The 248,351-nt window shown below is 34.1% G+C and overlaps 1 protein-coding gene across 1 annotated transcript; it reads right to left on the bottom strand.

Annotated features, from left to right (window-relative positions):
- Positions 1-18,789: 18,789 nt before the first annotated feature.
- On the bottom strand, positions 18,790-190,201 carry LOC150095225 (myelin transcription factor 1-like). Its single transcript, XM_090410624.1, is given in 18 exon segments — positions 18,790-18,820; positions 25,790-26,031; positions 39,791-39,961; positions 43,676-43,689; positions 49,744-49,892; positions 60,219-60,308; positions 88,860-88,986; positions 89,062-89,207; positions 106,123-106,500; positions 111,427-111,570; positions 123,694-123,943; positions 127,484-127,572; positions 129,521-129,583; positions 133,630-133,657; positions 136,348-136,388; positions 138,236-138,305; positions 188,455-188,508; positions 188,617-190,201. Coding segments are annotated over 18 exon segments (3,672 nt in total).
- Positions 190,202-248,351: the final 58,150 nt, after the last annotated feature.

The following is a 248,351-nucleotide window of genomic DNA, read 5'->3' as shown; positions in this document are numbered from 1 at the left end:
CGTAAAATTGTTTTAGGTAATTTACTGGTCCTTGGGCTTAGAAAGGTTGAGAAACGCTGGGATATGTCAATAAAAATCAGCACAAATTAATTAAATGTTTGTTCAATCAATTATTAATAATAATAAACCAGCTAAATTAACAATTAATTATTAATTAATATATTACAAAATAACCAAGGTGTTCCATGAAATTTTCAGGATTTGTGAAGTGTTCCGTCGTAGGAAAAGTTTAGGAAACTCTGAATTATCCTATTATCAGAATGGATTCTCCTTGACATGCGCAGAAGTGTCGAAAGGCCTCGTTTCTGTGTGCGTACTATACCGCATAACTTCAAATCTGCATAAAAAGAGACCCGAGTGTACGTTAGTTAAGTAAAACTGACACCATTACGTGTATTTGGTTCTTTCCAAATCATTGACAAGATCGAATCTTTTTATTCAAACTGTCTACAAGACGTGCAGCAATAACAAATAGTTCCTTTATTTTTGTTTCATTTATTTTCAGCTCTTTCAAACCAAGTAATGCAAGTATGCGGTCCTTCCTTTCAAGTGTTGTTGTCCCTCTCTCTGATCAGTAATTGTAAACAAACACCGTCCTCGTGCCTCTAACTTTTGAATTTAACATAATCATAAATTAAAGAAACTAGATTGAAAGACGTTTGTTGCATGCAAGTGAGAACTATAATAGACTAATTTACGTTTACGGTATCCCTTGATAAGACAGCTTCAGTAGTATTCATGCCTATGTTCATAATATTAAACTATCATAATAACTAGAGTTAGGGCGAATAATGTCAATTTTTAGCATTATTGCTCATAATCCATGATAAAATGTTCCAAAGCCTATGAAAAGTGTACATATTTGTACAAAGAGGGAAAAATCATTACATAATGGATTGCAGATTTAGATTTTGCATATTGAAATGCTTAGAATCACATAAATTACAAAACAATCGTTTTAAGTTTCGCAATGACTGAAACGTATTCTATAATTTTCTCGAAGAAAATAATCAGTTGCTGTTTTAGTGCATTATTGATTTCTCGACTCCTAATTGACACACCCATTAATATGCAATAGGTTTATAACCCCTTGTGTTGGGGGGATTAATATTAAATAAGTAATGGGTAAGTAGCGGATGAGCATTATGAGTAATTTCAGTTCAGGTAATATAGATGGATTTTAGAAATATCATGTAATAAGGGATTTCAGTTTTGGAACTCTTGGGAACAAATGGCGCATGTGGTTGAAGGAATACGAGGATGATCAGTTTTGGATTTGGTAATAGTGTCAGAGGATGTGATTGATACTTTCTTTCTTGCCTCTATCTGATGAAGATCATTTAATGCTGCTAGGGAGTTACAGAGGCATGGGAAGTCTTAAAGAGAAAGGAATTGATGTGTAATTACAAAGCAGATGGTCGCAATAATCTTAGAAACCAGCTTAAAGCAGTACCATGTATGGGGGGGGGTGAGAAAAATAAATATGTGATAAAATGGATAACTATGGCCATAAGGTAGGAATTGCAGATGAAAAAGAAATTACGAACAGAAGGTTAAGGGGTAAGATGAAGAACAATTGCATGAGGAATATAAAGTTCAAACCAGAAGGTCGACTAGTATAATAAGGAAGGAAAAATTAGAATTTGAACGGCGACTAGAACTATAGTCGATTAGTGAATAGATGCAATTTCGCCGTGAGTTTTAAAGCAAGTATGCTAAGGAACTAACAGTGCCGCTGACTTGGCTGTCACTGCAAGTTTTGCAACTGGAAAATTCTCTAAAGAGTAAAAAAAGATGGTGAGATAATGGAATTACAGAACGGAGACACATCAATTATAGACCACTTTATATTCTCTGGTTGTTAATATTTTGGAGAAAAATTGATCAGCACGGATTTGTTAAGAAGATGCTCTCGTTTTAGTGATCTAGTTACTTTTTTATAATAAAGTAACAAAAGTAATTAATGACTGAAATGCATACACCGTAATTTTTCTAGCTTCTGCAAAAGCATTTGACAAGTGTTTACACAAATTGATATTTAAGTTGCAACTATACGGTTGATATATCAGGTTTAGTAGAATGGATTAGGAATTGGTTGTCTGATAAGTATCGAAAATGCGTGGGGAATCAGTATCAGGAGGAAGGGAGGGGAAGTCGCCACTGGAGGTTCTACAGAGCTCAGTACTAAGATATTACTGTTCAACTTTTATGTCAACGACATTTGACGAGTGCACTTAAACATTCAGTTGTTTGCAGATGATGTGAAACTAGGGAGGATTATTAAATATTGTACCGATAGTGGCTTTTCAGGATAAAACGAAGCTGGAAACGTGAACAGATTGAGATGATATTTTGACATTGTTGGCGTAAGAGTGTAAACTTTGAGATCCATAGATTAGAAACTGATACTTGACTAGAAGAAGTGGATGATGCTTTTATGGGATGAGAGTAAAGAGAAATTTAAATTCATATTAAAATTTGAAATTCATATGAAGGAACGTATTGAGAGTTAGTAGAACACAACTCAAGGTTCTGCTGCTGGTATCATGTTGTGGGGCATGTTCTGTTAGTATGGAATGGTTCCATGATACTGCTGGAAGGTGGGATGTCCTTCAAAGGAATATCTGAACATCGCTTCAGATAAAGTCCATCCTTTAATGTGTTGACTTTTTATCCAGCAGGTGATGGTTATTTCATTGACGATAATGCTACTGTCTATCGCATAAGAATTGCTCAGCGAGCAGGACGACGACTTCCACCATCTTCCCTGACCACCGCAAAGTCCGTATCTGAACCCCGATTGAGAATGTGTGGGACATTTTAGAGAGACAAATCCCAGAGAAAAATCCTTTTCCATCGAATGATTCAGTTAAAGGGCTGCCTGGTGAATGCTTGTATGTTGTAGGCATACACTGCTTGGAAAGAAGTCAATGGACACCATGGTGTGAGGAATAAACAGCCATGACACCTGCCTTAATAAGATGTAGGAATCCTTTCGCTGTAATGACTGCAGCAATCCTGCAGGGCACACTTTCCACCAAGCGTACGATAGCGATCAATGGAAATTATGGCCATTCTTACAAACACGTGATGAGGTCCGGAAGTGTTGTGGGGTAACTCGGCTCTCCAGCTCATCCCACAGATCTTCGATAGGGGTTGAGATCAGGGTTCTGTGGTGACGTTCATGTCCACAAACCATGCAGTTATCAGCAGCAGCCATATGACACGGTGCATTGGTTTGCTGAAAGAGACAATGGTCAGTTCCGTAGAAACGCTACAAAGTAGTAATCAATACATTGCCCAGAATGTTCAGATACTTCTCCGAGTTCAGTTTTCGTGGCACCACAAACAAAGGTCTGAGGCCGTCATAAAATCACACCGTCACCTCTAAATTTCATAGTTGGGGTTATGTATTGTGGTAAGAGACATTCACCGGGCAACTGCAACACCCATCTATCTGGTCAGTAAAGGGTGTAGCGTGATTCCTCGTTCCATAACACAATACTCTTTGCACTACTGAAGACGACGCTGCATGTTAGTTCGGGTAATGTGGGACTTGCATATTGTGGTCCTACCATAGAAACCTATGTTGTAACCCTTAGTTCTGAATGTCTTTATGCAGATTCGTGTTCTAGTCGATGCCCGGAACTCCGCATTCAACGTGTTGGCTGACGAATGGCGGTGTTTACATATTATCTTCGTAGCACTCTACGGTCACCTTCAGTGAGTGTGGTGGTGGTGTTTTCCACTGCAGGTAGCACTTGCAGTTGACTCTCTGCGCTTCCATCTCATGTATGGTATCACTGATTATTGACTCGGGTTGGCCCATTTTGTCAACAATTTGCCGAACAGATAGGCCTGCAACATGGCATCCTGTCACAACGCCTCTTTCAAATTCCACCGGTTTCCTTCTCACAGCCATTTCACCTAGACACAGTCGCACCTACTTGGGAGCATTATATACCTCCAATTTAGACTGTAACGAGTCTCCCCCCCCCATGTTGCATTTTGCCCATGCGGGGGGGAAGAGGAGTCCGTTGATGACTTCTTTCCAAGCAGCATAGATGCAATCCAACACCTTGTGGAAAACGGCATATGTGCTTTAATTCGTGCTAAAGGAGTTCCAACACGGCATTAAATAAGTTTCTAATGCAATAAAAAGAAAAGGAAAGCAGGTCGCGTTTTGAATGATTTTGTTTTTATTTATTGATTCTTTCATTATTATAATACATTCACCTGTCATTCTGCATACCCCGTAAACCAGCATTAGTGAATCTAATATAAGTTCACTTTCTAACATATTTTATCACATTTTTCAGGTTGATTTTTGCATGTGAATTAAGTTTAAATTTTGATATCATTAAAGACTTGATAGATCTCATAAAGCAAAGCGAAATTTTAATTCGTGAAGTTTGTTTCTGATAACAACATTAACAAAAAATAAATAGGAACTCTATATGAGAAGTTAATGTAGTTCAGTAAAACACCATGTAATACTAATGCCGAATTACTTATGCTTAATGCAGTTTTTATCAAAATAGAAAAAGTGTAGCAATACTAATCACTTTTCAGGGAAGGAACTATACACGCAGTAAGACCACACTAAATTTTATTCTTTTAAATTAGACTTAATGACGGCATACAATGTGGTTTGAGTTTCTTTCGTTTTCAGCAAGATTTTTAAAAATTATCTTCCAATGAATCATTTATAATAAATCTGTTCAATTGTGTAATTAAATTATCGACATTAAATTTTTGGAGATAATTACGAGATTCGGACTAAAAATATAGTAGTCATTTTATGCAGAAATTTTTCAACTTTATTTCAGCGACTGTTGCAGATATATGATTGGTCAAGTGTGCTCGAAAAAACACTTGAATGGGTGGACATATGGAAAATATTATCGAACTGGATTTCCATTCTTTGACGATTACAATGAATTAGCACATTATTTGCTTTTTTGTTTGTTTGTTGTTTACAGCAGAAAGAAGGGAAAAAAAAAGGGTGAACACGACAGAAAATATGGATTTCATAGCCGAATAAGAAACTCAAAGAGTTTCATGCCGAATATAGAAACTATATAAAGTTCGGTGAGACCAAGCGTAAGCAAATACCTGGATAGCGCGTCAGGTGTTGCACTATCCAGGTATTTGCTTACGCTTGGTCTCGCCGAACTTGATATAGTTTCTTATTCGGCTATTAAACAATATGGGATGTAATATCCCTTAACTTAAATAAGTTCATGTCGCTGAATTGAAGCCTCTGGCTCTTCATCTAATTAATAAAATACTTTATTTTTTAAATACGATATATAAATAATGGATTGAAACATAATAAAGATGATAAAATAAATTTGGAAATTCAATCAAATTATATGCAAAATGAACGAAACAATATACCTACTTTATTTTGTTAACCGTTACGAAATTGTGCACACTTAACGCTATGTAATGAATAGTATAATAACCCTCATGACGGTCATATGATGTGGATAACACATTTTTTCTTTCACGTAGCATGTGAGAGCCTCCGTAGTTCATTCACTATCGAAATTCCTTTCGGTTGGAAAGACATTGATTCGAATCCCGTCTAGGACGCGAAGAACTTTTATCAGAGGTTTTCAAACGAAGGTGAGTTATCCTGTGTCATTCGTGGGTGGCAGGGTTTTTCCTCTCCAACATTAGTTTTTCATTATGCAAAACAGGAAAGCCGGCCAAAAGAACGCACACAATTTACAGATATACCTGATAATGCTGATAGGATTAACTACCCTACTGTAAGCATGAAGCAAATTTTTAAGATGGCAAGTTACTTGACCGTGACTGGTCATCGAGCCTAATACGAAAAGGGAAGATGGGATGAGCATATATTTAAAGTCAGGCGATGTAATCATTTTTTAGTGTGTGCTGTGGTCTTGCTGCAAATTTTCTAGTGCCACAATTCTAGACCCCCTCCCCCCCAGATGAAAGGTCGTTATAAGATCGATTCTAATAGTCGACTAGAGGTGCTTTTTTCTAGGGCCTGTTATCAGTATATTTTCGATTTAAACGAAACAAGCAGCGAAAGAACAGTGGTAGAAATATTCCAGATGAATCCAAATCGGAGTACCTATCAATACTTGAGGTAGAAAAGCTATCAGAAGCCAGAAGGTCGAATTCTAGGAGTAGAGCTTAGTTTACATCCATAAAACGAGGAATAAAACTGAATGTGAGAATTACAGAGGAATTTTTCCTAAGGTGTCCAAATGAGATTTATGCAAGCTTACTTGAGAAAAGAATAAGAAAAATTGCGGAAGAAATACTCGGAGAAGAATAATCTGGGTTCTGACCAATTAGAGGTTGTTAAGATCAGATTTTCATTTTACAATAATTCATGAGAGAAATCGTGGTAATAAAAAAAAATCTATATTTAAGTTTTGTAGATCTGGAAAAGCATGACAAAGTATCAAGAGAAAAGCTTTTTAGAATTTTATACGGGTAAATTGGAACATTATACAGATCTATACATAGTCTGTATTTAGGCTGTAAGTCAGCCTTTAGAATCGAAGGAGATACAGGAAAACTGTTTCCATGTAAAATCAGCTATGAGATAATGATGCACTCTATCTCCACTGATCATGTATGGAAATTATCATCATGATTATCATTATGATGATAATTTCCTAGTTCTGGCGCGTAGACAAGTATGTTTTATTTATTTTTTTATAGGTCCGAAATCCTAGTAACTAATTTTTAACCCTACATGTGAAGAAGTAGTACACTATTTTCGACAGTAGTGCGAATGTCGGGTTTAGTATCACATGACGACGAGAATAGTCAACGCAGATGCTTCTAAAATCATCAATAGCCATGGTTTCAGCTGTTGGTGATGGCTGAAGATGGACACTAGCTACATATCTATTAGAAAAGACGTTAGACCATTTTAAAAGAAAAAAAATCTGAATATGGCCTATTATTATAATAAAAAGTAGTTACATTTATTGCAACATTTACATAGAATATTACATGTATAATAATAATAACTGTCCGCGCAGTTAGCCTAGTGGCTGTGCGCTTCGCAACCATATGCCTGGGAAAGGAGTGTCCTAGGTTCGATTCTCGTCGGAGACGTAAGGAGCTCAAGGATCTTCTTCAGCCAAGTTAGCCGGTCTTGGACAGTAGGATGAAAACCCACAAGCAGGCAAACCGGCCCCGTGAACACACTGACTACAGTCATGAATACCTCCAATAGGGATGCAGCAGAGGAGTGGCGCGCTGGCTGCATTATTTCGCCGTGATTCCTCATTAGGAGGAGACCTAACCGTCTGAAGCAGATGGAAAGGAGAGATAGAATAATAATAATTAATAATAATTAGAAATAAATTTATATTTACATCGTCATAGTTATATACATAATCATTATTAGAGAAGTTTGTATCAGAGTTATCCCGAAATTATTGTTACTATTGAGTGGCATAACTTATGAAAGGTGAAATTATTATAATCACAATTCTATCTAAATGGTATTAGCGAAGTTTCTTCAGTTTTTTTTTTTTTTTTGAAGATACCGTAGTAACTAATTGATGATTTATTATCCCTTAATCGTATTGCATGATGCACTTGCCATCTATTTGTAATTTCAGCGTAAACGTTCCAAAGGATATTCTTAAGATCTTTTGCGTGGAATCATTTGATGGTTCGCTGGAAGTGCATTTAAGGTATATAAGCAGCTTCTTACTGCTTGGCTATAGTTGTTCCTGTGCTGGAGATGTATTGCCTTATGTGTTGACGAAAGACTTAATTTGATTCTCGTGTTGTGCTTTATTTATTCGTATGGAGTGTCCTCCCTCGTCCCTATTGGGGCGAGTTGAGCCCCCTCGGGGGAGTTAACTATTTATGGCTGTAGATCCCTGTGTTCATGGGGGCCGGTTTGCCTGCTTGCGGGATGAAAAACCCTAAATAAACTGGGGGAAAAACCCTGCTGTCCACGCCCAAGACCGGCTAACTTGGCTATGGCTGAGGAAGATCCTTAAGCTCCTCACGTCGGCGACGGGAATCGAACCTAGGACACTCCTTCCCGAGGCATACGGTTGCGAAGCGCACATCCACTAGGCTAACCGCGTGGACCCGTGTTGTGCTATATTCTTCGTATTAGTGCCCGTAGCATTACCCTGCAGTGTCGTAAAGAAGGAATATTAAGAATCTTTTGTGTCGCTAGATCACTTTCTATTGCCTGTGAAGAATTGTTATATTTGAAACTTGCCATTCGTTCAATCTCTCTCTCTCAAATTATTCAGTTATTGTATTTTACTCAGACCATAACGGATTATTGCTTCACTCAAAGAAATTGTATGTCAGAGCTTTGATATTGGGTGGGATTATATCTCTAATTCGGAAGTTTCTCTTCAATATTTTTTAAAATTGTTATTTATTATTATTTTATTTATTTTTGAAGGTAAACAATATGTCCGTGAAAGCCAAGGTATTTTGCTGTTGTGACCTGCGTCATGGCAATACACGAGCATTTGCCTTAACTGCAGTCTGTTTCATGGCAAATTATTGTCTCTTCATTAGCTGTTGATTAAAGTCTGGGATTTTTAATCGGCATCAAACGTGAGTTTCCTCTGTTGAGGTGAATGGAATTATGGAACCGTTTGAAAGTTGATTTATATCTTCGTGTGCTTGTTCTACGTCTTTCTTATCGTCTCGCATGACAGTGTCGTGTCATCTGCATGTTGAAGTTAGTGACCGTTTATGGGCATTATATGGATCCATTTATGTAACTATTAAATAACGTAGGAGACAAAATGGCTCCTTTTTTTTTTTTTTTTTTGCAAACCATAGTATGTTTGATAATACAAGTTATTATTATTACATAGTATGTAATAATAATAACTCGATTCGTTCGGTAGGTAGGTATGTTACAGCACATTAGTATATTACATATCATACAGGTTGAAAAACAAAAGTAAAGCAAGCAACGTTTCATAAGCTAGTTAGGATATAAAATTAAAATTGTGAAAGATTTGGCATTGTAAAGTTAATGGAAGTAGTGAAGTGAAGCTTGTAAAAATACAAAAGACATAACACATTTCAATGCTTTTATTGACAATAAAAGATCATGTTCTGGGTCGTCATAATACATTGCAAACCGGCGTGCAATCAAATGGCACTCACCGAAAGACCAAAGCTGTACAGACGCGGAGTTTCTATCTACAGGCTTACAGTAGAAAACAGATAAGGGAAAGTCATAAAATTTACATATTTCTAGGATAACAAAACACTTTAGACAGTGTTCGGTCAACTTAGGCTAGGCTAAAGGATGGGATAGGTTAGACTACATAAATTTAGTCAACTACTGACGATCAAGAATACCGCTGCTTTAATATTACCTTTCCACAACGTCTTTGATCAACGTGATTGTGGCACTGGCTCACAAGGGATGAAATAATAGCATAAAAGTTTAAGTACTGAAAATCGGAAAAATAATAATAAATATTTATTTATTTTAAAATTGCTACGTTTGAGCGAGACATCCTTTATTTTTTACGTTAACACTTTCATTTCCTAAAAACTGTAATTTAAAAATATCATCATGAGGAATTTTGTGAAAGTGAAGTTCCTAAGAAACACTTTAAAGTATTCGTTTTTAGATCTTTCAATTTTAATAGCTAAATACAGATATTTTTTTCCTTATAACTATAGCGATAATTCTAAACTATATATGTTTATTCCATATAAATTTATTTGTTCTTTTCCTCTAACAAAATATATTTTTTTTGCTTTCAGTCACGAGTTATTATTATTTGGTATATTGTTATATATTGAGAACACTTAGTATATAATATAATAATTATACACTTACTACACTAATCCAGATGTGACTTGCGTAGTGTTTAACTTAAAGTTATCCTATTTGCATTTGGATTATTGGCTTATTCAGCAGTTTTAATATTCATCATACTGTACAGGAGCATATATTTGCTTATTATTTTGGGGATGCTACACTATTCCATCAGTTACATTTTTGTAATTGATGGAATAGTGTACTTAAATGATGGCGCATGCATGTTAAGATAAATGGATCAGATCATTTAGATATCAGTTATAATTTTATAATTGTTTGCTATTTCTAATTGTTCTGCGAAAATGCTATGCTTAATCCTCATTTTCATGCGATAACACAGTAAGTTACTTGTGATCAAAACGAAAACACAAATATGGAAATTTTTCAAACTACTTCAGGTCTCCAATAAGCGGTGGTGGCCACACACCAGGTGATGAAATTCATCGCCTGCCTAAAGGCAATCACAAACACTCATGCTGGGATTCGAACTTGCAGCCTCTTGGTTGGAGAGTGGATACAATAACCACTCGGTCAACAAGGCCGATACAAAAAGTCAATACTTAAAAGTTAGCACATAATAATATAACATAGTTATCTTTAATATTCACTGAAATAAAATGTCTTATTCTATATCTTGCGTGTTATGAATATTTGCATTAGTGTGTATTGTATTTTGGTTAGGAAGTTTGCAAAATGCTTTGAGTTACATTATTTTATTCTTATACGTGTTTTATTTATCATATTATACCTTAGTATGCTATGCTATAAAACTATCCAACTGATTTTTGTTAATACTATTAATGTTTTTTTTTTTTTTCTGAACCATAAGAACATACTTTGAAACATATTTGATGAGTTGTTACTTGATATATTTAAAAAATGACAATGAATAGTACTTCATTGCAAACGTTTATTACATAAAAAAGTGATAGCTGGTATAATTTCTAGTCTGAATTTCTAATCAAATCCATCGAGGGCAATATATAGTAAAATTGTATTCAGAAGGCATAATTGTGTAAAATTAAAACTTCATTTGAATGTCAGAATTTCAACCCTTGTGCGCAACAGTGCTAATATTGACCCGTTTCACGATGATCGATCGAATTTCAAACACAACAACGCGCATTTTCTCTAACAGTACAGCCCCATCATTTACTACTTAAACAAGATCACAGACAAAGGTGGAACCCTGCTTTATCTCCCAGCGTGTTCCAAAAGACAGTAAGGCCTTGAATACTCTAAGAAGAACGTTATCAACCTTATGTCTTTTCTACCTCACCGTACAGCGCGCATTTTATAGCAACACGTGTAACTAACTACCAGGGCTAATCATTACTCTATTGTAAGCTCTACAAGTTTTATACAGCAGAGACAGATCTTTAAGTCTATAACGGAATGCACAACCTTCTCTAGGGGATTCCCTGGGTTGGTGCAAAAGAGAACAGGGAGTTGAAAACATTGCCTTCAACGAGAATTACGCCATCTTATAAACGATACTGTATTATTATATTATATTATATATATATATTTTATAAACGTGTCTGATGGAAACAGGCAGTGGGCTTTGATCAATACGTTTCATACTATCTCTGGGGTATGGGGAGGGGAGGCGGCTGGCTGTGAGCTACCTGTTTTTCGTGTTGAGATCTGTTGACATTATAAATATGTCTATACTTTGGATCTTTAAACACCCTGTTGTCTCATACTGGTCCCATGGACTGGTTTGTGGCAAGCCACAAATTGGTAAATGTAATCACAACTAAGGTTTCTACTAGGAAAATTGTATTTACATGATTTGAAATATAACGACAACTGATGACCTTAACATGGCACTTATAAAGAGGACAACAAATGTCTAGGCACCAGTTTTCCTCCTTGTGCTTGGAACAAAATAAAATCATCATATTTAAAAATTAAAAAGTAATTTAAAATAGAATTTCAATATCTAACAAGTATATGCAAATTTATACAAACAAAATTTAACTGATTGTTTTTGTATTATCGATGGAAATTTTGAAACGTGTTATTTACTTTACTTACTTCTTAGGACTTTGTGTATTATGAAAGTGTATTACAGTAAATTGAAGAACTTTGCTTTAAAAAAAAAAATCATTGACAGTTTTGATCATTAAGTAAGAGGAACATTTTCATACTAAAGAATATTTGTAAAAGCTTATGTTTTATGTTTCATGAACATAAAACATAAGCTTTATGGCTTTATGTTTCATGAACTTAGCACTGTTATTAATATTGTAACACATTCTATATAATCCTAAAATAATTTCTCAATAAATCTAACAATTTAAAAGCTAGTTAAACAAAAGAAAAAAAAAATCTTGGTTGGTTACAAAGTTCATTAAAATTTCTGTATTAAGAAGTTTTAGTCATAGGTCCAATAAAAACATACTAACTTTTGGAATTTCTTGCAAATGAGTTTTGTATAAGTTAATTTAATTTTTGGAAGAAATCACTTTCCTATAGTGGATCATTTGACGTCTAGATTTATTATTGTACAGACTGCATAATTGTTCACTATTCCCTCACCACCACCTCGACTGTGCATAATTTGCAAAATTCGGCGTATAGCAGACCAGTATAATCGAAAATATTTTTTTCCCCAGTGTACTATGAGAACAGAAATATAACTGCATTTAAGCTACAGAGATGGATGGTAATATTATTGGTATTGTGTGCTCAGTATGTGTATAGTTTTATACATAACGCGTGAATTAAAAAAAAACAATAAAAAAATAAATAAAATATAAATAATAATAAATAAAAAATAAAATAATAAATAAATATTAAGGAATTCAAGTGCTGATTTTATTGAAGGAATGACTAAGCTTCACACCTTGCGGGTTTTGGAATATATTTCGTTTCTCTACGTTATCAAATAAACAAACAAACCTAAAACAACAGGACAAAATTCACACTGCGAAGGCTATTATCAGTTAATAAAATATACTTGACTGACGTCCTGAATTGATATAACAGCTGTTCAAGCACATTGTAATTTCCAGATTACACGGATTTGTCCACAACCAATTTATCGAGATCCGTATGTAAACTATTATGAACTCTTTTGGAACAAACTATACCTCAAATTAAGTACTTGATAGATTTCATCGAAAAAAATTGTCCACACGAACTTATTAGTGAGTTGAACAAAACACTCTCGTCGTCTTTACAAATGTACTACAAGCGGAACCTTATCTCAATTGCTGAAAAAGTTTTACTGGATATAATCCACATTTCTTTAACAGTTGTTTCTTCGCATATATATTAGGCATAATTACGATCAAGTAGACGTTCACGAAAAAAGAAAAGAAAAAGATCCTGGCTTTCATACCTATATATGAATATATATTCATAGAATGACTTTCCCGCAGAGAAATCTTTTATTTCATATCTCTAATGTGATACATCTGAAAATAGTTTATAATTAGTAACATGATACATGACTGCTATTTCTAGTCCATGGAAGTGACCCTGTACATTCAAGTAACAAGTTTGCGCCATCCAACCCGCAAATTTAACGTCATTTGTGCCGAAATCAAGGTCCTAGAAAAACAGAAACGGTAACCTATGTCCGTTATATTGACAAGAGCTACAATATCTGTATTGCATTGGCGAAGAATCTTTATTAAAGCATCATACGGCGAAAGCTTAAAAAAGCCAGTCAAAAATCCCATCACACAAAAAGGAAACCGCATAGTTTTATAAAGGATCAGCAAATTTACAACATAGCGTGAACCATATTACAATACGTCCTCAATTTTGAGCATAATATAGAGGTAGCGTATAGTCCTGAGCAGGCTCTTTCTGCTTATTCGATAAAAAAAAAAAAAAAAAACTCATAGAAGAGAAGACTAGGAATGGTTAAGAATTTATTCCCTTGGAGAGGCTTACGTGGGAAGATTATACTGTGTATGATAATATCAGACAAAATTAACACTTCTCTCATGTCATTAATGCCTTTCCCAAAAGAAAAAAAAAAGAATTTGTTCCCTGTCTGAACTGTAATTTCACTGACGGATGATCTTAAACAGACTTAGATTATCATCAGAGAGTGCAACTATCTGATATGGATCGGACAGATTAGCATTGCGCACGCGCACAAACACAGACATACACAGGCAGCTAGCTAGGTGGCTCTACCAGGCTTGCTATGGGTGGAACTTGCCACTAACGGTTTACTTTAATCTGAAATATTCTGTAAATTGCTTTATCGCCTTGCAGTGTTCTTTTTATTATTTTATTTTTTTGTTCTGCTGCTTTTTGTTTATTATCTGTATAACTTTGAGGAAGCTGAAAACAGTTTAGCGAAACGCGAATAGATGTGTATCTTAGTCGTCTAAGAAGCTGTGTAAAAAAAAAAGTACCGGATATTAGGCCCTGATAATAAATGACTTCGGAAGCATGGAACCCATTCATTTAAATATATAGTCCGACCGCATAAGCGAGAACTATCGTTGGCAGACTGCCAAGAAGAGTCCATTCACGTTGAAGGGGAGAAAGAAATAAGGCGATGTACGAATTAGTCACCAACACGCGAAATCACGTGCTTTATACGTAAAATTTTCGGTTATACAAGCAAAATAGTTACTACTTTAAAACTACAATGATGATAAGAGAGAAGTTAATTTTCCGATGTGTAATAATAAACACTCATCCCACAATACGGATTGATTACACTATTATTGGAATGGATTCTCCGTCTTTTGACATGCGCAGAAGTGTCGAAGGATCTCGTATCTGTGGGCGTGCTATAATTCATTCTGATTAATCATTCGGCGTCTGTTAACTTCACTATTTTAACGCGAGAATAGGGAATATGTATCAGAGTTAGTTTTGAATTACGGCCTAAGCAACTAAGGCTGTAAGACCAGTGTTATGTATAGTAATTGCGTGTGTTCTTCTGGCCGGTTTGTCTGTTCTGAGAGATTCAAAAACTCTCCCACCTTCATATGAGGCAGCAGAATATATCAGAAAAAAATTCAGTGATGTACGTGTACTTCATTTTGAAGAAACAAAAAAGAACCATCCTGATTGTATAGTATAGATGTAAATGCTGATATATATATATATATATATCCATCGTAATTTGCTGGTTTGCTGTAAAATAGCATAAAGTAGGGGTAGTTATGATGCAAATGATACTAGTTACTGGCACTTCAATACTGACGTGCCAGCAACTAGCCTCTGTGAATACTATCGTTTTAAATAATTATTTATCTAATGATTAAGTAATCATTAGCTATTAGTTTTTAATTTTTCTAAAATATTTATAAATTACTAACAAAATCGAAAACAAAGTAGGATAAAATGTGAACCGCTCTTATAAATACAAGAGTATATAATATCTTTCACAAATAGAAGAAATTCGCTTTTGAAACGGGAGTAAAAAATTTGTGCACCATCTACTATTTGTTATTCTACTCTCCCCATTAATAATTATGACATTACTTTTCTTGACATTTGTGCGGTTTCGGGTTCTCTGAGATGTGTGGTTTTAAATCGCCACTTATTGAATTAGTGAATCTGCGATCCTTGATTCTCACTTGAACAATCGTACGTACAAACTGAAACACATGCTATTTTCTGGCACACTAATCGCAGGAGCTTTCAGAAATCAATACTAACAGAATAAAATATGAGTTATCTTTTTACTGTGTTTTATACACACACAGTTTGTTATCACTGATCATTAAAAGTAATGACACTGTCATCGGTACAGTATATTCTCCGTAACGAATGTTTAAGTTTTTGTAACAGTGTACCATAATGAAATCTAGAATTAAAATTATAAAGAAGTATAGTATATCTGCAATCTTTGTAAAACTTTATCCTGAAAAGATATACCATAGTTAAAACTGAAATTGAGGGAGAATATGCCCCCCACACACACACAAAAAAAAGATTAATACAAACCTAAAACTGTATTTCGTCGTATGTTTATGGAAAATAATGTTGCTATTGTTTGGCAATGTCAAACAATAGCAACTATGGCTATGAGGCCTGTATATTATGTCTGCTAACGGCATGTTTGAACCCATGTCTTTCCAGCCGACGATTATCTTCGATGGGCTGAGTTGTTTTGCATTTGTCTTTGTATTATGTCTGTCAACTGCGTGCGAAGAAGAATGCCGTCTCCGTAGCAGTAGATACCGACTGTGGAAATTAAAATATACATAATAACTATGACTTCGTTACATTTTTAACGATATTATTAAATCAGTTATTTCCAGCTATCGTTTCGATATTTTGAATCGTTCAAAAAGTTTTAAAAAAAGTACATTAATGCTGGCACAATTCCCCTTTCTAATGAATTTCGCCTGTTCTGTACCATTAAGAACTATAATATATATATATATATATTATATTAATAAAATCATTTTATCATTATTTCCTATAGGACAAATTAACATGATATATGAAATAAATTAGCCATTAACTTGTCATATTTAGATGCAGGTGCAACTGGAGAAAATGGACATGATTTCTTCCAAAATTAAATTCCAATTGCCAAAGAAATATACCAAATTCTAATGTATTTAGAGTAATGAGTTGTGATAATTGCTTACACTTAACAATATTACAATCTCTTTTAACAATTATATGGATTGTAATATAGTACTGAATATATTTTATATATATGCCATATATTTGAGCCAGTTTATTTATCAAAATACTCATGAATATCTGTTTCAGTTCTTCATAAAAATAATGTTTTCTTAAAGTGATGATTAGAATCCAGTTGTCATCTGCTTATGCAAAGAAATTTAACGATTACATCAAATTGTTATAATGCCGACTTCTTTCATCCATGGCATAGGCTAAAATATGCGTGGTTAATACTACTTTTCTGAATGTGTAAACAAGAAAGAAATTAATTTCACGCATGTAATTCTGCCGTTCCTATTTTAAGGTAGTTAATTTATATTTATAGTAATGAATATTTTAGTGACAGATATAATTAGGCTGTTAGTGATTTGTAAATTGACTGAATGCATATTTCAGATGAAGAATAGAAAAATATTAAGAAAAATATTAAAACGAGGACCGCATTAAGTAAAAATTCTCTGAATAAAGATTGACTTCTCTATTTGAAATATATATAAAAAAAGCACTCAATTTATAAATGCGTTATAGAGATGCTGTGAATATGTTGCATGATAAAAGTTCATTATTTTTAAAAAATTATATCGTATAATACTATTTTAAAAATATTTGATATGGAACCAAAATGAATTTTTGTGATTGATTTCGCTAAGGAAATAATGCAGTACATATATTCAAAATGCATATGTGTATTGTGCTTTGTAAGTTTTTTTTTTCCGGTTGACATATTTCTTTATTCTTTTCTATAGCGTGTTCTAACATAATATATTCACTTTAATTTGAACATAAGTGATATCTCTTTCTTTATTATATATGCCTTAATATTTGAGGTATGGGACCTCTCTATCCTTCCTTAATTCTGTGCTGCAAGAAGCTAATAAAGCTTCATTATTATTCAGTATAAGGACACTTTTGTGTTCTTTATATTAAATAATAATGACCTTTGCCTGTGTATTGCAATATATATATATATATATAATAAGTATTTGTTATGAAACAGGTTTATGTTAACAGTTCTTTTTTAAATTAGTAACTCAATATTATGCTGCATGTTGTGCTGACAGATGTTTTAACATCACGTTATCATTTATATATATATATATATAATCTGCTTCATATTTTTGTGTGCATTGTGACACAATAAAGCCACAAAAGAAAACAAAGACTAGAAAATTTCTATTCTTACGAGTTAAAGAGAAGGAGAATAAAGTCAACAGATCTCTGAAATACTCAACTCACTGGAGGCATTACGTATGGTCATCAACATTGCTAAAATTTAAAAAACCAAACACAAAAATTACATTTCAAAGTGAATTCTGACCACCCTTTCTGCAAAAATGCAGAATATTTGATATATTTTATCACACTTTAAACCATTCCGAAATCCGCTTTTCTATACTCACTTGCAACATTATACATAAATAACACTCAATATAAACGGTGTCTTATTGTTCATTGACGTGTGATGAAACTTTTATGTGGTACCTTCTCTCAACGAAAACAGTCCTCGACCCTTTATTCATCATGTCTTTCAAAATTAACAGTTGGTCTTGTTCAGTCTATTTACAAGTGATGAGGACAACGTAAAACATTACATGCAGCAAATTAGCTTGACACTACCAACGTGATAATTCCACACATTAGCAACGACGACGTCAGTAGTTCCAAGCACTATGAACATTCTACTAGTTTGTTTTATATCACATTTTTTCTGTATTGTTTTAAATTCTTTCCACTAAGATAGCATTAGAACAGATGTACCGTTATGGGCTTGAGATTGTTATGACCGTTGAAGAATGACGTCTGTTTTGAATAAAATTACTTTGCGAAGTATAAATAATATTTCCATCTTATTGATGATGCTCTGCAAGTATATGATAAGCAAACATAACAAAGGGTGTTTCATGAGCCTCGCATGACGTACTCGTCCTTGGTGTGTATATTATATATATATGTGGCAGCCTTGATTTGCTGGGCCATTAAATATTGCACAAGAGTAAAACTCTGGAATGGGTTCGACAGCATAACCGGAAATGTCGCTATACACGAAGATGCTTTTATTCACAAAGCTTCACTGTTTTTTCTGAAGCAAGATGAAATGAATATTGTGCTGTTTATTGTGTTGAACACTCTTCATAGTTTATGTTTTCCTCCTGGATACAAGTGCGCTTTGATACACTCTTGGCGTAAATATCATTTCTTCACTGGATTTTCACAACACGAATGAAAATATCGGTTTCAGCAGAAAAAATGTATAGTATATGCTGCGATTTATTTACACTCATCATGATATAAAACAGGCATCAGTTCATTGTTTCTGATTTTTGATGATTTGGCAGCCTTCAGGATCTCACCCATCCATTAGGATGTTGGCTGAAAGAGAATGAAATATGTTCAAGAAACTAAAGCACACTGGGAATCTAAATTTAGATATCAAATACACAAAATAAACACTAATTAAGTGATATTTCTGATGTAAAAGTGAACTGATTTCCATTCACTCTTTAATTATATTATGGACCGGTATAAGATGCAAAATTTTCTTAACCTTCGCTTAAAGAAACAAAGTTGCAAAATTTAGAGTAGCATGTACAAAACAAGGACACATTGACATATTTATGAGAAACACATACAATTATTGTTTATTATTTATGCAAGGTTTACTTAGTATATGCATTATCCATATTAGGGAAAGATAAAATTCTAAAATAACTTGAAATACTTTACTTATGTTTCAGTTTTTATTTGTTCACTTTCTGTTTGGTACTCATGTTATTATTTTCTTTTCTGTTTTTTGCCATCAATTATTCAGTATTAATGAGACACGCACATTAAAAATGTATATGAAGTACGTTGAAATTGTGCTCAGACTTGAGCATGTTGAAAAGGGTGAAGGATCAACGATGGAATCTGTTACTTCATTCAGTTGGTGAGTAGACATTGCTTATAGAAACAAGTAAAAATGATATCCATGGAATAACAGAAAAAAATTTCATTGAAAGAAGATGAATGCTAGAAAGCGACCAGTTATTGAATGCGTTCATATTTTTAAATGTGGATTAACAGTAGGAGCAAGTTTACGGAAAGGAGATACGGTGTGTATTGAAAGTTTTCTCTAATTGTGAAATTGACCACTCTACTGGAACATTAAACTCCAGATGAAAAAATATGCACAAAAAAAAGTTTAAACTTGTATCATAGTGAAAATAAGTAAACCTTTTATAAAAAGAAATAAAGACATTAGATTTGTTGGCCAATTAATATTACAAAAATGATAATTTTACTTCATATTTTAACGATCACAAAACAACTTTCACTCCAAATAAGAAGCTCATTAAAATATTTTACACAGGCTCTTCCCACTGAAAAGTTGAGGGGTTTTAATCTACGTCACATTTCAGAAACAGTCTTGGACCAGAACCTCCTTCTCCTATGGCATGAACTAGAAAAATTAAAATTTGGCATATCGGTATATTGCTTTATCATCATTATCTTAAATCAACTTAAAGAATGGACTTTCATTCCTCACAACAAAATAAAATCATTATGTTTTACATCCATTCAGCCATCCATCCTCGAGATGGGCATCGAGGTCCGTAATCAGGGACTGATTTTAATTTTGTAGAATGTGGCCCATATGCTATTCTCTTTTTATTTCCACAGAGTAACGGATTTGTTCGTAATCCTTTATAATTTCAATTGTACGAGCAAGGAATCCTCTATCCTTCCTACAGAAAGTAGGAAGACAGCTTTTAAATGGCCGAGAACAAAGTGGAATAAATAAACTTTTTTTTTAAACACGAGCAATTTTTTCCAAGATTCTTTTCCACACAAGGAATTATTATACGGTAAATATTTTCAGGTGAAGCCTGTCCGATAATATAATTAGTTGACGCTTTATTTTTGTAGAACTGCTAGGTAAGTAAAAGATGTACTATATATGCTTTGAAGCAGTCATATTCTATAAATAAATAAATTTGCATATTCTATAAATATGCAAATATACATACTGGTGATGATTTACCACGACTTTCTTTAGATAAGATAAGCCACGTTAAACTTTTATTGGAAGATTAAGTCCCTTGACTATCCATGGTGATATTTATGATTATACATGCGAAGCTTTGCGATTCGGCGTCCTTTTCACAAAGACTCCTGTCGTGACTCTTAATGAGAGAGACTTATTATTAGACAAATGTTATCTCTACCATAGAAGATATATCTTAATTTCTCTAGAGTACCAAGTGAATACTAAGTCCCAAATTATTAGGGAGGCAGAAATCTTCATATTAGATCTTCCTATAGAGCAAGTATTACGGAAAATCTCAGTTTGAGAAAGAGAAACATCATTAAGCTTGTTTATTAAACAGCGAAGTCAGAAACTTTCAGAGATTGTACAATCATATCTCTGGTGAATGAATATTATATAGTCTGCAGTCTCGTATATATGAATATGAAGAATATCATTTCAGCAAAACATCTTTTTAATGGCTTTTCTTTTAGTGTTACACGGTGATCAGCATTCATTTTCGAAATTATGGATTTTACATAAATTCTACTATGGATAAAAAGAGTTATTCTAACACGGTTCTAGAATCCATAAGTTCGAAAATGAATCTTTTTAATGGCCTTAGCGGTTTTACAATAAATATAGTTGACTAATTGCGTTTCCAGGAAAACCTCATCTGAAAATATTCACTGCTTAATATAAAACCCCTTATAGGAAAGGAACTTCAGAGAAAATTGCTCATTATTTTTAAAAAAGTTTAATTATTTCACTTTCTACTCCCAATTTAGAAAGTTGACTGCATTCTCTCCGTCTACTAAGGATAAAATTTACCCTAGGTCTCTTCCGGCAGGTTACGGGAAAGTATTATGGGCAAATTATTATGCGCGGTACGCTAACTACTGGACTTTGCAGGCTGGCTCTCTCTCTCTCTCTCTATATATATATATATATATGTGTGTGTGTGTGTATATATATATATATATATATATATATATACACACACACACACACACACACACACACGAATACTCGATATAATAGGCATTCTGGCATGCAAATTCCGAGTACCCAATAGAAATTGACGTACCACTCAATATGTCCGCACATAACACAAATTGCTCATCTCTATAAAAACATTGGTTCACCCACATTATTCTATTCCCGTTTTTGGTTTGCTCAGTGGGTTACCCACATACCCAATACCTTTAGGATGGCAGGTCATCATCGTTGACGTGTGATTCTTTGAGATGCAGGTTCGTTGGACAATTTGAAGCTGGGAAGATGGCATGTTTTCTTAATTTACGAAGTGCCATCTCGGCATTATGGACGCTGTTTCAGGAGACAGGAACCATTACTAGAAAAACTAGCTGAGGTCACAGGAGGGATACATCAACCAGAAAGATCTCTGTCTGGCTGTAATAACAAGACGAAGCCCTATTACCGTTCAGCAACTGTCTGTTGAGGTTGCTACGGTGAAAGCATTTCCAACCGCACTGTGTTAAGAAGGCTACGATTCAAGCGTAGACGCTATTTAACACTTTCATTGCCAAGCTGAAAATTGGAATTTCGTGTGGTGGCCAAATTTTTTTTATTTTTTTATTTAGTTAGCGACGTCCACGCGATAACGCGTGATCGGCCGTTTGGTGAGAACTCGCATCGCGTGATGGCGCGATATCGTTAATTGCCAAGCTGAAAATTGGAATTTCGAGTGGTGGCCAGCTTTTTTTATTTATTTTTCAGTTAGATAACGACGTCCACGCGATAACGCGTGATCGGCCGTTTGGTGAGAACTCGCATCGCGGGATATCGCGTGTTTGGCAATGAACGTGTTAAGGAAGACAATGATTTGTATCCCATTAACCACAAACTACCTCACAGCTCGTTGAAGCTGCTGCCATGAACATTGACTTGAAGTCCTGACAAATGGTATACAATTCTGTGATGAGTCCAGTTTTAGCCTACAAAGGTTTTTAGGCATTGTTTGTTCTGGAGGGAACGAAGAATGTGGCACCCCCCCCCCCCTCCTGAACAACAGAAGGGGACACTTACAGGAGAGGCAATGTTCTCGTATGGAGCCAAATAATGATCAACGACCGCTGAACCTATTCGTATTTTTGACAGGGATACTGTAACTACTCAGAGGTATCGAGAACAGAATCGTTGAACCATATATGCGACTTTGTAGGGGTGCGGTTGGCAGATTTTCTTTTCATACAATTCCACTCCTCATAGAGCTCAAATGATGGAGATGTATCCTGGTGTAAGAATGGGATTTGTTGCCACAAAGTGTTATAGACACCCTTATATCGACCATGGTCCAGCTGTCAAGTTTGTTTAGCCGTTAGAGAAGGGGTCATATGCCATGCTGTTATGTGACCATATTTTCGAGCATACTATGTCGACTTCTATAATGTGATCTTTTTTGGTAATTCTTATACACTCGTATGTAATGTCCATTTTACCTGTCGACATTTCTCTCTGTTTCCTCACGTCATTGTTATTGTATTGTGCACCACCATACCAACGTTTTTCTGCTTCTTCGAAATTGCACCAGTTACACCACATTTTTAGTGTTTTGCTCATTTTGTCGAGTAGTATATCAGACGTGATAATGTATGGCATGCTATAACTCCAGTCTATAGTTTAATGAGGTTAAATACATACATGTATAATAGTTGTTCTCAGTACAGCTGTGTTTTGCAATAACAAAGTGACTTTTCAGTGCTTTCAAAATTTTAGGAGTGAAATTGGGAACGGATTACTTTAAACATGTATAACTATGCATTGTTGCATGCAGAGGGTAAAAGAAAAAAATGTGTTTGTTGTAGCCACAAAGAACAAGATTTTTTTCAAACATATTTGCAGAATATACCAAAACGATCTGAGAATTTTAACAGTAGTTGTTTTTGAAAAGTATAACATTAATAATAATAGTAACGGAAGATAGCCATGCTTGATACGTCATTTGACGCTTATGTTTTTTCACATAATTAAGCATAAGTCATTCACTGTTGAGCAAAGTTTTTAGATCTTACCGGCGTAATCGGGGTCTGCTAAGTTTTTCTGCAGAGACTTCCAAATGTCATGTATTATGAGGCCCTGATTCCTGTTTAAGGCGCCATGTGATCTTATTACTTCTGAGGATTCCTTAAATGTCCTTACCTAGAAGACAATATCCATAGAGATTGGATTATCTTGTAGGTAAAGCATCGAAGCAGATGCCCAGTTCATTTCGTCAAGTCTTTACACATTTTCTCAAAATGTGTAAAGTAAGACCACGATTAACTTTGCTTTTAAATTAGATGTTGCTTCGGTGTTTTCAAAATTTTTTTACAGTTTAATTTATAGATGCTTTTCCCCAAGAACATGGAATCTTGTTCACTGTAGGGTATTTTTCAAAACGAACGCTTTCTTTCGGTTAAACGTAGAGCATTTTGTAAGGTGCAGAGTTTAAAAGCATCGTTAAAAATTGCGATTATGTCTCGAAAAGCATATATATGGCAAGAAAATGGAACCTCACAGAAGAGTAATTATTTAGTAACTTTTTTGAGTAATCATTTTAAAGAAACTTGTGAAATTGAAGATTAATTTCATTTTCTCTTTATTTCATCATCTTTAAGAATTGTGGAAGCTCTATTTTTTTAAGTTGTGACGAATCAGAGTTTTTGTTATGGATGATGAAAGGATATGACGTGGAAGAATCATCCTGTATGGATTGGCTTTATTGCCCCTCATATTTATTATTATTAAAATTTCTAAATATGGAAATTTGTTCTTCTTTTCAGTTTCTAGTGTGAACTTATTTTTAGGGTGACACTTATTAAAGAAATAAACAAAATCATCAAGGATTTAAACTTTGCTTCAAACGATAAATATCGTCACATTTGCCACGATAAGTGTGGCTTTGGTGGTAGTTGGTGACAGTTTCAAAATTTTCCATGTATAAATTAGCTGTAGGAGTTGATAGGAAGGGGACCCCGTCGTCTATTTCCAGAAACAGTATTTCTGGAAATAAAACTTTCCTCCAAACAAAAAAAGATGATTGATGGCAATGTTCGAAAAGATTTGTGGTGTACATTGAAAATAAATCTTCAAGAATAGTGCCGGATTCTTCAATAGAATCTTTTATGAATAATGACACCACGTCTACACTGGCTAAATATCATTCGGGTTGATTTGAATGTCCAGTTGAGAAGCTTTGATAAGTATTTAGAGAGAAGGTGGATTAGTGGACTTATTTTACTATTGGACGAAGAGGAATACCAGTTTAACTTTTCGGCTGTGTTAAAGAAGACATTTTTTCAATTTACAGTGATTGCTCAGCAATTATTACATAGCTTCATATGAATCTAAGTATGATGTGAGTATGCCATAATATTATTCTCTTACGAAATTTTCTTTCTTTAGCTAAAGAAAGAAAGCTTGTATTCATAACATCATATATGGACACAAGCACTGTATGAAATAAGTAATAACGCAACTATGAACATAAGATGAAACAAGTAATAAACATTATATTATATTATATTATGCTATGCTATGCGACATACTTATAAGCATTATTAAAGTGTGAGGGGGGTAATTCAAGACGAGATATAGCTCTGAAAGGACGGTATATTGTTTACTAGAAATACTTGAAAAGCCGAGAACAGAATAAAAAAAAAACGGCCGGCATATTTTGAAATCACAGTTATTTAAACAATTTGGATTAGATTAATCATTAACAAAAGTAATGCGTATCTGATTTTGATAAAGCTTTAAGATAATATGTTGATTTATATATTTTAAGACAGATCAGTGAATTAAAATGAATTCTTATGAATATCTTTGATGGTTACAGAATATATTTATAAATGGTGTTCACATTTCTGAAAAGCAACGTAAAATGCATACGAACCTGCACTAAGTATATATAGAAATTATGGCAGCGAATTGTTCTTCTGAAGTTGAGTTCTCTCATCTATTGTGAGAAGTTAAGTCAAACTTGTGGGCTAGTTTATTGTTTAACACGTAAACAAGTAGGGTTGTTAAAACAGCTCTATTATTTTATAAATGCTAAAATCATTTCTTATTAAGCACTTGTAAATGTCACAACTGTTTAAGAAGCAGAATGAGATTAGGCTACGAAAATCCAACCCTTCGTTTTAAGGAATTTCAGAGATTATTCGGTTGAGATGGGAATAAAATTTTCTCTAAAATAGCCCATCTTAAAGAACAATGTTTTGTTTATTTTCTGCTATGATCTAAAGAAAAGTCATCCGAAAATAAAATGTATGGAGTTTGAATACTAATGCAACATCTAAATTTGAAATTTATCCAATCGAAGAACTTACATTGGCGTAGCGAAGTCCTGTAAGGCTTGTTTCACAGAGGAAAAGACATTTTTGTTCTCTTCTTTATAATTATCAGTGCAGAGAGATTGAAGCTTGTTGAGGTACGTGTCAAAGTTGTCAGCCGTAGGCTTTTCGTCAAAGTTCGGTAAACGTACGTGGTCCAGGAGGGAAATAAAATTGTTCCGAAGAGACTCGTAGTATTCCGATAGGTGGCTCGACTTCTGGGACAGGGAAATGTTGTCCTGCTAAAGTAGGGAAAAAAGACATGAATCAGATCAACGGAAGCGGAGTTTTTTCAGTTTATCTTTTAGGCTTTTTTATTTGATGATGATGATAAAAGATTTCATTTAATATAATTGTCATGGATTTATGTGTAAGTATTCTGCTCTACGTGGTTTTACCCTACCTTGGCAAGAAATAGAGAGGAAAATTGCTTTAATTTAAAACGACATATTTATATTATATTTATTTTAATATTTATATTTATATATACTTATATAAATATTTATAAAGATGCTTAAAGTAGGCATATTCCTCATACTCCACCATAAATTCAGCAAGCAGATGAAAAAGCAGAGGCTCAAATTTTCCTTGAAAATATGTCTCACTTTTATTCACGCTACAAAATAACTGCAATGGATAGTAGGTTCGATAAATCTTATTGCTGGCTGACAAATGGACAGGGACTTCGAAAATAAAGTATCATTACTTAAACTTAGAGCCTAAATTTAAGTTTATAATAATATTAAATAATGATGTAGTAACTCTTCCAAAACTAAATTAGAAAAAAAAAAAGAATTCTTACATTGTGGAGACGTGTATGAAGCAAGAATGGCCCTGAATGGGACTGTAAATTTCCCAGCACATACCATTTTTTCCTTTTGAGCTATTTTAGAGAAACTTTTATCCGCAAACTGTACAAATTAGGAATCAAAGTTTATTGAATGGGATTTGTTTTCACATAATTTTTTTTGCCTAGATAGATTTGCTGCACTGATTTCGAAAATGATATCCATTTTTGATGCGAGTAAAATTTTTTCGCCAATCCGGAAATGTGTATAACAAGTTTATTTAAGTTAGGGATATTGCATCCCATATTGTTTCTTAGCCGAATAAGAAACTCAAAGAGTTTCATGCCGGATATAGAAACTATATAAAGTTCGGCGATTCCAAGCGTAAGCAACCTGGATAGCAGCACCTGATCCATTTGGTAGTGCAAACTGAGGCAAATCATAGAAAGGGTGGAGCAAGCTCCGATTACTATTCTTAGTATTTACCCATAATGTAAACTTAGCTCCTAGGAGCTGTATTACTGTTCTACATTATGAGAGAAGGGCACTACCCAGACCGGTTTCAACCTTTATGTATAGGTGAAGCGGGCTCTAAAAATAAGACGATCCCGAAAGATCGCCCAACTCGGCGTTGTTTCACTCAGTGACAGGCTCACCCTATCACCAAGAAGAACTTCTCAGCATTGGCTCTACCCATTGGCAGGCTCACCCCACCACCAAGCAGAGCCATAATCTCAGCGGTGGCCCCCACTCAGAGACAGGCAAAAACCTACCTCCAAGCGGAGCATCTCAATGCCAGATCCGACCCGCACCGGTTTCCTCCCTCATTGGGGTCTCATCAATGAGTAAGTAGATCTAGTTAATACCAATTGACAATTGACATTTATTTCTTTTGGGGTGAAGCAAGATGCTTTTCATATTCCCCGCTATCTGTTGTGGTTACAGTGAGGGTAAAATTTATGAGCAGTTTGCTCGCCCTGAATGGGCATGGAGATTATGCATCGCAATGGAATGCTAATATAGCTTTTGGTCTTCTATATTTGAATATGTCCGTTGGATCATATGCTGCAGCTTGCTGAACCAAATCGTTGGGATGTGTGGACGTCTTTAGGAAACACTTGGTTGCTAAGGATAGTAGAAAAGAGAAAATATAAGGAATATTTGTGTCTCTGTGGAGTTGATTGTTTCTAACATACCACGGGGCGTTCAGAATCATTCTCAAGGACTTGTTCTGCACTCGCTGTATTTTGATAATGTTAGCATTAGAGGAGTGGCTCCAGGCCGGAGAGGCATAGGTGATTATACGACGAATCGTCATCTGGTATAGTTGCATGGGGGGGTGGGGGGGGGGGGGGGTGGGGGGGGGGGGGGGTGGGGGGGGGGGGGGGTGGGGGGGGGGGGGGGTGGGGGGGGGGGGGGGTGGGGGGGGGGGGGGGTGGGGGGGGGGGGGGGTGGGGGGGGGGGGGGGTGGGGGGGGGGGGGGGTGGGGGGGGGGGGGGGTGGGGGGGGGGGGGGGTGGGGGGGGGGGGGGGTGGGGGGGGGGGGGGGTGGGGGGGGGGGGGGGTGGGGGGGGGGGGGGGTGGGGGGGGGGGGGGGTGGGGGGGGGGGGGGGTGGGGGGGGGGGGGGGTGGGGGGGGGGGGGGGTGGGGGGGGGGGGGGGTGGGGGGGGGGGGGGGTGGGGGGGGGGGGGGGTGGGGGGGGGGGGGGGTGGGGGGGGGGGGGGGTGGGGGGGGGGGGGGGTGGGGGGGGGGGGGGGTGGGGGGGGGGGGGGGTGGGGGGGGGGGGGGGTGGGGGGGGGGGGGGGTGGGGGGGGGGGGGGGTGGGGGGGGGGGATCCAAAGGCCGATGATGAGAGACATGAACTCCCATTCTTACTCACTGATGAGACCTCAATGAGGGTTGAAACCGGTCTGGCAATGCTGTAGCCAATGAAGTTTAATTGAGGCTCGGCTATTGCAAATATGAGTACGCTCTCTTAAGGTTTTTGCCTTAAGGGAGCAATTTGAGTCTCTGAGGGAAGTGTTTTCCGGTACGGCCCGGTGAGGAGTTTTGTCGGTGAATGCTTTTCTCCGGAATATGAGCAGTTCTGCTCGGTGGTGGTGGTGGTGGGTGGAAGGCCATCACTGAGTGGAGCCAACGTTGAGATGGACGGTTTTTCGCCCACTATTGAGTGGCCTAGGGATCGTCCGAATTTTCAGAGACGGCTTTACTTATTCATAAGGTTGAAACCGGTCTGGGTTTCAACCTTCTCTCATAATATAGAACAGTAATACAGCTCCTAGGAGCTAAGTTCACATTATGGGTAAATACCAAGAATAGTGATCGGAGCTTGCTCCACCCTTTCTATGAGTTGCCTCAGTTTGCACTACCAAATGGGTCAGGTGCTGCTATCCAGGTATTTGCTTACGCTTGGAATCGCCGAACTTTATATAGTTTCTATATTCGGCATGAAACTTTTTGAGTTTCTTATTCGGCTAAGAAACAATATGGGATGCAATATCCCTAACTTAAATAAGTTCATGTCGCCTTTGGCTCTTCATATAATTAGTGTATAACAAGTATTTCTTTTATTATTGGTTTAAATTTATTTTTAACATAATGAAAAAATTCGGATTATTTTATAAAATTGTGAGTAAAATGAATAAAACACTAAGTAAATGTTTATTCTAATTCCTGCCTTCGGATTTTGGAGAAAATATTTTCTTGTCTTTAATTGATCTTTTTGTGATAACTGAGTTTTTATGTGGTAGATAAAAACAGTAGTTTTCCTTTTTAAATGCAAATCGAAAACGGTCACTATGATGTTTAGTATCTTCGAGCCTCCTCATTTTTCAGTTTTTTTACATCATTACGAAAATTTCGCCTTTCTCTTCCCTTATTGCAACAGTAATTCACAGAAATAATCTAAATGAGAGTGAAAAGAAGTTAACCTTCATGCTCATATTTATCCTTTTATTTATTTAATTTATTTATTTATCATATTTATTTAACATTTTTGAAGCAAAAATGCTGTCATTTTGACACTGTGGTCTTTACACCAGTGAAGCCTTCGCTGTTGATTGCCAGGATCCATGTTTGGCTTATGAGCAATTATTCTCATGCCGAAATCTAAAATGATCGTTTCAATTTCGGACTGCAGATTTTCATACTTCCAGACTGAGTACCACTGTTTGGTTTCTTTATGTTAGCTTCTGAGTCTTTTTCTTTCTTATTTATTTATTTATTTTGTGCGTGTTTTAGCTGAGCTACCAAGGTACCATATTACACTACCATCGGTTGATAATATGGCCCACAGTTGATTTTGGGTGATGTAGTCTTTTAATAATACTATGCATATTTTAATTTATTTTAATAATATCACAAACGGATTTGCTTACAATTGATACGACATGACATAAAACCTCTTTCGAAGTCTGGTACTTCTCTGGTTGTTGACAAATGTAGATATTGAGAATCTAATCAAACTGACCAAGAAGGAAGATAATCTTATTTGCATGGGGGATTGGAATGCAGTTATTGGTTAAGGCAAAGATGGTAAACTAGATTTAACCTGGTATGAGGTACCAAAAAGAAGAAGGTATACTTGGTATACTGTAGAAGGTGTACTGTATTATTATAATATTATAACAAATATTATAATAATACAAGCTTACATGTCTACTAGTGACCACAGTGATGAAGTTGAGAGAGTATATGTAGATATTGAGAATCTAATGAAACTTACCAAGAAGGAAGATAATCTTATTGTCATGGGGGATTGGAATGCAGTCATTGGTGAAGGCAAAGATGGTAGAGAGGTGGGAAAGTATGGACTTGGATGCCGAAATGAAAGAGGAGATAGACTTTTGGTGTTCTGCCACCAATTCAATCTGATCATTACTGATACCTGGTATGAGGTACCAAAAAGAAGAAGGTATACTTGGAAAATGCCATGGGATATAGGAAGGTACCAAATAGATTATATTATGACAAGAAATAGATTTAAAAATCAAGTAAAATCATGCAAAAGTTACCCGGGAGCTGATGTTGATAGTGACCACAATTTGGTTTTATTGTGGTCTGTTTTATCTGAAATTTAAAAAGTTGTCATAACCAAGGAAAAGGCCCAAATGGAACATAAGTAACCTGGAAACAGAGGAAAACCATAGAAACTATAAACAGCAAACTGATGAAATCATTAAAACCGGAGAGAGGAAAAAGAAAAACATAGAGGAAAAATGGACTCATTTGATGGATACAATCATCAAGGCCGCCAATGACTGCATTGGATTAAGGAAGAAGCAAATAAAAAAACCATGGATCACCCAGGACATTCTAGATCTAATAGATGAAAGAAGAAAATACAAAACCTCCATAAAGGAAGAAAGCAAAGACAAATATAAACATATAAAAATATGATAAATAGAAAGCGTAAAGAAGCAAAAGAACAATGGTATACAGAGAAATTAAAGAAATAGAAGATTAACAAAGACTGGAAGAATCGATAAAGCTTATAACATTATAAAAGGAATAAGCCAGCAAAACAAGACAAGAAGTACAATTATCAAAAATAAACAGGGGAACATACTTATAGATAAGGAAGAAATTTTGGAAAGATGGAAGGAGTACTTAGAAGATCTATATAGTGAAAAAGATCTAGATGCCAAGGCTATAGAAGATGACATCCCTGATAACTGATAACATCCCTTCAGAATTAATAAAATACTTAGTTATGTTTCCTAAGTCATACCTTTTCGAGATCATAAAGATATTTATGAAACCGGGATCATTCCCAAAGATTTTACACAATACTCTATCAGACCCATTCCTAAAGCAAATAATGCAAACGATTGTGAAAATCATCGAACAATAAGCTTAATATCACATGCTTCGAAAATACTACTCAAAATCATACAAAAAAGACTAACAAAGAAGGTTGAAGAATATGTTGGCAATGACCAGTTTGGATTCAGGAAACAGCAGGGGACAAGAGAAGCAATCCTAGCTCTAAGAGCAGTTATTGAAAGAAGATTGGAGAAGAATCAAAATACTCCGATAGTCTTTCTTGAATTGGAGAAAGCCTTCGATAGTATTGACTGGAATCAAATGTTTCACCTCCTAAAAACAATAAAGGTAGATTGGAGAGATAGAAGACTCATATTTAATATTTACAAGCATCAAGAAGCCCTAATAGAAGCAGCCAGCAATATAACAAAAACCGCAATAGCAAAAATACGTAGAGGTGTAAGACAGGGGTGCTCTCTTTCACCCATATTGTTTAATCGGTACATTGAAGATGCAATAAATAAACTGGAAGAACTAATAGAAACCGGAATTACGATACATGGAATTGATATTAACTGGCTATGGTTTGCGGATGATATAGCAGTTTTAACTGATAACGAAAACAAACTGAAAGCCACCCTAACAAAGATGGAAGAAAACTTCACACAGTACAGCCTAAAAATTAATTATAAGAAAACAAAATTATTAATTACAAGTAAAGCAAATCCAATGAAAATAAACCTGGAAATAAATACTAACCTACTACAACAGGTATCCTCTTTTAAATATCTTGAAGTCTTATTACAGAAGATGGAAGAAACCAATCAGATATTAAAGCACGAATAATCCTAGCCGAAAAAGCATTCTATAACAGAAGAAACATTTTTACCAGTAAAGGACTTAGCATCCAGCTCAAAAAAAGGCTAGAGAAAACTTACATGTGGAGCATTGCATTATATGGTTGTGAGCCCTGGACCCTAACAAAACAAGACGCGAAAACGTTGGAGGCATTTGAACTTTGGTGCTGGAGAAAGATGATGAAAATTAGTTGGACAGAAAAGAAAAGTAATGAAGAAGTTCTGAATATAGTTCATGAAGGGCAGTCATTAATGTAACACATCAATAAGAGAAGAAAAAGCCTAATTGTACACCATTTGAGGCATGGGGGACTGATTACAGAAATAATGGAGGGGACTGTAGAAGGAAAGAGGCCACGAGGCAGACCAAGAATTTCATATATAAATAACATAATGATGCTAACTGGCAGTAAGAGTTATGAAGAGATAAAAAGGAAGTCACAAGACAGGATGTTGTGATGTGCTGCTATATTTACCAATTTTCGGATTGATGCACCAAAGAAGAAGATATATATATATATATATATATATATATATATATATATATATAAAGTAAAAATAAAAAACACCACAAAGAAACATTTTACTACTACAAAACGACTATAAACTTCAGTTAAGTTTGAACTGTAGCTACAATATAGTCCGGGCTAAAGTTCTATTGTTAGGCATCTGCGAGCGTGTGATTTCACGAGTGCGCCAGTATCTGATAGCAGAGCTAAATGAGTCCGGTATTTTGTATTTTGTAACTAAGGTTACTGTTTATGTGATGAGAGTCCAGGACAATTTCTTTAGAATCGACTGTGCGGCGTCCTACCTCGTCGTGGCATATATGAAGGTTTGAAGTTGTTGTCCAGTTTATCTCATGTTGGCGACTTTCACTATTTGTATTCACTGAGAACAGGACATGGCTTGAGAGGGCGCTTGCTCTGGTTCTGTCGTAAGCAATGTCTCTTTGATGTTCCTCGAGACGTAGGATTGGACTTCTCAGTTTGGCCCTAATATGGTTTCGCGCAGTCACATGTGATTTTATACACCCCTGGAAACTGAAGATGGTTGTGAGCCTGTTTAGGTTTGCTTAGAATTGATCCGAATTTAGGAAGAGTAGAAAAGCACGTTTTTATGTTACATTTTTTTAAAATTCTTCTTAGTTTCTGGGAGAGCGAGCTGATGTACGGTAAAGAGATATAACCTTTGGGGTTGTCCTGTGTTTCTGCGTTGTTTTGATGACGACGGTATAGTTGTTTATTAATAGTTTTTGAAGAGTAGCCATTATTTGCGAAGATTCTTTCTAGATGTTGTAGTTCATTTTTTAGCTCTTCCTCATCTGACAATACAGACCTGGCACGATGCACTAGAGTGGAGATGATACCTAACTTCTGTGCTGGATAGTGATGTGAGGACGCATGCAGGTCGAATCCGTGACGAATCTGTGTGCGTTGATTTTCTAAAGATCGAGATTTTTAAAGAAGCCTGACTCCATAGAAATCTCGATCTTTAGAAAATCAACGCACACGGATAGATACCTGCATGCGTCCTCACACCACTATCCAGCACAGAAGTTGGATATTATCTCCACTCTAGTGCATCGCGCCAGGTCTGTATTGTCAGATGAGGAAGAGCTAAAAAATGAACTACAACATCTAGAAAGAATCTTCGCAAATAATGGCTACTCTTCAAAAACTATTAATAAACAACTATACCGTCGTCATCAAAACAACGCAGAAACACAGGACAACCCCAAAGGTTATATCTCTTTACCGTACATCAGCTCGCTCTCCCAGAAACTAAGAAGACTTTTAAAAAAATGTAACATAAAAACGTGCTTTTCTACTCTTCCTAAACTCGGATCAATTCTAAGCAAACCTAAACAGGCTCACAACCATCTTCAGTTTCCAGGGGTGTATAAAATCACATGTGACTGCGCGAAACCATATTAGGGCCAAACTGAGAAGTCCAATCCTACGTCTCGAGGAACATCAAAGAGACATTGCTTACGACAGAACCAGAGCAAGCGCCCTCTCAAGCCATGTCCTGTTCTCAGTGAATACAAATAGTGAAAGTCGCCAACATGAGATAAACTGGACAACAACTTCAAACCTTCATATATGCCACGACGAGGTAGGACGCCGCACAGTCGATTCTAAAGAAATTGTCCTGGACTCTCATCACATAAACAGTAACCTTAGTTACAAAATACAAAATACCGGACTCATTTAGCTCTGCTATCAGATACTGGCGCACTCGTGAAATCACACGCTCGCAGATGCCTAACAATAGAACTTTAGCCCGGACTATACTGTAGCTACAGTTCAAACTTAACTGAGGTTTATAGTCGTTTTGTAGTAGTACAATGTTTCTTTGTGGTGTTTTTTATTTTGTTTTCAAAGTTCTCACGCCTGGAGAATCGGCCTTCCGACGAAACTTATTGTATTGTATGTTAATTAAATAAATTGATCGTTTGTCTATTTCTCGGATTTCAGTCAGTAAAAAATGTGAACATATCTTCATACCGAGTAAATACAACAGATTATCACATATATATATATCTCATCTCATCTTCCTTTTACCCTCTTTAACACTTTCATTGCCAAGCTGAAAATTGGAATTTCGTGTGGTGGCCAAATTTTTTTTATTTTTTTATTTAGTTAGCGACGTCAACGCGATAACGCGTGATCGGCCGTTTGGTGAGAACTCGCATCGCGCGATTGGCAATGAACGTGTTAACCTTGCGGTGTCGAGGGTTTATTAATCATCGGACCTCAAGCCGTTCACAGGATAAGGTGGTTAGCCCTGGTGTATCCTATGTCCTGTAGTGTTGAGTTCTCAAGTCCGGTTTGCCTGCTTTGCGGGATAAAGAACCTCAGGATAAACTGGGTAAAAAACCCTACTGTCCACGCCCAAGACCGGTTAACTTGGCTATGGTTGAGGAAGATCCTTCAGCTCTTCACATCACCGACGGGAATCGAACCTGGGACACTCCTTCCCCAGGCATAATTATTGGGGAAATGCGATTACTGTTTCATAATGCACATATAATTTCTACTGTCGAGTGTCAGAGAACTAAGGACTACATATACTGTGCTGAAATAAGCACTGGGACACTATTTTAAAATAAAGCACGCCGATATGTAAATTCCTGTCATCATCACACATGGCCCATACCGTTATATAAGGCATACCTTGAGAATATACCTTGAGAGTCGAATGTATGTATGTATATGTGCGTGCGTGTGTGTGTGTGTGTGTGTGTGTTTATATATATATATATATATATATATATATATATAAAAAAGCACACATTTTTATATACAGAAACACACACACGCACGCACGCACATATACATACATACATTCGACTCTCAAGGTATATTCTCAAGGTATGCCTTATATAACGGTATGGGCCATGTGTGATGATGACAGGAATATACATATCGGCGTGCTTTATTTTAAAATAGTGTCCCAGTGCTTATTTCAGCACAGTATATGTAGTCCTTAGTTCTCTGACACTCGACAGTAGAAATTATATGTGCATTATGAAACAGTAATCGCATTTCCCCAATAATTCAGATCTACATATAAATTACATGCACATGAACATAAGTAATCTCTATGAAACTACCAGAAATGTTCCGTTCCCTTTACATTTACCCCCCCCCCCCCCCAAAAAAAAAAAAAAAAAAACGAAGAAACAAATACAGTTTAACCTTTTGGTTAAACTGTATTTCCCGCTTTTCAAAAGACATCAACAAGTTCGAAGTTTTTTGTCATTCGATTTAAAAAATATATATTAAAATTTGCGCACATTCTGCTATTCTGATATTTTATGATTTTTCAGAAGAAAATATTAATTTATAAAAAGCCGAAAGCCTCTTTACCCAAATAATTTGGCCCAGCTTGAAATGTGGTGTATAAATGATATGCACTCGTTTTAAAATTATGTCTATACTTCAGTTTATTATAAACGAAAATTAAAATATCACTGCTGTAATCTTTTTTGCTGAGATATGTGTTCTCAGTATCCAAGAAAGTTTACTATCAGATGACTGTTTGTTTATTTCTATTTTTTGCGATAAAAATTAAGATTAAGAAAACCGAGCCTTCGTAGCTTAGTCGGTTTCGACGAAGTCGTTTAATTGGAAGCTAGATCGATCCCGTCTATTACACGAGAAAGGAATCTTTATCAGGGCTTTCAGTTAAAGTGAGTTAGCCGGCAGCATGCGGAGGTTGCGGGTTTTTCATTCAGGAAACAGTTTTTTAACCCTCAACCATACAAACCGTCCCCTTGAATACACATATTTACGGACATAAAATATTTACCCTTAGAGGGATACAGCAAAGAAATGGCAAGTCGGCTGCATTAAATTGCCTAAAACACCTAATTAGGGGACTCAAATCGTCTAAGGACAGACGAAAAATTGGACAAATGAAATATTTAAGATCAGTTGCTGGCATAAATATTTCCAGTAATTGATAATATTTTTTTAAATGAACATGAAATGGAGACTTTTTTTTATTATAGCTAAAAGCCTTTCTGTTTCCTTCTTTCAGTTTGCAAAAACACAAATAAAGGCAGGGATAAACACAGGAATATAAATTCCCGACTATATCTTCATATCCTAAACATGAAATATGGCATATTCATATTATAAATTCACTTTCGTTGATCCTCCTTTCAAGACTCTTATAGAAGGTTGTCCTCGAAAGTTAAGATGAATTTTCTGCCTTTAATTTACAACCATTAACAAGGGATACAATTGCTAGTTAGTCTCATCGGCTACCTGTCATATATTCACCCATTATTCTACTATTTGTAGAATAATGGGTGAATTAGTACTCGTATAAAGATGGAGTCTTGTTGAGTAATTTAGGTTGGACGTTTTTGCTATTATTCGTCTAATAATCCACAATATCTCTGTTAATTATGTTTACTTACCATTTTTATATTTCGACATTATTACAATTATGCAGATACTTCCAAGATTTCTGATCTAAACTCAAAACCAAACTGCACTAACAACTTCCCGTGGGAAGTAAAAACGTAAATATATGTGATAAAGTACAAACATGGGGAAAACTCTTGAAGTTCTCCTGAGCTAAATATTGCGGAAAGAGTAATTAAGAAGTCTGAAGTTATTAACGCTAAGGAACAACACGTTTTACTCAAATGTTTCTGGTAACCCAAGAGACAAAGTATATTTCTGTCTGTAGGATAGAAAATGTTACATTCGAATTTTTGTCTATACTTAACACTTTTACATATGCAGTCAGTAAGTATGAACATATAGACATCGTATTGACTGCATTCTATGAATATGTCAATGTCAATCCCTCCCTTCCTCTCTCTCTCTCTCTCTCTCGTGCACTTTTCCACATCACTACTCTTAGTAATTAGAAAAGTGCATAAGTAAATAATTAATAAGCCGAAGGTTTCTGTGTAAAACAGCTTGGAAAGAAAATACTATATAAATACATTATACATAATAATGGAGTAGTTCTGCAGAGAAAGGTTAGTTCTAGTGAAAAACTAACGACCTACAAAAATGTTTATCTTTAAATGTCAATTAAGAACGAAAATATTAGATGCCTTCTCATATTATATATATAATGTTCAAAAACTTAGTTCATACTTATAATTTCTGAGATAAGTCAGTATATTTAGACATAAACCAGAATTTCTATCAACTATAGCAGTATGAAAATAAAGAGTCCTGAAGATTGAAATAAATTTGAAATAAATTGGGATTAATTGAATAGCTTTAGTACTTTAAAATATGTTATTCCAATTGTAATTCGGATTTCGTGAAAACATTTCATTTTTGAAATAACGATTATATCTTAGGTGTCAGCTTGTTTGTGTATATGTGTGTGTGTGTGTGAGGGAGTAGGTGCGATGAGTTTGAGTTAGTTGAGTTCATCACAATTTCATGTTTTGTATGCTAATAATTGCATAGATTTTCATCTTTATGATGTGACTAATAAGAGTCACATCATAAGAACGAGCATTTTATTTTATAACTTTGAGTCACTTAAATAAATAAAACAATTCAAGCTTACACAGTATTATGTAATATGCTAGATCCGATGCTAACTTATACAATTGAGAAAAAGTTAAACTTTAATATATATTCTAAATATTATCTCCGGCCTCTGAGATTGAATAGTCAACTCGAAAATATGTTGCTATATTAAATTAATAATTAATTTATTAAATTTGAAATGATGTCTTATGTTTTCCTGAAATAAAAAATCTAATCACACTGTTTTATAAAAGATTATATTATTACTTGACATTTTTTCATTTTAATTTAATTTTTAATCTCTATTCTTTAAAGACTTCTACCATATTATGCATGCATATGTAATACAACATGACACCGTATTCCAGCTTTTTTTTTAATATTAAAATTATTCATTTATTATACTGTGAGATTCGCATCATATATATTATGTATTAATATGCGTATATAATATATTTGTGTATGTTTCTTCGTGTTTGTATTGAGTAGTGAGTCTTAATTCACATGTCACTCAGCTGTCCAATTGGTCCTCCATGCTGAAAAGATTTTTCAGTCCGAGATAATCAGCATATCTCTCACCACATATTAAATTTTGGTGGCTTTTATTTTATCTCACTAAAAATATAATATATTTTTAATATAAATGAATGATCTTCTGAAACATATTACCAGTATATATTGACACAAGCAAAATTTGTCATATATCTTTTTAAATGTGACAGCCATATAAGAGAACAGTTTTCAATCGTCCTCTGTATGATAACTCCACATTACTTTTGTTTTACTTTGAATTTCATGGAGCATCCATAATATTAATCGACTCCATAGTTTCAATCCATTCTAAGTGTTTTTCTTAAACTAGTTCTTAGTCTGATTTGAGCTACTTAGCACCTCTTCATTCTTGCGGTTTGTGATCATTCAGAGAGGAAAATCTGGGAAGAAAATTATTTGTGATGACTGGCCACTTTTCAGTAGATCACCTTTTCCTATTGTAATAGATGTTTTCTTCTGTTTTCTTAGCATAATTTGTAGTCTATATAATCTCAAATTATTTAATATGTAATTGAGGTTGCGATTATTTGTTGTGAATGTATGCAATCATTACGTAAATAGCTACACCTATTAACAGAGACCAACAATTCGTTCAGTGATATAAACTTCCTATTTCTATTTTTGCATAATCAATTTTACATATTTTTGTTTTATCATCGTATATAGTGCCCCGGAATATAATCAGCTAGTTCGGCTTCAGTGTATTACATTTCAGTTCCTTCATTTTTAGGTTGATGTTTGAGAAAATTGGCCAACCTTTACATGATTTTCTTCTAATACAATTAAATGACTACTTATTTTTTATGTTTGTATGAAATCGATTTCTTAGAGTAATACTATTCATTTCTACAAAATTGTCTTCATTTTTATAAAACCACTTCTGGTTTGATGGAATTTATACATCTTCAATTTTCAATACATAAAGATGTTTTAATTTAATTAGAATTATACAGAAATCTACTTCGTCCAAAACAAAGTATAAGTTTTATAATAGCAGCTCTGCATTCATATTTCAACTTACTCTGTCTCCTACTCGAACTTGTTGTTCCATATGCGTGATATCTGTGCGTAGCTTTATCATTTCCGATTCCACTTGGGCGTTGTATTCTTGTAATTCTAATATTTCTTCTTCTAAAGCTCGAATGTCGGTGTCATTTTGTATTCCGTCTAAAATTCCGAAAATATCAGAACACTGCGTGAGTAACTAATGTCATCATAAAATAATTTAAAGTTATATTAATTTTAATGTAACTTCCTACATCTATTGTAAACACAACTTGAACGACTTATCTTGGCCAATAATACAAATATTAATCACAAATCGTTACCTACGCAGTTATTTTAGATTGATTTCGCGCAACTTTTCTGTTCAACTATAATCAGGGCCGGCGCTAAGCTTTTTGGGCATTGGGACAAAAATAAATTTCCGCCTTTTTTTAAGTATTTTTAAGAGGCATTTTTAATTTTTATTTATTTATTTATTTTTTGCAAATATCACCGTTTAGTGTTTTGCAAATATGTATCTTTTTAATTATGGATTTTCCAACTACCAGGGAAAAATTCCCCATTTGCCCCTCCCCTTAGCACTGGCCCAGTTGATCTTAATTTAATTACTCTTTATTATTTTCCCTTCATTTTTACTTACTTTTTTTTGTCCGTTCTTCTGCATCTACTAGGTGAACAAATGTTTGATATTTATTTACTTCGCATCTTGAGATATATTTCATTGCTGTTTCTCCATCGTCAGGTCATATTCATAGTTGATGATAATAATCGATGTGTAATACGTTGTAAAATTGCACATTTTAGGAGGTTGATAGGAGATTTCAATTACACATTAAAAATAGGAGGTTGATAGTTTTATTTAGCATTAATAGCAAGTAAGGCTGAAGGTAGCACTGTCATAAATAATTGTCAAAATTTAGGAGACTAGGCTGTTTTTCTAAGAAAAATATAACACATATCGGGAAGAGACACTTAAAAAAGATCCTTGAAGGTGTTCTTGGGAATTGATTTACTGTGTGCCAGTTTAAAATATAATAGGATGACGAAGTCAGTGCACTTCGGATAAAGGTATGAATTTAGCTAGACTTATTGTGTCAACATTAGATATTTTTTTCACGCATGCATTTTATTTTATTTTTTACTTTTTCAAAGACAACTTTTGGTTAAATTTTTTCAGGACTCTTTAAAGAAATTGCAGAATTGCGAATGTTTTAGTTAATATTTTTAAACCGAGGATAGATGAAGATAAAAAAAAAGAGAAATGCTGTATATAAAAGCTGGAGACTGTATAAGGAGGGTTTAAGCAAGGGGGTGAGGGAAGGTTTTTTGCATGGAGAGTGGTGGGTGATTGGAATGCATTGTCCGAGAGTGTGGTGAGTGCGGAGACGGTGGATGTTTTTAAGGCAGGTTTGATGAACTATGTATTCTATGACAGTGGGACTCCCACAACGAGTCTTTTGACTCCATGGAGATCCGATAGTAATAATAATAATAATAGTTTTCCGAGGTAAGTACTGAACGACTCAGAAAGGGAATATGTCTATGTAGTAATTTTAAGTTAGTGAGAGAGGGAGATTTCGTATTCTCTAACATGTATATTAAAGAGAGAGAGAGAGAGAGATTAATTAAATAAAGAGTGTGTGGATATGTAAAAATTGTTTTCACCTGACAAAATATTTTCTACAAACATAATTATAACCTTACACCTTTAAATGCTTTTATGTTACTACAACTCATACTTAATTATTATCAGTTGTCGTCTTCTTTCAAGGTACTAATTATGATTTCTATTAAAAGAATTACATTTTAGTTATGTAATAACTTAATCACAATAATTTTTTCTTCTGAACTTTCTGCTGTTTTCTTCGAATCTTGCATAGCATATTCCCAGTATGACTTTTGCATAACTTTATAAGAGATAATTGTTGCTAACAGAATAATTTGAAAGTTGAAAAATTCTATTTAGTATTAATACAGCTTCGGAAATTTTACACCCGATATTAATGTTACTATTGTAATGAACATGACTGCCAAGAAACATGCTTATTTGATTGTTGATCTTGATAAGCATACGAACAAACAGAGCAACAGAGTATCGCAACTGTCCATATAATAGCTAGATTTTGATACAGAAGAATCAGCCAGTCCGTTGGATCCACGTTCAGGAATGTGGATATCCAACGATCAGATATATTTACGCCCCGCTTACATCACTTTATTGTAGTCCAAAAAACTGAGAAAGAATGATTACTGAAGTTAAAAGGTTAAATATTAAAAAACATGCTTATTAATACATATTTTGGTAAAGTATTTTTTAAATAATTCCATTGCGCAATGGCGGAAACCTATAGCATTAATACTGTGTCTGGGCTAAGGATTTCGTAAACAGCTCACCCTGCGCCGGACAGCAAATGTGATCTAATTCATGTCAGTCAGCCAGTCCGTTGGATCCACCGCCTCGCTTACATCACTTTATTGTAGTCCAAAGTATTGAGGAAAAACTTCCCTACTTGTACATAGGGAAGGTAATGATCTCATATTGTGCATGGAAGGCATCTAAGACTTGCTGTTATAGACAATTTTATTTGTTGAAATGTGGTCCGTTCTGAAAATGTCAAGAAACCATGTATGCTTTCTCAAAAAGTTACCTTACAGTAAGAATGTGATTATTTATAGGATACTTAAATAGAAATCTCGACCATAAAAAGTTGTAAACCTGTATCATATTGGCACGACGAGTGGATCTACGGTAAATAATACAGGATTCTTGCTCTAGAGACCAAACATGGGACTTTTTCCCCCCCAGCCTTTTTGGATCTTCGTGAAAGAAGGTGATGGTTTCATGCCAGATTTTCGTCTCTTGGTATGAGACCATCTATCATCTAAAGATATTCACACATCTCAATACCATTCGAATATTTGTGAAATGTGACATGAATATTCGAACCTGCAATCAGTAAGTTGAAAGCGGAGACGTACTCAGCACGATCGACAAGTCCGACGAAATATAGTGTAGGTTTGAAAAAAAAAAAAAGATCTGTATTGGAATTCACCCGAAAACATATTACTGAGATGAATCCTCTGATGCTTTTTAAGTTACTGATAATCTACTACAACTATCTATCTGAAATTTTTAAAGAAGAATATCATAACATACTCCAGATCAAAACATGTATGGGATCCTGTTTGTAGGAACTAATATAAACTCATGGCTAAAACATATTAGTTTCTAAACTCTGGGTGGAGAACTATATCAGTTTGTTAAGCAGTTATGACGATCACGTGAGGAGGTGGGAGATAACTATAGTCATAATGACAACACAAGAGTAAAGTAGTATAAACGGTATGCCAATATAGGATCTAACATTTTAAAACAATTTAGGTTGAGAAAAATCCCATGATACTCGTCGCTATCACATTAAATTGCCATATTTCAGTGTTTAGGATATGAAGATATAGTCGGGAATTTATATTCCTGTGAAATATCAGCAAATATTCAGTAGAGGTGCAAGATACACTGCAAAAAAAAAAGCTATTAAGCGTCTATCCACAGTCTGTATTGAATCTTCTAAGCGATTTTCGACTGATGGTGAGTTAGTATGTCTCATACTAGAGTGATATTGTTTGATTCCAGGAAACTCGGGATTTTCATCACGCGAAACAGACAGTCCTGTCAGAGAACACACACACACACACACACTGGTCCCATAGTCAGCTGTTTCGGAAGTAATTCGACTAACTGCTATCCTAAAGTCAACGATACTTGGCAGATAGTGGGCCTTAAGGACCCCTAAACACCATAGATAATAATAGTTATAATAATAATAATGTCATTATATTTTCTCTTCTAGTACAGCAATGGTCACATACACTTGCAAAAATACTTATTCATTTCTTCTGCAACAACAGATGGATCTTTTAAATTAAAATCTTCTTTAAAATCTTCTTGTTTCAGAGGAACAGGTTATGTTTAATTCGTTTTATTTCTTCTACCCTCTTTTTGTCATATCGATCAAAGCTTCTCAAATTAATTTTAGTATTCTTAGGTTGCTGTAATTCAAAATTCGCTTTATGTTCTGCATATAATTGAATTAGCACTTCAAGATAGAGCTTGCTTAGGTCAGTCGGTGTTGATGATGTCTTCTGGTTGAAAAGACCGCGGTTAAAATCCCGTTGAGGACGTGAAGAGTTCCCCCCCCCCCTTTCATATGCATGCGAAAACTCGGTTTTTCATCCTGTAAAAGATTTATCTGTGTTCCGGTTTAGATATATGCATTCATACAGTAATATAAAATATTATTTCAGCCTCATATTATTTAAAGTTGACATATATTTTTGAGTATTCCATATCATGTTAACATCTGCTCAACCTCAGAACAACCATTAGTGTCCTGTTTAGTTATTGTTGGAAAAATAATTCGGAAACCCTGCTGTAAACATCGTTCACAAGGAATGTTCAGTAGATATCACAAAGGAAGAAATCATTCCAGTTCCAGAGCCAGAAAGTAATCCTCACCACTATTGAAAGGCACTTTTACAATACTATTTTTTCTCAAAAAAACTGTGCATCTTGCTAGTGGAAAACAGGTAACATTTGGAATGTATCGCATATAGCAAGTTAGGAGAAATGTTGCAAAAATTCGTATATATAATGTAAAACTTTGTATTATATAATACAAATGACAATGTAATATCTAAATAAGCTGAAACAGAGCGATTCATTTGCTGTGATGATAAATGATATCACCACAGAAGAATGCTACTGCTATTAACGAAATCATTTCTATAATTGTTTTTTATTTCTTTTTAAATAAAGATTTTATATGGCTACCCACAAATGAATTTTCTAGAGCAAAAAGTATAATGGCAACTAATTACCTTTTGCTACGTGCTTCCAATCACTGGCATTAGTTACAAAATTCTTGAATTATACTTTTTGTATCATAAAAGGATATACAAAGAGAAACTGACAGACAGAATCAGAAACTATGGCCTTTTTTTTTTTAAATACAACCATGTTCACTAAAGGATGGAGTCCATTACTGTCCTGTTGAGGAAAAAACCGCTCTAAACACTAAGCATGGCATTCTTCAATCCACTTTATGGCCTGCAACAAGCGTCACGGCTCCTGGTGGTTGATGAAAACTAGCTATTATCTAGAAGCATGCTAATTTACATATTTTTAAAGTTCACACGAAACTCGATATATCTTCTCGAAACGCTAATTTTTGGGAACAAGAAGGGGAACGATTCAATCCCCACAACTTCTCAATAGATCTTTTATCGATAAAAGGATTTCTCTGGCAGTCCCAGTTTGTCTTTCTAGAAACAGACAACTACACATACCGGCCACTGAATTAGAAACCTTTATGCAGATGTGCATAAACTTCATTTACGCAGCTTCTATGCAAGATATTTGGTCGCAACTATTTAAGAAAGCTGCTGGTCAGTAGAAAAAATGAGAAAACCAAATGCTCTTTCGGGGTTCGATAAAGGGCTTATTGTTGGTGCCCGTCTGGCTGGAGCCACTGTTTTGAAAAGAGCAGAGCTAGAATGGTTTCTTAAAAGGTGAGATATCCCGGGTGTTTATTTAGTGGAAAAACAGACCACATTGCTTGTCTAAGAGCCTTAACTGTGTGGTCCTAAGACAGTCTGTCAGGAACGTGATCGTCGTCGTCTGAGAAGGCTTGTACTAGCAAACAGAACTTACTATGTGCAGCGACCGACGGAAGCATTTCATGAAGGCTGTTCCCGACTCATATCTCACCGAACCAATGCGCAGGGAATTGAAGAGGATCGCTATTGGCCGTCGCATGCTTATACGGTGATTTTTGATTTCTGCGAAGTTTCTAATTCATTGGCCGGTATGTGTAGATTAGAAATGTACAGCTGACATAAATAATCTCTTGGCCTACTTAGGATAGATAATTACAACCATTTTTATTTTTGACGTGCTATAAAAATTCTTGCGCTGAAAAAACCACTCCGACTTGCGGTTGCTTGCCGATTTTTATTGTGTACTGCAGTTTTTGAGAAGTAATGAGAATGAGCAAAGTTATTTGCGTCAAGGTTTTGTTTAACATGGCAAAATAGCTTCAAAGTTCTTTGAAATGTTGCAAACAGACGTTATCATCAAAAGTCCAACATACCCCCCCCGCCAAAAAAAAAAAAAGATCGATGTTAGGTGAAATATCAAAAACATGATTGTTTTCTTTAACTGTGAAGGAGTTGCGCATCAGAAATTCAGATATTATGCAAAAGTCAAACATCCTTGCGTCCAGAGAGACCGATATCCGGTAGAATATGAAAAACATGATTGTTTTCTTTAACTTCGAAGACGTATATCATGAATTCATTCGTGTGAGCCAGACTGTTTACTGAAGACTGTAGTAATACAATTATCGGCAAGTATTCTCCCTTTACGCTGAAATGTCATTTAGCATTAAGGGCGAATACTTTCCGAAAACGACCAGAAAGGTGCATAACCAGTTTCATTACCAACAAATTAGTTGGTGTATGTACACCATATTCTCTGTGTAATATTTTTGACCCAAATCTGTATACCTATGTGAAGGAGTTCTGCATTTTTCGTACTACTCGGACTTGGATCTCTGTTATTTATTTTTTTGTTTTCCAAAATGAAATCGAAAACTGTCATCAGAGGACGGAAAGTTGCAACAATTTCAGAGGTCTAGGCACGGAATAAACATGATCTTGAAGGAAAATTACAATTTTGAAAGAAACTGGACTTTGTGTATTCATTCAGAAGTAGACTATTTAGTAGGCTCTTTTCATAAAGTTACGCAAGTCACCTAAAATAAGAAGTCTAGCATAAAAATATTTAGAATTGTAAGAAATATTAAAGTAACCACTCTGCCTTGAAGTTATTTAAAGTAGATACATTGGTTCGAGTATGATTTGGTATCCAAGTATCCAAGAGATCTCTTAGTCGAAACGAATTCCAGTGGATAAACGTTTCAGCTCGTCAGTGGTATTGATATAACAGGATTATTGTTGTCACTTGGAATTACGGTTGGATCGATTTAACTACGGGTAGAAAATTGGTTAGCAAACAGAGAATAGAAAGTAGTAATGAGAAAGTAGTGTTTGGAAGAACATTTTCATAGTGTCAGGTTGTTAGGAGCAGTGTACACAAGGTTTGTGCTATTAGAACATTTATTGATATATTAATAAATGATTTCAGGTTAAATATTAAGAGTAAAATTTCTCTCTTTGCTGATGAGAACTGGGGTGGTCATTTCTTCGGAAGGCCAAAGTTTTTTACAGAATGATCTTAAGATGTTGGATGAGTATACAGAGAAAGACAGGTTTAAATAGTAATGTGAACACGTGAAAATATGCTGGTCTGGTTAAATTACCGAATCAACATACATTATATTAGGTGAGCTTAGACTCTCCAGGTGCTACGTGCACAAAAATATAATTTTAGCGAAAAGTAGAATTCTGTGAAACAATGAGTTGTGCGATCAATTTATAAACAGTGGCTCTAATAAATAAGGGTATAACTTAACTGGCTAATTTGAATACTTTCGCTGCTTAATTAGCACAGTTTGATTTCCAAATAATTGCCCGCTAAAGCTGCTTACGGAACTTCACAGAAGTCATACATAAAGGAAATAAGCGATTTTTATTTTCCTTAGAGAAAATCGTAAGGCTAGGATGAAGTACGCATGCTGAATAAAATTCTGAGTTATTTCACTTTTACAAGGTAGAGTGTGCTTCCCTCTTACAGATTGCATTTAATAACATCCAATAATTATGCATAGACATTTAATGTTTACAGAAAATAAGTGAATCATCAACAATCATATACTCATGGTTTATCAAGTTTGATTTAAAAAGCGACAATAATTCTGATTATTTTCTTCGGTAGCGAAAGTGTGTATGCGCTCTACAAGGCCAGATCGTTAGCCAACATTTGAAGTCCGAAAAGTTTTTGAGTTTCGAAACTGTGAAAACAAATGAATAACTTTTGCAGTTAACTATTTCAAGTTTACGATTCGAGGGTCCCATCGGTTGATATATACTAAGTTGAAGACATTGGTCAATTGACGACCTAGTTGGTAGAGTGGGCAACCTATCCACTCTCCAAATAGGAGAATTCGAATTTGAACACGGACGTTAATGAATGTGTTCAGATGAAAATGAATTTCATGTCACAACGTGAGATGAAATCATTTTAGAAAGTTACACGTTTGTTCTCTAGAGCAGGATCTCAAGATTATCTAATCCGCAGTCCACCCACGGTAGTCATGTGCTATAGATTAACAGCCCATTGTGGGAAAAATTCATATAAAATTTGCTTGCTATTAGAATGGCGTTTCAAGTTATTGTAATCTTATTTTTGTTCTATTTCATCCCTGAAGTAGTGTATTTTAACAATTTATATGCAATTTTGCGTGGTAGGTTAATACTGTATGTCCAATATTTTTAATTATTGGTATCTTGCTCGTTTGGCACCAACAAATAATACCTTTCTAGAAAAAATGAGTTAAATCGCAAATTACCTTTCGCCATCTTTAAAGGCAGTGTTGACTTCTACTATATAACTGAATATAACAGGTGTATATAATAGGTTCACGAGATATAATCTTGTAAGCAAAGTGCTTATATTTAAGTGTATATTCATTAATTCATATTGATTTTATGCTTCATTTCATCGTATACATCTGATCAGGGACCTGTGATCAGATTACTAATGCTAAGAATCTTTATCACAGCTAATAACTTTGTTTGGTGTACTCGTAAAACCTGATTAATGCTCTGATATGACGAATAGAGTCTGTCAGTTGTGTGTGTGCGATTCAGTGATCTGTAAAGGTGTATTAATCAGAGAATAATTGGCTTTGATTATTATTATAATTTAGGATTTTTTGTAGATTAATTTTTCTAGTTTAAATGCATATTTATTGAGTTATTCTTCATCACATGAAAATAATGCAAACTGTTGACTATTTTAATGATTGTATTTGTTCAGAAGACTATCTGAACTAATGAAACATTCATAAGATAGAAGACTACCTTAATGATGTACTGTTGAACTGTAATCCATAAAAGTTTTGGTTTCACTTTCGATTATGATTTAGCTGGTAGTTTCTAAATTTGTTGGAAATACTATATTAGTGTTTTTATGTCAAGATCAACAGCGATTTGAATATACTCGAGATTGTCTGTCTGTATGTTTATAATATTGCTATTCGAGATGACCACGTAGTCTTTGTGTTCATTTAATTATTATTATTATTATTACTTTTTTCATTCTGTTATCTTTCCTAAGTATCGACAGAATGAAATGTTATGTTGAACATTTGACTGGTTAATTCGAGTGTTACTTATTGTCACTCTTTGCAGATGTTACGATACCAAGATGAATATGAATTATTTTTATTTTCATGGAGCCGCAGTAGGTCCTATAAAATTATCAGATATATAGTTATATAAATATGATTGATTAGCTAAATTGATTATTTATCTGTTTTATCAGCTAAAGCGTATAAGCATTAATAAATTCTACCGTGTGCATTAAGAGAAATCGAAATAGTTCGGATTGGTCATAAATATGATGCATACAATAAGACTCTTGTTATATTTATTTAAGTTAATCAGTTGATTGCGTTTCCCACCAGAATTCAAAATACATTCATTTTATATTAAAATAATTTTGTTTCGTTCAGCGAAGTTTACAACTTTTTTTAACGAAATATAAATGTCAGTCTAGGAAGGATAAACTGGCATTCGAATTAGGATTTAATCTAATCAATGACTGAGTTGAATAATGATGCGTTTTAGATTTCCATACAAAAATTTTTGAAACTCGTTTTTAGCACCAAAGATAAACTAGTCAACCTTTAAAAATAGCATCCGCTTACCACTCATTTTCAACTGCAAGTATTTAAATAAAATGACTGCCACTATTACTAAGATGTAGTTATATTCAAAAAATTTTACCTGGTTGTGGTTTCATGCTATTCACATCATCTGGTGATAGTTTGGCCTTTTTCATGGCCTGCGAGGCTCTCGGACACCCAGACAGGCTACGGTGGGTGAGGAAGCTGCCATTCGCATGGCCACTCCCATCGCATCCAGGTGTCGGACAACTGAAACGAGAAAAAAAAGAAACAAAGATGACCTAACAGACAACGTCTTTTGTGTTTAATTTGTAATGTGATTTAATTTCTGCACATATAATATTCTTATGCATAATAAACCTTAACACTAAAGGAACCTATTGAAATGGCAAAAATTAAATTGTGCTTAAACCTTTTCTGATGAGATATTTGCTTTGCTGACATTATATGGCTTGACTTAAAGTTTAAAAACAAACAAAGCATTTTTGAGGAGTTTATTTTCTATCTTTTTGAAATTATGGAGTGGCGATATTTTCTTATAAAAAGACTTCATGATAGTTTGGCTAAGGGGGGGATCATCCTTAAATAATATTGTACGCAAGAAAGAATCTATGGAATATGGGGCATATTGACAGAAAGCTACTAAAGTTTCTAGAAAAAAATAATGCTGTTTGAGAATCACTACTAATGAATAGCATAATAAATTTCAAATTGCAAGAAGCTACTACGGTATATTGTTTTTACTGTAATGGAAAGCTACAGCATATACACAAAAAACAGAGTTTAATTTAGGATTTTAAACTTTAAACCTCATTCATATTATTCTCGTTAAATCGTTTCTTCAGTGTGTCATAATAATGATTACAGGTATTTAGTCCTTAATAAAAAAATAAACACTATTAAAAGCCAAAGTTAAATTTGCAGAAATAAATTTTAGAGCTATGGTTTTCCAAATTAAAATAAACTATATTGGAATACTTTTCTGTAACGCTCAGTGTGTGTGTGTGTGTGTGTGTGTGTGTGTGTGTGTGTGTGTGTGTGTGTGTGTGTGTGTGTGTGTGTGTGTGTAATGAATGAGTCAATTTTATCGATAAAGAAAGCATCGCGAGGGTTCGATCTGCACTATAAAGAAGGAAAATCATCTTTGTAAAAGTTTGTATAATCGGATGATATTAGATACCCACAGCTTTACAAAACACAACCAATAATAACAATTTCAGATTAGAGCCTACTCAGATGTTTTCTTCGATAAAGTGGATGGTCAACTCCGCGGTTTCCTGAGATTTTCTCCAAATACAATGGTGGATAAAATGGCCGTCCCGATTATTTTTATTTATTTTTCCTAAATAGTACCACAGCTGCCGGTACATTATTTTTAATTACAAAAAAAAAAAAGAAAACACGTTGACATTAGTGCACTCTGAATGCTTCTCTCCATCCGTCATGCCGATTGAAAGGAAACAATTTGTTTTATTACTTGATGCTTCTCACTTCACTCTTCTTTTATTTCGTTAGCTTTTTTTAAAAATCAATCTCACCTTCATAGTTTAAAAAATATTATATTAGTGCCAAAAAAGGGCCACGGGACGGATAAGTTGATAATTGTGCTTTGGAGATCCCCATGGTTTTATGCCGCTTCAAGCTCCAGTAATCAAGAATGTTGTATTGCTGGTAGAGATTTCATTACATCAGGTAGTGAAAAATCATTGTTCCGTAAAGAATTTTGATATGATTTTTGACTTATTATTATGAAATTATACATAATTATACTTTCGTATTAATTCATCTAGTTTGCTTCTTTAAATATATACAGAAATATGTATATAACAACTCACTGGAACAAAGTATGGTAAATGAAAGTGAGCCAAGTCGCTCTGTTATATGCCAACCGGTAAATATTGTACGAATCACCTTCAAAAGAATTTTTGAAGGTGATTTGTTTCTTGATATTCCTCCTTCTCTGTGTCCATTAGTTGATCTGTAGAGGGCAAGAGTGTCTAAGGTAGTGTCCCAACCACTTGAGCTGATTTTTCTGCATTATGTTTCTAATAGAGGCCTTTCTGGATTTCTTCAAGAATGACAGTGTTATGAATGAATGTAATTTCTTCACATACATCTAAACACTGCATTTGGTGGTATTGGGACCATTTGGTGGTATTGGAAGGTGATTTGTTTCTTGATATTCCTCCTTCTCTGTGTCCATTAGTTGATCTGTAGAGGGCAAGAGTGTCTAAGGTAGTGTCCCAACCACTTGAGCTGATTTTTCTGCATTATGTTTCTAATAGAGGCCTTTCTGGATTTCTTCAAGAATGACAGTGTTATGAATGAATGTAATTTCTTCACATACATCTAAACACTGCATTTGGTGGTATTGGGACCAAAATTCTTTTTGAAGATCTTTCATGAACCATCTAACAGTCACTAGTTCGCATATAACAGAGCAGCTTGGCCCTCTTTCATTTAATAGACTTTATCTTCATATATATATTTTTGTATATATATTTCCCTATTCGTACATGGAAAAAACTATGATTGTGATGCTTATTTTAATTACAGGAAAAAGGCTTAAATTGTTTCACAGCATGCTTCCGTGTTTAGTTTATCTTAAAAACATTATTAAACAATCGTAAATTAAACAAATAATGATGGAAAACTGCTGAACAACTACTATTGTTCAATAAATAATAACTTAACACGATAACCACAGTAATTAACTTGAATGAAATAAAGGTACAAATATGTCGTACTGAAATTAACAGTACGTCATCAATGTAGAATAAACAGTTAAAAGGAATGGAATACAAAGTACAGAACAGTCGGTGGATTACCAATTAAAATTGTTACCGCGTGCTAGAAATGGATATTAATAAAATATTATTAAATAATTCTTAAAAACTCAAACGTCTGGTCTAGCACAACATAGCATTGACACTAAACACAATATCCAGTGGGATAAAGCTTGTCTTCTCCACAGATGCAAGTTTAAATATGAACGCCTTTTCAAAGAAAGTTGCGAAGCCCTTTTATACCGGTCAAATTTGAATCGAAATGATGGTCTCTCTATCTCTCCCAAAAGTTTGAGAGATTCTTATCTTATGTAACCATCAAAGAACTAGTTTTTAAGAATTATTTAATAATATTTTATTAATTTCTAGCACGCGGCAACAGCTTTTAATTGGTAATCCACCGACTGTTATTACTTTGTATTCTATTTCTTTGAACTGATTGTTGTCTACACTGATGATATACTGTTAATTTCAGTACGAAATATTTGTATCTTTATTTCATTAAAGTTAATTACTGTGGTTATCGTGTTAAGTTATTATTTATAGTTATGCCACGGGTACCTTTAAATATTATACTGTTGTTCAATATTAATGTAAATTAAATAAATAATGAAGGAAAAACTGCCTCGTTCGATTTTAATGTAAAAACGTTCCTGTTTGTTATGAATTAGATTCACAAAAGCAGTTCGTTCTTTTGAAGAATAAGCTTTTCAGAAAACATTCTTTTGAAGTCTGTTGGATTAGTGTTGGTAGACTGATATTTCATTGGCATCCTTTGCATAATTGGGAGGATTTTCATTTCGTTGTAATTGTTTTAATCTTTAAGTGTAAAATCGTTCGCGAACATCATTGCGGTAGTGCTTTCCTATGTGGCAGACTAGCCCTGTTTTATATTATTATGTCATATTTTTCACCTCTCTTGGAATTATATTCAAGACACGTCCAGAAGTGAGGTAACTGAAGTAATTACTTTCTCTAAAGATTTCTAAAGCAAAAAAAAAAAAAAATTATCACATCCGATATTAAATTTTATCACATTCATTAAAGTTAATTACTGTGGTTATCGTGTTAAGTTATTATTTATAGTTATGCCATGGGTACCTTTAAAGATTATACTGTTGTTCAATATTAATGTAAATTAAATAAATAATGAAGGAAAAACTGCCGCGTTCGATTTTAATGTAAAAACGTTCCTGTTTGTTATGAATTAGATTCACAAATGTTGAAAACTTTGTACACTACCGATTTGTGTAACATTTGTCGAAAGAATTTTTGTACGTTGAAGCGTTCGAAGTCCAAGATACGTAAGTATGACTCCTGAATAATTCAATGTTAATTACTCTTGAGTCATGTCTGAATATGACTTCAGTGTTTATATTGCTATTAAATGTATTCCCAAATATAATAGCATACTTATTTGTATATTAATATATATATATATATATGTTAAAAATACCAAGCAAAAAAAAAAAAAATATATATATATATATATATATATCAAAATATACTCGTATATTTATATACTAATTTATATGCTACAAATTAGTAGCATGATTGCTATAATTAGAAAAATTATTTAATTTCACTCATTTAATTTTAATTTTTTCTAATTTTTAAAATTTTTTCTAATTTAATTTTAATAATTATTTAATTATGTTCTTTACAAATTATATGCCGTTTTTAATGTTATATTAACAGGATTTTTTAAATTTTCTGGATGTTTTTATTGTCTTATTTTAGTATGGTATTATTCTTCTTTCCCTCTTTCAAAAGGAAGCTGGTTGGTTATAAATTATAAGCCATTTTAATGTTATGTATATTATATTAAATGATTTTGGGATATTTGAATTGTTTTATTTTAGTACGATGTTATGCTTCTCTCCACCTTTCCAAAGAAGGCTAGTATCCCTTTGAACACATTATGGTGCAGTAATTTTTATTATCTTTGTATATTTAGATATATTTAAGAATTAAATATATCTTGAAAAAATTATTGGTCTCTATGTATAATACTAAGTTATTTGAATTGTGAACTTAACTATGTAAACATCATTGAAACACCATCACTAGGTGCCTCTATTATAAAGAAAATATGAGCAAATTAATCCAAGGAATCATATAGGGAGAGCGCTTGGAGTGATTGAAAACAAAACAAAAATAAATAAAGAATAAAAATAATTTTCTAGTATTATTAAAGAAATCAAAGATACCTATTAAACTGAAATTAAAACACTAAAATTTCTGAAAGCTGAGTAATATGTAAAATAGGTTGAAACTAACAAACAGAAGGTAAATAATTTTGACTACGACAAATACTTAGAAATGGCGAAACTTATCATAAAAAATCAAAGACGAAAGATATTATATAGAAATGAATATAATGATACTCTGTTTATTTTAAGAAATTATTTTGAAAAATTATTCTATGATGTGGTAGAAAATATTCGGAAGGAATTCGGTCATGAGCATATTCATTTCAACATCAGAAGCATAATATGTCATGCATGGCTGAGTGGGTGAAAAACCTCTCTTTTCGCCAACAGCGTAATTGTTTCAAATTAAATTGTAACATGGATGTCTTTGAAAGCCTTTGTGTATATGATTTTTATCTCCCGGTGCAAGATTACCACTGTTGAAATGTAAAAAGGCACGAAACTGAAAAAGTACTTTCTAAGAAAATAATAGTACTATTGTTGTCTTTAGAGATGGGCTCATGAAAATACCCCCCCCACACCTGAATAGCAATGGAAAACTGATATAGAGAGTTGTTACGTTGGACTATTTTGTATTTATAATACGCTGATCTCATATCCTTAGCCGATTTAGCTAATATCCTTTTGAGATTATCTCTCCCCCATCCCACAAACGTTACTATATTAGAAACGTATCCTAAGAATTTGAATTTACTTTCGCAGTTTATATTCAGGAAAGAGTTGTACAGTTTTATATATGACAAAGAATTTTAAAAATATTTCCAATATTAGTTTCTTCAGATTCCCCAAGTGAACTGAAAGCAGAAACTAGGAATTGAAAAAAAAAAAAAAATGAATGAACAATAGTCAATATGGAGGTGCACTGTGTATAAGAATTATTGAACAGAAGCATTGTTTTGATAAGGAATAATTAAGAACTTAATAATTATTTTAATAATGATTAAATTCTTATGTTATGTTAGATATATGTTAGATTTTGTTGATATATGGTGGTGTATTAGATTTCTTTAAGTTGTAATTGCCAAGTTAGCCGGGCTTGGGCTTGGACAACAGGGTTTTTCTTCCCAGGTTATCTGGGCTTTTTCCTCCCGCAAGCAGGCAAACCGGCCCCGTGAACACATGCAGCTACAGCCATAGAATATACCGGGAGACATAGGGCTAGTCTCCTTATCCTCGGGACGGGTACGACTTAGAAGGGCTTAAGATATCTCTGTAACAGGCCAGCAGGCCTAAAACGTAGAAGAGAATAAGTTGTAATTGCTTAGGTTATGTTAGATTCGATTTGATTAAAATTCGTTCATTAGAATCTAGTCATTTAGGATTGTATCCAACCCAACCTAACCCAATTCCTAATTTTCAAAATTACGATTCATTTGGGATTGTATTAGGCTTTTGATTAAGTTATATTATAACACGTTCCTTCAGTTAACGTTAGAATGGAATGATTGGAAGTTAGTTCATGAATGGGCAGGTTATTACGGTAAACTGGGTTACGTTTAGTAATATTTAATGTCGTTTAGCAGTATTAAGCTGTATTACGCCAATTTGCCAAACTAGCAGAACTATCCTAAAGAGTGTTCAGTGTTTTCTGGAACATTACGATGTGTGGAAATGTTCCAGAATAACCATTTCCATCAGTCAGCATTACTGGAATAAAATATTCATTTGAATACCTCGATGAGTCCCTGGACTCCCTGGAGGTGTCAAATAATAATATTATTATTAATACTAAAATGAACTTCAAGCATTACTTATTGATTATCAAAATTAATTCAAGTATGAAATACTAAGAGAAATAAAAGAGAGAAAAAAAAATCAGCCGCCTCTGTGTATTACTGACTAGCTGACCTTCAATTAATGTACTTCATATACTCAACTTCCTCTTTTGCATAATATTCTTCTTAAAGATTTATAGTTTTTTTTTGCGTTGTTTAAATGAGCATGAAATGTTCAACAAAAGACATTTTTCATATCTATCCGTCTGTCCGTTCGCATCCACTCCTAAAATATTTGGCTGTTTTTGATGAATTTGATACCTGAGGAATATTATTATATATTAATTGAAAACCACAAGTTAAACAGGTGGATGAGTTAGACATGAAGTTCAGCTTATGTAAAATATAGCATAAGTATCAGCTGTTGCTAGTAACAGCTTTTATTGTTTTCGGGATGAATTTAATTTCGTAATAGCAAAGTTACGAAAGTAAAACCAACATAATGAAATCAAGGTCAATAACAGCTCTCAGTCTCGCATGACTTTAGGATACGAAGATGTTTTTTTTTTTTTTTTTTTTAAAATACGAATTAATTCCACTCATTAAAGATTGTACGCCTATAATACATTAGTATTATTACGGTGGATAGACCAACGATTAGATAATCCGGAAATTCTGCTTTAGAAACCAAACATAGAACTTTTGCAAGCGACTTCAGGCTACTAGTAAGCAGGGTAGTAGTCTCACACTGAGCTAAGAACATCTATCCCACCAGACTTGACAGGGACACTTAATACTAATCAGTTAAGCATAAGCTAGGTAGATTATATTCATGAACTCTGCCAGAAAATAACTCTGTATGCAGTGTATATGATAATTAAGTAATTGTGATATTGTTTCTTCTTGATGAGTTTCTACATATAATAATATCACAGTGTATAATAAGTTAGTGTCATGAATAGATTAAGAGTCAGAAAAGTCGAAAACATTCGAGATCATTTTTATTCCACTTCAGGTTTCTAGTAAGCAAGGCATTGCTATCACACACCGAGATAAATATCATATATCACCTAGGGTTTTTTTTTTAATGAAAGTTCTATTAAATATTTTGAGCTAAAAAGAGTATATTCATGCCAAAGTGGAATTAATTACAACCCATTGATTATCAGTGGCAAAATGGCGACTCGGTATCATAACCCAGCAATTAATAATATTCAAAAATCATTACAGAAAATTGTACTTCATAAAAATAGACAGGGATTTTAAAAAAGTTTTTAGTACAATATAAGAACATCATGTATCAAGTCGCCCATCATTAAGCATTGATGAAGAGATATATTCGCTTGTATATATCGTAATTCGTAGTACAGTCACATAAAAATTATCCGATTATTGTAATTAATGAGCAGCAAGTAAGCAAACGTTAATATTATTCACTTTGCTCATTCTGCTTTAATAACATAAAATTGCAAATCCCAATGACAATGAGCCTTATTATTATAATAATTTTTTTGTAATAATAAGAGATATTATATATAAATCTCAATTTATGTAAAATTAGAGATTGCAATATTTGCCTAGTATGAAAAAATCCAATTTTAATTGTTATTTTAGTATGGGTCTTCTTATTGTAATTTATCAAAATCTATCAGGAGGTTGAAGGGAAATCTGACACGACGGACAGACATGACGTAGCTCTGAGGTATTCACTTACTATCGCTTCACTGCAATAATAAATTGTTTTTTGATATTAATTAATATTAATTCTAAGGCGCCTTGAGAGCATTTTAGATCATGGCGTTTAATTAATTTGAATATAATATTTGGTATGTGTGTGTTTTCTTTATATCTATTCTAAGGGTAAATAATTCGCCCATATACTTTTCAACTGAAATGGCGTTTATGAAGAGAAGGTAAAGATTCACGTTTAACCACTATTAATATCATTTATTCAGAATGAAAAGTGAAATTAAACTTCCTCAGATGAAAACAATATCTAAGACCAATATCTTACATATCTTGAAATCACAATCAGCAGTGAATGCATTCTTAGTTGTGCGCACATGTTAGAAGTTTGAATAATTAGCATTTATCAGTGGTCAGAATTGGATTTTTAAACTTTTTTTTTCATTTTCTTATGGAAATCATATTTTTAAGAAAATTGATAAATTTCACTTATTTCGATAAACGTAACTATTCAGTTGTAACTTCCCTTAATAAATACTTCTTTTTAGTCACGCTCGCAATTATTCATTAAGAAATGCTATAAGAACGGTTCTAAAATTAAATTTTCATTGAGTTATCATTTAAAAATACCTTTAATTGACGTGTGGCAATTAAATATTATCTTTCTTATCAACAATGTAATATACTTCACATAACCATCTTAATTATATAATATTATAATATATATTCCAAGGAATTAATATTTAACTGATTTTAATAATCTGAGAGCGTATAAAGCATTTTTACATTTTTTCATGAATATATTAAGATTAATATATTTATTCACATTTAACTTCTTCTTCTACGCGTTATTCCCGCTTCCTGTGCAGGGTCCGCGTGTTATTCAGATGCGACTTCTTGTTAGTACTACTCCCAACCGACCCGTCGCCTGGTCTGCCGCTGGGGGGGGGATATATTTTTGACTGTAGAGGCGTATGTTCACGGGGCCGGTTTGCCTGCTTGTGGGATGAAAATCGCCAGATAAACTGGCGGAAAAAACCCTACTGACCGCGCCCAAGACCGGCTAACTTGGCTATGCCTGAGGAAGATCCTCAAATTCCTCACGTCTAGAATGGGACCGGCTAACTTGGCTATGCCTGAGGAAGATCCTCAAATTCCTCACGTCTAGAACGGGAATCGAACCTGGGACACTCCTTCCCCAGGCATATGGTTGTGAAGCGCAAAGCCACTAAGCTAACCGCGCTGTCCGTTTATTCACATTTAACTGCTTATATAAATTAAATCGCAAATATCCATAATGATTTTGGTTTAAGGTAGTTTCTGCTTTTAAATAATTTCATGAAACATCTTTACTTCGTAGTTCCAGTGAATCACTTAATCAGCATTAGTTTTAATCAGAAAAAAAAAATCTACTTAAGAGGAAGATTTGAGTTAGCCCAAGGTATTTTATTGTTGTTGTCTTCTTTTACGGTTATTGTTAGTAATTAGAAGAAAAATTTTCTAATAATATTCAATTATAATAAGCATTCACTTTGGTGGTAATTATTTGGATACTTAAGATTTCATTAATTAAAAAAATACAAAATCATTAATAATAGCTCATTTTATATACGAAAGATCGTATACGAAAGCATTCATTAAAATTTGTTTTGCATTTGTTTCAAATAAACTTTTTCTTTTTATTGAAATTTGTTTGAGTCTTTTCGTATTTTTTAGAGAGACATATGTTTACATGTATATTTGTTCAGCATTATGGACAGAAACAAAACTTGTTTTCAGGTTTTTCCACACTGTTAACAGAATTTTTCTGTGCTCCACTTATAATACTTTCATTCATGAAAAATTGTTTTATGTCACAGAATAAACTTAATTTTTTGAAAATGCATTTTTGTAAAACAATAAAACAATAAACAACTCTGGCAAAAGGTAATTTAAACACACACGTATTGATATAGCTTAGACTATTTTTCTTTTCTCTCTATCCAATACGTGCCATATTAGCATATCGCCATGTCAAAAAAGTAATAATGTATAGCAATATGCATATTTCTACATTTAATAATTGCACGAAGAAATAGCAATAAAAAGATATTATTAATCAAAACGCGCATGTATTATAAGAAGCTTCTCAACAGAATATATGGAACTAACTGGTACAATAGAACCAGCTCATACCTCACCCCTTCAGCCTTGACAGGCCTTCCCTCACTTCCTATTGGTTCATGTCGTATTTTATTTCTGTTTGCTATCGGGCACCCGGACGCACTGCAACAAAGGTGGAAATTCTTTGTTTAAGAAATTAGGCCGAGAAAAGTTTTTTTTAATGAATGAACATCTTAAAACTTAAATTTCAGAACATATACATTAGTATGTAAAAATAACCATTACGAAAAATTGAACAAACAATTTTTATTTTAAGTGAAGTGTGTTTCAGCGTGGAGTATTACCGTAAAATCCAGAAGTGAAGACCTACGTTATTTATCAGTTATCCTCTCCAGTATAGCTGTTTCCCAAATACCAACTTATAGTTTCCTTTATAACTACAGTAGAGTCAAGATTAACTGGCCTTCGGTTAACCGACATCCTTTTTTTAATCAGTAAAGAATTCAAGAGGTCAGTGGTCTCTAGCAAGAAATCTGAAATGGGGTCTGCGAAATATTTCAGGATTTCAAGATCTCTGATTACTTTTTTTTTGGTTAGTCATTCTCGAAAAAGTTTTCCTTATATATGAAATAACACAAGAAGTGAATAACTGCTTCTACTTTTCTTTTCTTTTCTTTTTTGTAATTATATGTTTTTATATTTTTGTAATTATACTGAAATGCAATTCATTTTGTCGCACAGATGATTAGAACAATCACAGACTCAAAAATGGACCTTAAACCCCAGAATATGATTAACAAATCACGTGAGTGAAGGGTTTAAATGTCTTTTCTTATCATTTGTTTACCAGTATCATGTAGAAATAATTTTTATCCAAGCGTGGGAGTGTTCGCGATCCTTCAGAAGTTAAATATTTTTTTGAAAGAAAGAAATTACTGAAAATTTATTCTTTTTGCTGTTGAGTTCAGCTATTATATTATATCAGTGTCATTTTATTATTACATCTGCATTGTGAAATAAATCACCTCATTCATGTTTCTCGATTTCGATTTATAGAGATATTAATAAATGATTTTCAGATGTGAAAACTCCAAAACTACTGCCTTAGGTTTACGTGGAATGGAATGATGTATACCTTTTTTTTTATACAAAAAATATTTAATAATTGGTAACGAATGTGAAAAATATGTGCAACCAGAAAACTTAGAACTCCAACTGTGAATGCAAAAGTAATATGGGCGCGCCTAAAGATCAAAAATGCTTAGGGTCCACTTAAAAAAAAGAAGCTTTTATGATGGCAAAAATTTTGAGAACTACTAGTGTACAGCATTTTTTTTTTCGCTAGCGTGCCGAATATAAGAGTTTATTCAAACATCTTTGCATTTTTGCGCTCAAAGCAGTTTGAAACAGAATATTGGATTTCATTAATATTTGAACTATTTTCTTCTCCCTTCTATTAAACGATAGTCTCCTCCCTTCGGTCCATTTTAGGCCGGTTAGTCGCGACTCTACTGTATCATACATTTTTAAATAAAATGTAATCGACAATAATTATGTACTGCGAGCCCATATGTGTGCTTACCTTTGATTTACTGCAGGTTCTGGAGGCGGTCCCTGCTGGATTCGAGATTTATATAACATTTAACATGTTTTTGGACGCCCTCTGTGGCTTCTCAGGATCGTAATCACAATCAGATAACTCTTAACAACAATACAGCATGAAAAATTATTTCCGTGCGCTTATTTATTGTTTCAAAATTCTTTGAAGGAAAATGTATAACGGAAAGATTTTTGAAAAGTCCTTTCCCAAAAAACGATTTCTCATCAGCATCACATGAACATTCATTTTTTGTATGTTGTTTCCATTTTGTTGAAAGTATACGTAGGCAGTTTTCTCACATTAATATATAACAAACTGACACAATTCCTGGAAAAATATTGCTTGAACTGATCAGTGAAAAATATTATTAATTGTGAGAACATGATTTCTCCTCTATTTCCGATATGCAAATGATAATTGGAAAATTGATTACTATTTTCTGCTTAGTAATCTTATGTTATCATGGTATTTATAATCATCTTATGCGGATTTTCCTTATCGCTTTCATTAAACTGACTCAACAGAGTAATTAATGCCTGCCATTATTTTCGGAATCCGTATAATAGTTCTTTGACGATGAAATCTTGCATAGAATTAAGTGACAGAAATAAACAGCTCTGTAGTCTTCTGCGAACACTTGGATGTATATTTTCTTTCTTCTAAATGTAAATGTTGGATGATATTCTGTATGTGTTTGTGTGCTAATAGCAGTATGCTCAAAGACCATACCAATATTCTTTCTCTAGAACATGTTTGCATACAAGTTATATGAATAGATAATGCTATGAAGAAGAAAGAAGATTATTGCGCGGCCATTGCTCCTATTGATGCCTACTCATATTCTCACATAACAGAAGAGGAGATGAGATAAAATGCTAGTGGACTCCTAGAGTTTTTACTTTCTTATTTCGAAGAGATAAACTAAGGAATAGGATTGTGGAATCTCGGGTCATAGACAAATTAGGAGGCTAAGCTAAGCAACGAAGGGTACAATGAGATGACTGTAACATATGTTTTTGCATTACTGCATAATCTCAAGGAATTGAGATTTACATTTAATTCACCTGCAATTTGGTGGCTTGTATAATTTCAGGCCGATTACTGAAAATCATAACGTTAATGGCAGTTTCACACATCTCACTTGCTAAACACTTACCATAGATTGGAACAGATGAATATGTTCAGCTATTACAGGTTTGCTTTAGGTGCACAGTACAAGAATGCTTTGTTTTTGAAATTTTTCAGGTACTAACTTCATTAATTTCTAGCAAATAATACTATAAGAACTCAACAGTCAGTATAAAGTTAGATCATGGGAAAGGAATTCGGCATTGAGAGAGGATTGAGCCAAGGAAATCTATCACCTGAATTGTTTTATGCTACATTAGAAGAAGTCTTTAGAAATGTCTCATGGAAAAACTTTGGAATTAAAATTAGTGGCATCAAAGTATTAACATAACTGAAACAGAATTAATGACAAATTCAGATCTTGTTGAACTACAATTAGCAGATAATCCTATTACAATTGTAATAATATTTATTTAACGCCATATATTTCAGCCTGAATATTACAGACCACAATCAGTGGCAACGATAGTTAATTACAAGGTTGAACGCGAAATGTATTGATTTGAAACCAATTAATCCATTGATTTTTCAAATCAAATTCAGTGTTTCAAATCAATCCATTGATTTTTTAAAATCAGTCCAGTGTTTCAAATCAATCTGTGTTTTCAATTCAACCCGTTGTTCGCATTCTACTTTGTAATATACTATCGTTTCCACTAACTATGGCCCATAATATTCAGGATGAAATATATTGAGTTAAATAAATATTATTACTTATTCTCTTGTTGTTGTTTTTTTTTTTTTTTTCGTGTGAACGATTGAAATTGTGGAAGACTATATTTACCTCGGACAATTAGTTAGTTTAAAGAAAAAACAAGATAAAGAAATCAATAGAACAATCTCACAAGGAAACAAAGCTTTTAGGCTATATAAACATTATCTGTTTAAGGATTTGCCCGTATTAAAAAAATAAAGTATTTATAAAGAAAACTATTTGAGTGTATTATTCCAGTGTTTACTCAAAATGAGACGTGGGCAGCGACTTAAAACAGGAAGATCGGTTGCGTGAGGTCCAAATAGCCCTGGAGAGAAGAATACTCCACATAACGAAGCAGAATAGAATTAGAAATAATGGGATTAGTGAAGACTGGTGTAGAGGATATTATGTAGTGTAAACTATGTGAATGGAGATAGGATAGCCATATTAGCAGAATAACAGACGAGAGATGGACAAAAAGTAAGGCACTGAATGGTTACCAAGAGAAGGAAAGGTCGCAAGAACAATATGGAGGGATGATCTGCAAAGATTTGACATGAGATGATGAACGTTAGATAAAGACAGAAAGAATGAAAGTTAAGGGACGGCCTACATCCAGCAGCGGATGAAAAGATGATAAAGAAGAAGAATAAAAAGAATATTATTAGATTGTGATTTACAATCGATATATAAGTTTTATATAGCATAGTTTTTTAACCGTCAGTGCTAAGGGTGGCCAGGCTAACTTCTTTTGAAGATATTCCAACGAAAGATGTTTTCTATTGTCAATATCTACATATAAAATTCCGTAAGTCGATTTCTGGTTAGAGATATTGGAACTTACTTTTTATAACTTAGAGTTTTAATTGTGATAAAAAGAAAGGTGAAATTGCCATAATCAGAAATATGTTTTCTAACAAATGAAACTGCGATCCAACAAAGTCGTCTACAATGATTTTCGACTGTCCATTTTAAAGCATTCTGTTACGTTAGAAAATATTTACTGTGAAATTTCCAATAATTTTCATAATATAAAACCGAGATAGCCTGACGAACGATCATATCGATGTTTGGAGTTGTATATTTAACCGTACGTGGTATGTATGTATAGTGTGTTTGATACTAATGACCCCGACGTCACCAAACTGGATCGCATTAACTTGGATCAGCTGATATTGCGTGTAATAAGTTTCTTATCTCATGAGGCTTTCCACGTTGTGGCAGAATGTATCGTAAAGGTAAATTTACAAATGGAACTAAGGAAAGATCGTGATTTAGGAGGAGTAATCAGTTTCTTGAAGATATTTTCGAAAATATTTTTACGTCGGTGTAAAATGAAATATTCTCAGTCCATCGATTTTGTTCTAAATCCTACATGTGTGTGTGTGTGTGCTCACGCGCGTGAGAGAGAAAGGAACATTTTAAAAGAGATTTTATTGGCCTTTTCCGAGTAATTTGCCTATCTAAGAGATGAAGGCGCTTTTTTTTCCTCTTTAAGAATTCAACATTTTCTCTAAAACTGGCAAACTTGACTAATTGGCTGATTTGTTCCATGATAAACCGGCGCGTGGGAAGTAACAGGAATTACAAAGCTAACCATTATTTCTTTAACAGAGAAAGGTACTTTTAAATTTATCCTTAATGAATAAATCCTTAGCGACATTTAAAGAAATATCGGAATAAGGATTTTATGGCCTTATCAGTTCACATGTATTGCACAATCGTGGACTCTCTTGGCCATCGAAAATATTGTCACAGGCCAAGAGATTTGCATATTTTTCATGATGTTCCATGTCATTTGTATGTTGAGCAAAATGATCATATCATGATCTAACTTCCATTTATATCGGAGATAGAAAACGTTCTTTTTATTTTTTTCTGCTAATACTAAGTTAATTCAGTTTAATTAATGCTATGAGAATTATGATGATGATAATAATAATAATAATAATAATAAATATTATTATTAGTAGTAGTACTGGTACTTGACCTATAAGGAGTCCAATGACTCATTGCCTGGGTGCGCTTCACACACCACACAATTCAACTTGCCGTCTACACTACTTGATCCTCTATCTATATAGTACATCACTATCCAGCTTCTGCGCCATCCACTGCTCACGAATATTATTTTTGTCTGTTAACTGCGTATAGTCTCTGACTTGTTTGTCAGGTCAGAGACTATAAAGAATCATAAAAAAGAGATTTGCTCAGAATTTTCCAGTCTTTGGAGGTGGAATCAATAATCAAAAACTGATTAATTTCCAAACTATAGTGTGCAATAAGAGTTAGTTATTTCGTATTATAGTAACTAAGGCCAAATACCACGTGGATTATGTCTCTCAGTGGCATTTGCTCTCCTGGTTTGTTTGTTTTACTGAAGGAAATACCTTAGTTTCAGGAGAAGCGGTGAGAAAAAATGCTCGAGGACGCCATGAAAGTCAGTTATACTCTATCTTTGTCTTACTTCTCGTTTGTATGTTTTACTGAATGAAAAAAAAAACTTATTTTTCGGGAGGGATGCTCAGAAATATTACTTGAGATACTATCAAAGTGATTTGTATTCTCTGCTTTTTATAATGTTGAGGGTTGCAGATAAAATTTAAACACACTCAGTATTTTAAATGCAAAATATCTTTACAAATCTCGAAATCAGCTGTTGTCGACGAAAATCACTTCAGTGGATGAATTTTAATGTCAAAATTCTAAAAATGTCTAAAAAAATAAGTCAAGCACTTTTAGTTAATGCTAAAAGCTCGATATCGAATTCTAAGCTATATCTTGCTTTTCGTATTATTTATTATTGTCATTAGTCCTCCGAAGGACCTTTGTTCTTACTTCAGTAATAGTAAAGACCATATTTATTAATATAATATTATTTATTTGGATTGGCATATTTGGTTCTCTCGTAAATTTGAAGTATTTTGCTTTTTAAATTTCAAATTTTAGGGAAGGAATATACGTATGGTTTCTAGAATCGTAGATTTGGAAACGACAGGAGCTGATGATATTAATTAATCGCATATTTTCCTTTGTTTTTTTTTTTCGATTGAAAAAAAATCGATATATATATATATATATATCAGGAAAAATGAGTAGCTGTAGTACTCAACACTAAATACGAAGCTAATCTTCTTAAATGGCAGGCAATATCAAGTAGAGTGAATGTGGGCAAATATCAAAATGGGGAACTGGACAATGAGACTTATTTGTGCCTATGGTCCTACAGAAGATTCTACTAAGGTTGAAATGAAGGAATTTTTTGCGGCTTTAGAAAAAGCAACTGACGCAATGAAAAAAGAAAAGTTGCTCCTTGTTGGGGATCTAAATGGCAAAGTAGGAAATGATTGTCAGACATAGAGAAATATTTTGGGAAAATTTGGAGAAAAAAAGCAAAGCTAATAATAATGGCAAATACTTGTTGGATTTCTGCTCAGGACATGGACTGGTTATTATTAACACAATATCCACTATAAAAATATACATAAATTCACATGGAGAGAAGAGGCAAGGAATAAGAAAAGTCTTATTGACTATGTTATTGTTGATAGTGATGTTTTCTCCCTGGTGCAGGACACAGAGGATTTGAAATTCGAAGTGAGCACTATTTAGTCTTCTGCAGGATAAAATTGAATTTCATATTGAAAAGAAGAACATGTAAGAAAGTTTCAAAGCGAATAAAAGTTAAGCAGCTTTCAGATGTGAACTGTAGACTAAAATACACAAACATTATTTAAGAAAAAATGAAAGGGTTTGAGAACAGGAACCAAATCTTGGAGATTCAGCAAGAGAGGCATGTGGTGAAGGTGCCTGCAAGGATAGAAAAGTCAGAACTCCATGGTGGATATAGGGAGTTAAAGAGGCTGTGAAGGAAAAGAAGAAAGCATGTCAAAAATGCCGGCAAATAAGCCAGTTTAGAGCAGTGCTCTTAGAGAATACAGAGACAAATGTAATAAAGCTAAACACTGTGTAAAACTAATAAACAAAAGTCATGAGAAGACTTTGGCAAGAATACAGAAAATAAATAAATATCAAGAAGATGGCAAAATATTTTGGAGGCTGTTGAAAAAGCTCAGAAATGGGGGAAAGGTGCTGTAAAAGGAAATAGAGATGATACAGGTGACACGAAAAGTGGAGAAAAAGATATCTTTGATGTATTAATTACTTCGAAAACGTGCTAAATGAAACAATCAGTGACAGCACGGTCGTAAAAAACCACTGACCAGGCATGCAATCAGGAATACATATCCATACGTGAAGTACAAAAAGCCACCAAAAGCCTGAAATGTAGAAAGGAGTAGATGATATTCGACCAGAAATGCTCAAATATGGAGGTATAGAAGTCTTACATTGGCTGCACTGCATAGTTCAGAAGGCATGGACAGAGGGACGAATTCCAGATGATTGGAGTAGAGCTCTCATAGTACCCATATATAAAATAGGAAATAAAACTGAATGTGAGAATTACAGAGGTATTTCTCTACTGGGTGTTCCTGGTAAGATTTACGCAAGTATACTTGAGAAACAGTCGAGAAGGATTGTGGAAGGGAAGCTTGGTGAAGAACAACCTGAAATCAGGCCAAATAGAGCTGTCAGGATCAGATGTTTACTTTACGACAGATAGTTGAAAAATTATGGGAATATAACAAAGATCTGTATTTAAGTTTTGTAGATCTGGAAAAGGCATATGACAAGGTGCCAAGAGAGAAGCTACTCAAAACGCTACAGTTGTATGGTGTCGATGGGGCATTATATCAAGTAATACTTAGTCTTTATTTGAGTTGTAAGTCAGCAGTTAGAATTGAAGGAAGTACAGGAAGATGGTTTGATATTAAATCTGGTGTCAGATAAGGATCTACGTTATCCCCTCTGTTATTCATTATCTATATAGATCACATTATGAAGGAAAGTTATATTAAACCTGATATCAATATTGGAGATGATAATCTCAGCTCTTTACTCACCCAAAACCCGGTGAGGTACGGGAGTAAGTCTCCTACTATAAATGGTGGGATCGCAGATTCTCTTTGCATACAGGGTTTGTAGGACAATCACAAACATCCGTGCCCATAGCGGGAATGGAACCCACAGCCTCTTGGCTGGAGAGCCGACACGCTAATCACTCGGCTAACCAGACTCGCAAGTAAATTCTCTCTCTCTCCCTTCTACGTGTTAGGCCTACTGGCTTGTTACAGAGCTATCTTAAACCCTTCTAAGTTGTACCCGGTATATTCTATGGCTGCAATTGCATGTGTTCACGGGGCCAGTTTGCCTGCTTGCGGGAGGAAAAATCCCAGATAAACTAGAGAGAAAAACCTGCTGTCCCCGCCCAAGACCGGCTAACTTGGCAATGTTTGTGAAAGATCCTTAAGCTCTTCACGTCGGCGACGGGAATCGAACCCCAGGCATATGGTTGCTAAACGCATAGCCACTAGGCTAACCGCCCAGATAATTAATAAATAAATAAATACACACACACACACTCCTGAAAATTTATTTTTGTTTCACTTAATGTTTTTTTTAGATCAATGTATTTTTAATATACTTGTATCTCCAATTTTAGACAGTATGTAAAAATGTCGCCAAAACCTGCCAGAACAATAGAGATGCATCAGATACAAAGAATCATGTAGATGCCGGTGACGAGAACCATTGCTGATTACCATATCAATATTTATAATTCCATTCGAAATATAGATTCTATATTAGAATTTCTGTAATTACTAAGTTAAAACACATTATTGGAGATTCGACGAGGGAATTAGAAAACGGTGAGAAATGTTTAGGAAAACTCAGACTGAAAAGAAAAATAAGCAGAAAAGTAAGAGATAAAAAAATCATAGGAGTTAGTAGGACATCAATAAATAATAATGATGATAATATTTGCGCTTAACGAAGAAATGACTGCTTTGCAATCGAGAAAGCAGAAAAGAAAAATTAAAAGAGACGGTAGTGCTCATAGGACCAAGTGATTTAATTAGTGATCAATAGAGTATGAAAGGATTGTTGGAAAAAGCGAAAAAGAAGAGTGGGGGATTGAAAGTTGTTGGCCTGTTGACAAGATATAGCAGTGATGAGTTAAGAAGACCTTCGATACCAAAGGATTCGATGCACTGGCTGTGTAGAAGTCATAGGTGTGAATGTTTGTATCTGTGGGGTAGGGTTTAATGGTAGAAAGGATTTGTTTAAGAGAGATGGCCTCTATTTGAATGGTTTGGCATCGGAAGTCTGAAATTATTTACTGTAGGAATACCTAATGCAGAGGGAGGGCTGCACTAATGCAGAGAGTCAGGGAAACTGGAAAAACTTGAAACCCTAAGTTAGAACAGAATCCACACTCAACGAACCTGTTATGTGTTCGTTTCGTTGGCGGTGAGTTAGCTGATCTCCTAAGCAGGTGGCAGGGTTTTACTTCCGACATCTCATTTTTTTTCTTCTCACAAAACAAAACCGGCTGAAGAACACATGTAATCAAGAGGAATACCAGCATTCCTGTTAATTGGCTTCTAAGGCAATGATGCTAGCTTCATTGCCTTAGATACTTCGTTCATTATTCTCACTGTGATCGTGGAGGACGATTGACATTGAAATTATACTCTATGTAATATCACATTATTATTTAATATGTACGTATAGCATTTACCTTGATATATATGTTTTCCAAACTACAGTTTTGACAAAATTATAGTAACTCTTTGTTTTAGATATAAATTTTTTTTCTCTTTGAAACGGTCCCAGTTTTAACCACACTTTCACCACTACAATATTAATTTAAAGTTTCTTCCAACTCTTTTATGCACTAATAATTTATCGCAATATTGACTGTGTTTGCAGAAGATGTTCGTTATCATTATTTTCTTTCAATATTATATTTCTTTTATGTGATCGAGAAATAAATAATGACCCATTATTCTATTATAGTTTTGAAAGAAATTCTTTCCACTCCTTGAAACCTAGCTCATATCTGTTCGTTTTTAACTGTAGGACCTTGATTTTATTAACAAGATTTTACATAATTATACTACATTTTGTTTACATTTTAAACAAAAAATTAAGTAAAGAGTTTGACTGTAGTATTATATTTCTGTAGATGTGTTCAGAAGATAACATGCCTCCAGGTGAAATATTAATTTGCTTTTGTCAGCTTTCCGTATTTAATCGGTAAGATTAGCCATATAATATGTATTATGATAATTTGCGTTATTGATAATATAATTTGGAGATAAATTTTATAAATATAATTTGGATAAAAAAATAAAACACCTAGCTTTATTAAAAGCTAGATATTTAACTATTCGAAGTATTGAGTCATAAATGTAAAGTAATCAATCATTATTTATTGCAACTTTTGAAATATTCGTTATGCTTTTCAATTTTCTTGCATGAAATTTGTTCGTTTAAGAAGCTTTTTTCTCTTTATCTCATTAATCGCGTGCCTTTCGCTCATTTACGAGCGAATAAATGTAAATAACATGTATATTATTATGGCGCTATTTACATTTATGCAGTCAGTTTCTGTATTGTGGTAAATGAAATTTAATTTTTATCCACTGCGGATTTCTGTATTCGAGTGCATAGGGCCTTCGCTTGGCACCGAAAGGATGCAGGTTCTAATAATACCATGGTATGAATGATTTTATAGCACTTTCCAAAATAAACCAATAGGCTTGAAAAGCAATTAGAGGTGTATATAAATACTGGCATTAGAGAAAAAGTGAGTGAAGAGAGTGAAGATTCATCACTTTGTGCGCTAATTTATCAATTCTTCAGATGAACGATGTTCAATTTGCTTATTCATAACCCCATAATCAATAAATATGGACGTCGTGAAAACTTTTTGAAATTAATATTGAGTGACTTTTACAAGATTATCTTGAATATATTAAAATATTAAACTATATTTAATATATTAAAATTAAATAAAACTAATTAATGAGTAATAAAGACCCCCCCCCCTGAAAACACTATGAAGTATTCTTTGCTGTTATGCTTAACCTTGGATTATTGTAATGATTTTTAACAATGAAATCTTTCTGTCGATGAGAGATGGTTGTAATATGTATTAGACCGATACAGTAATGTCTCAGTGATGGGATTTCTGGACTTCTAAATACGTGTAAGATTTCTAAAAGTTCATATGGGAGATACTTAGGTGTTAATGGAATACCAATTGCAGATTATTTTATATAAATGACTTGATTTAACAGTATCAACGAAAGTGTTGTAGGAAGGTGCTGCGATCTGTCTAAATGTCAGCCATTAAGCTAGGTCAACTAAGCTGCGATTGAAAATAGTCGGTTATAGTAGTCTAAAGACTAGACCACTTTTTCTTACCATCAGGACCTAATTTGCGGATGGACGTGCAGTGCACATCCTGAAATATGAACCATAAGGGAATATTTCTGATGCCATTCGTTTAGGTAAACTTGCACTCATTAAAGTCATTACTGCGTTAACTAAAGAATTCTGAACTGAGCATCTAATATTTGTCCAATTAGAGCAAGAAGAATGCATTTACTATAACGAAGTAACAGCATGCTAATTCATTTCATTAAACTGTAGTATACTTTGGAACAAAGATATTCATTTTTTTTCCCAGAGACGGGCCACTATACTTGGAATAAAACATCTGAGTTAAATGATCTATGCCAGTGGTCGCAACCTTTTTAATATGAAGGGCGCAATACTGCTGGCGCCATAACGCTCGCGGGCGCTGCGTTGCCGACTCCTCCTGATTTAAATAATTAAACTTAAAATTACAATTGACATGAATGGTTTTGAAATGTCTTTCTATATTACTTTTTTTAGAAATAGTCACACTATTATTGCATAATAAACAAATACATTTGCCATTATGATTGATAAAGCAAGGCGCTCGCATCTGATCTGACAGATACATGCTAATTGTTAACATGAATATTCTTTTTGTATTCATTTTTTATTTTTATGGTATTTTATATTAATTCATATGTGACAAAAATATGTTGTAAAAGCGAGGTAAATAAAATAATGTTAAAATTTGAAATCTCATTTTTCTTAAAAACAACTAATCGTGAGAGAAAAAATGTCTGTGTCATGAGCCCTCCGTAATTTTAAAATTTTATATTGCGCTCTTCATATTAAAAAGGTTGCTGACCACTGCAAGATGTGCTTTACATTTATGGAAAATACTAAGGAAAGGGGTCTGGAGCTTGCTCCACCTTTACTAAGAGTTGCCCATAAGGCACTACTTATGCTTGCATCCGCCGAAACTTTTAGTTTCTATATATTCCGCACGAAACTCTTGTAGTTTCTATATTCGGCTATGAAATAATGTTGAATTCAATATTCACTTAATTTGTACCATCATGTATTATATTTGCAGTGTTTTTTCTTTATGTTTTCTTGCATTTTAGCACATACTAGTAATGAATGTATCTCTCAGATATACTGCGATCTACACTGCAAAATTACCTCTGCGAGCTCCAAAGCAGTTTACAATAATTTCTCTGAGGGCGCACTAAAAATTCACTGCGGGCGCTGCGTTGCCGACCTCTGATCTATGCTCATCGGTATAAAGGCTAGTGGGTTAATTGTTCTGGCTTTGCCTTTAATTTTGTCGTTTACATTGAATATTTTATCTGCTAATAAATAATTAATAGATTTGTTAATAAATTAATGTCAACTTAATTGCTATTATTAGTAACACGCAATTACTTTTAGTATCGATACAGTTATTCCGGTTTTGTGACCACATGTTTATTAAAGAAAACTGTTTTTTAAACTAAAGAAGTACTAAAAACAACACCCAACAAGTTTCGTTCGTCGTCAGACTAACATCTTCAGGGGTAAAGAGAACTAAAAGTTTAAAGCCCAAACTACTAGAAATTACGACAATTAGTTCATTTGTTGGTAAACGGAAAGACGAAATACAATACTTAACACAGATCCTACAACTGAATGGTTTCAATACTAAGTTAATTAAGAAAATTCTCAATACAGCACCTACAAGAAACTTAAATAAACAAGATTTCAAGAACGCATTTACAAAATTTACCAAACTTCTCTTCAAATACAACATAAAAGTGACTTTCCTGCCACTTGAAAAAATATCAAGATCTCTTCATCCTCCGAAACCACCACATCACCCAATGAAAAACCAGGGGTTTAATAATATTCACTGTTCCTGTGGCATCTGCTATGTGGGTCAGACGGGGAGATCGGGAGAAATCCGCATGAGCGAACATCAAAAGGACGTACAAAATAAGAGAGAACATAAATCGGGATTGGCATTTCACACAACCTCTACTGGTCATGATGTACTCTGGGATAGAACAAACATTTCCTATATAGAAATGAATAGTTTCACAAAAAAATTCAAAGAGGCAGCAAATATGATTAAAATTCCTACGCAATGCAACAAAAAAAAAGGTTTGATTTTAAATCAAGTTTGGTCATCGTTTATTAAAAATTTACCAATTTCAGACCTCGGACAGAGTGAGCGTGAACCACAGAACGCGACAACAAATAGCATTGTTTCCAGCTAACACTTATTAACGGTTGTATATAGATCTGTTATTCGGTTTTTTAATGAACTGTTTAGATATTCACAATACCAACAAATGAACTAATTTTCGTAATTTCTAGTAGTTTGTGCTTTAAACTTTTAGTTCTCTTTACCCCTGAAGATGTTAATCTGACGACTAACGAAACTTGTCGGGTGTTGTTTTTAGTACTTCTTTAGTTATTCAAATTAAGTGGATATTGAATCCAACATTATTTCAAAGCCGAATAGAGAAAACTACAAGAGTTTCAGAGAAACTGCAAGAGTTTCATACTGAATATAGATAGAAACTATAAACGTTTCGGCGGATCCAAGCGTAAGTAAACCTTTCATGACAGGGGCAACTCTTAGTAAAGGTGGATTAAGTTCTGATCACTATCCTTAGTATTTTCCCATAATGTAAAACACATCCCTAGGAGATGTATGATGTTATACATTATGGGAGGGGGTCACACTACCCAGACCGGTTTCGATCTTTGTATAGGTGTATTTAAGTAAAGACCTCTCTAAAAATTAGGTGATCCCCCAGACCACTTCCTACGAGTGACCGAAGGATCGCCCAACTCAGCGTTGTTCCACTCAGTGACAGACTCACCCCGTCACCAAGAAATTCTCAGCGTTGGCTCTACCCAGTGGCAGGCTCACCCCACCACCAGACAGAGCCATAATCTCAGCAGTAGCCCCACTCAGAGACAGGCAAAAACTTACCTGAGTAGGTACACTCAGATGTAAATACTCAGGTTGTAGTGATGCAGAGATTATGCTTTACCATACGAATTGCCAAGAAGTGTCACATTACGAAAAGGCTTACGAAAATGCTCTCTATTTAAGTACTTGTTTAGTTTTAAAAACAGTTTTCTTTAATAGACATGTTGTTACAAAACCGTAATAAATATATTGAACTTCTTAACCACAGAAACCTCCGCAGGAATACGTTTAGTATGTTCTACATACATTCCAAAGCGCTGCCAAAGAAATAGCTAAAATAACCTTCCCTGAAACCAAGCCATTGTAGACTTGAATAAGATACTTAAAAATATTGGAACAAAAAGATATGCTTTTGTGAAGTCGTAACACAGCGCACACGCCTTCTGTACAAAAATATTGAGACATCCTTTCAACCATTTTGTAAACCTGGTTCAATAGAAATTCCCACTAATTCTGAAACAGTGATTTATCGGTAGTTAAGATGGGATGTCTTCATAATTCATAAACTCTGAGCCGGTCGGATCATTCCTTCTACTTGTCTACAAAGGATATTGTAGGATACGTTATCCCATTGAAACATCTAAAGATCTTTGCTAGAATTTATCACTCTTGATAGTATTAAGCTATCCAAGATGCTAGAGTACTTCATCTTATTAAGTATCCCCCCCCCATACTAACATATATCCACCACCACATTGCTTCATAGTTTCTAATGTAGTCTTGTTGACAGCGTTTTTCATGAAAACATGCATCTGCACATTTCAGAACAATCAGTGTAGCGTTGATTTTTTCAGAGCCCGGTTTCCTTCGGCATGGTACAATTGTACACTGCTTAGCATCATTGTAAGTCTGTGACTGGTCTGTGCTAACCTAGTTGGCCAATTGATAGCTTCTCCATTCTCGAACTAATAGGTCAAGAGTTCGAATGCCGCTGCGCGAAACTCCTTGTTTGAGACCACTACAATCGTGACTATTAGATGTCTAAAGATTCCCTTGAAAAAGTTGCATGTTTGGTCCCTAGAGCAATTTGATGGACCAGCTAACCATTGTCCAACTCTCCCCACCCATAAGCTGTGAAATGCTGGTATCGGAAGTCGTTCCAGACCTCTCCAATCATCTATATACTATTTTGTAGATTGTGTTTTTTTTTTTTATTTTCATAGTGTCTGTTCTCATGTAGTCTTACAGCGCTCCGAAGAGTTTGGTAATTGGAGGAAGTAGCTCCCAGCTGCTCTTTGTCCTACTTGTGCTATTGTCAAATGGACAGTATAACACCAATCGTTTCCTATGTTTAGAAATAATAGTTTCTTTCATCTAACTGTTTCTTGACTGTCTAGAAATATTATAGGAACTGTCTTCTAGTCATACCAGAAGACAGTTCTTATAACTTCGCTGATCAAGGTATATCTTGGTCTTCTGAGCTACACTACTGTACACAAATAATTCTCTGTGGTACATTAGCAAAGTATCTGTTCCACTACAAATGACTTCCGTTTATTTTTCATTTGTATAAATAGATGGGTCGTGATAAACACACTTTAAGATATTCTGAGTATCAGCTTTGTATCCTAGGTGCATTTCTGTATCCTCTACCGTTACTCTTCGATTATCTTGGAAGAGAACATCAATCCCCCCCCCCCCCCACTGCTAGATTGAGGCAGTTGTCTTTGCCAGATTTACTGACGTTACTGATCTCATCTTTATATCGCTTCACTCATCTTCCTGCTGAAAATCTATTTTGAAGTCATTCGGAGAATGCATGCTACCAAGTGTTTCTCACTCACTAAAATTTTGTTGTAAATGGAACAGATTGGAGTTATGGACGAAGTAAGTAAAGTTAAATTAGTATATTATGTCTGTTCGTCGCAAGTATTTGGCAGCTAGTTTTCTCTTTTTTTTCCACAGGAAAATCCGAGTTTTAAAAAAATTACCAGCTACATATAAAAACAAGTATCTACCTTCATCGGAATCATAAAAAGGCATTTTATGTCTTAGATTGAAACCTAGGTATTTTCAGGAAAAGGCTAATATCATGTCGTCGTCCTTGCAACTGAGCTATAGAGGCGCTACCTTAATAAACACGGATAAACAACATGTCTTTAACATTTATTTTTTGTAGTGATTTAAGGAACGAGCACCAATACTCGTCATTGATGTTAATGATATGGAAGATAATGATACATGCTTTCTTTTAATTTTTTTCTGAATACGCAATGCTACGATAGTAATTTGATATCTTTGCTTATGAGGTATGTATATCGTAAGTATCTCTGAATTAGTGAATAGATTTAACAATCTTATGGAGAAATATAGTTGTATCGCCGGTCTCGTTAGCCAAATGATTAGCGTATCCGTTCTCCAGCCAAAATGGTTATGGGTTCGAATCCCGCCTAGGGGCATGGATGTTTGTGAATGTATTTCACCTTCATACAGTATATAAACATGGAATGGGTCACCATGAGAGAAATAAACCCAACCCTCCTGCAATGGGAGAGGCCTTCACCCAGGAGTAAGGAAGATACAGGCTTAATATCATAATTACATTAGAAGTTCCCTTGGAGAAAAATGTCAATTAACCTTTGTAAAGAAAGCGAATTGTATTCTGTGTTTAATTGAAATGTATTTGGTATTCAAAATTTTTGCATGAATTCTAAATTAATTTTCATAACACCAACACTGATGCTGATCTACTTCGAGCACCATTCTCCATATACGGAATTGATGCCATATATTCAACATATCAATTACAAAATTCCAATACGATTGCTGTTATCTCCCCCCCTCCCTTATGTCTTCCTAACCTTTGTTCCAAGTGCACTGTTGATCTTAAAACTCCCTTTCAGTAAGGAGAACATCCAAGTAAGTGTGCAGTTATTAACTCTGTTACTGACTGAAACAAAAACAACGACAAAAAATAGCGGAAATGCAATTGGACATCTTTGGCGCATAGATATTGTGTAATATTTGAGGTATTGTTGTTAGCAAATGAACAGCTAGGATAATTTATTAAAAATTCTTAAAATATGCAACAATTCCAATAATCCTATACCCCTAAGCCGAGTACGACAAACTCCAAAACAGAACGCCAGAATATGGCTTATAAATCATGATAGTAGTAGACTACAACTGTACATTATTTTATACCACACCCCTTTGAGTTGAGATAATAACTTAAGGTTATTTATTCTTTAATAATAAATATTAAAGACCCTCCCCTTCTCCATTATTTACTAAATAATTACTAATTATTTAAGAAATAGTGTGGAACACACATATAAAGAAATATGGCCAACGGTAACAGTCATGGGGAATATTTCGTGTGTAATCTGAAACTGAGTTTTCTTAAGAAGCAAATAATTAATTTAACATACAACATTTCCGTTTGTTGATGTTCTAGATGCGGCTTTATTGGCATAAGTCTTCGCCTCGAAGTCTTGTTTATACGACCAAGGAAAATCACACCAAATCACTGCCTAAATCACCATCAACTCGATGCTTGCTCTGATCTTTCGCCTGATAAATCTCCCTTTCTGGATTTGTCCCTCCGATTCTTCTCAAAAATTATGCTCCAGGTTTATCATTCATCGTGTATAGTATTATATATATATTGTCATACTCGCCTAATCTCCACCCAGACGCAGCATGGAAGCAAGCCTTTATTCAGAATGTATAAAGAAGATGAAAGTTTATCCATCGTCCCATTGACCTCGCCACAATACCTTTTGGGAATAATGGAGAAAGGTCATTAACAGCCGAAAGTTCCACCACCTGGAGGCCTACCAATTACATTTTAATCAATAATATGGATTCCTACGCACATTCCACGGAGATCTTCCAGTTAGTTGAAATCCACCTTTGGAGAGAAGCCATGAAAAGGTTTTGTGAAATTCGTGTGGCTGTTCTTGATCTTTCTAAGGCAGATGATTGGGTCTGGTATAGAGACCTCCTTACTAGGCTACCATCTTATGTTTTACCTTCGGCCCTTTGACATCACCACAATGATGCACTTCACTGTATATCAGTTTATCATCGTAGGTGGTTTCCTCTTATAATATTAATGCCAATGTACCTTGCAGCTCTGTCCTCTTCACGCATACTCTAATCTCACTAACCTCAATTTCTATCCATCGTTTTTCTGAGCGAGTGCATCTGATTCTTTATTCGACAATATTTGCAGTGCTCAAGTGATTCAAGCTCCTCCATAACTAATGTTTTAAGCACGATCTTCTCATCATTCTCCATCGTGCATTCTATTCGCCATGCTACTAAGACATAGCCATGTCTTATTTTTAGGAAGAAGGATCTTCCTTCGGTCCCCCTTAATTTTAATAATATTCGGATCTCCGGTTACGATCAGTTATCTCCTCTTGATTGTTCCTTCTGACCTTAGAATACTGTTCTCACATTTGTGCTAGTACACCTAAAGCCTCCTTATGTATGTAATGTTATTCAGAAGAGTGCAGTCCCCATAATACCTGATTCCTCATCAAAATTCCTCCTATCAGTCCCTTTTTGACATGCTGTCTTTTTCCGAATTATATATTTTTATAGGTACTTTCGTTCCTTCTTTCTCCTCTGAACCTGAAAGAAGAGGGGCAGCTGCCGGTCTGTTGGATGGACATAGAAAATATAGAACATTATTATTTCGACAGAATAAAGACCATTGATTAATATAATTCTTATGTCCTAATCCATAGCTTCGGTAGCTCAGTCGGTATCGACGATAATCTTTCTTTGGAAAGACTGGTTTCAAATCCCGTTCAGGAGGTGCAAAGAACCCTTATAACACCTTCGCAATGGCTTTACAATTGAAGTTGAAAGGAGTCGGTCTCATACGGGTTTCCTTCCGCTTCGGGAAACTCGGAAAACAGACAAACATGCCAAAAGAATCACTAATTTACTAGAAATAATACTGGTCTTATAGCCTTAGCTGCTTCGCCAATTACTCCAAACAGTCAATGTCTTAATTTACTTTGAAATAAAGATTTACCTCAAAACATCATTGGAGTATTAGCATACATTTAGAATAACGGAGTGCTATGTCAATAAATTTAGGAAAATGGGAATCATTCTTTGAAAACTTTGTAAAATCTTCAATAGGGGATTAAATAGGGATTAAATTCATAATTAAGTAATTACACTGCTTCAACAGTTTGACTGACTGATTGATAGGGATTGATGATAGCATCCCTTCTCTCCAATCAACAGGCTGTAAATTCGAATCCTACCGCAGGCATGGATGTTTTGTGAATGTCTTTAAGTGGGAGACGTATTTCATTGCGCGGTGTAAGGCGATCGTGTTATATTGGAGGTCTAAAGTGGTTTGAAAAAAAGGTTCAAGTTTGGTTTCTAGAGCAGAATTTCCAGATTATGCAAAATTAACTAAATAAATAAAAATATATAAAAATTAAAATATAAGTGTAAAATATATAAAAATAAAATATAAATATAAATATTTTTATAAAAGATAAAATAAAAAAAATCTTAGCCCATCCTCTTGAAAGCTATCAGTCCATTTATATGAACATAAAACAATATATGTTCACAATTCAGAATTGTGTGTTTTATTTATTTTATTTTTACTGGCAAAGGAAAACCCTGCAGTCTCTATATCAGGTTAACATGTCTTCAATTGTGAAAAGCTGATTGAAATATCTAAAGCTTGTCTTTCAGTTCTTATTCAAATCTGTAAAACTTACGGAACTCTAACATGGGTCGGGTTTTTCTAACATGTTTTTCAAACAGCTTTACAATCAATATCAATGACGCAACGAAGCAGAAAGATTTAGGTTTGACTTCTATTGTAAAATAGAAGTAAAATTGAATGTCTTTATATAAGCTTTTCTGCTAAACACCTGAGCCGTTTTTTTTCCCTCTGATAGAAAAGTTTTTTTACTCATTAGTGTTAAAATCCTACTAACCCGACATATCCTTAACTGCTCTTCTTCCGACTGCTCTATTTTTTTTTCTTATTTTCTTTCCTTTCGCCAAAGGTACCTATGTTTTATATTCCTACTGTTTTTAGCTATAAGCGCTCTCAAAGCAGTACCTCTCGAAGCAACTGTGAAATATTCGAATGAAATTCTTGAATACAAACAATGAAATGGTTTTTTAAAATATATCAAAACGCAATGGTGCATTTCCTAATGTCGGTGCGACTTATATCGACACACACACACACTTAAACATCTTAAGTTCCTTTTATGTGATTTGCATTGCTCATTATTTAGTAATGTACTGTCTATGTTATTAAACAACGACCAGGTTAAAATTTCGAGTATGCATATATTACGAAAGCATAATTTCGGAATGAATAGAAATAGGGAGAAAGCCTGTGTAGCTCAGTGGATGTGGCGTTTGCATACCACGGCGCTTGGCCGCACGAAGGAAGACTTGGTTTCGAGTCTAGTCGGCGACTAGAGGAAATTTTTCTAAGCCTTTTTTCGACCGGTTCCCGAGTTAGTCGATCTCTGGCACGGGCAAGCGGGTTTTTCGTCCCGTAAACTCAAGAAAATCGACCGTAGAACCCACATTATTTTCAGACATTAAATATATTGTGTTAGGGACCAGGAGATGGCGGCACATTTGAGCCGTCTCTCTTCACTGTGTACCGCTTAATTAGTGATAGCCTTGGGCCATCTGTCCCTGATTGGTACCAGTGGAGATTGAACTGCCCACTCAGTCTCCAAAAGTTAGACAGGGCTAAATGGCCTCGCCTACTTCCCGTATACGGGAATAAAAAGGCGTTAGCTGATTTTTATTTTCTTATTTTTTAGAAATAGTGAATACTAAAGTTCCAATTTTTCGAAGCTGAATATGTGTAGAAACTTTGAAAGGTTCGGAAATTTGACCAGAGGGATTATAAGAATGCAACCCTCGGCATCGAATCGCCTTAGCTTGTGCTACTTAAGACATGAGCGCTACCCATGCATCCGTATAGTAGTCTTTTATTAGTGCTTTTGATAAATTGGTCTGACAGCTGTTAACGAAGCTATATGGCTCTTTCTTTGATAACTATGTAATTTTGGAATTTCTTTGTATATGCCCGATGTTATGTAGCATGCTAATGACATAGCCCTCTAGTTTTTTGTAGAAGGCTAGTGAAGCGTAGACATATGGAAACCAGGAATGGAATGTTTTCATAACAGTTTGTTAAAACTGTACATATGCAACGCCGTCTTGTTTTCAGTCAATGCATCATCATCAGCAGCAGCAGTTCCATAGAATTCCATCATCTTGATACAGAAATATTTTTAAATCAGGACAGATCTCTAATCTCTCAACCGCAGTATATTCTCTTTTTCTGTTCTGCCAAGTATATTCTCTATACACTATGTTGAAATAAGTTTTAGCCCCTACTTATATTTTACAGAAGCGCGCGCACGCGCGCACACACACACACACACACACACACAGAGAGAGAGCAACAAATTCATAGCATGACAGTAGTGCATTGCATGTCTCGTGTGGTTTTTTTTCTCGTAAAATGTATGTAATGTAGAAGCATTACAGCTGTTTTACTATATTAGTGAAGTACTGCACGTTCTTCCGCATTCATTCTTTTATGCACAACAATCAAAGTTCTAGTAACCAGGAGAAACAGTTCAGATTGTTGTTCCTACACTGCAGTAAATTAAGATTATGAATTCAGACATCAAGTGTTTCCATTTCCACTCCGATTGGAAATGGGCATAGTGTGATTCTTTTCTTTTCTTTCCACTCTCTCTTTGATCCAGTCACGATGTTTTCGACACGATTCCTGTCTGTACCGTTAATTGCCATTATTGATATTTGCTTATGGTCTTTCGCAGATACTCAGACTGTGAAACTCGGTACGTGATCTCCTCCTCCTACTACTACTAACCTGTACCCGCTGCAGCCTCTTCAAAAACTCACTTTGATCATTCTACATCATACTGCAGAGATTTCCGTACCACTCTTCCAAGCAGCATTTGGTTTTTCTGTGCATTGCATGGGTTAAAGAACGTTATCAGTTGATAACTTTCTTTACCACTGATTTTGGGCAATGCAGTCTTTTAAAAATTCCAAGCAGAGACAAAAAGGGGGGGGAAGAGGTTGCTGGTGTGGATTTCTCCTGTAACTACACTGTTCTTCATGTACCGTTGACAGTATTCAGATATAGCTGTATATTTGTTTGTCTTATATACAAGCCGGCAAGATATAGAGAGTATGTTTTAATCTCAAACAGAGAATGTTCCAATACTGTTTCGGCACAGTGTATAGAAAACTTAATAACGTGTTTGAATTTTCTTTCAACATTTCTTACACTTCTAAAGAACACTACGAACACACTAGTTATCTGTTTAATTCATTTAAAACCGTCAATGATTTTCAGAAGTACACTGTGATATCCTTCAAACCTATAATTCCCTCTCTCTCTCTCTGGTTCGCTAACCTACTAGCGATTGGATATGCCTGCGACCACTGTTTCCCTGCATATTACCGAATATAACAACTGTCCAAACTTAATTCAATTTTTAGAGGAATATTAAAATGGAACTGTCTATTTTCATATAATATAGTTTCATAATATGCAATCCTTTGTTTCATTTTCTACATGTTCTTCACAAACATAGCCACCGCTCTTCGCTACTGATTTCTTGATTAAGCTTTGCGTCTAATCACATAACTGAATTATATGAATTGTCCATGGCGCAATAACATTACCACTTTCGTGAATTTTCGTTCCTGTAGTCGATGAATATTCAGATTTGAGTGCTTTGTTACACCACTCTCCGCATTCAGTAGGGTCACCAACTAAATTTGTTATTGATACCAAAGTTCAAGATCACTTTAGTGCAAAATAAAAAAAAAAATTAAAAAAATACGTTTTTTTAGGTAAACGCTACACCCACTTTAAATTTTTCTGCCTGTAAAATTATAGAGAACTGCAACATTAATATATGAATGTAACTGGTAGTAGAATGATAGTAGAATGAATTGGTGATATTTTCCTTCACTCACCGTTATTATTCATTTCATTACTCGTAGGAAACTCTCATTTATAGCTTTACTGTTTCATTGTAATTTATTTCCAGTTTCACATTACCGAAACATAAATTATTTGAGTAATTTATTTATATTGCAACTAAGAGTGATCTGAAAAAAATATGGGAAAACTAAATACATAACTGTGTTTAATATTCATTATACTAGAATTTGTGTACTCACTTTAAATATATATATATGTACCTAAAGTCAGACAGCGTTTTCACTAGCAACAAATAATGAACAATGCAGCATTCTTGGATTTTATCCTGGCAAACCTAAATACTTGCTTTGTATCGAAAAATGAGTATATTTTGGTGTGGTCATAGCTTCTTGAAAAGATATATATTGATAAATCATGTTCATCAGTGTTTCACTATTATTATTATTATTAACCAGACCTCCATGGAGTTCAGAGACTTATCGCAGGAGTTCCTACTCTTACACATACAACTCATCATACCTTGACTTAAATATATTCACTGTCTCTGCACTCACCACATTTTCAAGCGCATTTCAATCACCTACCATTCTCCACGCAAAAACAAAATCTACTCTTCATCTACATTATTGTTCCCTGTCTCCAGCTAGTCTCTGAAAAATATCATCCAACTTAATCTGGTAATTATCCCTTATTTATCAACTTATATGTCGCGATCATGCTCATCCTCTTTCTATCCACTAGACTGTAATTTGCATTCTCTCAATCTGTCCTCATGCTGCACATTCCAGAGACCAGAAACCTGCGTAGTCAATCGTCTTTGAACCATCTTTAACACCTCATCATCCTTTTGAAAAACCATGCGACCATGTGCACACTTGTATGCCGTCTGATCTTGGACACTGGAATCATAGCATTTATTTCTACATGTCATCGTTTTCTCATCATCTTTGCCATAATCCGCTGTGTTGTCCTCACACCTTTAGAAAAATGTTTCCGAATTTTTTTCAGATTCCTGTCCAACATCATTCCCAGATCTTTCATCTTCTCCATCTCCTGTAAGATATTCCCACCATTCGTATGCTCTGCATCCTATCTTTGCTACATAAATTTTAAAACTTTACACTTTGCAACACTGAACTGGTATCCCCCATACACTCGCCCATTCATCCAGTTTATTCAAGTCCTCTTGCATAGCCACAACATCTGCTCTACCTCTTGTAGCTTTCTCTAACTTTGTGTCATCGGAAAACAACTGTATAATCACTATTTAAGCACCTTCCAATATCATTTACATACACATTGACAACAATGACAGATGCCTTGGGTATAGTGACTTTCCTCTTCTGGGATATCGCTCCCCCCCCCAATACACAACGATGATACCAGCTGATAGATAGCCAATTTCCAATCCAACACAATAGTCTAACATCCAACCCCATCTATTACAGTTTAATCACCAGGTTGTCATGTACCAAAAACTGTCATTCTATCGAAGGCCTTTGATCTCATTTAGTGTTTATCCAACATCATCCCCCCATAATCATTTTTCGTTCTACTGGCCATATATTGAAAAACATTTCCAAGATTTTCTTTTAGCCTCATTTTCTAACTACTATTCATACTGCACTTTTGCTACTCTTACCAAAATTTAAATATACTACTGTATATGAATCCCCCGTGTCCATCGTATTTATTGCCTTGTTATCCATAAGTAATTGCTAAAACACGATCTTTCCTGAGCAAACCCATGCTGTCCATCAAAGAGAATTCTGCTGCTATCGACCCAGTTCTGAATCCTGGTCCTCACTAGCTTTTCCAACACCTTGACAACAACTCCAGATTGGCCTATAAATCGAAGCCTTATAGTAGTCTTATCATCCCTTTATGAAGCGGAATAATTTTTCCTGCTTTCTACTCCTTTGAAACTTGGGCAAATCTAAGACTCATGTTATAAAGGAAAGTTAAAGCTGTTCTTAACTCTGGAATGTTCCCTCAGTATACTCGGTGATATATCATCAAGGTTTATGGCCTTATTGACGTTAAGTTTACTCAATACCTCATATACTTCCTACTCACTTACTATTAGTGGTTCTTCCCCCTTTCCCACTGCTCTAAGTTCTGCATTGTGTTACACTTTCATAAACTCCTCATTTGACACCGCTGCTATATCCTCCTCAGTATTTATCATTCTCCCATTATTAGTGTCCAGAATCATCCTCCTATAATCATTCTTACTTCTACTGGCCACATATTGAAAAAATTCCCAAGATTTTCTTTTAGCCTGATTTGTTAACTGTTGCTCATACTGCACTTTTGCTACCCTAATCAAGCGCGTCACCTTCCTTTCTTTACTTCCAGACTGTATTCTTCACCTCTTTAGTCATTTATTTCACACCTTATTTTATCTCCTGACTTTTGGAATACCTTATATGTCTCCTTGTTCTAAAGATAAGTAGAATGAGATTTAATCGTTTGGTGATTTAGAGATTTCAGTCCTCTTATCCGCTACTTTGGGAGCTGAGTTGCTTGGAATTACATCCAAAGCGACCAAGGCTACTAGGATCGTGTATTGTGTCTGGGAATTGCGTATGGCCGATTTAATGATTTTGTGTTATGAGCTTCATGAATACAAAATTATTGTATTCATGAAGCTTTATTGGTATTGATACAAAATTAGTACTAAATTCGTTTGTATGTTTATCATATGAAACTCCCAATCACCGAAAGATCTTTGCTCAAAGTTATTCCACTCTGATGATTAAATGGATATTTCACATGCTATTAGCTATAATAGTAGCAAGTGATTTTTAAATTACTCCCACTCAAGGCTGGAGGAATTCACTTAAAATTGGAGGCAGAAACGAATATACAAAATAGTCCAGACCACTGTACTATTTTGTATATTATTTAGGTTTATATTAATGTTTTATACTGATACATAGGAAATGTTCTTAACTAATACCATGACAACACAAAACAATACAGTCAGTATCATGGCTATTTCCAATGATAGATCAGTTGTTTCATCCGCTTGGTTGTCATTAATATAAACTGAAATAATGATTATTCAGTATTATTATTATTATAATTTTTGAAATTAAATAAGTTAAGTTACTTAACAAGCACTAATTTAAATAATAATTTTCCTAATTCACTTTAACTTGTTTCGATTGTGCTATATATATATGTGCTATATTTTAATCCTATACGTTAAAGAAAATTATTGAACACTTCATAAATGATGCAATGATCGTAATGCTATAATAATAAATGTTTCACATTCGAAAACGTTTGTGTATTGCATTCTCCTAAGTAAGATTAAGCTAGATAAAGTGTAGTGATTATTTTTAAGTAGCAAGTACTTATGAAATACAATCCCACTTATGTTTATTAATGATTATTTATTAATTATCTATATTATTTGTCAGATATAGATAAAACATCATCATTAATAACCGAGTCATTTTTCTAATGATTTCTAATTCGAAGAATTACAGTTTAAATTTATTTAAAAGTGTAGGTAGTTGCAAACATTCAATTATTTACTGCTGAATGTTTGCATAATTCTACCTCTTTACGAATTACAACCTTAGTTTGAGGTTATTCTCATTAATATATAAGCATACAACAGTGGCCCGAAAAGTTTAGAATTATTGCGACATACGAATCCGTGTTTAAAGTAGTCAAACACTTATTTGTTGGTGAAATGGCTGGAATCGTGCGGATATAAGTGTCCTCCTGAGGCACCGTATTTATGAGTCGACTACAGATGTACTGTAATAATTGGTTTTAACATCAAATTATGAAAGGCGCTAGCTTTTTTTTTTTTTGTGTCTGTTGTCTCAATAACGCTTCCTAAATGTTAATAACTGATCACGAAGTTAGATATATGCATTCTCTTATCATAGTATGAAAAACAATGAGGGTTTGGTCATAATGAGTTTAGTTGCGCTAATAGACTAAATTACAAGCTCATGAAGTTTGTGATACATTTAATCATCTCCACCTTCCCCTTATTTTTGTAGGCTCAACCTGTTTACCTAGTTTGCGCTGTCTTTCAGCTGTATTTTCTGGTCGGTTTTCTTCCCGAAAACCTAGTTTCTCACCTTCCACCTCCGTACGACACTGGCTAACTGACTTCAGTTGCATAGTCCTTATAAATGTTGATAGGTTCTTGGTGTCCTACATGGGATTCGAACCCAGTTTTTTTTCCACCAAAGAACATCGTCGTTATCACATTAGCTACATTGGCTCAAATTGATAATGCTGTTTACTCTTATCACAACTTAAAGCAATTTAAAGATTGTAAGTCCTTCATTGGTAAGTTCTGAGTTGTCAGAATCAGCATGGCGAGACAACGGTTCCCATTGATATGAACAGCCTATCCATTTAAGTTTATCTGTCTGTATGCATTTAGACTTGAGTTTCTGCTAACAACGAAATGAATTGCTGGTCTGCTCCTTTGTCCAAGGTAATATGTTTCTCAAATCTACTCCTACAGATCTGAGGGAGCAGCCCAGCGCTTCTATCATTGCTAGTAGAAAAGCAAGTCTAAATCATAATAAATTTTTACCACTTAACCTTTTTTATGAAGTACAAAAAATCTGTTTATTTTAGCAGAAGATAGACATATTTTTCAGATGTTATCTGCCAACAAGTTACATTTTAGGGTTAGGATCACTGTAAGTCTTTAATTAATGTGAGTTTTTTTTTCCTTAACTAAGAGAAAATAAAATAATTTAGATCTGGTCTTGGTGATTGAGTGGATAAAGTCTCTGCTTTATCATTAAAGGCTGTGGGTTCGAATCCCTCTATGACGAATGGTCTTAAATCTCTTTAGGTGGTAGGTGATTTTAATCTCCTAGATATATGATATACCACCTTGCTTATTGGAGGCCTGAAGTGGCTTGCAAAGGGAAATGGTTTCAAAATTTGAAAATTGATTTTTTGTTGGTTTTAATTTATATAACTTTATATTAATTGAAGTATTATAATATCCACTTTTCCTATTCTGGAAGTTAAGTACATGTGGTATTATGAAAAGATATAGTAAATTATTTAAATATAGTAAATTAGATATTTACCTGCGATGCGATTGAAATTTTCCAGTAACATGTCCAGAACCATCACAGCCTGGAATGGGACATCTGAAAAATGAAAGGATAATATTTACTGAAATGCCGAAAAGACTTAAAGAGCTTGTATTAAGCACTAAATTTATTATAATAACTTTTGATAAATGGATTGCATTAGTACTGAAAGCTCTCTAAATTAGTTCAGTGATACGTTACCTTAAAGGCTCTGAATCATTCTTATCATCTCTATTAACAATCTTCTTGGGCTTGTTGGCACGTGGGCAACCAGAAAGACTTCGATGGGAAGAATAGTTACCTGTGACATGGCCAGAACCGTCGCACCCTGGAGTAGGACACCTACATTTGAAACGAACTTTGTTAAATTACCAGAAGTTCAATGCAATGCTAAATTGAAATTAATCTCAATTAAATTGGTATCGAATGTGGTTAACATTCAAGTATATATATTAAAAGTGAGAGGGGGGGGGTGACGCCCTTATTTCAGAAGAATACACAAAAACATAGTCACGTCTATCTTTCACTTTCTGTCTGTTAAACTGTAACATTATCATCTGTCTAAAGATAACACACTGGGTAGAGGTGTGATGATGGGATAGCAAATAAAACACCTTCTAATGCCTAGATATTGTTTTAGTAAGAGATATAAATATTTAGTTATTTAGTTATCCATTTGAGAAACACGTTTACGTAAGAAATCTCTAAAATTTAGAGCATGATTCATAGAAGAAAACTGTAGTCTGTGTCTTCTCCTAGAGTTAGGACCATCACAATAAATCATTCAACTTCCAATTAATGATCTGCACAAAAGATTTTAACTCTCCTGTCCCCAATATGCACCTCCGTAGCACAGTCACGAGATTAGTTTTTCGGTTTGAAAGACCTTGGGTAAATATACCATCTAGGATGTAAGGAGCATTCTTAAATCCCTTTCAGATGAAGGTGAGTAATCGGGTATAATGAGAAGAGGAGAGGAGAGGTTTTTCTTACCGGAAAGTTTTTCACATAATACATTAGTCTCATAGTTTTAATTGATTCAGCAGTAATTCCAACCAATTTCAAAACTTCATAGCTAATCAGTCCCTTTATTTGGAACATATCTAAGGCGGCAATGACTGTAGCTGTATGTCAATGAAACGATTGTCCAAGTTCTTTCTCGCTAGGATACGATCGAATAACTTCCAACAGCAAAAATAATTCGTACTAAACATCAAGATAAATGCAAGTAGCCTTATAATTTTTACGCTTAATGGTTTTAGAAATTAAGTTCGTTAATTTGCGTAATTAAGTTCGCTTCGAGAACTACATAAATATGATATTGCAGCTGTATGCTTGTTTGGTCAAAAATTGCTCGCCTCTCTGCTAGTAGCAGAAAATAATCCTTATAGTGATTTGATGAGTCGAGAGTTTGGACTGTTTACTAATGGAAGAAAACTGTACAATCCGAAGCATGTGAATTTCTTGTAATAATTGTGGCCAGAGTTTGGAGAAAACTACGAGAAATTTGGGTCACACATGTGTTATCTTTACGCTTAAAGCTAGTGGCTGATCTCTCTCTCTCTCTCTCTCGTGATATCGGGAGTCATTTTGGGTAGGAGAGTGTTCTGGAATGCCTCTGTTTTGGTCATATAACATAGGAAGTGCTTCTGCGATTCCTATTATTTATATGATCTTTGGCAGCCACACACCCATAGGTGATCGAGACTAACAGTGCCATTATCCATCAAACCAAAGAAAGAAAATGATTAAAAATGGTTCCTAGATGATGGAAATTAATTCCAATACATGATGAAATCAACATAATCAACAGTTCTATTCAACATATGCACTATGTATTCTAAAAAGATGTTTGAATAGGAATAACTTTTTTCAAATCATTCTGTTGTGAGAGATATACATTATATTAGAAGACTCTTACAAAATACATCCTAAAGAACTGTACTCAACTACCAGATTCTTTCGTAAAACTGTGTAGACGACACAGTTTTAAAGACCGGAGCCGATCCAATTCATTAATAACAACCTTTTAATTGTTTTGATTTTCTTTAGACATTGCGTTAAACACAAAAATACTTATTCAAGTACAGTACACTCAATGAAAATTATTTCCATTTGAGAATTCCAATACTCTGTTTACCTATTTTAAGTAAAGGTGAAATGATATCATATGCAAGTTTTTTTTTCTCCTGGATATTCGGGATTTTCTTGTAGAACACACGCCGTCTTCTTTTTTATTTTGATTGAGTTTTTTAATGAAACTTATTTTTTAATTTTGTGTGGGTGGTGCATTTTTTAAGAACGTTTCAGTGGCTTATTATTTATTTCTTTGCTACTATCAACAGTAATAGACTGCATTTAATTTCCACTGCATGGATACTCACTTTTGCTAATCTCTATGCTAGACATACGCTTGAATTCTGTGCCTCATTGTGTGACCTGTGAAATAGTACTGATCATGGATAACAGATTATTTCTCACTAATTATATAAGGAACATCAATGGAGACAGAAATTAAATAAGTGGTTTTTAACTGTTATGTCCATCTAACTGCAAAATTCTGCTCTCTCTCGAACAGATCTTCTGTACATGATTGAACGAATAAGGCAAGAAAGTCTTAATAATAACAAAATAACCATTTTGGCTATCAAGACACACCTTTAGAATATTTTTTTGAGAGAAATCGCCAATAGTCTTTCGGATAAATATTGTTGTCCATTTAAAGCAGAAACCCTATATCAATTTTTGATCCAAATGGAAACGGATATTGATATCGATCCTCTCATCACCTAAAAGCAGCTCTAATAGCAGCTACTAAAATGACAAATAAAAACCTGAGAGTTTTCATGACTTCATAAAGGGACATTAAGAAAGTTATAATTCTTTCTAATTAGTGAAATAAGCACATTATTAGTTTGTTTTCTCTCACTGAAAGCTTCGAAAGACAAGGACTTAACAAATTCCTGCACTTCACTATGATGCACTAGGTAACTTGCCGCAGATCCTCAATGCCGATCCAAACAGAATCAGTATATCATCTTGCTTATCTATCTCTACAAAATAGTTCTGTTATAAGGTGTTTATATTAGAATACAATATTATATTAGAATAAGTTTCTTCTTATATCAGAGCTGTTTACATTATTTTCAGATGCATACAAATATACAAAAGATACAGCATCAGAAATCACGAATACGTGCAAGCTTGTCTTGAAATTCCCTATTACAATCCTTCACACCAGTCGACGTCCACTAGAAAAGTTAACTGATACGTATCAGTGAGTCATCTTGAAAATCAGCTCTAGTATCTTTCAGAAAAAAACCTCAGGTCAACAGTTGGTCATCTATACAACACAAGTACGTTCAGAACCTTCTATCAAAATCAGAATTAAGATCATAACATACTCACTTGTTAGAATTCCCTATCGTTATTTTGACTCTTAAAGGAAACAATTGTGGTGTAAGTATTATTTTGAGTTAGACGTCAAACTGAATTTCCATTCAGTTTGACGACATTAGAATTGCAGAAGACTTTAAAAATAACTTCGAGCAATTTCTATTTAAGGAATGTTTCATAATATTCGGCATAATATAAAATACTACCGATCCACATTACGATGAAGGTTAACCACCCTGAGTACGAAGAAAATACTGAAACAAACCGCAGACTTGCGCAGTTCTCAACAGCCTAGGAAGTTCTTGTATTTTCGAAGGATTGATACCATCGAGAAAATCTGCATTCAGGTCTTCCTCAACAAATCTTCCTACCTTTTGAGCTCATCACCATCATCTGGACTTCTCAATTATGAGATGCTATATCACCTCATTTCACTGCTTCTCTCTCTCTTTATATATATAGCATCTGCAGATGTCATTCGAGTTCTAGCAGGATGCTATGTACAAGACAAGAATCAAAACTAAGTGCATACAAAGCTATTGTACATCTTTCTAACATTACTATGATCTAAAATCCGACTAAAAGAGAATTGGTTGGTTCTTCATGTTTGGTACCCTCAGAATTCATCCACTTGGTTTTCCAAAAAACGAGAATATGGCTATCATCAGATTTGAAATGGAAATTCAAAATATTAAATGGAAATTGCTACTGCTTTGTATAGTCTCCACCACACACACACACACACACACACCTTTTAAAATATTTCTAATGATTCATTGGTGAGACTTAATATATTAAATGAGAAAAATGAGAGAGAAAGAAGAAACCTATTAGACATTTATGTGTGAATATCATCAATGATTCACAAATATCAGAAATATAGATTATACAAATAAACATCATTCCAAAGAATTTGCTATGGCCAGGGCAACATTAGATACCTAAATGTATGAAGAAAAGCAATTTCTTGCGCATTTTTTGCTCGTTAACGACAGATCACTTAGGCGCATATGGTCTGAGCAAATGTTATATTCTCATGTTGACTATTTTCACGGTATGGGCTCAGTACTACTCCACACAAGAATAAAATAAGTATGATAATTTATGATATACAACAATATCTGAATCTGCAGGTCTTTTGCCAAATTTCAAACTAGAATCCTTGGTGTAAACAAAGAAGTAAAGTAAAGAAGCAATTAGTCAATTTGAATGAAAACTTAAAATTTACTTTTAAGTTTGCATTTAAGTTTACTTTTAAGTTTGGTATCGTGTAATTATCTGAGATTTGATCATTTGTTTGTGGAAATGATGAAGAGTAAAAATGAAACCTAAGAAATAAAGATCACTCTTGTTTTTATTTATTATTGTTAACTCTCTTTAGTGCTTCATATTTGAACTGGTATGCAAATTGTGACGGAATTTTCTGTTCTGAGATATTCATAATTAGAACTTCTCTTAAAAACAGGAAAGTGTTAGCGACAAATTAAAATTCTATGTATTGTTACGAAAAAAATTCAAAATTCATTTTAAAGCATGCTGGTTAATAAATTGTATTACATGATTGTTTAAAATATCATTTTTAAATGCATCACCCAGAGATCTCTTGTCTTACTACTATATTTATATGCAGTGCAAGAGAGGAATCCCTTAAACAGTACTATATGTTTACAGAACTATAGGTAGGTATTGAAAATCCTTGTCACCAAGAGTTTCACAAACTTTTGCATCCAAAAATATCTTTTGTTGAATATTTTTCACTCGTTTTATTCTGTTTTAATAAATTCCCCTGCCGTTGTTGATTTTCAAATATGTCTTCTATGATACTTGAAGTTAGCTTTGTGAGCATTCCACACTAACATTTTTATAGTGTAAACTTCAATATAGACTATAAAACAGACTTAGAATATTGCATGTTATGTTCAGTTTAATTAGTTCTTTATACGCAGAATATTTTAAGCAAAAATATATCAGATCCCAAATATTTAATTTTTTTTTTAATTTTAGAACTTACTCATTAGTGAAAATTATCTTTCAGAATTTTCTTCACTAATCAAAACTCCAGGCAGAGTTTACAAAATATTATATAAACAACAAAGATGAACTGTTTCATCAATTTTCTTATTTATTTAGTTATTATTTTTATGTAACTCCTACCCATGAAAGATTGTGTACATTAGTACCTTGGCAGGAATAACGATTTTATTTTCATAGTATTTTTTATTTTTTATTTTCACATATTACATGAACAGGAAGATTGCGTATGTGTTTTTACGTGCGCGTGCGTGCGCACACAAATAATATACTGATAATTAATATAATATTTAATAAACAATTCTGTTTCTTTAGTGCAGCACGAATACAAAATTGCCTTCCTAAATGAGCAACTGCTAGTTTTTCATTATAGTTATGATATAAACTTTTTATTTATTCATGTCGGATGAGCAAGTTCACTGTGAGCTCTATATGTAGTGTAGTAGATATCCAACCTAATAAATCAACTCCTGATATTTTGTCTTTTAACTGCTGGGCAAAGTTACTTTTTATATTTACATTTTATTCGTTACATAATCTATAGAAAAATATCAAAGATGCGAGGTCTTAATTACGGCGTAGAAAGGAAATTAGTCATTTCTGTTTGACCTCTTCTCGAGTAAGTGAGATTTTTGCCACAGACTGTTTCTAAAATCGTGTTGTATTCCATCTGGCTAGACAATGAATATCAGAAAAATAACAGTGTGTTTAGTTTTAGTCACCCTTTCCTGAATAGAAAGTAACAAAGGAACAGTTTCTTGGGCGCTTCATATTTACGATCTTAGTAGTTTTTTTTTTGCTTTTTTTTTTTTTTTATTCTTATGGACTTATGTAGCGGATTAAGCAATTTTACTACAATAGTGAAAAGACATAACCTAAAGACTGTAACAACAGCTACTCAAATGGTGGATCGCACATGCCAAGGACTTATTTACAGGTTAAATGTATGCCGATTTCCTCAATGGAGCATACGATGAATTCGTCATTTCTCTCTTTCTATATATATAGAATGTTTCTTAATTTTAAATGCTGACATTTTTTGTGGAAACTGTGATGTATTATAAGGTGAAGAAAACAAGGAATATAAAGATTCAGGCCAATAAACTTACATGAAGTCCTTTTAAAAACAACCTAAAGATTTAAACATGATATTGAAGAACTTTGACTTAAAGACTGTCAATCGCTCTAGAAATATAACTGTGCTAGAAGATTTTCTAAGATAAATAGTAGTCGGATCAAATTTTATAGTGCTGAATTTGGAAAAATTGATAAAGAATAGGGTAGTTTGTCTGGTTGGGCGGAGTGGAGCGCTCCTCCGCTCTTCAACTAATAGGCTGTGGGTTTCAATTTTACTGCATATATGGATGTTTGTGAATGTCTTTAGGTGGGAGATGAATTTCATGATCTGGTATGAGACCACAATCACGTTTATTGGAGGCTTAAAGAGGTTTAAAAAGTTCCATGTTTGTCTCTATAGCAGGGTTTCAGAATTATTTAAATAGCTTGCCAACAGTGCATCAGTACTGTTGCAATAGACTTATAAATTTCAGTAGTGGGATTCGTATACAAAAGTTATGAAATGCACATGGAAATTGCGTGCTATTTTTGAAAGAATATGCTTCGCAACTAGTACATATTTCTAATCTAAATAATAAAATGAATGAATAATGATAGGTATTGTCCTGCAGGATAGAAAAAGAAAGATGTGTAAAGAACTGCCAATAAAAATGGAAGATTCTATAAAAGTGTGATCAGAAAACAATTAATAGTTAATACACTAAGGCTGTGAACAAAAATGAAGAAACAGAACCTATAGTATATGATCATATCTGTGTGTGAGAGAGAGAAAGAGAGCGAGAGTGGTACGTTGAGTTGCATAATACTTTTATCTGCTCTTGCGTAATGTGAGATAAATGAAAAAAAAATTCAGTAATTTCAGTATAAAGGCACTAGAACGGTTTTTTTTTTCATGTGTTGGGCAGAACTTTGAGCAGCAAAGTTATCAGCGCCTTTACTGATATATTTAAAAAATTACATATACTAACAATTCCTCAAACATGCAGTTAAGTTACATTATTTAAATGCAGCTTTTTATTTATTTTTTAATTGCTATCAGTGAGTGTTTTGCTCGCCCAACAAACCTCAATATAGGAGACATAGCCTTCTCATGAGATGTCGAAGTGAAACGATACCAGTGGCTTGACGGCTTCTCGTTATAACACAGGTTAGGTCTAAAAGGGAGAGAGAAAAAGAGAAAGATATTGACAGTGTAATCAGATATCCTGAAAATCTTTTAACAAATGAAGTTAGAATTTTTAAACTTATTCTGAATTAAATAATTGCATAATAAATGCGAAGAAATACATGTAATATAAAGCTTTTAATTTTATTACTATTAAAAGTATCTAATTAAATTAAGTATAGACTCTGGGGAAAAAACCCCATGTTACTCCTCTTAAAACTATTATTATAGATTCGGCTATTATAGTGTGTTTTTGTTTTTGTCACTCCTAAACAAAAACAGGCTATAATAGCCGAATCTATAATAATAGTATCTAATTAATTTTCAAAAGAAGGCTAATTATATAATTAACATTTTTAATATCAGTCCATAAAGGGATTGATATCGCTTTGAGAGTTCATTATATAATGTTTATCTTGTGTTTACTTCTGTGATATGTTATTATCAGCAACTGATGTAAATATGTATCCAAACCATTCATAGAATAAAAACTAGAATGAAATTCTATGCGGTTGAAAAATGAACAATTTTCCTTTTTAAGTAAAGAAATATTATTTTTCGAAATATAAATTTCAAATGAACATTTTGAAGAAATATTAATTTTAATTATCATCTTATTGGATAATATTTTCGTATTTTATTTAAATTATATTTTTCTCTCTTTTTTTTAAAAAAAAATGTTCTTTATATCTGTTAGGATTGAAAATCAATGAAAGCCGGTTATTATGCATTGGCCAAAATTAGTTTTAGACATCTGGTAAACAGAATAATGGATAGTTATATTCTTTATTCTGCATTTTAATTATCAATATGTGTATTTATGGAAATGTATAGGTTGAGAAGGCAAGAATCTTTGCACGTTGAGCTGCATTGAAGCGTTTAGACGCGGTTGACGTGGTTACAAAAATTGTGACTCTTACGACCATACTGGAATGGCAAAGCATTTTAAACAACTAAAATATTATTTTTTGTTATTTTAAATATTGGTGGCTACAATACTTAAGTAATATTTGTAACCTTCTAAATTCTACTAAATCCCATTGTGCATCATGTCGTTTGATTTCAGCATCAAGCTTTAAAAAAATGAATCCATAAGAGAAATATTTCTGTGAGAAATCCGTAAGCATTTCGAGGGAAAAAAAGATGCTCTGTATTGCAAATTATTTAACTTAAATGAGAACTTTTCTTTAGAGAAAGTGCATTATGCAGTATTTAACAATTTGCCGTAGATAAATTTATCGGGTATAAATGGTGAAGGTGGTCATTATTGAGATGAAAACAGTATAAAGCGAAGCAAATCCTTTAGTCCATATATATATCTCCAAGTGAAATGTACTTCCACGTTTCAGATATACGTATATGGAAATGCCCTTGACGAGAACTTTAGCAAGTACATTTAATATCTGTTTCTAGGTATTTTGGTGGTCTAAGTATATGCACAAGTCAAATGTAAAGCGTAAGCGCTCTGGAAACAAACACTTCAGAACTAATTAATGCGACACAGTGATAACTGATGATAACAATTCCATTTCTATAATTAGACGGCATTAGTGTTAGATTTTAATGATGCAAAAGGATATATTTTAAATTAATACTTAACTTTGCACTGAAAATATATCAGTAAAAGTAGATTAAAATATATTAATCAGAATACATTTCTGTGATCCAGAAATTCGGAAATTGATATATTTAGATGAAAACAGAAATAGGAAATTCCAAAGCACGATGATAATTTGCTCTGCTATTAAAATTCTGCAGTCTCATATATATGCACATCGACACAATGAAATCATACAGCTACATCTGTAAGAATAATAGTTTCAAAATACTCTACTGTGCTCGTTATTAGATATCTGCATTAATGTTTAATATTTTTAACTAGACTACTGAATCTTTCTCAGTTTATTTGAATACGTTTTTTAGATTTTTCAATGTTGCTTACTTCAGTGATATTATGAACACCAGATGTATTAACCGATTCACAATACCAATGAGATGAATGAACTTTCATTCATAAGTTCATTTTCTATAACAGAAATATTTCTGTTATGGAAAACCTAAGTATATAGTAATTACGGGCATGCATTATATTTTCTATATAAAGACAATAAAGTAACACTGATATTATTAAAATATCACATTTCTCGGTAGAAACGTTTAGGTTTTGTTTTTTGTTATTAATAAATATAAACCTCCCCTTCTTTCAATGAGCCAGACAGTTGCTTACTCTTACTTTTAAGAGAAATAAATGCCACAGGCATTTGTTTCTCTTAATTCAGGCCTTTCAGTGCACAAATTTGGAATTCCTTTTCTATGAACTTGTGCAGAAGTATATTCGGAATAATTCTTCTTTGACTAACATAGATCTTATTTTTCATCTGGAAAAATTTCGTCTTTTACACCACGCATGGAAAGTCAACATTTACCTTCTTCCTATTCTCTTAGTTTGAAGCATAAAATTTCGATGGGGAGAAGTCATTTGAAAATATGTATACAGTTGTAAGATATTGTATTAAAGAGGCGTTTCTATTTTTATATATATATCGATTTCTTCTTTTTGATTTAATTCTTTCGTTCTTTCTTTCATCCATTTTTTTTTCACTTATTGAGTTTCTGATTTATCTTATGTGCAAAGCAAGCAACGCTTATTTCATTCGTTGTCTTGAGAACGTTTTTCCTTAATGTTCTCATTTAAATGATATGAAACTCGAGTTTTAATAATAAGGTTTAGATATGTAAATATATAACTTCTGTTGATCTTAATTTAATATTAGAATACAAAATAAATAAATGTGAAATGGAGTCTATATTTTTTGGAAGAACGACCATTATTACTAAGAAATACACAGAATACAATTATTTAAAATGTTGTATCGAATGATATATGTTAAAAGTCACTAGCCTTCAGAGCAGACTTCAATTGTAGACACTTACTTGAGCTCTTGATGTTGTGTAGGTATCTGTGACCGGTCAGCATGAGGACAACCAGAGAGGCTACAGAATAAAATGTGTAAAACTGTAAACGATTTTCCTTCATTGATGCGAAAGGTGACCAAAAAGAGATTGAGGCTAATTTCTTTAAAAAACTAAATATAATTTATATTAGTGTTATTTAGTTAAGTATGGTGCCTAAGAAATATATATTTTCCCATATTTGTCACAACTGAGCAGGAAAGTCATTAGCAATTTCATATCACTGAGTTCACTAAATATAGTGTATATAAGAGGAAACGGAGGGATATATATATATATATATATATATATATATATATATATATATATATATATATATATATATATATATACACACACACACACACGCATGCATTTATATATATATATATATAAATGCATGCGTGTGAACTACCGCTGTGTCCTACTCAAGTACATATTTATTATTTAAATATTATTGACAGGATTATGCTGATTAGCTTATGTAATCGGACTAAACCAGGTATTAGGACTAGCTTGTGAAATTTTGCAACAAAAAACATTATTAATTACAAAACTCTTTTGTACCTAGTCAGATTTAATCACTTTAAGATTTATCGAGATGTGCCTCATTCTGCATTTGATCACCTTACGTATAAATAAAGAAATTCGTCGTTTGGGAATATAATTTTATAATAATTAAATACTGAAGTAATTTAAAAAAAAATCAAAGTTTTAAATAATTAAATATATTTCTTTGAGTAAATGACAGTGTGAAGAGTAATATATTAGGAGACGATTATAAAGCAATCGTTTGACTCTGCACTTTGACAAACTATTAAGAATAAATGTCGTATTTAATAACTAAATAAAAAGAAAGAAACTGCAGAAAAAAATTCAGTACTACGTCTTTTGGATGTAATTTTCAAAAAACTACTATATACAGTACATTTTATCTATTTTTTGTCTATTATTTTATCACTATCTTTTTTAAGGGTATTATGATTCCATTTTGCTGCAGTTTCTTTTCCATTGTTTGTTACAACAGTAACAAAATTTGCAATACTGTTTCTTTTATCCTGCATTTCTAAATTTAAAAACTCATTCTGGAGTATACTTCATGTTAAATGTGAATTATACTCTAGAATGAGGATTTTAGGAAGTTTCCAGAGCGCGATTCTGTGATTAATTTTGTAATTTTAACTTAATTTGTAAAATTTTGCATATCATGATTTAGTTAAATCTTAAATGTATAAATTACTATATATTCCTTGTTTTGTATTCATCTGCATATTTTATGTGAATATTTAAAACGCTACATAGAATGGCTATTAATTGTAAGAAAGCTAAGATTGTATTTTATTTATACTAGAGTTAACTATAGTTAAAAGATTTAATATCCGAAATAAAAGTAAAGTATACTTGCAGAGACATTTCGTACCATAAAATGTCTATGTTTCTAAATAGTTGAAAAGTCATAATTTTAAACGATATAAACGATTCTAAACAGAAAGTTACTTCGTTAAAGAGGAATGAATATTAAAAGGATGTACTTCGCTTTAAACATGGAGTCGAAAGTTTGTTTCTAAGATATTTTTCATTGCCTTTATTATGTGACCAACCTTACCTTCTGTGTGTTGCGTAATTTCCTGATATATGTCCCATGCCATCACAACCTGGTGTCGGACAGTGAATTAATTCTCTTCCTTCACGAGATCTAGAGTGAGACGTCTTCATCATCTTTGTAGGTAAGGGCCTTGAAAGAATAACACTTATCTTAGTGGTTCATTCAGCGACTCCTATATCATTAGGACTTACTCATTCCACATTTGTTAATGATATTGAATAAACACATGTTTTTAAGCTGTCTGGGTTATATAAATATGCTATGCTGATATAAAAAATAAAAAGTGATGTTATCTGTGGGGTGCATATTTATAAATATCATGCTCGCGTGTGTTTGTATATATAGAAATGATAAACACTCAAGAATATTTGATTATTTTTTCTTTAATTCAAAATATATTTTCAGAATTTAAAATTTAGTATCCATCCTTAATGTTTATGATTCCCTGATTTATAGAAAAGAGCACAAAGAGCTTTTAATTGATAGCAATAAAAGTATTTCTCCTGTTCATTTCAAGAAAGGCTATCAGAATAGTTAAAATGATTAATTTGTTGGTTTACACGTATAACATGTGTGATGCGAGAAATACAGTTGTGTTCTGTTTATGACAATAACTGCATTCCTCACGTTGCTGTGTTTGTTATCGAAATTTTTATTAACCAGTATGCTGATATGTAAGTTCCTTTTCCTGCCTACAAAATCCTAAGTTACTCTAAATGCTTCTGATATTATTTCTTGTGACTTCTTGCATAGTTATTAAACTTAATGACCAGTAATTCGAACCACATGTGGAAATTATACGGTGTTGGACATTTTGTCATAATTTGCCTGTCTGGATGGCCAAATGGTTAACTTATCCTCTCTCCAGCCAACTGCATGTGGGCTTGAATCCCTGTAGCATGGATGCTATATGAATGAATATCTTTAGGTGACAGACGAATTTTATTTCCTGATGTAAGACTGGCATCCTGCTTAATTTTGGTCTCTAGTGCAGTTTCCCCCCCCCCTCTGGATTATATTTTAGTCTATTCGTGATTCTAATATAAATATGCTTAGACTAATAGCCTCTTGAAGGTTGAATTTGTATAAAAATTTCGTCTGCGACTTCTGTATCGGTTTTGTAAGTTTGCAGACATGATTAATAGTTTTCGATTTCATTTTCAGATGGTCATTCTCATTCGATAGTCATTGCTAATCATCTCTTGACTTATATAAACGATTATTCATCGCCATTGCTACATATGCAAAAGATGATGCACACAAAATGATAATAGGTTTCTTTAGCATTTTCTTCAAACATTTGGAAATTATATTATGATTTTATTATATATTCTGCGTACATTATATTTTGTTACTTCTATCATAACTAACAATAGATGATGATGATGATGATGATAATAATAATAATAATAATAATAATTTGGATGTAGAAATAATAATAGGTGCAAATAATTGATGTGCATTATAAATCTCTCTGGCGCATTATTTTGAACATAATGATGTAAACAGTTATAACTGGCATATATCATTCTCGTTTTTATACTTGTCCACACTGAAAAAAGAATGCAGTGATGGCATGAATACATACAGTGTGCTTCATAGATGTAGATGAATGTGATAAGGTCCTCTTGGCTTCCATAAAAATGATATCGTCACTCAAACAGAAAGAAATATTCCCTCAATTCAATCAAACAGCCTTTTTAATTCTTCACTCAAATGACACGACAATTTGATTAGACCACGCCCATCCTGGGATTTCATTATAATGCTGCGACTACCATCTTTGGGGTGAGAGCTTTTCAGTATGCTTTAGGAGATTTTTTTTCTCAGTTTCAGTTTCGTGGATAACAGATACATATTATGATGTGTATTCAAATCGCTCTGGCGCACTATTCTGAACATAATGATGTAAAGTTAACAGTTATTACCTGCATATTAGGATTGCTTTGATTCAAATACCGACATTGTTTGTGTACCCTTTTATAAAATTAGTTATTCGCATTTGATATCACTGGACGTCGTATAGTTGCTCCCGTGCCTCTTAAGGTTACGTGAGGAAAGCCTTCTTCTAGAAGTGGTAGCAGATACCCTTTCAACAGAAAGTTAGTAGGACAATCACAAACATCCATGTCTATGGCGGTGTTTGAAGATGCGTTAATGAACATTACTTAACTATAATGAAGACTATTTAATTATAATGAAGACTACTGTTTGTCGGCATAGCTGGCCGACAAACAGTAGTCTTCATTATAATTATTAATGAATAATCTTCATTATTCTTTCTTTTAACAATTTTTGAAAATGAGGACCTTCAGGCTCTTTTCCTTTTCCTGTTTTATACACCTACCGAAAATTCTCTTGTGAAAAATACATCTTTCAAATATGCCAAATGTTCTGTGGTATTTGGGAAGAAAGGTATTTTTTTTTGACGTGATCAGCGTTTTGCTTGTTCGTTAACGACAACTAACCAGAACATTTCGAAACAGCTACTGGGCCGGTAAAATCTTAATCTTTATAAGACAACTTTCATACGGGAGGTCATATTCTTGTAAGTTCTCAGTCATTTAAGAAACTTTTTTTAAGTTTCTCTTTCATCATCAAACGCAAGCATTGTGTTTGTTACTTGGCTATAAAATGATGATAAACATTATTCTTTCTTTTAATAGCTTTTATTAGTTATTGTTAATTATAAACTACAATACAATTTTAATTTATTCACATGTGCTCAGAAGTACCAGCTTTCTTCTGAATGCAATCACTAGATATATATATTTTGATAATTTTTGTCCATTCTGTGTTTTTATCATTGTCATAATTTTCCAAAATTTTCTCTGCAGAATACAAGTATGTATATAATCTGGCGTAGTTAAAATTCAATATTAATTTTCTTTCGACTGATGTGTTCCAGAATGTTTTATTATCATTGAGATCTCTAATATGACCTTCCTTGATTTTTTGCATCTTCAAAAGAAGCAAAGATTGCATTCCGCCTATCCTATATCGTTGTTTGGATATTTTTATTTTCATTTTTGCTTAATTTGGTATTTTAAGGAAATTGTATAAAACAATAAAGTTCAGCTTATATCCTATATTAGGATTTTTGTGTATATTTTTTTGCTAGAAGGGAAAATTTGTATCTCCAATATATGAGACTGGCTAACTCATATTCAGTTGATAAGACATAAAAAGTTCCTGAAGTCTTATATATGATTGGAAATAAGGTATTCCAACTGAATGGCAAAATGTTTTGATCCTTTGCAACTACTCTATTCGGATAGTAGTATAATACAAAGGGCATAATATCAAGGTGAATTCGTTTCTATCTGTGCCATTGTCAGGTGGATTGTCAAGCCTAAGACAAGGTTTTAGGAAAATGAAGTCCAATAAACTAAACTACATTCCCGAACTAATCGTTGAAGTTGATTTGAATTGGGCAGAAATAACTGGAGGGGAATGCTCACCTAGCATATACTTTGTAGCCAAACTTTGTGATTTTTTGATGTATATTGGTTATTAATAATAAATCAACTGTTTATCTGCAAATCCGATATATGTATAAGCATTTGATTTATATTACATGCCATTTTATGACTGTATAGAGCATTTATGAAATTTCAGCACAAACAAACATTTTGAACATACCATTGGATTTTTATTTTCAAATCTGAAACATGGCATAACGCATAATTGTCATCCGAAAAATCAGCGCTGCTAGGCGTATAAACATGTTTTGATAGATTTTTATTTTCGGAGGGCGCTTTCTGAAAATCAGAAGGATGATTTTAAATGCAACCTTCTAGAAAGTCTTTGCTTTGAATCCCGTCTAGGACTCGAGGAATCTTTATAAGGACACTGAAATGAAGATGAATTAGCACGCGCACACACACACACACACACACACACACACACACACACACACACACACACACACACACACACACACACACACACACACACACACACACACACACACACACACACACCACATATTAATATGCCTGGCCTTATCTTATATGGTTTTTTTCCGCGTTCGCACTTCCAAACAATTCCGGACTTTGCCCTTTTAAAAAATATTACAGTTTTGCAGTTCTCTTTTGTCATTGAAACTGTTTGTTTCAGTGACAAATCTCACTATAGGCTCGGTATTCATACTAAAAGAATGTTTATTAGATTTTTTTTTTTGACTTGTAGAAGAAGATGCATCATCAGATACTCATTGGAGCAATATTTTTACTGCATTAAGTTAAAGATATGTGACTATCATATATCCTTCCACGTTAGAAAGTTGTAGTTTGAATTAGAACAAATAACACATGATGTCAGAAATTCTCGCTGATTATTTATACATAATTTCTTTCATATCTCATCCTAAAACGACTACTACTAAAGAGAAATATTTGCGAAATATCTTGGGAAGGTAAGATGTGTTCAAAAGAAATACCGTTTAAGATTTTGGTTGACGTTATTAGGCAGTTAATTTTAGCCAGTACAATTTCACATGGCGACTAATAATATTCATTAAGAGAAATTTTCGATTTTTCAACCTTCACTTTTATGTCCTCGCATTGGAATTATTTAATCCTCTACAGGATCTTAGGTCATTGTATAAGACATTATGGAAGAAAAACCGCAGAAATTGTTGAATATTTCTTTTATTTTATTTATTTATTTATTTATTTTTTGGATAATCAAATATTAGTTTTCCCACGACTATAATCGTATCGTCTTCTCTTGAATTGGTCTGCATTTTTCGAATTCTAATCCTATTTGTTTCATCACTACGAAAAATTTAAATTTAAATTTACTATTATATGTGTATTTCGAAAAATTAAATTTTTCGAAATACACATATAATTTAACACTAGTGCTTACTAACAAATGACATGCAACGACAATTTTTAGCTATACTGCATTATGCTCACATGTTTGTGCTTAATGCTTTGCAACTTGTGAAATTGCATTACATTTTTTGAAAAAAAAAATTCTGCATTCGAATATTAAATGCAAAACTAACAATCAGATTGACTTACTTATCACTGCTATATTCATTCGTTCCAGAAGACATTGATAATGAATGTACGCCTTCCGATGTTAGAGGTGGGCTGTGAATTTGTGGATAAGATGATTGCGATGATGGCACACAGTGGGGTGATACTGCCACAGAAGATGATAATGATGCAGGAGAAGGCATGGGTTCCAGCGTGTTTGTCCTATTTGGTGAACATGGTGGCGGCGAATGAATGCTAGCTCCGGCTATCATACTTGCTCTCATATCTGGCTGCGGTGTAGTGTGTCCCGTAGAAAAATCCACAGGTTCAGTCTGTTCTGTTTCAGAACAAGGTGAATACATTTGCTTATGAGTTACGAGTACAGAAGGTCGCTGACCATTCATGAGGGGAGAATGAGGACTGAAAAAAATAACTCTATTAATAATCTTGAAGCGGATATCAATATTTAGAAATAACTTGAAACGCAAGTTAAAGATGAATATTAATTAAGCTACAGATAACTTTTATTCTGTTTATAAAAATAAGCATAATAAAATTAAAAAAAATATATATTGAGAAATTTGTGAATGTTCAGAAATGTTTTGGATACATTGAATGAGATCCTTGTGCAGATATAGGGTGAGCGTTCCACATTATCATTTTCAAATAGCTGGTGATTCATGAAAATGTTGAGGCTGTTCTCTCCTTTAATTTCATTGAAGAAATTATTTGGGGAGAGAGAGAGAGAGAGACAAAAGAATTCCGTAGGTCTGGTATAGGTAATATCACATGAGAAATATCCCCGAACTATAATGTTGCCTCTATCAGACTTTTACACATATTTTGCAATTACCATCATGACTGTGTCTATTCTTAATGCTTTGCTGAGATTTATCACTTCACACTGCTGTCATTATCTCTTGTTGCATGGTAAAATGCTTTCTCTATGTAGCATAAGAATCGGCTCAAAGAGCTGACAGAAGAAAGCAGACACCATTGAGCAAGTGCATGCTTTGATATATACATAGGTGTATAAACAAACAAAACCTGCCACACACACACACACATGTAATTCATTTGCATCATAGCCTCACTTGCGTAGTATGTAATTACAAACAACAAAAACAACTGTTTTGTTGGGATTTTTTATGAAACACTTAGGGATAAAAATTTGATAATAGAAATTTACCAGTAACATTTCTACCAAATTCACAAGAGCAGACAAATGTAATTTAGCGGATGATTCCTAATTTTCTACTGATACTATTGCAATCAGAACTAGGGAGGGTTATTCGCTTGCTCGTGATCTCGACATGAGGTATTCTATGAGATTTGCACTAGAACTGTAGAATGGCCTGATTCAGGCATGAATGGCGCCAGTGTATGATAAGGCACTACTATGAAGAGTTCATCCAACCACGTAAAAGATCTCGCTTTAACAGATCTCGTCTGAATCTTGTTATTGGAATAATTCCCTGCTGTAGAATTGCATTCTCCATATATTCCCCATCCAACTCGACCGCTTACTTGGTGTAGTGCGGCTCGATACTCTAGAACCGCTTTTCATTCTTACACAGTCCAAGAGCTACGAGCAACGCACCACTCCAAACGATTGCACTTACGGAAAGGCTTATTTATGTCCGTTCTCTAATTTCGTGTTTTGTAGGGATGTCTTGAAATATGGATGGGATTCCTGCGATTAAAATTTTTTGATACCAAATTTTTACATATCAAATAAAGAAACACAAACTAAGATGTCATTTTGATAAACTGTAATATTATAAAATAAAAGGCAAAAATGATAGATTATTCATTAATTTAGTAAAGCATAATGTTATGATAACATTCCTTAGAAAAACATATTTATATTTTCAAAAAAAAAAAAATTTCAATAAATTAAATTCCATGTTTTATCTTTATATGATTCTTCTAATATACTTATTATTGTTATTATTCCTCAGATAAGCTCTGCAAAGCTTCGAGGAAGAAATCAAAAACGCACCCAAAGAAACAAGTAAATATTATAATCGATTTAATAAAAAGTGAATCATTGTAAATATGTATGTGAAAAAAGATGTAAAACACATTGTTAATATCATTACCTATGCAATTTAAATAAGATATTTTCCTAGCATTCTGTACAGGAAAAAAATTATATAGATAATCGTGTAATCTATCATGTCATGTGTAACTGAACTATAACTGATTGTAAACTATTACAAAAATTGTTATTACTACTAATAACACACAAATTGTTGTGCTATATGACTTGCACACTGTACAAAGTATGAGATAAATTGGAATCTGAATTGAACCACGTGTGAAAAATTATAGCATTATCTCTTAAACTGTATGTAATTATATTAATTTTTTCATTTTATTTGGCTAGATGGGCGAAGCATGAATGCTTTTCATATTCCCCGTTATCTGTCGAGGACAATGTAAGGATAGGGTTCTATTGAGCTATGAGCTCTGATCATGGTAGGAGGGTAACAGCAATGGCCGAGCCTCAGTTAGAACTGCATTGGCTACAGCATTGCCATCCATCATCCTCCCTGGGTACCCATTTTAGTCGCCTCGTACGACATGCATGGGCTGCATACGTGCGCGTGTGATTTTCATAAGTTTCTTTAATGGAAGGTATAAGCAAGTGTTGCGAAATGACGCAGATAATTTTGAGAATAGTGATGATCGAAGGGAAATACTACTATGATTAATAATATAATACTCATCTGTTGAAACTGGGAAAGCTAATTTTGAGCGAACGAAGGAGAATAAGTTAGAGACACTCGTTACTCAAATTAAATACTTCGATTAAGTGATCTACGAAATTATTCACAACAAATTAAACCACTACCAAGTTTATGCTTGTTAACTGTCTTAATTCCCTTGCGTTCCTTTCAGGATATCAGTCGCTATAAATTTACTTCACATTTTCCTAAACTTAAGTATACATAGTTCTCTTTATTCATCCGTCTACTATTATTATCTAAAACAACTTCCATTGCTATTGCAAAAAAACTGATCCACAAAGATCAAAATCCATCCACTTAATAAGTTCTTGAATATCACCATTATGCATTACATCATGTTTAGGACATTAAAGCATTATATATGTTGGAACTGTTTTAAAAATAATGTATTAATAGAATTTGATTTCCTACATTTCGATTTCCACGGTAAATTCACTCTCTAGCTTTGTAGCTGTTAACGTTCTTCAAACTGTATAAACGAAACTCGTACTGATGGTCACCTTATTATGTCTAATCACTCTTCGTATCCTTAAAGTTTTCATCCTGATGTTCAGGTTAGAATCAGGTGAAATAAGTACTTTTTCGAATTTCGGTTTAGTCACCTCACTCTACTTTCAATAATTACTAACAATGATTATTGCATATATAGTACAGACATATGAAATTCCAATGTATGGGTGAAATATAATGGTATCCATTCATATATTCAGGTGCTGTCTCCGATCTGCAGGTTAGTGGCCATGGTTCTCTACTTCTTTCTCTCTATATGCGTCTCTAAAGATCTGGATGATACTTTTGTCAGTGGTCATTTTATAATGATGTCTTGGATAAACTCTTGTTCCCTGTAGTTTTCCTGAGATGATGACATTGTTCGGTCCTTCTTTCAATATATCCTAATAATTTCATTTTCCTCTTCCAGATCTCTTTTAATTTTTTTTTCTGTGGTTTACATCTTTAATCTTTTTTTCAATCAAGATGAGTCGCCTTATTCTTTGTAATAACCAAATCTCCAGAGCCATTTATCTTCTTATTATTAATGTTTTTCACTTTCGTTTTCAATAATCCATATTTCTGAGATGTATATTAATGTTGAGTAGATCACTAGTTGCATTTTGTATATATATTGACTTTTCTGTTTATATATATATATATATATATTTTTTTTTTCATGTTAAGAAATGTTGCATTGGCTGTTTTTATTTTTATTTTTATTTCTAGTTTACAGTTTCGCATCACAAATAGTTAGTCTTTATATATATATATGAAGCTGCTTACTTTTTTTTGGTAAAAAAATGCTTCAAAAGTGGCCTTTTGAAGCTATGTTTAGTTCTTTACCTATCCCTTTATCTGTGATAATCACTATTTTTTATTCTTTCTTCTGAGTATTTATTTTTAGAAAACAAATTTATCACATCATGACTCTGTGTTAATTTGTTTACTATACTTTGCAGATTTTCTTCACCCTTAGTGACAAGTACTGTATCATCCGCGTACTTTACATTACTTATTTTTCGTCCACCACTTGAGCTGCTTCTTTATGTTTCTATTTCGTGTTTGATTTCTGAGAAAATTCCGAACAACAGTGGCGATAATACTCACTTTTCTCGGTTTCCTCTTATGATATGTATCCATTGTGAAAGTGTGTTTTATATTTTTATTGCAGTTTATTTTTTATTAACTTTTCATTCATAACCAAATCTGGACGTGTTACGATATTTTTCTTTAACTTTTTGTTGGTCTTCCTATTTCTTCAATTATAATTGAAGGACTCTATTTCATTCTCATTTTCTGTTTTTAGGTCGTCTTTAAGAGTTTTAGCATATTTCTCCTAATGTTCTATGATTTCTGTCTCTTCGAACAATAAGTAGATCCTGTGTTTCGGTTTTTTGTGCATTAGAGCTGTTTGTGCATTTCTTTCCTGCGATTTCCTTCATTTTATTGGATTTTTCAAAATCTTTGCAACTTCTAAAACTCAGTAATGGTATAGTTTCTAGAATTATATTTTATTTTGTGGTTTACTTTTATATATATATATATCTGAGTTCAAGAAATATGTTTTTCCCCCGACTGTTAATTTTATTGTGCTTTACAACACATTTTGGGTTTTTATTAAAATTTTAATGAATAGTTTAAAAGTATCGGCGAAAACATTTTGTAAATCATCTTTTTCTTTCTATTCTTATCGAGAGTTTTCTGATGACGAAATATCAGTAGACGAAAAAAAATATGTTTGAGGGTTGTAAAAAGTGTGGTTCGAATTCGTTTCCCATCTTTTTTTCTTTATTATTTAATGTGCCTGTCTAACATCTGAATTCATTCCCGAATTAGAGTCATGTACCACCAACTGGTTCATGTGATTCGATTCGCTGTACTAGAGATATCATGTTTATTCAGTTAGCGCTATGAGAATTCATCTCCTCTTAAAAAATTATACTAAGAGAATTCACTTGCTCTTAAATAATTAGCAACGAGAGTTCACTTCCTATTTTTGCATCGAGATGTATGCTTTTTCTGTGTCTATTATTTTGAAGATCCTATTAATCGGTTAAGCATTTGTGAGACCTAATATATATATAATACGTAGTATACTTACTTTTGACCAAGCCTGTTCGATACGCTAAGGTCGAGGCCTTGAAGTGATAAAACACGCGATGACGATAAGTCCATAACGGGGTCGGCACTCTTGGTAGAAAGATTAACTGCTGATGATGTACGATGTTCATAATGATATTGGGGCCTAAATAGATATTTGAGGAAGAGATATCACATGCATATTTGAGTGAACAATGAATGAATTTAGAATAGTACTATGTAGCATATTTTAATGCAAATAGTATCAAAAATCTAATATTGACCAGTGAGGAAGAAAAGAGAAATCCTGCTCCTTATTGTATGTTATATACACTAAGGTGAAATAGTCATATTCAAAAAATTCACTTCCTTTGTCTTTAAAGAAAAAAGAAATATTCAGAGAGAGAGAGAAAAGAGAGAGAGAGAGAGTCTACCTCCGTAACTCGATCTATTGGACGATGAATTTGGCGTTTGAATCTAATTTTGAGATGCGATGAACGTTTATAATGATTCTTCAAATGAAAATGAGTTAGCAAGTCTTCTGAAAAGGGTGAGAGATTTCTAATCCGGGAAAATCATTATTTTCTTCCTTGCGATGCACACAAATCAGCTAGAGAACATACGCATTAATTAACAGGCCACTGGGATTGATACGTATAGTTGGGTGGGATATTCAGAAAGTTTTTGAATTTTGCTTTAAGTAGCCCCACATCAGACTTAGTAAAAAATGTAAGTATAATATCTCAATAAATATTGATGCACAATGCCGCTGCGTTTATACCGCGACGCTCCAGCAGAATCTGCCAAACTTCAAGGTGATTTCTTTAGTGATTTTAAGCTTTAAAAAAAAAGATTATTTTAGAATTAGGCTTATTAATCTCTTCTTAAAATCTATGTTATCCTAAGTTGTGAAAATCAGTTTAAAAAAAACCTAACATTAATAAAACTCATAACAGTTACTCAATAGACCTTCGGAATAATTCTTGCGTTGCTCTATGCTTATTGTTATTTCGAATGTAGGCCTACACACAATTTTCCAATGAAGTATCACTATCGTAACCTTTTGTGGGCATATTTACGCTTTCATGTGACCACAGACGCATTAGTCTAAAGGATTATGATCTAAAGATATAGCTAACCAATGATCAGGACCTCCTGAACCAATGTACGGATGAGATAATTAAAGTTCAAATAACAGGAAACTTGTCAGAAAAAAATAAATGCGATAGAATTCTGTCATGATGGAAATACATATGTCACGTCAGTAAATGAAGATGAACCCTTCATACCCAGCATGAAATGATCTAGTTTTCCACAGAACGCAGTGTAGATGTCGATTAATGAGAGGTCAGACGTATATGAATAGTATTCCTCAATAGAAACTCTTGAGGAATCTTGCGTTGTCCCTATAAAAACTTTAAATGAAATGGATTATCACATTAATCTTCTTTTGAAAACGTAATTGATATTTTTAGACTAAAGGTACACATTTAAACCGAGTCAGTCAAATAACTCGCGGTTGCATACTATTTCATAGCTGCGGAAATATTTGCGAGAACCCGCTTACGAAACTTTTACAAGTGACGGTATCTCCGACGCCCGGCGACTCATCGTTTTTTTTTATCTGTACCTTCTTCTGTTTTCTAGGAAACATCCCTTGAACTATTTAGAGGATTTCTGATGGGACACTATATATATATATAATCGTAGAAGGTTTTTTCTTTTTTAACTTGGTTCTGCTATAAATTAAAGATGCTAAGAAATTCTATTATTAGTTTTAATCCATTCCATTACACACACACACACACTAAGGCAATTGATGTCATTACCCTCTATATAGAAGTAGCTCAGTCGTGAAGATAGATACTTCCCGCGGAAAACATTGCTTTACTTACTTGGATAAAGGATTAAAACCAATAATAATAAAATTAAGGAAGCATATATATATATATATATATATATATATATATATATATATATATACTTCCTTGGTTCAAGGAGAATTCATTCCCATACAATTCATCGCCGAGAATATTTTTCGCAGGAAACATTCAGCGTGAGAAAATTGAAATAATATTGTTATAATACACATATATGAAAAACTAGTGCAAAATAATATATATTTTAGAAAATATAGTTTATTTCTGTATTACGTATTTATTTACATTTCATTTCACTTTTTATAATATTTTTATTCTGTATAAAGTGAAAGTAATATTTTGTATTTTACTGATTAGTGAATTCCCTAATTTCTGTTTATTTCTTAAAATATTTTTTTCCTTATACTTAGATACTACAAACTATGTAGATGGGATATTAATATTTTGCAAAAGTGTCATCATTTACTTAGGGAGTAAAAGAACCAAATTTAATATTTATTTACTTTTGTAACGTTTCACTATATTTCTATGCACTTAGTCGTATCCAGAAGTTTTTTGTGTGTGTGTGCTTGCTTGCGTGCGAGGTTTGGGGGAGAGTTTAGCAATCAAAGGCGAAATACAATTTTAATTCTATTATGAAAATTTTGGAAATGAAATTTCCTTTTTGACGCATTCACCTGTACATATTTTTGAATGATAAACTATAGCGAAAATATCTCTACTTAAAAATTGCTGCCTAATATCTAAACTAGCAGAAAATATATTCATAATAGTTTATTTCAGAACCATTTATTTTAATTTGTAATGAGCGATTTTTGGAAACCAAGAAAGTGCAAGGAAAATACATTACGTTACAAAGATTATACATTCGTCATATGATTAAAGATTTTTGTATTGTTCTCTATAAAACAAAATTGTAAAAGTGCGGACCCTCACGCAATCTGGATTTATAAATCTCTTGTTAAATTCAAAATGGACTATTTCTTTTGTAAAGTTGAGTTTGCATACATTTATAGTTTGTTTTGATCCTCGAAACATTTCTCTTTCGTTTCGTGTTTGTTTGATGAATCTTGCTGCGTATCATATGATAGTAACTTCTAATATTGAAGGTTCTGATAATCTTGCGTACTCCTGAAATATATATTTATATTTGTTACTGAGGATAATTCGCTAGTTATTCCATTTGCACTTTTTTATGCCCAATTTCTATATGTGTTTGTTCTTAAAAGAAAATAGGTTCTCTTTTTTTCCCTCGAATTATATTAGTTTTGCTCCTTTATTCTTGCACAACGAGCTTTCACCAATTTCTTATGTACCAATTCTGTCATTACATTTCCCCATGAAATGATCTATTCCTTTGAACATTATGATAGAAGTATTCAGTTTCTTTAACGATATACTTTATTGTTAGTGCGTAAACTTCGATGAACTAGAAAGTGTATCTTTATGAGATCTAGATTTCAGATATACTGTCATCTTCGTTAACACTGTTCAGTTTTTTGTTAATAATGAACCCCACTTCACTTATTCTTTTCTTATCCTATATTGCTATAGTATAATAATACACTGTTTGTAATTGAAGAATTTCGTCCCCATTACATCTCTTCACACAATCCAAGAGTTTTATGAGATCTAGACTTCAGATATACTGTCATCTTCGTTAACACTGGTCAGTTTTTTGTTAATAATGAACCCCACTTCACTTATTCTTTTCTTATCCTATATTGCTATAGTATAATAATACACTGTTTGTAATTGAAGAATTTCGGCCCCATTACATCTCTTCACACAATCCAAGAGTTTCCATATTAGTAACTTTAATTCGTCGGTTAGCCTTGCTGCACCGTTGAAAATCCTACAATTTAAAGTTCTAAGGTTTAGTTTCAAATGGCAGCATGATATATGAAATACTTAATATAATAAAGTAACAGACACGTGAAGATCATGATAAACTATTAACAATCAACTGTAATTTATATTCATTAACTTTGGGTATTTTTTAAGTGTCTAATTGTTGAGATGTCCATTCATTTCGATTTCTGATGTTGTCTGACGACCAGATAGTTAAAGAAAGATGCATGACGATATTTAAAAAACAGTCTCCACTCGGCATTTAAATGAACGCAACACTATTTTCACAGTATTAAAATTTTAGAATCTTTAACTTTTCAAAAAGAGCATATTATTATTTTTTCTTGAAAACCTTGCTTACGTATCGCACTGATTTGCTATAGGTTTCGCAGCCGTTTCGTGTATGCGTGACTGATCTTAAAATATGAACTAATTTTAATAAAGAATTTAATTCTCAACAATATTACTACTATTGATAACGAAATTTAAATAGCAAAAAAAATGAAAATATATATTGCTTCTAGAAGTGGGTGCGGAAAGTAAACCTCCTACTCTCTCTTCATAGGTTTCCTTCTGGGAGTCTTCAAATAGATAAAATTTTACAATTAGATATTTTTAATTTTTTTTATGTTAAAATAAATTAAGAATCCTATTTGAACATTAAATTCTACAGACTACTTGAATATTATTGCAACTGACCAGGTGTAATCCCTATATGCTCAGAATAGAATAATTATTAACAGAATAATGCGAGTAGTATACCAGGCGCTTTGAACAAGATCAAGATAAGATAAGGCATCGTGATGTGATTGGTTGTTGAGATGATGACGTCTTGTGTGTGTGACGTCATGGGTTTGAAATGTTTGGAATTTCCCAGGGGGAATATGTGTCAATGTCTTCAGTTCTTGTGTTTTGTTCGGGTATGGGATTATGGGTGATGTTAGAGATAAGAACACGTGTCGTGATTGGTGGGGCACTTGGAACAAGATCAAGATAAGATAAGGAATCGTGTCATGAATGTTTGTTATTATCAGATGTAAAGTGACGTCACTTGTTAGTTGTAAATAAGTGACGTTATTGTTTTGAATGGAAAAGGGGGATTTTTTATGACTTTATTAGTGCAGTGTTTCTCAAACTTCAGATATCCGCGGACCCCCTTCTTAAATTTTTATTATTACCAAGTACCCCCTAATTAATTAATTTAAAATATTAAAAAATTAAATATCTATTTTATTTGAATTTATATGTTCATGTAAACAAAACATATGATTTATTTTTAATAGAACAAACTTTATAAAGATACTATAAAGTTTTACTTACCATACTTGAAATAATTTATCATCAATGAGAGGAGTGAAATTGCTTATGGTGAGATAAAATTTCAGCAAAATTTGGTTCTATAGTTGTTAATTTCAATCTCAGATGCGGTTCGACATCTATAATGCAATTCCTCTTCTTCGTCTTAATATCTACATAGGCCGAAAATCCAACTTCGCACAGATATGAACTTGGAAATAGAAAAATGAACCTTAGAGCTTTATCTGTTAATTCAGGAAATGCATTCTGTATTTGTAGCCAAAATGATGATAACGTATTCTTGCTGTATTTATTTTTTAGGAAACCATCAGAAGCTAGTTCTAAAAGTTGTTCTTCTTCTATTGACGATAGACCCTTTGGCATAAATTTGTTTTTATTGAAAGGGAACCTTATCCACTCAATTTTAATGTCGAATTCATAGATTCATTTGTAAGCTTTTTAAATGCTACATGATAATAATTTTCTCATCATCATTATCAATTTGTTCATTTGAACTTGCGAGCAATTCATGAAACGATGGAAACGCGTCAAATTCTCCATTACCAACCCGCTTTGCCATAACTTCATTTTTGCCAACGTGGCGTTCACTTTATCTTGGACATGAAATATAGAAATTTCCTTGCCTTGTAAAGATAAATTAAGACTGTTTAATACAGTAAATATATCTGCCAGGTATGCTAATTGACATAATGGAATAGGTTCCTCTTCATTTACCGTCCATGAAAATCCACATTTCAAGTAATTTGTATCGTACTTACGAAGTTTTCTCATCTTCTTCCTAGTTGTTTCTTTAGAGATGTCAGACGACACACACTTATCAAATTCACTTGATACAGATACAATATCAACATTTTCTTGTTGCTGACGGCTACTTGTATCTACTATGTTCCTCTTTTTTGCGCATTTTAAAAATCCAGTCTTTAACCAGTGATGATCCATACTTAAGAATTTGAAAGCTAAAAAATTACCGTATTTAACGAACAGTCCTTCAACAAATGGCTAGTGAAAGCAGAACTCGAAACAGACAGCAATGGTAGGCCAGTAGAGATAAAGCAGCTATGAAGACGTTCATATGATTGGTGCGGTATTAACAAAGGATCGCGCTACTAATTGACAAAGGCAAGCCGACAGTTCAGTTGAAATGCTGATTCTCTTCAACCGAATTCCTTATATAATATCTGAAACACATTCACTATATATTTCTTAGTTTTAACACGTTCACTCAAACAAAACCATATGTTGCTGGTGCACCATATGGTTTTGATTGTCTACTATACAGCATTTTATGTGGGAGGGGTCATGCGATTCATTAATTAGTAGTTATCCCAGTTGTCTCTAATTGCACTGTTTGTTGAGAAACATATTACACAGCCTGCAGATGTTTCTGTACCTTATTCAGAGATAAAATAGGAACGTTTTACGATCTCAAACTTAAATTTTATTCCATGCGTTAATGATGCATAGCCGAAAATTGCCACGGACCCCCTGAAGACCTTTCGCGGATCGCCAGGGGTCCGCGTACCACATTTTGAGAAACACTGTATTAGTGGATAAGGATTCGTGTCGTGATTGGTGGGATACTGTGAACAAATTAGGGGTAGGGTGAATCGGGAAGCGACGTCCGTGTCGTGGATGTGTGTTGTTATGAGTTATAAATAAGTAAATGGTTTGCGTATGGCATTAGGGGTGATGGATAGTGATAAGATAAAGTTTGGAATGTTTGGAATTTCGCTGGGGGGCCCCCTTCTGTCAGGGACATCACGTGGTGTGTTGGGTTCGCATAAAGCATTGTGAGTGATTTTAGAGATAAGGAGTCGTGACGTTATGTGTTGGGAAATTTCTGGGGAACATATGTCTCTATGTGATATCACATGGTGTTTTGGTTTGCCTATGGAATTGTGGGCGATGTTTTTGAGATAAGATATCTTGGAAATTTCCCAGGTTGTCTTTGGTTGTCTATAGATGGCTGTACTAATTTTCCAATACATTTTGGGGTATTTCTTTCCTGTTAAAGGGTGAGAATTCTTAGAGTAGAGTCATGATGGCGGCAGTGATTAGGCTTTTCTGAATAATTTAATTATACTGGGGTGTCCCTCAAACACACACTTTTTTTTCCCCATAACTCATACATATTTTATTCTATATTCATATTCTAAAGACTATGGGAATTCTTAGGAATTGGTTGTCTATAGATGGCTGTACTAATTTTCCAATACATTTTGGGGTATTTCTTTCCTGTTAAAGGGTGAGAATTCTTAGAGTAGAGTCATGATGGCGGCAGTGATTAGGCTTTTCTGAATAATTTAATTATACTGGGGTGTCCCTCAAACACACACTTTTTTTTCCCCATAGCTCATACATATTTTATTCTATATTCATATTCTAAAGACTATGGGAATTCTTAGAGTAGAATAGAGTCTAGTGGCGGCAGCGTTTAGGCTTTTCTGAATAATTTAATTATATGCTGGTGTCCCTGAAACACACACTTTTTACCCCATAGCTCAGACATATTTTATTCTATATTCTAATTCTAATTCACATTTTATTCATAATTCATCCGAATATTTTGATTTGTCTGAAATTAAGATCTTAAAGTTCAATCAAAAAAAAAAAAATCAACTAACGCCTTTTATTCCCTAATAGGGAGTAGGCGAGGCTTTTATACCCTATCTAGCTTTTGGAGACTGAGTGGGCAGTTCAATCTCCACCGGTAGCCAATCAGAGATAGCTGGCCTATGTCTATCACTAATTATAGCAGCCGCCGATGAAGAGGCTGGCAAACAAGTGCTGCCATCTCTTGGTACCTAACCCTAACGATATGTCACTGTCTGAAATAATGTGGGTACTACGGTCGATTTTCTTGAGTTTACGGAACAAAAAACCCGAGTTTCCAGGAGGGAAAACCCGCTTGCCTGCGCCAGAGATCGACTAACTCGGGAACCGGTCGAAGATAGGCTTAGAAAAAGTTCCTCCAGTCAGCGACTAGACTAGAACCTAGGTCTAACTTCAAGTGGCCAAGCGCAGAGGACGCATGCGCCACTTCCACTGAGATACACAGGCCTCTTAAAGTTCAATAAATAAATAAATTAACAAATTGTGTGTCAATTCACTGTGATTTCAAAAGTGATCTTACTTAAATATGCATAACACATCAACGACACTGTTTGTTCTTTTAAGTTTACACATTTATTTCAGAGATATTACTTACATTTCTTTCCAGAATGGGACATCTTGGAAATATCGAGGTTTTCTGAATATTCCAAATCGCTGATTTTAAACATATATTCACAGCACAAAACACACAAACACAAGATCTGAAGTGCAGTTGACTCTTTTTTCATTATAGGTTACTGGAGCATTTCGTTTTTCCTTCACTCATGGCAATGATTTTTTTTTTTCACACACTTCTGGAGTTTTTTTGCTTACCGAGAACTATTGTATGTAGTCTAGAAATTCTAATGATAATTTAAATTTACTTACAGTCTTTCCAGAATGACTCTGCTTAATGCGAATAGATATTCCAAAATTAGTTGAATTAAATCATGTATTCACACCACAGCACAACACACAAGCTTGGAAGAACGAAATTTCTGTAAATAACCTGAATAGATATTTGACTTTTCTTCCCTTAGAATTTCTGTCCGTTTGGTAGTCAGTTAATTCCTTCACATTGGGGTCATACGATGATTTTATTCCCACAGTAGTGAGTAAGCTCAAACTGTCTTATCCTGACTAATATATCCACCAGCGATCAGTAATTTCCCATCTCTCAATGTGGATTTTTTTTCAAATGATTGGTTGTTTTTCTATCTTACTTTCAAATTTCAGTTAACTACATATTATAATCAGAATAACTAAGTAAAATAAATAAATAAACTGTGTGTGTGTGTCTGTGTGTATTATTTTCCCACACTCTTTTAATTTCATTAGTCTTGTTTGTAGATAACTGAGTGACTCATATCCGGTCATTTGTTTTCAGTCCTCGTTTTGAGTGCGGGAACATTAGTTCATTTAATACTTTACACTATATATTATATGTTTAGGTAATTGTAAACGTCTCATGACTCGATTTCCTCCCTTTTGATGTTTTGTGCGGTCTTTCTGTGTTCTTATGACACCAGCATTCTATAAGCTTAGTAGTTCGGGGTTTTCGAACATGTGAACAAAATGTTTACAGATATCTCAAACAATGTCAATAGTTAGCATTAGCATTAGACAATTTTATAAAATATTAATTACAGCATATCAGTTTCCCCACTTTTTTTCTTTCGTTTCCCCTAATGGAATATTATGTGTTAAGTTTTAAAGAAAAAAAAAAGTTTCGACTGCCTGTCACATGTTTTTAAACATTTATTGGAAAACGCAAGAACAACAGCACATATGTTTGTTCATTAAGTTACAAATGTATATTTTATATTGCTCAAATCTACTTACTTATGTTACTGAAATATATTTATTTTTCTTTCTTTAGCATTACAAGGATTTTTCGCATTCCTAACTAAACAAAAATAAAGACATTAAGCTTAACATGTGTCTGAAAACAGGGTTACTATATTTCTTGAAAACAAAATGCAACAATGTTAACTATAAAAAAAAAAAAGAAAGAAAAAGAAAAAAGAAAGAAAAATTGTAAAGAGAAATAAAATTTTTCTTTACAATTTAAAATGTAAATTGTAAAGACAATGTTAAAGTTTACCTTCAAATAAATATTTATGATTACAGCAAGCAAGAAATTCATCAGCTTTTCAAAGTTTTGAAATTCATACCCATATCGTTTTCTTCATTTGGTATCATTTGAAGGAAGAACGGGTCTGGCTATAAAGTTCGTTAAGGTTTTTGATTTTTTTCTTCCAATGGCAAGCATTATTTGACATATGCATGTTGATTCCTTGTTATCTGCATGCTACGATACCTTTTTATTTTCTACAGCAATCTTTTAAAGAGTTTTAGTAACGTGATGGGCTAAAATATCTGCTGTCTCTCTGAAAATTTGCTGTCTTTCTGTAAAATAATTAAATTCTAACAGTCGTATTGTTCGAATTTGGTACGACTGTTTTTCTAGTCTGGTGAAGTTATCTACAGATATAGTCATGTCTTGTCATGTCTTGGCTGTTCAAATGAATTGCGTGTACTCTCTCTCCAACAGACGTGAGGGTTCTAATCATGATGGAATGGTTATTTGTGAAGTCATTCGTCCTCAGTGTGAGACCACAATCCTGCTTATTAAATGCATGAATAAGTTTAAAAAACACTATGTTTGGTCTATACAGTAGGGATACATTCTCCATTATACGTATCACCTGTATATTGTTTCCTCGTTCTCTAATAAAATTCTTGTTTTCCCGTTGTAGTTGTTACTTCTGTCATCCAACTAAAACTAATTACTTTCTACCGATCTCAATTTTTTTTTCTCACACTTGAATATCGCTTCCACTTTTGGAATCAGAATTCGAATAGTGAGAATAATTATAAAAATTAGGTAAATTAAGTGATTTTTATTAACAGAATTTTTATGCTGTTTCCTGACCCTTACAGTTTCTGTGAGTCGATAAAATCAGGTTTGCAAATCACTGTCTTCTAGATGGAGAGTCCGTCGGAAAAGACTAAAGTATTATTTAACGGTCTAACGGAAAAACAGTCGTAGAACTCGGATTTATCAGTTTTATTTAAATAATAATGGTTACTTCCGACTTTTACAGTTTTGTGAAGTGTTTTGCCGAAATAAACTTCTCCATTATAGTTAACTTGTGTACGTGTGCATTTTTCCCCTATTAATTCATTAATTTTATATTTTTCACTCAAATTATTCATAATTAATGTTCATGTCAGTATATCCCATGAAACGACCAAAAATTCTATCGTTCATAAAATATTTCGTCAGAATTCTAAATAAAGGATTTTTGGGGAGTACGAAGTAGAAGAAGATAATATGACTCTTCAGAATAAGTGACTTTTGTGTAATGGAGTCATTGCGACGTCTATTACACTTGCCTACCTTGTGTCTTTTCTGCGTACTTACAGAAATACTTCAACTCTGCAGGCATCAGTAATTCCTCCACTTTCCTTTAAACTCACACACACACACACACATTCAGTTTTTTTTACATTAAAATATATTTCATAATAATAATAATAATTATTATTATTATTAATTGTCAGTCAATATACGATCAGGTTTTGACCGAAAGTTTCCGCACTGTATATTGTTTTTCCCAAAAATTTACCTTCTCTTCAATATTATCTTCGAACAGTCATTATTTAAAGCATTTGTAGAAGCTTCGAAACTGACAAGCATTGTCGAGTTATTGGAATTGTGATGGCATCATCAAATGTACGTTTTTCCTATTCGTTTTCAACTAAAAAAATGTCAGAGTGCTAAATGTGGGGAATAGGGATGACATTGGACACAGTCGTGCCATTTTGAGCCAGAAATGTTTGTGCAACATTCGAGTTTCATCCCATTTTCAAATTTGTATCAAAGTGCTTCAAAATTATCCAAATCAGATTGGTAGGTGATTAGCTATCTGGAGGAAATTGACGCTTTGTTTTCGTAACTTTCATGATTCGTTCTAGGTTTTCATTCCATTTGTTCATCGAGGAATCCCCCCCCCCCATTATCAACAGATGATGTGTCACTTTTGAATTTGGAAACCAGACATGCTTGGATCTCCTTATTACTCTCGGAAAACAACTTCTAACATTTCAAGGGTTTCTATAGCAGCTTTTCAGAGTTTGAAGCAGAACTTAGTGCATATGCTCGTTATATAGTTTTCAATGGAACCGTTTATTCAAGCTAAAGCTTGAATAAACGGCGAATGATGCAGCACATCTCTTGTATCTACACTAGCTATGTTTTGCTACCTGCAGTAGTGTCATCTAGAAGCCAGGGGATTTTTAGCTGATACCTCTTATATAAAACTAAACTTGCATTCTAAAATATTTTATATGCTGCAAAAATGTGTATTTATACTTTATAGTTAACCGATACAGAATTTTTAGTTATATACTATAATCCATGGAACTTGCAAGAAAAATCCCTTGCAGAGTTGTCATGCCGAATTGATTTGTTGTATTTTTTAGTATTCGTTGAATTATAGTATTGACTTGTGTGAATAATTACCTTATACTCATTACATTTTTTCAAGAGTTATTTTTTAACTACGTAATATTATATGTTCATTTAAATTAGAATTAAGAACATTAGATTTGTCAATTGCATCAGTTATTGCGCCTTCACTTACCTCTGTTTATTAAGTAAATTCGACCTTTCTTGTTCTCCGTTATTTGGTTTTGGCGCGATGGGTCTACTGTAATATCTTGGTATGTCGTAGTTATAATCGGGCGTTGGCGGTCGGTTGTATTTTTCTATCTCTTTGGCCATGGAGGAATGAGGTGATGGAATGGTGTTGTAACTTGGATACTTGTAGTCTGACATATCCATCTGTTTTACATAACACATTTGCCTGAGCCCATGCTCAGGTGATGCATGTCCTGTAAATAGAAAAACTTGAAGTTAACAAAAGTAAACTGCTTCTTAAAGTTAAATGGGAAAGTAAATAGATGGGAAAAGAGGAAAAGTCATATAATGCTATAGTCGGTGTTCCATACTTTCTGTTGACAGTTATAAAGATTAGTTTGTCTAACATGTATGTCACATACAATTAAAAATTACCTATCTTACAAAAATGAATCAAAGATAAACTATACACACTTATCTTTCTCCCTAGTTTTATCCATTTATTCTAAAACCTTGATCGTAAATAATTTGCGTGAAAATTATTTCAATAACCGAAGTAACACTAAATTAATTTATTTTTGCTACACTTCTTTTATGATTAAAATACTACTAGAATAAGTGCACATGGAAAAAAAAATTCATTGGTATTAGTTTCCTTTTTTTTTCTCCGATTTAGAAAACAGTCATTTAAATTCATACACTCTTTGAACAGACAGTGAACTCTTTTCCTTTAGAATTTAGTTTCATAAATTGATAAATGTTTCATAATGTTCTAAACGAACAGGATCAACTTGCTTTTTTAATTGTCTGTTCGTCTAGAAGTCAAAAAAATTTGCATTTAACTTCTAGGATAGAATTACGAAAAATATTCTTTGTTCTCTGTACTCATTTAAATTTTAAGGAATATAATGCTCACAAATAAAAGTTTGAGGTTTAATCTATTGGCATTTAAGTTACACACACATGTTGCATACAACGTTGTCTAAGAAATGGCAAATATGTAGGTTGTTATTCAAATATGCAAGTAATTATTTTCTCAACCACCAGTTTCGGACAAGAAAGTAGAAGATACAACCACTTCTACTTTGTTTTTTTGTACTGTAATCCAGCCTAATTATCATTTTTTTCCTGTACTCCAATATACATTTTTTGTTACTTCAGCCGTAATCTCGGATAATAACAACAGCAAATCATACTGTGATACTGGATATTGAAATAATAGCTTTAGTTTGCTTATTATGTATTATATCGCTTTCACAGAAAACAGAGATCACGATGTCTGTAGCGATGATAGTGTGATAAATTAAACTTTTCTGCCGCTTATAATTAACAGAATTATGAATAGCTATAAAATTCCTGAGATTACATTTTCCTTAACAATCACGATTACATATAATGCTTATTTGATTATCGCTCAGAGTTAATATGAAGATCACAAAAGTGTATAACAAATGCCTTAAAACTTTCCTGTAGCGTTTGAATCTTAAAGTTCTATTCTGAAAATTTTATGTTTAGACTTCTTATAAAAGGAGATGGCTCCTGAAAAATTTGTTTTTTCTCTATTCTGCATTTAAAATATCATTCAGTTTGTTTATATCAGAATATACTCGCATTATACGAGCTACATTTAAACTTCTCTGATCCTAAACCCGTAGAATAGCGATTTATATATCGCGTAATTATATGTTACGTGTTATATGTCGCGTAATTATATGTAATTATATATCGCGTAATTAATTACTATAAATAATCACGATGATAATACTAGTGTATTATCATCACAATTCATTTAGATTATGTAGGAATGAGATACATAAAATAAAAGTGAAGGAATATTTCAAGACTGGTAATAATAAAACAATATTATAAAAAATATTCGTTAACAACAACACGGCGGTTCGTAAGAAGTATTTGAGCAAAGCATTCACAGGATTCAGATGTTTAGAAGTCATTCTCTTATGCATCCCGAGGTTGAATATCTTTTTTACCCGATTATGTCATTATTCGTATAATTAGATTTCAGTATACAATCAATAATGAATATCGCCATTAATTTAGAAATCTATAATACTGATAACTTTTTAAATGATATCCGTACTTATTTTTTTATATTAACCAAACACGTTGAAAAATCTATTGAACACACCAGTGCAAGCTTGTGGGGGGAGGGAGTTAAAAAGGGGAAGGAACGTGTCGATGCTTTATTATTATTATTATTATTATTATTATTATTTAATAACTGGAGGTTGTAGTTCTTGGGATGGGAGTGGGGAAGGCTACATACGAAAGCCTGTTATAAGATAGATGGAACGAGTGTGAATGGAGAAGTTAATTTATTTGGTTTGAAATTGGAGACTGTAAACGATGACTAGAAGCTTCTCGTTTATTTGTCGTCGTTAACCCAAATATGAGAACAGTAGTCAAGAGTTGCGATTTCGATGAGTCTTAGAAATTAGATAAGAAAGAAGATAGATGGAATGAAAACTAACTGCTGTGTAAGAGCTATATGGAATCTAATATATGATAAATGTCAAGTATTAGATAGCTAATTATAAGAGTAATATTCTCTCTATTTCTCTCTCAGGTTAAAATTCGAAACATATATATATAGCAGCTTATTTAATGGCTCAATAATCGAATTACGCTAATTAAGTTTGAGCGTTATTGAATGGAAAAGCTGAAACAGTTTAACATCTGAATTAAAGTATACGTCAGAATGATTCTTTTCAATATATTATCATGATGTGAACTGTTCCCAAAAGCGTACAACTTTCCTAAATCCTAATCGAGAATCTTCTATTGGGTTAAAAAAAATGTTCTGTGACTTAATCTGATCCCAAAAGGTACAAAACTTGAGAACTGTACACCAGAGCACACAATAGCTGCAGTAGATCGCTTTGCATTCAACATAATGATAAGTTTCTCCCTGCTCCAACTACAAGCTGATTGTTGCATTAGCTAATTATTATATTAATATAATTTTTGTTATACATTTTCTAATCAAATATCTAGTTGAATTCATTAATTCCATGGTGTTCGCCGAGAGACACTGCCTGAGCCAAATAACTAATGTGAGTTAATTGAACTACACTTTAAAACCGTTATTATTATTTTAAGTGAATTCTTGTGGTGTAAAATACTGATGTAATACTATTACATCACTATATTATATTATATTATGATGTGAAATTAAAGTTTTGAAGATTTCAATACTCTAACTTCTGGCACTTGTAAAAATAGTCAAAGGTCTAATTTATTCTTACATATCATAATTTATTTAAAATAAGTTAAATTATAATTATAAGTTATATTAAAATAAGTTAAGTTAAATAAATCTCGTATAATTATGAAAATATTCCAAAAATTGTTTCAATCTGTTTAGGATTCTAATCTTATCAATCTTATTTATAATTTCTCCATTTGTGTTCCTGGAGACTAAATCTAACTACGGTTAAGGCCCATATTCTGTATGTGAAAATTCTGGAAAGAATAAGTACTTTCCTGTTTTAGAGAAGTAAGCAACATGTTTTCTTAGTTTGTGAATCTTGAGGTATATTGTATAAAATAGGCGAACTGCCATTTGATTTTGCTTAGTGTAAAATCAAAAATGCACCAGTCTTTTGGCTGAAAGTCTTTTAATTATTATAGTATTTGTTTATGGGGGTATACCAGTGCGAAAAGAGGTATGCGCACATTAAGAAATCATATAAAGTAAATATAGTTAATAAAATGCTCCAGTGAATATTAAAATTTTAATGGATATATTTCGGAATATTTTCATGCTTATACCTTACCTTGTGGGGTTGGTGGTCCTGGTTTAGGCGTATCTCGATGTTCTTTCTGAACCATTTTTTCCATTGCAGCAATAGGGCAACCGGAAAGGCTAAAAATAATTTAAGATTGATATACCAACCAGTCAGTGATGATCATCATTAGATGGAAATATACTTTGCTAAGAATATATCTATATTTACATATCAAGAAAATATATAATGATTATTCATATTTATTAATATAATATAAAATGTTGTTATATTGTTACTTGAGATGTATTCTATTCATGAATTTTAAGGACATATGAATGTGCAGATGAAACAGTCGACTTTACTAGTTATAATACATTCGACATAGTTAGCAGTTATCATTGTCAAAGTCGTTCTTTGGAATCATATTATATTATATACATTAAGATAGGATGACTGTATATCCTAAATGATTAGAAATATAACCCTTTATCTCAAATAAAATACCTTTATTATAAGAGCCGAAACATGAATTTTGCTACAACTGTGGGATGATTGTAGTACGCTGGAGTACGTATGTGGAATTATCCTAAGGTGGTGGGGACTAATTTTTCTAAGGGAAAGATAGCCATAAATATCTTTACTTTCATTTTGGAATGAGAGTTTGAGCATACACCTTGTTCAGGGAATGAGCCAGACGCAATAAACATCCACTATGTAACCGCTGGCACAAATGAATTAAAGCAACAGTGCTTAGAAGAAATATTGCCTGTTTTATTCTGTGGAGAAAACTTTCAAATGGAAAACATTCCCATTTTAAGCGAACATCTTTATATATCTTCTAAGCTTATTAGAAACTTAGAAAGGATATAAATGTATTAACTCGAAGAAAGAATTATGACCTAAATTTTTTTCTAATCGTTTTACCATATATATTCAAACAATATTAGATATTTAAACGATTTCCGCGGTTCCTTCATAGCAGTAGTATCATAATTTATTTCGTTGTTCCCTTGTCACATTTGTCAATTGCAGAGATTGTGGAACGACTTCTAATTTTTCTCATGAAGTAGTTATTATCCTTTTTGTACATAGAAATATATATACACAGTTGGGAAAAAGAAAACATAAAAGTTAAAAGTTAGAATTTTACTTTCCCAACATTGATTTTATGAGGATGTAGATTCTTGACTCTTCCTGATGTTTACATATCTGTTAAAATAATTTCAGCATTATTAAAAGTAAGGATAATAAATAGCCATCATCGTTATTATATACCAAGTTTCCAAAATATTTACCTTTGAAACTAAAAACCTTCATATCCTCGAAATATTGTAATATTAACTCTGCCCAGAAGGCCATGTATTCCCCTTTTATTTGAGGCCTTTTGGTTTAGGATTTCGCTGGTCTTATGATGAAACTCTTGGTTTCGAGATCAGCCAGAAACCCAAAATACCACAATGGCCAGTACTTCAAATAGATATAAATTTTCTAAGTCAAACATCAGGCTGGTTTCATTATTAGTTGTTATTTTTGTATGATTTCGAGCATTGCAGTTCGATTAATTACAAGCAATAGCTGTTACAGTGATTTGAGTGTAACTGTAATGTTATGGTTAAAATTTGTAAGATATACGAGTCCATAAGCAGTTCTGTAGGCGAAACTTATGTAAAGAGAGAAGTGTAAATTGTATAGTATCACGATGTTAAACATAAAGAAACTCTTTAGTGGTTCCATTGTTAAGTAAACTGTACGCCACATAAAGAAATGCTCTATTCGTTATTGTCGATATTTTATTTTAAAATTTGGATCACTCAATGGAAGTGCCTTATATATTGTTATTTAATCGCAATTATGTGCTCGTTGTTCTTGGTATAAGAAAATGATGTTGCTGTTTAATATAATTTTAATGTTTTTAAACCATCCTACGAAAGAGTGAAATAATGACTAATTATGTAGCAACGTACCTGGGTAAAGAAACAATTTGTTATGGCAATTATACTGGACACAGTGCAACCCACTATATTCTACTAAACAATACACATGACCTAAGCAGGATTGCTACTGACGTTGTCATGGTTACCATACCTTCGATGGGAGTTCCTGTTACTGTTCACGTGACCTCGTCCATTGCATCCTGGTGTTGGGCACCTAGGGAAAAATACGCGTGTTAAGCGGGAGGGACGCGCTGATGGGCATTTTTATTTATCAAATTCCATTGAAATATTTTTATGTCGTGCGCTTTTAAAAGACTTACTTTTCATTACCCTTCCCGCTCTGCAGCAAAACGTGTATTTCACAAAATGTTATAATCAGAATTACGATTAATGAAAATCAGTGCTTTTTTTCCAAGACGTATAAAACTAATCAAATATTCAATACTCAAAAATGTTAAATAAACTATTCTAAAAATGCTAAAATGCAGGAAGCAGTTTTGTTCAGATTTTAGTATTTTCTGCTGAAGAGACTGTACCACTTCCATTGTTATTCAATGCAATTTCAAGTCTTCAGTAGTTTCAGCAAATTAATTGCATGATGACGAAACCCAATAAAGACATGAGAACTTTCCATAAAAGTTAATTCAAGCATTTTTTTTTTTTGTATCCAGGAATATGAGACACAGATTTATTTTATTTATATCACAGTGGAGAAAGTATAGGGTTTTATTAAAAGGTTATCTGAGTTTTCTAATACCATCTTATTTAAGAATTTATGGAAACATTTGTAGCTTGCATAGCTGGAGTTCTTTTACTTCTGTGAAGAAATATATATATATATATATATATATATATATATATATATATATATATATATATATATATATATATATATATATATATATATATATATATATATAGAAAGTTTTTTACGTTGGGTTTAATATACATTAAAGATACCAAGAAATTTTATACTTGGTTTTAATCCTTTTCCCAGGTAAGCAAAACAAAGTTTTGCGCGTGAAATATATTCACGTCTGAGCTACTTGTATATAAAGGCTGATGACTTCATATCATGAAGTCATTTATATATATATATATATATATATATATATATATGAATACTTTCACCATTTTTCCATTTCTCATTTCTCTCTGTCAGATGCCTCAAATTCTGCAAACTCTTTCCACGACACTCGTTCATGTTTATACCACTTCTGTTTACACACACACACATAATTTATTTTTAATTTAGGCTGCATTAATGGGTTTGGTTCTAATCCAGCCAACTGCGATCACCTTTTTCATATGTCGTTATCTTTAGTATACGTTCCTCCACGCTTGAAGTCTGATGACACTTTCATAGACGTATCCCTTCTTGAATGTAGGCAACCTACATTCAAGGCATCCAACGTTTTTGCTGCAGATAACTGATAACTAAAATCGTTATGCCTTTTCTCAATTTTAACAACGGTATTAGTTATACAATGCTGAAACGTATAAATCAAAACAAATTAGTACACTTCCGAATTGTTAAATGCAAAACAAAAGCATATATTAAATGCCTAAAACGTTCTATTTACAATTTAATCTCTTTCGTAAAAGTAGTAGTAATAGTTGAAATTTGTTTCTTTCTTTCTTTTTTTCAGAAAGATTTTTATAGTTTATTATAGTTCTGCATTTGATATCGAAAACACTTCAACATGTATTTTATATTTTCTGTTATATATCCGTGGTTCGATAAACGATCAGCTATACTGCATTCGTTTCAAATAAATGTCCTGATCTCAGCGAAACAATTTTTCGTCTTCAGAAAATACAAACAATGCTGCCATAATGGTCAGTGTTGCAGATGAAAATCGAACGGATTAAATATATTTAAAAACCTCGATTCACAAAAAAAAATTAGATTTAGATTCGTAGCGATTCGTACTTAATATTATTAAAAAATCGAACACACATTAGTTTTATATTTTCGATGTACATTTGGGCAACTGCATGAGTCCTATTTTATAATATCAATATTGAAGAAAATTCACTTCTACTATTTCTTCTCTTATGAAAACAGATGACATTTTGCTCTCAAATAGTCACGGAAGCCCAAAGAAATGAGCTATCTTTAAAAACATGAGATAGAATATTTACATTCATATGGTTTTAAAAATAATTGTAATGCTTCCTTTAAGACTTTTTTTTGACTGCGCATTCTTAAAAAGTACACTTCAGAAGAATATTTAATGTAACGCATAAGTTGGGATTATAATCACAAACAGAACAATAAGTGTTTTTTGACATGCTGTGTAATTCAGAATTCCTTTTTCCGAAAGAAAACATCAGTTTTATTTTTTTATTATAAATCTTCCAGTCGAATCTCTTTCTTTGTTTCAGAAATGGGCGATGCACATTCACAATGTTTAATGATACATATTATTATAAAAATATTTATGTTTTTCTTTTAATTTAGCTCCTTTCCAGTCACGTCTGGATATAGGCATACTCTATATTTTTTTTGTTTCTGTCCTTAGCTAATGTACACCATTTTATGCCAAACTTTGGTAGATCATCCCTCTAATTTGTTCTTTGGAGGTCTTTCTTTCTCTTGTCCACTCAGTGCTTAATTTTGAATACCTTTTATCTGCTAATCTGGCCAGCCCATCTATTTTACACGCTTTATAGTACTTCACAATATCCTCTCCTGTCATCTCTATAATTCTATCTCTTATGCATAGCATTCTACTCCCGAAGGCTCATTTAGCCACACACAACCTATCGACCTGTTTTTTAGTGGTTACAGAAGTCTTACTTCCATTTGTAAACACTGGAATAATGCACATTTTTAAGTAAATAGTTAAATCTCCCAGCAGATAATCTTCTTCTTCCACTTATCCATCCCTTAGGACGAATTAATGAGGCTGTGTTGCTTTCACTAAGTGTCAATATTTTATGGCTGTAGATTTGTGTTTACGATGCCGATTTGCCTGTTCTGATGAACTAAAAATTCGGGTTTTCGGGAGAAAAAACTCTCTACCTCCATATTTTATTCTATTTATTTCGTATGACAACGGTCGTGAGTCCCTTTTACAGGGACATATGGCACCATCTCATTCCCCCTAATTTTATCTAGACTCGGAACCGGCATAGCGACGGATCAGGCCTATGGCTAGGTCTTAAGTATTCCTGACTTCACGGGGCCGGTTTGCCTGTTCTGAGGAACGAAAAACTCGAGTTTCCTGGTGAAAACTAAATCCAATAAAAAAAAATTAAAAAAACTCCAAATCTCTAAGAAAGTTTAGATATGTAATTATAAGCATTCTTATAGAAAGCTGAACAGTATACATGATCTAATTAAGCATCACTGAGCGCTAATTTTTAGGAAGAGGAACCATATGAACTTATTATTATTTCAAAATAAAATTGCTTCCCGAACCAACGCTGGAATTGAATATTGTATCTATTAAAACGCAGATATTTGTATGATGTTCTGATATGGAATACTTAACAATGGAAAAATGGAAAATGATAAGTCTACTGCATCAGTACCCCATTATTAGAATTGGTATGTGATATCAATTTCTATTCATCAATAAATGCAGTTGCACTTTTAAATTTTAATAAATTTAATAACTCCTACGTGCGCATATGATATGATATTACTGTATATGCTTATAGTTGTAAATGGCGTAAATTATAATGACGTTTATCATAATTTTTATCCGTTTCTGAATTAGAATTACAAATATTCTTTCCTGCAATTTCATGTTGCTGATATATTGTCATTCCAGTCATGGCTGGCTGTTTCCAAACCGGCGTCTTTAAATTTTATCCGTTTTTAATATCAAATTCACATATAAAAATATGTTGTTACATTGAACAAGTAAACTTTTTCCTCGCCTCATAACTGACAAAATATTCCTTCCGTTCGCCATTTTAGTTATTAAAACTTTGAGATGTTTTTTAATTTGTTGCAGGAAATTTCGAAATGAATACATTAAATGCCTCTAAAAAATATGATTTCTTTTTTCACACTTCGAAATTATTTCTGTCTTATGCATATGTATACAAAGCTATTAACATTTAAAGGGGAATTCACACATATCATAGTATATACGGTTAAATATATATTTCAATAATTACTGTTAATATACATGCAGTAAAATATAAAACGTATACCTAAAAGAACGAATAACTAATATTATTATTAACGTAACATCATTATCAAATAGCTCATTATGGATTGGGAAAGATTCATAGAATACTTACTTCAGTATGGTTTCATGCATGGCCAGAACTGAAACAAAAGAATGTGATTATAATTATTTAAAAGAAAACTCTGATAAAATATGCCTGATAAATCTAAAAAGTCATATAGTAATTTTAGGGAATACAATGATTTGTGCAACCGATTAAATTTTCGAAAAGTTGTAGTTGCCATTTCAATTACCCAAGCTCTTTGCTCCTAAATCTCAGTATGACGAAGTCTCCTTAGTGCAGACACAAGAATAAAATACGACATAGAAAATGCGAAAAACATTTTTTCCGAATGGGGGTGTGGAAGAATTTCTCTTTTCGGAAACATTACATTTTCCGCTCCAAAATTGTTGTTATTGTGATGCCTTTTATAAGAGCGTACTTAAAAGGATTTTTTACGACATAAATCGACGGGGCAGTGCAAATTAAACTGCATTAATCTATTAGCCTTTTCTGCACTTTGGTGTAAAGTTTCACATTTCGGCCATTCGAGCTCTCTTAATTATAGCAGAGAAAAGCAGTGAGGAAAGCATGTCAGTTTAGATGAATCAATGAGTTACTGGTTGAAGAGAAAGTTGTTTCACTCATTGATATCTGTAGAGGAACAAAAGGTGTATATCGGGATGATTGCTTATGTTCGATGTTGGACAGCAAATATTGTCCGCGATATATACTGCTTTTAGGATACGAACAGTGCAGGTTAATGTAGTGAATTCGGAAATAAATTAATTTCTTCTGGCACTTTTATTTAGGAACATTGAGCACTGCGTTGGAACATTGCAGAAACTGAAAGCATAGATATGAAGAGTTCTTCTACACCTGCAGCACATATCTCGCGGCAAAGAGAAGTCTCATACAATCTCTCTTAACTGCAGTGATTTGTTCTCTTAGATCATCATCATTCAGAATGCTGCTTCATCTCTTTCCAAAACTGAACTGAAACAACGTGCAGAATCAAGTTCAAGGAAGGTACGTGTTTTGATTTCATTGAAATATTTATTCCATTTATGGAATTAGTTAGCATTACTTTAAAACATGTTCCGTAGTAGGAGCTAATTGTTATATCATCGTAAATTTGGGTTTGTAATTACAGCCGAAGCAACCAAGGCTATGAGGCCAGTGCACTATGTCTATAAATTGGGTGAGTCACAGTTTTGGGGAAAAATAAATTATTTCTTCATTCTAGAAATTCTATAATTTCTAGAAACTACCCAAATAGTTTAGTTGGGGGAAACAGTTACAGAAATATGTTGTGATAATTTACATATTATTATTATTATTTAAATAATAATAGTACAATATAATTGAATTATTTAAATTACATTAAGTCCACTGATTTTGTTAACACTGGTCTATACCCCTTTTCACAACATTTTATATTCCATTTCACGAAGAGTCATGTCACAAAACAAACAATAATAACCCTTCAGTTTTGCCTCTTCTCTCATAGTTTAGAGCAACGATTTTCAACCGGTGTGCCGCGAGATTTGTGAAATCAAATTAATTGAAAGAAATAATGTCGTAATTTGCGCATTTATTCCCTTGAAGGTCCCAAAAAGGATAAGTAATTACTATTATTAATATCTTCTGTATGTAAATCAATCAAAATTATGTCTATTTTTTGCCAGACCGTCAAAAAAATTAAAAGAATATATTTAGTGTGCCGCAGAATTTTAATAATTAGTCTAGGTGTGCCGTATTATGAAAAAGGTTGAAAATCACTAGTTTAGAGTATTGAACACAAAAAATGAATATAAATTAATATTTACAATCAATTATTAGTCCTTTATCTTAATATCTTAATATTAAACGTTCATATAATTTTATCTTTTCTAATTTAAAAGTTAAAGTAAAATTTAAATTAATTAAAATAAACATTTCAAATATAATACAAAATAATAATAGAAAAATAAATTAAGTTTCCGTTCGATGTTATTATTAATATCTCCAAGTGTGGGTATTAATGATAATATTAAAGGATTTTGATTTTTAAGCTTCTTACACGAACATGTAACTCACGTCCTCTTGACTAATATCAAGTTACTAGTGGTGTTGTGATGATATCAGGATCGTGAATACATTACCGATGAGGTTATAACTGTTTATCAACTAGGTCTCGCACAATGTCAGTGTATAATGTATAATTAGTGTATAATCTTATAATAACTCCTGGAACTTATGAAATGCTTAAATGAAAATTGGTTTTTGTTAACCAATAAATCTGACATTAATTTCACTACGTATTCCACACAGCAAAGAAACTGCAATCATTCACTTGAACACTGACCATATCAGTGCCAAGATTTTGAGAACATAGGGAGATTATCGTCTTTATCCACCCTATTGAAGTATTTAACCTGCTTCGTCCACACACACACACACACACGCGCGCGCGCGAGTGCATGTACAATGAGATGTGAGTGCGGATGATACAGTGCTAATACAGTAGATTATAACTTCGTATCTTTCTACCTGATTTAGATATCAAAACTAGTCCGGATTCAACAAAAGTGAAAAATGGCTACATAAGTTTAAAGATCTCAAATACTAAATTTTATTTTATTTTTTCTTCTATTGCCAATGTATTGTGGTTGTAATGAAACGTGCTCGTGTGTGTGTGTTCTATCCTATTAGCGAAAATCTCTAGCAGAAAATGCTCTGGGAAAAAAAAAGAACGCCGAATCATTACATTGAAATTTAAATAAATATAGCGAATAAATATATACTTACTCTCTGGAGTAATTCTGTCTTTCCTTGGACATCCTGACAGGCTGTTGGAAAGATGATTAGAAATTTGTTAACAGAATGCAAATAAATGAATATTTACATTTAATGTAAATATGAAGAGTACATAAACAGTACTTTTTTATGAAACTGTAGGTGTAACAAATAAAAAAAAGTGATGAAATATTGAAGATAATGATCTCTCATATTTCATGAACCAACATTTGTCCTTCATGTGTGTCTGTGTGTGTATATATATATTTTTTCACGTTTTTTTTTTTTCTAAAATAATGACATCTGTTTAAATTTCAGTCAATTACCTCGGATAACGTGATATAAGGAATACATTTATCTATTTAATATATTATTGATTTTAATATGCTATCGAATCTGCAGATGTGATTAGTCGTATTGTGCGTATTAATTCAGTAGCAACTGAAGTCACAATGCGTTGTGTGTGTGTGTGTGTATTGTATCTATTGATTAAGGTGGTTTAACTGTTTTGAGAAGGGAAAAATCTTCCTGAAATGAAAAGGTGGATGAACTTGACTGTAGTTACTGAGTCAAAAATCATAGAAAAAGTTACTCAGTTATCGATAGGATTGGAAACCCTGCATCGCTTTCGATTTAGGATGTGAAAGTTTTCTTGGGGACAGATGACATTTTCTTGAATGAATACACCGTTTCTCTTTCTCCACAGTAATCACTTAAATAGACAAAAACAGATATATCGAGCTTTGAAAGATGCTATTCATGTGCAATAAACAAAATCGGTATATGTCTCGTTTTTCATCTATTTCTATAATGTTTGAAGTGCTGTAAAGGCGTCACTGGATGACGACAGCTGCTGTCTCAAAGTGTACGATAATTCAGTTTTAAATCCTTGTTTTCATACCATAAACCAGGGGAAAACAACGAAAGATATATTGTCGCATATCTCGTGTTTTCAGTGATCTCAACTATCTGGACCTTTCAGTCTCTAGTATCAGAATAGTTCATCCTAAATAATATAACTGTATCAAACAAAATAGAGACAGAATTATTTGCGAAGGCAGAACTGAAATCCACACACCAGTTATTGTATTGAAGCATTTTGCTGTAAAAGTGGCATCTCATATCGCAGCAAATATTTTAGAATTAAATAAAAAATGTATCGAACATGCTAATAAAGCTTGCTTCATAAGTCGCTTAGTAATCTGTGAGTGTTATAGAGTTTCAAGTTGTTTATGTAAGTTGCTAACATTATATATTGTAAATTATTTTAAAATATGTACAACGCTGCCTGCTAAGTTTCCACAGTGGTCAGTATAATTTACCTACGGCAGTGCAATACAGTAATATCATTTTCAGAACAAAAATTTAATTGCTTGTTTTTCTTCTGCATGTCATTGGATACATAAATGTAAATTCACAATTTAAAATTTTGTTTTTTACTTTTGTATTTTAAGGCAAATTATTCGTGAATATAAGAATGAAAAATACTCTGTACAGAACCATTCACTAGGCTGTCACCACGTTCTCTTCATTTGAACGGTGTAGTATAATGCAAGATGCAAGTGTATATAGACATTCGTATATAAAATATGCATTGTTTATTGGAAGTATAAAACATGTATAGGTCTCAAAATTACATAATATTAACATAATGCTGCTATAGCTGGCTTACGTTGTAACGATGATGCAGTGTATCCTTTCAGCTTTGTAAATGGCTGATAAGTAAGGAGTAAGCTGTTCGCACAGTCTTTCGGATAATTGTTTTCAGATTCAGTAGACAAAACATAAATATTAAAGACATTTAATCTGACTTTGCTTAACATTAATTCTCGCTCAGACAGAAACAAACAAACAAACAATATGTTTAGTCCATCTACCTACATGTACGAATTGCACATACCTGCGGTGGTGCGAATAAAGGCCTGTAACGTGTCCAGTACCATTGCATCCTGGAGTCGGGCATTTGCTATCTGAAATACAAAGGGGTATAGGATCGTTAATTTTCTATTATTTAGAATGTGGACATAATTAAAGAGCTGAATGCTATTGTTCATTTCTCTGATATTCAAACAAGGAAATGAATTCACTTTTGCTTAATAATAATGTTATGCTGAAATAGGCTTACAGCGATGCTGATGGCATTAGAGTGGTACTGATGAAATTCGTGCAGTATACTAATTGCTCAGTTTAATAAACAGATGAAAAAAAATTAAACTACATGAAAAGAAAAAAAATAAAATAACTTAGATGAACATCATATAATTAATATCGATTGTATCAATAATAATAATAAAATACACTTTTTTCCCTTTAAATAGGTATTCATTTTAGTATTCATATTTTAGATAGTTAATATATTTATAATATAAGGGGGACCGGAAAGTAATCAATTTTTTGAACTACATTTTTAATATAAATTTTATTAAAGAACAAATTAACATTATTCAATTCTATAGTCACCATCGTTAATTATAACCTTATTCTAACGATCTACTAAGTTTAGAATTCCTTTTTTGAAAAAAGTTTTTTCTTTGGAGGCAAAAAATGATATCCAACTCCTTTGGACATCATCTTGCGAACGGAAGGTTTTTATCTCTTATGCTGTGTTCTAAGGACCTGAATAAGTGATAGTCACTAGGGGCAATATCTGGCGAATATGGAGGATGTGGTAGAAGTTCCCATCCTACCTGCCTAATTTTTTCTCGAGTCATTCTTGCAGAATGTGGTTTTGCATTATATTGCTGCAAAATTACCCCTTTTCGATTGACAAGCGCAGGACGTTTGATGAACAATGCTTGATGTAGTCGCTCTAATTGTTCACAGTAGATGGCTGCTGTGATAGTCTTAACTTGTTCCATAAGTTCGTAATGAATCACTCCATGAATATCCCACCATCTTTAGGTGTTGGAATTGGAGTTTGATTTAGAGAAAGCCACTGTTTTTTGCGTTTATTATTCTTATACAGCACCCATTTTTCGTCACCAGTTACGACTCGTTCCAAAAAGGGGTCTTTTGTTGTCTGATCAACAATGAATTGCAAATTGCCCGTCTCTGTGCTTTATTGTTTTCTGACAGTTCATGCGGTACCCATACACCCTGTTTAAGAACCTTGCCACTCTTATGTAAGTGCTCTTGGACAGCTGACCATGATGAATTAAGTTTCTCTGCTAATTCTTGTATGGTTTGTTTTGGATCTGATTCAGCGTGAGTCTTAAGAGCATCGTCATCTAGAGTAAGAGGTCTTTCAGATCGAGGACGATCAGAGAGATCAAAATTTTTTTCTGTAACTCTCCTAAACCATCGCTGACATTTGTTAACCTTCAATACGTCTCCATAAGTTGAGCAAATGATTTTGGTAGCCTCGGTAGCATTCTTTCCTTGGTGAAACAAAAACAGCATACAATGACGTAAATGGTGCTCTTCAACTTTAAAGTCCGCCATATTAAAAAAATAATCTAACATTAAAAAAAAAGATTTTTTAAATAGAAAAGTAATGCTAATATTTAAATAAAAATCAAATTTAATAATTTATGTGTTATTTAAGAAAAAACAATCGGCTAAAAATGACATATTAAAAATAATTGATTACTTTCCGGTCCCCCTTATATTTAACCTTAATACAAACGATTTATAAACTTAGATTGCATATTATGAAAGTGTCTATTTAAGTAATATAAGTATGCTGTTGTATTCCTCAAGTAAATAGAAAATTTCAGAACATTTAATGTATTCGTAACTTAATGAATAACCAGGTTTTAACTCGTAGATGTTTTTTTTTTCTCAAGATCTATCATTAAGCATGTTATGTGCAGTCCTTACTCATAGTGAATTACCTAAAATTGATGTACTCTTCTTAGTATGAAGAACTTTGATTTCTTCACTCCTGTGCTATGTAGGGTCCCGTTTGATATTTCAAATATGCATTCATACGGGAACAACAATGTGTCTCTATCAATTCCAAAAATGCCTAAATATTATATTATTATTTTTGCAATAGCTGTAAAAGACTTCCAATGTTTAGTACACCCCAGCTCTAAAATGTCTGAGGTATAATATTTCTTCAGTAATCTCCAGAAATAAATCTTGATTACTCGCTTGTAATCAATAAATTCAAATCAAACGTTTAGTGTACATCAATATAATTGCAAATACTGAAGAAAAGATTGCAAATTATCGTCTTTCAAAGATTCGTGATGATTTTTGGAAAAATTCCAAAATTAGTAAGTTATTTTGAACTCAGTTTCTCAATTAACATATTTAAATATTGCTTATTCTTGAGAAATATATTTTAAAATATTCAGTATAATGCAAGAGAGTGTGACTAGTTTGTTATTTCTCTGCACAGCTGCTGAAGAAGTCAACTTAAATTGACAGATCTATTGCTGTTTTTATTTATCTGTCCTTGAAATTCAGGAGTGGTGTTTGTACAATCTGTTTTTCCCAAAAGTTAGCTTTATATATGCAAGCAAAGTGTGCAGATAAAGGAAGTTTTTGAATCATATGTTCGACAATAGGACAGCGACTCACTCTGGAGGATTGTATGCAGAATTTGGAATTGAGCAACCTGAAGTAAACAAAAAAGCAAGAGCAATGGGGATGGTTGGAGTGCAGATTGGGGCTTCGTCATAGAATGTCTCGGATGCATGACGTATCAGCTTAAGGGAACCCTTTAGGCCGAAAAATAACATCAACATAAAAGTCTTTCGCGGACTTCACAAAACCCAACTTCCTAGTTGCGCACGCATCCATGTGAGAGATTTTGTTTCGGCACGACCAGAGTTTTTATCAACTTCTTATGTTGTTTGAACTAGTTGGTCCTTTAGGCAGATAAGGTGTTTCCCCTTTACCTGCAGGCAATGGAGACATCTCTACATGCAAATGCATTTTTGATCATATAAAGATATATTATCATGTTTTTTTCCCAGAATTTTCTTCAGAAATACCATCTCAGTAGAAACTTCCAGTCGCTTATATGCAGATTTAGTTTATAGTTTCTCGTCAAATGCATAGAGAAGATTGTGTTGCCAAATTATTTCTTTCTCTTCTTGTAAACAGATATTAGCTTTCTTATCCTAAAAATAGCAAATTCTGCACGTGGTATGAACAGCTGAAGCCACTTTACAATAGTATATTATTTAACATGCTAGATAACAGTAACTAATTAATACGAAAAGTGTTAGTTGCTGTTAATAGTAACCACTTTTCTTTGTCCAGTGCTTGCGTAATGAAAATAAACTTTTGATTGCATCTGATTGCATTTTATTTGCTAAGAGTGAATAATTTAAGCGTAAGATTTTAATATCTAGTACAATCTGAAAATAAGCTACAATCGCTAAACAGTGCTATAAGCAACTTATAAAAAATTGCAAAATATAAAGAAAAACTCCAGTTTTTCTTACATATGCCTCCCTCCAAAAATGTTTATTAAGTACAGATAGTCAGTGCTCTTGTTTCCCTACAATTATAGTGGTTTCCTCATGTACAGTAACTTAAATACAAAACCAAAAGAACCAAAATCTTATCGCGAAACAAATAAGTCATAAAGAAAGAGCATTCTCCAATTTCGATTTTGTCATACTCATATCGATGCCTTATCGATTTGACAGTAGTTTCAGCAGACCAGTTAAATAGAATTATTCTGCATATGCTATACTGGAATAAGTAATAAAACACTAGTTTACAATGAAGCACACACAATTTTCTATATTTAGTATGGTATAGTATGATGAAGTGTGGTATTGGAAATAATTCATGATAAGGATAATATAATTTGTTTGTCGTCACACACACACACATATACATTAGTGTCATCATACGTCTATACTGCTCTCTCTCTCTGTTTGTGTGTGTGTGTGTGTGTGTGTGTGTGTGTATATATATATATATATATATATATATATATAAAATGAGAGAGAGAGAGAGGGAGGAAGAGTGACTATTTTACTGAGCTATGATAGGCAATTAAAGCCTAAATCAGCATATTAAGAGGCGGTTGAACATATGTGTGTTTGCCATATATATATATATATGTGTGTGTGTGTGTGTGTGTGTGTGTGTGTGTGCATGCGTGCGTGCGTAAAACATTTAGTCAGATTATTACTCAGTTGTAATTTATCTACTGCATAAGCAACAGTTCGTACAGGAGCATAAAAGCTTTGCATAACGGTACTCCTTTTTAGTAACGAACAGTTACTTTTTTATTGCTTATATTTGTATTTCTTTGAATCCTTTAGTCTATGTATATTTGCATCTTATAAAGTATTTTGTTAGGAAGACAGAACTAGACGTTTTTATTAAAGTAACAGTAATAGATAATCCTTCTGCAGTCTCTTTGGCGTTAATCAGCCAGATGAACAAAATTCAACCATGTCTAACCACCAATGACATCCCCCACATACACACAACACATGCATTCTTGTGCGGGTATGGATATTACCGAAAACATGATTATTTTAATTGAAATATGTCTGTATTCTCCGAAGGGAATTAAACATATATATATATATATATATATATATATATATATATATATATATATATCAGGGTTAATTTTCCAGATTGCTTATTCGGTATATCTCTTTATATCTAAATAAGGTAATGAAAAACATAACATATTTGAAGTATATGGTAGTACATCAGCTACAACTACCGCTTGCTACTGTTGTTTACCGCACTTTCATATAATATACAAACATACAAATACTGTCACGAATTACGACTTCAAAAACAGATAACTCACATCCGTTATGGAGCATTCGATGCCAAATATAATGAGTTTGTGCCTATCATTTCCACGAGACCTCCCCATACAATTAACGAGACGAGACACGGGCAGCAACATACACTGCTTGCTGTTTTCAACTTTAAATAGAGTAAAACAGAGTGTTCCGTAGTTAAGCAATCGATAGGGGTGTTTATCCACTCTGCAGCACACAGATACGGTAGTTCAGTTAAGTTGTAATACTGAAGTCGATACGGGTATCAGCATTTTTTTTTTAAGTATACCGCTACGCTGTAACAGACTAATTATTCTTTTGATTTAACTTTACTTAAGGGTTAGTTTGAAATATATTCTGCAAAATTAATATTTTCTGAGAAGCGTTTTAGAAAATCCAAAAGAACTATATTTACATCAATTTTATGCTCCACTAAATTAACAGCAAGGGAAATATTTCTGCTTAGCCATTAAATGCCTTTTAACATAAAAAGAAAAATTTATTCACATTAAATATTATTGTACTAGAAAATACAGAATCATTTCTATTTTTTCAATTCAGTGGGAAATATTACGTAAATTTCCCAAAAGGACATACATAACTTGTAAATGCTAAAACCATTCAGTGTTTGTTTGCTTTCTGACCCTACCTCATAATTTTCTATATTTACTATGGTATGGAATGATGACGTGTGGTATTGGAAATAACACTTCATGATAAGGATAATATAATTTGCGTAGGTCGTCATCAATAGCCATAAAAACCAGTTCCTGATTTTATGAAGTTTTGGGTAATATATCCAAAGTTGTGATAACACTTTCGTTTTAGAACCTTACTTTCGTGGCATTCACATAAAAATAAGCAAGCAAAACGATTGCTATTTGCCTGTTCTGTTCTATTTTATGTAATTATTATGAACAAGTTGTATGGGATTACAATTTTATCCATAGACAACTAGTGACTAGGGTTATAATTCCAGATACGTAATCATAGATTTGAAGCGAATACATAGGAGTTAAAGATTAATGTGCAAGACAAGCGCGTTGACCTGGGAAACTTTAAAAAAACGAAAAGTTAACTTTCCGGAATATTTTTAGCTTGCTATAACAGAATACAAAGGAAGTATTTGAAACAATTCTTTAAGAAACTTTAATAACAATAATTATTCAACCTTATTCTGTTTTTCCTATTCTTTATAGGAAAACTTTATAGCAGAATAGGAAAATAATTTTGTTTCACCCAACTCTTCACATTGTTAGAGATAATGGAAGCATAAGAAAACAAAAATTGAACGTTCTGTATTAAAAAGGACCGGTGATTGTACCCTTTATCTTAGTAAAAATAATCTATAGTTTTAAACTTACAGAGTTGGCCATAATCATTATTAGCAGATAGTCTAACGAACAACTTTCTTTAGGATGTAATATGATATAATGCACTTTTCAACTTGAAATAGTTGTTTCTAATAGCGGTAGTGGTAAGGTAAACATAATTTATTTCTGACAAATAAAAGGAATGAACTCAGAGATCAAAGTCAGTGGTGTAGGAGACAATTTTAATAAACTGATTGTCTCATAGTGGATGTAAAAACATGCTGAAAGTAGTTAAAATAGTTATACGAAATGGAAGTTTTTATATTTTAAAGGTTATAATGATTTCTTTGTATAATTAATTATTAAACGTTTCTAAAGTGTCCATATGCAGTTAAATGAGTGAGTTCTGATTATTTCCTTTAGTGTATTTTCATTCCATTTTCTATTTCGTGTTAGGCTCAATGGCCTGTCACCTGCCAAGCAACTTGACTTCTTAAAAACGTCATACTGCTTAAGATAGGGCAGCCAATCCTACTTGCATCTACTGTCTCTAAATTGCGCGTATTCTTCTAGCCGGTTTTTTGAGATGAAAATCTGCAAATTTCGGGGGGAGGGGTTGGAGGGACCGCTCCATTCTCTTACAAGACCTGCTATCTCACCTTTAGTTGATAAGCCTTGATAAAACTTGTTCGCGTCTAGACGAGATAGGCAGGTATTTTCAATCAAAGCGCTTCGTATATACCTACTGAACTACAAAAGCTCGTTTTAAGTATACTGAATAATTATATACATTCAGTGATTCTTGTTTCCAATTATATAATTTAATCCTTATGCTATAAAGACATTACAAATGGTATCTATGTATACGATAAAGCTTTGAAACCCTGTAATAACAAAAGGAAAGGTTCACACTTTCCTGGCGTTCTTGCATTAGCTGTCTAAAACTAATCGATGGTACAGAAATGTCTGATGCGCAAGATAGCAGTTAATCTTTTGTTTTCTGTCTTTAAGGTTAATATATTTAATTACTGCACCTAGCGGATGTTATCTAAAATAGGAAGAATCCACAGAAGAAGAGAAAAATTCCTTCCTATTCGGAGTTAGCGAGATTAAAGATATTAATGCAATGAAAAGGTACTTTTTATCGGAAATCGAAAGACACAATTCAAGTAGCTCTAGGAAACTCTTAGCTGTAGTAATAAGAAATTTCAGCATAACAAATGATAGGGGAAGGCCAAACATTCCGTTTGCGGAGACCTGTCAGCTGGCTTCACAATGGCATTTTGAAATTGATATATTAATTTCATTATAGGCTACTATTGTGCCATACGTGTAAAATAGACAGACTAAAGGAACGATAATGTGATTTAATATGTGCAATGCTCTTTTCACTCCAAATATTAAAAACCAACAGTTTGCAAAAGTGATAAAGTTGGAATTATGAGCACGTATCCTTACACCCTCGCTGTATTTTTTCTTTTTATATAATTGATTGGTATTTTAAACTTTATTCTGTAGTACAAGTAATTTTTGTGCACTAATGCTCAAAATATTTTTGGAAATACAGTAGAGAAAGACTAAACTTTTACCAATTTTTAATAGTGCAAAGTTGAAAGCAGAAATTTCTCTAATCTGTTCTAAGAAACCTACCATGTGATCATTCAAACGTAGCATTCAATATTTGTATATATGTACTACGTTTAGAAAACTCTGAACATGCATTGATAAATTAAAACTATTCATTGAAGCATCTTAATTCTGGAACAGCAACAAAAATATGTTGCACATTTTTCTTAAATTAACAAAATTAACACTTTTCTAACAAATATAAGTATTAAAAACTACCCCTTAATGAAGTGGTTTGTTTGTTTTTTTGTTGCTAAACCATTAGTATTCTAGAGAGTAGGGAAGGACTGTATTCACGATGTTAGTGTATACGATTTTAATTTTTAAGCATTTCAGTCATACTCTGCCTTTCCGTAATTCTTCAAAGAATTTCTAACTTCATCCAATGTATCACATAAATAATTCAATAAATTTGTTGATTTTTAATTCTCATCTTAATCTTATCGATCCTTGTTTATCCGACGAGTAGATTTAGTGTATAATATAAACAGTTAAATCTAGATTTTGTTGCTGAGGGCTGTAGCAATGATGTGTACTGAAAAATTACAGATAGTATTAGACGTAACACTTTTATAACATTTCCACGAGAAAATAATAATAATAGTAATTATTATTATTATTATTATTATTATTATTATTATTATTATTATCAATTAAACATCAACGAATTGACCCCATATGACCTACAAAACACAGCATTACTTGGAACAGTCCATATTTTACGACGCTACCTATTATTATTATTATTATTCCTGACACCTCCAAGGAGTCCGAAGACTCATCGCGGGAGGACACCTACAACTGTCTCAACTGATACAACTGTCTCAACCACTATTCTTAGATTCTTGGGTAGAATCTGAATTGTTCGTTTATATGATATCTTGTTTCGACTGTGTATCAATTATGCCAATAAAATAATAATAATAATAATTATTATTATTATTATCAATAGGGTTTTATTGTTGGAGTATGTAATCTGTATATGTATCTACTTGTACTCTCATACCTACGCATAATGTAAACAGCAGATATGAATATATGGATACTGTAATTTTATTTTGTATGTAGCTTCAAAGGATTGAATAGCAATGATATAAATTATTCGCTGAATGTCCTCGCTTTTATAAAATGGAATCGTTGGCTTTGCAAGATCCAATAAGTAATGATGTATGTGCACCAGTTTCCAGGTGCACTTCGTTAAGTAAACAGTCACCCACCTTTTTTGTCCGTTTGTACGCATATAAATCTGCTCTAACTAAATGGATTTTATTGAAATTTGGTGTTGGAAATCTAAATTTATCGAGCTGTCGGCGTTGTAACTTAAATTGGACCATGTTAATGAGACATTTCAAAACGATTTGGAATTATATGATTGAAATAAAAATAAACTCTCTCTCTCTCTCTCTCTCTCTCTCTTACTCTGTCTCTTCATGCAATTAATGATGCACTTAATAACAAAAATTTTGTAATTTCGGACAAAATAGCAAAAATAATAGATGCACTGAAAGAAATGGATAAGGAAAATATTATGCCATGATATACCATAAAACGAAGAATTAGATGATATAAACCAAAATTATGAGATTTAGAAATCGCATGAGTATTTTGATTTTTAAAGTCAGATTAACTATGTATATTTTTTTAAAAAAATATGCTTTGCGGAAACTATTTGAAAGGTAATCATAGGTTTATTCAATTACAGTAGGAAGTCGACATAGATGAACAACGTAACTTTCAGATTGAAAGATAACGTAACTTTCAAATATTTCATATATTACAATTGAGATGTGTAAAAGTTATATAAAACGACTTATTAATATTAAAATGCTGTAATCTGCTGAAGTTGAGAAAATGTGTGAGTGAGACAGTTAAAGCAAGCCAAGAATACTACAATCAAGAGTATTTGATTGCTTTGTCCAACAATCACAAAAACGATGAAAATGTTGAGAGTAAGAAATTTACTTCGCCCAAAGTACACTTATTTTCATAATTAATAGTAAAAAAGGTTACATTCACTCGAGTAAACAGTAATAGAGTATTTTGCTAAACAAAATTGAATATAAGGACATCTCGACATTACGTAGTTCGCTGCCAGTGTGACAACTTCTGACCACAACGGTTTCAGCCAACTTCGTTACAGACCTTATTTTCCGGATGACTTACTCTTTTCAAAAACGGAAAGGTCTTATTTTAGCATCCGAAGTGATTGGAAAGCATAAAATATATTCAAAAGAAAGTGATACATGCTTTCGTTGCAGTTATAAAAGAATAGTTGAAAAATGTTGTACTCTCTTCCAACATATTTGTGGCAACATTTCTTTTAGTGCCGATGTATACTAGAATATATGATAAAATTATAGTATTGCTGTTTTCTAGGTACATTTATAATCAACCATTAATGTAGTATATATAACTTATTAAAAATATTGGAAACGTCATATAAAAAAACATCTAATACCCACATCATACACCCACTGTCCAAAACGAAACCGAAATTTTCGAAAATAGAAGAAACTAGTGGCGCCAACTGTTGTATCTTTTTGTTGTGGAAATCGGCAACCTTCGTTAGTGCTGTGTCAACTGTTTATGACATTTGTTTCATTAGAAGCCGAGTTATAGTGCCAAGAAAGATGTTTTGACGAACGGTCGGTCGTCAATATTCATGCCGCACGCGACGAATTCTCGCTATCAGTCGCTTCAAAACTTCGAGATAAAACTCACCATTGACCGATTGGCCAGGCGGAACGAATTATTTCTGGATAATGCCATTGGAATCGTCAAAACAAATCAGCATTGTCTTTACTTTTGACTTCTCCGAAAGTAAAGATTACCAGAGTGCTGAGTGGAGACCACCAGAAGAGAGGCATCCGAAGGTCTCCACTCAGCACTCTGGTGCTTTGTTTCCGGCACATACTCAAAACACCATATTTCGTCACCAGTAACGATCGTTTCAAGGAAGTTTGATTCCTTACGAGCGATTTTAATGAGGTCCTTGTAGTGTTTAATTTGATACATTTTTTGGTTGTCAGTCAACTTGTGGGGGAACAAATCGCGAATTCAATTTACGGAGGCCGAAAGTCTCGGTCAAAATGTTGTGCACAGTTGATTTCGGAATCCCCAGTTCATCTTCAATCACTCTCACGGACGATTTCGGGTTTTCTTTGATGAAATCACGCACTTTTTCGATGCTAACTTCGCTCAGTCCAGTTTTTGGACGGCCCGGCTTTTCGTCGTCCTCAAGCGTCTCACGACCACTTTGAAATTGCTTAAACCACTCGTAAACATGAGTACGGGATAAGCATTCATCACCGTATGCTTTTTGAAGAATTTGATGCGTTTCGGTAAAACGTTTGCCAAGTTTAACACAAAAGTCGATCGCAGATCTCTGTTTGAAACTCATTTTCAGACCGTTCGTCAAAACACACTGTCACTCTTGGCACTATAACTCGGTTTCTAATGAACCAAATGTCATAAACAGTTGACACAACACTAATGAAGGTTGCCGCTTTCGACATCAAAACGAAACAATAGATGGCGCCACTAGTTTCTTCTATTTTTGAAAAGTTCGGTTTCTTTTTGAACAGAAGGTGTATATCGAAATGTTTATAAGTAGCTGTCGATCTAGAAGATTAGATTATAGTAAAAAACAAATGAGGAAAATCACTATACACTGCATATTCCTTTAAAGGAATATACACTGCATATTCCTTTAAATTAATTGAAAATACGTAAAACTACGCAAATTCGGTTGTACATAATTATAATTACTTTTCTTCTCTAGCTTGCAGGTGACCTAAATGGCTTTACGAGCCTTGTATGGGTGCTTCCAGGCTGTTCTTCGCATACCCCTGGACTACATAACAACAATGAAATAATTGATGCTGCAAGCTGTTTCAAAATTGTTGTCTTTGTTTTCCTACTACTTCTTCATTTCTTCTTTTTAAATTGTTATGCCTAGCGGTCATTCTGGAGCCCTATCAACTTATAATTGGACAACTTCATCTTTCGTTGTTTTTATTTGAGCACACTTTCAACAATTTGCTTAATATTCATTCTATCTAAATAATCGATCCATCTGCTTCTCTAATTAAGGCAATGTCGACGTGGTCGATTACAGCTCAAAATTCCTTTTTTATATAATATATTTGTTTTCGTTCTGTTATATTTCTCGTAAACATTTAAAAATACTTTGTCATACTTATTCCAGTAGTTCGCTAATAATTATAATAAGTGACTCGAGTTATCTTAGCAAAAATCCGTAACAATTGATTTTCGGATTTTCACTTGTACCGCATAATCACTATTCTGACTCAACTGTTCTGCTGGCTTTAAATGTTCCATAACACGAAGCTTGGTTAAACGTCTGACTCAACATATGAGAATGCATAGAGGCTAGTTGCTGAACTGTGATTGTAAATGTCAAACCAGCGTGTGCTAATATAGGATGATGCCATTTGCTTAGAATGTAGGGATGGAAGCTTTAGGTTAGCATACTATACAACAAATTTCTAACTCATATTACTCGCTTCGTAATAAATAAAATAGTTGTGTTTTTATTCTGGTTAAGAGCTATTTTATGTTCAGGTCATGGACGTATAGTAAACAAAAGTAAGAAAATGAATACATGTAGCAAAGTATTGAAACTGCAAATAACAGAAGTGATTTTGAAGAGACCTTCATACATCAAATTATAGTTATTAAACAAGGTGATGTTTATTAAAATAATAGTAATCATTTGATCAGTAATTAATATGAATAATGTATTTTCATTGCACATACAAGTAATTATTAATTATTTGCAAAAAATTCACTTTTGATCAGTGTTATGTTTAAGTAAAACTGCTTTTTAGTCATTTTTTGTAGTTTTGCAAACTACTGCTAGATGCCTACGCCCCTTTCGTAGATATACTTATTTTACTTACTAAGAATCATACATTCTTCATAATAATATCCATCTAAAAAGTGAATTAACATCTCCCATTTATCTGAAAGTATTTATCTATCATTAAACGCTAATTTAAAAATATCTAGAAGGTATTAAGCTTTAGCAGCCTCCCTCCTTTAGTAGCGTCCTTCATGGATTATCGTTCTGAATATTTCATGGTACACACCTTATTTTGGATAAAGAAGGAAATTAGGATAATTCTTACTTCATTCTCGTCTAAACAGTTTGTGTCATTGGTATAATTCATACTTCATGTTTCCTTATTTATTTTTTTATTTTCTGTGTAAGGACAAAAAAGGAGGTACGAATAGCCCAACCACATGACTTTCTTTCTGTCCATCTATTGTGATCGTTGCATATCGACTCTTTTTTTTTCCTCTTCAAACCTTAATGTACGCTGATTTCCAATTTCCGTAGGTTATTCTTCTTAGGTCATTTTTTGCACCTTCCAGAGGACGCGGGTGTTACTATGGATTTGGGTATTACTGAATTTACTGCCCACATGAGAGCAGTAAATTCAGTAATACCAAAATCCATAGTTATATTTCAGAATTTTCTCAAGCGTTTTATTTTTCTCCCTCTCATCCTTTTGCTTTCAACCATCTATATTTCTTTTAGAAGATACTTTTTTCTATTAACAGTTGTTATTGTCTATTAACAATTGTTCTATTAACTCACCCATCACTTTGTTTGCCGCTGCAACACTTCATGACATGGACCGAATGTCGTTTCTATTTGATATAATGTAAGATCATTGCTCTTTCTATTTCATTTCCTGAACTCAATATTGGGTGATGTATAGTATGGATGATACATACTATGATTCTGATGATGATTTTGACGATGTCAAAAACTAATTAGCTAAAATCAAGGTTTAAGTGGATTAATGAATTTTATTAGATGGTCCTAGTAAAAAAAAGTCTATCAGCGTATGTTGGAATGTTTTAATAAATAGTTTTATTTATTAGAGAAGCAAAGTCAATTTATTTTGGAGTAATCTACCAAGCACATTTCTTAATCTGGAACTATACAAATGAAAGGTCATTCGCAAAGGTGCTAATGCAGAAGATTACTTCTTACTGGTGCTATGATTGTTGCTTCTTAACTGAAAAATGCTTAAAATGTAATAATCGGAAAGAAGGTAGGTCAAAGATGAAAGGAAATGAATGAAGGGAAAAGATCGTTGGTGACAAAAACTTACTGAAAGTGGGCCATACGTTTCGTACGTAACGTTTTCTGAGTAAGTTTTTTAATTAGCAGGAATGTTTGCGAGAAGTCGCTTTTTAGCACAAAACTGATAGAAGAGTACAAAACTCTGTACAAGACACTATAATGTGAGAAAAAAACAACCATGGCACCCACACTTGCATATACACTACTTGGAAAAAAAAGTCAACGGACACCATAGTATGAGGAACAAACAACAATGGCATCCACCTTAATAAGATGTAGGACCTCCTTTCGCCACGATGACTGCAGCAATTCTGCGGGGCATACTTTCCACAAGCGTACTATAGCGATCAATGAGAATTTTGGACCATTCTTCCTGTACACATGTAATGAGGTCCCGTTATGAGACGGACCAACCACATGACTTTCTGTCCATCTATGGTGATCGTTGCATATCGACTTTTTTTTTTCTCGATGCTCCAGTTCATTCCAAAGATTTTCAGTAGGGGTGAGATCAGGGCTCTATGGTGGCCAATCAAATGTGGTGAAGTTCATGTCCACAAACCACGGAGTTACAGCAGCAGCCCTATGACACGGTGAAAGACAATGGTCAGTTCCATAGAAACGCCACAAAGTAGGAAGCATTGCATTGTCCAGAATGTTGAGATACCTCTCGAGTTCAGTTATTGGCACCACAAACAGAGGTCCGAAGCGAAACCAGGAAGAACAGAACCATACCATCACAACGCCACCTCCTAAATTCATATGGGGTTACGCACTCTGGCAAGAGAAGTTCACCGGACAACCGCCATACCCACACCCATCCATCTGCTAGGTAGAGGATGTAGCGCGAATCGTCGCTCATAATGCAGCTTTCCAAGCTTCCACGTCCCACTGTACACGCTCTTTGTACCATTGAAGGCGACTCTGCATATTGGTTCGGGCAACGTGAGACTTGCATATTGCGATCCTGCCATAGAAACACATGTTGTGAGGCTCGGTTCTGAATGTTTGTGTGAGGAATCATGCTCCAGTCGATGCCCGGAACTCCGCATTCAACTTGTCCGCCGACGAATGGCGGTTTTTTACATAATCAGTCACGTTCGTTGAGTGTGGCGAGTCGTCCGATGCATGTAGCATTTGTAATTGAGCCCTTGCGCGTCCACCTTAATATGGCATCGCTAATTGTTGACCTTGCATGACTCAATTTCTTAAGGATGATAGGAAAATTAAGGCGTCTCTTCTTAGTAGTATCGGATTAAGAAGGGGCTCCTCCAGATGGATGGTGTTGATCTCGGCTACCGGTAGCTACATGCTATTGTCCATAGGCCAAAGATTTATTTGTACATTTTTCCTTGGAAGAGAAATTTTTTTTGCAAGTAGTGCAGACTTAAGTAGGAGAATTATATTACTTGGGAATGAGGAAAGGTTTTTCTTCAAGGAAAATATCCTTGTTCAGAAGAACATAGATGAACATAGAAGAACATAGATGTGGGGTGGGGACACAAAGTTACAGTTATTGTATGACGATGTGTGCGAAGGAGGATAAACCTTCCTTTCAGTTCTTATTTATAACTGAGAAGATTGTTTATAATATATGCGTATACTAGCAGTATGAAAAGAGTTAGTAGACCGATGCGGTCTATTCTTTGTAGGATATTATGAGACTAGTTGGTTTTTTCCACTGGGAGTTAAGAATTTTGAACAGTCTAATTTCAAAACGTGAGTTCTTTGTTTCAAAATTTTCTATTTATTTTGTTTTTTGGAGCTATTGTGATGATGACAGCGATGTCGATGTTGTCATGAAGGTTAATTTTAAGTTATTTAATTGCCTCTTTAATTCCATATGAGCTCAATTAGCATTCAGGATTATTTTTGGCATTTATAAATTTGCTCGATTTTTGAAAAGATGATCGTATATCTGTATTATGTAATTCCGCTTTAGCTTCTACAATGAACTCTTGCACGGAGATAAATGTGGAGGTTATAGAAAAGTATTTTAAAAGATATATTTCATTTTGGTGGTTAAAAACTAAGCGACTGATGAAGAGATTTCATTTATGTTAATTTGTACTGTCCTTTAATTACAACTGAATTTATTCATGATCCTACTAGATATCATATGGAAGATGATGGTCTAACATGCTAATATCATTTTACTAACCTTTCGGGGTAAGACATAATGCGTAAGACACTTCATAAATTAATTTTGTTTCTGTCAATACGCAAGTTATGCTGAGACCTTGATTTCACGGCTTTTTTTTTTAATGTGGTATTTAGAGTCCTTACCCGATACTGTCTAGCTATCCCATTTTTGTTTTATTTAGATTTTGTTAAACACTAAGGGAAAAGCATGTAGAAAATTTATATTAACACTTCACGTTACCATGTTGTGCGTCTGTCAGAAATTCACTTGACCATATATATCATGTCCCTTCAACAGCACATCTTTACGAACTGTACAACATAAATAGTCCGCTAGTTTAAATTTTTTCGATAGAATTTTATTTTAAAAGGAGCATATTTGTATACTAAATTGTCACTAATGAAACATTATTTGCGTTTGAAAATTTGAAAACCGAGTTATGCCGTACATAACTCGGTTTGTTTCTGCACCCAGTGAAGTGTATATCGAAATGAATAAATTTTCATTATATATCATTTTGAAATAGGGTTGTTTGGATGTTGTTCCTTATTTAGCGCTACGATAAAACTTTACATGGTCTACATCTGTGTAGTATAACATCTGTAGGGAGTAATTATTTTCACTTTAATTGTTTCCATTTACACTCTAATTAATCTAATTATACCTAAATACAGTAATTTGATTGTAATTTTTTATGTAGTGTATTTAGTGATACAATAAAACTTCTTCATTTTGCTTGTGTGTGTACTGTGGTATCTTTGTGAGATAGGAGAAGGGTGTATTTCACTGCACAGAGTCATTTATTTCTAGTACTTATCTACTAATATACACAGACGCTGTTTTTGTTTTTTTTTTTGGTTATATTTTGGAACAAATCTTTCCCTCTAATCGTTATATTCACAAGTTTTTTCCTCCCGTTTAACCCCATAAATATCTTTCACGTGTAAAGATTATACGATGATATGCAGTTCGTTTCGTTTATTAGACACGCTGAATACCACTATTGTAAATTATTGGTAATTCATTTGCTTCAAATCATTATATTTCTATTCACGCCTAATCTTTTCCTCCACAAATGCCAGTCTTTCGAATATGGTTCGTAATATAGATTTAATATAAATTTACATATAATTACGTCACATACAATTATGCCACATATAATTTTTGAGATTATTGTATATACACAATTCTAACTGAATTTTTTTCCTAATAAAGAAAACGCAAATGCGTTTTAATTTATTTTTAACACATTAGTTGAATGGAATTTCATAAAATGAGAAATTTAAGATTTCTATTGATATGGATCGTTTCAATTTTGGTTTCAATGAGATGCTTTTATCGGTAAAATTAGAATTAACAATATTATATATCTAACGCATATAAGCTAAAAACAAGGTTGAAGGATATTTTTCTTTTTTCCAAAAGTAATGCTAATCAACAGTTCTTTTTCAATTACGCCAACTATGACAGACATAATGAAAAGACAAACAGAACACAAAAATCTATATTAAAAAATTAAGCCTAGCGGAAATAAAGTGGTCCTAGTATGAACAATCTCATATACAACCTAATGGATTGAATAAGTTAAATTCATAGATTAATATTTCTATCCGAAAATTAATATTTATTTAGATATCTTCAGTGTGTGAAACGTTATCTTACTGCAAATATAAAAAAATAAATGAATCAAGACTACCAGAATTGGCGGATGTTTGTATACATGTTAGGATTGCAGACTTTGAGAGTTGTGGACTAACTATGAAACCAGAGCCATGTATACATCTTCCACCTGACAAATGATATATTTTTAGACATTTCTGTTGTATATATCTGATTTTTTTTTCTTTTCATTCTTCAACAAAAACAGACAGAACGCGCATAACAAAATTTTGCGCGTAATTAAAACCAAACTAAACTAAACAAAGTTGACATCAAACTCTGATGTGATTTTTGGTTGTCGGCTACTTTTAATTATCCTTTACATTTTCATCTTTACCTTTCATCGTTATTGCCACTTTTAAAACTGTGATGCAATAATAGACTACTGCATTGATATTCGGCGTTAAAAGCCGAATACATATATATATGTATATATATTTGCAAATTTTTTGGAGGTGGTTTCCAATCATTTGCTGAGTTATTTTATTCAGTGTCATCTTAATTTACTTTTTCTGATTTTAATTTTCGTGATCAAAAACCTAGTATCCAGATGGAATCTTAAATCTCTGTTCCCGATGTCGGATACTATCTCACCTTTAGATGAAAAAAAAATTATAAATACTCTTCGCTTCCTAATCAAGATTTTAATCCGTGTTCTTTCCATTCAAAGTGCATCGTTGATTACCGACCGGGATAAGTGTTAGAAAGATGTATTCAGAATTCACAAATTCTAAACTGCATTCAGAATTCATGATTTACAAGTTTATGAATGAGAATCGGAGTCAACCCCTTAAAACTTTGACCCGTTATGGAAAGGAACATGTATTTTCGCTGTTGGAACTACAAAAGTAACTAGCCAGGCTGCAAATGAGCCTGCTGGAATGACTTACTTTCAGTTATTTTAAATTCATTTTTTGTTGGTATGTAATGCCTGAATATTAATCTATGACCAACATGATCTGCAACTCGGGGAAAGAAGCAAACAAACCATCATTGTTTCTTAATTAAATTTAACAGATTTTAGATCATTCCTAACAATTTCTTAACAAAAAAGAGATACGCTTTATAAATTTTGGGCAATACTTAAATTATCGTTTTGTAAATCGTTATCATAAAATTCAGTCTTAAGTATTGAATTAAATATATTTTAGTAAAACAAATAATTAATAATTTCAATTAAATACTTCCGAACTATTGAATAATCATTTTAACAGGGTATATTTAAAAATGTGTCTCATTTTTATGTTTTAGATAGTTGGACATAATCCGCTAGAGAGTATTATTTTTAAACATGTTTTTGAAAATAATTGTAAAGAAATTCCATTCATATTCCAGTGATTGTATTCATCACATCTCATTTTCACTTTTAGCAGCCTTCTGCTATAAAGTACCAGTAAAGATAGCAATGCGTATCGTGCCCTGTCCTAATTCTCCTTTACATATTAGGCAAAATGGAATTATATCCAAGTTTTTGTTTCCTTATAAGCTTCATGTTTTGTTAAGATAGGGCAGTTAAACTAACTTCCATACTCTAGTGTGGAAATTATGGGATGTGCACTTCATTAGGAAGGAAAACCTGAGTTTCGAAGATGAAAAACTATGCTGCCTGCATATAAGATTGGCTGACTCACCTTGATTAAAATGGCCATATTAAAGACCACAAGATTCAAACCCGGATCTTTCTTGCTATGTACGACTATAATGGCGTCCAACGTGAAGTAAGGAACTTTTTTTTTTCCTTCAAGAAAAGCAGAATTTTGAAATTTGGCATACAATATTAGGTTCATCTTACCGTGTAAACTTTCTAAAATTTTCTTTCAGCGAAATGGAATGTGGCTTCTCTGATTTTTTTGAAAAACTAAATTACCAACATTTCCACCATATAATTAATGCATGATGTATGTTTTTCCAGCTTAATTTTTCGAATTCCATCATGCACCTCGCCACACACACACACACACATACATGCTTGATCACCAGTTCCATTTTACGGAATGGGATGGGACTGGGTTTAAACGAATCTCACACTGGGTGGAGTGTAAAGAAAGAAAATTTGATAATTTTTTCCACTTAAAATATAAACACGTGGCATTACGTCATTATACCAGGTTTGCTAATGTCTATTTGTGGCCATTTAACGTACCAGGATGTTGAACAATGAAATATAAAATTTTGTTTTTATTATCGATTGACGGACTAAAGCAACTTGTTCCACGCTTAATTAAATTAGTTGTGAAACTCCTTATTGAAGACAAGGGAACGTTATTGCTAATACTAAATGGACGCGTTACTCTTTTTTGTTGGCTTAATTAAATTTCCAACCAAATGTAGAAAGAAACTAGAGCTTAACGGTGCAAGGGAATATTTTACTTTGGTGCATATTTGGGGAATTAAATTGATTCTGATTTTCAGCAAAATACTTGAACTGGACTGCTATTTCTGTTTGAAGCGAACACGTTTATTCCATTTAAAACACACTTATTTCAGATAAAAGAAACAATTTGCTCACTGCGGGGGGTAATGTAAAAATCAGAGGAGCATTTGTAAAAAATACAGATGCTCTTCTAAAATTCCAAAGAAGCATTATTAGTATTTTATCATACTAATAGCCCTGCTTTATATACTGCTGATTTTATATTACTTCATACTTTATACTTTTTACTTTTTTGGTCTTTCAACTCCGGAATTTATTCTGTTAGTCGAAGTTTATGTAAATTAGTAACTTGAGTAAAATAGCTTGCTTCTTATTCAAGTCATTTGAATTATGAGGATTGAAATATAAATGTGGACAACAGAAAAATCATAAATACAGCATTACATTTACTGTGAGAAAACCTGTCTCCGACCCCATGTTCGGGTTTTGAGAAACTGTATGTAGACTTTTCAGTGAAAGTAAGTTAGCTGATAGCTAGGAAGACTGGTTTCGTACATTATCAGTGAAGCGAAAAAACATTTAGATTATTGCAGCGTAAGTTAAATTAGTTCTTGTGTCAGATATACCATTTGCTTAGCTTCTATGGGATGAATGCATCCCTTCACTGTCAACATCACAAATATATACGAGTCCAGTTCTTTCCTAGCTCAGTTACTAACGACGATATCGTTTGGTGGAAAAGATAGTTTGAATCCACGCTCAAGCTATTCGCGCTCTTAAAACCAAATACCAAATAAAGATTACTTCGACGATATTAAATGAAAGTGGAAAGTCTTTTTCCACTCCCAAACAGTCTCCCAATTTTTTTGTAAATTAATTCAACCATATTTGTTCAGGTTAGGAGAATACTGAGCCATAGCTGACTCAAAAAATAATCTTTGGGATCTTTAACGACTTCTAAATAGCACATTTGTTTTTTTTCATCTAATCCTGTGTGAAGGAGTGTCCAAAGCGTGGTCTGCCAGTTCGGACTTGCCATAATGGTTGCGAATGTATTTTTTGTTCTTCCAGGCGGATATTAACAGATCTTCTTGTCTGTCCATAGTAGGGCAAGTGACAGTCACAAGGAACCTCATGCACTCCTGTGTGTGTGCTAAAGGGTGAAGTTTATCCTTAGGCGAGTGGATCAGAGTTGCTAATTTAACATGAGGTTTCAATGTGGTGCGAAGGCCATGTTTCATTATTACTTTGGCTATCTAACATAGGGACTAGAAAATCATCATTCAGTCCACCAGTATGGCATTTTAAAAACACAAACACAGAGCCAGAGCCATTTGTTCTAACGATACAGCTCTGTCCACAGAACTGAAATATCTGCGTCATACTTTCTTGGACAATAGCTACAATTCCTACAAAATAGATAAAATACTACATAGCTCCAACTTCTCCCTCCTCTAATACACAGGAACAACATTATCCTTTCTATTTCCTATGTTAGCGGTAATCAGAAAAGACAGCCAAAGTGCTAGTGAAACATGGCATTCGCACCACATTCAAACCTTATGTCAAATTAGCAACTCTGATCCACTCTCCTAAGGATTAACTTCACTCTCTAGCACATCCTGGAGTGCATGGAGTTCCTGGTGATGACTGTGACTTGGCCTACTATGGGTAGACAGGAAGATCTGTTAACATCTGCCCTGAAGAACATAAAAAATACATTCGCTACTATTATTATGGCAAGTCAGGACTGGCAGACCACTCTATGGATATCCCTTCGCACAGGATTAGATGGAAGAAAACCATTGTACTATTTAGAAATCGTTACAGATCCGAAAGATTATTTTTTGATTCAGCCATGGCTATGAAGAATTCTCCTAACCCGAACAAATATGGTTGCATTAATTTGTCAAAAATTTGGGAGACTGTTTTCCACAAAGCTGTAATTTTTTTCCCCTACAACATTAGAGAGCCTGACATTAGGACTTTTGACCATTTGTACGTTACAATTGTATTGTTTCACTTACTCACTGTCGCGTATACATGATATTTGTGCTCTGATGGTGGTGATTTAAAATTCAGTGAAATATAAACTAGTTAATAAAACATCTTTTTATAAAATAGTGCGTTTGGTGTTGTGTTGTTAATGCGCTTAGAAATAAGTCAGGATATAATAGAATAGTTTGAAATTAATTGTGGAAAGGAAGCAAAAATTATGTAAATTTAATGACGCAATACTATTGGTATCCTATACCCTTTTATGGTACATAGGAAGCACTGCCGATGAGAATGACTGACTCTTTCCATCTCAAAATTAGCATTTTGAGATGGAAAGAATATTGACCCTCTGCAGTTGATAACCATCGAAACGCAGAATACTGTTCTCCTGTTATGATTCTGTACAGAAGATCACTAAGTTCTTTAACAACCCGAAACATTTCATCACACAGATGTTAATCTTGTTCTGTAGGTCGCTACCTAATTTACATAGTCTATATTGATCAGAGTTGTTTTCAATGGCATCCGTAATGCTTTTATCTCTACATTGATGGAATCATTTTGTTTCCTTTTTGTTCATTCTGTGTTTCTGCTCTTCATTTTAGAAACCTTCTTATCTTATTAATTTCCTAAAACAACAGTGGAAAATTGTATCGAAATCTAATATTAATGAGTGTTTTCTGTCTTCTCAACCTTCAGTTCATCCATCATACTGATAATATTGCTGGTTATAACAGTATTTTTAATGACTATTATGCCTGTCTTATACAGAATAAGAAAAATTTGCCTTATTCAATTAAAAGACACCTTAAAAGTCTTATTCATTCAATATAAACAATATAATTAAAATAATGCGTGATTTTATAAATAAAATCAAAACTGCATTTGTGAAATGCTCAGGATAAATCTGTTTACTGCATAATGACTGAAAGCGTCAATTGGTTCTATAGTTAATGAGCAGCGATTCGGTTGTATTCTTTCTGGAAGACTTTCTTTCCTTGTTTGATTTTCTTAAACCTTTCCTTATCGACAACCTAACACTTACTGAAAGAGAAGTTGAAGTCAGCTGAGTTTTCTTTGTAGAATCAGTCAAGCACTCTTGACTGATTCTGCTTTGACTATCTGACTGTGTCTGCTGTGTTCCAGTAAACTGGTTTTTACAGAACATGACGCCAAATGACAGAGTGCTATATTATGGATTTTCCTGGAATATGATGGATCGTTACGGTGCAGTTGAAACCCTCTCTGCCCAAAATTTGTTTTAGTGACGAAGAGTAATAATAGCAAATATGGAAAAAAAATATCGATTAAAACACAAAATTTTTAGCCTCACTTTATATAGCATGGAACCAACAGACAATTGCCGTCCATTGGTTCTATGGGTATATATGTGTGAATAAAAGTTTATTTTCCAGTTGTTTCATTAGAATTATTTCGGAGAAGCAGCTACGACTATCGATTATATTACGTCTAGTAACTACGTCTGTTCTTTTGGCCCTGTGCCTGTTTTGTAGGATGAAAAATCAGAATTTCCGGAAGTAACAAAATCTCTAGATGAGACTGGCTCACCCTATTCGAACCAAGGTCTTTTTAGACACATGGAATCATCCGTACGGAGTTACGGATGATCAGTATTGTTTAATAAAAAGTAAATAAAAGAAACAATTAATCGTTTAACTCCACTAGAATGATTTTCCTTTCCAAAGATTTAAGTTCATTTCGGCACTCCATTTTTTTGTGAATACATTTCTAAATCGCTCTCATTTTTGCATGTACAGAGTATTTCTCATATCTGCGTTTAGCGTAAATAATATATTGCCTCTACCTTCTACTAATTAAACTTAATTTTTATTCTATTCAGATGAGGCTAGCTATGCTAATCAGTGACCACATTCGAAGTAATTTACTCCACTTCTCTCCACACATACACACATATATAATTATCTAAATTAATTTCTCCAAATGACTTCATTATATCTTTAATTTTGTTCACTTTTCTGCAAACTTCTTTTATCTTGTGTAGCGTTCAACTCGTTCGCAAACTCACTCCAAATTCATCAAACCAACTTTTCGTTTTGGTTTCTTCATCCATCTTTGAACAATAAAACAATGGACAGATGCAATACACTACCCTCATGAAATAGTTGTGGCCGTCTTAATTTCAAAGGACCAAACCGAACCTAATCCATTCTTGCTACTGCTAACCTACGAAAACAAATTCTTTTAGCACGAGCTTCTTAAATATTACAATTTCATTCAAATATATATTTAAACGTTTTTCCTTCTTCTATCCATTCCTGGTTTGGTTCAGGGTTGTTAGAAACCATGTCATTTTCACATGACAGCAATATGCTATACCCTGCAGTTTTCGTTTTGATGTCACTATAAAGAAATAAAAACTTTTCAACAAGAGCCTTGCGTACCTCCTCAAACACACACGAATATCATATGCGTGAAGATTGTGATCAAAGACTTTTTTGATCCCAATCTTCAAGCAGTATGCTTTCTGATAGTGCAACAAGTATGACTACAATCATTGAAGTTATATTTGTTGCACTATTAGAAACAAATATAACTACAATCATTGAGTACTTGATAACAATAAATTATTCATAATGAGAAGAATATTTTGCAGAAATTAAATAATACCCAAAAAGTCAATTAGTTTCGATTATTTTGCTAGTTCATATTTTCGCATTTAATCATTCACATTTCCAGATTTTGCTGCTGTTTTATGTATAAGCTGTCATCCAAGTATGTGACACGAAGATGCGAAAATATAGCATTATAAACTGGCTGAAGGGAATGATGAAAGCAATTAAATAAAATAATACTTTTGGGAATTAGCGAAAGCATTTTTGAAGGCTACATCGGTATACAAAGCGTAAAGTATTCAGAATTAAATCTAAACAGGACATTTTACCAATAGATAATCAAGGGTCGATCTCACCCATTCGGTTCCTTTTAAGTTCTGTCTTATGCAATTAAGATTATTCAGGCCTGTTTTGCGATTTCAAAGTAGATATCTTAATAAATTATCCAAGCTAAATCCAGCTCTTCTGAAGTAGTAGAGCACATCAAAATTACAAAAAAATAAGATGCAAGAATTTTCAGATTTATTTTAATGAGCACTGAATTTATTTCATTATCGAGAGTAGCACTACAGAAATATAAAATTGTATTCCAAATAACTTCTCTCTCTCTCTTTCTTTGGTCATAGATTTAAGCCAAATATTTCACTTATTTAAGGGGTCGGGTCATTTTTCTCCTAACTATCAACGTATATGCAGTTTATAGGAAGAAAACTGGCACTCGAGTCCGACACTTTGCTGGCAAGACATAGATTTGATTCTTGCCACAGTGCATATTATAAGAACTTTTCAACTAAAGGTGAATTAGATGGCCTTTACGGGGAAGGCAGAGTGTTTTCTCCTATGATCATCCCGGACTTCAAGAAGATGTGCTGAAACGGTCAGAGAATACGTGCAATTTCCAGACATAATATACATGTTCCATGCAGCAGATGAATAGCAAGCTTACTTCACTGATCTGCCATTCCCTAGTCGGGGACCTCAATCCTTGAAAGGGATGAAGTAATAGAACAATTCGGAATATTATAAACAATCACTAACTCGAGTAGCTAAATCTTGCAAAAATACATGATTAAATGCAAAAATGCAATCATAGTTATCGATTGGTGTGTTGCTTTTCACGTTACAAATAGACTACACTTTGATTCACTGACACAAGTCTCACTAATAGTTTTATAATCATGTCGGATTTTATTAGTTGTGCTTTTTTTGGTAAATATAACTATTTACGAGCAAAAATTAGTCTTTTAGATAAATCTCTTTTCATGCAAAAAAGTAAGAACCGTTTAACAACCACATTCTCAGTTACTCACCCTGATATTCTTCAACCTTGGCCTGGCAAAGAAGGGCTACTTGTAGCGCCTGGATTCTCTCATACAGATAAGGATGATACATCATGATAATGAGTATGCCCCTGTTGCCACAGCTGACGTTACTACTCCCTGCCACCAAACAATAGCCCTATGTACCCGTTATGTCACTGGCGCATTGGCTTCCAATGGCTCGTGACTTGTGCCTCGCGCTCCAGCTATATTTACAACTCTTGTCTGCGAGCGAGGAAACAATTAGGGACGAGCCAATCAGATGATTCTGCAGCTTCCCGCTTTCTGCCGTTCAACGGGAGAAGGGAGAAAGATAGATTTTCAATTGCCTATTAAATGGTGTAATGGAAAGGCAGAAATACGATTACAAAATCCATTTCTTTTTCTAATGTCGGAGAACAAAGCACGTAATTTTCCAAACGATAGTTTCTTTCAACGATTCTGTAGTTGAAAGAAAAGGAGGTCGGTTTTGTGACGAGGGCTTTGGTTTTCAGCTGAGTAAAAATAATATGCAAAATCGGACCGATGTTTCTCCTCTTGTTAGCTTCGTAATTTGTTATCTGCAGCGCACTATGCAGATTGTCGCAATCTGCTAGCTGTAATATTATGCCCTTCATTCTGGGGTTTTATAGTGTCGCATGATTTGGTGAACAAATCAATATTGCCAGAGGCAGAAACTAATAACATAGCTTAGAGTTGCACTTCCGAAACAGGTAAAGGAATTAGAAATAAACGAAAACAGTTAGAATGGAACGAAAATTGCTCGTAAACTATTGGGAAAAATATCTTTGAATTAATGGAATAACAAGATAGGAGCAATCGCTTCTGGTAAACAAGTAATATTTTGAACAAAAATGTAATTTCCGTTTTGACGCAAGATTTGTGCATACGTTTCTCTTTAAAACTTTTTGGAAAGAGGCATGAATGATATAACTTTAATACATATTGACAAAACGAACTCATTAATATTAAGTTCATTCAGTTTTCTAGGATATACACAAAGTTTAACTTGATAAACATTCAATAAAACGCAATTGAAGTTATTAGGAGTTTTGTGATTCACGTCATATTGTCTCTTCTTCTGTCAATGGGCGATGGCATTATTATGAAGTCTTTTTCTTCACCGTAGGTTTAAAAAATATTAGCAATTTTTTTAAATTTTGAGACGCGTCCGCTGATCATAGATTAATATCATTCTGACATGGCAAAGAAAATTTTAAAGAAATTTAAAACTGATAACTAAGATATTAGGCAAGAAACCAGAAGACGAAACATCTACTAAAATCTTCATAAATACTCTTTTATGTTTTCTAGGCGGATGTATTATTAAAAATGTTAGGTAGTATTGAAATTAAGTTGAAATTAACAAAACCATTTACCAATAGCGATGCATAAACTCATAGTTAATAAATATATAATCAAAATATAATCAACTATAATAGAATATAATTAATTTAGCAGAAGAAATTATTTTCTGATTAAACGAAAATAGGATTTGAGAATAAGTAAGATGTAAAAATGGTGAGACTGGGCCCAATGCATTGCCTAGCTTACTTCATAGTTTGAAGAATATTATATTCATCGAACAATGAAAAACAAGACATGGGAGTTTAAAATATATGAGAAACAGATATTTTTAACTCTTTTTAAAATATCCGTTCTATATATTTTAAATATATATAGAAACAGATATATATATATATATATATATATATATATATATATATATATATATATATATATATATATATATATATATATATATATATGTTTCTACATATAATTCACTTTGAACCAACCAGTTCAAAGTGAATTCGAACTGGTTAGTTCTCTTCAGAGAATACCATTTACTTTAAAAAGTTAAGCCTATTTTTTAGATTTAAATAGGTCAAGCTGGTATCAGTTTACAAGGAAAAGCTGGTATCAGTTTTCATTTTACAAGGAATTTTTAGTCTCCTAATATTAACAACTTTTTAAACGAAAACGTTAGATTTTTTAATATAAAAGAGTCAAACCCGTAAACAGAATTTAGGAGCAGTTGGTATCACTTTTGATTGTATATGTCTAATACTTCAGTTAGCTTATTTAGACTTTTAGTGACTTTATAGATCTTTTTCCACAGGATGTATTTATGTGAATTATTATTTTATTTACTATTGTTTTTTTTTTATTTGTGATGGCCTTCGATTAATTATATGCTATTGTTAACTGACACATAGATAAATACATGTTTCTCAAACAGTAAATCTTACTAGACATTACAAAAATTGCATAGGCAAAGTGGATACTAGAACGAACATTATTTCTAAGCCGGATGTCTGTAGAAACTGCGAAAGTTTTATAAGTTGACCTGAGAGCTTACTAGAATACTATCCTCGGCATCCCCTAGTTGCCTTAGCTTGCGCTACTTAAAAGACACGGGAGCTACCCAAGCGTCCATATATTCGCCTTTTATTAGTACATTTGATGACGGTTTCACTGGCCTGAGAGCTGTTTCGAACTGGTTGGTTCTCTTCAGAGAGCAGGCCTGTTTATGTACAGGGGTCGTCTCTCCAAAAACTCGTGCAATCCCTCAGATTGCCCAACAGTGAGCTACCTGAAGGATCATTTAGCTCTGCGGTAGCTTTGCTCAGCCTACACTGATCGGAACCCCTCATATTCCAGGTGAAAGCACGAACCGAAGCAGCCCTAATACAGGTCATTAGTTGTCATCGATTAGTTGTCTGCTACTTGCGACAGTGACCCCCTTTTGGGAAACTGACAAGTTTGCAGATACTGGACGGTGGCCTTTTGAAGGTCAGCTTTCCAAGTTTTTGGAACTCGAGCAGTTTTGAACATGTTTTTTTCTGATTAAACGAAAGTTTTTGCTCTTTTAAGCTTACTGCCTACTGGCCGAAAAGAACAGTAAGCCCGTGTGCTCTGGTGGCTTGTTTGCTGTTTCGCCGAGTGAAGGCCTGGCGCGGTAGCGGGCATGCTTCTGTTGTGTTGGCTGAGGTTCAGCTTGGTTGTCAGGTGAGTTTCACAGATTCTAGACTGATCCTTGTGGCCACTGATTAGTTTTCAGCTACTTGGGATAGTGACCCCCCTTTTGGGGATCTGACAGGTTTGCGTATCTGTACAGTAGCCTTCTTAAGGTCACTTATTCCAAGTCGCTCATTTGGAACTTGGGAGGTTTTAAACATGTTGTTTCTGCCTTAAATGACAGTTTTTGCTCTTTTAAGGTTTCTGCCTTCAGGGAGCTGTTGAGGATTTGGGGATTTGGGTCCGTTGGGGTAGCCTGTATTAGGGATGCCTCGACTGATGCTTTCCCCTGGAATACGAGCAGTTCTGCTCAGTGGTGGAGTGAGCCTGTCACCGAGCAAAGCCACCACTGAGCTAAATTATCCTTCATCGCTCATTGTTGGGAGATCTGAGGGTTCACACGAGTTTTTGGAGAGACTACCACTGCACATAAACAGGCCTGGACGAGAGTTTTTGCTGTCTTCAGGTGTCTGCCTTGAGGAACTATTGAGCATCCAGAGATTTGGGTCCGTTGGGATGGCCTGTATCGAGGTTGCCTCGGCAAATGCTTTTCTCTGGAATATGAGCGGTTCTGCTCAGTATTAGGCTGAACCTGTCACTGAGCAGAGCCACCGCTGAGCTAAATGATCCTTCAGGTCGCTCATTGTTGGGGAATCTGAGGGATCACCCGAGTTTTCGGAGAGACGACCCCTGTACATAAACAGGCCTGGTCTCCGAAGAGAATCAAGCATTTCGTAACAGCTGTCAGGCCAGTCAAGCCTTTACCAAATGAACTAATCTAATGAAAGGCCCGAATATATGGACGCTTAGGTAGCGCCCATATCTTTCAAGTAATTCAAGCACTTTTTTCCATTTCAATATCTTTAGTTCTGATGATCGTTACATTACTAAAATTGATGCTGTAGTAACTCTATAGCGCCTCCGTAGGTCAGTGAGTATAGACGAGCTCTTTGGTTGGACAGTCCCGGGTTAGTTCTAATTCTGTATGACGAGAGGAAACTTTATGAGGTGTTTTCAATGAAATGGTTAATTGAAACTCGACAGGATAGTAGTCTTCAACCATCAGAATATTTTGTTATGAAAAGTATAAATTTCAGCGAGTACTTATTATTAGTTAGCGGTATTAGGCAAATTCAGTACACTTTGAATAACTTGTTTTAAAGTTAATTCCAACTACCTAATGCTCCTCGATCGAAACACTCTCGGTTAAAATTCCTTCAAAGAGATGAAAAACTTATTCCAGACCTTTTTTTTACAGAGCTAGGTTATTTGCTACCAAACCACATTAAAAGAATACCACTACTGGAAATTCGGTAGTGGTATTTTTTTAACATGGTTTTCCTCTTGTAAGCAGAAACGTTAGGTTAAACGACGTTCGGTTCGTAGAAATCGAACACGGAATGCCTTACATCCTTACATGCGTCAGTTGTAATCCAACGAATTACAAGAAATGATTCTCATGCAGAGTTCTTCGTTTATTTTAATCTATTTTATTTTGCAGTTTGCGTATAGTAGGATAGTATTCAAACTAATGAATCACATATCCCCTCCTATTTCACGACTGCCTAATCATTATTATAGTACAGTTTCCCTTTAGTAAATAAAGGCTGATAATTACTTCATGGGATCCTTATAACACTGTATGAAACTCGTCATTGTCTTATTGGGCTGCGCATAGCATTAAGTGCAATTAATAATACTGAGCATTGCAATGACCTCTTTGCACTGTACAAGCTTTAAACGAAATGCAAATATTAATGCAATTGTTGCAGTGAACTATGGTGTGTGCAAAGGATTCAGTGGAGAATTATTTTCTACAGTCTACTAACTGTCAATAACAGTAAAATAATACGAAGGTTTAGTGCATCTGAAGCTTAAAAAAGAAACTAAAATTTTCGGTGAAGAACATTTGATAGTGGCTTCCAGGCATCCGCAGTACAACGATACCTGACTGCTTCAATTAAATAAATTGGCAACACGCCAAACTGCGGTGACCGATATTTTCGGATACCGAACAGTGGTTGTATTATGATTATAAAAGAAAAAAGAGAATGAACAAGATGTATATTTTAAAGTATGCTTAGGATTAAATAAATGCAAACTATCCTTGTATTTTATAAAACATTCAGACAAAAAGTATAAAAATTTGTTATATAGTCAATAATGGTGTAGCTCTGTGAAAATCTAGCGTTCAGGTAATTATGTTTCGGATAATTAACGTTGTTATATATTTTCATCATCGATCAAGCCTGCCAGTGCTGAACACTTAGATAGCTGACTGGACTGGACTTTATGCTGAATCTGTCAAGCTAACCCAGCATATGCTGTTCACTATTATTGCTAGGAATACTGGAGCTTTCTGAAGCCCTCAGTTATCCTCCTCTTTGTTCAAGTGGTTTAAAAACCTGGCAGTGGCTTCATATGTGTGAATATTTGTTTTCTATAAATCAATCATATCGTTTGTGTTAGATGTTATAACAAATTAGTTCTATAATGAAATTGAGAGAATTAAAAATCTCTAGTAATATGCCAAATATTCATGAAATTCGCATTTTTACACGTGAATTTATTTTTCTTTCACTTCTTTGTATGCTAAATACAATAAGCAGAATAATGTAGAGCAAAGAGATAACGTTTGAAATAAAGCTTGAAATTAGCCATTATAATTATAAACAATAATTGGTAATAAGGAAGAGAGAAATGTATGCTTAAAAATTATAACAGAGTACCTAAAAACTTGTGTTCGAATCCAATGTAGGAGGTGAATAACAATTATAATAATAAATACACACTACTTGGAAAGAAGTCAACGGACCCGATGGGCAAGTTGCATTGCCATTTAACGAATAATGTGTTTGTAGCCAATATAAATTGCAGGTGTATGATGTTCCCAAGTCAGTGCAAGTGTTTCCGAGTGAAATTGCTGCAAGAAGGGATGGCAGACTTTGAAAGAGGCGTTGTGATAGGATGCCATGTTACAGGCTTATCTGTTTGGGAAATTGCTGACCATCCTAGGTCAATAATCATTGATAGCATACTCAAATGGAAGCGAAGAAAGTCAGCTGAAAATCTTACCCGCAGTTGACGACCACCATCACACTCATCGAACGTGAATGTAGGGTCCTACGAAGGGTACGTATGTAAACAATCGCCATTCATCGAACAACACCTTGGATGCGGAGAGTTCCGGGCATTGACTGGAACATGAATCTGCGCACCAAATATTCAACCTGCCATGGAAACCCATGCTGTGGGTTTCCATGGCAGGACCACAATATGCAAGCCCCACATTAGTCGAACTAACATGAAGCGTCGTCTTCAGTGGTACAAAGAGTGTGAACAGTGGTGTGGAAGCTTTGAGCGACGAATCACGCAACACCTTTTATCTGGGTGTGGCGGATGCTCGGTGAACGTCTCTTACCGGAGTGTGTAATCACAGCTATGAGTTTTAGAGGTGGTGGTGGTGTTGATGGTATGGTCATGGTTTGGACTCAGACCTTTGTGGTGCTACAAACATTGAACTCTCAGAAGTATTCTGGACAATGTATTTCTTCCTATGTCTCTTTCAGCAAGACAATGCACCGTGTCATAAGGTTTCTGCTGTAACTGCGTGGTTTTTGGACAAGAACGTCACCACACACACACACACACACACACACACACACACACACACACACACACACACACTGGGGGTCTATTCCCCCCCCCCCGGCGCCTACGGCACCCAACCCCCGTTCCGGGCTGGTAAGCCGGTTCTCCATTGTTTTGCTTCATTAGACAACAATGTTTTGTTGTCTAATGAAGGCAGACACATTGTTGGACATTTCAAAACAATGAAGAGACACGAAACATGACATAAAAAACCTTCCAAATTTCTGCTTATCAGCTTATCTGCTTAACCCGGCTCAAAACAATGAAGAGACAAAACATGTGACATAAAAATGTTTCAAATTTCGGCTTATCTTATATATATATATATATATATATATACATAAAAATGTTTCAAATTTCGGCTTATCTTATATATATATATATATAACATCATCATCCACTGCTGGACGTCTTTCTAAGATTTCTCCGTTTGGTGTTTGTCCTTGGCTGCTTCTTGCGACTCCAACAAGGCCACTCCAACGTACTTCCTGATTTCATCCCTCTTCCGACTGAATGGTTGTCCTGTATGAATTTTATAGTCAATTTGGGTCATATTATTTTCTCTGTAGTTAGTCCACTGTTGGTCAGTTCTTCTAGAAATGTGCTTTGCAAAGCGATTTTAGGATTTTTAAACGGATAACGGCATTCCATTATAGTCAATCCTCTTATGCATGTATGTTTTGTTATTTTTCCCTGTAATTCCTATCATGCATATCTCCATGCTTCTTTGTGTGGGTCTTCAATCTTTGGATGTATATATATATATATATATATATATATATATATATATATATATATATATATATATATATATATATATATATATATATATATATAATATATATATATATATATATATATACCAAAGTAATCCAAAGTGAAATGGCAATATTATGTTTTAATTAACATAAAAACATACCTTGGGACCATATTGAAGATAAAACGATCTCATTTATACTTTGTTTTTCTATTATCATTAACTAATAACTAATGGTACAGAGAATCGATTGGATCATGGAGAAGTGGTAAACAAATAAAAGAATAAGCATGTAATGTTTATAAGGAGAAATCTGGACAACTAACATTAAAGAAGAAATAGTAAAATGCGTAATTGAACCTGGAACAGTATAATGCATATGCTAAAAACATGACATTAAAATGAGTGGAAAATTTATGATCTAATGAACGATGGAATAATATAATAAATTCAATGCTCAAAATTAGTATGTAAATCGTTTGGTGATAAGAAACTCTCTCTATCTCCGTGTGTGTGTGTGTGTGTGTGTGTGTGTGTGTGTGTGTGTGTGTGTGTGTGTGTGTGTGTGTGTGTGTGTGTGTGTGTGTGTGTGTGTGTGTGTGTGTGCGTGCGTGCGCGTGCGTGAGAGCTTCACTAATAAAATTCCACAATGATTATTTCATATTTCATCCTGGATATTGACATTTACCTGGGTCATTTACAATTTATTCAGAATTTTAGCTTGCATTATTGATCAGTAATACCTTCGATGTGCAAAGAAATATTAATTTAGTATTGTTTCTATGTTGTGTTTTTGTGATATCTGCTCTATCAGAAATCATATGATTTAAGTAACGGCGCTTGTGCATTAATTTCTTCTACACACTGTGAAAGAAATTGAGATAGAGAGAGAGAGAGAGAGAGAGAGAGAGAGCTTTCGAGATGTTAAACGTTTCCTTCAGAGTGGTATAACTGACAGAAATTATAACAAAATATACTTCAAAGATTTCCTTGCTTTTTTTGCAGTCTGTTAATGAAAGTGCACATTCTTTAAACAAAGCGAATCAAAATATAATCGAGGGATTTTTCAGTGAAAACATCTTTGTCTGCAAGTTTGTTAATCAATTTCATTTACATCATGTTAGAATATTCTGGACAAGATTATGAGAGAATACGCTAAGTTTACTCTTCTTTCTATGTGTATTGTATCGTATTTAGCCAGCAATCTCTGGCTAAATACGATACAATACGATTGTTGTGCATTCTTCCTATCCCAGATCTTGCGCCCTGCGATGATTTCTCTTCGAACCACACGTTTTCGCAACTAAGGGAAAAATTTATGACATCATCACGATTGAAAAAAAATAAGCATCGAATGCACTTATTGATCAGACTGTACGACGTTTGTAAATGGGTTTCAATAACGGTGCGAAAGTTATTCGTGGTTTCAAATTTTAATGGAGCTACTTCAAAAGTGGACAGCGAGTAACTATGTCTTTATCTTAGAGAAAATGCTTTCTGGTAAAATATTGATCAATCACTTATATCTATATGATGACTATATTAATTTATTATTGTTATGCTAAGAGACGTTTTAAATGAATGGTAAATTAGTTTGTTAAACTGATCAAACTTAAATATAACAGGAGTAGAAATACATTTACAGTTAGAAAACAGTCTATGTACTTGTGTCTAGTATTTAATCGTTTTTGTTTGGAGCGTTTAAATTTAATCTGTAATCGATACGTTTCTACACAGTGAATTGTGTGCATTCATCAGCATTACTATGAATTATTTTTCACTTAGAAGGGAGCATACTGTCTGGCATAGTAATTAATTGTACATGTACAGCAATAATTAGTTCGAAATTTAAGTAATTGCTGTATTATTTTTTATTTATCTTATTCTTGGCTGATATGATTTATATATTACTAGTTATTGTCCAAACTATACTAAACAAGCATATGCAAATCGTATACTTATTACTTTTATCGGTTAAATTTCATCTGGAACTGGAATGTTGGATTGTAAAAAATGAAAAATTTAAAACAAATATTTAGGAAGCAATAATAATAATAATAATTATAATTATTATTATTATTATTATCTGAGACCTCCAGGGAGTCAAGGACTCATCGAGGGAGGCTGTAAATTACCCAACCCAGCTATCATACCTTCCCTTAAATTCATTTACACTAGATGCACTCACTACCCGTAAGGGCAAATTATTCCACTCACTCACTGCTCTCTGGGAGAAAAACTTAGGTCTTACCCCTTTCTTGACTGCAAATAAATTTAACTTCCATGGATGCCCCCCCCCCCCCGTGTTCTCTCCCCGCCTCCCATATAACGAAAAATTTCATCATTTGAAATGCTATAACACCCATTCAAAAGTTTATAGACCTCTGTCATATCACCCTCTTTCTCCTGTTAACCAGAGTCTGTAATCTACATACTCGCAATCTGTCCTCATAATCTAAATACAAAGAGTATATCCGGATTATGAAATTATATAAGGCTTATCAAAGCCTTATACTTCCTTATCTTTACATGTCAAGGTTTGTTTCAACATAGCAATTATCCTCTGAGTTGTATTTGCAACTTTTGCTATGTGACCGTTGAATTTTAAATTCTTATCCACCAATACACCAAGATCCCTTGCCTCTTCAGTTTCTTGCAGCATAACCCCGCTAATATAATATGCCGCTGCAACTCTGGAACTGCTACTAAAACGAAATCCTGTCTTCAAGTCATATTTGTTCTAATTAGACACTTTGTTCACCAAGGTCAACATCGTTACCGGTGGTATAAGCAATTCTACTTCAAGTAGTTTACTATCACGAAGAGATTACCAAAACCATGAAAGACATGTCCATAGCTGCATGTTGAAAGAAATGTTTTGGGAGAGAAAAAAACTGCTGTCTGTTCGAGGACTTTGGAATACATTAGTTGTTCTTTCATGTCAATTTTCTTGAATTTACTTCAAAAGATAAAGAGATAATCTTTCTGAAGTCCTGATTTTTGTTTTGGTCCCCGAATTTATTTAATAAAATAAACTTTTTTTTAATACCACGTCTGAATTCTTTGGAACAACAAGCCTTCAAATCTCCTATGGAAAACAGACGCTTCTGATCTTTCATAAACCTAATTTAACTCATCCCAGATTCTTCTCATACTGAGTTTTATTATCCGCCAATTTAGTTAAACATTACCTGGAAGTCTAATTATTAACTTATTTACTATCGCTAGTATGATTTCGCTTTTGTTGACCCAAATGCGATCTTACTACCTCGCCTGCTTTTCGAGAAATACGAGATAAGATTAAGGACAAAATTTGGCGAGTTCTATCCGATATCTTCATGGTACTTCATTAAGTTTGATATATGCATTTTCTGAGTAATTTCTAATTCTATGAATTTTTCTCTATTTAAGATTGCATTCTCTCTCTCTCTCTCTCTCTCTCTCGCTCTATTTATTAATGTGATGTTCATTAGCTGTTTAGCCACTTAAACATCTTTGTTCATACATCCTCTGTCCAAAAAGAAACCGAACGCTCGAAAATAGAAGAAATTAGTGGCGCCACCTGTTTTATCTTTTTCTTGTCGAAAGCGGCAACCTTCATTAGTGTTGTGTTGTCTCAACTGTTTATGACATTTGTTTCATTAGTAGCCGAGTTATAGTACCAAGAGTGACAGTGTGTTTTGACAAACAGTCGGAAAATGAGTTTCAAACAGAGAGCTGCGATTGACTTTTGTGTTAAACTTGGTAAAAGTTTTACCGAAACGCATCAAATGCTTCAAAAAGCATACGGTGATGAATGCTTATCCTGTACTCAAGTTTACGAGTGGTTTAAGCGATTTCAAAATGGTCGTGAGACGCTTGAGGACGACGAAAAGCCAGGCCATCCAGAAACTAGACTTAGCAGAAGATAACATCCAAAATGTGCGTGATTTCATCAGAGAAATCCGAAATCGTCCGTGAGATTGATTGAAGATGAATGTAGGATCCAAAATCAACTCTGCACAACATTTTGACCAAGAGTTTGGACCTTCGTTCGATCAACTTGTACTACACAAGTTGATCGACGACCAAAAAATGTATCGAATTGAACACTGCAAGGATCTCATTAAAACCGCTCGTAAGGACTCAAAATTCCTTGAAACAATCGTTACTGGTGACGAAATGTGGTGTTTTGAGTATGGACTGGAAACAAAGCCCCAGAGTGCTGAGTGGAGACCACCAGAAGAGGGGCATCCGAAAAAAGGCCGCTTGGAGAAGTGAAAAGTAAAGACAATGCTGATTTGTTTCTACGATTCCAAGGGCATTATCCACAATGAATTCGTTCCGCCTGGCCAAAAACAGTCAATGGTGAGTTTTATCTCGAAGATTTGAAGCGATTGATAGCGAGAATTCGTCGCGTACGGCATGAATATCGTGACGACCGACCGTTCGTCTAAACACACTGTCACTCTCGGTACTATAATTCGGCTTCTAATGAAACAAATGTCACAAACAGTTGACACAAGACTAATGAAGGTTGCCGCTTTCGACAAGGAAAAGATACAACAAGTGCCGCTACTAGTTTCTTCTATTTTCGAAAGTTTCGGTTTCTTTTTGGACACATGGTGTATAGTAGCATACTTGTCTTTTATGCATGAATTATATTTTAAATTGATTACCTATTATGATCATAAATCTGTTGATTATATCTAATCTAATCTCGTTTACTGCACTGCTGTTTCGTGTTTCTTAACTTCGATAATTTTGATTTCGATATTCCTCATCGTGACAGGCAGATAATCTAACTTTAGTAGTGCTAATATGCTAAAGTTTACAATCATTCCTAATTTTAGTATTAGGAATCTTCAGACAGGTTTTTTTTTTACTTCAGATTTCTTGTCATAATCTTATATACACATCTCAAATTGGTCTTACCATAGAATACTGTTTTCTTTGGAAAATTTCCTTTATAACCCAACGATGCTTCTTTATTCGGATCCTAAGAAAAGCGGGCATAATGAATCCCTCTCCCTCCCTCTTGCTCTCTGATTCACCTTCTCCCCGCATCACAAAACTATAATTTTTTGTATAGTCATGTGAGGTAAGGAGCATTCCTTTTCTTTTGATAATACTTTAATGGGAATTATCTAAGTAAACATCTACGCCGCTTCCTGTTTCTTCTTAAAAACATTAAAATAATACTAGTAACTGCTATCATCTCAGGCTTTAAAGCAGCTTTTTTCATTTATTCATATCTTTGATTTCACCTTTTTGGATTATCCTTTCTTCAAAACTATTTCCTCATAATGACTTAGCGGTGCTTGTATCCTAATTCCAAACAATTCACCCCTTTCCAAAACTAGCAATCTACAATTGTTTAAATGTAAAAGCAAATATGTTCCTCGCCTTCTAATCTTTATCTCACCAATAACAGTAGTGCACTTTATATTCTACATCCCAAACGTTCGTGTATGGATAAAACATGATTTTCAGATGCTCCACTGTTTTCTTCAAACTGTGGAACATCACAGTTCATTCAGCACTATTTAATACACATTTTTCGCTTATTCTTTACATTTAAATAATAATTATCGAAATGCAGATATCCTAATAGATAGCTGTGTTGTCACGCTCTATCCTAACATTCTGTCCTCGTAGATTTAAATGTTTACAATCCAGCTGACTTCCTTTTTCTAGCTGTACAGGTTCACAATGCTAACAGTAGTACACTTTATATTCTACATCCCAAGGCATTTGATATCGCCAGCGTTCTCATTCTCACGGAAATTTTTCACATCATATATAAAATCCTAACCACTCTCGAAACCCTCTTGATCTGTTCCTTATCAGTGAGCTTCTAAGTATGCTGTTGATCATGTTTGTCCTCTGAGCAGTTCTGATCACAACTTAGCACTCTCTACCTTTAGAACGTACGATAGTAGTGCAACAACCAGAAAATATCAAGTCATGCTCTCATACACAAATATGGAAGAGCTTTTTAATACCGAAGTCCTAAAGAAGTTTACAAGAACTCCAACTAATAGTCCTGCCACCAGTAGAAGAGTGATATTTTCAAAGTTGCATATTAGAATACACAGTGCTTTGGATCCCGTCAAGGTTGGGGTACATCTGCAGATAAATTCATAAGCACTTACGGCTACGATGAACACCGCATTGGACACTTCAGGAGTGGAACAATATTGCTTAGTGTGATGAATCCGGTTCCAGTTGTGTTGTTGCATGGTAACTGCCCAGTCATGGTATTGCGATAGAACCACGAATAGATCTATCGTACTAGGCGCGCGGCACCGCTGCATCATGGTGTGATGGTGTGTTTTCTTAGTATACCTTTAAGTCCACTGATACCCTCGAAACGACCTGACTTCAACAGCCCACTTAAATATCGGGACCTAGCGCTTCTCTTCGTGCTTACTGTTTATCCATTTGGTATTGGTTACGTCCATTTCAATAATGCAATGTTGTCACGAAACATACCGCTTAATAATTTTAGGACCATTAAAGCGACTTTATTGTACTTCATCGCTCTGCTTGTCACCATCTGATATCAGCTCAACTGAGCATCTGTGGAATGAAGTGAAAAGCTATCCACGATATAATGATCCACAGTTGGCTGAGTATGTAATGTCAACCCCTCCCATCAATTTTTCATAATTAGTACCTCTGTTTGATGATTTTCGTTTTGAAAGCCGTAGTAGCTCGAAAAACCTATGGCACTAACCATAATAATTGAAATAATTGAGGAATAATTGAAAGTATTTTCATCAAGAAACAAGTCAGCTAGTCTTAGTCGGTGATCGTGCATTTTACTTTATCTTCCTAAACGATAAACAGGCCGGGGGGCACACGCAGTTATTGACTTAGCAACTTCTGTTATTGACATTTATTCTAATTAATCAAAGCCTTAAAATATTATAATTCTTCTATTGAATGTTAATGCTTACTTTATCCATCCGATAAAAATCATAATATTCCAAGTTCCTTTTGTTTTCCAGCAAATATATAATTCTGTCAAAAATATTAGCATACTCTCGTTCCCATTCCTATATTTATAAGAAATACACGCAGCTAGTGATTATGAATAAAGAAGTACTTGTTACTTATTTATCTTTTGCGTCCTGTCTTTGTTTAGATAATTTCACTTTGTGTAAACATGAGAAATTTACTGAATAAAACTTGTGCATTGGGTTGATACAATTCTTTGGAGAGATGAAGGGTTCCAGAGGTGGTGTCAAACTCTATGTACCCGATGTCTCTTGGCATTACATTAGCACTGTAAAAGAAACGATTGAATGAAAAAGTTGTTTAAGATATTCAGAATCTAAAGTTATCCAGAGAAATGAAAAACAAACGTACTGGAAATGGAATGTAAAATTATTATTGTAAAAGAGGATTATTCTAAGTGGTTCAAAACAAACGAGTTCCTTTTACGTCACACCTCTTTTCTAGGCATATAATAACCAAAAGTTGAGATGTTTATGGGGAGAGATATAAATTGTATTTTCGATTACTTTTATTACATCGCATTAAATTGTACTCTTTTATGCACAAGAGGAACTCTTGAAAAATATAAAGCAAATGGTTTCGATAACAGAGTATTCAGTATATTATATATATCATATATATATGATTTGAAACTAGTCTACATAGAGAAAAGGAACATTTAAAACATTTAACACACACACACACACACACACACGCGCGCGCGCGCGCGCGCACGCGCGCGTATTAACACATATTAATAACTTATATCACTATAGCCGCATGATAAAATAGAAAATAATTAATTTATTTCTAAAGGCACCACTAGTTTCGTCTTTCTGAAAGACTTCATCAGGTGCATTACACAGAAAGGCAAAAAAAAAAAGACATAAAAACATATTACTTGAGTACATCTACCAAAGTTTAAATTATCAACGTATTGTTCATATTTGAATGAATTCTCGGACTAGCTGCGTTGTTCTTGTGCGCGAAGACGTGGTCTCGCGACCGCCATAGCTGGATAGCAGAGGAGTGACAATAAGAAACGTTGTGGTTGAGGTTGACATTTAAGGTAACAGAATTTATGCAATTTCTGTTGATTCAAAGATTTTTCTTTCAGGATCATCATAGCATTTATATATGATTTCAGATTTATCACAGTTTACTGAGTGTGTAGTGAATTGATGGTCATCTGGATCAGAATTAAGAACATCACTGGATAAGGCTGTGGCTCTGGTTTTACCGTAGATGAAATGTCTGAGATTTTCGTCGATACGAAGATCATCTTAATGTCAACCTCAGCCACAATTGATTGTTACTCCTCTGTTCAGCAGCTATGGCGGTCGCGAGACCACGTCCTCGTACACGAGAACAACAATGCAGCTAGTCCGAGAATTCACTCAAATATGAATAATCTGTTGATAATTTAAACTTTGGTATATATATGATGAAAACAATGTCGACACAACTTATGAGCATCTACATTGTTTTCATCATTCGGTCTCTCTTTAATTGTAAATAATTACATTAATGATTTGGACATGTGTAGATATTGAGCTTTATATTACAGCGAGAGAAGACAGCTTAATATACGAAAATTATTTATTTAGCAAAACTTTGTGAATGTTTCTTAAATGTCTCTCTTGACTTCTTTATTGTGATGCCTTTCTATATATAGAGCAGATGCGAAATAGCTAAGGATAGTATTAAGGCTCAATTAAGAATACTATACTGTGAATTATTAAATCGAATTAAATTATCTAAATGTATCCTTCAAATGAAATGCTGTATTTTCATGACATTTCACAATGTCAAGTAAATAATAAATGCTTTTATGTGAGTTGATTTTATATGCAGGAGATCCGTAAGATATTTAATGTTATATATTTTTTTAGGAACGAAAGAAGCAATCCAAATTAGCGCATTTCATCTTCGTAGTTAGTAAAGAAAAAAGTTAATTTATTCCTCAAATACGATTCTACAAAAGGTAGGATTTCAATTAATTCCCAATTGGAGTAGTTCGCCAATAGAATTAGTTCACACATCGCCATTATTATTGTTTTTAGTAACATAGTAAAAAGAAAATGCTCATCACATTTTACGCGAAAGAGAATTGTCTTAATAAGCTGAAAAAAAAACACACAGTTAAATTCTAAAATTCATACTACATTGATATTAAGGCCAGTGTTAATAAGTTGCGTGAGATGTACACTGGTGTTTGAGAATGTGCACTGGTTATCATGAATTAAAGAAGAAACCGAAAAATCACGATAACTCGGGAAAAATGCACGTGCGATACGAGCGACATTTATTCTACAAGATGATAATGCTCGTCTTCATCGAGTGAAGCTCGTGGACCAAAATCTTCAAGAATATATCGTACATATGAACTGGTCAGCCAAGTCTTCTGACCTTACTTTTGATCACATCTGGGATACTGTTAGTAGACTTGTTGCTGCTCTCAACCTCCCTCCCCCAAACCTGGAGTGACTTAGGAGAGTTCTGTAGGAGCAGTGGTTGCTATTACCAACCGAGCTCCTGGACATCATTATAAACAGTATGAAACATCTTTGTGAATATTCATTGCCTTCAGCGGTGACAAAATTCCTTATTGAGACACTTTGAAATCTCATTTTGACCTTTGGTTGTTGACCTTTGTTTTAATGTACCCATTTGTTACTGACTTAAACTATTCATTTACAATTTTGGTGGGTGTTTCACATATCATAATGTTTTTTCACAGAATTTCATAAAAATTCATCATACAGTTTTATTGTGATTTATATCATGAGTTATCGTGATTTCTTATGTTTCTTAATTTACTGAAACCCGTGTATTTTACTAAATCAGGTCTTTGAATAAACTAATTTTCTTTTCTCCAGCCAATAGACCGCGGGTTCGAATCCCACCATGGGCATGGATGTTTATGACTGTCTTACTAATTCGGTGTGGAAAGAGCATCTGTGACCCTATCACTTGTTCCACCAAAGACTTCACTAATACCCTGTTGGGTCTAGGGGTGACCACACGGCATTCAGCGACGTTAAATGTAAATAACGAACTACAACTCTTTAAAGGAAATACGTTGATCTTTATTTCAAATTCTGTTGTCGAACATACAGAATAAAAGTTTCTTTTTCTTAATTTGTTCCTTCTGTAGTTGTCCGATTCCCTCTTGTGTACTTCCTAAAAAGCATAACTTTCAGGTCTTCAAATCCAATTTCATCAAAATATCTTCCTTCTTTTTAACTTTGGATTCATTTCTAATGCCATTCATTTTCCAATAGATTTTATTGTTGTTTCTAGTTTAATAGATGGGAGTACAGAATTATATAAGCAGTGTTCTTTTTACCACGAGAGATATGAAATTATAGCCGTTGGTTTAGGAACGTGCGTTTTATCAAATATACGCATCTCATGATTATATTATTTTCAGGGGCGGCTCGTGCATAGGCATTGCGGAACCGCAGCACCTCCCAGTTTTTCTCGATATGTAAATATATTTATTAATTTATTTATATTTGCTTGTAATATTTAATTTTATCATCAACAATCCTATACAATTCTCTTGTTTTGTATAAAAAATAATAAAAATCCATCTTATAGCACTTAGCAGGGCGAAGGACGCTAAACCGTATTTACCACAGTGTCATATTGCTACGCACGAAAGCATATGCACGTCATAGTGAGATGCGAGTTATTAGCGTAATGCGGCACTGTCCGTCGCGCAGTTCCACTGTTGTTTATATGCAGTTTGCGCAATAGTAGAGTGTTCGTAGTGCTTATCGTGTTTACTCCGTCTCTTTATATATTTGGACATTAATTGTAAAATTGTAATGTCCAAAAATTGTAAATCCATTCCTTTAATTACAATTAAAGGAATGGATTTTATTTTTAAGTAATTTTGAATTATACTAAACTGTATAATTTTATCGATAATAAACAATATTTTTTCATGTTTAATTTTTTTTTAAATTTTTACCATAATTTTTATATTTTATCCAAACACGTATTCACTGTACTTACAGTGTGTATGTATATTTCGAAAGTTGCAGCACCCCCGCGATTTCAAGCCACGAGCCGCCACTGATTATTATCATATTATCCAACATGCAATCCATGACTAACCTACTCATCTACTTTTAGTTAAGTCCGTTGATAAACAGTTTAAAAAGGCGGTGTCCTCTTTTCCATATCTAAGTGTTAGTCTGTATGGTCGGCAGTTCCCGAAATAATAACTTTAAAACCATCTGGTGGGTTGTTTACTTACCGTTTATCTCATTCAGGGAGCAAGGTTCTTAATCTTTTGCATCGTTACTTAAATAATTAACGGTAATTATTTAATTGTAATGTCATAAATTATAAAATTTATCGGAAATGTTCCCAGCAGAATATTTGAATGGATAATGTAAAGAATACACTGCAGACTCATCAAAGGAATAGACTGCTTTATATGCACAGAAAAAAAAAAGAAAGAAAGAAATATACTTATTATCATGGTATTTAACAACAAAACACCGTAGCGTCCATAAAAGTCCATAAAGAGAAAAAACTACTTGTCGAACGCAAAAATATCATGTATATATATATAGACTCAACACAGTATATATATAGACTCAAGATTAATATATATGCAAGAATAACAGACATAAGACTCTGGTCTCGTAGCATTGATTACTTTGATCTTAATTTCAACCAACCTAACCAAATCAAACCGATAATTTGTAAAAAGTAAAGAAAACACGGCACATTGCTTTATAATAGTTTATCATTCTGTAAAGGATATTGCAATAATGTAATAGCATAACTCCGTTAGTTTATTTTAATATTATTCACTTAGAATCAAAAAATCTTGATTTTTATTAGCCGATAATGCTTTATAACTGTTTTAAGGAGAGGAGTTTGCTTGTCGAGGTAATTTAGCATCCCCCCTAGCCGATGTTGGACACCATTGCTCTAGAATAACGATTGTGTATTACGAAAGAGAAGTGTACAGTCTAGCATTTCTTCTCCAATAACACTCAAACACTAAATACGCTATTAAATACAAGTATGTTCACTTCCTTAAAAAGTTGATGCAAGCTTAGCACAATTTTCCCTATAATTTATTCTAAGAGCTAAATTTAAAAAGAAAACGCCTATTTATACAAAAGTGATTTTTAAAAAGGACAATAAACCAGTTTTTCTTCACTTTCCAGTAAGGTTATCACTTCTTTAATGGCATTGACCAACCATTTTATTAAAATATAACCTCAAAATTAAAAGAGCGAAATTATTCTATGTAAAACACATTCAATTCAAAGAAAACGCACTAGATGGCAGCACCATGTAGTGACTAATATATCAAGTCATTTCCAGGGATGCATTTCTTTCATTTCTTAAAATTAAACTGGAATGGAGACATTTTCAAAAATAATAAAATAATAAAACCGTTATTAAAATGATACATATACACATTTTATATCTACTGCCGAATTTAGTTAAGACCAGCATATTTAGGAATTAGATTTTAATTTGACGACAAAACACTCACGAAAATCTTTTATTAACATATGAGACAAACATACGACTTGTAAACAATATAACCCATCATTTTCGTATCAAAACTATAAACTCGTGTATTGTTATCGAAAAGCCTTAGCATATGGTGCATTAACATTAATATTACTACCGTGGGCAGGTGAAGCGTTAGATAATCTTGAAATCCTCAAGTGCCTTGAAAATAACTGTAACAGGTGATGAAATCCATCTCCAGACGAAAAACATTCACAAAATGTGCATTGAAACTTAGGAACAACATCTTATTTAAAAGTAGTTTTGTAAACAACCATTCCTCTGTAACAATTTAGAATATTTTATCTGCTCTGCCATATAATATATAAATTATTGAAAATATTAACTTCGTGCATGTATTAATACCTTCAATAACCGTTGAATTACATCAATTACAATGACATTTGAATAATATACAGACTTCTAATTCACTGGCCTCGTTGATCGAGTGGTTAAGGTGTGAATAATATAAAAAGTGAAGACGAAGGTAGCATACCAAGGCCGTTGCCGAGGAGTCCCTAGTAATATTTTTGCCTCTTGAATTTTAGGATTATTGTGATGGAAATTAAGAGAATTCAGCAAGTTTGGAGAACTCTAGATTTCGAATAGAAATTCAGTTTATGTGGACTTTCAGGGATGTTAGACTGAGTTGTTCATATTTAACGTGGGGGAAGCTAACGCCACGAGCTTAGAATATTGTCTGTCAGTTGTGTGCAATCCACCGATTGTATGTTTATGGAACAGAAAATTCTACCACTTTCATCTGAAATTCACCAACTATATTTGAAAAACAAAACAACTAACTAATATTCGTCATGTCCTCCAGAAAATTCGGGTTTTCCATTCCGATTTAATACCGATCAGAGTAAATACATGCAATTAAGGGACATTACACACTGTCCTCATAGTGTTATTTTTTTTTTTTTTCGGTCAGAGTTCAGAAACAATTGCAACCACAATCTTCACGAGATTTGCTACACACGTGTGCATCTCTAAACTTTTATTGTTTTTTTGTTTTGTAATGCTAGGAGAGATAGCGCAGGAACTCTGATTCTTTATAAGCCTTTTACCATTAACTGATATGCAATTCTTCTCATATTTTGCACCATCGTTCTCTGGAAGGGTCTTCATAGTTTGTGATAAAATTGAGAAAACTTCCCTATAAGACAATTCACCAATAAAGATATTCTGGAATATGAAAAATCATGTGATTTAGTGTGTGATTTGTGTTCTGTATTGAGCTGTTTGTAGGAATGAAAAACCAAGTTTCCTGCAGGAAAATCACGGACACCCCTTCAGTTTAAAATCCCTGGCAAAGCTTCCCTACGTATCAGACGGGATTTCAATTCGCAGGTCGTTCCATCGTAAGAGCAAATATCTTAACTCGCAGCCATTTGCTCGCAGTCGCCACCTTACGACTGCGTTCTGTGGCGTCCTGTAACATGAAGCAAAAAAAGTATACAATTAGCAGTGCTTTTTTTGGGACGGTATGCAGCGGTACGGCGTATAGGCACCTTTATTAACAGTGACATACGGATGCGGTATCGTTTTAATTTTCAACATTTCCTGAGAATGCGTGCTGGCACCTATTGTTTGACAGAAAAAAAGCAATTACTATGTACCGACAGAATTTCAAATTGGGACAGCAGTTGGGTGTCACATCAGTGGTCTTTCTGTCCGTGACACTGCTACCCGTCTCAGTGTATCACCGTTGCTTATGACCTTCATAGATGAAAAGTTGATGGTGCTACCACTACATGAAAATGCCTTGGGGGGGGGCCACCGACACTCACTGAATGAGATCGACGAGCTTTGTCTCGGAATGTTCGAGCATTCAGAACCTAATCAGCGTCGGACCTCGCAGTCAACCTGTATAAGGCATGCAACTCTCTGCCGACAAAATGCCCTGCAGCATTTTTCAGGTTGACTGCGAGGTCCGCAGTCCACGACAGAGCGTCTGCGAACAAGCCACACATTCGCTTCCTTCCTTCAACGCCAAAACACGTTTGGACTGGTGTCTTTCACAAGGTTCCTTCGCCGTAGATGATTGGAAAAGTGCAAATGTGTCACTCTGATGGTCATGTTTAGATCTCGAGATTACCCAGGGAACGGTTCCGTCATGACCGCATCATTTCAAATGTCGAGTTTGGTGCAGAATCGGTAATAGTATTGGGGTGTTTCTTTTGGATGGGGCTTGGCCCATTGGTGGACATGATCAAAACCATGGCGTCTGATGACTACCTGGACAACGTCATAATTCCGAATCTGTGGAAGTATATACTTCGGCAGTGATTCTTGCGTGTTTCAGCACTACAGCGTTCTATGCCATACTGCACTGCGTATCCGAGACTGGTTTTCACAAAACAACGTTGAAGTGTTGGACTGACCGACCGGCTCAGAGTCAGACCTCAAACTCCATTGAACATATTTGGGACGAATTAGAACGCCGCATTCGCTCCAGACCATAGCAGCTGTCATCTGCACCAGCAATGGGGTAACTTTGTGCGAGAAATTGAAGAATATTCTTGTTGCGGCGTATCAGAAATTGGTTGAAAGCATGCCCCGAAAGGTGGTTTCTCATTCAGGGCAAAGTTGGTCCCACTCGGAACTAGAAATATAATGAAAGAAACACATTTTTTGACCACAGGTGTCTAAATACTTTTCTCATCATAGTATATATATCAAGAGTCTTGAAAAACTAATAACTGGTATAAGACCTAACACAGAGAGTCAGGGAAACTATGGGAGCACATGCTTGTGGGTCCGGTTTTGACCCACAAGCATGTGCAAAGATGTCTACACGTATAAGGCGTTAGAGAAGAATAGTAATAATAATAATAATAATATAACCACTCCTAGCTCTGTATAATATGGCTAACTCTCCTGCAATTGAAGGGTCAACATATACTTTTCAATTGCAGGCGAGTGAGCCATATCATACAGAGCTTTTTTTTTTTTAAATTCCGTTACTGAATTTAAAAAAAAAATTACAAACTCTTTTTTACTCTACTTACTCTTCGGATTTAATTATGGTTGATATTCCAATTTTCGAACCACGCATAATTTCATCAAATCTATTAAGTTTTGCTATGATGCCTTGCACTCCATGGAATTGTCTCGTAATAATAATAATAATAATAATAATAATAACAATTCACTATAGATTGTTCCGTCTGCAGTCTCATTTGGAGTGAGCAGATATTTTGGCTGAATAGACTTTGACTAAATTTTGTATTTAAAATTTTTATTAAAATTTATTGAGACATTTCAGTTTTGATTAAAAGCAGAGTAACGATCATATACATGGTTTCTGATCTTTGGTTAATTTATCGTTTGTGTTTACGTTTGCGTGTTTTTTTAACACATTTTTAACATTGGTATGCAACTGCAGTTAATACACACATCTTTCATAAGAAACTATTTTAAATTAAAAAACCGATTTGTCCTCCTGTCTATCTGCAGCCCCTCAGCGTGTCGACTATAATGAAATTTGAAAATTTATATCACAATTCTTGACATCTTTCCCTTTTGGTTTAAATCTGCCGATTTTAACTGCTTTGAATTTACTCTGATCTGGCCGATTCTCAGACCGTTATTATTTAGTATCTTACTTTAATTACTCCTCAGTTTTAATTATGGTTGATATTTCAATTCTTTGACCATACGTACTTTAATCAACTCCATTAAGTTTTTCTATTTCGCAAAAATACGTATTTAAAGTAACGTAATATACAGTACATGTACATCAACAACAATGCTGGAGAATGTTTATTTGTGACTTTTTTCCTCCAAGGAAGGCACGTGAACATCTCATAGACAACTTTTGGAAATCGATTATAGTTTAGTGTCCACTTTCGTCATCGCTGGAGATGAGGGTCTCTTTAGTCGGCGTAGGTGAGTGACCAGAACTCTCCAACACAAATGCCGCCATCTCGTGATAAAAGCAAAATTTGATTATAGGAAAGTGAAATTAAACATAGCGGAATACGGATTTTGTTTAAAAAAATATCAAAAATTGAGGGCGAACTTTTACCTATTCTGTATAGATAGAAGTTATATGTCATTTATTTGTATAAAAATTGCATGTAGTATTCTTAAACTTTCTGAAGTTATTATCTGAAAATTAAAAAAAAATAAATCTTCAGATAATAACTAGTATTTTATCATATGTTAAACTTCAAGAAAGATATTTTCAGTTGTTATGATTTTCAATTGAATATTGTGTCTAATTTCAAACTCTCTTCATATTTTTATTCATTTCTCTCTTCCATCATGGAGAGAATTAAATAACCTACTAACCTCTTAGCGGACAATCTGGTGACAATTGCTGGCAGTCCAATAATCGTCTATCATCTCTTCCAATGTCTGATGGTGTTTGCGGCGTTGGCGCAGAGAGCGGAGACATTGGATTAATTTCACAGCAGCTGTAAGGTGTACCCTGGTGGCTAAGCGGAGTTGGACTAGATGTTGGCTCACTGCAAGAGTCTTCGTCATCTAACGGCCTCAATCTGCTTTCATCGATAACAAGAGGGTTATCGTCATCTGGAATGGGCAACAAGTGTTCTTCGAAAGTCATGGGCCTCTTTGGAGGCTCCTGAAGCTTCAATTCGAGAATGGTGTATCGCCTTGGCTGAGGGCTTCCCATTGAGCACGAGGGAGACGATTGATAAGAGATTGGATGAAACCCGCTACTTCCAGCAGTCAAGTTGTCGCATGGATGGGGAGAGTATTCGTTACTGGGAGATGAGTGGAGCTGTGAACACGCGGATTTGCAGCAACTTTCGTCCAATCGGGTAATCATAGAGAGAGAGTCTTGGGGATGCCTCGTGGTGCCATCGAGGCTACGCCGGAAATTGTGAACCAGTCCTTGAGCACTTACATCATCACCAGCGACAGCGAAGCCACTGGATTCGACAAGAGATTGAATATTTGCGCATTCCTCCTCTATTTTTAGTAGGTTTTCTACATCGTAAGCATCTCCTCTTCCTGGATGAGGGGGATTAAAATGATACTCTTCATAAACTTCTTCCCTTCCCCCATGATTCCTGTGAATTATTGGCCTAGTTTCAATGCATGGAGGAGCATCGTTGCTGTATTCTTTACTTGGAGTTAGAGGAAGATGTTCCTCTTCTTTGCAGTAAGGACTTGGCTCTTGTTCTTCCTTGTGATCCTCTCGCATCGTCGCCACAGGTGACAGGATTGGAGAACGCAGTGGAGAACGTTCACTGCTGCTACAAGAACTGGAGGACGCACTAAGAGTTACTACATCCTTCCATGAATTCGTTACGGACTCTCCCGTGGATGCACCCTTTTCAGTGTCCTTTTTCTCAAAGAGGTTTTCAAAAAATGGTCGATCTTCTGCTTCTCCAAAGAAATTACATGTTTCCGACTGTCCAAAATCACCGGAAAGACTTCGAAGAGCAGCTTCTGCTTCTTGAATGCGCCTTGTATCTTCATCCATTTCCGGAGAATCTTCCTCTGCCTTCATGCTCACTGCCTCCACTGCCTCTTGAACCACCACTTTGACCACGGCTTCCTCGCTGCATATCCACTGGGGTTGGGATAAAAAATTCATATGCTCTAAAGAGTCTCGTATTTCGCTTTGTGGATGAGTTAGGGATACCAGATCGGTGAAATTGCCATTCGTATGGTCCGCTAACGTTCTTGAGTCGCATATTGACATCATTTCTAAACTATTTATCCCTGCCGTTGACGAAACGTGTGTCGGAGTTTCGTTGCATTCCTTGTGGTTGTCTATATTATTTGAAGTTGTGAGCATGTTGCACCGTACTGTATCACTGATGCACTCTAGCTTAGAAAACTGTCCACTATCGTCTTCTTCCTCCTCCTCTTCTTCTTCTTCGTCGTCTTCTTCGTCTTCTAAATACGAATCATTTTCACTAAGGTCAGGTCTTAATTCGGATTCTTCAGAATCAGTGTTTGTTAATTCGGAAGCGGAAAGATTCCTGTGACTATCTGAACGTCGTATTTTAGGTTCTTTGGGAGAAGGATGGGAATCAAATAGCTTCCTTTTTCTTACAGCCATCTGACATCCTGGTATCCTGTAAGATCAAAATCTACATATCAGAAACTGAAAGTAGCAACTGGAGAAATTTGCGTGATGAAATACATTAAATTATTTAAAGTTACTGATTTATTTATGTGACTCATAAAATCTGTTAAAGTAGATTTTAAAATTAAAAATCACATATAGTCATTTTCATTTTGATCTTATTAACTATAGTTATTATTGAATCAAAATTCATAACAAGTATATTGTACAAGACCACCTGGAATAGTAATTTCAGCTGGTACATGTGAGAATATTAGTACATAGATATTTACAAAATAAAACCGGATTCATCGGTTATCATTTCCACTCAATTTCGTGCATTCTGCAGATAATACAGCGTATATTAGCTTTCTGTTATAATGATTATGGGCGCGTAATGTTGCGTGAGAATTCGGTTCCAGATCAGGTTTACCAATCAATTTACCGCCATCCCAGATCAGCTTATCTATTCTAGATCATTTTACTGTATTGTAAGGATCAAAGTCGAGGGCAAGCATGCGGGAGATAGTTATATTAATACTAACATTTATTACAGTACTGCAACAGACGATGATGATTTTTTTCTATCCATTGCTCTATTTTTATGTTAGGTCCAGGGTTATGCTTCCTTCATCTTTGACTAAAAATTTTAAATAATAATTTCGCGCTTTCTTAAACCAGAGACTCCTGAAGTTTTCTTAGTACATCTGATTAAATTCATTATTGATTTTCTTCGTGGTTTCTTAACATTTTAAATTTACTGGAAACATTTCAAAATGAGAATTCTGAATTGATAATAATAATGACGAGAGATGGCGCCACACTGGGTATTTGCAAATCATCCCATCGCGTTTTGTAGCGTCTAAAATGATATATTTTTTCTAGACAGTTAACGTGACATGCAAATCTTCTGTTTGCACTTTCATCTAGTAATCCTGTCTTTAAAAAAAGAAAAAAAAGTAGCTCATCTTTAAGCGTTTTCTTTTTTTTTTTATGTTAATTTTCATCTCAGCTAATGTGCACGAGATATCATGAATGGTAAAGAATAATACGACTACACCGAATCTTCGGTAAAACAGAAGACACGCACACATACACAGATGGATCTCATAGCTCTATGTGACTGGCAATCAGTTCTCAGGCTTTTCAGTCAACAGCTTCATGAACAACATTTAATCCACAGGAAGTCGTGCAGTACCATGTATTGCTCGTCTTTATTCTATTAATTTTGCTTGTTTTTTTTGTGATCATCGTCTCTCATTTCGAGGTACTTTAACATTGGTTAATTGGCCACAGGTGAGGAGATGATGAATCATCAGCAGTGCAATATGAGACTCGTTTTGCTAAAACGGAATTTCGATAAATTTTCATCTCCTATCTTTTCGTCCTAGCTATCTATTATGAGTTGTTTACTAATGATTGCACATATTTAAAGAGGCTATTATTGGTTTTTTAATTAAATGGGTTGGGAAACAGAAAAGAACCGTTTGACAGATCAATTTTGGTTCATCCAGTAGGTGTTGGTTAATTACGAGCCGACATAAATGAATTGCAATACTACCTTAACCCCTCGGTCAAACATCCGTGGCTCTTTTACTGATTTTGGGTGTTAAATTAATTCTTAGAAAATAAGTACTTCATTAATCCTCACTTTTAGGTAATATTTCATATATGAATATTGCAATCCTAATAAGAATATTAAAGATTTTGGTCGACTAATTATAAATATACTTTTTCGTTCAGTATATGGTTTACCGATTTTCTGGGCAGAAATATCCCCATCGCATTGCAAACTCAACAAGGTTCAGCAAGGAGAAAAGCTTTCTCTCTCTTCCCCATTCGAAGAGAACTGACAATATAAGTGCAGCGGGATGAAATTTCAAAGAGAATTAAAACATCTTCTTGTGAAGCAACGTGTAACATTACAACTGATTTTTTCAGTTCAATGTGAGACATTGAACTGAAACATCAACAATGGTTTGTAATGGTAATATGTTTATATATCACGGTTTTCATAAGAATGTCTTGTTGCTATTATGGATCAGAGTAAATAGGTGCAAGGTTGGTTTCCTTCTAATAATCACAAACACTTAATACACCCTCTGTCCAAAAAGAAACCGAACTTTTCGAAAATAGAAGAAACTAGTGGCGCCACCTGTTGCATCTTTTTGTTGTCGAAAGCGGCAACCTTCATTAGAGTTGTGTCAACTGTTTATGACATTTGTTTCATTAGAAGCCGAGTTATAGTGCCAAGAGTGACAGTGGGTTTGACGAACGGTCGGAAAATGCGTTTCAAACAGAGAACTGCGATTGACTTTTGTGTTAAACTTGGTAAACGTTTTACCGAAACGCATCAAATGCTTCAAAAAGCACACAGTGATGAATGTTTATCCCGTACTCAAGTTTACGAGTGGTTTAAGCGATTTCAAAGTGGTCGTGAGACGCTTGATGACGACGAAAAGCCGGGTCGTCCAAAAACTGGACTGAGCGAAGTTAACACCCAACAAGTGAGTGATTTCATGAAAGAAAACCCGAAATCGTCCGTGAGATTGATTGAAGATGAATTGGGGATTCTAAAATCAACTGTACACAACATTTTTCTGAGAGTTTGGGGCTTCGTAAATTTAATTCGTGATTTGTTCTCCACAAGTTGACCGACGACCAAAAAATATCGAATTGAACATTGCAAGGACCTCATTAAAACATTAAAACCGCTCGTGAGGACTCAAACTTCCTTGAAACGATCGTTACTGGTGACGAAAGGTTGTGTTTTGAGTATGAGTCCGAAACAAAGCGCCAGAGTGCTGAGTGGACACCACTACAAGAGGGGCACCCGAAAAAATGTCGCTTGGAGAAGTCAAAAGTAAAGACAATGCTGATTCCAAGGGATTATCCACAAAGCATTCGTTCCGTCTAGCCAAACGGTCAGTGGTGAGTTTTATCTCGAAATTTTGAAGCGATTGATAGCGAGAATTCGCATACTGCATGAATATCGTGACGACCGACCGTTCGTCAAAACACACTTTCACATTATAACTCGGTTTCTAATGAAACAAATGTCATAAACAGTTGACACAACACTAATGAAGGTTGCCGCTTTCTACAACAAAACAACACAACAGCTGGCGCCACTAGTTTCTTTTATTTTCGAAAAGTTCGGTTTCGTTTTGGACAGAGGGTGTATTTTGCTGAATGTGAAGAATTTTGATGCCTTAGGTGGACAGGAAAACAGTCACGTTGTTATTAGATTTGAATTTTAGGCGATGATTTCATGAGTTTGGGTTCTGAACTTCATATGGATCGTATCCTGATTATCACAGGAGTTCAGATAGATTTATAAGTGATTAAATTATATTAAGTAAGTTGCGATATTACAGAAGCCATACCCGATAAACATTATGCAGGATATTAAAAAAAAAGACTTGCAAGGAGATGTGAACCCTCTGTGATAAGTTACGCATGAAATCACTAAGAAAGTGAATGACACTAAAGATGTCTCAGTTGATAATTAAAGTCTGTTTAAATCCTGTTCGAAGTCACCAAGGTTTCCTCCTGCGACTATTCTGAATTTTAATAAGGCGCTAGGGGGCACAACTGCTTATCTCTTCTCTCTATTATGCAGTTTTGTAAATATTCCTTCAGCACGTCGTGTGGCTACAGGAAGAGAATAAAAGTCTGCAACATGTGAGGCCATCTATTGGGCGATCAATAAATCACAATTAATACACACATGCGGGCGCGTGGGTGCGCACACGTTATATATATAATGTAAATAAGCATCTACGAGTCAACGGCTGATTCGCCGTACGCTACTATTCGAATACATAGAACGCATATGTAAGCAAAAATCATATAAATAGGATATCGAGGCTAGAGAAAGCAAAGGAAATAATTGACTTCTATGTATACAACGAAAGCGTTAGTTGTTTCTGCCAACCACACCAATCCGTATATCACATATCTTGAACAAACATAGAATAGTGCGCATACCCAGTTGTTTCCATTTTCAGTATTTAGAGGAAAAAAAACTAGAAGAAATATCTTAATATCAGCCTGTATTTATGAATCAATGACTATCCACTATCGCAGGCAGTGATTGTGCAAAGGCAAACTTGCCGATCTAGTTGAAAAGGCAGAGGAGAGATGTGGTCTATCCGATAAGGCGGACTTTATTAATTTTTTTTCAACAATCTATTAGTGTAATTTCAAACTTTTTGTAGGTTATTTGTTATAAGCATAATAGCGACAATGGAGAGCAGTATTAGCCTTTCAAGGTAACTCTCACCATTACTAAGAAACACCTCATGCAAGAACAGTAAAGAATGGGTGAATCGGAAATGTTTATATTCCTTTTACAGACCAAGAAAAAAAATTAATCAGGTAATTTCCATGATACGAAATAACATTTTAATTAGCAGATGCAAAATGAGGGTTAAATACGTAACGAAATTCTGAGAATGAATGAGAGAAATGAGAGATATAAACAAGCTTTCATCATTTTCCGATGCACAAATAACTCATGATTCTTCTGATATATTTAAGACAACATATAAAAATAATCACTAGAATGCTAAGCAAGAGAAAATAGGTTTGTCAAGATCTTCACTATTTGCTGTAGCTAGCTAGGAAGTTAGTCGGCTTTGTGTCGTCATCGGGGTTTTATTAGCCATTTTGCTGACATCGATACTTCATCTACAATCATTCTTGTGATATACTAAGATAAATGGCGTATTTGTGCTATCAGTAACTACAAAGATAGCTTAGATTTTGCAAATATTTAACAGATATGAATAGATTCATTTTCATACTTATTTTAACCTGATGCTTCGATTAATCTTTCATGGAAGAGATGCTATGTTAGTGTACAGCAGTGTTTCTAATTGCAGCAGCCGCTAAACTGGTATAATCTCTCTTTCTCTCTCTCTCTCTCTCTCTCTCTCTCTCTCTCTCTCTCTCTCTCTCTCTCTCTCTTTCACACATACACACACACTCACTCACCACTCACCTGGAATATCATTTTATGAAGTCATAACCTGCTATGTTGAAGAGATAGAAAACTAGCTCTCAGTGCAATAGTCCCGAACCGTGGCAATGTTTCAAGTTGTCAGCTTATGGGTCGACAAGCTTACATAAAATTGGGAGCTATGCAGGTGGACGCAAATGACTTCAGAGCATACTGCCTTTCAATGATGACATATCCACAAAAGCTGGTTTCCTCAGTAATGATAAGCAAAACGTATGGTTCCATATTCCTCCCTCTCAAACCAAACGGACAAGCTCTCCCAAGTGAAATTGTGCATGATTCGCATTGTGGAACCTTTTTCTTTCCCTCTGTCTACTTCGGATGGAAGAAAAGGGATAGACTGAATTAACTGCTTTCGTAAGTGATTCTCCTTTGATGCACGCTTTATCATAGGAGAAGAAAAAGGACCAGCCAAAATATAAGCAGGTCCAAAAAAGGCAGACGTCTACATTAAATAGATTTATCTCTAATGTGTATATATATATATATATATATATATATATATATATATATATATATATATATATATATATATATATATATATATATATATATAAATATTTATATATATATAAATTATTTAATATATAATATATATAAATAAATTATTTATATATATATATATATATATATATATATTGAGGTGTATTTAAGTAAAGACCTCTCTAAAAATTAGGACAGACCACTCCATAGTGGCCGAAAGACCGTCCAACTCAGCGTTGTTTCATTCAGTGACAGGCTCACCCCGTCACCGAGAAGAACTCAGCGTTGGTTCTACCCAGTGGCAGGCTCACCCCACCACCAGCCAGAGCCATAATCTCAGTGGTGGCCTTACTCAGAGACAGGCAAAAACCTATCCCCAAGCAGAGCCTCTCAAAGCCAGCCCCCACCAGTTCCGACCCCTACCGAGGTCTCATCAGTGGGAGCCAGGCTCGGTTTCAACCTTTTTTGAGGTCTCCTCAGTGAGTAGCTAGATCCTAAATACCAATACCAACGTTCCTTATAGTCCTTATAAGGACTGGCTTAAAGGGACGAAGCAAGAATGCTTTTCATCTTCCCCGTTATCTGTAGAGGACAGTGTAGGGATAAGGTGTTATTGAGCAATTAAAGCTCTGATCATGGCAGGAGGGTAACAGCAATAGCCGAGTCTCAGTTAGAACTTCATTAGCTACAGCATTGCCATCCATTACCCTCCAAGGGTATCGGATTGAATGAATCAATCACCGCATCTCGTGGTCGATTGATTCCGCTCCATACCAACGTTGAACTTGAACTTGAACTTAATTGGTTGATGGACTGAGTCCTTGACTCTTTATCCCTTCATCTGGATTTTAGATTGTGGGTGATGAGATTATTGTGGGTAATTTACCCGCTCATTGTGAGCATTGAGGCTGTATCAGCTTTCTCTTGCGATGGAGGATTTCGGTTTTTTATGTTTGAAACGATCTGAGGGCTTGTAGTCCGCTGCCTGTCAAACTAACTGATTTGGGTGATTATCCGTGATTGTGAAGAATTTCTCTGCAATGTTTGTCATGTAGGTCTTAATATCTGGAAGATTGGCTTCTTGATGTAACTGGATGTTTCTGATGAACCATGGGGCATTAAATGCCATTCTTAGGCATTTATTCTGTATTATCTGAAGTCTGTTGATGTTGCTTTTAGTCGTGTGACCCCAAGTTGGAGAGGCATAAGTTAGTTGCGGTCTGATTACCGATTTGAAAAGTAAGATTTTGTTGCTTATGCTTAGGAAGCTGTTCCTGTTCAAAAGTGGATATAGCTGTGCTATAGTCTGACTTGCCTTAGTGGTAACACTATCCATATGTGACCTGAAGTTTAGACGTCTATCAAGATGAATTCCCAGATATTTGGTAGAATTGCGCCAAGGGATGATTTTACCAAACATTTGTATGCTTGTATTCGGTTCTGCCTTACGTCTGGTGAAAAGTACTGCAGAGCTTTTGTTTGGATTAATTGCGATACGCCACTTGGTGTACCAATCCTCCAATTCATTGACTGCTCTCTGCAGCTTGATTGTGGCCAGGTGTGGACGGAGGGATCTGGCTATAATGATTGTATCGTCGGCATACAGAGCGGTGATAGCTGGAGACAGTTTGGGGAGATCTGCCATGTATATGGAGAAGAGTAGGGGAGATAGTAGAGAGCCTTGAGGTACTCCGGCCGTGATTCTCCTCTCCGTGGATCTGATACCGTTGAGTTTTATTTTAAATTTTCTGTTGTGTAGATATGATTTGATAAGTAGCACTAGTGGCAATGGAATACCAACTTCGTGTAGTTTAAAAATTAGTCCATGATGCCATACTCTATCAAATGCCTGAGTGATGTCCAGAAAAACTGCGCCAGTGTGTTGGTGCCATTCATACCCTTGGGTTATATGTTCGATAACTCTGTAAATTTGTAGCGTTATGGAGTGATATTTCCTAAAGCCGAATTGTTCATCTTGAATTATATGGTTGATATCTGTTGCCTCTTGAAGCCGTGTGAGAATAGCACGTTCGGCTATCTTACCTATGCATGAAAGAAGGCTGATTGGTCTGTAATTTACAGGAAACTGTGTATTTTTCCCAGGTTTGGGAATTAGGAAAACGTCGGCAATTTTCCATCGTTGTAGGAAATAATTTAGTCGGAAGATGGCATTAATGATGGCTACTAGATGCATAACCCCTTTGCGAGGAAGTAACTTGAGTACCTTATTTGTTATTCCATCTGGACCTGGAGCCTTTTTGTTATTTAGTTTTCTTAAAATCTCATATACTTCTGTTGGTGATACGGATTTGTTATTGGATTGGAATGAGGCATTTTGAGTTATTTTACGCACTTGGGTGTGAATTTTACTTATGAAATTTATATCTGTATTGATATAATTGGGGCTGCATTGTTTTTCTAAACTGTCAGCAAATGCTTCAGCTTTTTCCTCGTCGTTGTAGACAACATTAGATTCACCTTGGATTGGAGGAAATGTAAAACGCTTTGAACGGAGTGATTTCATCATTTTCCATATTGATTGATCCTCTGTGTTTAATTGGAGAATTTTGTTATTCCAGAGTTGGTTACGGTGGTCCTTTAGGGCATATCGAACCTGGTTTGTTGCTCTATTGACTGCTTGTTTATCCGCTGGGTCCATTGTTCTCTGATATTGTCTTCTTAATCTGTTTTTCTCTTGGATAAGACGTTTTATATCCTGTGGAAGTTTATTTGATGGTGTACATTTGGTTATATTTGTTACCTGCGTTATAGCTGTCAGCAGTTGTTTTTCAAGAGTCTTCACTGCTTTTTCTACATCTTCAGCAGATGTTATATGCGGTATTGGACCAAGGTTTTCCTGGAAGGCTGAGGGAAGTTGTTTCCAATTTATAAATGCGGTGGTGTTTTCTGTTATATCTTGTATGGTGCCTAGTTGTAATATGATAGGGTTATGATCAGAACTTAAGTCGTTGATTGCTTGTATCTGATAGCTGTGCGCTATGTTTTTTAATATAGCTATATCTAGTACATCAGGACGACCGATAGCTCCATAATGTGTGGGTTCAGTGGGTCCTATTACTGTTATATTTCTTGAAGTGGTGTAAGAGTTGAGTATTCTTCCATTAATATTTGAGTTTCTGCTATTCCAGACTGAGTGTTTGGCATTAAGATCTCCGGCTATAATCACTGCTCTGCCTGTATTTAGTATCACCTCTAAGTCAGATTCAAGGAGTTTTTTATTTGGGGGGTTGTAGGCTGCATATATCGTAATGCTGCTTGTATTTTCCATATGTATTTCTATTCCTGTAGTTTCCATGTGTTCTGTTTGGGGTTCTGCTATTGAATTATGTTTTATGTTACTTTTCACAAAGATGGTAGTGCCTCCACCTCTAGCAAAGCATCTGTCTGTTCGGTAAGTGCTATAACTATTGATTCTGATTTTGTCACTTGGACGAAGATGTGTTTCATTTATGAGGATGATGTCTGCTTGAGTTTCTGCTGCAAACTCCTGCAGCTCCTGTAATTTGACAGATAAACCATTTGCATTCCATGAATCAATTTGTAATGATATCGGTTTTCTTTTAGATTTCCATACCAACGTTTTAATAATACAGAGCCTTATCAGCTTTACCTATGCAAGTTGCTAAAAGGTGTTTTTATTTTAAATAATCGCTGGAGGAGATATAGATGTAAATAAGATGTTTTTTACCTTGGAAATAATGTATATTAGGGTTACCAAGTAATTTTATAAACTTGGTCATTTTACTCCTAATCCCAGGTAAGCAAACAGTTAAGTTTGCGCCTGAAACGTAGTTCAAGTCACTACGGTCTGGGTAGTGACCCCACCCATAATGTATTGCAGTATACATCTCTTAGTGAGATGTGCTTTACATTATGGAAAATACTAAGAATAGTGATCAGAGCTTTAACCACCTTTAGACTTGAACTACGATTCAGGCGCAAACTTAACTGTTTGCTTACTTGGGATTAGGAGTAAAATGACCACGTTTATAAAATTACTTGGTAACCCTAATATACATTATTCCCAAGGTAAAAAAATCTTTTATATATATATATATATTATATATTCATGCAATAAATCAAATTAATATGATGGAATATTTGTTTCCATATCTTCCCTTTGATACAATTTTCATTCAGCAATATGCAGCTAGTAGATAACTTTAGGAGATTAGTGTACTTGTTGCTTTCATATATAATAATAATAATCTGATTTTTGCAGCTGCGACTAATGTTGTGGGATAACTGCGTTCAAGACTTGAATACATATGGTCAATTTAAAATCAGAATGTAACTTTTTTTTACTCCTCTGTTCTTTTTGGAAAGCAGTAGGCAGTTCATTTCTATCTACGACTTTAAACTTACGAACGACTAAAGGTATTCCTGGTATTTCTTGGAATTTGGATTAATTAAACTCGTTGCAGTCTCTTTATTACTTATCTCTAATCTTATTACTTTGGTTTTCCCTGCTTTAGTCTTCAGACATTTTGAGCATATCTTTTATTTAGAATCATTTCATCCCGTTAGCATCAAATTGTCGTTAAATTCTATAACTCAAGAAATTCGATAATTCAGAATAAACTCAACGTGGTTTGTTTAGTTACCAAGAGATGGCGCCACATACACCGGCCGATACGCAGGTGTGTATCCATATATACACACACTCGTTTTATTTTCTAAAAGCAGGTGACAAAATATTTCTTATTCAAATATTATTTTTATTTGGATAAACAATTTAGAGAAAAAATAAAACTACGCAAAACTGACGACACTTCATTTTTAATTTTGAAACGGCAAATTTAATATCCTCGGATGCCATTCTTTTTTGTTGCTCATTTTCTGTGTTCTTTCACGGTAAAAAGTGTATTTTAAATATTTTTATGTTGTGTAGAAACGGCTTTTTTTTTTTTAGAAGTCTTACATTCTTTCATAAAATAACTTTATTATTCTTCTTGCCTGTTGTGCATTTATTTTATTTATTCGTTCATATGGAGTTTCCTCCCTTTTCTCCCCCGTCCCTATTGGGGCGAGTTTATCCCCCTCATGGGGGGTTAAGTATTTATGGCTGTAGATCGGTGTGTTCACGGAGTAGGTTTGCTTGCTTGAGGGATGAAAAACCGCAGATAAACTGGGGGAAAAACCCTGCTGTCCATGCCCAAGACCGATAACTTGGCTATGGCTGAGGAAGATTCTTAAGCTCCTCACGTCGGCGACAGGAATCGAACCCAGGACACTCCTTACCCAGGCATAGGTTGCGAAGCGCACAGCCACTAGGCTAACCTCGCGGACGCCTGTTGTGCATGAATAGCATACGCATGTGTGTAGCAATAAATTACAATATGTGGGCGTATTTAAATCAGAAAATAATCATTTTATCTTTTAATTAGTTTCAGTTTAATAAAAATATTATAAAGTATATTTATATTTTTACTATTATAAAGTTTCACTAACCTGATATTTTCCTGCAACGAGTCTGCGTAGAGAAAAGAAAACGCATAGAATGAGAATATGTTTCGAGAATAACAAAATATTTAAAATATTCAGAAGTCAAGAAACCCAATTTTCTAAAGTGAAAAATATTTATTATTTAATAATAGACTAAACTACATGTTGTCGATTATTTAATACTTTTATCTTTGTATAAAAAATTGTGCATTCTCCACACAAAAAAAATATTAACTTTAGCTAGGAGGTAGTTTACTTATAATAGCTGTTTTATTTTTAATGAGCGAAATAATTAATTCACTTTCTTTACATAAAATTTCTCGTCATTTAGTGATTTTTGAATATTTTTTACAATGTTTTGTTATAGTTCAGTTGAAGTTTATTTTTCCTGAAGGTTTTTTTTTTTTTTTTTTTTTCAATATTTTACGAACTGTTAACGGAAATCTACTGAAGTGACAGATGACCTTAATTTAAGACTGACAAAGAAAGAGAATACTTAAAATAATACTCTACCTCTGAGGGTAACCCTGGCTTCCATATATGTAACTCAAAATTGGGACCATTTGGAGAAGAGCGGTGACCCGTTTATTATTATTTTTATTTTATTATTATTTTTCATTGGAAATTATTTAACTGTATCAACTCCCAACACTATAAAATAAATAAATAAAATAATTTACATTTAAAATAATTCAATACAAATAATAAATGGACCCTCTTCACATTACATAAGGTGCTACCAATCAAGTAACATCTTATGTACTTGAACTGTTTCCACAGTTCGGAAGTGTGGAAACAGTTCGAAAATTTTTATCGGACAAATGAACTAATGTCTGCAGTTGATGCAATCATTTATTATTAATTTGAAAGACTGTCTTTTAAAGCGCATGTTATCGTAACAACCTTAATCCAGTTGATATTAGGCTCTATTTATTTTCCCTATTTTATATTCCCTAATTTTGTTGGTTCAATTTTTGATTTCTCTCCACGATTACCGAACGACTAACCTCTTGTAAACTGAGCCAAGAGTTCTTTGTTCGAAGATGGTGGTATGTTATCTGGTGACGTATCAGCAACTTAATGAATTATCTTATTTTGTTCTTGTGGTGTTTTGTGAGTTAATAAAATGCCAGCTCGTACGCATTTTCGACACTTCTACAAAGCTCCTTATTTCTCTAAATGGAAAGAAACATATCATCATAAATGCAGCCAACACTGCGTTTATCTTTACTACTTTTTAATATTCTCGATTAAACATTTTCTTATTCCTTATGATGACATTCCCAATTAGCAGCAGAGGACCACCTGATCGTAGGATAGGATTAAGGTTGTTTGGGCATAACGCAAGGCAGCTAAAGTCACAGGATGAGTGTTTGTCTCTCAACTGCATTTGCCTTGGTCTGTTTGTTTTGTGAGAGTGCATTTTGTTTTATGGGACAGTAAGAGCACAAGGGAAACGTAATTTTTATTGTATATTTTCTAAATTTACTCGCTCTCGATCCTATTCCTTTGTAATAAATTTTTTCGTAATGGTTTTATTTCACTGCATTTATTCCTTCATTACAAAACCATCGTCGTTCACATACGAGTATATAGGTGAAAAAATATAAATAGCCTGTGTAGCTCAGTGGATGTGGCTTTTGCACACCACGGCGCTTGGCCGCACGAAGGAAGACTTGGTTTCGAGTCTAGTCGGCGACTAGAGGAAATTTTTCTAAGCCTTTTTTCGACCGGTTCCCGAGTTAGTCGATCTCTGGCACGGGCAAGCGGGTTTTTCCTCCCGGAAACTCGGGTTTTTCGTCCCGTAAGCTCAAGAAAATCGACCGTAGAACCCACATTATTTCAGACATTTAATATATTGTGTTAGGGTTAGGGACCACGAGATGGCGGCACATTTGAGCCGTCTCTCTTCACTGTGTACCGCTTAATTAGTGATAGCCTTGGGCCATCTATCCCTGATTGGTACCAGTGGAGATTGAACTGCCCACTCAGTCTCCAAAAGTTAGATAGGGCTAAAATGGTCTCGCCTACTCCCCGTATACGGGAATAAAAAGGCGTTAGCTGATTTTTTATTTTTTTAAATATAAATATTAAGTTATGCCAGGGCCGGTTTTATCATTAGGCGAACTTAGGCAATCGCCTAGGGGCGCTAAGACTTCGGGGAGCCAGATTTTGCTACATAGTTCGGGGAAAAAATACAACCTTCGAAAAAAATTAGTAAAACCTTGATTAATAATAAAAAAAAAACTGAAATACGTCAAGCCGTCTTGGTGCTCGCTGATGATCCTGCATTATTTTCGCCTTTTTTAATGTTCATAATGATATTATGTTTATAAATATCCACATGTGTAGGTGTGGCAAAAAATATAGAGAGAGACAATGTATAGGGGCGCCTAAATTTTCTTTGCCTAGGGGCATCAGATACTCTCGGATCGGCCCTGGATTATGCGTAGGTCTCTATACTACCACCTCTAGAATGTGAAAGATTTTTATTTCTCCTATTATTTTAGAGTGCAACTCATTCCAATCTCTTGATGACTACTGAGCACTTGTCATCAAGAAACTCCTTTAAAACATATACAAGAAGTTTGTTCAAGGTTATTTTATCATTAAACATAGATAATAAGGCTTCAAAGATGGATATCATAAAGGTAATTTTTTTTTCCTTGAACCCACTTTGCTCTTATATGGAAAGATTTATATAAATATCAAGAATGAAGTATACAGGGTTCGGTATGTTCTGTATAAGTAAGCATGCAGAGTTCGCTATGAGTACTCGATACAACGAGCCAACAGATTATTTCAATCCGTTGGCTCGTTGTGCACGTTACACTCCGGATTAAAGAGCAGCTATCAGCCTTTTCTGAAACGACTAAATTACTATCTGACTGCAGAAGAAGGTGCCAGATAGGACAGCAATTAAGATAGAGAAAAGTTTAATTTAGCCAACAGAAGTGCAGATGAACTCAGTGTAATGAGTCGTATTGTTATGGTAGAATTATTAACCCATCAAAATCAACAAACGAAGTCGTTTTATTTTTTCTACTGAGTATATTTGCTGTCTGTTATTGAATTTTATCTGACATTTAAGAGCCGCAGCAGTTAGCTTTTTTACAAAATCACTTCTTATGAAAGATTTACAATCGATGATGCATATTTTGATTCACTTATAATGAAAAAAAAAACACGAATATCTTTCATTATCAAATGAAAGATATTCATTTGGTAATGAGAGTAGGCTGCGTTCTTTTAGTCGTAACTTATTTTGGAAACATTCAAGCAGCCGGTTCTATCCTTTTCCTAGAGATTGAGAGGTTGAGTATATTTCCTAAGATACGCTAAATAAAGGGCGATGTTTCCTAATCCTATTATTTGTCTGTATGTACTGATGTGTATGATCCATGGTCGATTTTACCTAGTTATTGGATTAAATATACAGTTTTTTTTATCTTAGAAAAAAGTTCTTCTTTTCTGTGCCAAGATAAGCTAAGTCTGGAATCACCTGAAAAAAAATGAAGCCTAGAAAAAAGTTGATTACTTGGTGACTAGAATCAAAATTGCAGTTTCCTTTGTAGTTATGGAAGCTAGGTGGTCTCCTTAGATAACAAACAAAGATGCAAAGTGTAGATACGAAATCACTATCAGAAAAAAGAAAGATAATGATTGAAATAAAGCAGTATTACCATCTTGATATTTCCTAATAATAAAAATAATCTGCAATACTTACATCCCCCTTAAAGCCTCCGACCCTCCCAGGATTGACTTACGCAACTAAAATTTTAGTACAGTTAGTCTTATGCCTAAATATGTATTCCCGTATGTGAATTACATAGTCTGTTTTGGTTTCGTAATGAAAAGTTCTTCCACTTCTTGATGAAACGGGCAAACTCATTTTCAGATGAGACGTCTTAATATAGGTTCTTCCCCTTCATGGACGGGATTCTTACTTGAGTCTTTCCAATCAAAGAATTTAGTCGAAACGGTCTGAGTTAAAAGCTGTGAAAATAACAGCAACAACTATCTGTCTTTGTAATGATAAGTGTAAAGATGACGTCGATACGTTTATAGACATCGTTTTCTGCTCATGAATGACAGAAGATATGAAACAGTGGAAAGAAATACGAGAAAGAAGAACATCTAGTTCTATGTGTATTAAGTTCATCGTGAAACTTGGCAAAAATTATTCGAATTAAAGTATCTACGATTCTAATGACACGACGACTAGAAGCCAAATACAGAATATTTTGTGGAATTTGACCACGATTGGTCAAACGAATACGTGGTACTACCAGTATTATTCCGACACTCTCTAGAATGGAGTATAATCTGCAGATCCTCATTGCTGCAGCTATCCGAAACACAAGCAACTTCAGTGGGAAAAGAAATGTCACATTCATAAGGAAGTAAAGATAAGTGCTTAGTGACATACATTTATTCTTCCGTTTTCTGTATTCTCTGAGGGCCTTGATATTAGGAGAGCAAGAGCTGAATAGTGAAGCCTACTCGAATATCACTTGTTGATGAAGTGCATTTAGTTGATCATTTCCTTATATGTGATGGATCTTTCCGACAGGATAACATCCCATGCCACAGGTCCAGGAATGTGTTACAAGTACGTGATAATGACTTAATGGTCTTCTCCATTTTATGTGTGTGTGTGTGTGTGTGTGTGTGTGTGTGTGTGTGTGTGTGTGTGTGTGTGTGTGTGTGTGTGTGTGTGCATGCGCGATTGTATCAAATAGTTACGGTCGTACACTGTTTCAGTTAATATGAATATAAGTCAAGGAGACATTAAAATGAACTATTCAGTTTCGGGCTACCAAACTACTATTTGAAATTGAATTATTGTTATATTGAAATCTGTTCAGAATCCACCGGAAGCATGGTGTGGATTCTGAATGGTTATAGTGACTTTTTCTTGTCGCGCACATATGAATGTAGACGGAATCGATTTTTTCAGTTTTAGACACTTTATATTCACTACCGTCCATTATCACAGTTTCTTTGTTTAAGAGCCTTAGAAAGCTGAATTTTTTCAATTCCATTTGAATCCTTTTGTTATGTAATTCACTTGGTACATTTTCTCGTAACCGTAACATACGGCCAGCACTAAAAGGTGTTTATTTATTTATTTATTGATACAAGTGTAAGGAACTATTTAAGTTATATTTAAGTTATATGAGTGTTTGATGCTCATCAAAAATAATTGAATTTATTCTTTGAAAATCCAAACATGAATTGAAATCATTCTCTCGTAAACATGTGCGGTGCTTATGGAAGGTGGTGTGAGCCTATAAAAGTGAAATAAAAAAATCATTGCCAAAGCCATGAATCATTTTAGAGCGTTTACGATGACATTTAATGATGATTTTCACCTCGTACGGTCTGTTACTTGTGTGTGGGTGTGGGGGGTATGGGTGCCTGCGCGCGCGCGCGCACACACACACACACACACACACACATACATACATGAATGACAATTACAACTGCATGTTTGCGACGAAACTTGAATGTTCGTCTGCACCAAATGGACATCAAAGAAATTCAAGGCCACCACTAGAGCTTATTTGAAAATCGATAACCAAAAGTGCAGGGGTGAGATCACATTGCGTGAACAACACAAGACACGTTTCTTATGTAGAAGCCGAATAACGCGTTGAGTTAGCAGAACAACAGACCTGCTTATTTGGATATTTACTGAATCTGGAGAATTGAGTTCCTTAGAGATAAGAGCAGAAACTAAACGGGTATTCATATGACGGATAGCATTTATGATTGTTGTTATAAACATGCAAAGTTATTATAAGCATGGAAAGTGGTAACATAGCAGTTTATAACATCATAATTTCCGCCCATGCGCGCGCACATACACATACATGCAGACTTGACAAAGAATGTAACGAAATGTAAGCGATCCATTAAATAGGGTTTCTAATATATAATATCACGCACGTTGAGATGAATATAAATCTTTCTGATTTTCTCATGGAAATGTTCACTAGAAATGAAGAAATACGCAGATATTCGGTATTTGCATCATAAAGTTAAAGAAATATTAATGAATCATTACACAAGTTTGAAATTATTGACATTTTATAAGTTTCACACAATAGGATTAAATAATTGCTTTTTTTTGCTTAAATTATGTTTTATTAATCGAAAATATGAAGTCTTTCTTTACTAATAAAAATACTTCCATAATGACAATTCAAAATATTCTACCTAAGTTTGTGGTTCTGTAGCTTAACTCCCTCAATCTGTGCTTTTCCACTATACTTTCGACTTCAACAGCTTGCCCTTCACTTGGATACGAATTTTCTTTGGAGAGGCGATAACCAACCATTATTTTTTGCTTGAAGCCCACCAGTGATGGTGAACTGTTCTACAATTCAGTGTGTGACGATCTTCGCCATTCATTTGCAGGAATCTAAATTTGTTATGAAATGTTTCCTTTTTCGTATAAAAAGACGTTTAATACTTTTTGGGTTCCAAAAAGAGTTTCAAAAAGTAGATAAGTAACTTCCTCTTCATCCTTGTTGAAAAATATATCGAATCATCTGTTATATCCGCGATACATTGCAGCTATAAAAGAAACACAGAGAATAGCAGGTAGTACATTTTTGTAAGCAAATTTGATGCATGAACATATAAAATAGTATTAGAAGTGAACATTTTGGGAGTAGTTTTAATTTTGTGTATTATTAGAATAGCAATTAGAGGTTCAACTACTAAAATAATTGCATAAGATTATCTTTCCGGATGTGTTGCACGTGCATGATCAAGAAGGAGAGGAGGAGGATGGGTTGCGTTTTAGGATTTGATCCAAATTTGTGGATGCATTTGAACGTAAACAAGAAAAAGAGCTTTATTTTCTCTGACCGTTTCTACGAAGGGATGTAGTTTTACTAGTGAGGCAGATTTCCCATCAGACATGTCAGAAACGGATCCCAGAGGTCGGTTTGTGTTGCCGTCACAGAAAGACCAATAGCTTGGAAGGCAGACTAATGACGCGCACGGGAAACCATGTAAAGCGCGCAAATAAAGTCACCGTCGTTCGCAGAAATGGATTTGAAATCGATTCTTTAATACCGTGTGTGCAGCAAAGCTAACCACTTGGTCTCTTCCCACATCTGTATTCCAGTTACATGCAAACGAATATGCAGATTATTACGTACAAAATACAGCTAAGTAAAAATGATTGCTTTTAATGTCACGAGTAGTGGGCGCTGCTCTCAAACTGCCGTAAACATTTAACAATGTACCTGTATAGGATTATTATTAACGTAATAATTTGTCTGTTATCAATTTTTGCATAAAGATTCACATATGGTTCTCTGTCTCCATTATAAAGCAAAATTATATGCTCCTAGCTAATATAATGAAGAAATATAATATAGTGGACACACCAAAATACACGTGTTTATACACCATAAGTATTTTTAGAGGGAACGAATGCAGATACCTTAAACTAACATCTTTCAGATGCTGAGCAATAGTAATATTGGTTCGATACTCCATATATCTCACGTTGCACACTACTTTATCCACAGATTCCCAGTCTCTCTGATTATTTGCTCATGCACGGACTATTATGCTATACGTTTCCTATTGGTTCATTGATTTTGGCAATTTGTTCGGCGTGTATAATTTGAATACATCTTCGTCTTTCTCTTATTATTTTATAATAGCCATGATATGTATAATTCCTTCAGAAGATCTTCTATGAAGATATCCAGCTTTTACTTTCAAGGCAAAAACGTCAATTAAAAAATCGGCATCAGCTTGGTAATCTTGCAGCTATTAAAGCTTACTATTCTCGGCTTGCAATCGTTACAGTGAGTTATAGAAAATATAAGCTCACTATGACTCTTATAGAAAATAAGACCATCAAATTACCATTGTATTCGTTTTTTTAATTAATTTATTTTTAATTTTTCATTATAAGACATCATCGATTAGTTTTCTTCAGTGGGTAGGCACTTGTTGTCCCGAAAAGTCTGTTTTTCCTCTGGTAAAACAACCAGACTAAACTAGATCATTAACAAATACATGAACTTTGTCTACACATTTGGCAGTTTTGTTGTAGAAAAAAAAATAACACGAACATACACAATTTAAATGCTTTTTCGTTAAATACTTATCTTAACTGTATATGATTTTGTATTTAAACCAATAAACTTATTCACATAGAATAGAACAACAGAATCAGCAGAGCTGGTATGGTGGGAAGTCAATTGAATAAATTCATATGGAATAAGAGAGAAATTAGTCGGAACACTAAATTAGCTGTATACAAGACAGTGTTCAAACCAGTTTTAACTTATGGATCTGAGAGCTGAGTCAGAAGTAAAACACTTGACCAAAGAATAGAGACTGCAGATATGAAAGTCCTGAGAAAGATTATAAGCGTGAACAGATGGCATCAATGGCAATATCATATTAAAAACGAGGATATTAGGAAAGAACTTGACATTGTCAGCATCTAGGGATGCATGAGCAGAGCTAATCTCAGGTGGTATGGTCACTTAAACAGAATGGGCGAGGAAAGATTAGCAAAACAAGTGTTCTCTGTCAGGTTGGCAGCAAAACGACCCAGAGGAAGACCAAGATATAGGTGGATTGATACGGTACAAAGTGCCTTAGACGATAGAAATATAAGATCTGATAATGTTGGAGTCTTGACAAGTAACAGACTGATTTGGAGGAAAATTGTAGATAGGAAGTTAGTAATGATGTAATTTTTTTCATGTAGTACTATCATATCCTGTGCACCCCTTGTGGGTACATGGCAGGAATTTGATGATGATGATGAACTTATTCACTTGATTCAGCATACTGTTGTATTGTGCTGGTTTTGTATTACTGGTTATTCTTACTTTTAAAAAAACATATTTTAAAATAATAGAGTTTATAGGTTCCTTTCATTGCTTGAAATTTGTTTTCACTTAATTATGCTGTAATTTCATCTCTTTGAAAAAAAAATTGCATTTATCAATGGCGAGTGTATCCCTTCCGGTTTTAAAATATTTTGTTTTCTGTTTAATTTTATTAATAATTTTTCGTAATATATAAATGATATATGCTTTTCTACGTTAAATCCTCACATATTTTATAATTAGTTTTAGTGAAAAAATATCTTCAGGATATTTCTATAGACGTCATTAGTTAATTTAGAATCGTTAATATGTTATTTTTAATATTCTTTGTGAGAAGAACTAATTCCTGTAATTATCTCACCAACTTTATTCTTTCTTAAAAGAGAATCGAATTTTTTCCATCAATATTTCATAGATGCAGCCTTAAGTAAGGATATCCGTATTTCACCACCTTGAATTGACGTTGTGTTGTACAGGTGTACAACACAACGTCATCAATATGCCATCCAATTATTTCTTCCGAATAATGTTTATTTCTAGACAATCTTTCGTTTGTTTTTTCACTGTTTAATAATTTGTGTGCCGCATTTGTTGATCCTTAAATTTATTTTTTACCATGATGATAAATCTGCGTTCTCTATAATGTGCTTCATGTATGATGGCTTTTAATTTGTTCCTTTTGTTTATGGTTATCCATTTCTCCTGTTTGCTACAGATATATTTGATAAGCATTTTTCAAGTGTTTTTCTACTTTCTCATTCTGTATATTTATACCGCTCATCTTTCAATATTTCTTTTTCTTCCTGAAACTTCAAACTGTTTTATAATTATATCTGAATGCCTTCCGCATTTACATTTAGGTTCCTAACGCCTTTCAAAATATGCTTGATAGACGTCCCGGAATTGTTTGGTTCTATAATTCTGTAATAATGATAAAAATATAATGCGCTTGCTTCCAAGACTTAGCTGCTTCTACAGTAATTACAAAACAATAACATTGACAGTAATCTGGATGAATAACTCGATGTCCTTATAAATTCTCTAACAGCCACAATATTCGGGGAGAAGGCTGCAAGGTCTAAGATATTGCACTGTTTTAGAGTATTGCAAACGCGTGGTCCTCTGTGGAATGCTTGTTATCCAGGGCTCCTTAAATAATGTAGTTGTTGCTTTCGTTGAATGTTCTTTCCTTGTCAGATGATTCTTAGTCTCACCACTACTACAACTAAACGTAGCAAGAAATATTCTGATGTGTGTACGTACAAAATACTGCCGATTCATAAAATTTTGTGTACTAAAACAGTGTTGTGGTACATTTTTATCATGTATCTATGTAATATCTAAATAATAATAATATTCATGTGTAGTAAATCTCTTTATGGGAATGCAATCACTGGATCTCGCAACACAGTAGTCTTTTTTTTTTTTTTCATGTAATTATACTTGCATTTAAGAATGAAGTGCTAGTGAAATATATGTTTTCTGCTTACCAGTAAGAGCTTAGCCGCCTTAAGGAAATCATCTTATAAATTTAACACGAAACGGGAATCAGTTAAAATTATAATTCATTTGCAAAACAGAAGTGAGCCATTATAACTACTTTGTATGTATTATGGGTGTTATGAATGTATATTTACTAATATAATTGATCAAAAATGTCATGAGAGTTGGGTAATGACCGAAAGAATGCGGACACGAATCCAAGCGGCTGAAATGAGGTTCCTTCGAGGGGTTGCGGGACTGACAAGACTGGACAGAGTCAGAAGAGCTGCAATTCGGGAAACCCTTAATACTCAACCGCTGCTTCTCCGTGTTGAGAGATCACAGTTACGTTGGTACGGGCACCTGGTCAGAATGCCACAAGAGAGGCTCCCTCAGCAGGCCCTCTTTGCCAGGACTCGCTGGATAGGTTATATTCGAAACCTTGGGTGGACATGTTTGGGAATCCCACCAGAACACCTGAGCTTGGTGGCAGAGGATCGTGACCATTGGAAGTTCCTCTTGCAGCTGTTGCCCCCACAACCCAATTAGGAAAGATGGGCCCTGAAGATGTATGTAGTATGTATTGATCAAAAATCCATACATTAGTTGTTATTGTTGTTTTAGATCTGTTCGCCAGCACAAGAGTCTCAAAGTAAAAAAAAAAAAACTGCATTTACTTGATAGATGTTTTGAAAATGTTGCTACTTTTAGCCAAATCGAATCGTTTGTTACACTTTTAAAATGCTAAAATGATGCACTATCATCATTTCAGAATTCTAGGACTGGTTTGGTTCTGCTTTGCTTATATGCATATTGCCTAGCCATTTCAAGGCAAGCATTATCGTAGCTTATAAAATAAATAATATCAATTGAATGATTATTTCAGTACATGATCACGAAATTTGCTCTTCATTTATTTTTATCATATCAGATAACTTTATACTCCATTCCAGAAGCGACAAAGAATATCAGAGAAGATACTGTCATGTTATGTCATATCAAGCTACAGATATGTGCTGCTGCTAATTGTGTTTTGGCCGTAGTTGCGTGTTTTTTCCATTTTCTAGTATTGTAGGCTTTTTAAAGAATATCTTCATTTTTTTTATCATTTCTTCCAGATGGCAATTGCAAACTATTTCTTGTCTTTAAAAAACAGTTCTTATGATGGATTGTTTGGGTAATAACTTATTCCCCATTAAACTGCATTCTTTCAAAGCCTCATTGTTTTAATAACTTGTGAACTGTGAGATGATCGTAGTTAAGCAGGCAGAGTTTTTCAGAAAGGATAAGCTACTGTTTAATTGTTGGCAGTAAATCAATTATTATAAAGTATATTTTTCATGACAAGGTAACTTTTATGCTGTGATCACTTTGATAATCAATGGATTATGTTATATCTTCTCATGTTAGGAACGTGAAAATACTTTATAGTGTACGTAAATTTGTCACTCAAATCATTAAGGTATTATATATATAATATCCTTAACAATTTTTAATTCATTTTTTGATTTTGAGAATTTATGTTTTAGTAGAGTTTTATAGCAGAAATGTTTATGACAATAATTGAAAACATTTCATAGACATGTCTCTTGCCGTGAACAACTAAAAGAACCTAAGGATGCGAAGCTTTGCTTTGATTCCAGTACATTTTTAAAATAGGTTTAACAAAATGGTTAGATAAGAATTTCAATGATTTAAATTGTTTCGTATTTCAAGTGCATTAAATGTGTGTTTATTTCACGTAGTATTAATTAAAATGACAGTTATTTTCTCAGTATTCTTAGACACAATAGAAGAGCAATGGAATAAACTAGAATAAAACAAATGAAGAAATGATTAGACTTTTAAAAAATAAATAGGAGAAATGTGCGGTGAGAGGTGAACTCCGCTTGATGTTCGCATTGGAATTAGCAAACTTGTGCTGTCAATCGTCCATTTGTGTCACATGCGTGTAAACATTGAAATTTAACTGTTCTTAAGATACCCATTTAAATAAGAAAATGTTTAAAAGGAAAGGAAGTCTTGTTGAGCATCAATGGAAGTGGAAATGATTCTGAACGAAGTTCTATGAGAGAAATCCGAGAAAGGCAAATTATTATCGAAACATATATGCATATATAATATACATGCGCGCGCGCACATACACAACGCTTTTTTTTTTGGTTTAACACGTCTTATTATTTATTTTAGCTGAACTATTATGATCGCATTCCCATTGCACTGAATATAAAACTCAAGCTAAAATAAGAAAAATATTATTAATATTAGGTTGTACTGCTGTTTTATTTGTATAAATAAAACAGCATTTTATTTAAAATTACTCTTAAAATATATAGCTAACACAAACAAATAGAATTATTTTATTTGTGAAAAATGTCATAGGAACTAGAGAACAAAGGAAAACAAGAAAGTTGTCGGGTTGTACAAACATACAGTGAATTGGGGCTAGCAATTGTCAACATATTGCATTGAATATTATTTTCTATTGCATAGATTAATGGATATAATAAACATGGATCTCGTTATTAAAAATATTGAAATTGGCATGTCTGCAATCTGAGAAAAGTGCATCACATTCATGGGCAGTTTTTCACGTGTATGATTCTACCCATTGATATGTAACTAACGTTGTCAAATGCGTAGAAATAATGCTTGAAAGGGGATGATCACACTTTTATTGGCTATCAGTGTATTGAACAGACTTAAATACACTCGCCGAGGTCTAAGTTTACAATCAGTTTCTTTTTTTTTTTTTTTTTCATTTCCATTTACTGTACTTGTAATTTAAACTACTGTTAAATATAGTTTATCAAATATTGAAAACTAACATTAATTTCAATGCAGAATGTGGAAAATCATTTTCACCTGAACTGTTCAAATGCATCCAGACAGCGAGAGGAAAAAACTTTGAAAGTTTTTACGAGGGTATGAAGAAAAGTAAAACTTAGCATTACTCTCGCAGCAGTACCAGAGTAGTGCTCGGCCTCTCAGTACTTCTAATTTCTCGCCAGCAGCAAGATCCCATCGATTAAAGAACTGTTTCCAATAACGGCGCAAAGAACAGTTTTTACTCCTCCGCTGCATCGGGCGTTCTACGTCTCGTGCCGTTAGGCAGAGAAACTCTTGGAAATGGTGTTCGCCGCGTCGGATTCAGTCACGACAACTCCAGCGCCCCTCCTTACTGTTAGGGAGTTCTCGCACGCACGTGCTAGATGAGGCACAACTAGCTCGCACACGATGAGGTTCAATATAGGTCAGAGCAAAGGTGTCGTGTGCCGCTGAGGCTTTACACGCATGCGCATTATTGACCGCCCTGCTGTAGGTGGGTGGATGTGGGGTGGAGAACTATCTCGAGACTACAGGCTTGCTGCAAAGTTGCTGGAAGGTAGAACGGTTAAGACATTCAAGGATGGGCAAGGAATAAAGAAAGCGAGAGATGAAACACAAAGTAAAGAAAAGTTGAGTTGAATGAAAAAAAATAGTATTTAGAACCCAGATTTTATCCCCTCTCACTGTAATATAAATGCGGTGTTGTTTATTTGGAAAACAATTAACTGTTCAGTAACGGAAATTCATCGAAAACGCACTGCAAAAAGAAGGAGAGTAAGGATCAGAAGTCACGCACGCGCATATGAAGATTTCCTGCAATATGTAAAAAAAATATAGTTTGATGAATCACGTCTTTGTTCTCTTGGGAGCTTATATACCTTCCTGCTGTTTCATCTCACTTGAATACTAGAAAACGAGAGAGATTATCGGACAAATGAAATCGTTTTCTTATTAAAAGGCGATTCTTTCTTAGTGATTTCGATCAATTAATAAATATGAAAATTAAAACAATTTCCAAATTAAAAAAAAAAATCATCGTTATGGAATTAGACCCATTTCTTAATAATTCTTTATAGCACAACAGTAAATCACGTAAATTACTTATAGTTGAAAATGATTACGATAATAGAATAATTTTGGTGACTCTTAATAAACTGCATTTTAGAAGATGACAGAAGAGATTTTTAACAGAAACAATAAAAATTTTTGAAAGAAATTTTTTGAAAATTTCTAGAATTTTTTTTAAAAAAATGTTAGAATTTACTAGATTTACATACAAACCAGACTGCGAACACACAAAGCTTATCTGCATAACAAAGCTTATTATCACTAATTTCTTTTATGTGTGATGAATACGTAATATTATATATATTTTTTTCATTTTTTCAAAGAAAATTTTCTTTATTGTTGATTAATTTAATTATACGGCTGTTTAATCCAACGACACACACACACACACACACACACACACACACACACACACACACACACACACACACACACACACACACACACACACAGTCTCTAAAATACACTACACATTTGGTGTTCATTCAGGTTAATCGCACATTCCGTCCTGGTTCAAATTCAGTCAAAAACGCAGGCATATTTTCTAGGCCTTTAAAGAAGAAGCTGGGTTGGCCGATCTCAGGCGGAAGTCAAAGAGTATTCTCTCAAGAAATTCGGTTATGTTAAGATTTTTTACTTCAGCGAAAACAAAGAAACCAGTCTACATGCATGCATAACACACACGAATTCGACAGAATATCATTTACCTGTATAGTTTTTGTTCGTTTGTGTGTGTGCGCGCGCAGCAATGGGCCTTCTCATTTGAAAAGACTAAGTTCAAATCAGACTTTGGAGCACTGCAAAATTTCTAGAAATTTTCAAAAAAAAAAAAAAAACGTTTGAATTTACCATATTTACAGACAAACCAGACTACGAACACGCAAAACTTATCTGCATAACCTGAAACGCGACAAATGACATAATTAAAGAACCAATTCACACACACACACACACACACACACACACACACACACACACACACACACACACACACACACACACATACGAACCTGGAATTGATTTTTCATATCTAACATGTTTGTTACTGTTTCTGTAATGCGAACTAAGTATACAGAAAACTTTGCCATGTAATGATGAAATGTTGAACAACAAATAGCGATCGAGTAGGGCTACTGATCCTATATAGCAGTGCTTCCCAAACTTATGGATGTAAAGGCCACCTTTGTAAAAATTAAAATATTTCACGGCCTCCCCATCGAAAAAAAATCGTAATACAGACAAATATTAATATAATATTTATTGTATTTATATTCAACACAATTTATATTCAAGATTTTGCGTTTGTAATCTTTTTTGTGCTTCTTATCAAATGAATTTGAAATGAAACTTATATGCATAAGCATATATTTACTAATATTCATTAATCACCAAAATACGCAAGAAGCAAAATTTGTGAACCAACACCAATGTGAGATTTTTTCCATTAAAATATAAAAAAAATAACAAAAAATAAATAATAAAAATTAAATACGTTTCTTTTAAGATTAAAAGAAGAACTGCTTAGTCTTAAAACATTTTAAATTTGTTTTCATTATTTCACGCCCCCCCTCAACAAAACTTACGGCCGCGGCCCACAGTTTGGGAAGCGCTGGTATATAGGAACAATGTATCTTGCTCTCCTTTCACTAAGTATTTAGATGCAAGATCTGCGGATGAAAATCATCTGACTTCAAGAACCATTTAAAAGTGTACAAAAATTATTATAATTTGAATTTATGCACCCATGATAAGATATTGTAGCCATCCTTATAACTAGTGTGATGTAACTCGGGAGATCATGGTAGTTATCAGGTGGTAAATCATTTTCTGAGATCTAGGGTGGATCGATATCTTTCTGTATTTTTATTGCTACAACTCATACATTACGGGCCAAGTTATAGATGAGATCGGTGAATAAAATTCACTACGAGAGCTTTCTCGCAGCGTCTTGCGACGGCAGGCATGCATATCTGCCACAAAAAAATGTGTTCCGTCTGTTGGCCTATCCATAGCTTAACGTGTCTGATATGAACCATTAAAATGATAACCACTAAGTCTTCTACTCTCAGAAAAACAACATGCCCCGAGGTCAGAATCCTTTCTCTTTAATAATGACAAGGGTTAGTGCCATTAAAACAGTGCGGGGAAAATATAACTGTTTGTTATATGCAGAGGAAGTACACTTTTGGCTATTTTTACGCACAGCTTGCCTGAGTAAAAATTTAGGAAAAGAAGGAGGTTTCGATTGGTATAACGCATTATTTTCTCTATTGCTCCAAGTTTATTAATGTGTTTAAAGGTTCAGATATGGAAGGAAGAATGAAGGATAGGAGATCAGGCTCATGCTATGGTTTATACATATCCCATACATACATACAAGGGCACATGTATATATTAGAGCTGATATATTTCTACATGGAGGTTTAAAAATTAAAACGTAATAGGAAATTCATTCGTGTAGAGAATAAAATTCAAAACTTAGATAAAAAAGTTTTGGAGTAAAAACCTAATAGGTCGATTAAATAACCACCATTTTCTTTTAGAATTACCAGATTTACAATTACAATATTGTGCAATCATTTATTCTAATTCTTTATAACAGAAATTTCGAACTCCCTCCTTGCATTTATGTAAATCATTTCTTCTGCGTAATTTTCATACATCGCTGTAAGAAGCTTTAAATTATTCTTGTTTCAGTGAATGCGGTAAACGCGGTGTGAAGATAATTGTATCCTTTATTAAGTTATGCATTTTGAAAGAAATAAATCTTGAAAACTCTAGACAAAACGGAATTTTTTTTTTATTCAAATATCAAAATTTATGTAACCAGTAAAATAAATTGGGGAATATATTTCGAATCTCCCATCTGTTTTTCAGCGCATCAACTTCAATGGTTGTCTGTCTTGGCCAAGTAACTTGGCTTTGTATCCTTTCTACATGGTCAGCTAACTAATTCTAACCTAGATTTTTGATCTAGGTTCGAATCAATCTTTAACTCGAGACAGTCTTTAACAGAACACTTTTTCAGAAATGGAAACTATAATACTCTTCAAAGTGATGGACTCTTTGTTAAATGTTTTATTGGTGGACATGAGTAAATGTCCAAAGAAGATATGCTTTTAGATATAGGCTGAGTGTTACAGTAAGAATTGATCACAAAGCGATCCAGGTTTGGATCGCCTTATGATCAAAATGCTTGAAAACGTTTGTTTATACAGAATATCTCGAAGATACAAGAGTTATAGAGTAATCAATAAGGATAAGGATGTCATAAGTATGTTTCTATAAAAAGAAGTGATGGTGGGTTGAGAAGTTCTTGGAGGTTGATAGAAATAATCCCTTCTAAACCACATTTTCCATTCTCTTCAGTTTATGTCTATCTAAATTCGGATGAAATTTTGTGGATCGTGTTTTGGAAAGAGTATTTTCACGATACCCAGTGAAGATATGCTACATTGACGAAGTAAAGCTATTGTAAATGTCATAGTGACGAAGGATTCTAGCGTATTTGCTATTGTAGACAAAATATGAAGAAATGCTGCTTTTTGTTTACAGAACTTTGCTCTGTGCATGCTGGGAGTATTGTTAATTATACAGAGTCGACTCCACTACAGTACGATAATCCCATTCGCTAATGGTTTTCATTTGAACTGTATAATCACGTAGCCCACAAAACCAAGTTTTAAAATGACCTTCCTTCAAATTTGCTATCAAAAATAAACTCCCTGCAAACTATATTATCAAATTATTTTCAGGCCTGTGGACACAATGGATAACATGTCCGCACTCGAGCCAATAGGCCGTATATTTTAATCCCACGGCGACATAGATATTTACAAATGTCTTTAGGTGGTAGTTTGTTTATATTGTCGGTATGAATAATCTCCCTGCTTATTGAAGACAGAACTAGCTTTAAAAATCCCATGTGTGATCTCTAGAGAAGAGCAGAATTTCCGGATTACGTAACCCTTTTTTTACCTTCAGTACTTCTTGTATTCCATGTTTATAGCCGTTCGTAAGCAGGATGAACTTATGTTAATGCAGAGTATAATTTGGATCTTCCTGTCAGTCAGCATCATTTTTCATAGGCCGAAGTTGATAAAATGTCCGCATCATCCTCTTTCTAAATTTTAATCTAAAACACACACACACGCACGCGTAGTGATGAGGTCTACATTGAACGAATTCAGATAAACGGAAAAGTTTATTTTTTTCTAAGGATGATAATCTCCGAAGTGAACACCATCGTGAAACCAGAATGATCATCTCATCTTTCCAAGGAATGATTCTTGCGGTAATAATGTATATAACCTGGGACTACAAGAGTCATGATCTTATTAAACAGTGGAATGGAAATTGATATATGTTAAGTATCTCACTCTAAAGGGTACTGTAGATGTAATTTTATACTGTTCTGTTTCGGACAGCTATCAAGAATTCTCCGTTGATATTGGATGTTACAATGCATCCAAAATCTGTGTTATACTTCATTTGCCTACATCATATTATGGACTTCAAATATGTAGCAAAATAAGTTAACAGAAATACTCTAATCGCTAATCTGGGTGGAAAATGGCACTCTAATCAACATTTTTATACTCAGAAAGTGCTATTGGTTTCCTTTCAAACTGTTTGACTAGATATGCAATTCATTATTTTTTTTGTATATTTTTTGTATAAAATATATATATATTTTATATATATATATATATATATATATATATATATATATATATATATATATATATATATATATATATATATATATATATATATATATACACTAAGTAGACAAACTTATTGAAATGTATCCATAATAAATGAATTTACTGTAACATGCGACTAACGATACTAGACACCGGATATAAATATGCTCTAGTCACCTCTAGGGACAGTATTTGCGTTCAAGTGTCAGTGATAATGGTCAGAGGTCAATGGAAATTCAGGTGACTTCGAATATTGAAAGTGAAAATCACGCGGTCTAGTAAGAATATCCGAGAAGCAGTTGTATCGGAATGGTCATGTTTAGGAGAGGATCTAGTACGTATACCGAAAATAGAGCGATAAACAGTAAACATCACATAAACTTCGACCACATTGCCAGAAATGGCTGAGGATGCAGAAACCAGACAAAGACTTGACAGGATTTGATTTTACAATTTTTCATGGCTTGGTCTACTTCATTCATCGATGGATCAGATGAATGCAAGACATAGCCAAGGATTGGAGTTCATCTAAGTACACCATGCTCGGAGATCCTACCCCGAATGTAATAAAATAGCAGACTACCATTAAAGTCCTATGTTAGTGGATTTTATTCATACCCAAATTATACAATAAAAATAAGCAGTTGTGGATATAATGATCCAATCATCATACACATTTGACACCAGAGGACAGAAGAAAGAGGCATGGCAACAACAGAAAGTTATAGACCCATACACTTGTTCACAACAATTCAAGGCAGCAAGTATGAGGGATTCTATGGGATAAACATTCTTTAGGGGTGCTTAATTCCGCTGAATCAAGGACTGCATGATTGCTGCTTTCCTGATCATCGTTACTGACCAAATACGCCCATTCATGTTGACCATTTCCGCTGCATTCCTCTTATAATCGACGGTATACAGACAGGGCAACCAGATATGTCAAAGGTTGCATGTTGTTCTAGAATGGTTATGGGAACATGATAGCGTCTTTACCATAGTGAACTAGTCCAATCATTCTCTAGATCTCATTTCTATTGGCCATCTTTGGGATGTAGTGAAACGAGATTCTTCTGACAGAGACTCCCACGATTTACCTCCTCCAGTTAATCAAGTAGGCATAGACCACAAGAATTTATAATGTTCGTCTGAAGTAGAATACCTGAGTTTATATATATATATATATATATATATATATATATATATATATATATATTGTAACTTGTATTTACTAGGATTGTAGATATTTTAAAATCATACTTTTACTGACTAGGAACACCGAGATAAAGGAAGATAAAAGCTTTAATTAAACACAACTAGTTTCGTCGGAACGCCGACTTCTTCAGGTGTATAAATTATCACAAAAACTGGAAAAAATAGCAAGATAAAACATAGACTTCTCATATAAACAAGTTAGGAATAACAACAGTCAAATTTGATCTGGCGTCCGCGTGGCAGGTCTAGCGTGAGGCGTTAGTGAGTGGCAACTATCTCGAGAGCGCCAGAACTGAATCACTGCGCTATGTGAATCAGGTAAGCTATAGCTTAAATTGCGTTTTGTGTGTGAGGGGTACAGAACTATTTCTTTTGATTCTAAGATGCGTCTTTCTATTTCGTCAGCGTATTTATGGATATTAATGGTAAGATTCCAGTCTATCTGATGTTGACGCTCTTCTAAATTAGAGTTGGCAGAGAAAAGGACATGACTGGAGAGGGCGCTTGCACGGGTTCTTTTGTAAGATATATCATGTTGATGCTCTTCTAGACGTAGTGAGACCGACTTATCGGTTTGCCCATAATATGGTTTTCCGCAACTTCAGATGATTTTATAATATATGAGAAGTTTATATGAGAAGTCTATGTTTTATCTTGCTATTTTTTCCAGTTTTTGTGATAATTTATACACCTGAAGAAGTCGGCGTTCCGACGAAACTAGTTGTGTTTAATTAAAGCTTTTATATTACCTTATCTCGGTGTTTCTAGTCAGTAAAAGTATGATTTAAAAAAAAAATATATATATATATATATATTCGGAACAGGCGCGCGCGTACATCCGTGTATGAAAGAGATGTCACGCTGCCTTCGCAAAATTTATTATATATTTCAAGAAGGTAATTTAGGTGCGTTGTGAACTATGGTTTCCAAATCTGGCACTCAGCTTCCTCTCTTCATTGGATCTTTCAAAACTACGTGGCATATATTTCTGGGTATTTCTTAATGGTGATTCTAATAGTAGTAAGAGTATTCGTCCTAAATAGCACGAGCTAATATCACCAAGTTTGATGTTATTAAACCATGTTTAATAACACCATATTCCAGACTTGGTGATATTCGGTGTCATCTCCTTATAACCATAAAGAATGACATATTGCCTCCCCGCCTTCACTCACCATGATCTCAGAGAACTCCCTTAGAATCGGTCACCGATTACAGGATACAGGTAAAGTTTGGCTAACTTCCTAAGCTTTAAAATCCAGGCTGCAGAATTCGGATATTGGTTCCTTTAATCACAACATTTGTTTGATGAGCTCTCTAGTATATGCATTTTCAACTTGCCACAGTTTACCTTTTTTTATCAGCAAATTATAATTCTGTGTCCAGTGTCGGCATTTCTTGACATGGCTTACTTTTGCTATGACAATAAATGTAGTTCTTGTCTTTCAAAACTGGGATAACAAATATGTGGCTGTCCTGTGTATGCACGAGAAATGATTGATCGACAAAAAATGCATGTTTTTTCAAAACATGAAACATTCTTAAGACTTTCTCTCATATTTGAATTATTTTGTTAATTTGAACTTCTTATTTCCCACTAAAATAATTTACATAAAATATCTGCGTTTTCATTTCATTTTCTGATATAAAAGCCTAGCTTATCAAGAAAACGAGGAAGATATATTCATAGCAAAAGTGCTAAGTTTTAGTAGTTTGGGTATGAATACATATTTTGATACTTTTATAATAATAGCCACTATTCACTATGTGATACTTGAATATGTGTCTATAATTATATTCAAAAATAATATAAGCCCACAAAAATATAAGAGAGACAGGAAGAATTTAGTCTATGGGAAGTGTTGCATAAAGCAGCAGCGTCGAGCACCTCTGAAAAATTCAAATATTCTCTCTCTCTCTCTCTCTCTCTCTTTCAGTCCTTTAATCACAGGTAATCTAAAATTTATGAAAAAAACTTAAGAAGTGAGACGTGCTCTAGTTCTTTCTTTAGAGCAACTAATGAACCGCAGTGCTTGGAATGTAGTGTAAAATATTCACGTGAAAAAAACCACTGCCTCTACTTGCTTGAAAGGTAGCCATAAATCAACGCAACGAAACATCCTAGTTTCTTCTGATTTCCCTTCTTCGTGTATTTCAGTAAACATTTGAGGTGACCACACACCTCTTGGATTGTGATATGCAAAGCAGACACTTCAACAGGACATTGTGACAAAGTCCGTAGAGACAGTTGCTGGTGCGGAATTCAATTAACCAAGTAATCTCCGTGTGGGAGACGGGCTAAAGGAGTTCGGCTAAGTTAAGAACTCACCGTATTGGTTGGGCGGCATCTGGTAGCAAGATTTCGATCGGCCCCTCGCGGCAGAATCGTAAAAGGACATTTAACTCCAGACTAAACGACCAGGAGGCAGTATTTCTCGTGCTCTTCTACTGCGTCCAAGGCGTTTATTCGTCTCCCTCAGTAGCTGTCGCGAGATGTCGATTTTCTCATCGCACGAACGCCGACATTAGCCTGCTCGACGGACTTGCCATCAATGATGACAAAGCGAGAGCACTCCAGTGCTTCGATTTTTTCCCTTCTTGGTCTTCAGTAATTAACTCAATGGGTGTCTGGTCTTCTTCCACTAGCTCTGTGAACTTCATGCAATGACTGGGTGACTCGCTCACAAGCCAGACTAACTGAACACACACACACACACACACACACACACACACACACACACACACACACACACACACACACACACACACACACACACACACACACACACACACACACAGAGAGAGAGAGAGAGAAAATAAATGATTAATCATTCGTGAAAACGGAAAAGGGGTTACCATGACAACGCTTACCTGGAGGTCCTTTAGACCTGGTGGTTCTTCTGTTATCTTCAGCCTGAAAGACAGATGGAAGACGCGTTAAGAGAAGCCCTACGGAGATGCTCGCGCGGCTGAGACGCTAAAAACTTATTCTCTCGTTACACCAGAGTTGTGTTTAGTTCTGATAGGGGTGCCGACGGCACTCTTTAGCCGCAAGGACTAACGCTATCACTACTTTCACCACTTCCCCCAGGGCTCGCTAAAGACTTTCCCCCCCTGCCCGAGGAAGAGTTATGATATCTGGTGCCCCAAGGTATTAATTTGTAATCTGATAATAGAGAGCGGCACAATACGAGGATGTGCAGCTTCCTTAATCTTTGGACTGTGATATTAGTCTTTATCTGGTCCATTATCGCCCTCTTCTTCCACAACAATGGGAGATAAATGCCCGCAATTTGTTCTTAAATAACCCCACAGTGATAGCGAAATTTTTAAGCGACGTATTGTGAATATCCAAACATATACACCATATGAGGTCGATTTCATTTAGCTCCTTTTTTGAACAAAACATGTCAGTATTTTATTTTGTTGTAAGACTTTGCAGTTGTCCAGTTTGCCTCTCTTATGTTATGAATAAACATAGAATGCAATTTTACATTACACAATGAAATAATTTCCTATGGTTGCCATAACAATTTTTTTTTCATCGTTCAATTAATTTTTTCTGTCATTAAACTCAAACTACAAACCACCGTTGCGTAGTCTTTGATGGCTTGTCTAATTTCAGTATAGTATTTAAATATTTTATTTTTCCAGTTTAGAGGGAAGACAAAACTTTTCTTATGATAATTGAGAAACAGTTTTTGTCTCTTTAGCAGTTGTCTCAGTAGGAAGTTAGATGTGAGGGGGCGTGGGCAACATTCGGAAGAAAACTGAAGTTTTGGTGATTGTATCAGGTGCCCCAGGCAAGAGGGAGATAAATGCATGTCGTCAACCCTTACTACAATGGAACGCCGTGAGCACCCCTAAAGGAATTTAACATAAAGTGTATATTTTACCAATTTATATATGTATTTGGGACTATCAACATTTTGATTCGTACAACCTTTAGAAAGTCGAGAAGTTTTCTCTAGAGTGCTTAGGAAATCAACTAAGTTGGAAAATGATCATATTTGTTTTCAATTTCAAGAGCAACTACCTCTCAAAGAAATTCGCGAAATACCTCCCAAAAGGAATACTGGCTTTTTATTAGAGGCCATAAACACTGCAAATTTAAACGGATAACGATACTGTGAGCTTTTCTTTGAGTAATTTTAATTTAGTAGCGAAATATGATATTTATACAGAGTACTTAGTTTTAGAAATCTGGAATTCAAGATTTCTAAGGTTTCTTTAGAGAAGAATTTAGCGGTAGTTGATTTGCACACATTTATAACTGTTTTACACAATACTACCTCTGCACAAGGCGGAGTATCTTCTTTATATATCTGAGAAGCCAAAAAACGTTTCTAGAGAGAAGTTCGCAGTGATATCTGAAAATAACATCCACTACTAGAGGTAGTAAATGGTCCGATATGGGATGAATGTACTATCGACATACTCGTATTTTGATTTTTAGGACTGTAGTATACTGTCATATTTCTTCTTAATAGAAGAAATTAAGATTTTGGAAAGCTTTTAGATGTGGATTTGGAGAAGGATGGAAAAAATGAAATGGACAGATAAAATAACTAATGAAGAGGTCTTAAAAAGAATAGAAGAAGAAAGAAGTCTGTTAAGAAGGATAAAAAGAAGAAAGGGAAACTGGATCGGACATATTCTGAGAGGAAATGGAATCATCAGAGATGCCATCGAAGGAAAAATAGACGGGAAAAGTCCCAGAAGAAGAGTAAGGAAAACAATGCTAGGTGACATGCTCAATGGAGACAGGTACACAACCTTGAAAGAGAAGGCTCAGAACAGAAGAGAGTGGAAGGAAAGTTTCTGCTACTAAAAGAAGAATCTGCTCAATTGCAGAATACTCAAGAAGAAGTATAACGGATTAGAGAAGTCGAAATATTTATAATAAATATATTATTTTTATGACAATTATTTATATGCAAGGCAATATGCAAAGCTAAATACCTAACTTCAACAACTTGGGACTGGCTGTTTATCTCACATGACAGCTGTGTTTACTACAAAATGAGAGTAAAATCAATAGATGATAAAGGAAAAAATTTCCTACATTAAAAATTAGTTAAAGATGAAATATGAATAATGATTGTTTTACATATATTTCCTTTCCACATCGGCAAGGTACAATTCATTAATACACGTAGAGAAAAATATTGGTAAAATAGAAAACAAATCACAGCCTTTCACGTTGATGAAAACTTTTGAATTCTTGTGGCATAAGTGTGGATTTTATAAGCGAAAAAAATCTCAATCAGAGTTTGCATAACTAAGCCCATTCTTCCAATGTGTGTGTGTGTGTGTGTGTGTGTGTGTAAAAGGTTTGAAAATTTTCATCACTTTTTATTGTGCAAGAGAATTTTCCGGCTGAAAGTATTTTCGGTCGGAAAATTCTCAACTGTATAATTGACAAAATTTTGAATAATATATTACTTATATTTTTGTTAAGAAAATCTATTCAGTTTACATTATTTTTATTCCGCTTTTCTAACGAAAAACTTCCGTCAAGCACGCTCTTCTGCATTTTATATTTTATTTCATTTTCTTGGTGCATTTTAAAGCGATCATCTTTGAAATAACCGCATGGACGATCCATTGCACATACTTTAGAAATGCATGCAAACCACGTAAAAGAAAACGGAAGAGCGTATATCCTCTTAAAACAATTTTTACGATTTTAATTTAATTAGTTTAAAGTAATTTGTGTCGCCTAATTATAAAAACTATCTAGTTTCTAGCGATCGATGTGTGTGTATCATCCACGATCGCTGAAAAGAGATTCCGGTTTCTAAAGAGAACTGCTTTTAAGATGCAACATCATTTATTTGAGCCATCTTTCTGCTCAAACACACGGATTAATTATTAGCAAGCAAATTCTGGAGATGAGAACCAAATAAAAAATCATTAGCTTTTTTTCCCTCTCTTCGGAAAAAGAAATTATGCAACTGTAGATAGGAACAGACGAATAAAGGAAGAGATTTAGAGTTCATTTTGCCGAGATGCGGGGTTCTGTTCTGAGAAGATGAAAACTTCTCGAGGAAATGGAAAATTTACATCTCATTAAAGGCTAATTTTCATTACCTCGGCAATTAATATTCGCATCGCAGAGAAGTATGTAACGTGCGTGGTAATGAGAGGAACACCACTCTCTTGTTTTAAATAAGGTTATTTAGAAGAATTGCAGGAGCGCAAGGATGTTCACATGCCGACATAAAAAAAAGCACTTAAGTTCAGCCGAAAATTCGTCATTTTACATTGGTCAAGGAGCAAAACAGGATAACGCGTATTGTGTTCGTGGGAAGGCTACAACGAACATTTGGTACTCACCTTGTTCATTTTCCGTTGCTGGCTCCCGTGCGTGACCTGGAAAGATAAATAGTTCTTAGCCATAAATCACACACCCTTCTAAAGTAGAAGGCGCCTTTGTAAATTGTGCAGCTAATTAAGATTCTTCTGTTAGAACACTAAACGTAGCGCAAGATTAGCGGTGCAGTATGGGAAGAAATCCTTGTTAAGTTCTGTGTGGCCAACTGCCTTGTGTTTCTGCCTCTCAAAATGGCCTTTTCGTTTATTACTTATGTACATTCACTATTCCTATATTTTTTTTTATTACGGATGGTATCTATGTGTGCATTATTGTGAAATATCGTGCTGTAACCAATACAATACAAATCTGAACATACATGACGGTTTCGTTCCTTAAATATTGTCTTATCTTCAAGAAATATCTTTAGCGAACACAAATTTGAATCAGTCTCATCTGTGTCTTTCAGATGCATAACTTAAATTTATCCTCTATATTCTATTAACATCTAAATAATGCGAAGAATTTTGTATTCTATAATTAACCGAAATGTCGTAAAATCATTTGCTACTAACAGACGTAGTAACTGATCCATAATTTTGAAGAAACGATTAAAATTAAGAAAATATTTGTGTACTGTTATTATGATCGAAACATTTATTAGCGTACTTTTGCAGTCCATTTAAAATTATGATGACGATGGTGTGATTATGATTTTAAATATTATCCTACTGAATTTAGTGATTAGAGTCCATACAAAGAAATATATCCTAAATGTTTTATTTACAATTAATTGCTGAGTATGAACAGAGGGCGCACAAACTGAATATTCTTTTAATCAAAGTATTGTCATTAGCTGCAGCGTGGATCACGTAAGATAAGCGATCCTTATTTAGATAAATTTTCCGAAAATAAACGATAAGAAATCTATAAGGAGGCATTACGCTCGATACCATCTTCAGTATGAGAAATTTAACAAGGAAATTGCGCGCGCACGCACAACCACCCACCCACATACACACACACACTAATATGAGCTCAAAGTTTTAACCATGATTACGTAATCAAAGAGCTTTCTGGGATGGCATTATCTAACTAAATATGGACCTAGGATTTCACCCGTACTTCTCCGAATATAAATGCTACCACGTATGATTCGCTTTCAAAATTCAAACCAAACGCTTTCAACATATTTTTTGAACTTAAGTATAAGAATAGGAAGATTATACTTACATTGATTGTAAGCTGGTGCCTGCGTCATACATCTTTATATTGTTGCCAACCGCATGATTTTTACCTATGACATTGAAAAGGCGTGATTAAGCATTTCTCAAAAATTATAAACAAAAATAAATGTAGATTAATTTTTATTTATTTATAAGTAAATAAATCAAAAATAAATAAGTGCATTTCTTTGCCTCATTGGTTGACGTACTCGCTCTCCACTAAACAAGCCACAGGTCCCAATCCATCCAGTCTCAAGGCTTTCACATGTTTGTGAATGTCTTTAGACGGGAGAGGAATTTTCTCCTCCCTTGAGACTACCATCCTGGTTTTTGTTTTCGGTATGTAGACTACATTACTGCAGTATATTTGCTTTGATTAGTTGTGTAATTTCATATACTCTGTAGCATGAGCATACTTCTTCAGGAGAGCCATTATAAACCAGTGAGATGATTACATTCAAGCTATGTGTAATGGAATCATTGGTTAAAACGGTTCAGCAATGGATGTGTAGTACTTACATCATATTCGAAGGATACTATTAAAGCCAGAGTTGAAAGGTGAAGCATATGTTGAACAAAACAGTTTGAACAGAGATATCTTTACGTGTGAACAATTAAAAGATGAAGAAAATAAAAAAAGCAAATCTGGAATAGTTTTCCATACAACAAGTGAAAATCAAGTGCTATGACAGAATACAGAGAAAGCCCTATACAGGCCATATTCCAAAATGTTACGTACTCCCACCCAATGTGAAAAATTCAAGAGATTACTTGATATCAGTTCTGGCCCTCGTTCATCAAAATTAACACGCGATCAGTGATACCATCCACATTACACTTTTAGGCATCATAATACCTCGTGAAAATGATGTTCTTATTCATTTATTGTTAAACTGCTTTAGCCATTGATTAAATTACATTTAGCTTGAATGTGGTAAAAGTCTAATTTTTGTCATCTTATTTATTATGACTAAGTCCTTTTACTAGACAAGTAATAACTTTGCTTATAAACCTATTTGTGTTAATGGTAGGACAAAAAGGATTCACTCATCTTCGCTTATGAAGGAATCGAAACCAGATATTTCAATTGTCGAAATATGGCATCAAATATCAATATATGAATAATATCAGTATGACGTTCTGTTCAAAAGAAAATTCGAGAACGTGCATCTTATGTCCTCTATAAAACTCCTAAAAGCCTTGTTTAGCACGAGTTCTATACAGATCATACAATCTTCTGATCAAAGACTCGTCTTTTATATCGATGCCGTTTTAAATTTGAGAGTTTACTTAAAGAAAGTGTCGAAGATCTACGTCTTACTAACCGGAGTGACTGTTTTACTTAAAATTTGGGAAGGTCTAATTCCATATTAACTATAAACAATGACGTTTTTTTTAATTGACCGTATGTATCAACTTTATATGTACAGTAGTGTATCACTCTATCACAAGGTTTCTTTCTTTTTAGAAATGCGTTGTTATTATTTACTTTTTGGAATTATCAGTTCACTCAGAATGATGTGCGAATTTTAGATACAAATATTTGGTTATATACTTGACTCTATTAAAGAGACTTGTTCATATGTTGTTTTTTTCTATGCCACAAGCATAGTGACTTCAAATATACCACCTTCATACATTTATTCTATGTTGTACTTATAGTTGCCCGATGTCATTGATCTTCTTCTGTAAGTTTATATATATACTAGGGGCCCCCTCCCCCTGACGCCTACGGCGCCCAAACCCGCGTGTTCCGAACTGGTAGGCCGGTTCTCCTTGAATTCTGATGACTCGAATTTTGAAGACTCAACACTCAGGGTAGCCCCTGAGTTTCAAATAACTTGACAAAAACGTTACAAAAAACGTTACATAAAAACGTTACACAAAATCGTTACAGCCTACATCCGTTTCAAGCCGACGTCACATCCGTTTCCAGTTTCAGCTTATCATTTTATAGTATAGAGTAGATATTTCAGTGTTACAATATTATTACAATAAAGTGAACTGAATAGGCTAAAATCGAACTGGACAAAATATTATATTAAAAGCTTAAATATTTTATTAATAGTTTCGTCAAGATAAAATGTATTTATTTATCTGAATTTTTATTTTGAAATTATTTTCAAAAAGAAAGCTATTTTATTTTATAAACCTTTCATAAGTCTTATGCATAGCAATGACAGTCATTTTCCATTACGTTAGGGTTCTAATCATAAGAAAAAAATTCAGTCCAGTAATTATCTTTCAAGAATTGTAAGTGAAAAATATTTATGCAAACAAAATACAATGCAACGAAGACAGTGAAATTAATGTGATTTTTTCCAAACAGTTTTTCAAAATATGGCTGAAAGTCTTCGAAATTCATAAGTTCTTTGTCATAAAGTTGTATTGAAGAATATAATATACTTCGTTTGAAATGACTAAGATTTGTTTGAAAATTTACTTATATGTGGACATTCTACTACGGATGCGCTATCCTCTTGTTATACCTTATATGTTCTTAATGATTCTATTATTATTTCTGAAACTAATAGTTTGTGGATATTGGTCTGTGTTGTGTGTGTATATACATAAAGACTATCATTGATAAATATATCCGGTTTATTTTATTACCATAGTCTCCGATTTGCTAATGTGAATGTTTATTGAAACGTATCCTTAATATGTAAAGTCAGCTACCAACAACAGTTTGTGGGTATGTCATTTCACCAGGATATCGATTATGATCATTGCGTGCGCTACCTTATACATATAGTTACCTCTATTCTTGTTCTCATTCTGATGTTTACACTTTGTTGCAATATCTTTACTAATCTTTGTCAACCCGTTTCTTAGTGTTCAGCAGGTGATATATTTCTCCTGTACTATGTTATGCTATTCAAGATTTACAGCAACATTCTCTCTCTCTCTCTCTCTCTCTCTCTGAATATTTTAAAATTAAAAACCTGGTTGAGGGAGAAATGGAAACTTTTGCTTTTTAGCTTAGTTCATGTGGTTGTGTTTGTATTTATCTTTTTCCTAATGCAATAGTTGAATTGCGAAAAAAATGAGATTGTCTTAGTAAATGACAAATCCTTTTTTTTTTCAAATAATGGAATTAAATAATTTGCATTGAATGTAACATTAAATTTTATTTCAGTAAATATATGTATATTTTTGTGCGTTAAAGGAAGGGTGTTAGAGAACTCGTTAGACGGAAAAATTTTACAGTCTATATTTTTTTTTCTAAAACTTCTCGGCCCACGAAAATTAATTATTCCTTCTCATTGAAAGGGGTTGGGCCGAGAGCGCCCTCTAGGAAATTTCGGTGGCATAACTACAGACGCAGCATTAGCGGAAAAGTTTTTTGCTCCCGTTTCTAAGCTCTTATGATAAGCAGTCGGCTAGAGGCATGAATCAGTCAAAGTTTATCCCCTAGAGAGCGCGCTTTCTCTTCGTTGTCATGGGAACACCGTGGTTTCCGTCCAGACGCCTTCCGGTAAAGGTGCCACTCACCCTTCCAGCCGCCTTTGTCGCTGCCTCAGATGCTCATTTACTGCTAAAGGACGTCCGCTGATGAGATAGAAGCTTCATTAGGTTCGGCGCAGAGAAGGGGAAGACATGGGGAAAGCTACTGTATTACAGTCTGATTAGGTATCGGCGGCGTACAGAAGTACTCGTCCCTCTGAATCTGGATTGTGTAAGAACTGTTTATTAGAAGTGTTGGAGAATAAAGTCGAACCGTTGTTTTGGTGTTTCTTAGAAATTAGTTGCCATTTTGATGGTACGTCTCGTTCTACTATAAAATCAATTATTTGCATCCCCTGCAAAACAGCTTTCCCACAACACTCGAATGTTGAAACTTGCAGAACTCCTTCAAAAGACTTCCTTTAATTGGTTTCGACAGTGATGTTACTAATTTGCGTATTTTTCATTCACTGCATTTTAATTAAAAGCTGAAATTTAAGTGCAAAATTCAGACTTCTTGCTTTCCAAATTTTTCATATACCGACCAGAGTACAAATTGCGCGGTATCAGGCTTACTTGGTTTTATTATTATTTTTTTTAGTGCAATTTCTTCAAATTACATATGACCAATGCATGCTCCACTTTTCTCTCATAAACTGCAAACTAAAATCCACATATTTTTACCTGTAAAGGTTCAATTATCATCATCATCATCATCATGCATATCAAGGATTTAGGCCTAGCGTGGTCTGTTTTGGCTTTAGAAGTCATCGTTGAATCTTTTAAGAGGACGTCCTGGTCTTCTTTTTCCTAATGGCTTGTACTTTAAGGCTTGTTTTGATAATCTTTCTATTTTCATTCTTTGAACGTGTTCCATCCATTTATGTTTATATTTTTTAATTTTTTCTATTACTGGTTCTTGGTTTAATTCTTTCATAATTTCTTCGTTTCTTTTGTGATCAAATAGAGTATACTTTGCAGTTTTTCTCATAAACTTAATTTCTGCTGTTATTAATCTTCGTTCAGTTATAGTTATGGATAATCTCTTTTGATGTCTCTCTCAATACAGTGTATATTTTTGCGAACTTCCACATAAAGACTCACAAGATATCCTTTTATGTAATAAATGCTTTCTGTCAAAGAGTGGAAACTAATATACCTAATGAAGACATTTTAATCTAATGCCGTCGATGGATATGAAATTAATTATGGCATTACTCTAAGTCACGCATATTCTTTTCTGCTATATACATTCTTTGAACATAACAGAAATTTTAATCCAGTAGTAAAAACTTTCTCATTTTTTATAGTTATCTGTCTGTCTATGACACTGTTCATAATATTACAGATTCATTAACTGTTTATATTTAATGACAATAATAATAATCCGCGATACTTGCACACCCTTAAGGCCCAACACCTGTCCAAATAGACTTTAGTAAGTATAAAATTAGGAAAATCGGTTAGTCTTATGCCTAATATATTTTGGTATGTAAGTTGAGCGTGGTCTCCTAGCTAGTTTGCTTGGTTACGGAACAACTAAAATTCGAGTTTCCAGAGGAAAAACCGTACCGCCTGTGTATGAGGCCTGTGTACTGAACCATGAGGCAGTCAACCATTTCTATTTCGGTTTATCGAATACAAGAACTGACAAAAAATGGTATCTACATGCCGAAGAAGACACAAACAGGAGAATTAGCAGTTTTTTTTCTTCTATGTTGATTTTCGAATGCGTTTATATATCTAATTCTGCTATAAATAATTCTTGAACAACACAGTTAAGATTATGAATGCATGGAAAAATAAAAAAAAATTCAGGTAAAATTGCAGAGGAAAAACCATGCTGAAATATATAAATGTCATGTGTGGAGAAGGAGTGGCAGTTTGTAAGCAGATATCTGGTAGGCAGTTCTCTTATAAATTAAATAATGAGAAAGGATCAAAATGATATCTGGCACGTGTAGCAAACCTCCATTGCAACCTTTTTTTTTTGTTTTGTTTTCAAGGCCAACCTTTTCAGTGGATAACTCAAGGAGCACAGTTTAAAAACCCGATTCTATTCATATACCTAAAACAGGAGATAGAAAGTCCATTTTCACCCTATCCAAACTATAATTTTAGGTTTCTAATTTGCTAATTAATTATTATAACTATATATTTTCTTTAAAACATTAAGTTAAATTATATTCTAATTATTAAAAAAATATAAATTATAATTAATAAAATTGCCAGTTTTAAATTGAGATATACAAGTACACCTTATTTTTCTAACTATGACTCTTATATATGTTTTTGGAGGAGATCGGTGTTAGGCGCAAAATCCTGGCAGGAGTACCTCAGGGATCTCTTTTGGCTCCTTTACTTTTCACAATCTACGTGGCTGACATTCCACAGAACCTGAGGACTACCATCACAGCCCTATATGCAGACGACACAGCCATAATGACAAGATCTCTCCGCTCACACCTGGCCATCAGTCGTCTCCAGGATACTATCACAAAGCTAGAGAAATGGTTCTCCGACTGGAGGATACAAGTAAACCCCGTCAAAAGCTCAGCTATACTCTTCACCAGACGCAAAGCCTTCATCCAAGATGATATTGAACTTCTCGGAAAAAAGATACCATGGCAGACAGAAGCCAAATACCTTGGAGTACAGCTAGACAAAAAGCTAAATTTCAACAGCCATATCAAGCTCATAGGCACAAAGACATCCAGAACCATAGCCCAACTCTATCCCCTGATCAATCGCAACAGCAAATTGGATAAACGCAACAAGCTGTTATTATATAAGATGGTAATTCGACCAGTAATCACATATGCATCCCCGGCATGGAGTCACACATCCAAATCTAACATCCAGAAACTACAGAGGATACAAAACAAATGCCTGCGGATGATCTTAGACGCCCCATGGTTCGTCAGAAACACGCAGATCCACAGAGAAACCGGAACCCCTGACATCCGTTCTCTCCTTCATGACCATGCCGAAAAGTTCTTCAGCAAGGCACATTCTCATCCTAATCCACTAATCAGACAAGCTTCCAGTTATAGTGAACATGACTATCAAAAACACAAAAGACCCAAGGCAATCCTGCTTTCAGCAGAACAGAGCTAACTCCATATTGACAAAGTGCGAGCATAAGTCTCACAACATCTCCCATCAAGCTTCTCCACACAGATAAAGGGGAAAATAAAAAGCATTTTATGCTTCACCCAGCAAGCCAGTAACGTTGTTGTTGTTGTTGTGTGTTCTGTTCCCTAGTAAATATAAGAGGGAACGGATCTTAAAAAGAATTATTATTGCATTCTAAATGAACAAGGTACTAAAACATTATGCATCTTTCTTTGTAGGTCCAATTATGAATTTCACGTCAATATCCATCGAAATAGATCTTTCCACTGGCTCTGTGGTCAGGTCACGTTCGAAAGCACGCATGATACAGAGTGCGGATGGGGGAGACACAACCTGTGTTATGCATGTTGACGACAAACACGCCTTATCGATGTTAGTTACCATTAGTATCTATGGTTGGACGATGACCGGGAAAGTTTGCAACCCAAGTAATCCCAATTTTGAAATTTTATGTAATATAAAATGATGGAGACCCACGGAGATTTCCTGTTACCCTATAACTGTTGGGGTTCAGTCCAGAAAGCGAACTTTTTTCAAAGAGTTTTCAGAGGCGAATTAGAGGCCTCATATAGAGATGGAAGAATATTTATTCCTACATAATAACAATTGACAGAGAACTAATACACTGGTTTCGTCACTTAAGTTGTCAGGAGTAGTTCCAACCATTAACAATACTTCGTAACTAGGCCACTATATATGATGGTAATACAGCAAACAAATCATGCATGTTAGAATCCAATTGGGATGCTGTGATTTAGAGATCAGAGATTGCTATATTGTGGCTAGTCACACTCGTGACAGAATGCCTGAGAGTTTTTATCTTACATTCCATGTTTTTTTTTTTTTCAGTTCTTGTTAGTCTGAATTTGGATATTTATATTTAGATTGATAATTCTTTTTTCCCCCAAGTGGAAACAATGCATCAAAGAGAATGGTAGGGTTTTCCCCTATGGAAAATAGGCAGACAGCATTTTCCGCTTATCCAACTCAACAGTCAGATGTTTGTAAACATATGGGTTAATGTGGTTGGAAATGCGCCCAAAATAACTAGGGCTTTGAGATCAGTGTATCATGTATGTTAATTAGGTGTATTCTTCTGGATAGATTGCCTGTTTTCCGGGGGATGAAAAATTCTAGTTTCCGGAAGAAAAATCACTGCTTCTCATGCATGAGACGGGTTGTTTCACCTTCAATTGACAATCAGTTATAAAGGTTTCTCGTGTCCTAGACTGAACATCCTTACGATTGCACTCTGACAGTGTAAGGAACTGTTTGTATTGCACAGCTTAATTAGATAGAAACCACTGTTAACAATAAATTATCTGTAAGTTGTAGTAGTATAAAGAAACGTTAAAATACCGACTGTTCAAAATCTATAAAGCAAGAACAACACAAAGAATATAAAAAAACCGATCACACTTCAAGTCAAGACAATATCGGTCGGTTCCATTATGAACTTTTTGATTTATAGTATTTTGAGTATATATAGCCACGTGTTATACATACTGCATAGCATATAGCTTAGTTTCATTATTTTTATGCTTTCTTTTATTTATGTTTTGTAACAATTATTTATTATATTTTATTTATAGGTATTTAAAGGCAAAATAACTTTACTCGTGTTTAAGAGTGAAGAAAGTACACACAACACTTAAGAAAAACCAACAACCACGGGATTGATCTTAGGATCATAAAAAATAGCGAAAAGCTTTCATGCTTCATTTTGCATTGAAAGTGTCATTTATGTAGCCAATTATTCATGGTTGCCAGTCTCAGATGTGATATAATTTAGTAACGTGTGATGTGATATCGCACTAAATAAAATTTAATTAATTTTATTTAGCCACTAAAAGGTTGTCTAGTTTAAAAACACAGTTGCAATGGCTTGATACAATTTATAAATTATTACAAACACATTTGGGATCTTTATTTCTATGAAGATAAGATCAGGCTATGGCAGTCCGGTACACGGTATACGTTACGTATCGAAACTTCAAACACCTACCATAGGAACAGGAGTGAAATTCTCTTTCAGTAAAATTACCCTTCTTATAGATTCTTATAGATGTTCATATGGTAGGTGTTTGAAGTTTCGATACGTAACGTATACCGTGTACCGGACTGCCATAGCCTGATCTTATCTTCATAGAAATAAAGATCCCAAATGTGTTTGTAATAATTTATAAATTGTATCAAGCCATTGCAACTGTGTTTTTAAACTAGACAACCTTTTAGTGGCTAAATAAAATTAATTAAATTTTATTTAGTGCGATATCACATCACACGTTACTAAATTATATCACATCTGAGACTGGCAACCATGAATAATTGGCTACATAAATGACACTTTCAATGCAAAATGAAGCATGAAAGCTTTTCGCTATTTTTTATGATCCTAAGATCAATCCCGTGGTTGTTGGTTTTTCTTAAGTGTTGTGTGTACTTTCTTCACTCTTAAACACGAGTAAAGTTATTTTGCCTTTAAATACCTATAAATAAAATATAATAAATAATTGTTACAAAACATAAATAAAAGAAAGCATAAAAATAATGAAACTAAGCTATATGCTATGCAGTATGTATAACGTGGCTACATATACTCAAAATTCTATAAATCAAAAAGTTCATAATGGAACCGACCGATATTGTCTTGACTTGAAGCATTCTAGCACAGGTGGTGACCTGTGTAATTGTGACTGACCAAATATGGTGTTGCATATTCGTAGTCTCTCTGTAGTTAACAGATCTTCTGTCCTGTAAGTTCTACGTCCACCCAGAATGAATGTCGACTTCACAGGCCGGTGATATTATCAATGAAATTCATTGATATGGATCAATGTTTAAGGCCGTTCTTATTCGATAGTTAAAAATGACTGCCGAAACTGTTTCGATATTAGTTTGTTTGAAAAAAAATGTGATTGTCGAAGGGAGGTATTTCGAAAGGTACTGTGTGACCATGGACGAGAGTTTAATTTGTGTGAAAACGCAACTCAGTCTATGATTTTTTATCGGTTTTCGCATGTGCATAGACTAATGAATAAAACGACGCTTACATCCAGACTCTTGCAACTGATAAAATTCACATTTCTTAGCCTAGTAACAGAAAACGAGTGTCTGTGATGTGAAACCGCAACGATTTCTGATAGAATGATAGAATATTTGAAAACATAGAGGCAGTAATGAAAGGCCAAATATATGACGTCAATCACTATCCTGTCAGGCAAAGTAGTGTATTTTTTATTTAAATTTTTTTATGTGAATCCAATTTGAAAAAGGTTGTAAACCTATATGCTACATTAGCATTATTATGGGTTTGAAGAAAATAAACAGTAAGCAATGCTTGTGTTGTATACAATATCCTAATCAAAAACTGCATTACCACCAATTTTTATGCGTGCGTTTTTCATGTGTGATTTCCACCCACGAAAGATTATTCCAAACCTATAGTACATTTTGTACCATGGGTAGGCTAAAGACTTTGTTTTCCATTTTTCTCAATTTTATATATTTTGTAATTTTTATATAGTCCGGAATTTAGTTCAAGCCACTCCAGGCCTCCAATAAGCAAGGCGGTGGTATCACACCGGGCAATGAAAATCATATCCCACTTATTTAGCTAGGAAATGTGAATTTTTTCATTTTTTTCTACTTTTTTCTACTTGGTAATTTGCTATTCAACCAATACAAAGACATTGTTTATTTTGAAAGAAAATGTAACATTTGGATTATTTTTCAAAATAAAAATGTGTTATCTGGAATTATAAATACTGAAGTAATATAATTAGTTCATAGCTTCGTGCCATTTTACAGTCCACTACAGATCATTATTTACTTCATTGTATTTGTTAAAAATATGCTCTTGTACTGTACGATGTACTAAACTAAATAAACAATTTGCACTTTGCATGTATATTATCTCATATGTTGAAGTCAACTATTTCAGGTCTAGCGTGTGTTCAGTTGGTGTTTGTCAATCGTTTACATATTATGTGATATGGTGACTGGAAAGAGAGTATTTGTGATTTGAATATGTTTCATATACTAACCTGTAATTTTATATAGGTTATTTCTATATTGTATATATTTCAGGGAAATGAGGTCATGCAGTTCCATTCAAGTTCAATGGTAAACTGATGATTTCCGCCACTTTCACCAGACCTCGATCTAGTTTAATGTGTGTGTGTGTGTGTGTGTGTGTGTGTGTGAGAGAGAGAGAGAGAGAGAGAGAGAGAGAGAATCCTACCCACGAAACCTTGTAAATCTACTGTGCATTAGTATCATGGTTGGGCTAAGGGTTAGCTAATTCGAAAACCCTGCTATAAAGACCAAACGGAACTTTTCATGGCACTTCAAGTCTAATAATCAGGATGGTGGTCTCACACAAGCCAACAAAAATGTCAGTCACCTAAAGCCTTTTACAAACATTTGTGACAAAGTGGGATTAGAACCCACCTTCTGTTGGTTGGAGAGCGGACACGTTATCCACTTTGCCTGCATGCTTTTCTAAGCCAACTCCCTTAGCACGTCTCAGTCTCACATCTCATCTGTGTTTCTGAGTGATATGACTCCGAACTTAAGCGATCTTCAGCAGCTGGTATACGTGTCCGGTATTTGATATCGTTCCTGCATTGTCATATAAAATGTACTACAGGATCTGAGAATACTCATAACAAAGTATAGCTAGCTAACCGGTAAATTCTCTAATAAGATACGTTAACAGGAAGAAAAACTTATGTTTAATAAATACGCCATTTCAAATGTGACAATCGAATTAGTGCTCTCTATAGGGAATAGCTGGTTGTCGAATCAGTGCTTTAGGCTAAAATATCAGTTTATAGCTGAAAGAAAACAATGAACAACAGTGACTACAAGCTTGTGTCACTACAAGCTTTATCTGACTAAATGGAAACCTTTGTTTGTTGCAGTAGTGTTAAAACAATGGAACACTCTCATGAAGAGAGCGGAGAAAAGAGCAAATATGTTGTACAGCACCTATTCATCTAGGAAAGGAACTTATATTACATGGGAAAGTAGACCAAATCTGAGACTTGACTATCTCTGATTAGATATTAATAGGAAGAAAAACATATGCTTAATAAATACGCCATTTCAAATGTGACAATGAAAATTAGTGCTCTCTATAGGGAATAGTTATATATATATATATATATATATATATATAGCTATTTGTGTTTTCAATAAACACAAATGACGAAAGCCGCCAACATGAAGTAAATTGGACAACAACTTCAAACCTGCACATTTGCCACAATGAGGTTGAACGCCGCATTGTCGAGTCAAAAGAAATCACCTTGGACCCTCTTCATATGAACAATAATCTCAGCTATAATTTGCCTCACTCTTTCAGCTCTACTATCAGATAATGGCGATCTCGTGGTTCCACACAAGCACAGGTGTACAACAATAGAACTTTAACACGGACTATAGCTCAAGTTCATAATAAATGTAATTTACAGTCGAATTTATAGCTTTAGAGTGTCTCAATGTTTTTTTCAGTGTCTTTTAATAGCTTTCTATGTTCTTAACTCCTGATGAAGTCGGTCACGACGAAACATGTTGCGTATCCAATAAATCTCAATTTGTTATGATTCTCGGATTTTTAGTCAATTTATATGAAAAATGAACATATCCCAACTCCGAGTTAATATTAGTAGTCATATATATATATATATATATATATATATATATAGCTCAAGTTTTGCGCGTTAAATATATTCACGTCTGAGCTACTTGTATATAGAGGCTAATGACGTCATATCACTTGCCTTAGTATGTATCCCATAATGCAAAGCACCCATCTTTCAGACGTATATAATGCAATGCATAAAGGGACAAGCCACTACCCAGACCGGTTTCGACCTTTATTGAGGTCTCTTCAGTGGGAGCCAGACCCGGGAGAGATACCAAGGTTGAAGTAATGCAGAAGTCATATATATCTCTGGATGAGAATCTCTAAGGCAAGCGATATGAAGTCATTAGACTCTATATACAAGTAGCTCAGACGTGAATATATTTCACGCCCAAAACTGTGTTTTTCTTATTTGGGAAAAGGATTGAAACCAAGTATAAAATTTCTTAGTATCTTTAACATATATATATATATATATATATCCGAAGATCCAGAACGCTTACTCCGAACACGTGGCCAAAATATGCTCAGAAAGGTTGTACGGAAATCTAGGTAGTCTGGGATGTGGAAACGATCATCCAAGAGATAGAATAATGTGCACAGATTCAAGTTGGTAGTGTAGAACACTAAGTAATGAGCAGCAGTCTCAGCTTAAGTGCAGCTATACATTATGCCAAACATGAGTCATAATAGTCAACAACATTTACTATAGTAGTGTAAATAGCATTATCGCCATCAGTGAAGGAAGAAATCGAAAACACCCTGATTCATTTTATCATAGACTGATGGGAAGATTATGTTAGGGGGAACGGTGATCAGGTCTAAAGGAAAGGCCCACACGCTGTTTAGGTGATTGCGTAATTTAGGTTTCTTTGCAATATAGTGCTGGCCCAATACTTGTTTAAACATAGCGCAGTCGTGCAGTCGTCTATTATCGATTTTGCTACAGTTTAGGCAAAATAGTTTGAAAAAAAAATTGTGTTTAATTATATCCTGTTTCTATCTCATAGTCATGTTTTCGTATTTAATTCCAGTGGCCTGTTATAGTCTGTTACACTTTGGCTTTTATGTCTTTGTGTGAATTTTATTTAGTGTTTATCGGGTCCCAAGAAAAGCGGAATTCGCCATTTGGGCAAATAATTACCCAAAAAAAGGAATATTCATTCATTTTTATAATTATATTCACCCGAAAATTGGTGACTGACCACAGATTACGAAAATTCCCAAGTAATGAACATGTTTTTAGTTAACTGATTAATGCATCTTATTATCGATTTTAAGAAATGGTAGCACATGAAATTGGAATTCATATTATTCAACATGCATAAGAAGTTGATATTTAAATTCGCAGGATATACAAATCGAATGATTTTTGAACGAACAAGTTTTTTGTTCCTCAGTAGTCTCTGCTAATCACTTGAAAACAAGTTGACTTTCAACTGCTTTCTTTCCCGCTTAAGTTTCATGTTATTTTCTCTGTTTAAGTTTAATCTGAAAGTGCTTTCAAGTATTCTCTTTCCCTTGATTTTTGCCTATTCCTTTAGATTATCTCTCTCTTTCTGTCAAACGAAAACTGCGCAGTGGACCTCTTACGTAGTTTCTTTCTTGAATTGTATTCTCAGAAAGTTGATTTTTCTTCTTAGAGGAATTGTGAAAAAAACTGCAGCCATAGGTTTGCGATTAATGTAATCCCTGATAATGCTATGGAAACAACCAGGTTGTCGCTGCCATAAATGAAAACAAACATTTGGGTTTAACCTAACACCCAACATTTCATTAATGATTTCAGCAATTCCATCAAAATTTTAAAGTGGAAAGACAACTGAGTCTTTGATGGGCAAAGTTAATGTAACAGTGGCATTAGCGTTTGCTGGTAGCTGTGCACCACTTGAATATTTAATTCCCCTCTATTATTTAAATGATTGCTCACAGTATCTGGTTTCTTCCCATCACGTACATACTCAACTGTCACAATATAAATAACTAATGCCTATTTCGTAAAAATCAAGAGCCCGAACTTTTAAACTAAAAAGGACACTTGTTCCGAATGAGCAGTTTTCGATAATAACAATATAATATATAGGGACGACAACTGCTCTTTTGTGCTGTATACACATAACAATTACAAAAAAGACAGATGAGGAACACACGCATCTGGTGGGTATTTTATTACTATTATTTTATTTATTTATTTTATAAATATACTTCTTCAATGTTATTATCGTGTATTAGAACAATAAGCTTGAAGTAAGAAATGATGAGAAATTAGCGAAGCAAAAATATGTTACTTTTATTTATTTTTTTTTTCAGGTTAAAATGTTCAATGTTCCAGACAGATCAAGATGTTAAAATTTCTTACTCCGAATAACAAAATGTAAGTAGGCAATGATAAATTATTTTATGAACCGTTCGGAATTGTGAGCAATGCTTTAGGTGCCCTGAATTTTTATTATTTTTATCACCCATTTAGTGCATAGGAAATATTAGAAAGAGAAGCATTACTTTTTAGTTTATTTATTTTTTTATTTTTTAATGTTCTCAAAGGCAACTCAAACTGTGTATATTGCAATAGGAGGAGAAGTCCTCCATCTTCCACCAGTGCTGTGCAAGAGTGTGGTTAGTAAAGGTGTTAGAGCTAGGTTTTTTACTTGGAGAGTGGTGAATGAGTGGAATAAGCTACCAGAGTCTGTTGTGTGTGCTATGACAGTGAATGACTTCAAGGCAAAGTATGATAGATACTGTGTGAATGTCGAATAGTTGTGATGGACGTGATGTTTAGGGCCTCCCTCGATGAGTCTGAGTCTAAGGACTCCTTGGAGTCGCCTGTAATAATAATAATAATAATAATAATAATAATAATAATCTTCGTTTAAGACCTGCTATTTCAGCCTTTTATGAAAGTACCTAGAACACTTCTGTGCATTCTGTTCACAAATTGCAGAAACGACATTATTAGTTTATAAGAAGGTAGAAGCGAGTAGATTCAGATATAAGCATCCAGGTCATCTTTGTCCATCTCTTTTGTCCAACAACGGAAGTTACTGATAATCTTATTTAGGTAAAAAATTGAATTATAGTATTTCTAATCTTTTAATGACATCTACGACTTTTAATCGACGACTATAATAATAATAATAATAATAATAATAATAATAATAATAATAATCTTTTTTCTAGTCTTCATTATGAGTTTTATATTTCTTTCTTTAAACCCTTTCTCCACATGACTACTGGGGAAGAGAGAAACGATAGATAGATAGATTGAGAGAGAGAGAGAGAGAGAGAGAGAGAGACTCCAGAAAACCAATATGCGCCCAACTTAAAATAGGACATGCGCAGAAAGTACATTTCAAAATTATCCCTCTCTCTCTTCTCTCCTGTTCCTCCGTTATCAGGCGGCACGCGAGGAGCGAACGACGAATCGATTAAACAATTACTCTGTCCTCCTCGTTCGCACCCCCCCCCCCCCAACAACCGATGAAGGGGAGGTGGCGGTGTCCACGCCCTCAGCAATAGCGACCCCTTCATTAGGCTTAAGTACAGGTTTGCATGACACCGAACAAAGCAGGCGGCTGCGTTCCTTTTCCACACCAAGATTTCTCCGACCGAACACTAAGGTTGTATAGTCTCACGTGCAAAAACTAGATCACGAACAGCTGAAGAAAAAGAATCTTTTTTTTTCTTCCAGCGATTTTGTATATTATGGCTTGGCCATCTAACGAACAGAGGAAGAAAATTTTTATAAGAGAATCCAGGGAGACTGGTATCCATTTGACTGAAATAGTTGATAATGAATTGTGAGCTTTATATCATTTCGTTTGTGTAAGTTTTTAATAGACATATTCATAGACTGATTTCTTAGAATCAGTCTGGAGTGAAGTGAAATGACTCAGTAATTCTCTGATCTCTCATACTAAAATCGATTTCCTAATTTACGGCTCGTATGTTGGGAGCTCTATCCAAAGAGCATTTCATTTATCCTAATTGTGCTTCGGTTTGATCTTGATCTCCATCTTTTCCTTTCTGCTTTCTCATGGCCAACGCCACCTTCTTAGCAGTTGATAGACATTTGTTTTGTGTTATTATTGTAATTTAGACATTCGTCAACTCTGATTTGGCATCAGCACTAGTGTATACGACGTATAGTATTGAGTTTACTATATGTTGCCATCATTGCTGATAGCTTTTGATACAGTTTTGTTTCTTAAATGCTCTGTTAAGAATTTTAGTTGTTAAAACACACACACAACGCCGATTCCAGTAGCTACTGTAAAAGAATTCTGACTTTGGCAATATGCTAGGTTATCTGGAGATAAACCTTGACAGAGATTTTCATCAGTAAAGATTGAGGTAATGGATTATTCTTTCCGGAATCATTTCGAGGTATTACATTAATCCTTTCACACTACGATTCTATTAAATATTTATTAAGGATCACTTAACTTTTAAACAACGCATTTATTAATATTTGTATTATTTATCTCTAGAATATCTGGAAATAATTGGGCAGAATTCACCACGTTCTAATTTCGATACGAAAATTTTGTATTCTATCACCTTTACTTATTTTCACAAAAAGAGACGTAAATGGTGTTAAATAGGTCTATAATATTTCTTTTTTTTTTTTTTAAATCGCCTGTTGTTATTTAAATATGCTGCTATATAAGTTCACATTATCTTTAATTTATGCTGCATCATATATTAAGAATTCATTGCATATTCTTTGGATAATTTGTATGAAAGTACATTATTCCATTGGCATTACATAAATAAATGTGGTTCCATCAGAGTAAAGAAGGGAAATTATTATTTTTGAAATTAATAACAAAAAAAAACACTTTAATATCGGAATTGTGTATGCCTTTGTAATTTCGAATGCCTCACATTCGAAATGGAATATCGCTATGGGCATGTATAAGCGTATAATGTCTTTAGATGGGAGATACATTTTAATAAAAAAAGAAAACAAATCCCAGCGCTTACCCACAGCATAGGTTTGCAACCTTTCATAGGTGAGAATCACATGAAAATATATTCGGGTGAACTCTTGTGCTTATTTCTTTTCTTATTTGTTACAGACATCACTCGTTTTCTCCACCACACGTTTTACCAAAGTGTTGTACACAACAGGAAGGATCTTTCGATAGTTATCATGTGATTTAGCAGAAAGCGGAAGATGTTTAGTAGTCCCTAATGACTTGTCAATATTTTCTGCTATCTTTGTCAGGTACTCGATGTTTTTCTCTCATGAAGAATTGATTTCTGTATATCGAGCGTTTTTATGAACGATTGCACCAAAAGACAAAAAAAACTACTCTCGTTGAAGATAAAAGATTTTACTAGTCTTATATCCACTAATAATACTGCTCATATTAGCGAACTGCTAATTTCTGAAGTGATTCCCATTAATTTAAAAGTAGAAGCATTCAGCTCTGGATCCGTTTATTTAAACTTGATTGCAAGCAGTCTTTATTTCTATCCCGTTTTTGTTTATGAGTTGACCGACTTTTCTGTTATTTGATTTTAAGAGCAATCGCATTTATATACACGTATTTGTTGGCATGTCGCTTCAAAAAAAGTAATGCCACAATCCTTGCATTACATCTGATCGATTTCTGTCATTCTTTCTGCTTTTCTACAAATGACAATGTTATGCGAAAGATTCTTTGGCTGTTGTGCCAGGACATCACCCTTCTGTTCTTTAGTTTACTTCCAGATGTCACTGGTATTCATTTCACAACCATATTTCAAACATCACGTTTAGGAAATAGGCTTTCCTAAAGGTCTCTGCATTGGTTGACTCAGAAACCATAACATAGTAGAAAATGTAAAGTTAAAAACAGTTTACGAAAACGATTAGTTTTTATATAATAATATATATAATACTGCCATTATCGAGCATCCTGTTGTTTCTGTCCTAATTTATATCCACAAGTATGGAATATGTTTTTTTTTTCTTTCACAAAGCTATGCAAAGCGTAGTAGCTTTTAAATATTTGAGATACAAAATTCAGAAATATTCTGATAAAAGATAAAACAAGCCGAATAGAACTGAATCCCCAGAAATGGGCATGAATTCAAAAATATTATTCATTTTTGTTTTTGTAAAAGTTATAATCATTTCAAAAAAGGATTATTATACGATGTGCTGTATTTTAAAACGCAATGTATTCTGATTTATAATCTTCTGGGATTAAATATTAATAATAATTCCTTCCAAAATTTGTATGCTTTTCTTTAAAATGGTACTTCATTAGTCCTGATTATCTCTATTAATATTTAAAAAAAAATCAAAATGTCTTTAATGTCCACGAACTTAAAAATAATTTCCATTCATAGCTATGTTATTAATAGCGATTGCTCGATTTCCGTTATAGATCTAGAAATTTTGTCGATATTTCATTTACTATGCAATAGATGGCGCTGCACTCCGCCATATGTAGATTTAGTTCTGACAAAAAATCGAAACTGAAACCAAGCGCTTATCTTTTTTTTTATGTTTTTTTTTTTTTTTCAACCTTCAAAAGAACAAAACAATGACGTCGTCAAGATCAAAAACGCAGCGTCTCCTTTTAGTCATAATTCTGAGCATGACATTTTAAATAAATAATGAATTTTTTTAACCATTATTAATTGCTCTGACTGCATTGAAATTAGAAAGAATAATCTGAAGTACAGTATCAATTTTTTTTTCAACAATCTTGATATCTTTTTCAAATATAATTTTTTTTCAACAATATATCTTTTTCAAATATAATTTTTTTTCAACAATTAGATAATATCATTCATAATTGTCCTATTTTGGAGTTTTACTTTTTAATTAGTGAAATTTCTGTTAATAAATTCGTAAATCTTCATGAATAAAAATTTGAAAGCGCTAAAGAAATTGCTATTTTTTTCCTTTAAATTTCAAATTATTTATATTAACTGATTCCACATGAAGATTTTTCACATTAACTAGCATTAAAACCTATTGTTTAAATTAGGATTGTTTATCATTAACACTGAGGTGGAGTAGTCATTGATATGACTGACACAAATGTACTTCGTGTGTTATTACTTTTTTTTTTCCAGCTATCTATTTTTGTTCCAGGAGAACCTGAGAAAAATCCTTTTCACTGAACTCAGCTTCGGTTGCAAGGGATTATAAAATATTCTTGCAATCGGAGTTTCGCAACAGGATTCAGACTCAGTTTGCAATATAAAATGAAAAAAATATTGC

Source organism: Typopeltis vanoorti, chromosome 20 (genome assembly GCF_054136105.1).
Source record: "Typopeltis vanoorti isolate ZY-2024b chromosome 20, IOZ_Tvanoo_1.0, whole genome shotgun sequence".
Classification (NCBI taxonomy): Eukaryota; Metazoa; Arthropoda; class Arachnida; order Uropygi; family Thelyphonidae; genus Typopeltis; species Typopeltis vanoorti.
This window is presented reverse-complemented; position numbering and strand designations above follow the sequence as displayed.